Source organism: Apodemus sylvaticus, chromosome 15, assembly GCF_947179515.1.
Source record: "Apodemus sylvaticus chromosome 15, mApoSyl1.1, whole genome shotgun sequence".
Classification (NCBI taxonomy): Eukaryota; Metazoa; Chordata; class Mammalia; order Rodentia; family Muridae; genus Apodemus; species Apodemus sylvaticus.
Genome location: NC_067486.1, coordinates 1946010 through 2234367, shown reverse-complemented (window position 1 = coordinate 2234367; position 288358 = coordinate 1946010). Strand labels below are relative to the sequence as shown.

The 288358-nt window shown below is 44.7% G+C and overlaps 5 protein-coding genes and 1 pseudogene across 11 annotated transcripts; 2 read left to right on the top strand and 4 right to left on the bottom strand.

The window, feature by feature from the left end:
* The first annotated feature begins 34284 nt into the window (after positions 1-34284).
* LOC127666051 (tubulin beta-4B chain-like) lies at positions 34285-35587 on the top strand (annotated as a pseudogene).
* Positions 35588-99216: 63629 nt separating this feature from the next.
* Positions 99217-107838, bottom strand: Psmg1 (proteasome assembly chaperone 1). The gene is made up of 7 exons (XM_052158756.1): positions 107643-107838; positions 106356-106462; positions 104881-105032; positions 104234-104296; positions 102563-102761; positions 100994-101130; positions 99217-99407 (listed from the first exon to the last, which is right to left on the bottom strand). The coding sequence occupies exons 1-7, from the start codon at positions 107777-107779 to the stop codon at positions 99333-99335; spliced, it is 870 nt and encodes a 289-aa protein (XP_052014716.1). The 5' UTR covers positions 107780-107838; the 3' UTR covers positions 99217-99332.
* A 1848-nt stretch (positions 107839-109686) lies between these two features.
* Positions 109687-197902, bottom strand: Brwd1 (bromodomain and WD repeat domain containing 1). 5 transcript variants are annotated; one of them, XM_052158897.1, is made up of 42 exons: positions 197770-197902; positions 197638-197696; positions 197525-197554; positions 197361-197420; positions 183976-184126; positions 181993-182091; positions 181532-181692; positions 180267-180488; positions 176254-176354; positions 174686-174756; positions 173796-173896; positions 169811-169851; positions 168688-168786; positions 167185-167335; positions 165870-166004; positions 162357-162485; positions 161969-162194; positions 161402-161590; positions 159714-159897; positions 157708-157801; positions 156042-156173; positions 150865-150959; positions 149169-149358; positions 147937-148062; positions 147753-147860; positions 143188-143312; positions 142274-142356; positions 140026-140137; positions 138924-138985; positions 135732-135887; positions 135412-135532; positions 133438-133563; positions 131840-131918; positions 131395-131436; positions 129505-129648; positions 128218-128370; positions 125847-126013; positions 124259-124485; positions 121576-121743; positions 120498-121343; positions 119098-120015; positions 109687-111040 (listed from the first exon to the last, which is right to left on the bottom strand). In XM_052158897.1, exons 1-42 carry the CDS (start codon positions 197816-197818, stop codon positions 110673-110675), a joined length of 6900 nt encoding a protein of 2299 aa, XP_052014857.1. In that variant the 5' UTR covers positions 197819-197902; the 3' UTR covers positions 109687-110672. The 5 variants fall into 5 exon arrangements, with proteins under 5 accessions (XP_052014857.1, XP_052014852.1, XP_052014854.1 ...); XM_052158892.1 differs by lacking the exon at positions 109687-111040 and having other exon boundaries at positions 115931-120015; XM_052158894.1 differs by lacking the exon at positions 109687-111040 and having other exon boundaries at positions 115931-120015; positions 121576-121698.
* A 29842-nt stretch (positions 197903-227744) lies between these two features.
* On the bottom strand, positions 227745-233846 carry Hmgn1 (high mobility group nucleosome binding domain 1). The gene is made up of 6 exons (XM_052158743.1): positions 233674-233846; positions 233517-233546; positions 233399-233428; positions 233230-233280; positions 230769-230891; positions 227745-228588 (listed from the first exon to the last, which is right to left on the bottom strand). The coding sequence occupies exons 1-6, from the start codon at positions 233686-233688 to the stop codon at positions 228547-228549; spliced, it is 291 nt and encodes a 96-aa protein (XP_052014703.1). The 5' UTR covers positions 233689-233846; the 3' UTR covers positions 227745-228546.
* Positions 233847-247681: 13835 nt separating this feature from the next.
* Get1 (guided entry of tail-anchored proteins factor 1) lies at positions 247682-262813 on the top strand. The gene is made up of 5 exons (XM_052158627.1): positions 247682-247883; positions 256334-256499; positions 257395-257462; positions 258854-258968; positions 260934-262813. The coding sequence occupies exons 1-5, from the start codon at positions 247782-247784 to the stop codon at positions 261005-261007; spliced, it is 525 nt and encodes a 174-aa protein (XP_052014587.1). The 5' UTR covers positions 247682-247781; the 3' UTR covers positions 261008-262813.
* A 1036-nt stretch (positions 262814-263849) lies between these two features.
* On the bottom strand, positions 263850-286618 carry Lca5l (lebercilin LCA5 like). Of its 3 annotated transcripts, XM_052158625.1 has the most exons (10): positions 286288-286618; positions 284309-284823; positions 282261-282398; positions 268887-268971; positions 267724-267827; positions 267114-267231; positions 266269-266379; positions 266142-266144; positions 264526-264756; positions 263850-264474 (listed from the first exon to the last, which is right to left on the bottom strand). In XM_052158625.1, the coding sequence occupies exons 1-10, from the start codon at positions 286607-286609 to the stop codon at positions 263924-263926; spliced, it is 2178 nt and encodes a 725-aa protein (XP_052014585.1). In that variant the 5' UTR covers positions 286610-286618; the 3' UTR covers positions 263850-263923. The 3 variants fall into 3 exon arrangements, with proteins under 3 accessions (XP_052014585.1, XP_052014584.1, XP_052014583.1); XM_052158624.1 differs by lacking the exon at positions 266142-266144; XM_052158623.1 differs by lacking the exons at positions 266142-266144; positions 266269-266379 and having other exon boundaries at positions 263850-264756; positions 286288-286609.
* Positions 286619-288358: the final 1740 nt, after the last annotated feature.

Sequence of the window (288358 nt, the reverse complement as noted above, 5' to 3'; positions counted from 1 at the left end):
TGAAACTCGCCTAAACCCAGTATACAGCCCAGTGTTGACAACATGAAGTGTCAGCAAAGATGAGTGTGACACACTCTCCACACAGCTCCCTCCCTCCGCACAGAAGCCCTGCACTGCCTCCTCCTTGCCTCTCTGCTCTTGGCCCCTCCAAGGAAGTTCCTTTAGAATCAGTGCTTAGCATCCAAGTGAGGGCTAGGTGTTTGTGTTAAGCAGACACTCCATCTCTTTATAAACTTTTTCTCATGGATAAAATTATGTTTCTCTTGGCTGGGGGCACAGAGGCAAAGGCTGGACTCTGTCTGTAAGCCTCTGTCTGTTCCTTAGAGGCTCCCTGGGAATTTGAGACCAATAGGCAGCAATACCCGCCGGTGCCTCTCCCTGCAGAGTGGGAACTGGGCCTCCACAAAAGGACTCTAGGCAAAGCCTTAGGCTGAAAAGAGTTAAACACAGGACAGCAGCATAGCAGACTCAGAAACCGCCATCCCTCCCTCATGTTTCCAGCTCCCTGTGAGCACCTTGAAGCCCCCGGCTGGGCATGGCTCCCATGTCACTTCCCTGAGCCCACCTGCTACTCACATCACACTGAGGGGCCTTGGAAAGCAGCCTGGCTGCACCTTCTGTTAGGGACAGCTCAGCAATGGGCATAGAACCAGTAGACAGAGAGGAATCAGAACTGCTTCCTGCCTCCAGTCCCCAAAGCCAAAGCCTCCTGCTGGAAAACAAGTTCTATGCAAATCCAACCTGTTGTCCAAAGTCCCCTCTGAACCCGAGGAGCCCTGAGAGAATGAAGCAGAGGGGATTCTGTTCTGCCTGGAAAGCTGTATTGAGGAAGGATCAGGCCTCTCCCTGCAGGGAGTGACTCTTGACTTTGATTCCTGCCTTTGATTTGTAGGTACAAAGATTCTTAGGGATCTGCTAAACCTGCAGTGTTCTGAGGGAGAGAAGGTAAAATATAAATAAGATGAACCCTTTTTATTTGGGATGGAGATGCTGGGATTGACCCAGAGCTACGTGTACTAAGCTGGAGATCCGCCACAGAGTCACATGCCCATGCCCCACTGAAGTGACAATATACCATTATGTATGACATCACTGCCACCATCTGTCTCCAGAACTCTTGCATCTTTCTGAGTTGAGACTCCATCTCCTTCTGCACTAAGCTTCTAATCCAGCAGCCGCTGCCTTTTCTGTCTCTGTGAACAAGACGACCCAGGAATCTCATAGTAAGTCAAGATCAGAACAGGTTGTAGGGACTCAAGATCCTCCCCTTCTTTAAGGTTGAGCAATGTTCCTTTGCACAGGGTACTTGGGTCATTTCCATCTTGTGGCTGTCCTGAGGAATACTGTGAGAATAGAAGGCAGTTACCTGCCAGTATCCATAACACTACTTAGGGAGTCTTCTGGCCTTACCTACTCTGGGTAGTCCCAAGCATTCTGTGGGTTCACTCGTGATGACTGTATCATCCGTAGGTCTCAGTAACTATAGGGAAAGTTCCAGAACTCTCTGAAGAATGTTCTGGAGTCCAAGCCACTAGAAAAGAGAGGGAGTTCACTCCTACAAGTAAGCACACAGCATGATATGGAAAGACTGTGCTAGGTCTTCATCACCCTGACAAGTTCCTGACATAACAAGCTAAGGATAGAAAGGTTCATTTGTGTTCACAGTTCTGGTCCGTCATGATGGAAGGGCCAGGCCAAGTGAAGCTCTCACTTGGGCAAGCCAGGAAGCAGAGGAAGAGAACCCCTGTGAGGGCTTGGTTTTTTCTTTCCTACTTTAATGCTGTCCCAATCCCTAGCCTAGGGGATAATATTGCCTACATTCAGGGTGGGACTTCCCCATAAGTACAATGTTTCCCCCTGGAAACTTCCATCTGACACACCCGGTAGCACTCTGTGTCAACTACCTGGGAGTGTCTAAGGCTGACCGAGTTGACAATCAAGATTAACCCTTACAGAGTCAGGGGACACAGTGATCACCAACATCTGATAATCTCAAAAGGGCATGGAAGTTTTTCCTAGAAAGGAAAGTTTCCTAGAAAGTGAAACAAGCTCTGAACAGTGCAAATACAGATTAGAACTTGTGTGGGGAGGGGGGAGATGTGTATGTGCACGTGTGTGTGTGTGTGTGTGTGTGTGTGTGTGTGTATGTGCATATAGAAATGTATGTATGTATGGGGAAAGGTCTGTGTGTGTGTGTATGTATGTGTGTGTGTGTGTGTGTGTGTGTGTATAGGGATGTGTATATGTATGGGGAAAGGTGTGTGTGTGTGTGTGTGTGTGTGTGTGTGTGTGTGTGTGTGTGTATGTATAGGGATGTGTATATGTATGGGGAAAGGTGTGTGTGTGTGTGTGTATGTGTGTGTGTGTGTGCTGTGTGTGTGCTGTGTGTGTGCTCATGTGTGTCCCTGGAGAAAGGACCTATGGTGTACTGTAGATCAGTTCCCAGTACTATTGTCCTATAACTTCCTGGTCCTGATGCCATAAGTCCTCCAAGCCTGGGTCTCCAGGTGGAAGAGCGTCCCTCCCAGGACCCCACTTTCCAGGCTTGAACTTGATGTTCTGTAAGTGGGTCACCCTCGCTCATGGGGCAGAGCTGGGATGGCAGAGCTACACGTTCCCAGAACAGATGAGATTTGAGAATCTGAAAGCCGAGGAGCAAAGTCAAGTGCTTCGCTGTCCATCCATGGGTGCCACTTGACAACAAAGCAACAGCTACAACAGGCAGCAGAGCACAAAACTTCTCAAGAACTGTGCCTCATTGAGAGCTCAAGTAAACACCTCCAAAGCCCGTCCTGGGTTTCTCTGGAAAAGTGAGGTCTGAGCAGTCCTCAGTCCTCAGTAACTCCCGCATAAGTGGAGTCATCAGATAAAGACAGGAGAACCAGACACCACTGGGAAAGATGGCTGGTCTGTTCTCTGCCCTGGTAAGCAGAGAAGCTTCTGGGAAAGAGAGTTACTGAGAGCTGATGGGGTTGATGACTGAGAGCTACTGAGAGCTGATGACTGTGAGTTAATGATGGAGCTGATGGAGCTGATGGAGCTGATGGAGCTGATGACTGAGCTCAGGGAATCCAGTTCCCAGAGAAACTACATCCTGGTGTTGAAGAAGGATGGTGGTAGCAGCTGCAGTGGTGGCAACCGCAGGGTGGATGCATTTACTAGCAAGGACAAGCAGGCAAAAAAAGCAACAAACCATTACACCCAGCACTCTTCCCCAACATCTCCTGCTTTCTTTCTTCCAAAAACTCTGAACTCTGCCACCATGGTGGCTCAGAAGGCCTCGCTCCCAAGCCAAGCCAGCCATTCTCCCTGCCAACTGCCTCTCAAGCTTCTAGAAACTCTCTCCCTGCCCACAGCCTGCGGGCTGAATTTCCCAGAAGATTCTACCTGCAGTATCTGAAAAGAATGCTTGCCAGGCCATGTTCCTACAGGCTGGTGTTGCAGTTAGTCTGCAGAATTGCCAGGTGGCAGAACTACCCCATCTGGCACCTCGCCTGAAAGTCGTCAGGTGAACGACACAACGGCTCAGAAGCAGCTCATCACCCTCTTCTGACCCGTAAAGTCACTTCCCCAAGCACAGCTCTGTCATCCCCAGAAGATGACTTATTCATTAGCAAGTGTGAATAATGCCTAAATTTACCACAGAGTGCTCTCCTAAAACCCACTGGGGTGTGGATGACTAGCCACACGCAGTCTTGTCTGCAGAGGCAGGATTAGGCAAGCACCTACAGTGTCATGGGCCGCCGTGATCCATTCCCAGGAGTCATAGCCAAGACCCTCTGTCCAAGGATGACCCAGAAAACTGGCTGGGGAGGGGCATCAGTCCAACTCCCCACACACAACGTATAGATTAATAGAAATCTCAGTGTCTCCTAACAGAGGTTGGAAGCATCTCTCCCTGATTTTGCACAGCAACAAGTGGGGTGACTGGCTAGCCATAAGTCTTCAAGGACTTCCCACAAAGCAGCCTCCTCCCTGGCTTCTGGAGAAGGTTCCAGAACTTCCTAAGGGCTCTGGCCAGAGTGTCAGCTAAGAAATCATTCCTAAAGTTTCTGCAAGCCTGAATGGGGTGTGACTGTGGGTCTGTTTTTCCAGCCTTGGGAGCTACAAGAAAACCGGAGGAAAGGAAATGCTGTGCGTGGGAGGTTTCTCTTGGGGGATTTTGAGACCCTGGGGAACCTGTCACAGGAGCTGGGAATTGTGACTATTGTGTAGTGCAGCTACTGAAGACTGTGGGCAGGACACAGTGGTTCACTCCTTGTCTTAATTGCTTTTCTATTGCTGTGGCAAGTCGATGGGACCAAGGCAATTTAGAAATGAGACTGTCTAGGGATTATGTTTCAGAGGGTCGGAGTCCGTACACACCATGAGGGAAGCATGGCAGTAGCGGGCAGCCATGGCACTAAGTAATTGCTGAGAGTTCACGTGGTTGACTCACAACCATGAGGCAGGCAGAGAGAGCCGAGGATGGCATTTTGAATGTTCAAACCATACCCCAAGTGACACATCTCTTCCATCAAGGCCATACCTTCTAATCCTTCCCAAATGGCTCTACAACCGGGAGACCACATTCAAACATGTGCTAAGGGGAGTCATCCAAAATCAAACTTCCACACTCAAGACCGAACCAAACTGCTTTCTCTCATTTTCAGATACCTAAGCTCCTCCTCCCCCAGTGAGGGGTCCAGGCCCTGATATTACAGGAATTTGGTAACCAGAGGCCTGTTATCTTCCCACATAACAACTGTGAATCCTCAGACGCAGGAGCCAGAATCAAAGGGCTATTCTTATGTCACCCCACAAGTGGCTCTACACTCCAGGCTAAAAGGTAGTCAGGGCCAGCCAGAGAAGGAGCCCCATGGAGAGCTTCAGTGACATTCCAGTGTAACTGAAGGAGGTGTCAGTCAGCACTCTGAGGCCCCACCTGTGGCACAGAGCCACACTGACCTGAGAGCAGATCGCTGAAGGGGGTGTGACTGCCCAAGCTCATCCATGTCCACAGGAGATCACGTCCACATGCACATCCATGTCCACAGGAGATCACGTTCACGTCCACATCCAAGCCATTTCTCTGGGAAATAAGGCAGCTCCCAAGGTCCAGCCTACCCAGGAGAACCTTCCGGGATGTCACATATGTGCACCACAAGGCCATGTATCAGTTTGGTGCCATCTATTCCCAAGTTTCCCACAAGAGAATCTGACAAAAATCACATGCTGTCAAGAATAAAATCACTCCACTACCCCAGGGGAAACCAGACAACTCGTTTTTCCAAGAAACTCCTACCCCAGGAGTTAAAAAGGACATGGAGGGGTTTCTCATCAAAGCTACCCAAGACAATGACACTTTCTGGCATGACTAGAATTTCTGTACCAGAAGTGATGGATCCACTACTCAGGAACATGTTAATTACCTTGGCAGTTTTCTCCACAGGCTTCCAGTAATTTTTTTTATTATTATTGTTTTGTTTTTTTTAAAATAAAGAAAGGAAAATATTCAGGGTTGTCATAGAGAGTTGGCATCACAGAAACTCTCTGGAGAAAGATTACTTCAAAGGCTCATATCCACAAGACACGCATGCACACACACACGCCACACGAATATGCCCGAGGGCTTAGCAGGAGGCATGGGAACAGGTTTGAAAGACACAATTATTGTGGGGTGATCTGTAAATTCCCTGCTTTCTCTGACACCTATGCAGGCCTTCATCATCTGCTGGCACTGTAACAAATACACACAGCTTTACAAATATGACTGACAGGTGATTGAGAGACCCCGATGGGCAAGTCAAGGACAGTGCCAGAGAGCCATACGTGTACACAGAGCGCCCAGACATGTCTTTATGGAGACCTCTGGTCACCTTGGAAGCCCGTGCTGATGACCAGTATCCAAACCTCATTGGTTCTCAGAATTCCAGTGAGAGTGGTGGCTGCCTGGTCCCCAAAGCCACTGGACAAGGCTCAGCAAGTTCCACGATGTGTGACGTGAACCCATATGTACACAAACAGATACACAAACAAAACCTCCAGCGGGGTCTCTTTCAACCAGGAGCCACATAAAAGACAACATGTACACATGTGCAAAGGATAAAACAGCTCAGGATGTCACACTACACGTGTATGCAAAGGATGAAACAGCTCAGGATGTCACACTACACATGTGTGCAAAGGATAAAACAGCTCAGGATGTCACACTACACATGTGTGCAAAAGATGAAACAGCACAGGATGTCACACTACACATGTGTGCAAAGGATAAAACAGCTCAGGATGTCACACTACACATGTGTGCAAAGGATAAAACAGCTCAGGATGTCACACTACACATGTGTGCAAAGGATAAAACAGCTCAGGATGCCACACTACACATGTGTGCAAAAGATGAAACAGCACAGGATGTCATTCTGTGCATGTGCATGTGCATGCGTGCACATACATACATGCACGCACGCACGCACGCACGCGTGCCCACACACAGCCTGATATATGAATATGCCTTAAACAGCTCAATGGATGGGCCTCTTCCTAACCTCCACATGTCTGATCCAGCCCCCTCCAATATCCCCAAGTTATTACTTTCTAAAATCTATATTTCATCTGTGCTGCCCTAGACTCAGGCGTGCAGTCCTCTTAGGCCATGATCCCCAGCACCTATATGATAGCTTTGCTCTCTGCTCTCTCTCTCTCTTTCTTTCTCTCTCTCTCTCTCTCTCTCTCTCTCTCTCTCTCTCTCTCTCTCTCTCTTTTTCTCTCCCCCACCTGCCCTCCCTCCCTCCCTCCTCAGTTTCTTATGCGTGGACGTGTGATTCTCATACAAGTTTGGGGACCAGATTAATATAATACAAGTGGCATTAAACCAAATCCACCACATGCCCACCCCAATGGGTGTCTCAAACCTTGGGTAGTGCTGCATGGTATATGTGTTGTGCTTATTTTCTATACATATCTATGACAAATTTTAATTTATAAATTAGGCAGCAGATCTTAACAGTACCAAGGCTGAGAAATGGCTCAGGGGTTAAGAGCACTGGCTGCTCTTTCAGAGAACCCAGGTGTGATTCCCAGCACCTACATGGCATCTCATGACCATCTATAGCTCCAGTTCCAGAGGATCTGGCTTCCTCTTCTATCTTCTGTGAGTACCAACACACGCGTGGTACACAGATAGACACATGACAAAAATATTCACATAAATAAGTGTAAAACATTATGGACTAGAATAATGGCTCAGGTGTTAAGGATGCTAACTTCTCTTGCAGAAGACTTAGACTCAGTACCCAGCACCCACATGGTGACTTGCAGAGTACTTAGACACGGTACCCTGCACCTACATGCTTGCAGAGGACTTGGAATCAGTACCCAGCACCCACATAGTGACTTGCAGAGGACTTAGACACAGCACCCAGCCCCTACATGGTGGCTTGCAGAGGACTTGGACTCAGTACCTAGCACCCACATGGTGGCTTGCAGAGGGCCTAGACTCAGTACCCAGCATCCACATGGTGACTTGCAGAGGACTTAGACACAGTACCCAGCACCTACATGGTGGCTTGCAGAGGGCCAAGACTCAGTACCCAGCACCCACATGGTGGCTTGCAGAGGACCTAGACTCAATACCCAGCACCCACATGGTGGCTCATATCCTGTGACTCCAGTTCCAGAGGCTCCAAAGTCCTCTGCATACATGTGGTGTACATACGTATATGCTGTCAAAACACTCTTATACATAAAATAGAAATAAACTTTTAAAAAGAAGTTAACAATACTGAACAATAAAATAAAGCAAGCACTGTGCTGTTCTGTGTTATATAAACGCTTCTCCCTCCAACACCTGCTGTACTGCGGGTTTCATCGACTTCAACATATGGGGTTTTTTCCTTCTAAATCAAGATTCTCCTTTGCACTTAAAGGGAGTAAAGTGCCCACAGCTTCAGCCTGGCATTCGGCATTGCCAGTTGCTGCCTCGTGCCTTGAGTTCATTACTACATGGAATAAGACATTCCCTGAACAAAAGCCCCGTGACACACAACACACTAGGTGTATCCACCAAGATGGCTGCTAAGAGATGGCTGGATTGGTGGTGCACACCATGTGGATACCATGTGACAATCAGGGGATGACTCAGAACCCTGGCAAACTGAACAGGGTGACACAAGATTTCATCACCCTCCTCAGAACACCACATGCCCTAAAATGTATGGCTTGCTCAACTCTGGAATTTCCCATGCCACATTTTTATACCACTGTTGAGTTTGGGTGGCTGAAATTACAGAAAATGAAACCAGGAATAAGGCAGGAGTAGTGTGTAGAGAGGAATAGGGAAGAAAAGGAGAGGAGAGGAGGGAGAGAAGAAGGGAGGGGAGGAGAGGAAGAGGAGGAAGGGGAGAGGAGAGGAAGACAGAACATGCTGAGCTAAGGCACTACAGAGCCTTGTCTCTCACACCCCACCATCTCCCTAGTCTCCCTTAAGCCATACAGGCTCCTGTTAGACGCTAAGAAACAATCGCATTTGAGTTTTGTGATCGCTGTTATTTTTAGCACATTACTGACGTCCTGAAGTTGTGTGCGTGGTCACATAAGTTGTGTGCTGGTTGAAAATATCAACAGATGTTGGTGCAGGGAAGCAAGCTGAGGTACTCCCAAGAAAAAGCCCAGCAAGCTAGTGCTCCTAGCAGACCCTGAAAACCTTGTTTGGGGTCCTATGATCCAGGGAGCCTAGGGTACATTCCTCCAGCCGTGACAGAACAGATTCTTCCCTATTCGTCCCTGAGGAGCCAGGGCAGGCAGCTCCGGCGGCAAGGCGGGCAAGCACAAGGCCCACAAGGCCGTTCAGCTGAAACTCTGTGGCCCAAGACAATTTGTAAAGTGTTTCATGTGCACGGATGTTTTGCCTGCATATATGTCCATGTATTATATGCATGCCACACCCTCGGAGGCTAGAAGACTGCGTATCTTCTAGGGCAGGATTTACAGATGGTTGTGAGCCACCACACAGGTGCTGGAACACAAACCTGGGTCCTATGGCGGAGCAGCCAATGCTCTTAATGGCTGAGCCATGTCTCCAGTCCCCTAAGTCTCTTTTCAGAGTGGAGAAAGGACAACCAATGAATGGTTTTTAACCCCTTTTCTGACCTGAAGTATTCAAGGGACATTCTAAAACTGCATTAATAAAATGTATTGCAGCCCAAACTGCAGAACAAAATTCAGTGGTGGAGGTGGAGTGAGGAAGACAGGGTAAAGGGAAAGAAGAAGGGAGAATAAGGGAGGGAGGAAGGGGAGGAGGGAGGGAGGGAGGGAGGAAGGGAGGGAGGGAGGGAGGGAAGGAGGGAGGGAGGGAGGGAGGGAGGGGGGGGAGGGAGGGAGGGAGGGAGGGAGGGAGGGAGTGAGGGGGGGAGGGAGGGAGGGAGGGAGGGAGGGAGGGAGGGAAGGAGTGCTTACTGGCATGTATTACATGACCTCCCCTCTCCCTACACCCGGAAGGTTGCCAAGGCTCTCACCATCTATATGTGTCTTACACAGTGACTGAGTTTTGCAGGTTTGGGTTTTGTTTTGTTGTTGTTTTGTTTGAGTTTTTTGAGTTTTTGAGTTTAGAGTATTTCTCAGTGACTGTCCTGCCTTATTCGTCACACTGCCAGGAAGGGGCCAAAGGCTGCAGCCCTAAGGTTTAGAGAGCCCGAGGAACCTGCTGAAGAAGGTGGGGCTCATTAGCCCCAGATCTGAGACTAATGTGTCAGCTGATTGGCCATCCAGGACTCCGCCATTTCTCCTACGCAGAAGGGGTAACTATTACAGTGACTACACAGTATACTCAATCAATGGGAGAAGCAAACTAAGTCATAGCTCACCAGAACAATCTTGAATTTTCTAGAACATTTCATATCCCTCTGCACTGACTTTTGTTTACACACTTTTGATGTAGAACCAAGGGATAAGTCACACTGTGTCTGTCTGCCTTACGTATGCTCTCTGAGAGCCCGAGGTACCACATGTGAGTCTGAGTCCATCAACTCTGCACTGCTAGAGTTTTCTCTGCCTCAAGTTACCAGACATGAGACAGAAGCTGCTAGAGCCTTTGATCTGAGATCTCTCTCTGACTTCAAAGACCAAAGAATCACCCCAACCAGCCCCTCCCCACCAGATGTGCTGACTCAAAATCACCTGTCAGGATGAGTCCCTGGTCTACTTTATATAAAGGAACAGATGCAGGATGAAGGGAAATGTGGTTAGCACAGAGATGTGTAACCAACCAGGCAGCAGTCGTCACCCACACGGGGCCACACAGTGTCCTCCAGCACCAGTTCCCACCTCACAGAACCTGGCTGCTTAGAGGGCTGAGTCCAGATCTGAACAGGAAGTTCTCAGAATTGGCACAAGTCTAAGCTCATATCATTCAGAAAACGTGGCAACTTCCAAAAGCCTCTTGGGGGACATAATCACAGAAGAAACCGTGAGTCTACCTCAATACATTATTGCTTGTGAAGAAGGTGCGATTGGAGTATCATTCAGAATAATAACTGAGCCAGGCAGTGGTGGCAAATGCCTTTAATCCCAGTTCTTGGGAAGTAGAAGCAGGTGGATCGCTGTCAGTTCAAGGCCAGCCTGGTCTACAGAGCTAGTGCCAAACAGCCAAGGCTACACAGAGAAACCCTGTCTTAAGAAAACAAAAAGAGGAGGAGGAGAAGGGAGAGGATGAGGAGCTGATAGATTAAGCCCAAGGAGTCAAGAACATTAATAAATATTTTGAAGAAATATATTAGGGTTTTTATTTATTTTATGTATATGAGTGTTTTGCCTGTATAACATATGTGTACCATATGTATTCAGTGCCTGTGAAGGGCAGAAGGAGGAGCCAGATGCCCTATTACTGGAGTTCTATATGGAGCCACCATGTGGGTGCTACAAACTGAACTCGAGTCCTCTGCAAAAGTAACAGATGTTTTTTGTTTGTTTTTGTTTTCAACTTTCTATATTCTTTGTTTACATTCTAAATGATTTCCCCTTTCCCTGTTCCCCCCTCCCCATAAGTCCCATAAGCCCTCTTCCCTTCACCCATTCCCCATCAACCCCCTCCCACTTCTCTGTCATGGTACTCCCCTACATTGTTGCATCAAGCCCTTCCAGGACCAGGGCCCTCTCCTTCCTTCTTCATGGGAATCATTTGATATGTGAAGGGCATAGGGGAAAAGTTCCTGAACAGAACACCAATAGCGTATGCTCTAAGATCAAGAATTGACAAACGGGACCTCATAAAATTACAAAGTTTCTGTAAGGCAAAGGACAGTGTCAAAAGGACAAAAAAGCAACCAACAAATTGGGAAAAGATCTTCACCAACTGTACATCTGACAGAGGGCTAATATCCAATATATACAAAGAACTCAAGAAGTTAGACTCTAGAGAACCAAATAACCCTATTAAAAATGGGGGTACAGAGCTAAACAAAGAATTTTCACCTGAAGAATTTCAAATGGCTGAGAAGCACCTTAAGAAATGTTGTAAATGGTCTTAAACCCTCAGCCATCTCTCCAACCCCTGGTTTAAAAGCATCATCTGTGCTTTGTCTTCACAATAATTACACAGTAGCAATAAGGGCAACCGAAGGATCAAGTGGAAAAACTGATTGCAATGAATAAGCAGAGAAGAGGAGCTGGCAAGGATGGCTCAGTGGGTAAGAACACTGACTGCTCTTCCAAAGGTCCTTAGTTCAAATCTCAGCACCACAAGGTGGCTCACAACCATCCATAAGATCTGACACCCTCTTCTGGTTCTGTCTGAAGACAGCTACAGTGTACTTAGACGTAACAAAAAATAAATCTTTAAGCCTAGCGAGCTGGGCCAAGCCAGAGCGAGCAAAGGTCCTGAATTCAAATTCCCAGCAACCATATGATGACTCACAACCATCAGTACAGCTATTTTAAATAAATAAGTAAGTAAGTAAATAAATAAATAAATAAATCTAAGCAAACAAGAACGCCCTGGTGTGAAACTTTGAAGCTCCTGATAGATTGAGGAATCAAACCCAGATGATCACAAGAAAACAGACCATTCCTGTGGAGACAACACCAAGGGCACATCTTGATGTTCCCTAACATTTGAACCTGAATCTGTCCAAACCTCAGCTCTAACTGTGTGGCAAGCATACAAAAATAAACAAACAAACAAACAAAAACAAAACAAAAACAAATGACATCCAGACATGCTAGAGACATGCATGGGGTGCCAGCAAAACTTCCACATCTTCTACCCCCGTTTAGAAAACCACAGAGCCAACGCATTGGCTCCTCCACAGAACAAAACAGGTTGTTTGTATCTCAACATAGACAAACTGTTGAAAAATAAAATTGATATGATGGTAACCTGGGAAATACAAGTGCTAGCAAACTGCTCCGTGATATCTGAAGTATTCTTTTCATATGGGAAAATGGTTTGCGATTGCTTTTTATCTTTATCTTTCAGTTAGTACATACTAAAGCATCTGGAGATAAAATTTGATTCCGGAAAACTGCTTTGAAATTTCTAGAAGGGAGAAAGGCTTGGAGGGGAAGTGGCAGGCAGGCGGGTGGTTGGTATGCTGTCTACCATCTTCAGCTTGTGCGTGTTTTCATGTTTCCATAGGAAAATATTTTTTAATAGGGATTACAGGCGTGCGCCACCACCGCCGGGCTTTCTTTTTCTTTTTTTAAATCATACTTTCAAATACTTTCAGTGGCATGGAAAGTGCTTACAATGAAAATAATAAATATGAGGGTTGATAGGGAAATATCAGTGACGTAAGAGACAAATCAGGAAGTGCCATGTCAAATGTTCACAGTGTCAGTGTGACTCCAAGTGAATTCATTCCTTCCTCCACTGGGATTCCCCAACTTTCTGCAACTTTCGTATCTAACTTGAACAATTCAGGGCCACTTTATTCTTACTTTTAAGAGTAGGCCAATGAGGAGGCCAATCAGTAAAGCACTTGCCATGCAAGCATAAAAACCTGTTCAGATTCACAGCATCCACATCGCCAGGCCTAATGGTACACATTTGTAACCCATTGCCAGTCATCAAGCTACAGGCTCAATGTGTGTGTACACATGTGTGTACATGTGTGTGTACACATATGTATGTGTTTGCAAGTGTGTGTTTGTGTGTGTATGGGTGTGTGTGTCTTTATGTGTGTATGTGCCTTTGTGTATGTGTGTATGTATGTGTATTTGTGTATGTTTGTATGTGTGTATGTATGTATTATGTGTGTGCATGTATATGCATGTGTGTTTGTATATGTGTGTATATGTATGTGTATATGTTTGTATGTGTTTATATGTGTGCATGTGTGTATGTGTATCTTTGTGTATGTATGTGTGTGTCTTTGTATATGTATGTGTGTGTCTTTGTGTGTGTGTGTGTGTGTCTGTGTATGTATGAGATCGGTCTCAAAAGTACACATGGCACCTGATGTTGATCCATGACCTCCAAGTGTGTGTCTGCACCTACACAAATCCATGTGTACGTATACACATACACACCAGCATGCACACCAGCATGCACACATGTATGCGAGCACACATGCATACACATATGCACACACACACGTACGCACACACACAGTGTGCAAGTGAACAAACTGCTAGCTCATTTGAGCCTCGAGCATGCGGGATAACACTCCCCCATGCGCCCTTCACACTTAAAACTTGCCTCCAGCCCGAGACAAGAGTGGCTCCCATTATCCTTGTGAGGCTCCATACCATGCAAGGAGAGATTTGTTTATTTCCCCCACCAGAGTCTGGCTTTGTTTTACTTATTTTAATGAAAATGTCCAATAACTGCATACATGTGGCTCCCCAGTGCCTGAGAAGGAACAGAGGCTGGCCAGTGATTGTTAGCAGATACTTGTTCTAGAAGCCTTTTTGGCCTGAGATGGCACTTTCATTTCCCTCTTTGGCCTTGGCAAAAGATATTATCTGAAAGTTTCCATGTACTCAAGATGTGGGCGGGTTTATGCTCCATTCCACCCTAGAAAGTTCCAGAAGCATTGGAAATGTGAGGGAGCCATCATTCTGGCCTGCTCCCACTAAAGCATGCATACTCCTTTCTCCATCTCTAAGAATGCCTCTTGGTTTTGCTTTGTTTGGTTTTTCCTCTTTTGCCTGAGGAGAGTTGACCTTTTGGTAAAATCTTAACTGGGGAATTTCTTGGATTTCCTGCATGTAGATTGTCACCCCAGCATCTCCATATCACACTGTACATACAGGATCCTAGACTTTCCTCCTTCCACTGCTCCCCAGTGGATCTCAAATGTCTTCACTGATCACCACGCACTGCCCTCCTGGGCTGAGAGATCCAGTGTATTAAATGGTAAATAGAGACCCCAAGAGGACTTGCCAAGAAATTGGCTGACCTGCCTTTACCCCAACTCCAGCCAGGACTGGCCATCCTTAACAAGGGGGTGAGCAGGTTCAGTCTGCACAGCCTGCTCCTGAGTCTGAGGAGACCTCACTCAACACCCTCCTGTGCCCAACATCCTTCTGCTCTTCCCTTCCTCTTCAGCCCGCCTGTCCCCCACCTCCTTTCCATCCCTCCTCTCTCCTCTTACATCTTGCTTTTTATTCCTGTATCTATTGTTCGTGGGATAGGTTTTTTGCTTTTCTATAATTACACACATGTATATAATATACTCAATCATATTCATATACCATTTCTCTTCCCTTTCCAGGGGTGTGGGAGCACATACACACTTGTGTGTGTGTGTGAGTACATGTGTGTATGTATTTGCATGTGTGTTTGTATATGTATATGTGTATGTGTGTATATGTCTCCATGTAGGTGTGTGTTTGTATGTGTGTGTATGGAGGTGTCTTTGTGTCTGTGTATGTCTTTGCGTATGTGTGTATGTATGTGTATTTGTGTATTTGTGTATTTGTGTATATGTGTATATGTTTGTATGTATGTATGTGTGAATGTGTATGCATGTGTGTATGTATGTGTTTATATATGTGTGTGCATGTGTGTATGTGTTTATATGTGTGCATGTGTGTATGTGTATCTTTGTGTAGGTATGTTTGTGTCTTTGTATATGTATGTGTGTGTCTCTCTCTGTGTGCATGTCTGTGTGTGTGTCTGTATATGTCTGTGTCTGTGTGTGTATAAGTTTGTTGTGGTTGCTTACATTAGCAGGGTAGAGGATCATTTAGCAGATCTCCAGTTCTCAATCACAGGCACATCTTCCAGAACCAGAGCTACCCCAGGAGCAGCAAGAGAATACATTGTTTACAACATGTCAACTAAGGTCAAGTGACTTTTATAAAATTGCATTTCCATGTGCAGGGAAAATGACAAACTGTGAAATAAGCAGAAAGGTGGGCCAGCACTTCCCAGGAGACAGATACCCTGTGTTTTCTTATCTGTGAGTCCTTAATACAAGAGTCACGTGTGTACAGATGTGAAACAGGCATGAAAGTGCAGCCACAACCCCCTGGAGAACAAAGCAGACCAGTGGGAGGCCTGGGGAGAAGCGGAGGAGAGTCGGGTGTGGGTGAACAGGCACGGCATACACTGCATACCTGCGAGACTATACCTTCACTGTTAGCCTGTACAGCAAAACAGAAAGTCGGGAAAGAAAAGAAGAGACGCGTTCAAGCCTAAAACCTCATAATGTGGCCTGATCTCGAGACAGAGATCTCAAGACAGAGGTAACCAAAAAAACAAGACCCTATTACCGGGTACACCTGGCTTAGCCCATATGATGGGTGTGACTTCCCAGACAAGGGAATGAGTACTGAGAGGCTCAAAGGAAAAACCCCTCGAGGCATGGGGCTTGAGAACCTGAAGTTAGGAGACCATGTCATTATTATTCCCCAAATCTGTCATTATTTTGGCAGTGACCCCTTACAGTTATGGTGTTGGAAGAGCTTGCTAGATATCAAATTGCCAGAGGTAACAAACACCACAGGCATCTAGTTCACTCTGAGTCTAGTATGTAGGTACAATACACTGTAGGCATAATGTAGGCTATTCTACACTGTGTAAATATTATCCTTGTATTCTTTAAATGCTGATTTCTCTTCCCCCATATCTGGCTGCAATCTGAACAGGGCATCATAATGTTTATTCTGAGAATCTTGGATTTTGGGCTGGTGAGATGGCTCAGCTAGTAAGAGCACTGACTTTGGGTAGGTCTCCCAAAGGGCCTGAGTTCAAATCCCAGCAACCACATGGTAGCTCATGACCATCCATAATGAGATCTGACGCCCTCTTCTGCTGTGTCTGAAGACAGCAACAGTGTACTGACATACAATAATAAATAAATCTTTGGGCTGGAGTGAGCAGGGACTGAACAGGCAAGGTTAACCTGAGCGAGCGAGCGGGGAGCGAGCAGAGGTCCTAAATTCAATCCCCAGAAACCACATGAAGGCTCACAACCATCTGTTCAGCTACAATGTACTCATATACATAAAATACATAAATAAATCGTTTATAAAAAGAATCCCAGATTTTGATGTTGTGTAAACATTGCTCCCTATTTATTCTCTGATTTGTCAATAAAAGTTGATCAGCCAATGGCTGAGCAGAGGAAAGAATAGGGCTGGACTTCTGACCCCAGCCAGGGGACGCACAGGAAGAGAGAGAGGGGATTCACCACTAGGAAAGGGTCGAGGAGACACCATGGGAACACACCTATCGCAGAGAGAACCAGATCAATACTAAAAGGCAAGAATCTCGGGGATTTTGTCTGGGAGGTAGCCAGATGAGTTTAGAGGATTAGAATGGATTAATAACTGCTCAGCTATTGTTGCAGGAAGCTTGACTAAATGAATCTTATTGTCTCTGTCTCATTTATTTGGAGCTAGCTGGGATAATAAAGAAAAACTATCACTTTTAAAATTGCAGTAACACTCATACGCACAATAGATATTTTTAACATGTCCCAAATATTAATGGGACACACATGTACTAAACATTTAGTTGCTGTGGTTATAAAATTATACTTTAATTGGGCATCTTCTGTGCTACTTGGCAACCTTAGAAAGGTGCATGCTTGGTACCATGAGACAGCCAGGGAGAACTTCCATGAGGCTTGGCTAAGACCCGGCTTTATCAGCTAACACCTAATCACCTCCCACACATACAGGAGGAGGAGAAACTTCATGGTCCTGTCAGAAAGCTTGAATTCACATTTTCTAAGTAGATAAATAAGTCATTCACTGAAACTGGGGAGATGACTCTGTAACATGGTTGCCCATAAGGACCCTAGTCAGTCCCTCCGTGCCCATGCTAACAGGCAGGTGTGCAATCACAGGGATGGTAGGCAGGTAGAAGCAGGCAGAGCCCAAGGGCTTGCTAGCCATTGCCTGTCATCCTAGCTACCTGGTGAGCCCCAGGTCACGATGAGAGACCCTGTCTCAAAGAACAATGTGGACAGCCCAGGGACTCTTACACAGAAGGGCCCAACTTTGATTCAGAACTCTGGCATGGTCATAGTGGAATCCTTAGCCTTTGCTGAGCAGGGACCTTGCATTTTCCTTTTTCAGAGAGTATAAATGAAAGATACAGCCTGCCCCAGGACAGGTAACACACACACACACACACACACACACACACACACACATGCACACACACGTGAACAAGCTGCGCTAGAAGACACTGTCACCACTGCCGCCACTGATGGACTGCTTGATGCCACTCAGCTCTTTCCTGGGCTCACTCCAAGCCGCCTTCAACCTTGGCACCTCCTCCCAGCACAGGCTGGCATTTGCAGCTTACTTCTGCTTTGATTGAATTAGTGTTGGCTGGCTCAGAAGATCGATTTTGTTCTGTGTGTGCTGCCCAAGATGTTGTCTACATCTTCCAACTTGGCCCGGGGAATAACTAGGGAAAAATCTGCTGTCTCTGGCACTGTGATCCATGGTTGGGGGGTGGGGGTGGATGATTGGTGCCCAGAGCAACTGGGAGGCAGGTGGGAACTTTCCTGGAGGTCCCTTGAGCCAGCAGATTAGGACCTCATCGATTCCCACAGTAGCATCTCCCACACTGAGTTTCTTGGTGTGGGCCCAGTCTCTCTGCCAGCAGCTCATTTATTCTCCAGTCTGCAATTCTTTATCCTTCCCTGTGCTCTCCTCCTCTTTCTTCTATCCCTCTTCCTCCCTACTCCTCTGTCTCTGTCCATCTCTGGTCATCTGTCCATCCATCTGTCTGTCTGACTCACTCTCTCTGTGTATGCCTGTATATGTATGTATGTATGCATGTGTGTATATATGTGCATACACATATGCGCATATATGTATATGTGTGCATAAGTGTGTATATGTGCATGTGTGTATATATGTGCATATGTATGTATGTGTGTATGTGTGTATATGTGAGTATGTGTGTCTATGTGAGTATGTAAATATGTATGTCTTCCTCTATCTCTGTGTATATATGTGTGTGTATGTGTGCATGTGTGTACGTATCCATATGTAAGTATGTGTGCGTGTCTTAGTCAGGGTTTGTATTCCTGCACAAAAATCATGACTAAAAAGCAAGTTGGGGAGGAAAAGGTTTATTCAGCTTAAACTTCCACACTGATGTTGATCACCAAAGGAAGTCAGGACAGGAACTCAAGCAGGTTAGGAAGCAGGAGCTGATGCACAGGCCATGGAGGGATATTTCTTACTGGCTTGCTCCCCTGGCTTGCTCAGCCTGCTTTCTTATAGAACCCAAGACCACCAGCCCAGAGATGGCACCACCCACAAGGGGGTAGTGCCCCCCTTGATCACTAATTGAGAAAATGTCCCACAGCTGGATCTCATGGAGGCACTTCCCCAACTGAAACTCCTTTCTCTGTGATAACTCCAACCTGTGTCAAGTGGACACACAAAACCAGTCAGTACATGTGCATATGTATATATACGTATATATATATATATATATATATATATATATATATATATATATATATATATATGTGTGTGTGTGTGTGTGTGTGTGTGTGTGTGTGTATGTGTGTGTGTGTGTATTGAGTGTATGTATGTCTCTCTCTAGCTCTGTGCATGTTTTGTGTGTGTGTGTGTGTGTTCATGTGTGTATGTGTGCATGTATACATCTGGCTTGGGGAATAACTAGGAAATAATCTTCTGTCTCTGGCACTGTGGTCCGTGGTTTGGGGGAAATGATTGGTGCATGTGTGTTTGTGTGTGTGTGTGTGTGTGGTCATGGAGCTCTTGCCATTTCAGGTGGGCTGGCTGGCTGGCCATTAAGCCTTCAGGATCTACATGTCTCTGTCCCCAAATGCTGAAGTTATAGACACACATTTTGGGGACAAGACTGTCAACAATCACTTGGGCATGCTCTTTTTATCAATGTGGGAACATGAGAAGCCAAGACAAAGCATGAAGGCCAGACATGTCACATCTGTCTGTCCCATCAGGTCACACACTGGTAGCCCCAGCTCTACCATGGGAACCATAATAAGACCTTCCAGGAAGGGATAGAACACCTACATACTCTGGACCCTCTGAAGACATGCAGATTCACCTTCCTAGGTGTGGATGTGGTAGGTTGAACTATGCCCCCTTCTCAGAAAAAAAAAAAAATAACATTTGGGGATCTTAATGCGGGCCTAGATACCAGCCTGTAACTGTATCTAAAGACAGAGTGCTTACAGAGGCCATAAGTATTTGATGAGGTCACTGGGTGTCCTAAGAGATAGATACACAGAGAAGAGCCTCTGCACACCAAGGGAGGGACTTTGAGCAGATGCTCCCTCCTGGCTCGGGGGTCCTGCCCCCGTCTCAGACATCCCCCTCTCCAGGATCAAGGTAATGAATGCCTGTTTGTAAGCTGCCTGGCATTTACCAATTTGTTCCCCCAGCCTCAGGACCTTAATATACAATCACAGTCATCTGGAAAGAGGTCCCAAGCAACGATCTGTGACCCACGTGGCAGTCACAGATGGCAATGGAGCATTCCTGTGAGTTGTGTTTCCTATGGTAGCAGTTAACCCTCAGGCTCCAAGGGAATTCTGTGGGTCAGAGGTCTGATTGGCTGTCTCTCTAGCCAAGCCTGTACCAACGAGGCTCCTGAATCCTAAAGGAAGAGAGTCTGACTAGTCAGGCAGCCAGATCTGCCTGTCTCCTCAGGATTTTGATTTTCCCCCCTTGATCATCAAGGGAAACTTAGGGGAAAGCTAGAAGCCCAATTATCAACATTCAGTGGCCCAGCTTGTTGACCCAAAATGAAGGCAAGTTATAGCAGCTGTCCATAAGATGCTAAATTGGCTAAGTTCATTATTTCTGATGTTTTACAGAACAGCCCAAGAACTTTTCACAGAAATAATTCAACAGCATTGACAAGAAGCTTGGGTTTGAATAATCAAACCAAAAGACAAACAGATCTCATTACAGTTTAGTGACAGCCTTGTGTGTAGCCACGCAGAGTTACCAGGTTCATTCAGCACCTGGAATATAAACTACCCTAAAATCCCAAACTATTCAGGCACTGGTATGACAACATAAGTGGAAATTCCATACCATAAAATTTTGCTTCATACTCAAAGCATGGAAAATACTGTACAAATCTCCCCTCAGGCTGTATGTGTTAGGTTTATATAAACACAGCTTCATGGGTAGACTTGCATCCCTTCCTCCATCAAGATATTCATCTGTTTTATACGACTATTGCAAAACCAAATTCTAAAGTTCAGAACACTCTGGTCCTAAGCACTCTGGATACGAGGGATTCAACCTGTGCACACATGCATTTGTGTGCACAGGAGCACACATGTGGAGTAGAATAAGGTATCATGGGCATAGCGTGCATTACACATATTACTTAGATAAATCTTTGAAGACAGAAGATAGGTAGATAGACAGACAGACAGATAGATGATTGATAGAGAGCTATTGTGTTACTGGGAAAATATATAAATACCCAGCTCACAAAGAGGAAGGGTCTATTTTGACTCACGTCCTCAGAGGCTTCCGTTGGTCAGCTCTGATGCTTGGGGCCTGGGGCAGCACCACACCATGAGGCAGCAGTGTATGGTGGAGGAAGCTTTGTGGCAAAGCACTGTCCTACAAACCAAACAACCGCCATCTTCCTCCAAGCAGCTGTGTCGGCTTGCAAATGGCCATCACAGCTTCGCTTGTGACTGCTGGGATTCAGCATTGGAGGAGGGGTGGGGAGGGCAATTGGACCCTCACCTGAGAGTCTGACAACTCCTCCCAAGCAGCTGGAAGCAATTTTGTCCAAATTTCACGTGGCCTGGAGAGAGGCAGCCTGAGTGGGACGAGAATACCAGGCTATGGCAAATGTGTGAGGGTGTCCATCTGTGTGGCTGTAGGAAAGGAAGCCATGCTGGGTGCAGACTTTCCAGTATGGCTGACTTTAAGGTCACCCACATTTCTGCAAGCAATCTTACATGCTGGAGGTAAGACCAATTATACCTTGGTTTGTCACTGGGACTTCAAAACGGGGAATGGTGTTGTCTAGTCACCCCCACCCACCCTAAGGCGAAAATTCTCTAAATGAGTCTGTCCACACCACACTACCTGGGACACAGAGAGAGGAATCTGAGGTTTCAAATTCCATCCAGGGACATGGCCCGAGTCACCTAACTTCTCCCAACTCGGTCCAGTCTGCTAAAGATTCCACCACCTCCGGGTAACACCCCAGGCTGGGGCATGAGAGCCAACACAGTGGCCTCTAACTCATGCTTGAGACCCAAACTATGACATAGATAGGTGATATGTATCTGAGAGTTAATAGTCATCTGTTCCCCAAGTCTCAGCAACGCCTCTCCCATCGCTCACTGAAATGAAAACAACTATGAGAAACGTGCTGGGGACCTGTAACCCAGCACTCTGGAGGCTGAGGCAGGAGCATGAGTTTCAGGCCAGCCTGAGTTGCATAGGAAAACCCTGTCCCAGCGCACGCACATACTTTACTATTCTAATACACAGGTTAGATAACTACTTGGATGTAATAGATTTCCTTTGTGACCCAGAGTCTTTCATTTGACACATTTGTAAGCATTCTAGAGCTCTGATACCCAAAGGAAGGGAACTCACCCCCACCCTGCCCTCACTATCCCCACCAGAGGCTCTGCTCCCAGCCACACAAGGAGGCAACTGCTCACCCACTCAAGCAAGTGAGGGCAGACACCTGGAGGGTAGAGGGAGCTGGGCGCTCCCATTCTCCACATCCGCACTTTGTAACAACTACACTGAACATCGACTCCATGCCTTCCTTCAAGCACAAGTGGCTGTCATTAACTCGGCTTCTTCCCACACTGCAGGGAACAAACGACACGCAAGCCCTAGCTGCAGAGTAGACCAGCTTGTGCCATCCTTAGTGAAATGCAGAAATGTAGGAAAATTGATGCCTTGGGCAGAGTCGCTCCCATCCGCAGAGAACAGGGCAACTCCCCAAACTGTTTAATCTGGGCTTGTGGCCCAGCAGCCCTACCTTGGTTTACCTGAGCAAACTGTGCCTACGCCCTAAGCAGTCCCTGCCTTCCACACGTCCCACCTCTGCCCAGGTATTCCTGCTTGGGGCTAAGGCAGGTGGGAGGGCGGGCCATCGCTGTAGTGCCACATCACGAAGATCAGCAAGGGGCCAAGGCCTGACCTGCCCACCGCTGGTTTGAGAGCCCTGCCTCACCCGGGTCCCTACTAAAATAATGCCAGGGAAGACGGATTTAGTTGTCTTCTCCAAGATGGAGGACAACTAGGCTGATGGCCCGATGGCCCGTAGAATCCAGAACCTCCAACCCAGAGATGGCCCCGCCCACAACGGGCGTGGCCCTCCACAGTCAATCACAAAGCAAGAAAATGCTCTACAGGGTTGCCTACAACCTGATCTTTCGGTGATATTTTCTCAACTGAGGTTCCCTCCTCTCAGATGACTATGGCTTATGTCAAGTTGATATGAAACCATCCAGCACAATAATGGTGTAGAGATCACTGTGAGTTCCAGGACCTGAGAAAAGCCATTGCCTTTACAGCACGGCTCCATTCCCTCCCTTCCTCCCTCCCTTAAAGCCTCTTGCTCCCCTTTCGCCTAATCTACCCATACTCCCACAGGATACACAAATATAACAACTGGAAGCTAGGATCTGCACGTGAGAGCCACAGCGTGGCGTTTGCTTTTCCGGGCCTGGCTTACCAAACTTAATGTAACAACGTCCAGTTCCATACATTTTCCTGCGAATTTCATCATTTTATTTTTCTTTAGTTGAATAAAACCGCGTTGTGTATGCCTGCCGAGTTTTTAGTATCCATTTTTCAGTGGGGGAGGAGGTTTCCTCAAAACTGTTTCTGAAAGGGCTGTACGTAAGACAACCTATTTGCTCTGTATAGCTAATTAAAATCATATCAAATTGGGGTGAAACCGACTACCAGTTTTTATAAATGAAGTTTTCTTGAACACAGCTAAAATAAAACAAACTTTCCTCGTGACTGTTGAGTGTTGCCACGGGTGACGCCGCCATCCAATGACCTGGGCAAATCATTGGATGCCCACACACTAGGCAGTTGGCCTGTACCGGGTGGCTGTATGACTGCCTGCATGTGAGAACCACCAGGCTAAAGAGCAAGCAGAAGCTTCCTCCGTGAAAAGGACTTCCGTTCCTATCTACCATCTGGGTGGCATCTCTGCATGCAGCCTTAGAATCACCAGAGATGCTACATAAAGACACAGGCTCAGGACTCTGCCAATCAGAACCCAGCTCCCCAGTGAGGGACCTGGGAAGTCAGGGCTCAACAAGCACCCCCAAAGATAGCCCCATGCTTTCAAATATTGAAGTGCACCAAACACCCAGGGCACAAGATCCCCGTGATCCTTCTGCATCCATTCAGATCCATCTTGGCTGACTTCTCCAAGTGTGACAACACACCTGGCTTGAGACTTGAGGGCAGTTCCCCGGTGCTCCCTGCTCCCTGCCCAGAAGAGTCCACCTGGCCCAGAGCAGGCTGTCTTCTCTCCACAGCCATCCAGATCAGAGCACCACTTCTCTGGCACGTGGGGTCGGGCAGAGCAAGCTGAGGGCTGTTGTAGACCCTGCAGCACCCCCTGAGCCTTGTGCACTTAGCCTGAACCCCATGAGCACCCAGAACTTGCAGGGATTCTTTACCACCTCTGTCCCTCAACTCTGTTCACCCCATTTCAACCCCAACCATGGCTGGGGTTCACTCATCACTCTAGCAATATGGAAGCTAGTCCTCTCTGATCACTCAGCACAGGCGCTTTAGGGTTCGGACAGAACGTTCTGCGTGGCTAAGGATGTAAGGTGGATTAGTGCATTCGATGCATTTACAACTTAGGGCACTTTTACCTTACGTGGGTCCTGGTTTTGATGCCCATTGTCAGCTGAGGACAAACTCCCCAGGGCTCACATATACCCACAGGTCATGGAGGCTCAAAACAAAACCGGGGACCCCTGGAAGGTGCCCTTCAGGTTGTGTTTGTCTACTCCTGTGTGCCATGGGACTCTCAACAGCCTCCCACAGCCTTGCCACTTTCCTTCCAGGTCCCTTGGCCCCTCCTCCCAGTTAAGGTCACACTGATCCGCCACAGTACTTCTCTGGACCTGTGACTAGCTCTTTCTCCAGGACCAGATGGTGTGCTCAACCCCTGAACTTTGTCTCATTTCCCCATTGGTAGTTTGAATTAAAAAAGCCCCCTACTGGGCGTGGCACTACTAGGAGGTGTGGCCTTTTTGGATTGGTGTGGCTTTGTGGGAGGAAGTGTGTCACTAGGGGGTGGGCTTCAAGGTCTCAGATGTTTTTTTTTATTGAAAGGGGGAGTAAAAACACTTTATGATAAAATTAAAGATTTACATGGAAAATATTTCAAATAGAAGAGATACATAGAAAAACAGGTTAAAATTGACAATTTTCATGGAAAATTAAAGAGTAAAGTGGTAGACATGTAAAACATTGCTAAACTGAAATATGAAATAGAAACATTTTATGATAGAACTGAAGATTTACATGGAAAATATTTCTGATAAAATTGTAGAAAAATTTTACATGTTAAAAATTTTAAATATGTTAGAATTGAAGATTATCATGGAAAATTTTATATAGATATAATAATGATAGGCATAAAAGTATTCCTAAGTTGATGGAAAGTAGAATTATAAACATTTTCTGATAAACTTGAAGTTTTAAATGGAAAATGTTTCTGATAAAATCGAAGAAATATATAGAAAAACATGTTAAAATTAAAGATTATCGTGGAAATTATACAGATTTGATAGACATCAAATAGGCATAAAGATAATTCTACGTGATAGGCATAAAGATAATTCTACGTTGATTGAAGGTGGAATTATAAACAATTTCAGATAAAATTGAAGATTTACATGGAAAATATTTCTGGTAAAATTCAAGAAATACATAGAAAAACACGTTAAAATTGACTATTTTGTGGAAATTTTACATATAAAATGGTAGATATAAAAACCCTAAATTAATTGAAGGTGGAATTAGAAACATTTGTGATAAAATCAAAGATTTACATTGAAAACATTTCTGATAAAATAGAGGAAATATATAGAAAGACATTAAAATTGAAGATTATCATGAAAAATAGTGCAGATAAAATGGTAGACATAAAAAACATTACTAGGGCTGGAGAGATGGCTCAGCATTTAAGAGCACTGACTGTGCTTCTGGAGGTCCTGAGTTCAATTCCCAGCAACCACATGGTGGCTCACAACCATCTGTAATGGGATCCGATACCCTCTCCTGGTATGTCTGAAGACATGCTACAGTGTACTCATATACATTAAATAAAACAAAATATTTTTTAAAAATTACTAAGCTAAAAGGGGAATTACAAACATTTTCTAATAAAATTGAAGATTTACATGAGAAATATTTCTGTTAGTCTAGGTCTTTTTATTGGGGAGCTGAGTCCATTGTTGTTAAAGAGATATTAAGGAATAGTGATTGTTGCTTCCTGTTATTTTTGATGTTATTTTTATGTTTGTGTGGGTATCTTCTTTTGGGTTTGTTGGAAGATTCCTTTCTTGCTGTTTCTAGGGTGTAGTTTCCCTCCCTGTGTTGGCATTTTCCATCTATTATCCTTTGTAGGGCTGGATTTGTGGACAGATATTGTGCAAATTTGGTTTTATCATAGAATATCTTGGTTTCTCCATCTATGATAATTGAGAGTTTTGCTGGGTATAGTAGTCTGGGCTGGCACTTGTGTTTTCTTAGGGTCTGTATGAGGTCTGCCCAAGATCTTCTAGCTTTCATCGTCTCTGGTGAGAAGTCTGGTGTAATTCTGATAGGTCTGCCTTTATAAGTTACTTGCCCTTTTTCCATTACTGCTTTTAATATTCTTTGTTTAATGAATTTGGTGTTTTGACTATTATGTGCAGGGAGGAGTTTCTGTTCTGGTCTAGTCTGTTTGGAGTTCTGAAGTCTTCTTGTATGTTCATGGGTATCTCTTTCTGCCACAGACAGTCCCAGCCAGGAACTATCAGATCCAAGGGGGAACTCTGGATGTCAGGAGAGGAACAGGTTCCGGGCGTTTACTTTTCCGGGCCTGGCTTACCAAACTTAATGTAACAACGTCCAGTTCCATACATTTTCCTGCGAATTTCATCATTTTATTTTTCTCTAGTTGAATAAAACCACGTTGTGTATGCCTGCCGAGTTTTTAGTATCCATTTTTCAGTGGGGGAGGAGGTTTCCTCAAAACTGTTTCTGAAAGGGCTGTACGTAAGACAACCTATTTGCTCTGTATAGCTAATTAAAATCATATCAAATTGGGGTGAAACCTCATTTGATGTGTGGATTATGTTTGGGGTATTCCAGTTTTCTAGGTTAATATCCACTTATTAGTGAGTGCATACCATGATTCACCTTTTGAGTCTGGGTTACCTCACTTAGTATGATGTTCTCTAGCTCCATCCATTTGCCTAAGAATTTCATGAATTCATTGTTTCTAATGGCTGAATAGTACTCCATTGTGTAGATACACCACATTTTTTGCATCCACTCTTCTGTTGAGGGATACCTGGGTTCTTTCCAACATCTGGCAATTATAAATAGGGCTGCTATGAACATAGTAGAGCATGTATCCTTATTACATGGTGGGGAATCCTCTGGGTATATGCCCAGGAGTGGTATAGCAGGATCTTCTGGAAGTGAGGTGCCCAGTTTTCGGAGGAACCGCCAGACTGCTTTCCAGAGTGGTTGTACCAATTTGCAACCCCACCAGCAGTGGAGGAGTGTTCCTCTTTCTCCACACCCTCTCCAACACCTGCTGTCTTCTGAATTTTTAATCTTAGCCATTCTGACTGGTATAAGATGAAATCTTAGGGTTGTTTTGATTTGCATTTCCCTAATGACTAATGAAGTTGAGCATTTTTTAAGATGCTTCTCCGCCATCCGAATTTCTTCAGGTGAGAATTCCTTGTTTAACTCTGTACCCCATTTTTTAATAGGGTTGTTCGGTTTTCTGGAGTCTAACTTTTTGAGTTCTTTATATATATTGGATATTAGCCCTCTATCTGATGTAGGATTTGTGAAGATCTTTTCCCAATTTGTTGGTTGCCGATTTGTCCTCTTGATGGTGTCCTTTGCCTTACAGAAACTTTGTAATTTTATGAGGTCCCATTTGTCAATTCTTGATCTTAAAGCATACGCTATTGGTGTTCTGTTCAGAAACTTTCTCCCTGTACCGATGTCCTCAAGGGTCTTCCCCAGTTTCTTTTCTATTAGCTTCAGAGTGTCTGGCTTTATGTGGAGGTCCTTGATCCATTTGGATTTGAGCTTAGTACAAGGAGACAAGGATGGATCAATTCGCATTCTTCTGCATGCTGACCTCCAGTTGAACCAGCACCATTTGTTGAAAAGGCTATCTTTTTTCCAATGGATGTTTCCAGCCTCTTTGGAGGATCAAGTGGCCATAGGTGTGTGGGTTCATTTCTGGATCTTCAATCCTGTTCCATTGATCCTCCTGCCTGTCACTGTACCAATACCATGCAGTTTTTAACACTATTGCTCTGTAGTATTGCTTGAGGTCAGGGATACTGATTCTCCCAGACTTTCTTTAGTTGCTGAGAATTGTTTTAGCTATCCTGGGTTTTTTGTTGTTCCAGATGAATTTGATAATTGCTCTTTCTAACTCTGTGAATTGAGTTGGGATTTTGATGGGTATTGCATTGAATCTGTATATTGCTTTTGGAAAAATGGCCATTTTGGCTATATTGATTCTACCGATCCATGAGCATAGGAGGTTTTCCCATTTTTGAGGTCTTCTTCCATTTCCTTCTTCAGAGTCTTGAAGTTCTTGTCATACAGATCTTTCACATGTTTGGTAAGAGTCACCCCAAGATACTTTATACTGTTTGTGGCTATTGTGAAGGGGGTCATTTCCCTAATTTCTTTCTCAGCCTGCTTATCCTTTGAGTATAGGAAGGCCACTGATTTGCTTGAGTTGATTTTATAACCTGCCACTTTGCTGAAGTTGTTTATCAGCTGTAGGAGCTCTCTAGTGGAGTTTTTTGGGTCACGTAGGTATCATGTCATCTGCAAATAATGATAGTTTGACTTCTTCCTTTCCAATTTGTATCCCTTTGACCTCCTTATGTTGTCGAATTGCCCGAGCTAGTACCTCAAGTACAATATTGAAAAGATAAGGAGAAAGGGGGCAGCCCTGTCTAGTCCCTGATTTTAGTGGGATTGCTTCAAGTTTCTCTCCATTTAGTTTGATGCTGGCTACTGGTTTGCTGTATATTGCTTTTACTATGTTTAGGTATGGGCCTTGAATTCCTGTTCTTTCCAAGACTTTAAGCATGAAAGGATGCTGAATTTTGTCAAATGCTTTTTCAGCATCCAATGAAATGACCATGTGGTTTTTTCTTTGAGTTTGTTTATGTAGTGGATTGCATTGATGGATTTCCGTATATTGAACCAACCCTGCATTCCCGGGATAAAGCCTACTTGATCATGGTGGATGATCATTTTGATGTGTTCTTGGATTCGGTTGGCAAGAATTTATTGAGTATTTTTGCATCGATGTTCATAAGGGAAATTGGTCTGAAGTTCTCTTTCTTTGTTGGATCTTTGTGTGGTTTTGGTATCAGTGTAATTGTGGCTTCATAGAAGGAATTGGGTAGTGTTCCTTCTGTTTCTATTTTGTGGAATAGTTTGAAGAGTATTGGTGTTAACTCTTCTTCGAAGGTCTGATAGAATTCTGCACTGAAACCATCTGGTCCTGTGCTTTTTTTGGTTGGAAGACTTTCTATGACTCCTTCTATTTCTTTAGGCATTATGGGACTGTTTAGATGATCTATTTGGTCCTGATTTAATTTTGGTATTTGGTATCTATCAAGGAAATTGTCCATTTCCTCCAGATTCTCCAGTTGTGTTGAGTATAGGCTCTTGAAGTAGGATCTGATGATTTTTTGGATTTCCTCAGTTTCCGTTGTTATATCTCCCTTTTCATTTCTAAGTTTGTTAATTTGGATACTTTCTCTGTGCCCTTTGGTCAGTCTGGCTAAGGGTTTATCTATCTTGTTGATTTTCTCAAAGAACCAGCTCCTGGTTTTGTTGATTCTTTGTATGGTTCTCGTTGTTTCTACTTGATTGATTTCAGCCCTGAGTTTGATGATTTTCTGCCTCCTACTCCTCCTGGGTGAAATAGCTTCTTTTTGTTCCAGGGCTTTCAGGTGTGTCATTAAGCTGGTAATGTATCCTCTCTCCATTTTCTTTTTGGAGGGACTCAGGGCTATGAGTTTTCCTCTTAGCACTGCTTTCATTGTGTCCCATAGATTTGGGTATGTTGTGTCTTCATTTTCATTGTGTTCTAAAAAGTCTTTAATTTCTTTCTTTATTTCTTCCTTCACCAAGGTATCATTGAGTAGAATATTGTTCAGTTTCCACGTGTATGTGGGTTTTCTGTTGTTTTTGTTGCTATTGAAGACCACTTTTACTCCATAGTGATCTGATAGGAGGCATGGGATTAGTTCTATCTTCTTATATTTGTTGAGGTCTGTCTTGTGACCAATTATATGGTCGATTTTGGAGAAGGTACCATGAGGTGCTGAGAAAAAGGTATATTCTTTTGCTTTAGGATAGAATGTTCTATATATATATATCTGTTAAATCTAACTGGTCCAAAGCTTCAATTAGTTTCATTGTGTCCCTGTTTAGTTTCTGTTTTCCTGATTGATCCATTGAGGAAAATGCTGTGTTGAAGTCACCCACAATTATTGTGTTAGGTGCAATGTGTGCTTTGAGCTTTAATAAAGTTTCTTTTACGAAAGAGGGTGCCCTTGCATTTGGAGCATAGATGTTCAGGAATGAGAGTTCTTCTTGTTGTATTTTTCCTTTGACCAGCAAGAAGTGTCCCTCAGAGTCTCTTTTGATGACTTTGGGTTGAAAGTCAATTTTATCTGATATTAAAATGGCTACTCCAGTTTGCTTCCTGAGACCATTTGCTTGTAAAATTGTCTTCCAGCCTTTTACTCTAAGGTAGTGTTTGTCTTTGACCCTGAGGTGTGTTTCCTGTAAGCAGCAAAATGTAGGGTCCTGTTTACGTATCCAGTCAGTTAGTCTATGTCTTTTTATTGGGGCATTAAGTCCATTGATGTTAAGAGATATTAAGGAGTAGTGGTTGTTACTTCCTGTCATTTTTGACGTTATTTTTTAAATTTGATTGGTTAACTTCTTTTGGGTTTGATGAAAGGTTACAATCTTGCTTTTTCCAGGGTGATGTTTCCCTCCTTGTATTGGTGTTTTCCTCCTATTATCCTTTGTAGGGCTGGGTTTGTGGATAGATATTGGGTAAACTTGGTTTTGTCATGGAATATCTTAGTTTCTCCATCTACGGTGATTGAGAGTTTTGCTGGATATAGTAGTTTTGGCTGGTATTTGTGTTCTCTTAGAGTCTGCATGAGATCTGCCCAGGACCTTCTAGCCTTCATAGTCTCAGGTGAAAAGTCTGCTGTGATTCTGATAGGTCTTCCTTTACATGTTACTTGGCCTTTTTCTCTTACTGCCTTTAATATTCTTTCTTTGTTTAGTACATTTGGTGTTTTGATTATTATATGACGGGAAGTATTTCTGTTCTGGTCCAGTCTGTTTGGAGTTCTGTAAGCTTCTTGTGTATTCATGGGCATCTCTCTCTTTAGGTTAGGGAAGTTTTCTTCCATAATTTTATTGAAGATATTTGCTGGCCCTTTAAGTTGTAAATCTTCACTCTCATCTATGCCTATAATCCTTGGGTTTGGTCTTCTCATTGTGTCCTGGATTTCCTGGATATTTTGGGTTACAAGCTTTTTGCATTTTGCATTTTCTTTAACTGTTGAGTCCATGGTTTCTATGGAATCTTCAGCATCTGAGATTCTTTCTTCTATCTCTTGTATTCTGTTGTTGATATTTGCATCTCTGTCCCCTGATTTCTTCCCAAGGCTTTCTATCTCCAAAATTGTCTCCCTTTGAGTTTTCTTAGTTGTTTCTACTTCTGATTTTAGATCCTGGATCGTTTTGCTTAGCTCCTTCACTTGCTTGTTTGTGCTTTCCTATAATTCTTTAAGAGATTTTTGTGTTTCCTCTTTCATGACCTCAGCCTGTTGACCAAAGTTCTCCTGTATTTCTTTTAAGTGTTTTTTGTGTTTCCTCATTATTGGCTTTTGTATTCTCCTGGATTTCTTTCAATGATTTTTGTGTTTCCCTTGCAAGGGCTTCTAACTTTTGATCCATTTTCTCCTGAATTTCTTTAAGTATGTCCTTCATGTGTTCCTGTGCCCGCATCATGACCAGTGATTTTAAATCCAAATCTTGTTTTACTGGTGTGATGGGGTGTCCAGGACATGCTGGTAAAGGAGAATTGGGTTCAGATGTTGCCATATTGCCTTGATTTCTCTTAGTGATGTTCCTGCATTTGCCTTTTGCCATCTAGTTCTCACTGGTGTTAGTTGGCCTTGTCAATGCTGGACTCACCAGTGCAAGCTGCCCCTTCCCAGGTGGCCTCTGGTGCACAGCTTATCTCCTGCACTGCCTGGAGACAGGGTGCTGTTGCCCAGGCTGTTCAGATCCCGAAGCAGACACCTGAAGGCTCCTGCTGGGGCCCGCTGGATTCACTGGAGCACACCGACTTCTCCCTGCTGGCCGCCCGGAAGCCCCTCTTGCCTCTGGCAGGCCTGGAGATGTGGTGTTGCCGCCCAGGCTGATCTGGATCCGGAAGCAGAGAGATCTGAGTGCTCTTGCCAGAGGCCTCAGGACTGGAACCCAAGCTCCGCACCACAGAGCAAGCTGCGCTGCGAGCTCCCAGACTGCCTCTGGGTGCACACCAGGTCTCCCGCACTTCCTGGAGACCAAGCGCTGTGGCCCAGGCCGTTCAGATCCCAAAGCAGGCACCCGAAGGCTCCCGCTGGGGCCTGCTGGATTCACCGGAGCACACCGACTTCTTCCCGCAGGCCACCCGGAAGCCCCTCTTGCCTCCTGCAGGACCTGGAGATGTGGTGTTGCAGCCCAGGCTGATCTGGATCCGGAAGCGGAGAGATCTGAGTGCTCCCGCCAGAGGCCTCAGGACTGGAACCCAAGCTCCGTGCCACAGAGCAAACCGCGCTGTGAGCTCCCAGACTGCCTCTGGTATAAACTTTTTTTTTTTTTAAAGATTTATTTATTTATTATATGTAAGTACACTGTAGCTGTCTTCAGACACACCAGAAGAGGGCATCAGATCTCATTATGGATGGTTGTGAGCCACCATGTGGTTGCTGGGATTTGAACTCAGGACCTTCAGAAGAGCAGTCAGTGCTCTTAACCTCTGAGCCATCTCTCCAATTTTAAAGGACATTTTGTCAAACTCCCAGAATCTAAATGAGTCTTCATGAATAATAAGTATGAACTGCATCCTGAATCACACCTGGATAAGTTAAGAATGTTGTTTTGGCCAAAGACTCCCTAGGTGGGATCTGCAAGACAAAAGCAGTTCCTCACAAGCTTCCATTGAGGCAGCTCTGAGCTTTGCACCAACTCAAATGTAAATTCTTTCTAATTTGCCCAACACCCACCTGTTTGGCAAGGACATTGTATAAGGTTCATCAAATGTAAATATCTTCTAATCTGAGCCTATTGTCTAAGACAAGACCCAAATCCACCATCCTGCAAGGACATTGTATGAAGGTTGAATAATAAAAGGAACCTGTAATTTTAAGGTTCCTGGAAAAATTATACTTCCTGCTATTAATGCTTTTCATACCATCGTGTCAGAGCCATACTTCATTTATACACTGTTGGGAGGTAAATGTAATTCCGTAAACAACTGGAGCAAAGTGGTGTAGAATTTTCTGGCTAGTGACTTACTTTAAGATGGATTCTTTTACATCTTAATTTGCTTGGTTTTTCTTAGTCCTGGCTACTAAGAAGGAGGAGAGTTTAGAAAATTGCCAAGTGAGATTTTTGGCTTCTGAATAGGGGTGTTCTGGAGAGCCCCAGGAAGCATTTCTCGCCTCAGTCTGTAAAACTTTGTCTTACAGAGTTTACTGGGGCCACTGCGGCATCTTTCTCTAGGTTAGAGAAGTTTTCTTCTATAATTTTTTGAAGATATTTACTAGCCCTTTAAGTTGGAAATCTTCGCCCTCGTCTATACCTATAATTCTTAGGTTTGGTCTTTTCATTGTGTCCTGGAGTTCCTGGATGTTTTGGGTTACCAGCTTTATGCATTTTGCATTTTCTTTGACTATTGAGTCAATGTTTTCTATGGTTTCTTCAGCACCTGAGGTTCTTTCTTGTATTCTTGTATTCTGTTGTTGATGCTTGCATCTATGACTCCTAGATTCTTTCCAAGGTTTTCAATCTCCAGAGATGTCTCACTTTGTGATTTCTTTATTGTTTCTACTTCTATTTTTAGATCCTGGATGGTTTTGTTCAGTTCCTTCACCTGGTTGTGTTTTCCTGTAATTCTTTAAGGGATTTTTGTGTTTCTTCTCTAAGGGTTTCTGCCTGTTGTTCCATGATCTCCTGTATTTCTTTAAGGGATTTTTGTGTTTCCTCTTTAAGGGCTTTTTACCTGTTGAAGGTCTTAGATGCTTAACCCTGGCCAGTGTGTCACTGTCACTTCCTGCTGCCTTCAAATCAAGATGTAGAACTCTGTTAATTTTGAAAATTACAGATGCAAGCTATCTACCTTAATTTCAGGAGGAAGAAGGTGAAGTGCATATGTGGTGCTCTGAGACATGCTCAAGCAAGCTTCAAAGCTGCTACATGCCCTATCTGCTCACCCTTAAGTTAAAGCTAAGATCCCTGGATACTAAAGTCAAAGGAGGCAGTGACAAAGAATTCACTCCGCAGTCATGGAGGGAGATCATGTACCTGCAGGCTGGGAAGTATGGTAACCAGATTGGTGCCATGTTCTGGGAGGTAATCAGCACCAAGCATGGCATTGATCCCACTGGCACTTACCACAGAGATATCGACCTCCAGCTGGAACGCATCAACGTGTACTACAATGAAACCACCGGTGGCAAGTGTGTGCCCCATGCCGTGCTCGTGGACTTGGAGCCCAGCACCATGGACTCAGTGCGTTCAGGGCCCTTCAGTTAGATCTTCAGACCTGATAACTTAGTCTTTGGTCAGAGTGGGGCTGGGAACAACTGGGCCAAGGGGCACTACACAGAAGGTGAAGAGCTGGTTGACTCAGTGTTGGACGTTGTGAGAAAGGAAGCTGAGAGCTGTGACTGCCTGCAGGGCTTCCAGCTGACCCACTCCCTGGGTGGGGGGACTGGGTCTGGGATGGGTACCCTCCTTATCAACAAGATCCAGGAGGAGTACCCAGACAGAATCATGAACACCTTCAGTGTGGTGCCTTCCCCAAGGTGTCAGACATAGTGGTTGAGCCCTACAATGAAACCCTTTTAGTCAACCAGCTGATTGAAAATGTAAAGACCTATTGCATTGATAATGAAACACTCTATAATATCTGCTTCAGAACCCTAAAGCTGACCACACCCACTTACAGTGACCTGAACCATCTAGTGTCCACCACCATGAGTGGGGTAACCACCTGCCTGTGATTCCCTGGCCAGCTAAATGCTGACCTGTGGAAAATGGCTATAAATTTGGTTCCCTTCCCTCCCCTGCACTTCTTCATGCCTGGCTTTGCCCCCTTGACCAGCTGGGTAAGCCAGCAGTACTGTGCCCTGACAGTTCCTGAGCTCACTGCACAGATGTTTGATGCTAAGAACATGATGGCTGCCTGTAATCCCCACCATGGGCACTACTTGACTGTGGCTGCTGTGTTCAGGGGTCACATGTCTATGAAGGAGGTGCATGATCAGATGCGTAACATCCAAAACAAGAACAGCAGCTACTTTGTTGACTGGATCCCCAACAATGTGAAGACAGCTGTCTGTGACATTCCACCTCGGGGCCTAAAAATGTCTGCCGCCTTCATCAGCAACAGCACTGCTATCCAGGAGCTGTTTAAATGCATCTCAGAGCAGTTCACAGCAAGGCCTTCCTACACTGGTACATGGGTGAGGGCATGGATGAGATGGAGTTCACCGAGGCTGAGAGCAACATGGTATCTGAGTACCAGCAGTACCAGGATGCTATAGCTGAGGAAGAGGGAGAGTTTGAGGAGGAGGCTGAGGAGGAGGCAGCTTAGAGCTGTCTTAGTCACTAAAACATGGGAGCAGTGTGAACTCTTTATTCATTCACAGCCTGTCTGCTAGCCATGTGCATTTGTTGTCCTATGTCCTAATATCACTTGTACAGATACCACCATTAAAGCAATTTGTAGTGTGTAAAAAGAAAAGAAAAAAGAAAAGAACCTTCTATGCTAATCTGTCCAGTTCTCAGAAACTGTGAGAGGAAACTCTTACTACTTCCTTCTGACCACATACTTGAATTGTGTTCTACTTTTGTATTGTAGGAGGCTTTTGTTTGGTTTTTTCACTTGTTTCTAGGACTTATTTCTTCTTCACTTCTGACGTATTTGTGTATGACTGTCTGCAGCTCTTCATAAGCTAATACTGCCGTCACTGTCATACATTGCAGGGTTCCCTTTTTAATTCTAGTTCTAACACCTATACACACATTCCTTTCTTTTAAATAAGCTGAACAAAGTTTTGTCAGGACCCTAGTGTCTTCACAGACATATTCCTGTTATATTGAACCATAGCATTTTTCTTTGAATCTCTGTTCATCAATTTCTATATAACCTTAATAATGACTATCTCTGTATGATTTCAGAATGACTCATTTTTATGCTTGTAAGCCCTCATATACAGAATTATATGAAAATTACTTTCACAACCAGTGGCTCACTGCCAAACTTGTCAATGTGTCTTTATCTCTCCTACAATACAAAAGTAGAACACACATCGAGTATGTGGTCAGAAGGAAGTCGGAAGAATTTCCTCTCACAGTTTCTGAGAACTGGACAAATTAGCATAGAAGGTTTTTTTTTTTTTTACACACTATGAATTGCTTTAATGGTGGTATATGCAAATGTCTTTCCTGACGGAGCTGCCACTCACCCTGAAACTCCAAAATAAATGAAGTGTCCTCCATGCTGCATAGAAGCTAAAAAAAAAAAAGTAGAACTCTCAGCTCCTCCTCCAACACCATGTCTGTCTTCACGCCACCATGATAGTAATGGACCGAACCTCTGAAACTGTAAGCCAGCCCCAATTAAATGTTGTCCTTTATAAGAGTTGCTGTTGTCATGGTGTCTCCTCACAGCAATAAAACCCTAACTAAGAACAACCAGGTAAAGGCGGAGCCAGCATTCAGTGTGTGTGTGTGTGTGTGTGTGTGTGTGTTGTTCATGTACACATGTGCATGTGAAGCAACAGGTCAAATTCTGATGTTAACCCTGACCACCATTCCTTTTGCTTCCTTAGAGACAAGGTCTCTTAAGACCCAGGGCTGACCTATCAGGCTAAGCAGTCTAGCCAGTGAAACCCAGGGATCCTCCTTTCTCTGCCTCCCCAATGCTAGGATTACAAGCAAACCTCACACCTGGATACTTAACACAGACTCTAAGGAACCCCACTGCTGTACTGTCACTTGGATTTCTCTGCAGAAGCATTTTCAGAGAGGAGGCACTCAGTGTGAAATGAATCGTGGTGAAATGGGCCAATTACAGAAGTCCAGACATCATATGCCACAAGAGTGGCAGTGAGAGGAGCCAATCACAGAGGTGCAGGCATCAAACGCCAAGTGGCTGAGGAGTAGCTTTGGTTGGTCCCGTCACTCACTGACCCAGCAGTTAGAGTGATCTGTGGGTCCTTTGCAAAGACAGGTCCTTTGCAGCAGAGCCCCTAGGAAGCCCAGTTCCAAGTCATCCTGTTCCCCCTGGGGAAGTTCTCCAAATCCATTCCCGTATAGGGAGAGAAAGTTCAGGCTTCAAGCTCCACATATGCGAGTTCAAGTCCTGCTTCACCACTTATTAACATTGAGGTAACCATTAACCTACAGGAACCTTAGACATTCTTAATCTGACTCGAACACCCGGCTCTTCCCTTCCCTACCTCCTTCCACCCCATCCAGGACACTGCCTGTGGGTTGAAGAGAGTCCCAGGTGTGGCCAGAAGGAGCTCTTGCAACCTTGAAAGGCAGGTCTGGAGAGAAATGAGGGTGAGAGGAGGAATAATAAAAGAGCCTCAGAGCCTAGCAGGGCGGACTTGTGTGGTTTACTTTGTGCACCTGGCCCTTTAAAGACTTTTATATTGCTAGTCAACTGGTCCTTTAAGAATTCTTAACTGTTAGAACTATTTGACCCTATGACCATCCATGTTGGTTGCCTCTTGGATTTCTGGGAACAGGATAGGATATAGAAAGCCAGCTAAGGCTGAGAAGGGATCAGCCTAGTAGAGTGAGAAGAGACAGCAGTTGATGAAGAAAATATTATTAGGAGAGAGTCGAGTTAGAAGAAGCTGAGCTGGACAAATAGCCTAGGAAAGTTGGTATAGTTTAGAGCTGCTGGCAGTGGACGTTTGAAGAGAAGGGACTATTTAAGCAGACTGTTGGGGAACTGAGGGAGGACGGTTGCGAGAAACATCGAAGGAGCTGGACTGGAAACTAGGAGGTGGGCTGGCAGGGAGTTAGGAGAACTGGTTACTGTTTGTGGAGGAGAAAAACCTTTTATATGAGTTTGCCTGTAATCTCAGCTCCTATGGAGGCAGAGGCAGCAGACTAAACAATGTCAAAGCCAACCTGGGCTCCATAGTATACCTGCCTCAAAAGAAGATGTAAAGGAAGGAAAAAGGGAGAAATGAGGCCAGATAGATGGATGGATAGATGGGTGGATGGATGGATAGATGATAGATAGATAGATAGATAGATAGATAGATAGATAGATAGATAGATAGAATTATTTTTTTCTGAGTTACAAGCAGAAAATACCATTGCCCACTTACTTGAACGGAGCTTCCTTCTGGCCCCAATTTATCCCCTTGCCCTAAAAGCAAACCAGATCCCAAACCATGGCCTCAGGAACTCAGCTCCCAGGGCATCTACCTGAAGCTTACTGTCCTAATTCTGATCCACCACAAGTGAGGGGGAGATGAAGCCATGGTCACAAAGATGTATCTGCCACCAGGAATCTCTGCCAAGCAGATCCTCTGCAAGGGGTCCAGCCTGCAACTGAATGGAAACCAGAGAGGGTCTCTCTGACCCAGGGCCTGCAAGCCATTAAGACCAAAGGGAGGACTGAATGAGCCCTTTGTGGATCAAAAGCCCTCCATTGGAAACCCAGCCAAATAACCCCACAAAACTGGCTTCACAGCTTCTCTGGAGAAAACCGGCACTACCCCAAGGACTGAAGACTTTTGTTCCAGACCTGTGAGCCCCAGAGACTCAGGTTACCAAGGGGTGACAAACGTGGCAGATGTGGGGAAGCCAGAAATAACACATCAGCTTTGAAGCCAGAGCTCAGGGGAACCAAAACAGTGCTCTCCTAAGTTTTATTTACTGAAAGAGATGCACACCCCACCCCATCTAGTAGGACTGGACCAGACTAGAAAGCTGGTCGTGGACCATGGACGCCTCCCTCTGATGGAACTGAGCCTTCTTGGGTTTCCTTATGTAGTCACATAAAGGCAACTGACAGAATCCTCCTGTGTCACAAGCAGGTCATAAATTAGAATCACCAACAGCTTTTCAAGCTCACCACACTGGACCAAACTCCACAGATTCTCATCTGGGTGCAGATTATTTTTTTCTGTGTGTAACCCTGTCTTTCTTAAACATACTTGTAGACCAGGCTGGCCTCTACCCCACAAAGATCCACCTGCATCTGAGTGGTTGCACTAAGAGTGTGTGCCACTATCTGGGTGAGATTTTAAAGGCCTCTTTGAATGGAATGAATATCCCTCAACCAAAATGTATCTGCCCTGGACCTTGGAATGTCACCTTGTTTGGAACACTAACTGAAGTCACCACCACGCCGCTGGGCCCAGTGACCCATGTCTTGTTGAGAGATGGGAAGAAGATGCAGAGCAGAGGCAGTGGGAACTGGGTTGAGATGAAATAATGCTGACACGGAACATGGCTGTCCAGGGCAGCCAGAGCCAGTTCTTCCCACACTGCTGGAGAATACATTCATGGGTTCTGTACCACCTGGCCCATAGTTATTTGGGAGGTGAGCCTAAATCAATCCAAACTTCAGGTGACTATAGAGATGCCCAAAATTCCAGCTACATGGAGCCTCCCAAGATGAGATCCATACAGAAGCAGAGTGGCTGGGGCAGTGAAGGTTCTAGAACTCTGCATACCTCTGCAATCAGCTTCCTGGCTGTGCTCCAGGATCTACATCCTAATATACTAGCCTGGGTCTTGCAGACTCTGACATGGTGGTCTGGGTGGGATGTCCTGCTAGGGAATGTTTTTTTAAAGATCTCCATGTGCTTTTAATGTGCAGTCAGGAATGGAACAGGGTCCAGAATTAAAGGCACTGGAAAATAACCCCTGGCTGGCACACGGTGAAATGGCCAGGGTCACTGCTACTCCCCAAGCCTGTGTCAGCTTTCCTGCAGTCTGTTGGGTGAAGGGGTGGATGTGTGAATGGCTTCTTTGTGTGGTTACCCAGGTATGTCTTGAGTATGTTTTATGTTCAATCAAATGGTGCTTGGATCTATGCATCCTGATGTGATGGTTGATGCTGTCTAGTTGAGGATCTGGAGTCACCTAGAAAGCACTCTGGACGTATCTGTGATGAGCTTCTAGGTTAAGTTCACTGAGGTGGGAAGACCCACCCTCGGTGTAGCCAGCATCACTCAGTGGGCTCAGGTCTCAGGTAAAATCCAAAAGAGAAGGACGCTGAGGAGCAGCACTCCTCTGTCTCCTCCTCTGCCCCTCTTCCCCTCTCCTCCCTCCCCCCTGAGTTCAGATCCCGACACCTGTACAACAATGCTAGCTGCCACACACACCATGTATCTAATCCCAGAACCTCTGGGGCCTGCTGGCCAACCAGTCTAATCAATAAACTCCAGGATCAGAGAGAGACTAGGTCTCAGCAAATAAGGTGACATATGACTGAGGGAAAATACACAGGACACATATGCACATGTGTGTGTACACACAAGAACATGGGTACACATATACAGCACACATATACATGGGCTTACACACCTGTAGAATAAAGGATTATAGGCTGGAAAACAAGCTCAGCAGTTAAAAGCACTTGTCCTAGTCCCACACAACTATCTGCAACTCCAGTAAAAGTGTGTGCATGTGCGTGTGCGTGGGGGGTGTGTGGGTGAATATGGGGTGTGTGTGTATATGTATGTGCATGGGGTGTGTGTGTGTGTGTATACATATATATATATATGTCTGTGTATATGTGTGTGTATGTGGGAGGGGTTGGGGAAGGGAGTTTGTGTGTATGCGAAGGGGTGTGTATGTGTGTTTATATATGTGGGGGATATATGTGTATGTGTGTGTATGTGTGTCTATAAGTCTGTGTATGTGTCTGTGTGTGTCTGTGTGTGTGTGAGAGAGAGAGAGAGAGAAAGAGAGAGAGAGAAACTGAGTGGGACATGTACAGTCACTGGATTTGCACACTCCACATTTTATTAGAAATTAGCAGAAATTTTAGCATTTTTAGCAAAGGTAGCTAATTCTCTGAGCAGAATAGCCACAGAAGTAAAAAGCACCAAGTGCGCATTTCACAGACAGACACCCAGGCTCAGGCAGTCTGCTCCACTGTGCTTCAGGAGTGTAAACCAGGGCAAACAGGTTTGGCCGGGTGTCACATCCAGGGGAGGTCAACATTAATCCCATTACAATTTCATTATTATGAAAAGGCAGATTGTATTGAAATAATGATAGCGTTTAAAAATGACCATGAGAAAATGCCCTAATAAATGATGAGACCATACACACGGGTTTCCTTCACACGTGGAAGTCCTACCCCAAACCCTCAGAGGTGCAATTGAGTGATGGGGAGTCTTGATGTTCCTCCTTTAGTTAATCCATGTCTTCTATGGTGAGCATGAATCATGTTACAACAGAGTTATTTTCTTTAAGTAAAACTAGAAGAAATATCCCATCATTGAAAGGACTTTTCTTCAGTTGTATAGCCACTGATAAGGTGCCCACACTCCTTATCTAGTTCTCGTCTAGGCTCCTGTAGGCAACCCTAACAAAACTCACTGGGCCATCAGAACAAACAAGAAAACGTCAGAAAAGCAGTAAGCGGGGAAGAGGAGAAGGTCAGGAGGAGGAAGAGGAGGTAACAGGTTAATATAAGTAGAATGCATACATGTATCGATGTGGCACCATGAAGCCCGTAATCACACATAACTGATTGAACATAATCTCATGGACTCCCTAGAAAATGCAAATTAGAACCCAACACACGTCAACAGTTCAGCCCCGGTGAAGGATCTGTGTTTGAAGTGTGGCCTTTGACCGCTGGTCTTGGTGGCTACAAAGTCTGCTGCCTCTGAGCCAGTGATACCCAGGCTCTAGGGTGGACCATGAGCCTGTCAGGGATCATCATGAAGCTAAGTGAGACCATCTCTGACCCACAGAACCCAGACGGCCTCCACCGTCCTCCTTCAGTCTATTAAAAGCCCCGAGTCCCCTGCCACATCCTGTTTCTCATTCAGAAAGCGGGTTGACCTCAGGCACATGCCTCATTTCCCTAGGTGGTTGTCTGCTTTTTTCTTGAATGGAATTGTTTGGTTGTTTGTTTCAGTTCCTCTTTGGGGATACGAAGGAAGCCGCGTCCCCTTTTCCTGGTATTAGAAGTGCGTCAGTTTGAGTATGAGCAAACTTAAAAAGTGAGGACTCAGGGGCAGCTTAGATGCTTCATGGGAGGCAATGCTCATTGTTATTTTGTTTTGTTCTATATTCTTACCAGCTATCCCAGTGTGTCTCTAAGCAGACGTGTGTCTGGAGGTACATATCAAGAACAGCAGAGATGGAAGGCAGAGGTATTTTTCTTGTCTAAAGGACTTCATGAGTCGCATCCCTGGGACAAAGATGTTGGAGGGATACAAATTCACCATCCACAGCAGGGTGCGGTCCAAGGCCTCCGAGAGCCACTGTGTGTGTCACCAGACTGCTCAGGCCGTAGCTCCTGAACCACGGCTCTTTCGTGATTTAAAATAGATTAGAGCCAGGGAGATGGTTCAGTGGTTAAACCAGCAGGCTTGAGAATCAGAGTTCATATCCCTGAAGCACACATAAATGCCAGGTGGGTCTGATGGCCCACCTATAAAACCTGCACTCTGAGGGCTGACAGGAGATCCCCAAAGCAAGGCCGCCAGCTAGAAGAGACACATTCGTGAGTTCTGAAGTTGTGTGTGAGACCCTGTCTCTAATAAATAAGGGGAAGAACAATGGAGAGGGACCCTTGACATCAGCCTCAGGCCTCCACATGCACACGTGCACACATTCACACATATACATATGCATACCATACATGCAGACACATGAAAAGAATAAAAGGAAGAAACTATCTACACACATATGTACACACACATACACACACATTTGTGTGTGCACACATGCATGCACACACACATACATACACAAACACACATATGCACACACATGCACACAATGTCATCAGATGCCAAGAGTGTACTCATTTCTTCTCTTCCAGTCTAGCTTCAGCCAGATGCAGTCAGGTCTGTGTTTTAATGACTTTTCTTGTCCCTTGCTTTTTTCCTTTTATTCAGTCTGAGACTCCATTCTCCAGAAGGCTGCTCCTCACTTTCACAGCAAGCCTTCCCTCTTCAATTAAAACTCCATGAAAACACCTTCATGGACATGCCAAGAGTGTATCTCCATGGTAATCTGTGGTGAGAATGCTTTCTGTGCAAGCATGAGCTAAAGTCTCTGTTCTTTCTCCTGTTCCTGATCTCAGCATTTTTTGCACCCTTTCCTCCCTGTGTGGCTGCCCTGCCCTGAGCTTGCACCAACTAACCTCTGGCAATAAACACTTCCCTTTCCTAGGGTCTAACATGAGAAGGAAATGAAGGACACACCCAGGAAGAGAAGTGGAAGTGAGATCTCAGAGAAAATAGACTGCCTAGATGTAAGGTGTAAGGTGTGTGTATGTATGCATGTGTGTATGTGCATCTATGTGTGTATATGTGCATCTATGTATGTGAATATGTGTATGTGTGTGAATGTGTGTATGTATGTATAGGTGTATGTGTGTATGTATATGTGTGTATGTATGTGTGTATGTGTGTGTGCATGTATGCATGTGTGCATATGTGTGCATGTGTGTGTATGTGTGCATGTGTGCATATGTGTGCATGTGTGCATGTGTGCCTGCGTGTGTGTCCGCATGTGTGCACACACGTGTATGCATGTATGCATGCATGTATGTGTGTGTGTACATGTGTGTGTGTATAGTGTGTAGCACACAGGCTTGTGTACATTTCTGCATGTATATGTGGAGACCCAGTTTGGCCTCAAACTCCTGAACACCCTATTCTTTGAGTAGCTGGAACTACAAACATGTAGCACTATGCCTAGTTTTGGATTTTGTTTTTTAGTAAAGGTGACTTGTGATACTTGGACATGCTCCTGCCGCACCTTGCTGAGGACAGCATGCCAGCATCCACTGGAGCTGAGGCTTCATTGCTCAGAGGCAAAGAAAGAAATGTCAGGGAGAGCTTTACCTTGCTTTGAGGACCACCCCATGCTGATGCTATGACTTGGGCCATCTGTACTTTAGGACCCCAAGTGACCAAGTCTTTCTCTCCCCAAGGCCCAGCTCTCAAGTGGGCCCAACTCCTTTACCAGAGGACAAAGCTACACAGGCATGCTTCCTGAATAAAGACCAGGGCAGTGGTGTGAACCTGTCATACAGTGAAGACAGGAAGAAGCAGGGGCATTCCCAGGCTGGCCAGCCAGGCTGGCCAAATTGGTGAGCACCAGGTTCAGTTGAGACCGAGGTGGAAGCAACCAAGGAAGACACTTAACATTGACATCTGGTCTCCACACACATGCAGGAATGTACACGAGACTGTGTGCTAGCTACATGTGTACACACACACACACACACACACACACACATATATATATATAAACATGCACACACACACACATATATATAAACATGCACACACACACATACACACACCTTACATCTAGGCAGTCTGTTTTCTCTCAGGTCTCACCTCCACGCTCTGCATGGAAGTGTCCCTCATTTCCTTCACCTGTCAGACCCTTGGAAAGAATGTGAAAAATTCCTGTATATTGAGACAAAAATCTATTTTACCCGAGGCTGGCCTCAAACTCACTATGTCATCAAGTCTGACCTTGAACTTCTGATTCTCCTGCCTCTACCACCAAAGTAGTATGATCTCAGGCACGCCTCACCATGCCCAGTTTATGCAGTGCTGTTAACCCAGGACCTCATACAGAGCTAGACAAGCTGTCAACCAAGCTACGCCTCTGACCTCCTGCTCTCGTTTAAAGGTAATTATTCTTAACTTAAGAGTGCAAACTTAAAGCAATGCCAAGTTTGGGAAGACTCGCCACTGTTCCTGAGTTTCTTATATATTTTGAATTTAACCCTTTGTCTCCAAGGTAGCTTGCATACATTTTCTCCTCTTCTCTTCCCTCTGCAGACTGTTTTCCCCAGTGCCATTTGCAATAACAGAGGAGACAGTTCATCAAGCAAGAATTCATACAGCGAAAGACCAACTAACGCCGCCTGCCAGCACCCAGGCATGGATGTGGAAAGGCTGGCCTTACAGAGCAAAAGGGCAGGTCCTTGGGGTGGGGTAACTAGTCAGAGGACACAACCACAGGGAGGTTGACATTGGTTGTCAATGTCAAAAGGATCCATTGTGCAGCAAAGCAAACTCCCGTCACTGACGAAAGCAGCCAGGTTCAAAACTATGCAGCATGGACGTTAAGTCGTTTAATCAGAAAAAGCAGAAACTGTGCAGCACTGTGTTCGTTAATGAGCTAGCAGCGCCTGCCACTACACACACACTCCAAAATATCATTCTGTAGAAAGCTGAAAACCACAAAGGTCAGCTGACAATTGAGAAAAGAAGGAAACGTTTGTCAAGGGTTGCCACGATGATTCCACAGATAAAAGCATTTAGTGTGCGGCCTGCGGACCAGAGATTGGTCCTGAAGCCCACCGGAAGGCAGATGAGAGAACCAACTCTACAAACCTCCACACGCATGCCACAGCACACGCAACACAGTACAGGTGTAATGCCTGTCCTACATTCAACACACAACAGTAATAATTTTTCATTTAAAAAAAATCAAAACAGGCAGAGGGTTCAGTTGTTAAAGTGCTTGACACTGCAAATGTGAGAACTGACCAAATTCAAATCCCAAAACCAACATAAATGCTGCGTGGGTGTATTACTCAGGGTTCTCTAGAGGAGTGGAACTGATAGAATTTATATACATATATGCATATATACATATGTACATATGCATATACACACGTGTATGTATATGGAACATACATGTGTGGATATATGTATACACATATATATGGTGCTGAGAAGATCCACCTTTAATCTGGGCCACAACTTCTGCTGATATATATATACACACATACCTACCTACATACATATATATGGATTTGTTTAAGTGGCTTACAGGCTATGGTCCAACTAGTCCAACAATGACTGTCTACCAATAGAAACTCCAAGAATTCAGTAATTGTTCAGTTCATGAGGCTGAATGCCTCAGCTGGTCCTCTGTACAAACCTGAATCTGGAAAAAGTAGGCTCTAGTGCCAGTGAAGGAATGGACATGCCAGCCAGAGTGAGGGTAAGCAGGCAAAGAGAGCTTCCTTCGTCCATGTCCAGCGGAAGGCTTGGCCCACATTAAAGGTGGGTCTTCCCACTACAAATGTTTTAATTAAGAAAAGTTTCTTGCCGGGCAGTGGTGGCGCACGCCTGTAATCCTAGCACTCTGGAAGGCAGAGGCAGGTGGATTTCTGAGTTCGAGGCCAGCCTGGTCTACAGAGTGAGTCCAGTACAGCCAGGGCTATACAGAGAAACCCTGTCTCAAAAAAAAAAAAAAGTTCCTTACAGGTGTGCCCAGGTGCTTGGGTTTTAGTTAATTGCAAATGTAGCCAAGTTGGCAACCAAGAAGAGCCATCAGAGTAGGTTTGCAGCCTTCCTGTCACTTCTGCCTCTGAAGACAGAGATGGAGATCGCAGAGCAAGGTGATTATGGAAAATAGCTACATCATCAAACTCTGGGTTTGATTGAAAGACCTGACTCACTGAATAACATGGAGAGCAAAGTAGGATGATTCCCAACATCAACCTCAAGCCTACACATGCATGCACATACATGCCAGACATGCACATACACACATGCATACCACACACATACAGAGTTGTATATATCACACAGATGCAGACATTCATATACCACACATGTGCAGACATGTACATATACCAATGCATACCACATACATGCAGAAATTCATATATCACACATATGCAGACATGTGCATATGCCCATGCATACCACATACATGCAGACAGTCACATACCACACATGTGCAGACATACACATATACCCATGCATACCACACACATGCATATATGCATATACCACACATTTGCAGGCATTCATATACCATACATATGCAGACATGCACATACATCCATACATACCACACATATGAACATGAACCACCCCACACACATGCAGACATGCACATTTACCCATGCATGCCATGTTTGTACATTTGTTTACTTGCTTGCTTCTTTCTGAGACAGAGTCTCACAGACACTAGGCTGACTTCAAACCATTATGACTTAGAACTCCTGATCCTTTGGTCCTCCAAGCACTAGAGTTACTGGTATGCACTACCACACCCAATATCAAGCCCTTGTTTATCCATATGATATAATGTGGCATGATACGACAGTGTGGAATGGTGATATATAGTATGATATGGGATGAGATAGCAATATATAGTGTGGTATAATATAGCATGATATGGTATAGTATATGGTATAGTATAGTATGCTATGGTATGGTATAAGATGATATAGTATGGTATAGTATGATTATAGGTAATATATTTTTATATTGTATGCTATTTTATCTGGATATTACCATTTCTGCCTCTGATTTCAGGAATCTTCAAATGGTTATACACAGTGGAGCCCCTTACCCTCAGTGAGTGGCCAGCACTACACCCGTGGGCCCCAGACAGGCCCTGCATCTTCAGGAAAAGCATCAATGACTCCCTTCTGTGCCAGGAACCACAACCCCCACACAGAGTGCTGTGCTGTGCATTGCTCTCCCTACAATAGGGTCAGAGGTCATCACAGGAGGAAATGAGGCCTCAGCCCTGGCCTCCCCTCTCTGTCTTCAGGAAGCCCACACCTCACAAATCAGAGTTTAGAGCCGTGAACTCTGAGTGCTCATGGACTAACACCAGCAAACACTTGGAGTCACTTACCCCAGGGTCAGTCACCCCTGGAGCCAATAGTGTAGCATGGGGAGAAGGGGTCCCTCCCTGGGGTCTGGGTGGACACTTTACAAGCGCATTTACTCCCTGTTGCCATCTTTACGGCTTCCCCCAAGAGGCTGTTGCCATGGTAACAGATGTCTTCACCTTGTCGCTGTTCTATAAGTAAAATGACTTTCAAGATTTTTTTAAACCTCCTTTAAAATTCATCTCAATGATCTTAGGGAAAGGGGTCTCTACTGCATTAACCAAGTCTTTTAAGTATATTAATGGGCTGTTAGTAAAGTTTTCTAAATTAGACTCAAAATTCACAAAGCAGGTGATCCTATCCAGAACCCACGCTGTCATTCTGGAAAGACCCTAACCTTCCCTGAGGCTCTCAGAATTGTCAGCCACACTTCTCAGTAGTCTGTGGTGACCTAGGGCTTACTCTGCTGGAGAGGCCACCAGCACCACTCCATTATGGACCCAGCAGAGTGAAGTTCCCTGTCTCCCAGAGGATAGGATACCCAAGACTCCATCACTGCTGGTCTAGCTGGACCAACATTCTGCCACTTCCTCTCTTCCTCCACCACCCTTACAACAGTTAGTGAGGGTCACCGCATGCTGGGCACTGTGGTCTATGTTCTATATACAGGAGTGGCCAAGATAAAAGCCCCGCACTCCTGGATTCCCGGGTGTAATGACAGAGACAGACGGGGCCATATTCAAGTGGAATATCACATCACAGAAAGAGACGGAGCCCAGGAAGAAGCACAAAGGCTCCTCAAGTGGTGAGAGAAAACAGGGACTGAATATCTGGGAAAGAACTTTCTAGAAAGTGGGAACTGCAGTCCTATTTGGTGCTCAAGGACATTGATGAAGGAAACTCAAGGGAAGCAAAACTCTACATCAGCTCGGGAGGCCCTGTGCTCTTTCCACTCCCCGGGAGACCCTCCACTCAGCTCTCCCCTGACTTCTTGGGGTTTTCTTATTCCAGCTGACTCAGTTTATCTGTATCTCATCTGTATGAAACCCTGAAGCCTTAATCTCACAATGTATTCTTTATTTTGAACTTTTTCCTGATTCTCTTCTATAGTTTCTTGACAAAAAAAAATCCAAATATTCTATGGACCCCGTTAAACATAGTTATTTAGAATCCATATACTTCCCATCAATATTTTCTCTTCACCTCTTAATTCCTCTCTGTGTGAATCTGTCTTTTCCCCAACCAGATGTTGCCTTATCTCACATGCCAAGTCATTTAAAATAAGAGATAAGGGTGCAGAAAGCCACCTGCTGCACAAGTGTAAGGACCTGAATTCAAATCCCCAGCACCCACATTTAAAAAGGTCTGGCTGCGTGCACCTGTCACCCCAGAACTGCTGGGAGTCAAAGACAGGAAGATCACTAGACTCACAGCCTGGCAAGCTGGCTCCAGGTTCAGTGAGAGAACCTGTCTCAAGGAGTAATAAGGTAGAGAGTAATAACGTCAGACACTGGTTACCCTCCTCGGGACCTACACATGTGTGCATATACCACACAGATACAATAACACACGTACACACATATACAATTGTGCTCTCTCTCTCTCTCTCTCTCACTCACTCACACACACACACACACACACACACACACACACACAGGAGCTGGCTCAGACATGTGCTGGCTAGTGGAGTATTTACCTAGCATGTGCACAGCCCTGGGTTCTATCCCTGTAGCACCAATAAACTGAGTTAATAGTCAATGTGAGAGAGTAAAATAAAAAAGCAAATTTGCCTGATGTCGTTGTCGCCCTGGAGGCTTGCTGCTGAATAAGCTTACCCCTTTCAGCTCTTCCTGAACTCTGGCCTGCTGGCTCAACTCAGCCATTCTGGCTCAAACTCCTCTCCAAGCTGACTGATTCTATCTGACTTCTCTCAGCTACTCACTCAATTGCTCTGCTTGGCCTCAAACCAACTCTGGCAACCTGTTCTAATCTTCTGGTTCCTTCTCCTTCTCTGGCTTCAGCTGCCTCTGCTGACCCGCACTGAACTGCATGAACTCACTGAGGAAATCAACTCTACTGCACTGCACTCACTGCACTGATTCCCCACTGACCACACTGTTCTGAAATAGCCTCTGTCCCGTGCTGGTCCCCTGAGAGCTGGACATGTCCTATCTGACTCATTCTGTCAGATCTTTCTCTGATTCATCACTTTGTCTGCCCCTCAATTAGCCATCACTTTCAAACATGACTGCTTCCTTCTAGAAACTAACCTTACCTATGTTGTTTGGGATTAAAGGTGTGTGGCATGTCTGCATTCCAGTCAGATCACACAGACCTAGGTCTTTGGATATGATTCCTTGCCAGAGAAATTACGTTGCTGGATTATATTTTTTCTACAATGATGTATAAAGAACTTCACAGAAATCCAAGTGTGGATCCACCCAGCAGCCAGCATGGAGGAAGCAGCCTGCACAGGTGAGACTGGCCCTGCAGATTGGGGAATCCTGTCCTGAGACCTCTGGCAGGAGCCTTCCAGTTTCCACCTCTGGATCAGGAACATCCCTTGCCACAGTCATTTCCAAGTGGCTCAGGAAGCCAGCTATACACCCAGTTGTGTGGAGGAGACAGCCAGCACAGCCTGCATCCAGAGTTGATCTGGACCACAGAGCTACATACCCAAATACAACTACAAGAGTGTGGGTCTCAGCCGCCATCTTTGCTCCTGTGACTGTAATAGATTGGTAGGCAGGGATCACCAGAGTAGAGGATCGCTTGGGTCACACCCAACCAGAACTCCACCTGCACCTAGGAACTTGGCAGCACCACAGCAATTTGTGCCAGGGGAAAGCAGGTCACCCAGAGTTGCTGAAATAGGCCTGCAGACACACAGGAGGGGCAAGCACCAGCCAGTAACAATAGGACCAACTAACACCAGAGATAACCAGGTGGCCAAAGGCAAATGGTAGGAACATTGCTAACAGAAATCAAGGTGATATGGCACCATCTGAACCCAATTCTCCCACAACATCAAGTCCTGGATATCCCCAACACACCAGGAAAGCAAGATTTGGATTTAAAATTCACAGGTCATGATGCTGATGGAGGACTTCATGGAGGGCTTCAAGGAGCACATAAATAACTCCCTTAAAGAAATATAGGAGAACACAAGTAAACAGGGAGAAGCCCTTGAAGAACTAAGGGAAAACACAACAAAACAGGTGAAGGAATTAAACAAAGCCATCCAGGATCTAAAGAAGGAGATAGAAACAATAATGAAATCACAAAGGGAAACAACTCGAGACATAGAAAACCTAGAAAAGAAGTCAGGAGTCATGGATCCAAGCATCAACAACAGAATACAAGAGATGGAAGAGAGAATCTGAGATTCAGAAGATACCATAGAAAGCACTGATACAACAGTCAAGAAAATGAAAAATGCAAAAAGCTCCTGACCCAAAACATCCAGGGAATCCAGGACAAAATGAGAAGACCAAACCTAAGGATTATAGGTATAGAAGAGAGTGAAGATTTCCAACTTAAAGGGCTAGTAAATGTCTTCAACAAAATTATAGAAGAAAACTTCCCTAACCTAAAGAAAGAGATGCCCATGAACATACAAGAAGTCTACAGAACTCCAAATAGATTTAACCAGAAAAGAAATTCCTTCCATCACATATTAAAACACCAAATGTACTCAACAAAGAAAGAATATTAAAAGCAGTAAGGGAAAAAGGTCAAGTAACATATAAAGGTAGACCTATCAGAATTACACCAGACTTCTCAGCAGAGACTATGAAAGCCAGAAGAGACTGGGCTGATGTCATGCAGACTCTAAGGGAACACAAATGCCAACCCAGACTGCTATATCCAGCAAATCTCTCAATTACCATAGATGGAGAAACCAAGGTATTTCATGACAAAAACAAATTTACACAGTATCTTTCCACAAATCCAGCCCTTCAAAGGATAATGAATGGAAAACACCAACAAAAGGAGGGAAACTACACACTAGAAAAAGCAAGAAATTAATCTCCTTTCAACAAATCCAAAAGAAGATAACCACACAAGCATAAAAATTACATCAAAAATAGCAGGAAGCAACAATCACTATTCCTTAATATCTCTTAACATCAATGGACTCAATTCCCCAATAAAAAGACATAGACTAACAGACTGGATTTGTAAACAAGACCCAACATTTTGCTGCATACAGGAAATGCATCTCAGTGTCAAAGACAGACACTACCTCAGAGTAGAAGGCTGGAAAACAGTTTTCCAAGCAAATGGTCCCAGGAAACAAGCTGGAGTAGCCATTCTAATATCCAATAAAATAGACTTTCAACTAAAAGTCCTCAAAAAAGACACAGAAAGACACTTTATACTCAAAGGAAAAATCTACCAAGAATAACTCTCAATTTTGAACATCTATGCCCCAAATACAAGGGCGCCCTCATTCATAAAGGAAACTTTACTAAAGCTTAAAGCACACATCGCACCCCACACAATAATTGTGGGTAACTTCAACACCCCACTCTCCTCAATGGTCAGATCAGGGAAATACAAACTAAACAGAGACACAGTGAAACTAACAGAAGTTTTGGACCAAATGGATTTAATAGATATCTACAGAACATTTCATCCTAAATCAAAAGAATCAAAAGAATACCTTCTTCTCAGCACCTCATGGTACCTTTTCCAAAATTGACCATATAATTGGCCGCAAAACAGACCTCAATAGATATAAGAAGATCAAACTAATTCCATGCCTCCTATGATCCTTCAGATCACTATGAAGTAGCAACAAAAATAACAGAAAGCCCACATACACATGGAAGCTGAACAATGCTCTACTCAATGATACCTTGGTCAAGGAAGAAATAAGGAAAGAAATCAAACCTTTTAAAATGTAATGAAAATGAAGGCACAACATATCCAAATTTATGGGACACAATGAAAGCAGTGCTAAGAGGAAAACTCATAGCTCTGAGTGCCTCCAAAAAGAAGCTGGAGAGAGCTTACACTAGCAGCTTAACAGCACACCTGAAAGCTTTAGAACAGAAAGAAGCTAATACACCCACAAGAGAAGAAGGCAGGAAATCATCAAACTCAGGGCTGAAATCAACCAAGTAGAATCAAAGAGAACCATACAAAGAATCAACAAAACCAGGAGCTGGTTCTTTGAGAAAATCAACAAGATAAATAAACCTTTAGCCAGACTAACCAGAGGTCACAGAGACAGTATCCAAGTTAACAAAATCAGAAATGAAAAGGAAGAGATGACAACAGAAACTGAGGAAATTCAAAAAATTATCATAACCTACTACAAAAGCCTATACACAACACAACTGGAAAATCTGGACGAAATGGACAATTTCCTAGACAGATACCAACTACCAAAATTTAATGAGGATTAGATAGATAATCTAAATGGTCCCATAACCCCTAAAGAAGTAGAAGTGGTCATTGACAGTCTCCCAACCAAAAAAAAAAAACACAGGACCAGATGGTTTTAGTGCAGAATTCTATCAGACCTTCAAAGGAGACCTAATACCAATACTCTTCAAACTATTCCACAAAATAGAAACAGAAGGAACATTACTCAACTCGTTCTATAAAGCCACAATTTCGCTGATACCAAAACCACACAAAGTTCCAACAAAAAAAGAGAACCTTAGACCAATTTCCTTTATGAATATCGATGCAAAAATACTCAATAAAATTCTTGCCAACTGAATCCAAGAACACATCAAAATGATCATTCTCCATGATCAAGTAAGCTTCATCCCAGGGATGCATGGATGGTTCAATATACAGAAATCTGTCAATGTAATCCACTACATAAACTCAAAGAAAAAAACCACATGGTCATTTCATTAGATGCTGAAAAAGCATTTGACAAAATTCAGCATCCTTTCATGTTAAAGGTCTTGGAAAGAACAGGAATTCAAGGCCCATACCTAAACATAATAAAAGAAATATACAGCAAACCAGAAGCCAACATCAAACTAAATGGAAAGAAACTTGAAGCAATACCACTAAAATCAGGAACTAGACACGGCTGCCCTCTCTCTCCATATTTATTCAATATAGTACTTGTTCTAGCTAGAGCAATTAGACAACATAAGGAGGTCAAAGGGATACAAATTGGAAAGGAAGAGGTCAAATTATCACTATTTGCAGATGATATGACAGTATATTTAAGTGACCCAAAAAACTCCACCAGAGAACTCCTATAGCTGATAAACTACTTCAGCAAAGTGGCTGGATATAAAATTAACTCAAGCAAATCAGTAGCCTTCCTGTATTCAAAGGATAAATAGGCTGAGAAATTAGGGAAATGACAACCTTCACAATAGCCACAAACAATATAAAGTATCTTGGTGTGACTCTAACCAAACAAGTGAAAGAGCTGTATGACAAGAACTTCAAGTCTTTGAAGAAAGAAATCCAGGAAGAACTCAGAAAATGGAAAAATCTTCCATGCTCTTGGATTGGCAGGATTAATATAGTAAAAATGGCCATCTTGCCAAAAGCAATATACAGATTCAATACAATCCCCATCAAAATCTCAACTCAATTCTTCATAGAGTTAGAAAGAGCAATTTTCAAATTTATCTGGAATAACAAAAACCCAGGATAGCTAAAACTATCCTCAAGAGTAAAAGAACTTCTGGGGGAATCAGTATCCCAGACCTCAAGCAATACTTCAGAGAAATAGTGTTAAAACTGCATAGTATTGGTACAGTGACAGGCAAGTAGATCAATGGAATATAATTGAAGACCCAGAAATGAACCCACACACCTATGGTCACTTGATCTTTGACAAAGGAGCTATAACCATCCAGTGGAGAAAAAGATAGCCTTTTCAACAAATGGTGCTGGTTCAACTGGAGGTCAGGCAGAAGAATGCAAATTGATCCATTTATTTTTATTTTTATTTTTTGAGACAGGGTTTCTCTGTGCAGCCCTGGCTGTCCTAGAACTCACTCTGGAGACCAGGCTGGCCTCGAACTCAGAAATCCACCTGCCTCTGCCTCCCAAATCCTGGGATCAAAGGTGTGTGCCACCATTGCCTGGCAAATTGATCCATTCTTATCTCCTTGTACTAAGCTCAAGTCCAAATGGATCAATGACCTCCACATAAAACCAGACACACTGAAACTAATAGAAAAGAAACTGGGGAAGACTCTTGAGGACATGGAGAAAATTTCCTGAACAAAACACCAATAGCTTATGCTCTAATATCAAGAATTGACAAATGGGACCTCATAAAATTACTGAGTTTCTGTAAAACAAAGGACATTGTCAAAAGAACAAAACGGCAACCAACAAATTGGGAAAAATCTCTACCAACCCTACATCCGACAGAGGGCTAATATCCAAGATATATATAAAGAACTCAAGAAGGTAGACTCCAAAGAGCCAAATAACCCCATTAAAAAAGGGGTACAGAGCTAAACAGAGAATTTTCACCTGAGGAATATCGAATGGTGGAGAAGCACCTACGGAAATGTTCAACATCCTTAGTCATCAGGGAAATGCAAATCAAAACATCCCTGAGATTTCACCTCACACCAGACAGAATGGCTAAGATCAAAAATTCAGGAGAAAACAGGTGCTGGCGAGGATGTGGAGAAAGAGGAACACTCCTCCACTGCTGGTGGGGTTGCAAGCTGGTACAACCACTCTAGAAATCAGTCTGGCGGTTCCTCAGAAAACTGGGCATGATACTACTGGAGGACCCTGCTATACCACTCCTGGGCACATACCCAGAGGATTCCCCAGCATGTAATAAGGATACATGTTCCACTATGTTCATAGCAGCCCTATTTATAATAGCCAGAAGCTGGAAAGAACCCAGATGTCCCTCAACAAAGTAATGGATACAGTAAATGTGGTATATATACACAATGGAGTACTATTCAGTCATTAAAAACAATGAATTCATGAAATTCTTAGACAAATGGATAGAACTGGAGAATATCATCCTAATTGAGGTAACCCAGTCACAAAAGAACACTCATGGTATGCATTCATTAATAAGTGGATATTAGCCTAGAAGTTTAGAATACCCAAGACACAATTCACATATCAAAGGATGTCCAAGAAGGAAGGAAGGAGAGACCCCTGGTCCTGGAAAGGCTCAGTGCAGCAGTGTAGGGGAATACCAGAACAGGGAAGGGGTGGATTGTGAAACAGGGGGAGGGAAGAGGGCTTATGGGACTTTTGGGGACGGGGGAATCCAAGAAAGTAGAAGTCATTTGAAATGTAAATGAAGACTATATCGAATAAAAAAAAAAAAAAAAAGAAATCCATGTGTGTGTTACCTTTGTCCAGACAGAAATGGCATTCACCCATGACAACTGTGGACTAAATGCCCTAAATGTACCTACTCTGGTTCTGGGACAATCAAAGCCCAGCTTTCTTTACTGTGAAGGTCACTTCTGGTCAGTCCTCTGCCGTAGACTGTTGCTCTGTAAGTTGTTTCCAAACCTAGTATTAGTGAGTTGGAGAGGAGCAAAGCCTTATTCTCCAGTGGTCCCTGAACGCTGAGTGCATCTCATCCCTGCTGCCTAGCAACAGCTCCCCCACTCCCTCTTCTAAGGGAAGGGCTCACAAAAGCAGGCTTGCCTTGCTGCACCTCAGTCCTTTCCCAGGTCCCACCCTGCAGATCCTCACTGATTTACTGTCCAAGTAAATTGAGCAAGTGGCCGCAGTTCTCCACATTCTGGAATTCCCGGCTAGGGAGAGTTAGGGCTGCACAGGAACAAACGTGGTGAGACAGTGACATTCAGAACGTGTTTGGGAGTTACAGCTCAAATACTTGAGAATCCCAGTATTCTGGAGGCTGAGGCAGGAGGATCACAAAACCCCAATTATATAGTGAGAGTTCTCAAGACAAACAAGGTACCACTAAGAGGCAAGTCTAGGGAGGGAAGGACAGCGAGACCCAGGCGAGAAGGGCCTTGGAAGATTATAGTCAGCCAATGTATCTGCTCTTGGAAGGAGCACAGTACAGCAACCTTCCCAGGGGTCCCTGCTGCCCCAGCTGGGGCTCCTTATGTAGGCAGCAGGGACTATGCTCAGAGAGCAGGGTTTGTATAAGAGGGAGTCAGAGTGCTTCTCCAGCTGACTGTGAACTTAGAAGAAGCCATGCACAGGAGTCCCAAGTCCTGACATCCTATCTTTGAACGCCCCCTCTACTTCCTAGCTACATATAACACCAAAAGGTCCTCCAGACACAGAACTCCCACAAGGGTCTTCGAAAGGACTGTTTGACACATTCTGCAGCTGGTGGGAGGGAGAGGAGATGGGAGGAAGGACCTGGAGGGGAGAAAAAGAGGAGGAGGGAGAGGAGGAAGAGGAAGAGGAGGGGAAGATGATCTGCAGACAGCAGGCTCCAGGTTCTTTCCTTATTGGTAGTCTACCTACAGTTGCTTCTGACCTACAGTGGCAAGGTTGCATGGCCCTCACCTTCCCAAACACTTAATGTAGCGCTAGAGAAGACGCAGCTCCCTGTTGTCTCTAGACAGCACAGGTTAGAACACACGTCGTCTATCCCCCGACCCCTAACCCCCAACCCCGAGGGCTCCCTTTCCAGTTCACTCTTTTCTCCTCATCTCTGAGAGCAGCAACCAGGCCCCAGAAGAACACGGCAGAATTCTGAGCACAAGAGCAGGTCCCACATAGCCTGCAGCCGTGCCAGAGGTGGTGCATTGCAGAGAAGACCAAAATTCAGACATGTGGACAAAGGCAGCTTCCAGAGAGCCTTCTGGGGCCACAGGGCCCCTTCCTGGCTTAGTCTCATCTCAATATGACACAAGTTAGAGTCACCTTAAGGGCAGGAACCTCACCTGAGAAAATAACTCCATGAGATCCAGCCGTAGAGTATATTTTTAAATTAGTGATTGATGGGAGTGTTGTGGAGGGTCCAGCCAGTGTGGGCAGGGCCACCGCTGGGCTGGTGGTCCTGAGTTCTAGAAGAAGGCGGGCTGAGCAAGCCATGAGGAGCAAGCCAGCAAGCAGCACCCCTCCAGGTACCTGAGAGTGCAAGCAGAAAATTCTTCCCTCACCAACTTGTTTTTGATTATGGTGCCTCATCACAGAAATAGAAACCCTGGCTAAGATGGCTGCCCTGTGTAAGTCAGGGCCAGCAGGGAGAGAGAGCATCCCAGTGTCGGAGGAGTGTTACCCGCATTGTGCACAGTGTCTCCATCACTTCTCTTCTCAGACAAAAACTGAACCACACGACAGAGTCCCAAGTCCTGGCTGCAGGGCTCTCAACACGAGCAGGTGGGGCTGAAGCAGGAGCCAGCCTGTGCTTCTCTGGGTGCGTGAGAAAGACTGAAGAAAACAGATAAACACGCCCTGTTGGCAGTTCATGAGTATAGACATTTACCTGAATGCTGTTCCTGTCTTAGTGTGGGAGTCAGGTCTGGCGGGCATGAAGGTGGAGAAATACAAACCGCATTCCTGTTTCAAAATGACAAATCAAGGTTAACAAACTGTTAAATTGTATCTGACCTACCACCATTAATATATGTGTTTTAACAACCTGACAGTGTAGCTCAGTTGTTAGAGTGTGTGCCCAGCGTATACAAGCATAGCATAAACCAGGCAAGGTGGCACATGCCTATAATCCCAGAACTTGGAAGGTAAAGGCGGAAGAATCAGAAATTTAAGGCCATCCTTAGCTACAGAGGGAGTTTGTGGCTAGCCTGGTGTCTTAGTCAGGGTTTCTAGTCCTGCACAAACATCATGACCAAGAAGCAAGTTGGGGAGGAAAGTGTTTATTGAGTTTACACTTCCACACTGCTGTTCATCTCTGAAGAAAGTCAGGACTGGAACTCAAGCAGGTGAGGAAGCAGGAGCTGATGCAGAGGCCATGGAGGGATGTTTCTTTCTGGCTTACTTCCCCTGCCTTGCTCAGCCTACTCTCTTATAGAACCCAGAACTACCAGCCCAGGGATGGTACCACCCACAAGGGGCTCTCCCCCTTGTCACTAATTGAGAAAATGCCCCACAGCTGGATCTCATGGAGGCACTTCTCCAATTGACGCTCCTTTCTCTGTGATAACTCCAGCCTGTGTCAAGTTGACACACAAAACCAGTCAGTACACCTGGGCTACAAGATACTACATCATGACAATATATGACATGTGACATCAAAAACTAATAATTTAGAGTTTTGGTCTCTTGGAACAATGTTGGACTAAGAGACATAGGAAGAGGTGGCCCTGCCCACTAGCTGGCAGGCCACTCTGCTCTCTGTCTCCTTTCCAAGCTATCTTTGTCCCACTCCCTGAGAAGCCCCATCATAGACAAACCCCAGCCACACTGCTGGACTCAGGGCCAAGGCTGGCTCTCGAGCTTATGACCTCCACAGGCTGCTCTTGGGAAGCAGGGCCCAGGAAGCAACTAGGGGAAGGGGCATGTAAAAGTGGGGTTCCAGGGTCCTGAGTAACAAGAGCGGGTCTGGAAGGCAGGCGACACTAAGAGGGGCCAGCTTCAGTGCAGAGTGTTGCTGGAGCTTCCACTGGGGCTTCCACAGCTGTGGTTGCTCTCGCCAGATGTGTTCCCGCATGCCTCACTCTCACCAGATGTGTTCCCGCACGCCTCACTCTCACCAGATGTGTTCCCGCATGCCTCACGCTCACCAGGTGTGTTCCCGCACGCCTCACGCTCACCAGGTGTGTTCCCGCACGCCTCACGCTCACCAGATGTGTTTCTGCACGCCTCACACTCACCAGATGTGTTCCCGCATGCCTCACGCTCACCAGGTGTGTTCCCGCACGCCTCACGCTCACCAGGTGTGTTCCCGCACGCCTCACGCTCACCAGGTGTGTTCCCGCACGCCTCACACTCACCAGATGTGTTCCCGCATGCCTCACGCTCACCAGGTGTGTTCCCGCACGCTTCACTCTCACCAGATGTGTTCCCGCATGCTTCACTCTCGCCAGGTGTGTTCCCGCACGCCTCACGCTCACCAGGTGTGTTCCCGCACGCCTCACGCTCACCAGGTGTGTTCCCGCACGCCTCACTCAGCCAGCATCTTCCCCCCACTGTCGGGTCAGTTTCACACTTGGATCTCTGCAACATGTCACTGAAAGCCATCTCTCATGGGGTAGAGGATTCTCCAAATTCCATACTACAGGGGCGACAGCAGAGGGAGCACTGAGGACCTCCCTGGAGGAGAGGGATCCTTCACTGGGACAGCCAGCATGATAGGGACAGCCGCCTTCTGTCTGACAAAGAGTCCCAGACAGGAGACAAGAGAAAGCAAGTGCCAACCTCACTCCACATTTCAGCGTTTGGGATATGAAGTCGTTAGAAATATTCCGAAGAGGAGCTAGTGAGACAGCTCTAGGTAAAGTCACTGTAGGTGAGCCTGAAGCTCAGGTCAGTCTGGGACCTGCATGCTGCAAGAAAAGTCCGTTCCTCTGAATTGCAGATGTGCACTTTGGCATGTGCATGCATGCATGCACACAGCACACACAGACCACACATACTATACACCATACACACACACCACACACCATACACAACACATACAACACATATACAACACACCACAATATCCACCACACATATTCACATACCATACCACACCACACACACTATACACCGTATAGGAACAACACACATATACACACAACAAAACACACACAACACATACAACACACATAAAACACACATACACACACAGCACATAACATACATACAACACATACCACAATACCCACCCATACCACACACACAACACACACATACACATACCACACATACCACATACAACACACTTATATACCACACACCACATACAACCACCACACCACACACACACTCATATACACATACTGCACAGACCTACCACACATGTACATACACATACAAACAAACCACCACCACACAAACACAATAATAGATTTTTGTTTTGTTTGGTTTTTGGGTTTTTTTGGGTTTTTTTTTGCTGAGCATAGTCAGAGGCTGAAGACACGGCTCAGTGGTTAATATCACTTGCTGGTCTTACAGAGGACCAGAGTTCAGTCCCCAGCACCCATGTCAGGTGGCTCACAAGCATCTGTAACTCAACTCCGGAGGATTTCTGCCCTCTTCTGGACTCTGTCAGCACCTGTGCCATGTGCACATATGCGCGCGTGTGCGTATACACACACACACACACACACACACGAACACACACACCATACACACGTCATGTATATCCTGGGATATATACCAGCCTCTAAGAGCATATGCACCAATGATCTGCTCTTCCAGCAGAGGGGCAGACTCTGAGACCCAAATGGAGTGCCAGTGTTCAGCCAAGAAAAGGAGAGCGGAGGGGGAGGGGCTGTATGGTACAATCCAGATTCAGCCAAGGCAGAGGAAGTCCCCAGACTGGCCTGTGTACCACAAGAAGGAACCCACCCAGTGCCCTGGATTGACCGAGCACACAGGAGGCTGCAGTGGGGCTGGACAGCTGCAGGGTTCCTTCCTGGTAAAGAGCCACGGGAGAGAAGGAAGGCCTGCCTCTCACAGGCCGGAGCAGCCGTCCTTCAGCCAGAGGACATACAAAGCAGCGGCCATCTCAAAGAGACAGCAGCAGAAATCAGGAAGAAGCCCCAGTCTTTGAAGTCCGCAGGGCTGCTTCCTTCTGGGACCTCCACAGAAGGGTGAGGGACGTGCTGTTCTCTGTTGTTATTTAAGCCTTTTTGGTTGGGCTTACTCATGGCTTACAGTCTAAAACACCCCAGTGAATACCGACTCTTACCTGCTCAACGAGACTTCCTGTCTGCCTGCCCCTGCGCTCCCCACCCCTGCGTTCCCTGACCTAGCTTCTGATGGAGCCTCTCCCCATGGTTAGAGGATGGCCACCTTCTCTGTGTTCTCATGTGGTTGTCCCCTGTGTGGATCCAGATCCTGACTCTTCCTAAAGGGAACTGTCGTGGTTGATTAGAGACTCTGGGAGACAGCCTCATCTTAGCCACTCTCTTCATGTTCCTGAGTAGTGTGTGTGTGTGTGTGTGTGTGTGTGTGTTATATGTGTGTATGTGTATGATATATGTGTAGATGGTGTGTGGTATGGTATATGTGTGATCTGTGCATGTAGTATGGACATGACCTGTGTGTGTAGTATGTGTGTGTGTGGTGTGTGTGTAATCTATATGTGAGTTGTATGTGCTATGTATATGCTACATGTATGTGTGGTGGTGTGGTATTGGGTGTGTGTAGGGTGATATGTGTGTGTATGGTGTTTGTGGTATGTGGTGTGTATGTGGTGCATGATATATGTGTAGATGGTGTGTGGTTTATGTGTGTGTGAGATCTGTATGTGTAGTATGGATATGACCAGTGTGTGTGGTGTGTGTGTGGTATGGTGTGTATGTGATCTGTATGTGAGGTGTGTATGGTGTGTATATGCTGTATGTATGTGTGGTGTGGTGTGGGATAGGGTGTCTGTGGTGTGATATATGTATGGGGGGTTGTGTGTGCATGAGCACGTGTGTGAGTGAGTGATCTGTGTGGTGTGCAGTGTGGTGTATGTGTGAGTGTGTGTGATCTGTGTGTGTGTATTGGACAGGGTGCAAATAGGCATGTACCACAGCAAAGTATGTGGTATGGAGAGCCAGGGAACAACCCCAGATATTGGTCCTTCTCTTCCACCTTCTTAGAGACTGGTCTCTTGTATGCCGTATACACTAGCCTAGCCGTACACCCCAGGCTAGCCGTACACTCCAGGCTAGGCGTACACACAGGGCTAGCAGTACACCCCGGGCTAGCCGTACACACAGGGCTAGCTGGCCTCCAAGCTCCCAGCTTCTGTCTCCACTTCCCATCTCACTGTAGGAGCACTGGGATTGCAGATGCAGGCTTCCTCGGGCTTTACATGGGTTCTGGGAATCTGAAGTCATGTCCTTACACTTGTATGGCAAGTCCTTTACCCACTGAGCCATCTTCCCAGCCCCCAACCCACGCAGCCTTATGATATGTATAATTTACAAAGTAAGGCTTTTTAAATTTTTATTATATATATATATATAATCTCTGTCTATAGCTGTACAAATGGTTGTGAGCCATCATGTGGTTACTGGGAATTGAACTTCAGGACCTCTGCTCATCCTGGCCCAAAGATTTATTTATTGTTATATGTAAGTATACTGTAGCTGTCTTCAGGCACACCAGAAGAGGCCATCAGATCCCATTACAGATGGTTGTGAGCCACCATGTGGCTGCTGGGATTTGAACTCAGGACCTTCGGAAGAACAGTCAGTGCTCTTAACTGCTGAGCCATCTCTCCAGCCCTAAAGTAAGGCTTTATGAGGGAATGACTCGTGTAAGCCACACAGCTAATGCAACACAAAGCTACCTTGATACCGCAAAGACCAGCACTGGAATCCCATAGTGCATCGCCCACCAGCCATCACTGTTGGGTACCTACAATAATGACACCAGGCCCCACAAGTGATTTCTCTGAGTAAAGGGCCTAGGCCTGTGTGTTGTCACAGGCTCCGCAGCAACTGTCATGTATTCCAGAATCTCCTTTCTACACTGGGGGTGCAGGGCCCCCTGAACCAACAACTATCCAGAACACGTCTACTTAAAGGATGTGTCAGAAAGGGCAGGGAGGCAACTCTGTGGCTAAGGTGCTGGCTGCAGTTCATGTCTCCAGCACCCACATAAGAGCCAGGCACAGTTGGGTGTGACCGAGCCCCTCCCCCACCCCCAGCACTGGGAGTGCGCGGCAGAGTCTGGGAGATCTATGGAGTGCAGTGGTTAGCCAGGCTATCAAAAGGCATGCTCTAGGTCCAGTGAGAGACCCTATCTCAAAAACCCACGTGGACCGAGAACCCACGTAGAGTGTGATGGAAGAAACACCTGAGGAGCCCTGGCCTCCATGTGCTCAACTCGAACACACATGTGCACAAACAAAGAGATGGGCGGGGGGGGGGGGGCGAGAGAGAACACACAAGCATGGACCACTGGCGGCTGCCTGTTCTCGGTGTGTTTACTATAAACACTACAAACAGAGATCGCTGAAGTAAACACGGATATGCTCTGGAGATTTATTTTTAACTTTGCCGGGAAGGCTGCCATGAGCTCGGTGACTCAGTGCAGTGTTCAAACTGAACGCTTCCTCACATCCCCCAAATTATACCCTCTGTGTGGAATCAGAAATCACGGGCTCAGAAAACATCCTTTATAGTACACCGGTACAAAGAGCAGAAACGCATAACGCCTCACACCTAGAAGCCAGGCAAGAAAGGCGGCCAAGATCCGTACAGCTAGCGCCACCTTGTGGACGAGAGGTGTGAGTGACACTGGAGGCCCAGAACACATGCCAGCGGTGGAAGACAGATTAAATAGAAACACAGCCGGCTGAGGTCACCACTGTCTCAAGGCTCCCACGAAGAAACAACAGTGCTGACTCAGTTTTTCCTGGGCCTCTCTTGAATTTTCTATCCAAGAAATACACGCTGTGTTTGCAAGTTGCACCAGAGCTTGGTTGGTGAAGTGGGGGATGGTGCACCCATGAACAGGGGCTCGGGCGGCCAAGTGGAGATGCTAAACCCTGCACATGCCTTGTGTGGGCTGAGATCTGTTTTCAGTGGATTACTACAGCACCCAACACCATCCAAGAAATGTCAGACAAGTTGACCACAGCAATTAAGTTGTCTGCCATCTGCGAGGGGCTTGGCTTACAGCTTGCTGAAGTTAAATATATTTTGAAAAGAAAAAAGCCAAGTTTCTCAATGTTTTGCCTATCTGTCAATCTCAGCCACGTTAGCCTTGGAGTGTCTGAAGGGAGGATTGTTCTCCCTCAAGGAATCATTTAGCATTGGCATGCTGAAATTTCAGAAACCAAGGAGCACTCCAAAACTGAATTACTCCTTGAGAAAACCCGATTCTAATCTTGGAGTTGGCAGAGCCAAAACTCAGCTAGAAAGTGAGCCAGGCTGCAAGACGAAGGTCTTCTATCATCACCCCAGATGGCAAGTTATTTTCCAGAGGAGCCAGCCCTGTGTGCAAACCCAAGCTCACATTCCTGCCTCCGTTTCTTCAAGTCATAGCAGTACCTAAAGGTGACAGTCAAACTCACAGTGAACACTCACAGAAACCTTTACCCTCTGAGCTGCGTCTCCTGGCTGCACTGTAGGAGGGGAAGGAGGATGGATCATCTGTAATCCCACTATGTGCCTGCCTAGAACTGGTCAGATCCAGTGGCCCAGTTTTGACTAGAACAACTTTTCATTCTTCTTGGAGACAAAGCATCCCAGGATCAAGAAAAGCATTGTTGAATGTTGAATGTTTCCCTTCTGCACAAGACTGGGAAGACAATGTATCTTCCTCAGGTGATAGACAGTAGAAGATAATGGAAGCTAAGTGCGGTGCTCACAGCTGCAATCCCAGCCCTTCCAGAGATAGGAGCAGGGGGTTAGAGCTCAGAGACTCTGCCCCACAGAAGAGGAACAGAAGGAAAATGACGAGGCTGGAGAAGGGTGAGGGTAATAATGGTGGAATGCTGATAAACTGATTCCCTAGGAAGAAAATCAAATTCCTGATATGAAGCCGTTTCAGTTTCCATGATGTAAGTACGCCTATGCTGGCCAATGTTGAGTCATTGATAGTTTAACAGTCAGGTGGCAACACTCCTAAATCCTCAACAAAGATTTCCCAGAAGCTGCGGGAGCCAGCCTTCACTCAGAGGTGTCTTGGCAGAATGGAGAATGGCCACCATTGCCCATGTGCATTGGTAATTTGTGTATATACCCAATAGGTCAGCCAGCGTTGATCAAATGCCAACAGAGAAGCTGGAGAAGAGGCTCTCACATTAAGACCCTCCGGGACAATGCTGCCTTTATTGCTTGTTTGATCTGTTCAGAACACTCTCTCCCCTTCTGGATACTTTGTTTAAAAAAGTCAGACAGTGGGAGGAAGATAGTGCCAGGTGTTGACACGTGATGCTGGGATGCAGTGTGGACCGAAGCAGACACTGACGGGCAGGAAAGCCCTGTAAATGTGAGGACAGCCACTTGGAATAGGGAGTCATTTCCTTTGATTCAAAAAGACTAGGTCTGAAGAAGAGAGAGAGAGAATCTGGACCTGGATCACAGAGAGAGAGAGACAGACACAGAGAGAGAGAGAGAGACAGAGAGAGAGAGAATGTGGACTGAACTGAACCTGGGTCCCATGTTCACCCAGCAAGCACTCTAATGAGCTGTCTCCCTGCCTCCTCCTTACCTGTCAGGCCTAATCTTTAATTTTGCAGCTCATGAAAGTGACTTCTATTCTTTTTTTTTTTTTTTAAAGATTCATTCATGTATTATATAGTGTTCCACCTGCACATATGCCTGCATGCCAGGAGAGGGCGCCAGACCTCATTACAGATTGTGATTGTTGGAAATTGAACTCAGGACCTCTGGAAGAGCAGTCAGTGCTCTCAATCTCTGAGTCATCTCACCAGCCTGTGATTTCTATTCTAAGTAACAGTCCACACAGATTTATAGTTTTCTTGCCCATCTTGTATGTCTACTAATTAGTCCACATACATGCACATATAACACACATACATACATATTATACATATACATATAACACACATACATACACTTATACATACCAACACACACATATATAAACACACACACATACATATAAATATACACTCACACATACATACACAAAGTAACACACACATACACACAGCACAGCACAAAGAAACCAACTTTCTGTTCTACTTAAGGAAAAACATTGCCTGCACTATCAGAGGAGATGGACCTAAAATATTATCAACTGCCCCTTCCTTACAGCCTTCTTGTCCAGACTCTATTCCATATGCATTCTCTGATTTCACGAAGTATCCTGGCATAGGCATGGATGTCCCTTTATAGATGGGGTAGTTGAGGCTGAGCGATGTCTGTAACTTTCCTGAAATCACCACAGGAGAAGCAGGGCAAACACCAGCTCCTGATAGGAGTGTGGTGTCTGCTTTTCTGGCCTCCAAAGTAAGGAATGGGGCTGGGGAGATGGCTCAGTGGTTAAGAGCACTGACTGTTCTTCCAAAGATCCTGAGTTCAAATCCCAGCACCCACATAGATCTGTCGCTCTCTTCTGGTGTCTGAAGACAGCTACAGTGTACTTACATATAATAAATAAATCTTGAAAGAAAGGAAGAAAAGAAAAGAAAAGAGAAGAAAAGAAAAGAAAAGAAAAGAAAAGAAAAGAAAAGAAAAGCAAGGAACTGGCCAGAACTGGCCGGAACTGGCCGGAACTGGCCGGCTCAGGCACACTGTCATTTCATGGGTTCCTTCTCCCCTCTCACAGCCACCCCGAGCATGTGCCGCAGGAGTTTACATTTCTATCCAGAATACAGGAGCCAAACAGGCCACCTCACGGCTCCCAGAGAGAACACTGTCGCTAGGTACCACACAGTGTGCACCCAAAGGCTGAGCGTTTAATGAGCACCTTCTTTTCTAGGAGCTCTGAACCCTCTGTCCATAAAATGTGAGCCCTCTATCCTCTGGAGGGATTGATCAGCCTCCAAATCGCACAGCAGAGCTAAACAACCACAATTCACTCCCAAGGCAAGAGACCTCTGCCTGGGACTGCCCGTCCCTCTGACTTCCACATCTGCAGGCATCCCTCGTGCCTGGCCGCTCACATGGGACATGCTGTCCTTCAGCATGAATATTATCCTGAACTCTACTCCACTAGGTGGGACATGCTCTCCCACTCAAGCCTGAAGAGCCATTAGGAATGCAAGGTCTTGGGGAGCTAAGCGGATGTCGGAGCAACACTGGACTTTATGCTGCAACTGAGATGTGTGTGTGTCCCCAAAGATGCCATAGATGACATCTGTGAACTTCACCCAGAATCTTAGTCTACTTTCTACTGCTAGAGCAAGACACCTGAGATTGGAAATGTTATAAACCCAGAAATTGTATTATTTACTGAAAACACCTGCTTCTGTTATGGTTCAACCTTAACACACACATTTAATCCCTCTGGCTGGAATACAGACACACCCTTAGTATACACTTTTAACCCCAAGTGATGAAGAAAGAGTTAGTTTGTAGAAGGAAACAGCCATATTTGAAAGCGATGTCTAATTGAGTGGCAGACAGAGTGACAAATCTAAAAAGATCTGACAGAATCGGATACGTCCAACTCCCAAGAGAAGAGAGAGGAAAGGGAAGCTACTTAAGGGGCTGTGCAGAGACAGGAGGGAGTTTTACTGGGAGATTTTTACAGAGAGAGGTTGCAGAGACAGAACAAGCTTCTCACAGGAACTTGTAGTTCCAATCTGGGGTTTATACTCACCTTTGACCATTTAGTTCCCGGATAAAGCACACACACCTTTTATCACTTACATTAAGCCTTAATCAGCATAAGACCTGGGCAGACATCTCCCCTCTATGCTATTAGAGTCCACTTTCCTATGGATCATCCCAAGTTAGTACTATGCTCTTCTATCTGGCCTGTTCTTCACTCCCACTGTCAGCCCTCGGGGCCATGTTTTCCTGACTCACCTACCCCATGGTGGCTTCTTCCTCCCTTTCCCCCTCATGGTCCTCCTCCCAACCCTCAAGCCCAGGACCCTAACTCCCGCCTATGTCTCTTCTGCCCAGCGACTAGCTGTTTGCATCTTCATTCACCAATCAGAAATTACTTGGGGGCGAGGTCATATAGCATCACTTGGGTCTACAGTGTGGACTCCTCTCTGGGGCAACCAGGTCTCAGGGCCCTCACTTAGCATGACAATACACCGCAAAAGACCACGCCTCAACAAAAGACAGAATGAACCAGAGGATAAGAAGAAGCCACAAGATTGGAACAATTTGTTAGAGTTAGTGCGAGACCAAGCAGAGCAATTGGGGAGAGGCAGAGAGAGAGGAGGCAGAGTGGATCAGTCAGCTTGGAGAGGGGTTTGAGCCAGAACAGCTGAGTTGATCAGCCAGCCAGAGTTCGGGAAGAACTAGGAAGGGAGAGCTTACTCAGCAGTAAGCCTTGGAGGCTGAAAACATCCTAGGCCTAGATCAGACTGTACAGAGGGCAGAAGCTTCCAGGACTAGGACTAGGTTAGCAGACAGGGGCAGTAAGCATTGAGGTGACAATTACATCCGACAAATAAAGGAGACATTTACATCTGGCACCAGGAACATTTACAAATAATATGAGGGTATAGGGGAAGAATTGGAAGGGGGGCAATGAGTAAAAAGAAGGGAGGGGACAGGTGGAGAGGGAATGGACGTGATCAAAACATACACATACATATTTATGAAATTATGAATTAAAAAAGAATGAGAGGAGCTGGCAAGATGGCTCAGCGGTTAAGAACACCGACTGCTCTTCCAGAGGTCCTGAGTTCAAATCCCAGCAACCACATGGTGGCTCACAACTATCTGTAATGGGATCAAGATGTCCTTTTCTAGTGTGTCTGAAGACGTCGACAGTGTGCTCACATACATTAAATAAATAAATAAGTAATAAATAAATAAATAAATCTTCAAAAAATTATTTAAAAATAAAAAGGAGGGAGCTTCAACATAGTTTTTCAAGAGAACGCAATTTAGCCCACATCACCTACAAAAGGAAAAAAAAGAAAAAAAGAAAAAGAAACCGTAGATTCCTGAACTTCTCGATGGCATCAGGACTTCTTTATAGAGAACTATAAAGAAATGTACATTTTGAAAGAAAAGCACTTTAAGCTAAGAGCATAAATCAGATTTTTCCACAGCATGAAGCAATGACACCTTCTTGCACATTTATCATTTCAAAGGATTTTCTTCACAGAGCTCATCTGGGAAAATTCTTGGGAGGTTTAATCTGGCCAGAAGAAAAAGAAACGAATTCAAGAAAGAGACTAAATAAGTTAGACTCTGTACATATCTCATCCAAAAATACATTCTTTAAAATTAACAAGCCGAAAATACCTGATTTTCAGTCCGGGGATACATCTCAGTTGGGGGAGGGCTCCTCCAGGATGTCTCAAGCTCCAGGGTCGATTCCCAGCACAAACTGCGTCCGGTAGCGCACACCCGTGGTCCTAGCACATGGAAGGTAGAGGCAGGAAAGCCAGAAGTTTAGCTGCATACGTGTCTCTCTCAAAAAAGAAAAAAGTTAGTTTTTTCCTGTCTTGGGTCCAGTCCCCACAGTAGACCCTGAGGTAGATAGAGGCTTGGAAGACAGGGATTCGTGGCCATCTGCCGAAGGGGGTTCTGCTGTCAGAAACCAGCCCAAGTGAAGATTTGGCAAACAGGTACTGAGGTAGGAAGCAAAGGGGGGGGGGGGGGAATGACAACACCAAGATCTTGTGTTGTCTGAAAACTAAAACAAAAAGAAAAAGAATCTGTTTTGAACCATAAAATGATGCAAGGACATGGAAATAGGGGACTTAGTGAGTTTAGGTGTCAGGCAAAGTCAAGCGAGAGGGGCTAACTCCAGTCTTGCATACACCCAAGGGGCCAGGAAGAGCCCAATGCAAAGGTCAAAACCTGTTCAAAGCATCATGAGGGGTGTGGTGGTTTGAAAGAAAGTGGCCCCCATAGGTCCATAGGGAGTGGCTACTAGGAGTCTTGGCCTACTGGAGAAGGTGCGATCTTGTTGGAGGAAGTGTGTCAGTGGGGGTGGACTTTGAGGTCTCAGATGCTCAAGCCAGACCCAGTATCTCACTGTTGCCCTGCTCATCAGCTTCCTATAGAGCACCATGTCTGACTGCAAATCCACCATGCCTCCCGCCATGATAATGGACCAAACCTCTGAACTGTAAGCCAACCCCGATTAAATGTTTTCCTGTACAAGAGTTGGCGTGGTCATGGTGTCCCTTCACAGCAACAGAAACCCTAAGACAAGGGATTTAATAATTTTTTTGGTAAGTCCATTGTATGGTTATGTTATGGGTTCTTTAGATATTATAAATGTTGGACATGTCTAGATAACTTCCCAAGAAGCTGGACCCTGATGTAGCCCCTCAGCCTATGTCGGGTCTAGCAGGGTTGTGTCCAGGGAAGAAATGAAGACCATACACCTGGTAGGAGACAGTCCTTCCCTGAGGGTCCACATGGCATGGGCTCCAGGGTAGGCGCTTTCTGCTCTGACCCAGGCCACCTCTATTCACCAGCTCTCCCGCCCTGAGGGACAGGTCACCAGAGGCCTATGCACACTGGGCTGAACTCTCCTTACGGTGGTTGGTTTTTTTAATCCCAACCCTTAAATGTATTCGTGGTCTTTGACTCAAAGTTTCCACTTATAGAAAGAAAGTGCTCTAAGCTTTACTGAGGGCTCTCTCCCCAGCATCACTTCGCCCACATGTGCAGGGCCTTTATAGGCACACGCCCCTGGGGGAGCTGGCCCACATGTGCAGGGCCTTTATGGGCACACGCCCCTGGGGGAGCTGGCCCACGTGTGCAGGGCCTTTATAGGCACACACCCCTGGGGGAGCTGGCCCACATGTGCAGGGCCTTTATAGGCACACGCCCCTGGGGGAGCTGGCCCACGTGTGCAGGGCCTTTATAGGCACACACCCCTGGGGGAGCTGGCCCACATGTGCAGGGCCTTTATAGGCACACGCCCCTGGGGGAGCTGGCCCACATGTGCAGGTCTGTAATTAGACTTGTGACTGTATAAGGATGCTCTTTCTGAGGAAACAGCCCGAATCTATAAATGGCCCTGGAATGAATGCCAAAGGGAAGAGTCATGTGTGCCCAAGGCCAGGGCCACTGACCTTCTAGAATGTCCATGCTTTATGCAGCAAGATGGCTTCTCTAACGTGAGAGAACCTCAGACTTGGCATGAGATCACACAGCCCAGGACTGCCACAAGGGTCCAGAGAAAGCAAACTGTAACAGTACCTGGGTTTGAAGCCTCAAAGCCTGCCCCTATGATACAATTCCTTGAGTAAGACTGCTTGTTCCTCCTAGACCTACCCTAACAACACTGTCAGATGAGGACTAAGTATTCAAAACATCTGAGTCTATGGAGGAATTCTTATTCAAGCCACCAAGGCACTGAATTTGGCAATTGTGAATAATGCTTACTGGGTCTTATTTGTGTGTAGGAACATTAATACACACAGGCTAGAGAGATGTCGCAGTGGTTAAGAGTACTGACTGCTCTTCCAGAGGTCCTGAGTTCAATTTCAGCAACGACACGGTGTCTCACAACCATCCGTAATGGAATCCGATGCCCTCTTCTGGTGTGTCTGAAGACAGCGACAGTGTATTCACATGTATACAATAAAATAAAAGACATAACAATTCAAGCTGACTTCTATTTTATATATGTGTGTGTCATATATACACACTCGTATATATATAATTATATATAATCTCATATACAATCTTACAAAATCTTAAAATCTCATATATGAATGAGATTTTAAGATTTTAAAAGATTTGCCATGGTCATGGTGTTTCATCATAGCAATAGTAACCCTATAAAGACAGGGGCTTACTTATGTTTCAAAGGATTCATTCACAGCAAACATGGCTGAGAACATGGCGGAGACAGGCAGGCATGGTGGCGTGGGTTTTGAAACCTCAAAGCCCACCCCCAGCAACACACTTCCTCCAACAAGGCTATACCTCTCTTTTTTTCTTTTATTGTATATGTTCTTTATTTACATTTGAAATGTTATCCCCTTTCCAGGTCTCCCCTCCAGAAACCCCCTCCCCCTCCCCCTGCCTCTGTGAGGGTGCTCCCCCATCCACCCGCCCACTCCTGCCTTCCCACCCTGACATTCCCCTACACTGGACATCGAAGCCCCACAAGACCAAGGGCCACTCCTTCTACTGATGTCCAACAAGGCCATCCTCTGCCACATGTGCAGCTAGAGCCGTGGATCCCTCCATGTGTACTCTGGTTGGTGGGTCAGTCCCCGGGAGCTTCAGGGGTCTGACCAGTTGACACTGTTACTTCACCCAAGGGGCTGCAAACCCCCTCAGCTCTTTCAGTCCCTTCTCCAACTCCTCCATTGGGGACTCTGCATTCAGTGCAATGGTTGACTGCAAGCATCACCTCTGTATTTCAGACTATACCTCTGAATCCTTTCTACACAGTTTTACCAACTAGGGACCCAAAATTCAAATATCTGAGCCTATGGAGCCATTCTCGTTCACACCACCACACATATACTGAAAAATGTGGGATCATATAGCATGGTTGCCCAGGCTAAGCCAGCGTACATTGTTATACACCCAATAGTTAGGGTACACCATGTATGTGTTTCACAAGTCACACTGGGTTTTATTCCTAAACAGAGTGGTTTGTAAGAGTGAATGTTTCAGCCAAGCTCTAAGCTTCATGCCTATAATCCCAGGCCTTTGGGGGCTGAGGCAGGAAGAAGAAAGTCTGAGGCCAGCCTGGAAGATGTTGCAGAGCACTTCCCCAGCATAACCAATGCTCTAAGTTCCATTCTCAGCACTGGAAAGTGGGTTTCCCACACTAGTGCCAATCAGACAGGCGAAGGCATAGCCCAGAGAAGATGGATCCTGCTTCCAGTGAGAATGGCATGGATTGGGGCTGGAAAGATGGCTCAGAGAACTGGCTGCTCTTGCGGAACACACAGGTTTGACTCCCAGCAGCCACATGGTGACTCACATACATCATCTGTAACTCCCATCTGTTCTAGGGAATCTGACTCCCTCTTCTGGCTGCAGGCGCTAAGTACACAGTGGTACACAGACAAACACAGGCAAACACCCATACACATAAAAACAAGTTCTTTAAAAACAAAGGGAGTAGGAGAGAATGCCTGTTCCTTCTTTAGGTACTGTCATGTCTGTCTGCTCACAGGGGCCCTTTCTTAGTGTGATGGTTTATATATGCTTGGCTCAGGGAGTGGCACTATTAGAAGGTGTGGCCTTGTTGGAGTGGGTGTGTCACTGAGGGTATGGGCTTTAAGACCCTCATCCTAGCTCCCTGGAAGTTAGTATTCTGCTAGCAGCCTTCAGATGAAGACGTAGAACTCTCAGCTCCTCCTGCACCATGTCTGCCTGGATGCTGCCATGCTCCCACCTTGATGATAATGGACTGAACCTCTGAACCTGTAAGCTAGTTCCAATTAAATGATGTCCTTATAAGACTTTGCTCAGGGTGCCTGTTCACAGCAGTAAAACCCTAACTAAGACACTTAGCCTTTGCCTTTTCTCTATTCCATTATTTTTCTTCTTCTTGAACTGTGTGGTTTTCTTCTTAAAGAAGTTAGACCAGGCTGGGCAGTGGTGGCACATGCCTTAAGTCCCAGCACTTGGAAGACAGAGGCAGATGGATTTCTGAGTTTGAGGCCAGCCTGGTCTACAGAGTTAGTTCCAGGACAGTCAGGGCTTCACAGAGAAACCCTGTCTCGGAAAAAAAACATACAAAAAAAAACCCCAAAAAAACAAAAAGAAGAAAAGTTAGACCAGATGCTCTAACAAAAAGACCTAACAGTGACTCAACATCTTAAGTGAAATGAACGGCTGCTGTCTCACCAAGCACAGACACGGAGCAAATGCGCGTGCCCCACCAGTCTCTCACAGTCAACTTTTAACATTTAGGGTAGAGCCATCCCTTGGCGTATCTCCAAAATTCATATGTTGGAAATTAGGTTCCCCATGCAACCATACTGGTTAATGAGACCTCCAGGAGGGAAGTCAGAGTAGGTCAATCAACTCATGCGTAAATGGTTCCGTGGAAACTGGGGAGTAACGTTATAATACAAGTGACAATCTGTGACATGCTCACTTTCCCTTTCTGATACCGCCACTCCACATAATGACACAGCATGAGGCCTTCAAGGTGCCCACTTCATGGTCATGGATTTCCCAGCACTTAGAACTGTGAAGCAAGGGCTGGAGAGATGGCTCAGAAGTTAAGAGCACTAACTGCTCTTCCAAAGGTCCTGAGTTCAAATCCCAGCAACCACATGGTGGCTCACAACCATCCATAATGAGATCTGACTCTCTCTTCTGAAGTATCTGAAGATAGCTACAGTGTACTTAGATATAATAAACAAATAAATCTTTAAAAGAAGAAGAAGAAGAAGAAGAGGAAGAAGAGGAAGAAGAAGAAGAAGAAGAAGAAGAAGAAGAAGAAGAAGAAGAAGAAGAAGAAGAAGAAGAAGAAGAAGAAGAAGAAGAAGAACTGCGAAGCAAGCAACCCTTTACCCTCAGTGAGTTACCCAATTGGAGCGCTTAGTTATAGCAAGACAGTGAATGTAGACAGCTGTCCAGGCTCCCCGCACTTTGCTCCTTTACCGTGTCCTAAAGGATAGAGCACTCTTTCTCTGCAGTGTGGATGCTGCCTAATACCTCCATGTCCTATCTGTGACTGGGAGAAGGCACACCTATTCTTTAACACCATTGGCTTGGGATGATCCACACCACACTATCTATTTGGGATCTACTTGTGTGACCTCAGCAGACGCCGAGAAGGCTGAGACAAGCAACAGAGTGACAGGCATGAGCAGCAACCTCTCTTACCTCACAGTCTCTGTGGGCTGCCATGTGGCAAGGTTTAGCCTCATCCTTCAGACAGTTGCAATCAAGGCATTGTTCCAGTGTTCCAGTTAGCTCCAGGCCCAATGCTAATTCCAGGTTCCCATTTCCTCCACCTGTGCAGCAGTTCCCTGCACTGAGGTCTTCAACCCCTGAAATTCACCCATGAGGCCTCAATTTCCCCAACTCTGGTTAGTACTGAACTCCTTCCACGAACCACGAGCGTCCTTCACTGCATCTAGGATGAAGAATTCTCACCAGGGGTTTCAGTTTACATTGCCTGGACCCTCCAGCAAAGTCACTGTACACATACCAGCTATAACCTTATAAGACACAGCCCCTAAATAATAACTCATGTGTGCATTGACCCTGTGATCTGTGGAGGTTGTTCTGTTACCAGACGTGAAAATCATGGCACCCACTTCGTGTAAGTCTCCACCCAGGCTGTCTTATTGATAGTTCTCTTGCTGTGAAGAGACACCATGAGCAAGGCACCTCTTATGAAAGAAAGATTTGATTGGGGCACGCTTACAGTTCCAGAGGCTTACAGGCCTGGAGAAGTAGGTGAGCGCTACTTCCTGATCCACAGGCAGAGAGAGCTGAGACTGACATGGGCTTTTGAAAAATCCCAGCACTCGGGAGGCAGAGGCAGGTGGATTTCTGAGTTCAAGGCCAGCCTGGTCTACAGAGTGAGTTCTAGGACAGCCAGGGCTACACAGAGAAACCCTGTTTTGAAGAAAGAAAAGAAAAGAAACCTCAAAGTCAACCCACAATGACACACTTTCTCCCACAAGGCCACACCTCCTAATCCTTCTAATCTCACCAGAGTTCCACTCCCTGATAACTAAGCATTCAACTACATGAGCCTATGGGGGGGGGGGGGGCGGGGGCTTTCTTATTCAAACCATCCCAGAAGCCCTTGGAGGACTAGTACTCTGTTGATGGACAGTAGAGTTTTGAAAAGAACCTGAGAAGATCTCCACTGTGGCCTTGAAGTGTAACCAGGTTATAACAGACTCCGGACAATTGCACAGGCAGAATAGAGTTTAGTCCTGAAGGTCCCAGAACACTCGGAATGGTCAGTGTAGCTCAGGTTCGACTGGAAGTCACTACGTTAACTTGTTCTTTGCTCTGCACTCCTGCAGCCCGGGATTCCCTAGGAGCGAGGGCTGCTCAGAACACATCCACCTGCAGAAACCTCTCCCCTCTCTACCCTCGCTGCTGACTTTGAAAATCCCACAGCTATAGGAAAATGACAAGCACTCATGAGGGAGTCTGCCTGTGATTCTGAATTCCTCCCTTCCCAGAAGAAATGTACCTAAGCAATCGGAGGCAACAGGTACTCTGTCTCCATGTCAGACACCTTCGCTCCTCCTGGCTTCAAGCACATATGTGGGCTAGCCATCACCACGTGACGAGGACCTCTCTCCATCTCTGAACACCAGAGCACACCAGAACTTTGGCCCACTCTCCTCTGAGCTTCCAGCCTCTTTCTGTGTCATTTATAACACCTCCAGTATATCTCTTAGCCAAAATGACCATGTGCCTCAGTGTCCCCTTGAGCCCCAAGTCTGAGTTCATTATTCATAATTTCTCTAACTGGCACAAGAAGCCAGATTTTCGTTCTTCCTGGATAAGGGTCATCATCTGGCTTTTAACTTGAATACGATTCATGTGATCGTTTTACTTGGTGGCTTTATTTAGAAGCCATTATAGGGATATTAATTAGCCTAATTTCAACATTACTGTGTCTCATGAAATAACGGAAGTCCCAGAATAGAGAAGAAAAGAGGTGCAGCATCCCCCAAAACGCACATGCGTTAAGTTCATCACCTTGCGCGAACACTTTTGTGATGCCCCAAATCAACTACAATATTAGCATGCAAACATAGCTAATTTAAAAAAAACTGGGCAGAGCTAGAGAAATGGCTGGCTCAACAGTCTCTCACGAGAGCCCGCTGATCTTGTTGAGAATCCAGGTTTGACTTCGTCCCCTTCCAGAGGCTCACAACTGCCGGTAAGTCCAGATCCAAGAGATCCAGCGCCCTCTTCTGGCTGCCACAGGCACATGCATTCCCATGCATGCACATTCCAATACACATTCACAATTAAACATTTTTAAAATAAGCCTCAAAAATAAAAAGCTAGAGCAGGACATGATAGCACGCATCCTTAATCGCAGCCCCCAGGTGGCAGAGGTAGGTGGATCTCTGTGAGTTACAGGCCAAGTAGTACTACATAGTGAGATTCTGTCTCAAAACAAGCAAATAATAACATTAAAACTAAAATAGTAACTTAGGAGAGCTGAGGAAGGAGGACAAATTGGACAACCTGGACAATTTAGGAAGACTGTTTCATTAAAAGCCTGAGGTAACAGGAGGGGAACTTAAAGAGCAGACCCTGATTCTATGCCGACTACCACACCAACAAAACAGACACTGATTAAAGACACCATGTAAGTTATAATGCTGAACAGAAAAGTTTAAAACATCGGGATATCCATTAACATGAAACCCAGAGGCTTGGAGCATGTGCTCTTAGCAAAACAGTGCCCAGAGACTTGGTCACCGAAAGATTATCCTTCAGTTTGTCAGAGCCACGGTTACTCTGAGATATAACACAACACCCAGTCAAGTGGGGTAGAGGGTCTCTCTGCACATCCATCTTTCCTAGATGCCACAGGGTGCAAGTAAGTCTACCACCCCAAACACTGAAGGGGAGGAGAGATCATGAGGCTGTAGAGCTTACAGGGGCCACAGGAGGTCCACCTCTGCAGCAGGATTTCAGCCTGGTGGTAGAGGTACATGCAGTTAACCTCCAGCACTCAGAAGGCAGAAGCAGACAGATCTCTGTAAGTTCAAGACCAGCCTGGTCTACACAGCAAAGTTTCAGGACAGCCAGGGCTACTCAGAAAAACCATCTCAAAACAAAACAAAACATAAATTGTTTCAATGGAAGCTAGCTGCCAGCTGCCACCTCAGTGTGCTATAGATATTTTTCTTAGCAGTCGGAAGTTGCTAAGCTGAAGATTGGCTTTGTATTTTAATCTAATGAGCTATTGCATGGTTGGTTTTTAAATTTTGCTTAATAGTATCCTGGACATATAGAAGCTTTTAATTGTGTCAGGCTTGTCAATATTTCCCTTTAGCCTCCTATTTTGTTATGGTCATAATTTACAGCACCTCACAAGAGAGCTTTCCCATCCTAGAGTAGCTAATGCCTCATTCTTGCTGCCTCCTGAGATGATTTCATTATTACAGCCTGTGTCCCATTTCCTAGAATGCTTTCTTCGCCACCAGGGTAATTTGTTTATATAAACTGTGCTGCTGCTGACTGGCATAACAGCTATTTGTTCACAATTTTGCTAATCAGTGACTTTTTAAGGGGAAGAAGTGAGACATCAGCAAGTTATTTCACCCTCATAGCGCGGCCGTAAGATAAACAATAAAATTTCACAGGAAGCTGCTTTTCAGGCGCCACATCAGCACCATTCCTGGGTACCTGATCCACTGCATTCCTGTTCTAACCGCCTTCCTGACTCAGACCACCACCTTTGTGATCTCAGGTGTTAACTTCAGGGTCGCTCTGATGCTGTCCATCTGGTTTCTCTTTAATAAACTGTGCCAACAACCACCTCACCACAGGAACAGAAAATAAGCAAATCACTGGCAAGTCCCAACAACACCAACCACCCTCTTCCTTCAGCTCACTGTCGAGGCAATCTACACAGAGCTGTATAAAACTGGAGGCTGCCAGAGATGTTACCCTGGACGCGGAGACCAGCGCTGCAAGCCTCTGTGTTTTACTTCCGTATTTGTGATGATGGCATCTTACGCTAGCATTCATCACATGACCAGCACTGAACCTGTCAAACATGGCCACCTACGGTCCTGGTAACCTATGACTCCTCGTATGGGCAACTTCTCTGGAATCTGCCACACCGGTGCTTTGCTCGATCCCAGCACTGACACCTATTCACACGTGCAGAGGACATGAACCTCTGAGGTTTTTGTTTTTGTTTTTGTTTGTTTGTTCAGTTTGGTTTTTCGAGACAGGGTTTCTCTGTATAGCCCTGGCTGTCCTGGAACTCACTCCATAGACCAAGCTGGCCTCAAACTCAGAAATCTGCCTGCCTCTGCCTCCCAAGTGCTGGGAGTAAAGGCGTGCGCCACCACCGCCCAGCTATGAACCTCTGAGTTAATGTGATGTGTACAAAACGGAATCCAGCTTATTCCTCCATGCCTCTACTCACGCCTAGCATGACCTTGTCTTGTCTCCTAAGATAACGCGTCGTTAAGCCTCTGCAGCCGCTTTTTAGAACAGGTTCATCCCCACCAGCGTAATTTATATAAAGTGTTGCTGCTGGCTGGCTTGAAAGCTATGCATTCACAATTTTGCCGATTGGTGACTTTTTTAAGGGGAAGAAGTGCTTTGCCCAAGTTGTGAGCACGCTCCCAAGGACTTGCAGGCTCGTCCTGGAAGGAGACAAAGAGAACTGAGAAGTCTCCATCTAAGCCAACCCCTCCGAGAGACAGCCTCCCTCCCTCCCTTTCCCTGATGCCTGTCTCTGCAGACGGGGTCTGCTCTCGGCTGCCATCACTAAGTGCTGTGCTTTTGAAAATCAAAGCCCCAGACTAACTGGTTACTCTGTGTGTGTGTGTGTCTGTCTCTGTCTCCATCTCTGTCTCTGTTTCTCTCTCTGCCTCCCCTCTCCCACCTTCCCTGAGACACCAAAAGTTGATAATTATGACCAAACATCAACTTCTGAATGCTTCCCCATCGTGCATGCATGAAAGGACGGTAGGTTTGCACCAGGGGGATTCAGACTAGGGAACATGGTGATGTGAATGACTCAAGTAGCTTTAGGGTACACTAAAAGTTTATTCTTTAATTATAATATAGACTCATAATAACAAAGCTAAAACCAAAATAAGACATGGTTAGACTAGAAAGCCTCCATTTCTTTGACCTAACATCTAGGTTCTGTTTCCTTGTATCGCATCATCCCACCTGTCCTAGGACACTGGTTCCCTGGCAGCGGTGGTGTAGGAATAAGGGAACTATACCTTCTATACTCTGTAGAAGGGAACTGTTATGGTTTGTATATGCTCGGCCTAGGGAGTGGCACTATTAGAAGGTATGACCCTGTTGGAATAGGTGTGTCCCTGTTGGAGTAGGTGTGTTATGTGAGTGTGGGCTTTAAGACCCCTGTCCTAGCTGCCTGGGAGTCAGTATTCTGCTAGCCGCCCCCAGATGAAGATGTCGAACTCTCAGCTCCTCCTGCACCATGCCTGCCTGGATGTTGCCATGTTCCCGCCTTGATGATAATGGACTGAACCTCTGAACCTGTAAGCCAGCCCCAATTAAATGTTGTCCTTATAAGAGTTGCTATGGCAGAGAGAGTGGGGCCGGAGTGGGCTGTGGGGTGGTAGGGAGTTGCTGTGGTCGTGGTGTCTGTTTGCAGCAGTAAAACACTAAGACAGGAACTATACCTTCTGTACCCTGTAGGAGGGAACTGTACAACTCACACTCTGTAGGAGGGAATTGTGCCTTCCACACTCTGTACAGCACCTCCCTTTCCACACCCTGTGCTGTGCCTAGCTGTGAGAGACGCTAAAAAGGGGAAGCCTTAAGCAACGCAGAACTGGGGTTTCGGTTATTGTAGAAGATGGAACAATGGACACTAAAGGACAACTGGCAGTCTATTTGATGACATTCTCATGAAATAGAATAAGCATTTTATTTAAAATTCTACTTAGTCCCTGCTGCCAGGTGCCAGCCGTCCCTTCAGTTATCCGAATGCCCAGCAATGTCTCCAGTTCCAAACCACTCAGTGACAAGCACTCTTACCTCCCAAAACTGACCCCCAAATCTCTCATCTATCCAATGTGGCTGAACCACTTCTGCTTCAACACCAACAGGGCAGGCAGACCGGTCATGATGCATAATGAAACCAGCTCATATCAAAGTTATTTGTATTGAGCTGTATGGCTAGCAGCATCTTCCAAACACAGAGCTCACCTGCAGATCCCCTCCTGTATCTTCCTTCCGCCTACCAAGTCCTTCTCATGCTGGAGATCTAGGAAGACACCTGTGTCCTCACAACCACTGTCACCACCTCGGAGCCTTGGACAGAAATGACTTTTGTGGAATTAGGAACCAGGTGGGTCTAAAGCAGACAGCAGGAACAGAGGCCAAGAGTTCCTGTGTGTCCCTGTGAACCTGAGGCTATTCGGGAATCATTTTTCTCCAGGCCCAGCCTTCTACCAAATCCAAACAAGGTCAGTTTTTGTCATGTGGGTCCCAGAAGGCAGAACAGGGGCTGTCTGCACCCCTGTGGGGCCTCAGAGGACCTCTCAGGAATTTTCCCCACATTTTTTCAAAAGAATACCACAAAAACACAAAGATCTCTGATCCCCTCCCCCCGCAGCATGTGGTAGGCACCTTGGTTTGCAGCTGGCTTTTCATCAAGACTATATACGGTATCTGCTGGAATCAAGCTCCCTGTTCCCCAAGGGAACTTCATGGCCTCCTTCCAAAGAAGGGACACTGGAGAGAGAGAAACAACTCCAGCCATGGCAGCCATGCTGTGAAGAAAGTCTGCCTGGGGGGCCGGGAGTAATGTCCCTAGCTGACAGCCCTGGGGAGCTTTTGTATTCTTGGGAGGTCTTGGTGCCTGGGATACAGAGTGAGCCAAGCCAGAACATTGATTGTCATGGGGCGAGAGTGGAGACTGGGCTCAAAACACCCCAGGGCTCAGGGTCACGGCCATTTCTGGACAGGAAAAGCAGGAGCCTGGCAGTGAGGCAGGCCAGGGGGGCTTAGGCATAAACACAGACGTGAGGCCTCCTTGCTGGGCCACATTTGGTGGAGGGAGGGAAGAAGGGGGGCAGGTCCAGTGGCTGGGAAGAAAGACCTTAAAGAGAGACCACACAGCAATCCACCCCAGGCGCACAGCCTAAGAGCCTTCTGTGATCCCTCTAACAGGAGAAACTGAGGCAACTCTGCATGTCCCCACAGAACAATGCCGCTCAGAGAGCAAAGCCTTCTGCTTGCCACAGCTGCTAACAGCATTTGCTTCTTCCAGGAAGACTGCTCTCCTATCTGCAGTAACAGCTATCTGGGGACTCATAAAAACTGAGAAAAAGCAGGGGTGGGGGCGGGTGGAGGGGTGGGGACAGCTTTCTAGTTTTCCAAGTCAACATTCTTTTTTTAACACGTGCTTGTTTGTTTCCTTTTCTTTCTTTGTGAGAGTGTGTGTGCCATGTGTGCATGCGAAGGTCAAAGACTCACTGTCCAGAATTTGTTCTTCCCTACCGCGTGGGTTCTTGGGATCAAACGGGATCAAACATCAGCTTTTGCAGCAAGCACCCTTAACCCCTAAGCCAGCTTACCAGCCCTCAGACTAAAGGTCTAGTGCATACGGATGCCTAGGCTGTGTTTTTAATTGCTTGTGGGTGGTGGTGGAATATTTAGGGAAGATAGGTTATAGACTCAGGTTAGCCAAGCCCTGAAAAAAACCTTTGTTGTGCAATACTGCCCCCTGGTGACCGATCTTCACTCATAATTTCAGTAGGTCAGGGAGGGCTGCCTAGTGGCCATCAGTAATATACGGCTGCCTAGCCAGTAATATACGGCTTGTTCAACCGCTTTGCATGTTCTAACACTCGTGTGTGCCCAGAGGGAACATTCAAATGAAATAATCATTTCTAAGTGGCAAGAGTTTGATTTAAGAACACTGTCATCAAATATTCACCAGAGCTCACAGTGGCACCTAAGAAAACGTGGACTGCTGACGTGCCGACAGTCTCTTCACAACGCTCCTCACAGCCCTCACACCGGTCCCAGCAGCCCACGCGTGGCAATGCTCAGGGGACTTCAAGTGTAAATTTCTTCCAGCCTGGAAAAACCACGTGATGGATTTGTTCTGCAGTAACAAGAGACAGCTTCTCAAAGCATTTTGGGGGATTCTAAAAACAGTCGATATGCAGAAGTTGATACATGACTTGGTTTAGGACATGTCATTCTTGGCCTGAGTCCTCACAATCACCAAATACCACCCAACCCAATGGCAATGAATCTCCTGTATAGGCCACATATGGGGCTGGGGGCCTCCAGCCTCTGGCTATACACCTGGTTGTTACACAGGTAGCAACTGTCACACCTGTGACTTTCTCAGCCTCTCTTCCTCAGACTCAGCCTGACAGTGTGTGCCGGTGTAGCTTACAGGATGCTAGCTGCTGTGTGAGCCCTTGGGTCCAAGCTGAGACTTGAGTACTCTCACAATTTGATTCTCAAACTTGGCCACATGTTGGCTTTACCAGAGGGTTGAAGAAATACTGGATCACATCTCCAGAAGTCAACTGAAGTTATATGGCATTTGGGTTGGGCACTGAGCATTTGAAAGTTCCCCAGATGGTTCTAATACCCAGCAGAGCTTCTGGACCACCATCTCTGAGAAAGCAAAAGAGATTAGAGACCTTTCTCTCTGAGTCTCAATAAGCTGGAGCAGCGTCAATGTTTGGATCCCACAGGGCAGGCGGCTCTGTGGAAGCCAGGCTCCTTGTGCTGAGACTGCATTTACCAAAACAAGATACTAACAGAAGACAGTGTGACCTGTGTCCAATATGGAGGGACAATTGCGTTCTCCAAGGTCTCTGAGAACTTATATCGATGGAGGTTGCCTTTCAGCCTGGATTCAAAGCTGTCTGGGATGCCCTTGGGCAGCTAACGAGCTGCCTTCCAGATCCTTCAAGCCTCACAGCCACCAGCCAGGAATTTATCTTGAGAAAGCCAAGGAAAGAGTCATGAATGTTGCCTGAAAACTGCACTGGAAACCACTCTGGACTTTTGACTTCTGAATATTAGCAAATTGTGGTCCTTGTTCTTTTAGGTGACAGGCTAAGGAGATATTCAGAAAACACAGAAGAGCATCTGGTTTTCCTAGTGTGCCTTCCCCGGTGCACCATGACTTGAGTGAAGGAAGACAAATGAACCACGTCTTTTACTTAGAAGGTGAAGATCCAGGATGGAGAGATGGCTCAGTGGTTAAGAGCATGCACGAGGCTAGACTTGGCACACACCTTTAATCCCAAAACTTGAGGAGCAGAGGCAAATCTCTGAGAGTTTCAGGCCAGCCTGACTTATATAGCAAGTTCCAGGCCAGCTGAGACACAAACTAAGACACTGTCTCAGAAAAATAAAATAAAATAATAAAATGAGTACACACGGCTCTTCCTGAGAACCTGAGTCCAGTTCACAGCACCCGTCTGGAATGACTAACAACCAAGGAGGAGCATCCTCCCCTGGCCTCCACCTGTACTCATGTACACACAGACACAACACACATACTCATAAACAAAAGAAATAAATCCTCATTTTTTAAAAAGAGGACTAAAAAGATTCAATCTTTGAAGTCATACTGCATGCTGTTCACAAGATGCTTGGGCTTGTACATCACTATAAATCAGGGGGTTCCTACCATGCTTTTCTGGGGTGAGATAAGTCACTATAACTGCTTACATAATTTAGGGAAACAACGTGCTGAGCAGAGAGCTCCTATCTACAGAGACCACTGCCAGCCTTTCCCTGGTGCTCTCTGGAGCTCCCCCACACAGGTCCTCCTTAAACTAGCTGCTCTGGGGGTGAAGGGCTGGGGAGAAGATAGCCCCACAATTGAGAACACCTGCTGCTCCTCCAATGAGAGCTGCTTCCCAGAACTCATTATCACTCTGGCTCCGGGGGATCCAACACCCTCTTCTGGCTGCTGTAGACGCCCGCACACACAGGCATACATAAATTAAAATATAAATCTTTAAAGAGTTTTCTTTCATGCTAGCTTTTTTGTGGCTCCCCCTGAAGTCAGTCTGCCATGTACACCTGGTAGCCCCACTGGTGAGTAAGGTGAGCGTATCCAGCGGGACGGGGTACCCACCGTCTCAAGTCCCAAGCTTGCTCACAGTGAGCCTGAGGATTTCCTCCCCACACCAGGCTGTGCTGGATACTCTTATGTCACCTTGACTCAAGGTGGAGAGAAGGAAGCTGCAATTGAGAAAATGCCTCAGGCTGCAGCCAAACATATAGGACATTTTTAAAATTGATGATTGATGGGGAGGACCCAGCCCATTGTGGGTGGTGCCATCCCTGGGCTGGTGGTTGTGGATTCTATAAGAAAGCAGGATGAGCAAGCCATGGAGAGAAAGCCAGTAAGCAGCACCCCTCCATGGCCTCTGCATCAGCTCCTGACTCCAGGACCCTGCCTCCTTTGAGTTCCTGACTGCCATCAATGATGTACTACAATGTGAAAGTGTAAACCAAATAAACCCTTTCCTCCCCAACTTGCCTTTGATGATGGTGTCTTATCACAGCAGTGGTAACCCTAAGACAAATATTCATTTTCTCTGCTTCCTGACTGAAAATGCAACATGACTGCTTCACACTTCCTCTGCTGCCATGAATTCTCCAAACATTTTGGACTGGACCAGGCTATTAGCCTGGACCAAGCCATTTGCCAAAATAATCATTTCCTTCCCTAAATAGCTTTCGTCAGGCATTTTGTCAAAGTGATGAGTGAGGATGTCTGGATCATGGGCCTGCGTGACAGGCATCCATTCCACTGCCACGGGCTGGAGGTCACGTGGACAGCAAGCTGAGGCAACACAGAGCTGTAGTCTTGGAGATAGGAGTGCTTTCCTAAGCTGCACATCACCCTCCAGTTACCTGCTGACAAAACTGTCTTTGGGAATCGTTTTCTGTTACTAAAACATTCTGCCAGGAACCCCTTCACGGTCTCTCAAGCAGCAGTCAGAGCTGGTTTCCTATAGTACGAAGCTGACTCCACAGCCTGAATCCTTCTGTGGTTTTCTCTGCTGCACAGAGTCGGACCTGAGGCCTTCAGTCTAGAGGCTGGCACCATGAGAAAGTCAAGTGATTTCCCTCAGCAGAAAACAAACATGAACAAACGTCACTTCTTAAAGACAGTCTTCCCAAGCCAATGGAAAAATGATGGAAGATAAGGAAACAGCTTTTGAAGAATGAGCTATCATGCCTATGGTGGGTGCTGTGTTGTTTGTAAGTGTCCTGGTAGGAGGCACCATGGGACACTCAAGAAAAAAATATAATTCATTTTCAACCTGGTTCTTTTTTCAAAAAGATTGATTTGTGTGTGTATCACATATATATGTATATGTGTGTATACGTATATATACACACACAAATGTATGTGTGTATACATATATATGCACACACAAATGTATGTATACAAATATATACACATATATGTATGTATATATACATATATATACACACACAAGTCAATCACATATATATATATGATCTTCAGTGTGGCACCTCTTGAGCTTTATCCTGTATTTTCAAATGGTAAAGAAACAAAAGTTTTTCTAAATGTTGTAAGCTGTTACAGTAACTTATCTAACCCAAGAAAGGCATGGTAGGAACTAGGAAATACATGATTGATGGAAGTCAGGACAGGAACTCAAACAAGGCAGGGTCCTGGAGGCAGGAGCTGATGCAGAGGCCATGGAGGGGTGCTGCTTACTGCCTTGCTCTCCATGGCTTGCTCATCCTGCTTTCTTATAGAATCCACAACCACCAGCCTAGGGATGGCACCACCCACAATGGGCTGGGCCCTCCCCATCAATCATTAATTTTAAAAATGCCTTTATGTTTGGCTGCAGCCTGAGGCATTTTCTCAATTGAAGCTTCCTTCTCTCCACCTTGAGTCAAGGTGACATAAGAGTATCCAGCACAGCCTGGTGCTCTTGTGTTCAGCCTCAGACCTCCCTCAAGGGATAGTTCCAGTCACATGCAGGGTAGGTCTTCCCTCTTTGGTTAAAGCATTCTGAAAATAACCTCACAGACACACCCTGAGATATGTTCCCACCCAATCTGACTGGATCAAACTGATGATGAAAATTAATCATGACAGAGAAGAGCCCATAGATTTTTCCATTCCTCAACCACTGAACAAAAGCATCAGGATTCCCACTGGTTGGCCTGGTATTCCAATATCCACATCACAAGAAGTCTAAAATGTACAGATTAGCTTGAACTGGTCAAGCTTGGTCCTACCCAGCCCTCTACCCTAGAATGGGTCCTGTTAGAAATGGGACAGGCTGAACAGTGGTGAGGAGTGACCCTCAAGGCCAGCTCTAAGGTACCTGAGTTTGTTCTTCATTATCTTGGTCTGATTTGGTTGCCTGAAAAGAATACTAGACATTGGAGAACTTAAAACAAGCAACTAATACTAGAGATATGACTCAACGTAGACTACTTAGATTTGATCCTTAGCACTACAAAAGGAAGAAAAATTAGAACTAGTGTCTCAGTACAGAAGGTACGCATCAAGGCCCAGGTATGGGCAAGGTTAGCTTCTAATGAGGCCTGTCTCCTCAGCATGCAGGTGGAACTGTCCCCATGTCCAAGAGTCTTTTCCTCTGTGTGTGGGGAGGTCTGAAGTGTCTCGCTCTTCTTGGAAGAACCTCAGTCCCACTGCACGGAGGACCTCACTGTCCTGGCCTCATGGGACCGTAATTATACCTTGTCTTCAAATCCAGTCACACCGAGGTTAGGAGATTCAAAATAAGAGTGTAAACCTATCCAACAGAGCTGATGAGGGGCGTGGACCACAACCACTTGCAGGGACTCTGTGGAGGCCTTGTTGCCACAGGGAGGTCATCAGAAGACTGAATTCTAGCCTTCAGGTTTTGCAATGAATTCCTGGCCAGTTTGGTACGGATAGCAGAGGCTACAAAGCCCAGTAATCCTAGTAAATTCCCTACGCAAGATGGGAGGGTTGAAAAAGCAAATGCCTCATTGGTCGGTTGTAAGAGATCAGCTGTGACCCAAGTGCAGTGGCTGCATCCCAAGAATTGTCCTTTTGAGGCCCAAAGTGCCCATGCATGCGGATATGATCACTAAAAATTAAAAACAAACAAACAAACAAACAAACAAAAAAAAACAAAAAACATGTCTACGGCGGTAGGAGGGGCCTTGTTGGAAAGAGGGGATGAGGAGGGGTGAGAGAGGGAAATGGGACTCCAAAGGACCAGAATATATACTATACATGAAACTGACAAAGGATAAAATTGATTTGATTTTCAAAAATAAAAATATGTAAAACTATTGTAATGTTTATCTGTGGAGGAGGAAGTTAGAAATAGAATTGGACTTCCTGCTTGTAAAATGCAGACATAGTACCTGAAGAAATACGTCCCCTACCACAGAAACCCAGGTGGGTCTTCCACAGCCAAGGCTTGCTCCTCTGAATCTTCACCTTTCCTCCAGAACCAAGTGATCAGTAGTAACCATGTAGCACAGTCAATGCTAGACTGTCTTAAAATCTCTTCTGCCAATGAGATTAATCCAAAACCCTTCCACTTAGCCTTGGGCAGACTTTTTGGACAAAGACAGAAAGTAGCCACATTCTTTGCCAAAACACCATGGGAATGGTCTCAAGCTCCGTTGCTAACATCGTTCACCTCTGAGACCACTTAAGCTGGACCTCCATAATCCTGGGCTTTCAGCACAGCTTTCTTCCAGGGTCCTACCAGTGTGGACCACTAAGCCTCACTTACCAGCATTCAACTGTTTTCCTGATCCAATGTTCCCAAGTCCACATTCCTCCAGCAAGCAGCATGGCGGTAGGAGGGGCCTTGTTGGAAAGAGGGGATGAGGAGAGGTGAGAGAGGGAAATACCCATCACAGCAATACCCAACTCCTGGTACCAACTTTTATCCTAGTAACGGCTCTTTTCCTGTGAATAAACACCATGACCAAGGAAACTTACAGCAGAGTTTATTGAGTTTTAGAAGGTTAGTCCATGAGCATCATGGCTGGGAGTTTGGCAGCATACAAGAGGCAAGGTGCTGGAGCAATAGCTGATCGTTTACATTGTATCTGTCAGCTTGAGGTAGAAAGGGACAGACTGGGCCTTTTGCAGGCTTTTGAACCCTCTAAGCCCACCCCCAATGATGCCTGCATATGAACATACCCGCAAAACGTATGTGTATATCACAAGCAAAAAAACCTTTTTTAAAAAAATTTAAAATAATTATGACTAAATGCACATCCAAAATGAAAGCCAAAACATACACACTGAAGAAGGAATTAGAGTAGTTCTTTACAATTCCCATTTGGGATTAGGTGTGTCATGAGTACACTGTGTCAGAAACTGTAAATATGCTTGTGTTTTTCCACAATGTCAGAATTTATTGAATAAATGAGACTTTTAAAGTTGAATTGTGTTTCATCTGAGATCTTTGGGACAAGTGTGGGGGTGTTACGTGTAGGTTATCAAGTGAGTCAAAGTGGCCTTTGAGGAATGCTGGAGGAGGATTTGTGAGTCAAAGTTGGCAAGTTAGCTTTAGCTAGCAGCCTTAGAAGGAGAAGGAGGAACCACAGCTGAAGAACTGCCTCCATCAGTTTGGCCTATGGCCATGTCTGTGAAGCATTCTCTTAACTGCTGGTTGATGTAGAAGGCCCAGGCCCAGCCCACTGTGGGCGGTGCCATCCCTAGGCCAGTGTGCTGGGGCAAGCCAGGGGCTGTGAGGCAACAAGCAGCATTCCTCCACATCCTCTGCTTCAAACTCATGCATTGAGTTCCTACCTTGGTGTTCTCCTGTGATGGACTAGAAGTGCAAGCCAAGTAAATCATTTCCTTTCCCCATTTGCTTTTAGTCATGGTGTTTATCACAGTGACAGAAACCAAACTAACACAGAAACGCACAAGATTCAGCAGTTTCAATTATTTCAGTGATACCAAAATTGCCAGACACCCACCTACCCCAGTAGGTTTGCTGAGGTGGATGCAGGTTCTTTTATTCCTCATAGTATCAGTCAAAATAGTATGCGAAACTCAAATATATCTATATGCATATATGTGGTTTACAGAATGAGCATCGGTTAGAGAGGCTGTAGCAGGGTTTAAGATATTTTAGAAGTGGGCTGAGAATCTGTATTGGTAAGATGACCCAAACTGGTGCTGGGAGAGAGCTGCTGCAGGTGCTGCAAAGTCCAGTTGTAAGATAAAAAGCCAAACGTGGGTCTCAGAAGAGAAAACGACAGGTCCGGGTCCAGACAGGTAAACAGTAGATATCCGGGCAGTCAGATCTGAGGTAAAGCTCCAAGGATAGTCTGGAGTTTCCTGTCTGTCTATCCCTGACAAATGCTGGGTGTCAGGTTGGTAAGGTTATGTCATCCTAGTGTTATATGTCCATCTTTGTATGGGGTCCAGTCAAGGGGGTTACACTCTTTTTTTCTCTATGGCATGTCTAATAAGTTCTTGGGCCTGATTTTTTATATGATTTTGATATACCCCACATGCCCCTACAGTCTTGACTCACCTTTTCTACTCCCAGGAATAACTCATGTATCAGCCCAAGATGTATGAGTGGTGCCTGCAGATGGTGCAGTTTGCATCCAAGGGCTGCAGGCATCATCCTCCCTCAAAATGGAGTCCCCCGGGGTCAAGGCACAGCCTAAAGCACCACTTCATACAGTCTGGGCTCAGAGTAGGGGCCTGATCTCAGTAGGTCCTGATACTGAGACCTACTGAGGGTAGGGTAGGATCAACATTAAAGATGTTGAAAGTAAAGGCTGGAGATGGCCCTTTCCTGCACCTGGGAGAAGTGGCCTTCGAGGAATGCTGGAGGAGGGTACAACAACTCAAAGAGAACCATTAGGTCAAGCAGGCTGAGGTTTCTAGAGTGGGAGAAAGACTGTGTTGGTGGATAAACTACAGCGTCCTATGGAGAGAAATAGAATGAAGATTTAGCCAAAGCTCATATCCTTGGAGCATTTTATCTCCATGGAAAGTCTTCCATTTTGAGCTGTTTTGGTATCAAGTCTCACTGTTATCAGTATATATAAATGAACAATCTCACATTCACTGTGAAGAGCTTGGACAGACATGTGGCTTACACCCAGCCTTCTCACCACTGGAGAACATGTTTCAAAATTCCTGAGTGTTCTCCAGACCTGGGCAGCATCTGGCAGCCACATGACCACATAAGAAGCAGGTTGTTGGTCGATAATGTCAAAGCCCCACATTGGACGACATGGAGACATTCCATCTTGAATACTTGCCAGGCCAGTCCACTGTGAGAACACAGCTGTGGCCAGCCTATAAGAGGACACAGAGGTGTACCATGCATCACCTGGACCATGATCCTACCATGAACTAGCTCAGGCACAGTACCTGATGTTGGTGTGTGGTAGACAGACTAGGCCAGACACCTGCTCAATCTAAGGACTTCACCCAGGCTCATGTCTCCTGAACATAGAGGTATCCTGGAACCTAAAGTAGAAATCCAACTTCTGCTGGGTCAGCCCACCAAAGAACAGTACTTCCTGACTATGTAGGTCTACAGGCTATAAGTTAGCACAGCAGAAAACAGATTTTTGGAAACTTCTAAATTCAGGCAACCCATGTCTGGAGGGTCAAATACATAGGAACACTATAGAATACCCAGGATCTGTGACAGAACACAGAAGTTTGAAGACTGCAGGCTCAACACCATTTGACTAGCCAACTTCAAACTGAGTTCTGGGTTCTATGCCATGCTCTGGCAACGGTGGCATGAGATGCTGTGTGACACACACCGCAGAAAACTACCGAGGCAGGAGACCTGGTTCCTCTCAGTGATCCTGCAACAACCACCACCTCAAGGAGGTTTCTCCTTTCTCAGGTTTCAACTTTGAAGACCTCAGAACCCTGACATTCATGGGCCATCAGGACCACAGTGACTTTGTATGCACACAGATGTCCCTACCATCTGCAGCCATGTCCTCTAGGGTCAGGAAAGCCTTAGCAAAGGTTCATCCACCAGCCAGACCCACAGGCAAAGGCAAAGCAGCAGGGACCACAAAGAGTGAAACTGATTCCATTCCATACTGGTAGTGTGGCACTTGGATGGAATTTCCTTGGGCTAAATTTAATGCCCTGATTTGGAAAATGGAGATTTCCAGGCCTGGTTGTCCTCTACCAACACATGCCCATAAACATGGACACACATATCAAGAGCCTGCCCAAGTACCAATTCTCTCTGGATAGCAGCCATGGGGAAGCATTGGTGGGGCGCAGAACTTTGGTTTTTCTGAAGTAAAGGTTGTTTTCTATTAAATAATATTTACCTTTCTTGACTCTAAGTTATCGTGAGGCCAAAAGCTGTAGGCCTCTGGCAATTAACATCCAATTGTTAAACATCAGGGGATTAAGAAGTTCTTTGTTCTTTTCCCTGCAAGGTCCTTGACAACCCAGCCTGCCTGAGACTGGGAGTCTACTAACTCCTTGTCAGCTAAAGAAAGTTATGCTTACAGAAAGAAAAATATCACTTTGAAAAGAAACTCTAATCTTTATTCCTAGAGGGAAAAGGGAGAACTACTTTCTATTATTGTTAAGAAAAAAACTGTCTCTCTCAAGTCGTTAAGAAAAGACCTGTTTCTCTCTAGTCATTAGGAAAAAACCTGTCTCTCTTTAGTCATTAAGAAAAACCTGTCTGTGTATTGTCATTTGTCTCAGTTCTTACACTTTCTCAGGATATAGGATCATGTGGCATTCCAAACATCTTTTTTTCAAGTTCAAACATAAATTCAAATCATAAATTAAATAAGAAGTAACAACAGAGATGTTTACATGTGTCCCCATTAAGACTATCTAAGGAAACATGTCACTAGCTTCACAGGTTCAGAGTCTGAATCAATAATTCTTATGTCTAAGTTAGCAAAGCTTTGTCAAGAGGCAAATCATCTGCCTAGAGTCTCATTAGTATTGAAGTTTTGTGTAGATAAAACCAAACAATGTTTTATTTTTTTGCCCTTGCACTTACAGTAAATTGCCCATACCCAGTTTTATGACCTTTACTTATCAAACAATGGTTTCACAATCAGCCCAGAAAGAATGCTTTCCCTGACCCGTAAATCTGTTTCATTCCTGCTTTCTATCTTAGTGCAATTAGCTCATGACACATGAATGTTTACAGAGCCCTAAGTACAGCCTTCATACTTAGAGGGCACAAAATTACCTGTATAGTTTAAAAAATTTAGGTCTATAGAATCATAATTAGAAATTAAGAAATCGCCGGGCAGTGGGCCTTTAATCCCAGCACTTGGGAGGCAGAGGCAGGCAGATTTCTGAGTTCAAGGCCAGCCTGGTCTACAGAGTGAGTTCCAGGACAGCCAGGGCTATACAGAGAAACCCTGTCTTAAAAAAACCAAAAAAGAAAGAAAGAAAAAGAAAGAAAGAAAGAAAGAAAGAAAGAAAGAAAGAAAGAAAGAAAAAGAAAGAAAGAAAGAAAGAAAGAAAGAAAGAAAGAAAGAAAGAAAGAAAGAAAGAAAGAAAGGAAGGAAGGAAGGAAGGAAGGAAGGAAGGAAGGAAGGAAGGAAGGAAGGAAGGAAGAAAGGAAGAAAGGAAGAAAGGAAGAAAGGAAGAAAGGAAGAAAGGAAGAAAGGAAGAAAGGAAGAAAGAAAGAAAGAAAGAAAGAAAGAAAGAAAAGAAAGAAAGAAAGAAAGAAAGAAAGAAAAAGAAAGGAAAGAAAGAAAGGAAAGAAAGAAAGGAAAGAAAGAAAGGAAAGAAAGAAAGGAAAGAAGGGAAAGAAAGGAAAGGAAAGAAAGGAAAGAAAGGAAAGGAAGAAAGGAAGAAAGGAAGAAAGGAAGAAAGGAAGAAAGGAAGAAAGAAAGAAAGAAAGAAAGAAAGAAAGAAAGAAAGAAAGAAAGAAAGAAAGAAAGAAAGAAAAGAAAGAAAGAAAGGAAAGAAGGGAAAGAAAGGAAAGAAAGGAAAGAAAGGAAAGAAAGGAAAGAAAGAAAGGAAAGAAAGGAAAAAAAGGAAAGAAAGAAAGGAGAGAAAGAAAGAAAAAGAAAGAAAGAGAAAGAGAGAAAGAAAGAGAGAAAGAAAGAGAGAGAGAGAGAGAGAGAGAGAGAGAGAGAGAAAGGAAGGAAGGAAGGAAGGAAGGAAGGAAGGAAGGAAGGAAGGAAGGAAGGAAGGAAGGAAGGAAAAGAAATTAAGAAATCAGCTATTTGTCTACATAGCATGACTACCAGAGAGTCCATCTTTGTTGATCTGCAGAAAATTTGCCCAATATGGTAGTCTAATGCCCAGTGATCATTATGCTATTTAATAGTAACAGGAAAAGCATAATAACAAGAATCAGTTCTGAGATGATCTAAAAGTCTTGCATTTTAGAAATCACCCATTGCAGCCATGTAAAATGATGTGTCACCTCCAGGGAAATCACTTGTTAGTATTTGCCTCTTCTAGATGGCTCCATACACACACACACACACACACACACACACACACACACACACACACACACCTAAATGTGATAAAATATTTTTTAAAGATGGGTTGGGTGTGGTCACATACACCTTTAATCCCAGCATCAGAAGGCAGAGACAAGCAGCAGAAGCAGCAGGCCTCTGTATGGCCTGTTCAAGGCCAGTGTGGTCTACATAGTGAGTTCTAGGCCAGCCAGGGCTACACAGTGACATCCTGGCTCTTTAAAAAATAAAAAACTGAAGGACAGGAGATGGGAGACCACTATTTTGAGGGTTATTTTGAGCCAACAACATATTGAAACGCAACAATGAACAAGACCTTGACTCAGACAAGGTGAAAGGACCCACACATTAAGTCTTATCTGATCACACTGACCTTACCACAGGCCCAAGCAACAGCATCACAAACTAAAAGCAACTTTTGTCTTTAAGGCTGATGCTGCAGCCGCACTCATATAGCTAAGTCCACACAGCACAGGGCTCAAGTTCTAGCTGAGACCAGATCCCCATGTCTTACAACATTGCTTGTGGCCCTGCAAACACATTCTGAACAGATGCTAACTCTACTTCAGTAAACAGAATGCAAGATGCACAGTCCCAAACCTAACATACAATGAATACCAAAAACGCCTTTCTTTATTTCACTTTCAACCAATATCAAGAAGAGTAAATGAACTGGGTCTAAAAATAAATGGGACATGTAAACATCTACATAAGGATTCCGTAACGGAAAAGAGGTGGGGACAGGAGAGAAACAGCTTGCTCGCATGCACCATCTTAAAGCTTCACCTTGCTGCTCATCCTGTGTCTGATGAAGCACTGTGGCTTCTCTGGAGTTGTTACTCATTAGCCTAGTACCAACAACAGGTGCTGCAGAGCTAGGGATGATGCTCCCTGCCTTGCAAGGAGTCCTGGTGTCTTAGGATTTTACTGCTATGAACAGGCACCATGACCAAGGCAACTCTTATAAGGACAGCATTTAATTGGGGCTGGCTCACAGGTTTAGAGGTTCAGTCCATTATCATCAAGGCGGGAAACCATGGCAACATCCATCTAGGCTGGCATGGTACAGGCAGAGCTGAGAGTTCTACATCTTCATCTGAAGGCTGCTAGTGTAAGACTGGCTTCCAGGGAGCTAGGATGAGGGTCTTAAAGCCCACACCCACAGTGACACACCCACTCCAACAAGGCCACACCTTCTAATAGTGCCACTCCTTGGGACAAGCATATACAAATCATCACATTCCACTCCCTTGCCCCTATAGGCTGTTCAAACATGTATGGGGGCCATACCTAAACATAGCATAATGCAAAATACATTTAGTCCAACTTCCAAAGTCCCCATAGTCTACAGCAGTCTCAACAATGTTAAAAGTCCAAAGTTGAACATCTCTTCTGAGATTCATCCAGTCACCTAACTGTAATCCCCAAGGCAAACCAGCAAACCAGCTGGGCAAACTCCACATCTCCATAGCTGATGCCAAAGCAGTCTTCATATTTCCAACTCCTTTTCATCTTTGTTGACTGAACAAAGTTCTTTCTCTTGGGCTGGTTCCACTCCTTATTAGCAGCATTCCTTAGGAAATATCCTATGGTTCTGGCACCTCAAACATCTTGGGTCTCCAAGACTAGTTCAATGTTATAGCTTCTTGATTCAGTGTCTGGGATCCACACACTATCTAGGCTCCTCTAAAGGGCTGGTGTCACTTCTCCAGCTCTGCCTTTGTAGCACTCTAAGCTCAGGTTGATCCACTTCAGTGCTGCTGCTGTCTTTGGTGGTCATACATGGTACTGGCATCTACAATACACTAGAGTCTTCCAATGCAACTAGGCTTCACAAATAGCCTCTCATAGGCTCTCTTCATGGTGCCAAGCCTCAACTCCTTTGCATGACCCCTTCAATCCTGGGCCATCAATTGTAACTGAGGCTGCACCTTCACCAATGGCCTTCCATGGCCTCTCACAATGCCGAGGCTCAGCTGCTCTTGATGACCCTTCATGCCTTCAAAACCAGTACCACCTGAGTGACTCTTACACATTACCAAGTACAGCTATAGCACGGGATACAACCTTGGCTATCTCCAGAACACAGCTTCTTCATGCTCTCAAAGAACACTTCCCAGATTTCACCTCAGTGATATTATTCTCTTCTTAATCACCTCTAATATTTTAGCTCCAGCTAACCAGCATCAATTGTCCCAGTAGTCCCTTCTATTCTGGTCTCTAAAGCCAGAGCCACATGGTCGAAGCTGCTGAGTTCTGCTGCTTGCAAGAGCTGGAACATGGGCCCCTTGTTCTATTACTTTATCACTAGCTTCCTCTTTTCCAACTCCCTTCACTTCTAAGCTTGGCAGTCCTGGATCTTGCTCTGTAGATTGATCTTAAACTGAGATCTGCATGCTTGTCTCCAAAATTAGCTGGGTAGGATCTTGCCCCAAGGGCACCACTTCCTTAATTCAATTTAGTGTTCTTGAACACAGGATTCAGCTCAATTTCACTTCCAGGTACTCCTTTAATGCTCAAACTATACATTTTATATTTTTCCTTTCTAAGCTTGCTATGCCTATTCAAAACACTCTTCATGAGGCAAACCAGAGAACAAAGTCTATGATGGGCATTTCTAAGTCTTCCTTTGTCAATGCAATTAATAAAAATCTCTTTACCTTAGCCTCAGGTAGACTTCAGACAAGAGCAAAAAGCAGTCACACTCTTCACCACAAAAACAGTCTTACTGAAATTCCTCTCCTCTGAATCGCTTAGGCCAGGTCTGCACAATTCGAATCACTCACAGCAACAAAGTCTTCCATATTCCTACTAGGATGGCTCATTAAATCCCACTTAAAACATCCCATGACTTTCCAAATCCAAAGTCTCCAAATCCACATTTTTCCTAACAAAAGCATGGTCAGGCCTACCACAGCAATACCCCAGTCCTTGGTACCAGCTTCTGTTTTAGGGTTTTAGTGCTGTGCACAGACACCATAACCAAAGCAACTCTTATAAGAACATTTAATTGGGGCTGGCTTACAGATTCAGAGGTTCAGTCCATTATCAAGGCGGAGGCATGGCAGCATCCAGGTAGGCATGGTGCAGGCAGAGCTAAGAGTTCTACATCTTCATCTGAAGGCTGCTAGCAGAATCCAGGCTTCCAGGGAGCTAGGATGAGGGTCTTAAAGTCCACACCCACAGTGACACATCTACTCCAACTTCTAATAGTGCCACTCCCTGGGCCAAGCATATACAAACCATCAAACTTGGCAAAGTCAGCCTGAGGAGCAATCTGTCAGCAGCATTGACTGAAGAAGAGATACACCTATCAGCTGCACTGCCTAAAGAGGGGACACATTTCTCTGGGCAAATAAAACCTTAACACTTTTTCTTTTTCTTTTTTTTTTCCTTTTTTTAAATTTATTTTCTATATTCTTTGTTTACATTCTAAAAGCTTTCCCCTTTCCCAGTTCCCCCCTCCCCATATGTCCCATAAGTCCTCTTCTCTCCATCCATTCTCCTATCTTTCCCCCTCCCTTTTCTCTGTCCTGGTACTCCCCTACAATGCTGGATCAAGCCTTTCCAGGATTAGGGCCCTCTTCTTCCTTCTTCATGGGAATCATTTGATATGCTAACTGTATCTTCAGTGTTCAGAGCTTCAGGGCTAATTAATATCCACTTCAGGGCAATGATTGCATTCCATGTGTATTCTTTTGTGATTGTGTTACCTCGCTTAGGATGATATTTTCCAGTTCCCTCCATTTGCCTAAAAAATTCATGAATTCATTGTTTTTTAATTGCTGAATAGTACTCCATTGTGTATATATACCACATTTTCTGTATCCGTTCCTCAACTGAGGGATATCTGGGTTCTTTCCAGCTTCTGGCTATTATAAATAAGGCTGCTACGAACATAGTGGAACATGTGTCCTTGTTGCATGCTAGAGAATCCTCTGGGTATATGCCCAGGAGAGGTATAGCAGGGTCCTCCGGAAGTGTCATGTCCAGCTTTCTTAGGAACCGCCAGACTGATTTCCAGAGTGGTTGTACCATCTTACAATCCCACCAGCAGTGAAGGAGTGAGTGTTCCTCTTTCTCTACATCCTCGCCAACACCTGCTGTCTCCTGAGTTTTTAACCTTAGCCATTCTGACTGAACACCAATTTTTTATCCACAGAATAACCAAAACTATAGAATCTCAGATGTCCAGAACCTTTCCTATTTAGGAACCAACTTTAACATATGCTGAATTTCTTTGGCCCTAATATACTTTCCAATGTTGATATAAACCTGTTGATGTCTAGAGCTTTTCAAAAATTTGTATTGCCTTAGGAAGGGAGGGAGGGAGGGAGGGAGGGAGGGAGGGAGGGAAGGAGGGAGGGAGGGAAGAGCTGGAGAAAAGCACTGCTGTTCTTGCATTGGCTCACAACCATCAGTAAATTCAGTCCCAGGGCATCCTTCTGGTCCCTGTGGACACTTCACACACAAATACATAAAATAAGAATAATGGTTTTATAAAAAAATTTTAAAAAGAAAATGACCAAACAATAGTTCCATGTAACAGATAATGAAAATGACTGACTTATTAATATTTCAGTTATAGACGTCATCATTAAGAAAATAACATTACAATTAATTTAAAAAAATTTTATTATCATCAAAACATCCCAGGGCAGAATAAAGTACAAAACAGAAGTGACTGCTGCCTGGAACAGGCAAGTCTTGGCCACAGCTCACCACCTTTGGGGTCATGTGTAAATGTTGCTCTGAATCTCATTTGTGGTCATCAATTTCTTCAGTATTTCTGTGCTTTCAGGAATGTCCTAGAAAGAAAAAAAACAGCTCTCACCAAATATACTCCAGCCCCCACAACACACACATTCGTGTGAGCTGCCTTTTTTGTCTTGTTCTATGGAAAGGGAACAGTACAGTGGTTCAGACCCACTGGCCTGGCCAGCTTGACATAGCTCAGTCAGCTGAGAAGGAAGTTTCAATCACAGGCTTGCCCAAATCAGACTAGCCTGTGGGTATGCCTGAGGGGGTTGTCCTGATTGATAATTGATGTAGGAGGGCCCAGCCACTCCTACATCCTTGTGCAGCACCACTCCCTGGGCTTCATAAGGAAGGTAGCCTGTGAGTGAGGAAACCACTGGCAAACCTCCGTGGTCCTGTTTCTGTTCCTGACCTGATTTATTTTCCCTCAATGATGTACAGTGACCCAGAACTGTAAGCCAAGTAAATCCTTTCTTCCCAAAGATGCTCTTGGTTAGAATTATTTTATCATAGAAACAGAAACCAAATTAGAACACATTCAACAAATTTCCCTGCCAAAACCCTCCCAAAAAGTGTCTAACACTTCAAAGCTGCAGCCCTTCAATACCTCCTCTCTCACACATCCCCCACAACCCTCACATCATGGCTCATATCCTTCTCACATTCTGCATACTCTCTCTGCTCAGTTCTCCCCACTAACATCAGCATCTTCTGATGTCAGCTCCACTGAGCCCTCCCAGGCACCTTTTTTGGGCTAACCTCTTGTTCTTTCCAAGCCAGCCACTCCATATGCTTCCAGTGCGTGCTCGCCATCCTGCGCCAGCACCTCCTCACACCCACACACACACTGTGCCCTCCGCACACTTATTATTTGTTAAAAAAAAAAAAAAAAAAGAACAGTGCCCAATAGGGCATGGTGGCACACACCTCTAATGCCAACACTGGGAGAGGCTAGCCTGGGCAGTAGGGAACTGGTAACTCCAACAAGGGACAAGACTCCCAGGTAGTCATCTCACCAGGTGCCATTTCAGGGCAAAAACTAGCAATGCTGAAAAGTGATTTAACCTAAAAGTTTATCTCAGGTTGATTATGACAAGTAATTTTTAATCTCAAAACAAGTCCTGATATTTACTGAGAACACCATCCACAGCTCAAACAGACAGCCCTTGCCTGCCTTGAGGGGCTCGGCCCTCAGCTAAATGGGAGAATGCACTTGGCTAACCACACAAGCCCACTGGAAGAGAAGCTAAATATGAAATAACTCAGGGATGAAGAGATGGCTCCACAGTTAACAGCTCTTACTGCTCTGGCAGAGGACCTGGGTTCATTTTCCAGCACCAAGACAGTGACTAACAACCCCTGTAACTTCTGCTCCAGAAGCACTTGCATGCCTGATACACACACATTAATGCAACCAGGGCACATGGGTTGTCACTGCAGTACATTAATGCACACAGGACCAAAGTCTCCAGCTCATTACAGAGGACCACCAGAGCACAAGTGGGGACACTGCAGGTTTCAAGCAGCTTACTGAGACGCTCCAGCTGTGCTACTTAGGGTTTAAGTTGTCCTGTGGCATCTCCCAATATTCAGTTCACTGTAACTCAGTTACTAATGGAGAGAGCTGCACCCTTACCTTCACCAAGCATTTCAAGCTCCTGGAAGAAAGGATAGGTTTAAAAGCTTCAACCGTGACAAGGTCCAACTTCATCACATCAGTGTAGCACAGATACAAAATCGCAGGGATTTTCCACACTTGACAGTAGCTCAGAACTACAAACACACAGAATGAAAAAACGGCTCATTTTATCTGTTTGGCTGGTTGGTTTGGTTTGGTTTTCAAGACAGAGTTTCTCTCTAGTCCTGGCTGTCCTGGAACTCACTCTATAGACCAGGCCAGCCTTGAACTCACAAAGATCTGCCTGCTTTTGTCTCCCAAGTGCTGGAATTAAAGGTATGTGTCAGTACTCACTGCAAAGTGAGTACTGCCCAGTTCTATGACAAGATTTTTAAGTTAAATACTTTTAAGTAATAAAAGCTGTTTTGACAAAGTCCACTTTCTGCCTCTTTTAATCAAGGTACTTAGCATCATGTTGACCCAATTATGGGTATCTTCTTTCAAACCCAACTCCCTCCCTAATAATGTTTGTAAGTATTATCTTTATTTCTCATTTTCTGAACATCCTATCATAACTGTAAGAAATTGAGTATTTGAATATTGCCCTCTGTAAGGAGGCACAAAGAGTAATATATAACACATACTGTGAACTAGTTTTCTCATACTAGGAACTATAACATAAAAGGCAAAACATTATGCTTAAAAATGCATTCAACAGAAATACAGCCTGAAAACAAATGGCACTCTGCTCTAACATAATGTGTGTGAGTAGTGCTGTGGTGGTCAGCAGTGTCAGCAGGACAGGGTCTACAAACCCGGGACACAGGCCTCAGGCATGCCTGAGGGGTCATCCGGGTCATCCAGATTAGGTTAACTGAGGTGGGCAGACCCTCTTTAACCTTGGGAGCCACAATTCCAAAGGCTGAGGGAGGGACTAAATAAAAGAGAGGGAGCCAAGCCTAAGCATTCACCTTACTCTACTTCCTGACGCAGATGCAATGTGCCCGTAAGCCAGAACAACCCTTTCTCCCATAAACCACTTCTGCTGGGTATCTGTCACTAGAGAAGCAACTTGTACATAAAAAGCATGATAAAAATGTTAAGAAAAAAAAAATTAAGAACCACCACTAAGGGACTGGAGAGATGGCTCCATAGTTAAGAGCACTGACTGCTCTTTCAGAGGTCCTGAGTTCAATTCCCAGCAACCACATGGTGGCTCACAACCATGTCTGAAGACAGCAACAGTGTACTCACATATATAAAATAAATAAGTCTTAAAAAAAAAAAAGATTAACAACCAAGCTTCAACATCCAAAACTTTCTACTTTGATAATTTAAATTGCCAGCTTGCACACACCAACATCTACATCTAACACTGGGTTCCGGAACTGAGAGGAGGCCCAGCAGCAGAGAACCTAGGCTGCTGTCAAGGCTGTGATCCAGGGCATCCTAAAATTAAGATGACTATCCCGAGCATGCAAGGACAGCCCCAAAGAATCAACAGCAATGAACTGCTATCCAAGACCAGTGACAAATACTTCAATTAAGCCTGCGACAGCGTATGAAAGCTATGACCTTCAGTCTCACCTGCTGCAGACAGGTCATGTACAATGTTTGGCTGTTCCAGCAGTGGGCAGCAGACGGTGTCTTTGAATTTCTGAGTTTTTAGGGCTCTCAGGAAAGGAGAAGAAAGGCTGCTGGTAGACTCGGAGGTCTTGTACTCTGTGATGTGTCGGCATGTGAGAACTGTTACCTGCATGTTCTTTCTGGGTCGGAAGCCGAAAACCTAGGAGAACATGGATTTTATGTTAAACTGGGTTTTTCCTCACCATAAACACTGCCCTGGTAACTCACTCCCCAGCAGACAGCAGCACTCCTGCAGCAGGTGGGCAGTGACTGGATGAAAGCAGCACAGGCTTTGCTGCTGTGACCATGCTGAGGTCTAGCTAAGCAATCGTCACCTCATTTTCTTCTCTCTGACCTGAGGGTGGCAGGGCCCAAGGTCCCTGTGATGTCCACCAGTGTAGCAGTTGTGACCGCCACCCTGAGCAACGGTGAGCTTCATTTTAGTGTCTATGTTCAAGTGGACATACATGTTTTTATAAACATCCCCCTCACTGACAGGTGGAATAAATGGTAAATGTTGAAGGCTCTGGGCACGCCAAACACCATCTGATTGCTGCACACAGTCCATACATAAATATACAATTTTGCTTCTACTGAAAATAAGTCTATGCCAGCCATGTAGAAACGTATGCAGCATGCGAAGTATGGGTACAGTGAGCAGTCCTAACCAAAACTCCAAAGCCTTCTCCTGCCCGATGACAAGTCACATAGAAAACTTCAATCCATGAAACTGTACAACTGCTGGGCGGTGGTGGCACATGCCTATAATCCCAGCACTTGGGAGGCAGAGGCAGGCAGATTTCTGAGTTCGAGGCCAGCCTGGTCTACAAAGTGAGTTCCAGGACAGCCAGGGCTACACAGAGAAACCCTGTCTCAAAACACACACACACACACAAAAAAAAAAAACCCCACAAAACCACTTCACAAGTTTAAAATGTTGTAAAATTTGTTTAACCTATATATGAAACACGAACTTGTGTTTAAACTTGAGTCAACTCATCCCTGAGACATGTCGTTCTGTATACTCAAACATTCCAAAACCTTAAAAAATATGAAATATAAAACATTTCTAGTCTCAAACATTCTGGAGAAGGCATGTAATGGAAAACTGCCCAAATTACAGTTTTTCTCTTAAGTCCTTGAATTCAGTTTTCCACAATGAGGGCTTGTAACCACACCTAATGCCAAGAACTACAGGAGTGGTACTTGGGAGTAGGCAGTGAGCAGTGGCCATTCCCTCTAGGCCCCTGACGCTCTCCCCTCTCGCTCTGTGCTAGCTGACAGCAGAATCTGACCCAATGCGAGTTACCTTGCTAGGCTGCTCATTTTAAACTTGTCCTTTTATTCTTTGGTTTTCTGAGATGGTTTCTCTGTATCCTGGAACTTGCTCTGTAGACCAGGCTGGCCTTGAATTCCCAGAGATACCTCTGACTCCCGAGTGCTGGGATTAAAGGCATGCACCACCATCACTTGGCTAAAAACTTTGCTTTCCCCCCCACCCCACACCGGTTTTTTTTTTTTTGGTTAAAAAAAAAGCATTCCATAACTCCTATAATATTTTCTTAAAGAAACAAATTCTTATCAAATATTTGACTGCAAAGATTTAAGTGAATCGGGTTTTCTTCCTCTTACCTTCTCCAACCACTGGAATTGCTGATCTTCAGCAATGTAGCAGCTACACTGACAAAGAAAAACCTGAAAGAGGAATTTACAGAGTTCTCACATAAAGGGCACACACACCTGGCCCTGTCATCATATAAATACCAGTGACAGACATCGACCTATGGAGACAAAAGCCCCCCAGAGGCCCATGTGCTCAGTCAAAGGGCCACGAGCCTTTAGGTCATTAGTTGTGTCCTTGAGAGGGTGTGGCATCCAGCTCTTCCTTTTGGTCCTTTACTCCTGGCCTTGGGTTGGCTGTGCTGCCTCTGCACAGTCCTGCCATGAAGCACCAGCTCTCTCTCAGGCTGTCGAAAGAAGGGTCTGCCCCAGTCAAGCACTGGAACTTCAAAACTTGCAAGCCAAAAATCAGCCTTTCCTCTCTGTAAGCTGATTACTTTTTAGGCATTTGTTACAGCAAGAGAAGCTATAACACAGCTTTGCTCATATGCGGATTCTAACATGTAAGAATGAGGGCTAACATTCACTGAGATATTAGAAATGAATGTCAGGACAGAGAATATCCTTGGTGGCCGCAGAGAGGTCTGGCATAGGAACTTCTTACTTTCGAGGGTTCGTGCCTAAATGACTATGTTTTAAGAATATTAAGTCTCACATACCGAGGGATCTGATTTCAGTTGATAAAACACACAAAAAACATCTGTAGGGGACAGATGGACAGTGTCTGTAGTTCTGCACCATTCATTCCAGAGCTTAGCACAACCGACTTCTTCCCAGACTCCTGAGTTCATAACAAACGCTGACAGAAATGCTGTGGAGAGAAATGTTCTTATGAACTGGCGTCTGCTGTGTGAGCTACGCTTCCTACTCAAACGGAAGCTCAGCTACCCCAGAACTCACCATCCACCTTGGTGCTGGAGAGACAGGTCAGAGTTCACACTGACTGCTGCTCTAGCCATGCCTCAGCCTGGTTCCCAGAACCCACCCTTAGTAGCTCACAATCATCTGTAACTCCAGCGCTAGGGGATCTGGAACCCTCCTCTAGCTTGTACTCTAGAGCAAACCCACACATAAAATATGTACATAGTTAAATTTTGTTGTTGATGTTTTGTTTTTTAAGACAAGGTTTCTCTGTGTAGCCTTGGCTGTCTTGGAACTCAATCTGTAGAATAGGCTGGCCTTGAACTCATGAAGTCCACCTGTCCTTCCTCCCAAGTGCTGGAATTAAAGAAATGAACCACCACACCTGGCATAAATTTATTTTTAAAACATTAAAGACCATCTAATTGGACCACTTTGGAACAAACAAAATTTGAAGCTGAGGAGTGAAAGCCTACACTCTCCACACAGAACTACAAACAGGGTCCGGACAGACTTGTCCACAGACTTTGTACCAGTCTCACAATGTACCATTCTACAACCATTGTTGTTCTACAACCATTGTTGTAAAACAATTAGGCAAGCAGACCTTTATACAATGGGTGAGCCTACTGCTAACTTACACAATTTCTAAGTACTAGAGCTCACTTACAGGGCAAGCAAGAGCTCTTAACTAGAGTTTTCAAATGATCTCCTCAGAGCCTGCAAACCCACTGAAATTATAAAGATCTCCATGGGCACTGACATACAGTGCTGTTCCAAGTAAACTCACATCATTCTTCCTTGAACCTAAAAGGTCAATTCGAAGACCTTAGAACTCAAGTGTTCCAGGTGTTTGCAATGACCGCTAGACCTGTGGACACCTCCACAGACTGGAAAACAGAGCCTTGAACTATAATTCTGAAGCGATGTGGATTTCCTTTAAATCTCATTACAACGATGGAAAGAACAGAGAAATCTACCTTACTTGAAATTCCTGCAGCTTCACCGAGCTGAGCTTGGCCTTGGAACTTCTCCATGCCCCTTTCTGCCACCTCCCACCTGCTGAGAGCTCGGATTGCACCATGTCCAGTTCATATGGTACTGGGATTCAAACCCAATATCTTGTGCTTCATAGGCAAGCACTCTACCACCGGAGCCACATGCCCAGGACCTGTTGTGATCGTTTTAAAATACATACAAGCTATAGGGAGAAACAAGTGACCTCCTGGTCCATTCTTCCCAAGGGATGTCTACTCCTAACCCTGGCACTTACCTGCTGCGTTACTTCCCACTGCAAGTATAAACCTGGAGCAAGGGTGCTTCTCTAGGAGTACAGCCTCCAGAGATGTTTCTGTCTGTCTTCGGAGAAGCCGCACCTCCCTAACAGCAAGAGACAAAAGTAAACAAATGTCACTGTAACTACCATCACACTGTAAGAGATGGTGAAAGATGAGAGACAGTCGAATTAAGAGATAAGTGATAGAGAGATGCTATATAGAGCTGGATGTATAAATAGATGGAAGACAGATGAGATTAATGGTAGGCAGGCATGATATATATATATATATCATATGCATATATATGAAGACAGAGATGAGTGGATAGTTGGATGGATACACAGTGTTAGATAAAAGAATCAGTGTCTCAGGTGCCCTTGCAAATGGATAAAATACTTTCTTTTTATGAAATACAGTATGAGTGAAACTACTAAGAAACTTCATACTAACCTGACACACACAATGCCAGCACCCACGAGCCAGGCACAGTGTAAAAAGAAACTAAAAGCATCTCAAACACTCCGAGGGCCAGCAAAACGCTGAATGTGAACAAGATGTCCAAACAAACGGTCAAGCATTTAGTTGTGGCAAAAGTAAGCGAAGAATGACCATCAGACAAATCAGGCCTCTCAGGATGAGTAAAGGTGAGAGGGTGTTGTAAATGAAACGAACTGGCAAAAGTGTCTGTACTTGACACAAATCACCTGAAAGTATATTTTAAAAATCAGGGTGAATTTGACCGTGGACTGGTTATTAGCATACCTGGAGCAGGGAAGGTGCTAAGTTGCCAACACAAGCATAAGTTCCGATCCGAGAACCCGCCTAAAAGCTCAGAGTGGAGACACTGGGAAAACAGGAGAATCCCTAAGGTTTGGGGGCCAGCCGGCAAAGCAGAAAAGGGAGGTCTGGGTTCAGTGAGAAACTTCTCAAAAAGCTGAAAGCGTCACCGGACACCCAACTCTGGCCCAATAACATTACAAACAAAATAAATGAATACGCATAAAACAGCATGCTTAGGAAGACGTGGGGCAGAGTCCTAACTGGAAATTCGCAGGGGCGGTGCTAACAGAAAATGGATGTGGTAGAACCTTGGCCAAGGGGCCGGCGTGACCTCATTTCTGTGTGTTTGAGAGCAGCTTTGAAAGAAATGTGGCCGACACGCAGCGTAACCTAAAGCGGAGGGTGGAGGGCAAGCGTTGCTGGGTCGTCGGCGTCCCAGCGTGAACGCGGGGCACTCGGCAGGCCGACACCGCCTGACGCTCGCAGCCTTCCCGGAGCCTGACCTCTTCCGCGCCAGCTGCCGCCGGACCTCCCGGTCCTCCGGCGTGTCCCGCCTGCTCTGCTCCTCCTCCTCTTCTTCTTCCTCAGTCCCAGCTCGGCACGGCGCCTTCACCACCTCGCCAAAGAACGTAGCCGCCATGGCACCTCAGGCCTGCGCGGCTAGACGGCGACTGCGCACCGACCTCCGGCCACGCCCCTTCAAACCACGCCCCATCCCGCCTCTGAGCAAGGCCACGCCCTCGGCCGGGGGGGGGGGGGGGTGCGGCTGGCTGGGCGGGGAAAGGCCTGTTTCCGGTCCGCCTAGAGACCTGTCCGGCCGGCGCGCTTCCGTCACCCTGCTGACCCGGGCGTGCAGCGCCCTCTCCACATTCCGAGGCCCTCCTACAAGGACCCACCCATGGAGGAAACCCAGAGCTGCGGGTGAAGCAGACAACTCCAGTGCTGATGAATGTAAGCGCATCCAGACACTATAAATGAGGCTGCAAGGCTAGGCTTTTAAAAACCTGGCCATGTGTAACTCGTATACAATGTTTTCTACTTTAATGACAGGAAGAAAGCTCCACCGAATACTGCTCCCACTAGAGAAAAGCAAAAAGGGCAACGGGAGGGAAGGGGAGGGAGGGGGAGAAAGAGAGGGAGGGAGAGACACACACACACAGAGAGAGAGAGAGAGAGAGAGAGAGAAAACGAGAGAGAGAGAGAGAGAGAGAGAGAGAGAGAGAGAGAGAGAGAGAGAGAGAAAGAAAGAAAACCTGGTACCTCAGTGGGAAATAAAAACAATCTAGATTTACTTGTGAGGAAAGGCCCTACATTGTCCAGCCTTTGGATAAAATGTAACTAAAGTAAGTAAATATTTGGGGATCAGAGAGGGACCTTTAAAAATCAAAACTCTCGGGAAGTTGTTTAAAATCTCTCATGATGTAGAAAAACGGTGCTCAAAGTCTACTGGTAGAAAAAGCATATCAATTTTAATATACATACTTTTAAAAAACCTCACTGATTAATAAAAAGCAAAGTAGACACTTTATGTGTGCCATCCCTATGGTGTCTTAAGACTCAGACTGCCTGACAATGGTGGCGCATGCCTGATAATCTCAGCATCCTGGGAGGCACGCGGATTTCTGAGTTCCAGGTCAGCCAGGGCTACACAGAGAAGCCCTGTCTCGGAAAAAAAAAAACAAAGACAAACAAAACAAAACAAAAACAAAAAACAAACAAAAGAGATTCAGACTCCAGGATTAGTAGACATAAGTGAGCTGAAGAACAAATGTACCCGGCTTTCTCTTTGTATGTTTGTAAAGCCAATACTTTGCCGATAAAGATACTTGATTTGATTTCTCAATCACACATGAAAAAAGCACTAACAGAAATCTGAAGCATGATTGTAAACTGTATGAAGTGGTGGCTCTGGCCAAGCTTTACATTCACACATATTTCCAGGACAGATTTTAAAAGAATGTTACTCCATTCAGTCACAATAAAGAGACCAAACACTTTAAAGGGTAAATAAAAATATGTTCCAATTAAAGGCCAGAAAGGGATTCCATTATGAAAGGCTGGACAGGATCAGATGGTGACCAAGTAGTCCGACCACACAGCAAATTATAAATTCAAACCTTCAATTCATACTGCCATAATTCACATGTCTCCATAAGACTGATATATTTTCATTTCATGGTATTTCTTGAGGATATAATTGCTGAATAAGAAATTCTATGACATTTGGGATTGGACATTTAAATTTTTCATTAAAGCTCAAAAGAAAAAAAGAAAATCAAACCCATGCATCAAAGAAGAGGAAGGGAATTCTTCCTGTGCTTGTAGCAAGATGAAGATTTCAAAGTGAATTACAAAAAGACACACACTATGTTAGAATATTCTGAGTTGTGTTTTTGTTTTAAGCAGGCATGCAACCACAATCAAGTTTCTCAAGTAATCTGGACACTTTGGCCATACATGTGACTGGAAAATATGCATTACTGTTAATGAACAAATACGCACCCCTAAGTTCCATTTTTTTTTTGATTTACACATGCAAATTATGCCTAATAGTCACAGCTATTTTTAATTGGAAAAACAAACTGTTGAAGACAAGTTTCTCCAGTAACATGATAAAGACTTGACAGTACATTCACAAGTCACATCTGGTGACCTTAATGTCAACAAATAGCCATGAACAATAAACAAAAGTCCACACTCTCTTTAGGCAAAGCATTTGTAGCACAATGACCAGAGGCCAGATTCCTGACACTTGGCTTGCCGGTGAGATTGAAATGAACCTGCAATGTTCACATTCTAACTTTTAAGAAGCAGTAGAGAAATGTAAGAAATAGGATCTAACTGCATCACCTCAAGAGATGAGTGCACGTTGTTCTAATTTCTGACTACAAGTCTGGCCTTTACATCTTTTGCTGCTACACAGAAGAAATAAAAAGTATAATAATCACATTGAGAGCTTTCTTAGAAAGATACATTCCCTGAATTACTCATACCAGGTGGCTATCATTCAGTATGAATTCCAATGTTATAAATAAGACATTAATGACAGTCTTTCCCACACTCCTTTTCAGAAGTCAGTAACATCCCAGGATTCACTCCACCAGTTCTTTTCGTGTTTAGACCTCAGGGATGTGCACTTACATGAATTAGATCCAGTTACAATTCAGCAGTCGTATGGGTTTACTGCTCTCTCCTCTGGAAATGGCCTAGTTTGCAGACTGAGAGTAAACCTTTGAAATTAGCATCGTTTCCCCACGTACCCCATATGCTTCTATTTCTCTAGGGGACCAAGCAGCAACAAGCCAATGCTTTACATTCAGTGGGCCCTTCTGCCTTCTCACCTGACCACACAGCCCACGTCTACCTCCTTGGAACAGCCCGTGCTGTGCCGTGTAGAGCTAACTGGGAGCCGACATCCTACTTTGACTTTCACAAAATTGTTCAAAATGTCCTGGGATGACTTAGGGTTGGGAGTGTACTTCAAGACAGGCACTGGAGGTACTGCCACTTCCGGTATCCTTTCTACCTCAGGGTCATGGCTGGGCTTTCTCTTTCCGGGATCTGAACCGCCTAAGATCTAGCTCCTTTTCGTTCTCTGAATGTATGGGTGCATCATCCTCTTTATAAACACTCAGTAACTTTTTCTTAGCCGCAGCAGAGGCTTGTCGATAGGGCAGTTTTCTGCTGTTCGTCCTAATGCCGACATTCTCTGGTCCTGAGACCATGTCCTTTAGGTTACACATCGTCTTTATTCTATTTGCGGCAACGGTAGCACATCTGCGGGGGACTCTGGCGCGCACCGTTTTTGCTTTCGGGGTGTCACTATGCATCTGCACTGCGTCCTCATTAAGCAAACATGGTCTCACTTTTGTATGGGGCTCTCTGTCTTTACCAACAGATTCTGCAAAATGAGTGAAAATTCATGTAAATACAGAAGTCTTGTCACCAGACTGTACTGTATACATTCCTCAACAGCAGCCCTGAGCCAGTTTTAATTATGTGAACAATTACAAAGCTAACGGTTTGGCAGGCCTATGGCTTCCATCTGCTTCCCTATATGGACCAACCACTGTCGTTTCTTGGCTTGCAAGAATGAGGTGAAAACCTTCAGCCTCATAGAGCTACTCACCTAAAAGTACGTTCAAATGTTTAGATTTAGAAGAGTGACGGCCTGGTGGTGCTGGTGGTGTTGGCGCACACCTTTAATCCCAGCATTTGGGAGGCAGAGGCAAGAGGATCTCCGAGTCATGGCCAGCCTGGTCTACAGAGTGAGTTCCAGGACAGCCAGGGCTATACAGAGAAACCCTGTCTTGAAAAACCAAAAAAAAAAAAAAAAAGTTGGGCATAAATGTGATAGCCATATCAATACACAGTCTGTAGAACACTAAAGTAACACATAGGCATCTGGAAGATTGGCAATGTTTGTCTTTCTCACTGAGTCCCATAAAAAGGAAGCCTTTTGGTCAGCTACTATCAAGCAAGCTTGGCCTGGCTACTTGTCTACGTCACCCGACTATAAAGAATGTAGTTTTGCACCAGGTATGGTGGCACACAACCTTTAATCCTAGCATTCCCACTTGGAAGGAGGCAGGCAGACCTCTCAGTTCTAGGCCAGCCTAGTCTAGAGTTACTTATAGGATAGACAGAGATGCACAGAGAAACGCTCAGAAAACAAAAGGTAGCAATGGCTGCTCTTTCAGAGCCCTCAGCCTGTTCCCAGCCACCTGAAAGCTCAATCTGACATCTAACAAACTCTTTGAAACAGGAGACTATTCCCTCAAGAGGGTTAGGGTTATGTAACTTCCAGTGTTTATACGAGGCTGGTCTGACACAACTCCAGGAGCATGCTATTTCATTGGGCTCCATAGGAACAATGTGCCTTGGTATTTTTACTTTAAGAGGACTTTCTTAAAAGTTGAAAAAGTATAAGCTGGGGTCTCCATCAATACCAAATGGAAAATGAACATTAAATCCATTTTGGGCAAATGCTAGGATATAAGTATGCTATAGAAGTACACTTTTAACATATAACAAAATGAAAGGAAGCAGGTACCCTCTTAAAGAATTCTACTAGTATCAGTCAAATAACTACATCCATGCACTGCATACTAAGAAAACTAAGACAGTGGGTTCATACCCAATAATGTGTATTAGATAAAACCCCATCACAAGCCAGGCGGTGGTGGCACACGTCTTTAATCCCAGCACTTGGGAGGCAGAGGCAGGTGGATTTCTGAGTTTGAGGCCAGCCTGGTCTACAAAATGAGTTCCAGAACAGCCAGGGCTACACAGAGAAACACTGTCTTCAAAAAACCAAAAAACTAAAAAAATAAAAACTGAAAAAAAAATCACAATTTAAAAAATCCCAAGAAAATGATGAATTAGCAGTAGTTATTTCAGATGTGATGGAAGGACCTATGCCGGCAGTTTATCAACCTAGTAAACTCTTAAAAGACATTTTAATGCTTATTTCCAATCAAGAAAGGGGAAAAGCTAAACTGCAGAAAAGTTCTTAAAAGTACTCTGTAAAATGGATTTGAACTTCAATTAACTTATGCCCTAAGTAGGGAAAAGTCCACAATTCCATTTACAGGAACTCCAGGTGATGAAAGTCTCAAATCCAAAGACAAACAAATGGGAACTCCACAGAAACAACCACAAGGGGAGCTGGAGGCTACATGGGGACTCAGCACTAACCACACTGCTGAGAGCACTGCTGAGAAACAGGGCTGGCAAGATGGCTGGCTTCATGGGTAGAGGGTAGAGGCTTGCTGCAGAAGCCTGGAGCAACCCAGGCAACCCGTGCAAATGTGAAATGGTGAACCTGCTTCACAAAGCCAACCTCTGGCCTCCACATCATGGCACGTGCACACACACATTGTAGACACACAACAAAAACTGCCTCTCCCATTTGTGCATTAGCAACAGATTAATGTAAGGTTAGTCACACACAGGGCCAGCTTAGAGGACCTTGAGACATTGTTGCCTCCTGAACTGCTTCCCTAAGCACTTCTGAGTTCACATTTATAGCAGTAATCTGTATTTAGAATGGCTTGTAGTAAGGACAAATACTGGTATGGGCGGGATTGTTTTACTTAAAACGTTACTCCCGCTTTCCAAGGATTATTCATAGTCAAGTGTACTCAGAGGTCTCCAAGACTTAAGTGTAAGCATGGAAGCACTTGAAAATGTTAATCTTCGACGTATTTACAACAAACCTGACAAATAACATGATGTCCAACCCAAAATGGAAGTTACCCTATTCCTGTGTCTGTTACTTGCATTACCAGTGGCTGTGGCTGGCGGACAGTGAATCAAGTGGTTACCCTACAGTTGTAAATGTCTGCTTCTCCAGCAAATCTTCAACCAAGCTGCTACAACTAGAGAGTACTCTCATCTGCACCTTCACTAACAAGGAAACTGAGCCAGCAAACTCCCAACTCTTGCAACGGTGTTCTTTTCACCCTTCCAAAGCAGGAACTTCCAGAAGCATCCTATGAGCTACCATTTCTCTCTATAATGGTTTATAGCCTCCTGTGATTAGGTTCCTACTTCCTGTTCTGTAGGAAAGCTGCAACAGTGTAGGGGTATCTTCTGCACCAGGACAAAAGGATGGTCTGTAATAAGTGTAACTCGTTCACCAGTTCAGTGCATGTCCAGTGTCTAACACAACTTGGCTTTTCATTGCAACTACATCTAAGGCAAGCTTACTGTACAGCTGTGCCTCATTCTTTGAAAATAGTCGTCGCCAATATGGTAGCAGTTATTTTCCCAGCAATGTCTCAGCATTTCGAACTGTGAGCAAGAACAAGATCAGAAATAAAGGGCTCTCACTCTCCTGAGAAGAAGGCTCACACTAGCAATTCTGCTGGCCACAGCTGTCAGTAGGAGAGCCACTTATATGAGATCTGGGTGAAATGCAAGGGAAGCATCATGAGTATTTAAAGACACAATAGCTCGTTGGAATCGTGGCAGTCACTTTGGCCTCCCATGAGCAAGGAAGACCCTGAGGTGCATCCCATGTACTGTAGTTTAAATATGTGGGAGAAAACTTAAAATCTGCACACTGGGATCATAACAGGCCCCTATACTGAGTACTGCATAGCACAAATGAACAACAGCACAAAATGCAAGGATCAATTTACACTTAGAAACGAAAGAGACAGCTTAGTGGTTAAGAGCACTAAGTGCTCTTGCAGAGGTCCTGAGTTCAATTCCCAGCAACCACACGGTGGCTTACAACCATCTGTAATGATATCCAATGCCACCTTCTGGTGTGTCTAAAGACACCAAAAGTGTACTCACATGCATAAATCTTTTAAAAAAATAAAAAGGTCCTTTCAGCTTTGAAACACTGATGAAAATGGACAAATGTCTAAACTCCGTGTGACTGGAGCATGGAGGTGTGCCTCCGCAGTCCATGAAGTCCGTAAGTGACCCTGATGGCTGCCACAGTCCACACAGTCTGTAACTGACCCTGTTAAAATTAGGAAGGTTGACACTTGGCCAATTCAAAGGCTTTAATAAACTGCTTGTGGTAGTTCAGCCTTTAATCCAGAACTGAGGAGGCAAAGGCAAATGGATTTCTGTGAGTTCCAGGCCAGCCAAGACTACATATACTCTTGAAGACAACTGTTCTCAAAAAACGCTCAGCAATTGAGAGCACTGGTTACTCTTATAGAGGACCTAAATTCAGTTCCCAGCACCCTCACGGCCATCTGTAATAACCCCAGTCCCAGGGGATCTGATACCTATCTCTTCTGGCCTCTGTGGGCAGTACACACACACGTGGTACATACATGCAAGGAAACACATAAACATAAAATAAAATGAAATTTTAAAATACTAATAAAGGTCAAAAGCCTTAATTAAAAAACAAACTAGTCTTTAACAAATACTCAGGAAATATAGCAAGTCCACCTATTAATATACTTCAGCAGAGCCTATGGAGTTTTGCCACACTCATTCATATAATGAGAGAGGCAGTGAGTCTGTAGGAGCCAGACTTTGAGGCTTTGACCGGCAAAGTCATGAAGTGAAGCCTTGATCAAGACGACTCCAGGTACGGAAGTAATTTTCCAATCAATGTGATATTAGACACAAGCTTTGCAGATTATACAAGAGATTGTTTAAAAAAAAATCTCTTTAATGTTGAGAATTCCCAGGTGTCCTTAGGAACACTTGTAAGAATTTAAAAATGTTAAGATGTAAGAACACACAACACAGCCCGCCCCAACATTATACTCTTGACTCTGAGTCTTCCCTCAGTGACAATATGAGCTGCATGTGGGACTCACAACTAACCTAGTTAACCAGCATACACTCTACTCTCAGTCCTCCCTCAGTGACAATATGAGCTGCATGTGGGACTCACAACTAACCTAGTTAAGAGGCCACACTGCCTCGTTTTCCCCTTGCTCTAGCAGAGTTGGTTTGGTCAGTAGGTTACAGAACACTGGGCGGACACAGATTCAGACTGCTATGGTGCTGATTAGGGTTTCTGCTTTATTACTCCCTGCTCTCCACAGCCAAAACGGAGGGTCTAAACTTCAGTAGTCACTAACAGGAGGAAGGCCCTACAAGCCCCTTTACACTCCAGCGCATGAGGGGAATTAACTGTGCTCTCTACACTGTGAGAAAACCCAATGGACTTGGTAATAACTGTAAGATATCTGAAACATGTTGGCTTAATGATCAAAGAATTGAGCTGGTCACTTCAACCGTAAAAGGACAAAGCCGAGCCCATCTCAGCCTGTTTGTTCGTTCCTGGCAGAATCAGGACACTGGAGGGGAAAGAAAAACAAAGCATGCCGTGCATCTTTAATGTTCTGCATTCTACGCCATTACAAACCTCAGATGTCTTTTTTCAGTTGACACAATCACATTCAACTTGTAGTGACACAAGAGTAAAATCCAGGTCAATTTTCATATCATACAGTACAGTGATTTAAGAAAAAGACCACCACAGAAACTGGGACTGTGGTGTGAACCCATCCTTACCCCAAAAGCCACAAATGAGGGCAAAGGCGTAGTGACACGTGACTGTGGGCAGTGTAGCTCTCCGGCGGTACTGTATGGACCTGTCTGTAATGGAACCCTCTGGTGGTGTTGAATGGACCTATTTATAAACCTGACACATTGTTGTTCTAGGTCTTGAAGTGCTTTTCAAAACATTGTTTTACTCAAAACCAACTTCTCTAGGAAACCTGTAACACAATTTCCAAGATCACACTAACTTCAGACATTATTTGATCAGAGGTTTTCCACTCTGTTGAAAAAACAAAACAATGACCACCCTAGGAATTACCTGGAAATAGGATACATTTTCTTTTTATTCATAAATTACTACACATTGAGTACACCTTTTAAAATAAGATATAGGGGGGAAATCCTTTTAAATCTTTTTTTTTTCTTAATATGCTTGGTAATAATCTTTCAAAGGAAGTAAAAAAAAAAATCAAACCTGAATACTTCAAACTTCTTTTAAAAATTATGAATGAATAAAATCACAGGACTTTGGACATACAAAACTAGAGTGGGAAATGGCTCCTTTTACATATACACCACTAACTACTTCAAGTGCAGCAGAAGCTAGAGCACTTATTTCTGGACCAGTTCACATTCACCTTATAACTTTCTCAAAAAGACAGACTGATCCTAAACATTAAAGTACATCTGTGCATTAAATCCCTGCGCATTTCAAACACCTAGTGCTCAAATGTAAACATTATAACTATTGTTAATCATCCTTAATGGTACATAGGAGTGTGTCACATATTCAAAGTTAATGTTAGAAATAGCACCAAAACCAAAAGGAACAAAAAAAGGAAAGCAAAACCCCACACATACTTCCTCACAAGCCCACATCTTGAGGGCTTCACAAGCTGAGAGAGAGCCGCTGTCAGCCACACACAAGGTCACCAGGTCCACTTCTGCTCTCTGTCGAACCCTAAGCTGATGAAACCAAGTCATGCTTCTACACAACTGGACCAAAGGTTCAGAAAGGAGTGTTTGACTAGACACTCGATAACCAGTTAACACTTAGTCCCAAAATGAGAACAGCTTTATGTATAAAACCCAAACTTTGTAAAAGAGTGCACATCATATATACTTGTGGATTTTGGGTGCCTTTTTGCAGATAATGATAAACATGGAGTTACAATCCTGAGGGACATAATGAGAATCAAATGCATTTTCAGTCAAAGTCAAAGACAGCTAACCCAGTCAGTGTCTCTTACACCTGTCTAGTAAGAGCTCTATGGAAAGAAGCTTGGCACAGAGTTCTCTGTCCAAGAGAAACAGGGATACCTTCCAACCACGGCTGGACACGTCCCAAACCATCTTATCTCTTGCATGAGAACAGAAAAAACACTGCCAACCATGTCAACTAAAATCCATGAGACATGAAAACAGAGTGGACACTGGAGAGCAGCGCATGCTTTTATCTGCCACCTCAAGAAAACGGGAGAAAAGAGTGGCTTAGTGTGAAACCAAGCACAACTAAGTCAAAGAGCACTCAAAAGTGCACATACCACAACACCCCTTTCACTCATGGAAGCCTTTCAAGGAGAAACTCACTGGGAAGAGCTACACCAGTAGACCAAAAATAATCAATCCATTAAAGAAAAGACCCTGGCTAAAATAGAAGTGTTCTGTGGTATTTGGGATGATGTGACTCTTCTCTTCAAATGGATTTCAGAATCACTGTGTTTCTTCCACTAGAGGTCACTATAACAAAGATTCACTCAGTGGTCCCAAGCAAAGGATGCTTAGGGTGCACTGGGCAGCAAACCTGTGTCCTTACACAAATAGGAAATCTACACAGAACTGAAATACTGTTAGCCCTATGCACTCTTATCAAAAAAACACTTTCCCTAAATCTAAGGCACACAAACTTCTCTACTTCAGAGTAAGATTATGGAAGAGCAAGAATTTGGTGAATCCTAATGGAAAGTAGATTTTGGACAAAAACAATTTGTCAGTAAACAATCTAAAAGAAAATACTATGACTATGTTGTCAAATTAGATCTTTAAAATATGCACTCCAAACGTAAAATAATTTACAAGCACTTTATAAATTCAAGTTTATAAACATGAAAGTCATCAGGTTTGCCTTAAAAGAAAAAAAAGAGAAGAATTTGGGGAAAAAAAGTAGAAGCCATGTCAATAAAAATGACCAGATATATAAGGTATAATGTGTTCTACTCAAGTATCCAGGGAAAGGATTTAAAAAAAAGAAAAAAGTGGTAGGTGCCTTCCCTACTAATCATGGTTACCCTTGCCATGATTATAATATCAGTATGCACATAATATTTATCAAGATTCTGTAAACATAGGTCACATGGATTTTTCTCCTACTACATGGCAGGGGTTTAGAAACTACCACCTCTGGATAAATTCAGAAAATCACTGTGTGACACTGCTACCACAAAAGTAATGCTCACTGGTTTGGATAAGCCAGCTGTCTAGTGTTGAACGTGTCTCCCAACTCTTGCTGTGTGTAGTCAATACTGTCAAAGTAGATCTGCCCCCCAAAATGAAGCATATTTTGGCACCTGTGCTGAATGCTGCTTCAAAAACCAGCAAGTGCAAATAAAAGTAACAGTCATGATTTAGTCACATTCACAACTTTTCATAGAAAAATATAAATATATTCCCTGAATTGTAAACCAGCTTTCACAGTACATTCCAGTCAGCCACTGAGCACGGGATCTCAAGGCCGTAAGGTGCGGTCAGTGAGCTCTAGTGCGGTCTCTATGCTTCTGTCATCTTCCCCATCGTGGTATCTCACCGTTCTCCTACCCTGATTTCTTGTTTTTATTTTTGAGCGCCGAACAACTCGTTTAGCTTTTGCATAGTCCAAGTCCTCCCAGTCATTGTCATCCACACTTAACCTCGGACATTTACTCTGTCTTTGACGTCTTGCAGTTTTGGGTGGGTTACAAGTAGTAGGTTTACCTGTGCTAAGCACTCTTGCTTTCCCTTTCCTTCTCTTCTTCCTTTGGGCCTTCGTGTTGTCAGTACAATCAACATCAGAGTCAGTTACAGATCCAGAGTCTGATGACTTGGGACTGGTGTCAGGTCTGCATCCTGAACTCCCAATTTCTCCAGGCATGTCCTCGCCGTCTACCTCAGGATGCACTCTCCTCCTCTTCACTCCAACCTCTGCTGCTGCCTGTAAACTGGAAGTAACTTGTGCTGTCCTACTGAGCGGGGCTTTCCCATATGTCCTAAGCCTTCTGCCGTTCCACCTTCTTAACCCATAGTTCAGTTCTTCTTCAAAGTTACTCTCTACAGTAGCTTTCTGGGTCAAAACCGACTCAGAAGACAAGCTAATCTCACTATCCGGGGTGTGGCTTTCAGGATTTTCCTGAGAAGGCCCAGCAGAGGAGCTTTGGATTTTAGGAGGTGGCCTTATGCAGACACCGCCCATTTGCCTGTTCTGTATGCTTTTTGTTTGCTCAAAACTGGAACTCCCTTCAGAACCCAAGTCTGCACTTGCATTTTCTGCACTACTTTGGTGTTCAGGGTCAGGGAGTTTGCTCCTACAGGCAGGCTGTTCCTCTGGCACTTCACAATGTGTGTGTTTCTCCTCACGACTCAGCATCACCTTTGCTGCGGTACAAGCAAATCGAGCAGGCTTTTTCCTTCTCCTTTTGCTTCGAGTGCACACACTTTCTAAGCTGACATCTTCTGCATCACTTGTGAGCTTCATTTTGTCAGCGGTCATACTACTAGCACTTCGAGTAATCCTCGAGGGGCTGGTTTTGTCTTTGGGTGACTTCTGGATTCCCTGAAGATTACTTTCAGAGTCACTGGAACAGAACCTTTTCCGGGAAACTTTCTTTCTTTGTCCATTCTCTTGTGATACAGAATCTAAAAATTAAGAGTGTTCTTTTAATATCTGATAATATGAGTTTCTAAAATAATAATCAAATGTTTAACACTCAAGACAATTTAAATGCAGACTTCTTACCGACATAGTAAGGTTTTATTAGATGGCAGAAAATAAGCTGGTCCTTAGCAGTGATTTTCCCAACTAATGACTCTCCCAATCCTCACCCCGACAATGTAAATAGGCTGGCTCAAGAAAATTGTTCCAGTTACTACCATGGTGTGCCCAAGTGCTCATCTCTAATAAAATGCCCATTACCAATATTCAAAGTAGAATCTTTTGTGAAATAGTCAAGGCCAAGACTGACAACTGTTCAGTGACTAACAGTGGTAAGGCACTAAGCATGAGAACAGAAAAGACAAACAAAAGACTAGTACTCAACCAGAAAGAATAGCTGGTTAAATGAAGTCTACAGGAGAGAAGGAAGGGATAAATTAGTGGCCAGGGGAGGGTCTGAAATTACCATTCGCATTGCTGTGTGATTTCTCTCTCACTGTACTGCCGTCAGAATCCACATCAGTCTCAGACCCATGATGTGAGAGACACTGGGGGGCAAGAATGGCTTCCTTCAAGGCTTCAGAAACTGGGCTTCTTTCCACTTCAGGACCTTTCCTCTCTCCACACTTTTCCTCACAGTCTTCTGAATCGCTCAAGATCTTGGCTTTCTTAAACAAATGTGTATTCTTGCATACTGCACTGCTTTCTGGTTCAGAGTCGGCTTCCTCAGAGATGCTATCTGCCCCAAGTTTCTGCTTAGATGTTGAAGGGTCAGCAGTGCTGCTGGGCCCATGAGCCGACCCATGACATCTGGAGTCTTCCTCAGAAGACTCTATTGGACGAGATTTGGTTTTGCATGTTGTTGCAGTGTGGGATGTACATCCATTAGCATTCCAGGTTTTCCTGGCTACTCTCAAGTCACTGTCTGACTCCGAATCACTGATGCTGTTCTGGACAGCATGGGGACTGGACATCAACAGTGCCTGGTTCTGGTCTTTCAGTTCTTCAGTCTCTGACTTAAGGCTCTGATCATCAGAGTTGTGCAGCAACTTTTTCCTGGCCACAGCCGATGCATTTCGATGTGGCAGCTTCCGCCCAGAGCAGGGGCTCTCTGAGCTCGAGTCTTCTGCATCACTCATCAGCTTTATCTTGCTGGCAGCAACAGCAGCACACTTCCGGAGAACTTTCCGGCTGCTTCCAGCCTTATTTTTCAGATTTTCATCTGTTTTTACTGAATTGTTATCAGAATCACTTAAGTAGACTCTCTTCCGAGTGGCTTTTCTGCCACATCCATTTTCTAAAGAAACAGAACCTGGAAATAAAGTAATACAATTAACAAAGTCTTTCTTAGTCCAGTCATGCTATGCTATACATGCAGGCCACGCTGGCCCTCATTCCTATTGTCTGTCCTGCCTCAGCTTCCTAAAGTAACACTTCTGCAAGGATTACCACCTTTGCGCCTAAGAGACACTGTCACAGCTAGACGAATTCAATCATGCATTCAGCAATGATCAGTTAGTTAATGGCCACTCGCTCTCACTGACCAGCTTTTCTCCGAGCAGCTCTTGTTCTGGTCACCCTGAGGTTGCTGCTTCTCAACACGCCACTGCGCAAGGAACACTCTGGAGCTCCAGAACTCGCATTGCTTTCCTCTGAACTATTTGAAGCTGAAGAAGATGAAGAGGTAGCTAAGAAATCTTCCATTTCACTTCCTAAAAATAAATAAATGAATAAATAAAAAGATTTATGGACTCCTCTATCTGTGCCCACATAAGCAAATGTTGTCTTATAACCCAAATATCTGACAGTCTAATTTACACTTGGTGTTCGAGAGATGGAGCAGTTAGAGAGCAGTAGTTGCTCTTGCAGAAGACCCAGGTTCAGTCCCCACTACCCTCAGGGCAGCTGCCCATAACTGCCTATAACTCCAGTTCCAGGGGATCTGATAGCCTCCCCTGGCCTCTGTGGGTACCAGGCATCTATATATGAATACAGAGAAAAAACAAAAAAACACAAAAACTTATTTTCTCTAAACAGATTTATTTACTATGTAATACAATGTTCTGTCTACATGTGTGCCTGAAGGCCAGAGGAGGGCACCAGATTTCATTATAGATGGGGATTGAACTCAAGACCCCTGGAAGAACAGTCAGGGCTCTTAACCTCTGAGTCATCTTTCCAACCCCACAAAAACTTTAAAAAATTAAAACCAGATTTTTAAAATGCTTTAAATGTTTACAAATAATGCTGTGAAGAAAAGGTGACTTTAAATAAAAACCTTTGTATTAAAAAGCATGCAATCAGTATTGCAAATTAAGTCATAGTTGTATATTCAAAAAATGACCACCATATTCTGAGCTAGATTCAGAAAATACTCATTTATGAGTAAACCTCCATTTCAAACATAATTAGCCCCACTAATTATTGTGCTTTCTGTGACATCAAAAGAGGTTTCCATGCTAGAAGGTACAATCATTTTGGGTCCTTCAATCTCAGAAGGCAGTTTCAGATCTACAAGAGCTTCCTGACAATACAGCCGTGGCACACAAATCACATGGGGGTTGGCAAACAGTGAGAGAAAGGAACACTTCACTCAACGAGTAATTGTTTCCATTGCCATTCTGGGGGAATGAGCATCAGACAGTGGACAGAGCCAGTCTCCTATCAACTTGACATGCATTGGGAAAGAGGCCTTCAATTGAGAAAAGTCTCCCTTCCACCAGACTGCCCTGTGGACAAGACTGTGGGGAATTTTCTTAGTTGATGACTGATGTGGAGCTCCTGAGAAAGGCTGACAGAGTCAGGAGGAGCCAGCTGGCAAGCAGCGCTCCTCCATCAGTTCCTAAACTAACCCCCATCAGTGATGGAGGATGACCTGAGTACTCCACACCAAACACACCTTTTCCTGTTCTAGGTTGTGGTATCTTATTGCAGCAATAACCCCTAACTAAAGGACAAACCTGAGACAGAGGCAGGAGGATAAGGGAGCTCAAGAGAGGCCACTGGTGAAGGTGTAGCGCTGCTATAGTGTAAGTGACAGTGCCATGGGAGACCACAGCAGTAGCTCTGAGTAGACCTAGTCTGAGCCTGGAGGATAGGCTCTGCGCACTGCAGAGGCTTCCTTGGTGTTCAGAGAATCATGAGTGCGCCCCAGATATAAAGCATTAAACCTTTTACACTGGGAATCTTGGTTTTGCTTTGGGCTGAACATGAAGGTATATAACAGAAACCAACAGTTAAGAGACTTCAGATATTTTAGAGAAACTTTGAACTTTGAAAGAGACTTGATATTTTAAGAGACTTTAGAAGTATTTAAATGCTTAAAGACTACTAAGACTTCTTTAAAGTTGGGTTGTTTTACACTGTGAAATGAATTTCATATGCCATCTTAGGGACAAATGAGAAGAAAACAACTGAACACAGATGTATCTGTGTAACAAGCAAACAAGAAGTAAAGTGTGCTAGTTAGACACAAACTAGAGTTAATAGAGCAGAGAGCTTTTACTGAGAAAATGCTCCTAACCAGACTTGCCTATATTATCACAGCAAAATAAATTCTAAGACAGAGAAGGTCTCCCAGTCTCCTATTCCTACATACTTGGGGATTCTATAACTGTTATCTATGACATCCATAATGTAAAGTGCACCAGCTTGACCTTTTCCACAGGCCTCTTTCTTCCCAATCTATGGATCTGTTTCTCAAAAGCATTAACCGCTAAATGAAATATTTAATATTGCACACATAAGTTATGATATTACATAACTTACTCTCAACACAAAACACAGCACAATGAAGATGGAACCCGTACCCTCACTGCACAAAGCTACACAGGATTGCATCTGCTTATAGTTATCAGAACAGCAACAGCCCAAAGAGGTGACAATGTACTTCCGGGTATCAGCTCTGAAATGACTATCTGTACTGTGACAAGTTTTTGTCATTTAAAATATATTTTGTTGCTGGACAGAGTGGTGCACATGCCTTTAATCCCTGTACTTGGGACACAGGTGAATCTCTGTGAGTTCACCACTAGCCTGATCTACAGAGCAAGTTCTAGGACAGCCAAAGACAGAAACCCTGTCTCAAAAACAAACCTAAAATAAAAATATACTTTATGAAATACAAATCTTAGCAAAACCATACAATCTTCCAACTACATTAATTCCATCTGTTTCTAACAGTCTACAAACAAAGGTGCTCAAAGATGAGTGCATTCAATTCCTCACCAAACAGCACAGAACCACTCTTGGGTGCTTCAAGTCTGTGTCTTCTCACTCTTTCTAATGATCCTGCAGAATCTGAAGAGTCCCCAGAAGTAAAACCTGAAGAGACACCAGCACTTGTCTTGCGGGTTGCAGACAAAGGTACCTTACTTGAGGTAGACTGAGAAGGAGGACACATCAACTGTGGAATTACTTTTGTCTGAGATTTGAACTGCTTCTGTTTGACATTTCTGGAGAGAGGTATAAACAGGAGAAACAATTATTAGTAAAGCAAAGAAGTAAATGGCAGAAAAATACCAAGATAAAAGTACAATATATTGTTTCTTAATGAGAGAAAAAACATTACATAAACCAAATACTAAAATATGCACTACTAATAGTATTCTGGCATGGATTGTTATTGTAAGTATTTCCTTACTCTAAACTTGGCAGTTATAGTCATTTTGAAGGAATGAACAAATGATCCAATTAAACAGAGGATCTGATCCCAAGAGGAGGAAAGAAAAAAAAGGGGAAAAAAATGTTTCAAGAAACAGGACAGTAAAGCCTTTCAAAATTAAACAAACTACACTTAATACTCACAGAAGTGGATGAACTCCTTAGTAATATAAACTCAAGAACTCCTACCCTACTCCTCTGGTGTGAGGGAGGGAAGGGTTGGGGGAAAGTGAAGGAAGAAAGGACCAATCTTGAAGGCAGCAAAAGGATAATAACATACACCTAAGTGCAATTCAGCAAGGTCAGTAGATAGCATGGTAGGTACAAGAATTCACTATGCATCAACTTTATTCCTCAGGGCTGCATAAAAGATGCAATAGTTAAGAGTACTGCCTGCTCTCCCAGAAGACCCAGGTTCAACTCTCAGCACCCACACAGCAGACCCTCTGTAACCATAGGCCCAGGGGAATCTGATGCCATCCTAGCTTCCAAGGGCACCAGACACACATGTTATACACATATAGACATCTGATACATATATATACATTCAGGCAAAACTACCATATATATAAAGTAACAGTAAGTAAAATCTGGGAAACATTTTAAAAATTACCTCCAGCCAGATGGAGTGGTGCATGCCTTTAATCCCAGCACTTAGGAGGCAGAGGCAGGAGGATTACTGAGTTCAAGGCCAGCCTGGTCTACAGGGTGAGTTCCAGGATAGCCAGGACTACCCAGAGAAACCCTGTCTTGAAAAACAACAAAAAAACAAACAAAACAAAAAAAATCTTTCAATAATGAAGGTAAATTTAAACCACCACCAAGGACACAAAGACAGATAAGTCTGTTGTTGGTGTATCTGCCTGGACAGGCATTTTAAAAGAATTCTTCAGACTGGAGCAAGGAAAACCCATGAAACCCATGACAGGACACTCAGACACTTTTATAACTGGACATTGAACTATATAGAGGAAATATAATAAAACACACCATTACAGGATTTCCATAAAAAAATATAAATATATATACACGAGTTTCTTGATTCTGAAGTTAAAGACATGTATATAAAAGTTCAGAATAGCAGTACTCTAAAAACACATTAGAAAACACCTTAAGAACCAATCACATGCGATGCCATGCTATGTCTTCTCACCTCGTGCTCCTGTCAACTGGAACAGCACCATTACAGTTTTGTCGTTTCTTGAATCTTTGGCTTCTACGAAGTTTCTCCTTGAATTTCTGACCAATTTTAAAATCAAAGGAGATTTTCTTCATTTTTTCTTCAAACAAAGCAGACAATCTTAAGGTCATACTATAAATCTACAAGGTAAAAAAAGAAAAACCAGAATTATAAATTCAATCTGTTCCAGGTTTTCACTAATAATCAGAGGTCACCTGGCACACGTTATCCCTGACTAGAGGAAAAGCTTCTTTGCTTCCAACCAACTACGCATCAATGGCATTGGCAGGATATGGAGATGGAGACACACACACACACACACACACACACTTCAGAAAATAGTAGTGAACACTACAACTCTACACTCCACAATCAACAACTCTTCTGTTGATATTCTGAGTTAACATTGGTCCCAACCAGTTCCAAAGTACACATTTCTCCTTAAGCTAATTTGCAAGTGAGTTCTAATACTGCTATTTAGGAAGCAAAGTAGCAGTGTGTGTCTGGATCAAGGGAATGAAAGCATTTTTACATTGATCTGCTTACAATTTTGTATACCATCTCAATCTAAAATAACCAAAGTATGCCTTCGATCATACACAAGAAATTATATCCTCAACCTCATGTTTTTAAAGTAGCCCAGTCACTCACTCTGTGAGCAAAGATGACCTTCAATTCAATTCCTCATCCTCCTGCCATCACTTTCTAAGTGGTGGGCCTGTAAGCATGTGCCTCCACGCAGTTCCATCTCATGCAATGTGGGGCATGAGCCCATGTTGTCATGCATGTCAGGCCGGCCAGCACTCTACCAATTGAGCTACATTCCAGTTCAATTCCAGTTATCAGATCATTAAAATAACACCAAGCTATGTGATTTACAGAAGAACACAGTTCACATCCACATTAAGTCCAGAAATGAGTGCACAGGTTTAATATTCAGAAATTCAGTATCAGGCTGAACAATGTCTCAGCCAGTTAACGTACATCTTTTGAACGCATGAGAACCTTGAGTTCAAACCCCATAATCAACATTTAAAAGTCAGGGGAGGAGGACATATCGGGGGCAGACATGGTGGAACAAGCTCATAACACCAGGGAGACACAAACCCCTGAGGCTAGCTGGCTGGCAAGCCTAGGCAATTGGCTTCTCTCCTCCCACTATACGGCTTCTGGGAACCAAACTCAGGCTGCCAGACTGGACAGCTAACCAGTACACAAACAACAGCAGAGTATTGGTCATATGTGGGTATAAGGAGGAACTTCCATCTCAGAAACTAAGAACATGAAGGATGGAGACCTAACAGCCTCCAATGCATCTGCCCTGCAGACTCACGAGTGCTCGAGTCCTAGCCTGTCTTTGAAAAGCACAACAGCTATTTCTAGTACTTCATAAACTTGTCAGTCATCAACTTAATGGGGTTTTATGAGCCACTTTATGTCTAAAATGTGATGGTCTTCAGCACTGTCACTTTCTGTCTCCTCACTAATTGAAATTTAGTAATGTATTTGAACTAAAGTAAAAAGATGCTAAAAGCGACAATGTAAAAAGGGCATGTTTGAACACACAATACATAATGAACGCTAAAAAAAATTCCTCTTGAAATTCAAAATGAGATTGGATGCTGGCTTTCAATATTACTATTCAACATTATACAAAAGTACCCTGAGTCTCACTTACCCATGATGCAGTAATATTAGTGAATACTTCCAGAAATAGTAACACTTAAAATTCTGAATAGCATGATCTAATCTCATTCTTCTCCCATAATCCATTTGGGACATGGATCATCTTATGTCCACAGCATCCATATATACATCACACACATACACACACACACACACACATCACACAGCTCATAGCAATAAAGACTATATTCATGCCACCCATTATATTACTATAACTGCTCTAATGGTGGTAGATCTATAAGTAATCTCTTACCATGTCTAATCTAAAAATTTAACTTCACTAATTTCAGCAGTTATCTGTGGCCACACTTAACATCATGTACATACAAGTGCATTTAAGATATGCACATACGGACTGGAGAGATGGCTCAGTGGTTAAGAGCACTGGCTGCTTGCTCTTCCAGAGGTCCTCTTCTGGTGTCAGAAGACAGCTATAGTGTATTCATATAAATGAAATAAATAAATCTTAAAAGAAAAAAGAAAAGAAATGCACATACAAGTGCTTATGTATACTGGCAGAAGCTTTGTTCATCCCAGACATCTTGTGTTTATCCAGTTTACTCAGTTATTGGTCATGTTCTATCAGCTACTGGCAACTAGAAAAATACACAGGTCATGCATACTTTGTTAAAATAAGGCACAGAAAAAGATTACCTACCTTTGATCTTTTGTTGGGTGTATATGCCTTTGCATTGCTAAATATCAATCGGATGTCTTTGCAAAACTCCACAGGGCTATCATAATTCCCGGCTTCTAGAGTTTCCCTTACTGTTCCAAAATCCATTGGAGTGTCTATAATATCTCGGTAATCCTGTTTTTAAAATGACAATTCACATATGAGCTTCATGCTATCACAAAGTACACATAAAGGGCTAGAGAGGTGGCTCAGCAGTTAGTGTAGTCCCAGCCAGGACACAGCATGTGTAACCTCCAGTCACAGGGGACTCGACAACTGTTCTGGCTTCCTTGGGCAGTACAAACATGGTTACACAGATACACAAGCAAATAAAATATCCATACACACAAATGTTTCTAAAGTAAACATAATAAGATATCTACAATATTCCAAAAGACACAACAGGGAAAGAATCAGAAGATTTAAGGATTAATATCTAGAAAATCTATAAAGGCAGCAAAGAATAATAGAATAGGAAGTATCAAATATCAAAATTTTACTTTTATCTTAATTTATGTGTTAAGATATTCGTACAATGCTCAAAGAGGGTTTCAGACCATTTTGGAGTAACAGGTTACTTATGAACTGTCTGACATGGTACAGGGAACCAAACTCCAGTCCTGTGCAAACATTCTTAACTGCTAAGCCATCTCTGCAGCCCTACAAGTAACATCAAATGTCAATTCTTAATGTTTCTGAAACAAGAATATTTTAATTTCCTGCTTTACAGCCCCTAGTAATCCCCAGCTTGATGTAGCAGGTGGTGTTTTCAGTTCTTGGTCATGGCATCACCCAACTGTCTTGTTTGTTATCTAAGTTAGCCTTGTTTAATGTTGCAAATGAGTGAGTATGCCTGCATGTCTGTGCCTGTGGAGAGCACAAAAGGGCACTGGATCCCCTGGGAATGGAGTTATAGAAGGTCCAGGGCTCCTAAAATGTGGGTGCCAGAAACTTCTGTAAGAATAGCCAATACTTTTAACTCATGAGTCATCTCTCCCGCTCCAGTAAATTCATTTTATTAACAGCTGTGGCCACAGCAATGCTCATGCATATATCTCCCATTTCACACTACACTGTGTAACTATGTCTAAATTCTTAAACGAATTACTATGTCTATACTATAACTAGCCTATCGGGGTACAGAGAAAATACACTAACATAAGTAAAGGCTAGTTTGGTCCTCCTACTCTTTAGGGTTTAACCTAAATAAGCAATCCCACTGTGTTCTCCACAATAAAAAGCACCAATATTCAGTGTAAAGACACTTACTGGGTACTCAACCAAGTCCACGGGCTGTCTGAAGGGCTCCGAGTCCTCACACTGGAAGATGAGGATAAGCAGGGCCTTGCATTGTCTCCTCCAGTCACTCTCAGTACAGCTGCTGGCTCTCCTCCTCCTCTTCCAGTTGTGGACCTGAAAACATATCTGTAGGTTACTTCAGCCTAAGCAGGAAATGGGGAGAGGACATACACTTTATGGTGTATGATATTGGCTTTAAAAACAAAACAAAACAAAACAAAAAAAGGGCCCTTCTGTCCTCCTGTTTCCTGTATTGTACGTAAGTTGTAGCAGTTTTCACCTTGATATCCAATTTCTATAAATCCAGTCATGTCTTACAAAGTCCAACATACACTTTTGTAAAATTGAAATTATATCAAGATTAGCTGTAAGAAGCCAGATACCATAAGCAGCAGCAAGCACTAGCCAACAAGCAATTCTGCCATCAGAGTCTCACATCTGTACATCTTATAGGAATTGGAAATGGAGTAGAAACTGCCTAGGACTTTCATGGGACTTTCCTTACATGGGAAAGGTCTACTTTAGACAGCAATTAAAGATAAGGGCAATGCATCAAATATTGGCATTAGCTATAAGGACCAATGTAACCACAAAGAATACAGCAAAGTGTGCAGAGACTGCAAAAGCTCTGACCTGGTTTGACTCAAAGTAAACAGAAAACAGAAAAGTGTGTCCTGGAGGGCTTTACAATGTGGGAAAGGCAAGCTCTCGCTCTCTCTTGGAGATCCTATCATGGAATGAGCATCACATGAGGGGGAGTCCTATCACACTGCTATTCAACACACACACACACATCTGACTAGTGGAGTCACCTATGTCACTGGCAACAGCAGACACAGCAAAGGAATAGACACGTGGCAGTTCTGTTGGAAATGAAGCAACATGAAAATGGAAAATCAGACAACACAGATGCATGTCTAACTCCTCAATGTTAATTAGGACAATCACTGTGTAGCAGATTAGGTGTTTGGTTTGTTTGGCTGCTTGATTTGTTTTCTGAAATTCTTACTATGTAGTAGTCCTGGGTGGCCTGGCACTAGGTATGCAAATCAGGTTGGCCTCACAGAGATCTGTCTGTCTCAGCTTCCTGAGTACTGAGATTAAAATGTATGTGCCACTAGACCCAGATGCTTGTTTTTTTAACTCTAAATTTAAGGAGCATCTAGGTGAACTTTGGAATGATGTGTGATATTGTATTTTACCCATTCTTTTATGAATAGCCTCCTCATTCATTTATCCCATTATTGCTGAAGCTTCTGGTGACAAGCCACATTACAGTTCTCAGTTCCATGTTCTGTCCCTTCTCTCATAAAGCCTTATCTTTTCAACAAATCTCTATTTTAAATACATATTTCTGTTACCAAATCCTATTTAACATTCCCCTGAAAAAAATCTCACTATTTTTCCTTACTATTCCAAGAGACCCCTCTCTGAGCCTGGACGTCATGCTATCTGAAGATCACTCTCACCCAGCATTCCCTTCACTAACAGGCAGCCATGAGCCTTGTTCTGCAAAGCCATATTTACCCACTGTAGTGACAGCTGCTGCTCTACCTTACAGTTACACTAACTGCTCTGCTGCACAGGTCAGGTCAATGCCCTGAAGGTATGCCCTACCTGTTTTGGGGGATGGGAGGTATCAATTATTGTACTCCCACCTAGCCTTGAGAGTTCCATTCCAACAGCAACTATCAACTAAACATTTTGAAATAGCCAGAAATTAGTGATTTTTCTTATAAACCAAATTAAATACCCAGAATCATTATGTAACTTTTCAAGGCCAGAAACTGTAATCCAGATGAAAATTTGGTTTTGAACAGAGAAGACAGAAGTCAAAGTTAGCCATGCAGCGCAACTCACCCTCCTCCTTCCAGAAGATGCTTTAGGAAGATCACTATCATCCTAGGATAAATCAGAGAACCTTACTATGGAGGTCTCACCAGAGATCATCATCAGAGCAAATGTGTGTCAGAGACAGCACTTAACCATGAAAAATTTTATCAATTCCTACCATCATAGCTAACTGCAGGATACCATGATGTTGGATGCCCTACATTTTTCTACTCCCTATTTATTTGTTTGTTTGCTTGTTTATCTATTTTGGTTTTTTTAGACAGGGTTTCTCTGTGTAGCCCTGGCTGTCCTGGAACTCACTCTGTAAACCAGGCTGGCCTCGAACTCAGAAATCCGCCTGCCTCTGCCTCTGCTGAGATTAAAGGTGTGCGCCACCACCACCCAGCCTCTACTCCCATTTTTAAATCAGTGTTTTGAGATCTACATGCCAATATAAAGTTAAACTTCATACCAAATCATCAGCACTGTGGTCGTCATCATCACTGTCAGAAGTGTTACATAATTCCGATATATTTGTACAATCCTGATTCCTAAAAGTTACATTTTTCACAATTAATCATATGAAAAAAAGTTACTCCTGTCATGCATTACTTCACATTAAAATACAAATACTCCCCAGCCTAGGCACACCCAACTTCACAAAAAAAAAAAAAAAAAGGACAAGATTTTACCCAGTCTTCTGTGAAAATAGGAATATTTTAGTATTCTAGTTTAGAAAAATGACAAATTTGAAATATGTGTAAGTCAAGCTGATAATACAGAAACAATAACACTCCAGGCAGCCTCTCTAGGCTGAACACACACAACTTTTCCTAGGCATTGCCATAGTTAACACAGATATAGCAAATGCCGGGAAAAGAGGAGACTTAAGATAGAAAAAAAAAAAAGAAACAGAGCAAACCCTCACCATGTCAACAAGGTGAGGTGAGGCGAGGAGACACCCAAAACAGAAATGACAGAACAGGCAGAGTCGTACACATTAACTCAGGCTCACTGGAGAAATGGCTCCTCAGTTAAGAGCACTCACTGCTCTTGCAGAGGAACTGGGCTCAATCCCCAGCACCCATACAGTGGGCTCACAGCCATTTCTAACTCCCAATCCAAGGGATCCAATCATATCCCTCTGCTGGCCTCATTAGGTACCAAGTATACACGAAGCATAACATATGCAAACACCACACTATATACATAAAATCAATTTAAATGTTGTGCTTTACATTTTTAAAAATATAAAAGTTAGGGATGAAGAGATGGATTAGCTGACCAGCTCAGCTACCACCCAGGCAGAGAACCAGGGCTTGGAGCTGGCCCACACAAAATGTACATCCTGTGGACTGCTAGGGCATGTGAAAAGGATGATTCTGCTAACCATAAAATGGGGGAAATCCAGTCAAGAGCCAGGATTGATGGTGTGGCGGAAGCCAGTGGCCTGGGAGCAGACCAATGGCTCGCTGGGCCGCCCCCGCCCCCCCTCCCACCCCCGCCCTCGGGCGGCCAGCGGACCTGTACTATGGGACTCACCGTGACACACTACAGTTTCCACAGCAAGATGTTCTCTATGTTTTTTTATGTTCTTTTGGCTCAGAGGTTGCAGGGGCAGAGGGTGGATACAAGGGGACAGAGAGAGTTGTGGACTGGAGGGCATGAAATGAAACTCAAAGATTCATCTGATGGCTCACTAGTTTGGTTAAGAGCACTGACTGTTCTTCCCAAGGATCTGGGTTCGAGTCCCAGGAACCACATGGTGGGTAACGATTATCTTTAACTCTAGTCTCAGAAATCCAACACACTCTTCTGTCTCCATAGGCACTTGGCAAGCAAGTAAGTACACATACAAGCAGGCAAAAAATACCATACATGTAAATAAAGAATTAAAACACAAACTTGAACAGGCCACACTCCTTGAATGAAGCTATAATGACAAGTACACAAAGAAACACTGCTTCCAGGAGAACATCAGATGGGAAGCGTCAGGCAGTGAGACAGGAAGCACTGCAGCTGTTCAAGCACAAGGTCAGACAAGTTTGCACCATGCATGAGGTCACTTACTTGATAAACTTTAGAAGCTGGTCAGTTATTTTTTTAGCTGATCTTGCAATTACGCTTTCAGGTTCATTAAACGTTCTTGCATTATGCTCTATATATCGGACTTCCCAAATTAATGCAGATAACCGCCTTAAACAGAAAAGTAACTTATTACTTAAAAAACTGAGAATAACCAAAATCTAGCAATGTGAGCCTATTCAGCCTGTGACAGCATACCTTCTTCAAGACATTATTAGTGCAAGGCTATAATAAATAATCTAGTGTTATCATTAGAATATTACATTGGACAGTGACTTGCAAAAACAGATTTAAGTCAACTGTCTCAATCATTCACATACATGTGTTCTCTCCCTCTTTCTCTTCCTTCCTTCCCCTTCCCCTCCCCTCCTCCCTCTCCCCCCCAAAACAGCCTTTCTTTCTTTCTTTTTTTCTACCATGCCTATCAGCGCATTTTGAAGCTGCTAAAACTCATCAAGTTGAGCTAGGAAAATGGCTCAGTACATACAATTGCTTCTTGCTGTGCAACCATGAGGCCCTGATTAGACTCTAATACACCTATATAAAAAAATAAGGTAAGCACGGCTACGATTTCCTTTAACTCCAGCACTGAGGGAAAAGACAGACAGATCCCAAGAGCTCACTACGCAGTCAGCTGACCCAGGTCCTTAAGAGACCAGGTATTAAGGGAGTAGCGGGAGAGTGCAATATATGGAACAGTCTCCCCATGCTCAACCACAGGCGACAACCCACCCACTCCTCACTAAAGAACAAGTATGCAATGTTAACTAGGAGTCAGTTTCATTACAAATAGGTTTCTCATTCAAACACACACAACTAGATATATACACTACAACTGTGGAATAGTTATAATGTACAACAGTAATTTCATCAAGTAATGGAATTATAGAAACTGAAATACCTTCAATGACTATAAAACTCATTACAAATAAGTGATTTTTAAAATTACTGATGATGTAGAAGCCAACAACAAAAAGCTGATATATCTGGGAATTAATCTTTACTAAAAAGAACAGGTACAATTATTAATTCATGAAATCTACTTTTAAATGTAGTAGCTAAAATTTTAAATCAGAGAAAAGGGGCAAGATTCTAACCAACCCAATTTTGGCTACACCTCAAGATAAGCATTAAAAATTTTGGATCGAAGCTGGGCAGTGGTGGCCCACGCCTGTAATCCCAGCACTCTGGGAGGCAGAGGCAGGCGGATTTCTGAGTTCAAGGCCAGCCTGGTCTACAGAGTGAGTTCCAGGACAGCCAGGGCTATACAGAGATACCCTGTCTCGAAATAAACAAAAATCCAAAAAAAACCAAAAAAAAAAAAAAAAAAAAAAAAAGATCGTATTTCTTTTCTTTCAAAAAAAGGAATTTATAAGACAAAGTAGTATATATACCTAAATCTCTATGTACAGTATCACAAAAATGGATTATACTGTTTCATAAGTTTGTTTTTTTTTTCATCCCTGATTAATAATAAAGTTGTAATTAAACTAGAAAAGTTCAATGTTTAAGAGCACTTGTTGCTCCTGCAGGAATTCAGATGCAGAACCCACATGGAGGATAACCACACCACCTCTAAGTCCCTTCCAGGAGGTGAAGCTCCCTCTTGGAAGCTGCATACACACAGATACATAAGTAAAGAAGAAGCTTAAGACGGAAAGTTCTAATAACTCACACATAAAATGAGGAATTTCACACAAAAATTAACAGTATCTAGTTAATATAATTTTTTAGTACACACACACACACACACACACACAGAAGAAGAACAAAGCTTGGTGTGTCACTGTATGTCTGACTACCCAAACCTATGCAAAGACATGTAACAAGCAGCACCAAACAGGAAGTTACGTTCACCAGCAGCCAAAGCTCAGTCATTACCAGCAACCTGCACATCTGTCTGTATGAGTGACTGTGGCTCAGAGCTCTTTGTGGCATTCTGAAAGGTTCCCTACAAACCTGTAAAATCGATTAACAAGCCGCATTCGAATTGTATAGAGATCAGTTGGATAAGCAACCACTGTGCAGTACTTTGGATATGTACACAGATCCACCGGGCCTGCGAAAGCTGCTGCTATATCTGTAAGAGAAAAGAAAACGCTAACGTTTTCAACAGTAAGTTCCTCACCTTTAGGTGATATTTAGCTATAAAAACTATTCCAATGAGAGAGCTCCATTTAATAACAAACAAAGAGGAATTAAGTAAAAAACATAACCTAAATTAATTCTTTTATGGAAAACCTAAAACTCAGGCTGCCTTTCAGCCTGAGGAGACCCACCAAGGTTTAGGAGCTGGTCTATACCACTGATGATCCGCTCACACTCCTCATCTCTCGACCTCTGGCCCCATTCGCCATCTTGTGGTTTGTAGAGCAATTTCTCTAGCTCATCTGAAGTGACAGAGATACTTGCTCCCAATTCTTCTGGAGGATCAACTATGAGTTCCATTTTAAAGACAATGAAAGAAGAAAAGAATGAGTGGGTGGGGTCAACTTCTAAAACATAATGAATACTACACACTCAGTCTATAGGAAAAGCTTGAAAACTTGGCTGCCTCTACTGTCAAAAGCAGACTCAAGCTGGGTGGTGATGGATCACAATTTCTAGCACTTGGGACACAGAGACAGGTGGATCTCTTTGAGTTCTACAACATCCTGGTCTATCTACACAGAGAAAGTCTCAAAGAACTGGAGAAAAGAAAAAGGCGACCTCAAATCTTCAACTTTCTAAGTTCTTGGAAGCTGCATACACACAGATACATAAAAAGCCTAAGAAGGAAAATTCTAATAACTCACACATAAAATGAGGAATTTCACACATAAAATAACAGTATCTAGTTAATATAACTTTTTATCAACTTGCTTGAATTGAGATGTAAGCACAGATTATATCATCCTGTGAAGTCTGAAAAGAACAACCACCAACAAGGCAACCTTAAACCTGAGATAAGTAAATGGCTTAAATATACTTTCTCTCAAGACAAAAATGAATAAAATAAATCCACCAGCATAACGGGCTAATTCCTTTTACTGATGGAAGCACATAAATAAAAGAGATTAAAATAGTAGGCATGGAGACAGAACTTCTTAGGGAGAAATTAAAAAATAACTCAAAGTATTTAGTAACCCCAGGACCGCCAGGGCTACCTTCTGCATAGGCAATGATGGTTTTGGAATACTAATTTTTTTTTGGTTTTTTTGGATTTGGTTTTTTCGAGACAGGGTTTCTCTGTATAGCCCTGGCTGTCCTGGAACTCACTCTGTAGACCAGGCTGGCCTCGAACTCAACTCAGAAATCCGCCTGCCTCTACCTCCCAGAGTGCTGGGATTACAGGCGTGGGCCACCACCGTCCAGCTTGGAGTACTAATTAATGGGAGTGGATCATTGTCTTTTTTTTTTTTTTTAAATGTTTACCTAAGACATTGTGGTTTTTTTTTTTTGATCATTGTCTTATGAAAAAATTCCAGCAAATTCTAATCTAAAGGCAGAATGCAACAATGCTTATAGCACTTCCAGAAATATTTAAAATTCCAGGAGTGTTTTATAGAACATCAGCTGTTGATTTCTTTGTGAAAGATGTGAACTTAGCAGCTGTGATCAAGTAGAATGAAATATTTCTCACTCTTGTTCCAATCAATGCTGGAATGGAAAAACCTTAAGGTGTAAACAGTAAATGACCCTACAGGATTTCTGGTTTCCATGTTGCCAATCATAAGAGAGGAGGGGGAGGGGGAGGGGGGAGGGGGAGGGGGGAGGGGGGAGGGGAGAGGGAGAAGAGAAGAGAAAAGAAAAAAAAAAGAGAAAAAGAAAAAAAAAGAAAAAGGAAAAGAAAAAATATCCACTAGCACACAGCAGCAAGACTTTATAATCTACTTCAGTCATGTTAAAAGCAGAGGATCTAAGAGAGGCAATGTCACTCAGTAGTCACTGTCAATTCCTGATTGTCTAACTCCTAGGACCTACCTCAGTGGCATCTTTTGTCTAGGTACAGGAAACCTGACACCCTCTTCTGGCCTGAAGATACTAGCACCAGGATAGAATATTCACACCACATAACCACACGATAAATAAATGTGTTAAAATTATCACACACACACACAGAGTTTATTTAAGAGAACAGCTCAAAGTAAAACTGAAATACATGCCAAGAAATAACTGAAAACTTCCCTGTAATAGGAAGAGTCAGGGCCACAGAAGGCAGAGAAGACCAGGAGAGCAAAGGCTAAAGGAAGTTATACAGGACAAATGGAAGCAGGCCCTACATTACTACTGTGCCAGTGATGACTGTCTGACTTAACAGTCCTGACCAAGCAATTCTTTATAACAATTCTTTATAACAATTGTGAGTCTGAAATTATTTAAAAACAAAGATTTTAGAAGTATATTAAGACGGTAGTAACAAAAGTATATGTTGAGAAAACTACGACATACTGTGGACATTCAGGGACACTCTTGAGTAGGACAATGGAGAAAAGCATCATTAGTATCATGCTGTCTCTGTATGCTGACAACTGTCAAAGTTAGCTGGCAGCCTTAGCATAAGGATTAGAGTTTACAGCACTGTCACTGGCTCTGAATATACCTCACTAAAAAGCAGGTACAAATGGCACTTAAGAAGGCTGGCCACAGACTAAGAATCTGATTACTTTAGACATGTTATATAAAAGTCTCCACCATTATATGTTTCCTTTGCAGAAGTGATACTAAAGCCATCACCATCAGGGTGAGAGGGACAGAGCTGACATTGGACACTGTGTGTTGGAAGGGACACGGTTTACTGATCTTCTTGACATCTTTACAAACAGTAAAATGTCTTTTCAAACCGGTAAACACTAGTTACTAAACTCAACAGAATATCACAAACCAGGTGTGGTGAGGCATGCCTTTAATCTGAGCACTCAGGAAGCAGAGGCAGCCAGATCTCGGGGGAAAAAAAACCAAATCAAAAAAAAAAAAAAAAAAAAAAAAAAAAAAAGGTGAGGTTCTGAAATGACAGGCATCCTTGTTAAATTATGTAAGTATTAATAATTAGTGAAAAATGTCAACAGAAGCTATTCTGTACTAGTCAAAAGGCAGAGCAAATTCAATATAGCCTTCACAAGGGGCAATGGACATCAGCAAGTCTGCCCAGAGCAAGGTAATGGGCTCCAGCTAACACCAGGTCCTTGCTGAAGTAGGGGAAAGATGGGCAGTGCTGGAGAAGGGACAGCACTTCAAGATACAGTCCAAGAGCACAGATGGGTGGGCAGAGAGTGACTGTGAGTTTGGGGGGGGGGGGGGGGGACACGTGTTCCAAGTGAAGTGATCATGTGACAGCTAATGCTAAAACGCCCACTCTACAGATGCTAAGACCAAAAGGAACAAAGACAATTAGGCATCAAGCTTTTTTTCTAGGCAAGTTCTGAGACTGTGACTGACAGCTTCAGTCACAAAGATGCCCTACTATATGCACAGTTATGACAAGTGCTTACCATTGTCAGGAATTGGTTCCATGTCCCATGGGCTAAGCTTTTCTATCTCGGTGTTGTCCCACCTGTTTAACAAGAACAAAGGAAGCACTGATTAGTCTTTCATCACCCCCAAAAAATACAGAACAGCAATGTACCAGATTCAGAGGAAATATGGACGTCAGCGGTCTCACTGCAGTAAGTACATTTACAACAACATCAAAAGGGTTGAGAAAGATAAAACAAAAACAAAGTGCTGCTAGCCTGGTGGTACACAGCATGAATGCCAGCACTGAGGCGGTAGAGTGCCAGGACTCTAGGACTACGTAAAAAACCACTATCTCCAAAACACAAAAGCTTAGACCCAAACCCAAACCCACAAAAAAAGTACAAAACCTTAACAAGAGGTAAAGAGATGACCCAATAGTTAGGGGCACTGGTTGCACTTCAAGAGGACAAAGACTTAATTCCCAGCTCCCACACTGCAGCTCACAACTCTATGTAACTCCAACTGGCCTCCAAGGGTACCAAGCAAAAAGGTGCATACATATGGTGCATGCAGGCAAAGTACTCATACAGATAAAAAAAAAAATTTTAAATATAGAAAAAGTTTATTAGCGAGAACGGAAAGGTGGAAGAAAGAGAGGGGTAGAGAGAACAAGAGTGAAAGAAGAAAAAATAGAACGATAAAGAGAGAAAAGAGATGGAGAGAGAGAGAAGAGAGGGGGAGGAAAGATGGACAGAGAGAAGAGAGGAAAGGAGGAAAATGGAGGGAAAGGGAGAGACAAAGAATGAGAGAGAATGGGAGATAAAAATAAATTACAATATTTTGTAAGGTTTATGAAAACATCAGAACCTCTATGAGACCTTTCCTCAGAGTGAGGTAAAAATATACAAGACAATGTGGGAGCATGACTGTCAGGTCTTGATCTATAGCCAGACAGCAAAACAGTGAAGGTTTTCTGAATGTTACTAATAACACAGTATCAATACTGAGCTGTGACTGACTCATGAATATTAGACATTCTGGAGCTGAGACTGAACCAATGGCTTAAAACTGACGTGGCCTAAAGCATGTTAGCTGGGCAGTGATCTGAGACAGTAAACACGCTTTCTGTATACAAACCTAACAATGTAGCACTGGAAGTGACTGTCAGGGTACTGGGGCTGATATGGCTCTTGGCTCAACACAGTTCCAAACCACCAAGCATCATCAATTATAGATCGAAATCTGTCACCTATAAAGAGAAAGGATCAAGTCTGAGGCATGCATTTACAAACATTATATACACCTTTAACCTATGAAATACCATAATACACAAAGAACGGAGATCAAGTACAAAGTTAAAGAAAAGTGAAACCCTCCTCAGGGTTGAGGGTGTATCAGAGGGTGTTGAGGCCGTGTGCTCACCCAGCAGGAAGAGAGGGGAGAGACTGGTGTCACCTCACTGCTGTGTGAGGAGCATTACGGCCCCCTTATACAAACACAACATGAAGTGTACTCTAAATCCTTCAAAAACACAGGAGCAAATGGGGTCTGGGGCCAGTGAGATGTGTTAACTGAAGGCAGAACTTGGCTCCATCCTGAAGCCCTGAGCTCAATCTCCAGGGATTCAGGCATGGCCTTCCCAAAGTCCTCTGACCTCACTGGAGTCCACTTACAAGCACAAAATAAGTAAATTTTAAAAGAAAAAGTTAAAAATCAAGTCTGAAAGTTACTACCAACCATTAAAACAGTATTATTATTTAAAAGAAATACATAGCTACTAATCGATCCTACTGTTTTACAGTAACTCAACAGTAAGAAAGCTAATCTTTCTAACAGGCTTTTGTAGAGGTCCTCTACAAATCAAACAAAGGGTAGAATGGCTCTGGGGTGTAGCTCTGTATCCTAGCATGACTCCCCCACCCCCACCTCCCCACCCAAAATACAGTTACTAGCCTGCAGGAGTAGCTCAAGACTATAAGGATTTAAATGTATCCTACAACTACAGTGAATCCTAACTGGACTGCAGTCAGTAAAATTCCACCCATTTACACATATGCCTTGCACACATAAACTAACACAGTGTTTTATATATAAACAGCAAAGAAAGTCACCCACATCTAGCTATCTGATCACTCTTGTGAGTTCCCAGTACAGCCACAGTGAGACCCTGCCTCAAAAGCTAACATTTTAAAAACAATTAAACAATAGAAATAGGATAATAGCAAGCTATAGAGCTAAGAGCAGAGCAATCAACTTCCTCTAGACACAGTGACAACTGGGGGAGGGGGTACTAGGTTACAAAGGAAAGCAAAGCATACAGTATACGTGTGGGGAGGATATAACATGGGGTCAGGGCAACTTCCAGATGTCACTCGCTCTACATATCACGTGGATGAGAGGGACTAGATTCCAGCTATCAGGCTAAGACAACCATCTAAGCCGTCCTGCTCATCCAAATGTTTGTAGTTCTTTTTTTTTCCTAAGATTTTTTTTTAAACAGGGTAGAGGTGGGGAGTGGGGTGAAGCTCTAAACAAAGATCACGCACGTAGGTGCCCAAGAGGGTGTCAAATCCCCTGGAGATGAAGTTATGGGCAGTTTTGTGCTGTCTGACATGAGGGTTTGGAATTCAACTCTGTTCTATGGAAGAGGAACAAGTGTTCCTAACAGATGAGCTGTCTTTAATTAAAGGACCAGTTCCTCAAGTCCTATCACTTAACTCTAGTTTATCAAAAGTAAAATACTGTGGTGCTCCATGACATTTTTTCAAGGCACAATTTCTCTGTGTAACTCTGACTATTCAGGAACTTGCTCTGTAGACCAAGCTGACACCTCAAACTCAGAGATCCACCTGCCTCTGCCTCCCAAACGCTGAGATTAAGGGTGTGCTCCACCACCATCCAGCTTACACCACAATATTTTCTGCATTAAATTTGAAATTATCTTTTAACCATAAGATCATTTTAAATGGCTTTAAATATTTGAAATGCCAGGTGGTTCTCAACCTTCCAAATGTTAGAATCCTTTAATCCTCCTTCATGGTGTGGAGGCCCCAACCATAAGGTTGTTTGTTAGTACTTCAAATTTTGTTACTGTTATTAATTGTACTGTAAATATCTGATATGCAACCCCAGTGAAAGAACCATTCATCCCTGGAGGGGTCACAACCTAAGCAGAAGCAATATTATTAGCTAAAAAACCTACCTAGAATAGGTACCAATTAGCACAAGCACTAAGCCAATATATTTAGAGGTCATTTATGCTTCTAGAAATTGTTTATATAAGCCATAAATTAAAGTACTCTATGCAAACAACAGCTCAATGGCTTTTAAGACAATATACAACTCAGTAAGGACATACAATGCCACGCAGTAAGAACACACTTACAAGGCTGCCAGTTTCTCTGTCTTGCTTCATCATAAAACTGGCGCAACACAAGAAAATCAATAACATCTGGCATATCATGGTATCTAAAAGAAAATTTAAAATTATCACAGTGGAAAGCAGCAATATTCAAAAGGCACAGGTACTATCTGTCATCTCAAACTTCTGTGTACATGTGCACAGAAGGGGTGGAGTTCAGGGGACAATCTTGGGTATCATTCCCCACATGCTATCCACCTCATTCTTTTGAGGCAGGCTATGCCATTGGTCTGGAGCTGGCTTAGCAGGCCAGCCTGGCAAGCCAGTGAGTACCAAGGTATCCACCTATCTTTCTGCCCAGCATGGTTGAACTTTTCTCAGCTTAGCCATCTTCCCAAGCACATCTAACCAAATTCATAGCTGATAAAGGGTACCAGAGATGAGTCCTTTAGTAAAAGTGCTTTTAGGACAGTATAAGAACCTGAGTTCAGACTGCCAAGGTCCACACAGAAGCCAGATGTAAATGCTAGGCAGGCAGAGACAGCCAGAGAGGTCCCTGGTAGGCCAGCCTAACCAAATAGTGAGCTCCATGGTCAGTGAGAGACCCTATCTTCATTTTCAGCACATCTTCAAAACAGCACACACGCAATGCGCACTCAACTGGGATCAGCACACCTAATACTCAACAGTCCTATGTGATGAGGAGCCACCATGTGACAAACCAGTCTCCTGCATAGGCTCTCATCCTCAAGCTATGTGAGCAACTTAGAAAAACCACCCCAGCAGTGGACTACTGACTCCCTACCTACCTGCTGCCTGGACAGCCTGTGCACGGATCCACATGCATAAGGCAGCGAAAGGGGAAAGAGATGCGCCTATGGACCAGCAACTAACTCGCAAAATGATACCTACTACCTATACGTAGTAGACATACATACCTAATAGAGAAAGATTTATCTGTCAGTCGGCCAGTGGCTGGATCTATAAATGCTAGTTTGAGGCAACAGAGTGTAGGTGGTCCAACCTCATACCTAAGTCCAATGATTTTGACCAATTCTTGATCCTGTAATAAGACATTTATTTAAAAATGTTTTTAAAGGCAATTTGTTAATACTGTACTATTACTAAACTAAGCCAATTCCTACCTTGGATTCCACGTGCTACATGTGATTTGCCATTGGCTGTCACCATTCCTCCCAATCTCCAGGATGCTATCTTATACAGAAGCATGCTCGCTAAGCAGTGTGCTCACTAGAAAATGTTACTGAAGCGTGAGGAATCTCAGAGTGGCGCAGGGCCAGCACGAAATAAGCAGTTACCAATTTGACATTTCCTCGTCTTTGTTTTGTGTGTGTGTGTGTGTGTGTGTGTGTGTGTGTGTGTCCATGTGCCAAAGCACCCATGTAAAGGCCAAAGCAGGGGGTGTAGGACTCTTTCACTGCCACGGAAGAAATGGGAACGGAATTCAGACCCTCAAGTTCTCTCACCTGCCCTTCCTTACATTTTATCCCTTCTTTGAATAAACATCTTTAGGTAATTTTCTGTTACACAATAGGATTTTGCTTAAAACCTTGTTTTTCTTTTTCAATTTTTAACTTAGGTGTTTTGCCTGCATGTATCTGTGTATCACATGTATGCATGGTGACAGCAGGACAGAAAGGCATCAGATTTCAAAACAGCCTAACTCCAGAACTGCTAGTGCATACTTGTCATGCAAGTACTCTGGATGGTGCAGGAAGGGGAGGTTCAAGGCCAGCCTGAGCTACAAAGACAGTATTAGGTAGACAAGGAAAGGACACAGAGAAAGCAATGCTGGAAAATATATAAACACATCTCAATTTATAACATTTAGCTTGCAGCTAACGTAGGCACTAAGTGAACCTTCTAGGAAGCCACATTTTCCCCCTAAAACACGCACATCACAGGATTCTTGTACTCAGGAACATGAGTCAGCAATTTAAACATATGTACTTAGAGGCCATTATCAACAGCAACGGTCAAAAAAACACACACAAGAAACATGCTCAGCAGGCATGAGTGGCACTGAGAGACTTCCACCTTCTCAGCAATACACTCAAGGGTAACTCAACACTGCTAACAGCCCTGCATCTCGCTGGGGCAAAAGAAGCCGTCCCACCATGTGAACTTCATGCTTCTAAATGGCATAATGACAAATATGCAAAAACTAAATCCACATAAGGATATATTCGTAGTACATACTGAAGCCAAATCACAGAACAAGGCCATGAAAGTTAATACTTAATATACTTTTTTCAGGAATGAAGACGTCTCAGCAGTTAAGAGCACTGACTTCACTTCCACTTCTACACATTCAATTCCCAGGAAACATGACAGCTCACACTGTCTGTAACTCCAAGATAGAACACCCTCACACATACACACAGGCAAAAACACTAATGTATTTAAAATTTTTTTTTCATTTTCTACCTCACTATATATAGAAGTATCAAAATATAGACACTGCTGACATGCTGGTGATTTTCTGTCCTATGCAACAAAACAGACTATAGACTGCATTTCCCTCCCATCACTCAGGAAGTACTATGCTTCAACAACAGCAACACAAAAATGCTCAATTTGGCCACTATGATAAGGCATGTGGATCCCACAGGAACTGCCTTCTTCATGCATTTATGAGCTTTCTACTCGTACTGCCTGGTTTTGTGTGTCAACTTACTGGAATGTCCCTCCCTGGCCTCAGAATCAGCCCCTGCTTCCTGATCTGCTTGAGTTCCAGTCCTGACTTCCTTTGGAGATGAACAGCAATGTGAAGATATAAGCTGAATAAACTCTTTCCTCCCCAACTTGATTCTTGGTCATGATGGTTTTTTTGTCCAGGAATAAAAACCCTGACTTAGACAAATTGGTACCAGAAGTGGGGTATTCCTGTGACAACCTGACCATGTTTTGGTGAGGAATGTGGAAGGATTTTGGAACGTTAGGCTAGAAGATCCATTCGGTGTTAAGAGCTCTGTGGGATGTTGTGTAGGAGCTTGGATGAGAATGTTAAAAACAGTACACAAGATGGAGGCCTGGCTAGTGAAGGGCCATTGCTATTTTGATTGTTAAGATTCTGTGGTTTTGGTTAGCTGGAGCTGAAGAATCAGCTGTTATTAACAAGATACCAGAACTACTAAAGTGAAAACTTTGCCTTACTGGGACTATTGATGCTGGTTAGCTGGAGCTAAGAAATTAGCTGTGATTAAGACGAGACCAATGGGCTGGTGAGATGGCTCAGTGGTTAGGAGCATTGACTGCTCTTCCAGGAGTCCGGAGTTCAAATCCCAGCAACCACATGGTGGCACACAACCATCTATAATGGGATCCATTGCCCTCTTCTCGTATGTCGAAAGAGAGCAGCAGTGTACTCATACACAAAATAAATCTTTTTTTAAAAAAAGAAGAGACCAAGCTGGGCGGTGGTGGCGCACGCCTGTAATCCCAGCACTCTGGGAGGCAGAGGCAGGTGGATTTCTGAGTTCGAGGCCAGCCTGGTCTACAGAGTGAGTTCCAGGACAGCCAGGGCTATATAGAGAAACCTGTCTCGAAAAAACCAAATCCAAAACACACACACACACACAAAAAACAAAACTAAAAAGAAAAAAAGAAGAGACCAGCATCACTGAGGTAAAATCTTCTGGGAAGTGTTTTCTGGGAGCATAAATTATGTTCCAGAGATAGCCAAGGTTGTACTTTGTGCTGTTACTGGACTTCGTAATGTTTAAGAGTCACTGAGGTGGTACTAGTTTTCAAGGCATGAAGGGGTTGTGAAGAGTAGCTGAGACTCGGCACTATGAGAGGCCATGGAAGGCCATTGGTGAGGGTACAGGGTCAGTTGCAATTGATGGCCCAGAACTGAAGGGGTCACCCAAAGGAGTTAAGGCTTGGCACCATGTAGAGAACCTATGAGAGGCTATTGATGAAGCCTAGCTGCAGTTGAAGACAGCAATGTTTTAGAGATGCCAGTACCATAAGATGTCCACCAAGAACAACAGGAACAGTAGAGTACAGGCAGCTGGAGTCTAGAAGACAAGGTGTGTGCTACAAAGGGCAGAGTTGGAAAAGTGACTCTGTACTGGCTGGTTTTGTGTGTCAACTTGACACAGGCTGGAGTTATCACAGAGAAAGGAGCTTCAGTTGGGGAAGTGCCTCCATGAGATCCAGCTGTGGGGCATTTTCTTAATTAGTGATCAAGGGGGAAGGGCCCCTTGTGGGTAGTACCATCGCTGGGCTGGTATTCTTTGGTTCTATAAGAGAGCAGGTTGAGTAAGCCAGGGGAAGCAAGCCAGTAAGAAACATCCCTCCATGGCCTCTGCATCAGCTCCTGCTTCCTGACCTGCTTGAGTTCCAGTCATGACTTCCTTTAGGGATAAACAGCAACATGGAAGTGTAAGCTCAATAAACCCTTTGCTCCCCAACTTGCTTCTTGGTCATGATGTTTGTGCAGGAATAGAAACCCTGACTAAGACAGACCCCAAGTCCTTGGAGGAGCCCAGAAGAGCATGAATGAATCCCAGACATTGGATGGTTGGAGTTTGAGTTTTGCTTTTGATTGTGACTGTGCCCTGATATTTTTCCCTCTTGAAGTAAGAAAATATTTTAGTGGAACCCAGTTAAAAGACTTTGAATTTTAAAAGATACTGGATATTTTAAAGGGATTGAACTTTTAATATGTAAAGACTGTGGGACTTTTAAAGTTATTTAGATATTGGGGATGAATAAGAAAGGGTTGAGGCTTAATAGTGATGTGTTTGTGTGTCAAATTGACAAGGGGTCAATTGTACTGGCTGGTTTTGTGTGTCAAGTTGACACAAGCAGGAATTATCACAGAGAAAGGAGCTTCAGTTGGGAAGTGCCTCTATGAGATCCAGCTGTGGGGCATTTTTCTCAATTAGGGTTCAAGGAGGAGGGCCTAGCCCCTTGTGGGTGGTGCTGTCCCTGGGCTGGTGGTCTTGCGTTCTATATAAGAGAGCATGCTGAGCAAGTGAGGGGAAACAAGCCAGTAAGTAACATCACTCCATGGCCTCTCCATCAGCTCCTTCTTCCTAACCTGCTTGAGTCCCTGTCCTGACTTCCTTTGGTGACAAAAAGCAATGTGGAAGTGTAAGCTGAATAAATTCTTTCCTCCCCAACGTGCTTCTTAGTCATGAATAGAAACCCTGACTAAGACACTACTACTTGTCTAAGATACCAGAAATAAAACTGTCTAGAAAGGCCTGAAAACCCATTTACCTTCAACTCTCTTGCCAATTACCACCCAACCCCCAGGAAACTTGCATGAATGACAAACTCTTTGCTATTTGCTAAAATGTGTATCACACAAGATTAATTTACAGACAGTTTGGAAAGTAGAAACCCACGCTGTCACCACCACCATCCCCGTTTATAACATGTGGTTGGCTCTCCTTTCTGGATCTTGCTACCATCTGTTGCCTGCGCTAAAGCTCTACTGCACCTGCTCTGGAAGTTAGCATTGACCTACCCTAATATCCATTTTCCTCCATGGCTCCTTGTTAGGGTTCAGTTCATAAATGTTATTTCGTCTGACAGCTTCAATGTAAGCTTCATGACCCTGACGGAAGTACATCACCTACAAGAAGAAGGGTTTGTTTACTAGAAAACCACTGAGCTTTCACGAGCATACCCCTAAAGGTTTCTGTCCTCACCTCATCACCCATCTGAGGAACAAAGGGAGACTTCCGTAGTGTGGTGTCAGTTATCCACACAGGAGGGTGAAACTCATACAGGTGTTCCATATTTGCAAGTTCTGCTGGAGTCATCCTTCGCAAACTCTGCCAGGAGGAAGACAATACAGGTTGGCATAAAAGAGGCAACATACATACTGTTTAATTAAAAAACAAATACTTCAACTATTCAGAGTAGTTTTATTTGGATTAATACACGCAGAATTATTGCTTTTAAAAAAAAATTATGTGTCTGGATCCAATCCTCCTGTTACGTACAGCTTCTACAATCACTGTGGAGCTACCTAGACCCAGCCCAGCACTCCCTTGCCCCCGCACCCTAGGTCCCACTGGAAGAGCTTCCTTCCAAGCATCTTCTAGGCAGGAGCCAGTGTGCCAAGACTGCACTCTAAGTCTGAACACAACCTAGTACTAATTAGGAAATCTCCTTTTGTATCTATGTTTTTTATTTTGATTACTGCATGTGTGCATGTACACATCTCCAAGTTCCAAGGATCAAACTCAAGCTGTCAGACTATATGGCTAACACTCTAACCTGTTTTAGTATTCTGAGACAGATTTTGTTTATTCCAAAATAGCCTCTAACACAGCATGTGGCCAAGCATGAAAAACTACTCATTTGCCTCCCTTCACCCCTGACTGATGAGATTACAGATAAGAAACAACATACCTGCCCTAAGTAGTGCTAGAGATGGAACCTAGGCAAACAAGAAACCAACTAAACTACATCCCCAGCCCTACAGATCATCTCCTTTTGATTTAAGGTTTTCAAGTTGGTGCATTTTCTATTCTTTTTTTTTTTCTTCTTTTTTTAAAAAGACAGGGTTTCTCCATATAGCCCTGGCTGGCCGGGAATTCACTCTGTAGACCAGGCTGGCCTTGAACTCAGAAATCCGACTGCTTCTGCCTCCCAAGTGCTGAGATAAAAGGCGTGCACCACCACTGCCCGGCAAGTTGGTGCATTTTCAGCACATGTTCTCCATACTTGTTGTTTACTCCTCATGAGCTCAGGAAGATTTAATGAGTCACTCTGCAAGTACGATGAACTGAGTCAGCAATAAGCAGCTTGAGTGGTATACCCCTTGCTTTCTTCCTCTTAGACCAGTGGCTCTGGGGGAAGTAGGATAGCATGCTACACACCTGCTGTAGGAATACTGAACGAAAGATTCCACTTAAAATACTGTTTTTCTTACCTCCCTTTTAGGCTTGCTTTCTTTCTTTCTTTTCCGCCTTCGTTTAGGAGGAGATATGTTCTCCATGGACATTTCATCCTCTGAAGTGCTGCAGAATCGAGTTACTCGACGACGAGATGACATCCTTAAAGGAGGCTGCAAATTAATCCCTGTGTCAGCTGTCCAATCAGAGTACTGAGATGAAGAGTCGCTGCAAGAGGAGAATGCTTTAAGTTTCATGGACTAGAATTTTAGCACTAACAGCAAGTTCATAATAGAACCCCAGAGGAATGAGGGGTAAACATCAAGAAAGGAAGAGGAGAGCCTCAGTTTAACTTGAATACCCTGCTTACACTACCAGCTAAGACTCAGATCACAACAAAGATGGAGAAAGACATCTTCACCAGGGCTGAAAACACTGCTCAAGTTAAGAGCACCAGCTGCTCTTCTAGGGTTGGGTTCAATTCCCACCTTAATGGTGGGTCACAACAGTCAGGAACTTCAGTTCCAAGGGATCTATCTGCCTTCTTCTGGCTTTGGGCAACAGACATGCACATAGGACACAGACGGCATTCAGACAAAACACTCATACACATAAAATGAATAAAGAAACAAAGAACTCTTCAACACTGGAAAGAAGGTAATGTGGAGTGTTTGTTTAACCCAAGCTAGTCCTGTGGCACTGGAGGTCTAGCCCACAGCCCTGTGTGCAGCAAGCAAGTGCTCTGCTGTCAGAGCCACAGCTCCAGCCCGTTCTTCTGTCAAGTACCCTTAAAATGACAGCTGATCAAAGTCAGGCCTAGAGCAAAGCAGGAACTTCCCTCTCAGAAAGCAGAGCATAGTTACTGAGAAGTACTACAGAGAACACTAAGAAGAGCTCCATCACCGTCATGCCACTGGCAGATACTGATTCATAAATCTACCTGCATCACAGACTGCCAATGCTGACACCAACTGAGCCCAAGGGAAGTGACTCATCCACAACAGAAAGTTTAAAGTGAGTGCAGGAAAGCAGCGACAGATACAAGTCACAGTAAGGAAAGACTATACGGGAAGTTCTTGCCCACAATGAAGTTTCACCGCACAGCAAGGAATCAGGTCCCAGCTGTGGCCACTATTGGTGGTCCGAACATTCATTTCTCAAGATCTTCACAGCATTTATGTCATGGGCATTGCACAACTCAAAGAAAATTCTTAAGAGAATAAGGCATATTCTTATGCTTTGGGACAATAGTCAGGTACCCGTCACAATGGAGTAAAGGAGACAAAGCTGAGGCAGAGAGCACTACAGAGAGAGACGGCAAAGGCAAGATATCCTGTGCACTATGGACATGAAGTTTCTGGGGATGGCCAAGTAGTTTTTGTAGAGGGAAGCATTATGAAAAAGATGCAGGCTCACATTCTCATCATACTAAAAGCTGGATCCTAACTAAAGATGTTTAAAATTAATGAATACGTATTAATAAATACGTATTTTCAAAGCCATTCTTCAGTACAGAGTGAGTTGGAAGCCAGCCCAACACAAAATAGAAATTAATAAATACGTAAAAAGGCTGCCCACACACTATGAATTCTCATTTTAAATGGCCTAAGAATAAGTAATATTAGCATGCTTTACTAAGACATGGTAACGTATTGTAGGGCATGGTGTCCTGTCCAGTCCAGAGCTAGTGGAACAAATGCCTTTGTCTGAAGCAGGGACAGACACTTATGGTACCTTGGGCTGTCGCTGTCACTCCCACTTCTTCTGTCACTTCTCCACTCGTCATCTTCTGAAGAACAAGAACCCTCACTCTGATCACAAGATGTCTCCTAGATGGTCAAGGGGAAAGAAAAATCTTGTTCTTACAGGCTTAATGACACACAAAACTACTACATCATCCCAACAAGACTAGTATACCTAAGGAACTGAAGTATAATTAGTAGAAACACAATTAAGTAAGACCTAGAAACCAAGGCACCTTTAATAAACAAACCACAAAGGGCTTTTGAGAGAAGGTAGCATGTGTTGGGCTGGCTTCCAACTCACTCTGTACTGAAGAATGGCTTTGACCTCCTGACCTTCCTGGGATCACAGATATGCAACACCAAGTCTAGCCTCTCAATCCTTTTATCTATCAAGTATTTCCACAGAGCACTTGTGAGGCTGACCGACACCATGCTAAGGCAGACTCTTGGGCTTTGGATGTTGGTACTTAGCTACACAGCATCTGCATCTAACTGCTGTTTTGCTTTTGACTGCGAGATGAGAGGGCCAGTATCTTTTGATAGTGTGATTTCCTATCTATATGTCTTTGCTAGTGAAGTAACTGGTAGATACCTTCCCATTTTGAGAAAGGAATGATTTTCTATTATTCCATTCATTTCAGCAGCTCTTTCTATACACTGAATGCAAGTTTCTCAAGTAGCTTTCCCACTTGGTGGTTCTGTCTATCTCATAACATTAAGTTATCTTTTCTGGAGCAATTCTGAAATTTCAATTTTGTCAGTTTCCAATTTAACTACTACACATAAAATAACATCACGATCTGAGGACCCTACACATTCTATCTTCAGTTTCTACAAATAATAACTCTCCTTTACATCTACACCTAGGTTGTGACTCATTCTAGGCTGTTAGTTCCTCTTTCCCAGAGACAGGGCCTTAGCCTTGGGGGATCAGTAATCCAGGCATGCACCACCAAGCTAGACGGAGTGAACCCACATAAAAGGTAGCTGCAGAATGATGTTGTGCAGTGTGTGGACACAGCTGTTACATCAGTAAGTAGCTCAAGCACCGAGTTGTCCTGTGGTCAGCAGAGCACTGATCTATTCAGGACAGACCATGTTGTTGTTCGGACCTTTCTGTCTGTTTTTACACCAACACCACTTTCTTGAAAACCATACCTTAACAAGCCTCAATGACAACCACTTCCCATCCTTTATGTTTTTCTGCAATCTTGTGTTAGCTGTTCTGGGCTTTTCTTCTCTCCATATAATTTACTTTAAACGTTTGCCAATATCTTCAAAAGTAACTTAGTACTATTTGAACTAGAGTCATACTGAACATACATGATGGAGAATACAAACAACTTGTCAAGGATGTGAGCCAATAGGAATGCTCCTTTGTTGCTAATTAGAATGCAAAATGGTGCAGGCATTCTGAAAGGCTGTCAGTCTGTCTCAATGCCAAACAGGCTCCTCACCCAATCCTTGGTTTTCAGAAAGCTCCTGAGGTAACAGTTTATGTTCACAACAACTTGCACACAGATGCTTCTCATCTCCACGTAAACTTGTCAAAACTCAAACACTACAGTATTGTGTTCAAACAGTGGACGACTGAAGGGGGAACTGAACGGAGTGTGGTAAAATAAACGAGCTGTCAAGCCAGAAGTCATGGAGAATTTGTCAATGTGTACTACAGAAGGCAAGAGGTCAATACAAGAGGATCTGTGAGTCTTTTAAATGATATCTTGGAAAGGCAAGTTAGGGAGGAAAATAAAGTGCAGTGGTAACCAGACATGGCATACATGCTCCCGAGACCCAGGGACTCAAAACCCTGAGGCAGAGATAAAGACATGGTCCAAGCCAGCCTAGGCAATTTTGGTTTTATTGCTGTTTGTTTGTTTGTTTGTTTGGAACAGGGTTTCTCTGTGTAGCCCTGGCTGTCCTGGAACTCACTCTATAGACCAGGTTGGCCTCGAAATCAGAAATCTGCCTGCCTCTGCCTCCCAAGTGCTGGGATTAAAGGAGAGTGCCACCACTGCCCGGCTGTTGATGTTTTAATTAAAGGGCTGAGAAGAACAGTGGGAAGGGCACTTGCCTAGCAATGGGAATCCCTGGGTACCATCCTCAGAACCATATAAGCTAAGAGAGAACCCAGCAGCAGAAAGACCTAGAAAGGTCATCTAAGCTACACAGTGAGCATGGGGCAAGCCCAGAGTACAGGAGATGTTGTCTTTAATATAAAAATAAAGAAATAAAAAATAAAATTGATCAGGGCTGGCAGAATGGCTCAGTAGGTAAAAGCATTCACCCTCACCAATGCAGCTGATAACCTGAGTTTGAACTTGAAGATACATACAATGAAAAAGCAAAGCCACCTTTCCCAAGATGGCCTTCTGGCCTCTGTGTCCAAGCTAGCACACATAAATTCATACACAAACACATGAAAATAAATACATAAATATGTTTTAAAAAAAACAAAAACAAAAAATCAAGGCACTCAATTTAATCCTGGCACTCAATTTAATCCCGGCACTCAAAGCAGAGACAAGCAGATCTGTGAGTTAAGGCCAGTCTGGACTACAGAATAAGTTCCAGGGGGATAGCCAGAACTACATAAAGAAACTCTATCTCAAAAATCAACAACAAAACGTAAGGCAAAATGGGGCTCACTGGATAAATATATTTCCTGGCTCCCAACACTCAGATGGCAACTCACAACCATCTGTAAACTTCTGTTCCAAGCAATCCAAATCCCTCTTATGGCCTCCACAGGCACTTTTAAAAGCACACCCGCGATGTACTGCAGGCAAACCACCCATAGCCATAAATAAATAAATAAATAAATAAATACACACACACAAATACACAAATACATACATATATACATACATAAATACATTTATAAAAAAACAAAACTTTAAAAAAAAAAAGAGCAGTACTGAGATAGCCAAGTGGTTAAGGCATTGGACTTAAGATCTAAAGGGCGGATGTTCAAACCCCACTCCCAGTATTGGCAGCTGTAGTGATTGTGTGGTTACTCAAGTACACTGGGAACTAGCTAGAGAGATGGCTCAGCAGTTAAGAACACTGGACTACTCTTCCAAAGAATTCAAATCCCAGCAACCACATGATGGCTCATAGCCATCCTTAATGACATCTGACTCACTGTTCTGGAGTGGCCGAAGACATACTGCTGGGAATCCAACCCTGGCCCTCTGGAAGAGCAGCCAATGCTCATAAGCACTGAGCCATCTCTCTAGGCCCTGTGTACTTGTTGGTCTTACAAAGGACCCAGGTTCAGTTCCCAGTCTCACACTGTGGCCCACACCATCTGTAACCATAGCTATAGGAGATCCAGTATTCTTCTGGTCTTCACAAGCACATGTATATAACAAGGCAGGCACTTGGCACAAATAGCACACAAATATACATGCAAATACATATACATATAAAATGAATCTTAAAAATAAAGTCTTCACCAAACACTAGCTTCTGGGGGATGGCAAAGTGCTTGCCTAGCATGCGTGAAGCCTTGAGTGAACCATAGCACCATGTAAACTGAGCACAATGACATACACCTGTAATCCCAGCGTGGGAGGGAAGAGGAGAGAGGGTCAAGAGGGTATGGCTCCTCTTGGCTAGACAACAGTTCAGGACCAGCCAGCCTCAAGACCCTGTTGAGGGGAGGGGAAGGGATGGGAAGAAAAGAAGGGAGAGAGGGAGGGAGGGTTGTTTCTCTGCACCCTTGCTGTCTTGGAGCTGTCTCTGTAGACCAGGCTTGTCTCCAACGGAAGAGAGCCACCTGTCTGCCTGGTGGTGAAGGACATGCCTAGGATTCATGAATAACAGCAGGAGAACAAATTTACAAACAGACACCAAAGACTTACAAGTACTATATAAGCAAATCAAGTATATGTAACTTTGTTAGATGAAAATAAAACAACAGACCAACCTCCAGCTGCAACAGAGTGTAAATAAGAGCAGACTATATATAGGGTGCAGGTGCAGAGGAACACCATAGGGGTCAGGGACAAGTGCCAGCAATGAACATGAATAGCTGAGAAGCAGAATCAACTAAAATATCCACCAGCTCAATGGATACTCATAGATATATGGTATATATCTATGCACTAGGATATTCCCAATATATGTCTCCTATATTTGAGTACTGCTGTTACGTGTTAAAAAGCAGAGACAGGCAAGAATGTAGGGTAGATTGGGAGAAACACATACATGGTACTTGCACTGATGATAAAAATATTTAGATATTGCATTACATGTACACATGGCATGTGACTATTTTGGTAAAACTATTAAAGACTTGTACTAAACACCTCAGTCAGGCATGGTGGCAGATGCTAGTCCTCTTAGCAGGACAGAGAAAGGACGATGAGGCCAGCCTGGCCACTCAGGAAGCGCCTGTCTCAAACAACAGAAACAGAGAAAGCAAAGCAGCTCAGAGCTGCACCTGGCACCTCAGACAGCACAGAACGGCTAGGGCGAATTCAGGGACACCAGGCACCCTTGCAGGCACAGTAAAAACCACGTTTATTTCTCCAACAGCTGACCAAGGGTCAAAACCAAATTAATAACATGTCATCTTTATGTCAAAGTAAACAATTAATAATTCAGGGCCAGTGAGAATGCTCAGGGGATAAAGGTGCTTGCTGTCAGGCATACTGACTCAGCTGGATCCCAGAGCCTACCAGCTGTCAGCAGAGCACATTCACCGAAGCTATTGGCTGATTCCACCAACATACCATAGCATGCTTAAACCTTCACTCCCACAAAATAAATAAATGTTAGATAAATAAATATATTATTACTGTTACTACCATTATCATTAAAGAATTAAGGCAAACACAGTGGAATCTATCTGCACAGGCTGCAAGCATGTGGGCGACAGGAACCCCTCCCCAAGTCCAAAGGCCTCCCCCCTCCCCTTAGGACACAGGAAGATCCTTCCTCAAGGTCAAGAGGTCAGAAGGGCCAAGGGGTGATCTCTCACAATCTGCCTAGCATGCCTAGACCTCTTTAATCCCTAACATTACACAGAGTGTGCACGCCTCTGTGGGGGGCGGGGGGGGGGGGGGGGGAGGGTAGGTGGGTGTGGTGCATGCACATGCGCATGTGTACTGGAGAATCAGGCAAATCCACATCAAGTGACCCCACAGTCTTTCTACTCACTTGTCTAACAGAGCCCGAAGTTTCATTTCCAGAAGATAATTCACACTGGTCAGCATTTCTTTTACTATAATTTGCATATTTACGCCTACACGTCCGTTGTCTAGACTGGGACACCAAAACCATCGAATTTGACTAAAACATAAAGAAGAATGAGCATCATTATAAAAAAATGGACAATGTATGGAGTGAACTTTAAATGGCTTTAAAGGAGACAAATATTAAAAATAATTTTGCCACGTATTGTCAACTCAAGTCGGTATTTTTTACTGTTAGTTCCTTGGAAAGCTTAAAAGGCCACAGCCGCTCTTGATACCCATGCTCACACTGCCTTACACACTGCCACGTTGCCATGAGTGATATGAGACTACACTCAACAGGGTGTCAAGGGCTGAGGTATACTCAGTTAGTAAATGCTCAAAACCAAGTGCAACCCTTAGAGTAAGGCTCGATTCCCAGCATCCTACAGGCCTGTGTGCTGGATACACCTGTGCAATTCTACCACTCTAAAGACAGAAGCTTGCTGTATCTTTGTCTATACAGTAATTAAAAAAAAAAAAAAAGATAAAACTCAGAAGCTTAAAATATCCCTGGGTGAATACAGCTCTTCCAAAGAACTGGAGTTCAATTCCCAGTACACATGTCTAAGTAATCCAACACCTTCTAGTCTCCACAGGCAAACACACACATAATAAAATAAATCTTAAAAAAAAAAAAGTTTCCAGGTAGTATTCACACATGCCTTCAATCTCAGCACCCAGGAGGCAGAGGCAGGTAGATGGTCTCTAAGTTCAGGGCCAGCACGATCCACAGAGCACATCCCAGGACAGCCAGGGCCATACAAAGAAAGCCTATCTTGAAAAAATAAAATAAAATCAAAAGACAAAAGTTTGCCGGAAATTTAAGGTCTTCATTGGCTACACAGGGGGCTAGAGAGATGGCTCAGCAGTTAAGAGCCATCTCCCAGAGGACCTCAGTTTAATTCCCAGCAACCACGTGGTGGCTCACAACCATCTTAAATGCGATCAGATGTGTGTGTGGAAGAGAAACTCAGTGTACTTACACAAAATAAATAAATCTTAAAAATAAAAAAAAAAGGCAGAGCTCGGCTACATGGGATGCTATTATCTCTTCTATGCTCACCAAATTGAGAGTAATTTCCAGCACCTGAGCTTTTAGAGGGCACAAACCATCCTAACCCCTGAGGGGAAGGGAGGACTGACACTGTTGAAACTTCAAGAATGAAGAGATCTACACAGCAGCAACACAAGCTGTGACAGTGGCTACCTCAGAAAGCCAGTCAGCAGCTGGGAAAGGGCAGGAAGACATCTTAATGTACAGACATTAGACCTTAACAGACAATGATCCTTCCTTTACTGCCACAAGAACCTTACACTAAGAACAACAGTTCAGCATGCTAGTGGTAGCAGCAGATGTGCATGCCTTTAATCCCAGGGCACCCAGGAGGCACAGGCAATCTCAAAGAAACCCTGTCTTAAGAAAACAAAAGAACTCAACAGTTATATGTTGGTTTTTAAATGCCCAACAAAGACTCTAAGCAATAAATAGTATACCTGAGAAAGCTATTGGTGTTTTTATAATTCACCAAAACCCTGAATTTTAATTTTATGATAATTATCTCATTCACAAGAAGGGAAAATCAAGTTACCTTTTGTGGGAGCTGGAAAGTCTTCTTTTTCCTCCCTATTACATACAGATTTCTCTCCTCCTCGCCTCTCTCTATGCGAATGTCTTCCAACCTCCTACAAAATCAAATATGTGATGACAAAGGCTCTTGGACTGAGGTACACAGCGCACCACTGCAGCTTTAAAGGAACACACAAAGCCACTGAGATGAGAACAAACTTCAGTTGCTGTAGCCCTGCCACCCGGAGGCTGAGGCAAGTGCAGCACCTCATCATGGTCAAGGGTCATCACTGAGGTCAGACAAGGAATCCACCCCAAAACACACTGCCTACAAGTTTAGATTTTATATATTTATTTTTTTCATTTATTAAAAACCTCAGTTTGTGTGAAGACCTATTCGTATTAAATACAAAATATTCATTAATCTGCTTTAAGTATAGTCCTATTAGATCCAACACAACTAGATAGCCCACTTCATTGCTTCCAAGTGTCTCCCAAGGTTTTCCAAGATTATACTTCCTTTCGGTAGATAAACTTAAGAGCAACATTTTCCTTATACAAAGAATTCAACCCCATGTTTTAGACCTCTCATTTAAACAAAAATAGTAGTGCTATTCATTTATCTGCCTCCACATCAAGTCATTAACACTGTCAAGGAGATGATTAGAACAGGATTAATGTCAAACCTAGGAGCATGTTACCCTAAGGTTAAAAATGCCCTTTGTTGCCGGGCGGTGATGGTGCACGCCTTTAATCCCAGCACTTGGGAGGCAGAAGCAAGCGGATTTCAGAGTTCGAGGCCAGCCTGGTCTACAGAGTGAGTTCCAGGACAGCCAGGACTACACAGAGAAACCCTGTCTCGAAAAACCAAAACCAAAACCAAAACCAAACAAAACAAAAAAATGCCCTTTGTCTTCAATGTGGAAAAGACTCAGAGTCCCTTGGTTCTAATTTGAAAACTCCTAGAAACACCTGACTCGATATAAAATCTTAATGTAGAAAAGACCAGCATCTTAGCCATGCTAGGCAAGAACGCACAAAGAACAAAAATCTTTTTCTTAGATTGCTAAGAAAAAGGGAAAAAAGAGCAGGCCGGGGTACTGGCGGCACATGCCTTTTAATCCCATCTGCAGAGGCAGGCAGATCTAGGCTAAAGAAAAAAGAATTGAGATTTGTCCAGTTTTTTTACTACTGAATGATCAAGAATATTAAGAGTAGGGGCTGGAGAGATGGCTCAGCGGTTAAGAGCACTGTCTACTCTTTCAGAGCTCCTGAGTTCAATTTCCAGCAACCATATGGTAGCTCACAACCACCTGTAATGGGATCCCATGACCTCTTCTGGTGTGTCTGAAGACAGCTACAGTGTACTCATATACATAAAACAAATAATTCTTTAAAAAAGAAAAAGAATATTAAGAGTAAACCTCTCTTTTAAAAGTACCCATGAAAAGTAAACACCACAGCATTGCCACATAGCCAATATAACACACCACAGTATTACCACTTAACCAGTGCAGCACCACAGCATTACCATGTAGTCAATAACTAGTCTCAAAACATTGGTAGTAACAAAAACATACTAAATGCTGTATGTTCCTAACAACATAATTTACAACAGCCTTGCTAGAAAACAAAATGGTGCATCTGAGACATCTGGCAATTTCAGCACTGATAACATCTTTGGTTATATGGAAGAACTGCTTATTTTTAAAGATGTGATAAAGAAAAAAATTCTTAATTTTAGAGAACACATGCTAGATTACCTAAATAAGTTAACCATCTGTCTGGGCATTTCCAAATGACATGGAAGGGAAAGGGGAGTCTCTTCACATGAGACAGATCCAGCATTGATAAAGTTCACTGCAGTAACTAGGCATGAATTCTGAAATCTCCCCACAACTAAAACATATTCATCTACTACTGAATATATCCGCATGGTTTATTCCTACAACAAATGAGATCAAAGATGTGTGTAGATAACCACATTAAGACATTCTCCTAACAGTTAAGAACAGATCCTTCACAGACCTGAACATGCCAGGAGGTGCCTCTGGAACAACTACTCTGCGCTTCCACGCCTGGAGGTCACGCTCTGTAGCAATCTGACTCCGGGGGGCATTCTGATGCATCTGACGAACACCTTCAACCTGCCCACTCCGACGAAGACCAATGTTTGGAGGAGACTGAATGTCTAAACTCAGTCTTCTAAAACCTAGAAAAATTATCAGGAAGTATTTTAAAAATATTTCAAATTATTATGCTCATTTAATATACAGTAAAAGTGCATTCCTCCTACAAGGGCACACACACACCAAACCAAAGAGGACATACTAAAAATAGCTTGTAAGAAGAAAATTTTAACACAACTAAAACCACAATATAGAATACTTATCATTAATTGATAAACTGTCACTTGAACTTTTTCTAGACATTCTGAAATTATAAAATATAGAAATGTATTTTCCACTGGATTTATTCAAAACAGTTGGTTTTCAGGAAAACCTTTATTAACAAAGTCACATCCCCACCCAAAATGGGACAGCTATAAAACAAGAGCAATGTTGCGGTCTACACTACTGAACAGGCAACTAGCAAACCATCTGAACTCTGGCTTCATGGGATCCTAGTCTCTGTGCGCCTTGCACACGCACATGCTACACAAACACAGCACAAATATGCACACACACTCACACAGACACAAAAATTAGTATAATTCTAACATTAAATTTTTTTTTAATTACCACAAAGGGCCGGAGATGGCTCAGAAGTTAAGAGCATTTCCTGTTCGTACAAAGGACCTGAGTTTAGTTCCCAGCACCTCTATCAAGTGGTTCAAACTCCATTAAGGCTACCTAGCTCTAGGTACCTTCTTCTGGTCCCTCAAGTACTTGAAGATAAATGGCAGACACTCAAACAGGCAAGCACACACACACTAGAACAACCTGAGCTGGAGAGATGGCTCAGCAGTAGTTAGTTAAGAGTACTGGCTGCTCTCGTAAAGGCCCCAGCTCAGATCCTAGCTCACAACTATCTGTGACTCTAGCCCTCACTTAGCCTAAATTGGTACTCACATATATGTGCCTACATACATGTGCACATAGGTTCCTCCAGAACTATGTCTGCCTGCATGCTGCTGTTTCCTGCCATGTTGATAATGGACTAAAGTCCCAAAACTGTAAGCAAGGCTCAATTACATGTTTTTTTAATTGAGACTAGCTTACCAAAAGTTGCAGTGGTCATGGTGTCTCCTTACAGAAATGATAAGCCACCCCCATCAGGGTATTACTGTGTAGCAGTAACTGAGTGCTTCTGGGTCTGTGAGCACACAAGATAAAGGGGCATGTCCTAGATCACCCTCAAACACTGACCTAGTAAGAAAGGAAAAGTCTCCACTCAACTAAGCTGCACAAAAGACATGAATGCCAAAGCAAGAGAAAGCTAAAGTAGTTTTCCTTTAGAAATAATGCTGTCTGTCTGCTCTCATTTTATACACTCTGAAAACCTCCCCCACAGCTAAGACAGTTGACAGCCTTTCAGAGTGCTTAACAAACCTCAGACCCACTTATCACTCCATTTGCTGAGTAACAAAGCAATCTTCAGAACCCTATTTAGCTGTTCTTGGGTTGTGAGGTTGTGAGATGCATGTACCTAGCAATGAAGCCACCTCTTTATTTTATTACTCTCACATTAAAGTACAGGACTTTATTTGTACTCACTCCCTCTTCGGGGTGTCCCTTCCTCATTGGGAAGTCCATTTGCAGTCACATCCTGATCCACTCCCAGTCTCTGGTCTTGTTGCTGCTGCAGCTGCCGAATCATGCCATCCAGGACGCTGGGCTCTGGGCTTGCATCTCCACTCTCATTGGTGTGCAGGCTGATAATCTGCTCAATCACCTCGCCATCACCTACAAAGTCACACTCATCTGTCATCAGGACACACAGAAAGAAGCAGAGACACTAGACCACAAGCGGGGGAGTGCCTGCCCAGCATGAACAAGGCCTGGGCTCCAGGTACACTGAGCAAAGGACAACAGAAACAAATCACTATGGTAAAGTAATTTTCAAGAACTAACCTAGGAAGAACCTTACACAACAGGTGAGTGACTCAGCAAACAGAGTCCTCTAACTCGGCTGTGCAGTGTGGCCCTTCACTGCGCACACTGCCACAGAGCTCAGATTTCAAAGCCAGCCTCTTCTATACAGGGAGTTACAGAAAACCCAGAAATACATAGCAGAATCCAAACAATAGACAGACACACACAGAAAAGGGAATTTGCACTTACTAGTAGCCACATAGCCTAGCTGTGGGACCAAATGCTCATCTGCTGAGTTTTCTCGGCCTGGCACTAATCTCTGGAACTTGGTTGGATGAGGGTTTCCATCCACATCTACCAAGAATGGTGGAGGCATAAGATGAGGGGCCTGTTGTGTCTGCTCGTCCAAGACATAGTTGTTGGAATCTCTTATCAGTGGTCGGTAGTCAGTATGGAAAAACATCTGATCAGGAATCTATAAAAGTATAGATCATAGAATGACAGGTTGAGATCTGTATTTGTTAAAGACAATAATATTAAAGGTACTTAAAATTAGAAACACCAAGAAATTAACTATTTCAAAGCTTCATCTCTCAACTACTTATTTTATATGCTATAAGAAAGCATTAAAAATGACCTTTTCATATGGCTTGCTGCATCCAAAACCAAATATCAGAAGATGCCCATGAGAATCTGTACAGGCAAAATGTTGTCCGTCCTGTGAAAACTTACAGTCAAACACAGCTCCATGTCCTTGTCCTTCGATCTAGGAAAGCCAGGGGGAAAGAATTAGGCGAATTAATAGTTGCTCGTTTCAGCTCTACATGTTTGACTGTCTGCCTAAGTGCATACCACATGTTCACAGGGGCCAACACAGGCCAAAGAGCATGAAACAACCTAGAGCTAAGCTAGAGGGGTAGGCGGCTGGCAGCACAGCCTCAATACTAGTAAACAGCAAACCCAGCAAATCCAGTTCTTGTGCAAGTCTCTCCAGTTCTCCAGTCACTATGCAAACATTATCAATGGTTTTAGATTCACTTGATTTACATGTGTATATGTGTTCCATGATCATGTGTTATTGTCAGAGGTTAGAAGAAGACACCAAACCACTAAGAATTAACCGATGATTGTGAACCTCCATGCAGGTGCTGGGACCCACGCCTAAGTCCTTGGCTAAAGTGTCAGTTCTTAAACCACTGAGCCATCGCTTACTGAGCAAGTAAATCATACTACAGAGACTTCTTTAAAATGGGCTAAGTAACTGTCTACAATTATTCTTTTTAAACTTTTTACTCAGAGTTAGGGTTTGCATCCAGGGCTCTACACATGCTATGAAAACATTTTGTCAAATTTACTCACAGGCCTCTAAATTAAAAAAAAAAAATTAAACCAATTAAACTAGAAAAATCCTCAAAGATCTAATCACTAACTCTCAAAATGATCAAATGAACACATTAAAAAAAATTAAGACTTCCTTTATTTCACAGGTAAATGGTATTTACTCTTAATAGGTAAGAGGCCAATATCCTCTTATATCTTGGCAAATAACTAGAGAATTAGGTAAATAATTAGAAAAGCAAAGTTGAGTATTTAAAAATGGAAATTAAACTGAGTTCTAATGATCAAAACTGACACTGACAACCCTCAAGACTGCACTCACTCACAACTACGCGCTTACCTCACTACAAACTCCGTTTTTATGACAGCTGTTCTATTGTGTGTCAAGAATGGGAATTCTTTCAAACTTTCCTGTCTCACCTGTGAACTACATGAATTTAGATAAACACTGCATTACTTTAGTTTTCTTGTTTGGTAGCTTCAAATATAAACCCCTGTGTGTGTTTTGAGACAGGGTCTCACAACCCAGTCCAGGCGTGACTTTAAACTCACTATTAAGTCAGGCTAACCTCACAATCCTGTCTCAGCTCTCCCAAATGCTCTCCCATTGTAATTCTTATTACAAGTGTGAGATACCATGCCTGGCTCAAATGTTAAAGTCCTTACTTTTTATATGTGTATGGGAGGGGGGTAGTTGTGCACATGAGTACAACACCTCAGAGGTAGCTAGGTAGAGGGCAGTCAACTTAGATTCTCTTTAAGAAAAGTATCAACTAACTACTAAGCCACCTCTCCAGCTCAACCCACCCTTACTTACTAGGTGTCTCTAGGTATCCTGGAACTTACTGTGTGGACCAGGCTGGCCTTGAACTCACAGAGATCTGCCTGCCTCTGCATCCCAAGTGCTGGCATTAAAAAAAGGGTACACCTGGCCAGTTTTATACATTATTGAAGAGATGGGTATACCTGTGACTTAAGACCACACAGAAATTATCCATGGTTTAGGTGTTTTTCCCTAATAACAGGAATACAGAGACAGTTTTCAGAGATACCTAAACACTGTGGTTTAATTGAACTATCTGAAATTTTTAACTGCATTTAATGCTAATGAATAAAGTATTCCACCTATGCAGAGTGCTAGGCATGATGGTACAGGGCTTTAATCCCAGCAATGAAGCGGCAAAGGCAGAGGCAGGTGAGCTGAAGGCCTTCCTGGTCTATTATTTCCTGGACAGGCAAGACTACATAGGGAAAGCTGGGCAGTGGTAGCGCCTGCCTTTAATCCCAGCACTTGGGAGGCAGAGGCAGGCGGATTTCTGAGTTCAAAGCCAGCATGGTCTACAGAGTGAGTTCCAGAACAGTCAGGGCTACACAGAGAAACCCTGTCTTGAAAAACCAAAACCAAAAAAAGAAAAAAAAAAAAAAAGACCCTGTTATCAAACAACAACCCACATACCCAACACATACAATAGACAGCCTAGCCTACTTTCTGAGCTCTAGACAGCACAATGCAGAGTTGCAGAGTCTCATACTGAGAAGATGAGCAGTGCTCTGAGGACAATCCTGAGATTGCCTTCTAGCCTATACATGCATGCACATGTGCACACTTATACACAAAATCTCTTACTTCATTATCAATGATGTACAAGGAAATTCGAAGTAATATAGTGAGTCACAGTTTAAAAGCCTAAGACTCCAAGAAGAGAAAATTAAGTTATTTTCAACCCTGATAGTCTGAATTCACACTTAAAAGTATAGAAAGCTCTCAAGAGAATGAAAAATTTTAAAAAAGTCACCAAACTCTATGGACATGGACAACAAATGAAGAATGAGCCAGACATGACACGTTTGTAATCCTATGTAAGACCAGGGGAGAAGCAGGAAGATGAGGAGTATTTATAGGTACAAAATAGATACGTTAGCTTAATAACTCAATTATTAAAATATTTTATATTGGATAAACCCATAAGTGCCATTTGAACAAGATATTTCAAATGATCTTATCTACACCAAGCAACACTAATACATTTCAGGTGCCTAAGACAATGTGTGAGAAAACTGTCATTTGCTTTTTTGCATTTAAAAAAAATCTGTGTAGAGATTCTAAACACCACTTGTCAATAAAAAATCTGATGGCCAATGAGCAGAAAACAGGAGGTAGACAATGGTCAGAAGAGAGGGGATTCTGGTAAATACTGAGAGGCGTGGAAGATTTGCTCAGGAGCATGGAGGAGAGGGGCATAAATGAACAGGTAGCTAAACTCAGGACAGAATACAGAGGAGATTTGTTCCCAACTTGGAGCATGACGTCTTAATGGGTTAAGTAAGTTACAAGCTAGTCAGGGAATGAATAACGTATGGTCATGGGTTATAGTGACTAGCTGTCACTCTGAAGGCACTGGAGCACCTAATCTAAAACAGCCCTGGATTGCAACCCTGCCTTTCACTCATATCATGGATGTGGGATGTGTCATAAACCCTACAATAGGACCCTAATGTGAGTTATTAAAATCTCACAACTGACCCATTTTATACAGGGATCTGGACTGACAGGGCTGGAGATAGCTGGGCAGTTAGGAGCACAGGCTCCTCTTCTAGGTGCCCAGTGTTTACCCAGCAGCACCCACATGGTGGTACACAACCAACTCCAGTCCCAGTGAACAACCATTCTGAGCATCTACTGAATTAAAGAATGTCACGTACATGTGCTATCAGGCACTCAGTAAACTTCAATTACCCTTGATTTGTACAGAAGTTGCCGTATCAACTAACTTCTGATAACTCATATAATCCATAAAAGCACTTCACTTACCATATTAAAGTAATGCTTCATCTTGATGCCCTTTGTAATATCCCAAATAAATATGCTGCCATCGTGTCCTGCAGATAACATAATTCTGGAATCAAAGGGATGTGTCTCCAAAACAAACACTTCATCAGCATGTCCCTTTATTCAACAAAGTCATAATATTAAGGACAGTCTGCAAGTTATATATTAGAAATTTCTTTAAAGTCATAGGGTTTTAACACTACAACAATGATTTAAACATGTATATAAAATTTCCCATTTGACTCAAAACAGTTTATTCATTATATTCATAACATAGTTTCAATGAAAAGAGTAAGAGCTCTGATATCAGAAGTTCAAGGGGAGTGAGAGGACTGTCTCAGTGCTTGGGTGCATATGCTACTCCTCTAGAGTGTAAGTCCTAGGACCACTACCAACTCCATAACTCTAGCTCAGGGCAGAAGCTCTGCACACTTACACAAATAAAAATAATAATACAATTTTTTTTATAAAAAAAAAGGTTCAGGGCCACCAACCAACCCTGTGAGTTTGAGGACAGGCAGGTTATTTGATATAGAGTTCCAAGACAACCAAGCTACAGAGAGATCCTGTCTCAAAAACCAGAACAAAAAGTTTAAGGTCCTCCTGAGATACACACCAAATTGAAAGCCAAACCAGGGACTGAAAAAAATGTTTTAAAATTCTGAGCCAGAAATGGTACCACATGGACACAGCAGGCAGAGACAAGTGGATCTTTTGAGTTCAAGGCCAGTCTAGTCTACAAGTTCTAGAACAGCCAGGGCTACATAGACCCAGACCCCAGTAAAATGAAATAATTAAATAATTAAAATAAATTTCTAGGACTAGGGGCTAGAAAGATGGCTTAGCACTGGCTGCTCTTGCAGAGGCCCTGGAGTTCAATTCCCAGCAACCACAGGGTGGCTCACAACCATCTGTAATGGAATCTGATGACCTCTTCTGGTGTGTCTGAAGAAAGCAACAGTGTATTCACACATATTAAGTAAGTAGATAAATAAATCCTTAAAAATAAAAATAGATTCTAGGGCTAAAGAGATGGCTCTGGGGTTAAGACACTTGTTCTCAACCCAGGTTTGATTCCCAGAACCCACGCGGCAGTTCACAACTAACTCTAGTTTCAGAGTGACCTGGAGCCCTCTTCTGACCTTTGTGGGCATCAGGCACATACAGGACACACACACACACACACACACACACACACACACATACATACATACATACATACATACATGCAGACAGAACACTAATTTTAAAAAAATTAGTAAAATAAATTTAAATTCCTGAATTATCATGTACCTACCAGTAAGTTATGAAGGAGCTGTCCAGTGTAGGAACTCCACACCTTGAGGACATGATCGTTCACAGCTGTGACAACAGTGCTATCATCCTGATTCCAAGCAATCATTGTAACTTTGGGTTTCATAAACCTCTCTTCTTCTGAAGATGTGTCTCTAACAAAGGAAAGACACTGTGTAAACTCACTGAGGAAACATCACACAGTACAGTTCCCTCATCAATATGTACACAACAGAGAGACTCTGAGGCCAGATGAAGCTCAGCTGACAAAGTGCTTCTCACACTCAAACACTGGATGTGAATAGCTGGATAGAGTTCCTGTCAGCATTTTCCCACAGTGAACTGTTAAATTATAAGCCAAATAAACCCTTTTCCCTCTATTTGTGTCAAGGTATTTTATCCAGCAATAGAAAGGAAGCTACCCAGAAATATACACTCTACCCAGCACCAGAATGGTCTTGTTATCCCAGTGCCCAGAAAGTGGAGACAAGAGGCTGAGTAGTTCAGCGGCAGCTTCGGGCCAGACACTATGGGTTTCTATTACAGAGGTCTATTACCTGAGGTCTGTTCCAAGCACTCACAGTAGGCCGTTCACTCCACTCCAGCTCAGGAGATCTCTGGCCTCCACAGATATGCATATGCAGAAGCACATTCTCCCCTCTTCCCTCCAACCCCACACATAAATGAAAAATAAATTCTTTTTAAAATCCTATCTTTAAGCCAGGCGGTGGTGGTGCACGCCTGAAATCCCAGCACTCTGGGAGGTAAAGGCAGGCGATTTCTGAGTTCGAGGCTAGCCTAATCTACAGAGTGAGTTCCAGGACAGCCAGGCTACACAGAGAAACCCTGTCTCAAAAAAAAATAAATAAATAAAACAAAAAATAAAAAAATCCTATCTTTAGAAACAGAAATTTGAAGCACTGAAAATACTTAATTTGGATGGGCTTTTTGTTCTCCCTCTACATGGAGATTTTAAATGCAATCCTGAAAACAATGTAACAGTAAAAGTACAAAGTGATGGTTAATTCTGTATCTACCTGAGATACTTATAACAAGGAGACCATAAGGACTCTGTCTCATCACAACAGGTCAGTCACCAGATGGGTTCATGGAAGGGTGGCAGGCGGCCTAGCGGGAGGCAGCAGGTCACTGGGCTGACATCCTGTCCTAGGCTAGTTCCTGGTCCTCTGTTTTCTGCTTACTCTGCTCTGCCACATCCTCCTTCCATGATGGACTGAGGCCCTCAAACTATGAGCAAATATAAGTCCTTTCTCCTTTATTTTCTGGCAAATTTGGTCAAAGTAATTAAATATACAGGTGCACTTTCCTTCATTAATTCAGGTATAATACTGAAGTATTTAAAAACACAAGTCAATACATTTAGACAATAGTTACTCATCAAATATATATAGGAGGCATATTAAACTCTTCCATCAAAATTAACAATGTATGTGTGAGTAACACACCAATAACTCACCGATGTGTAACAAAAAGTTCAATGACTTACCCCGAGATCCTGGCGGACATGTCCAGTAAAATGCTTCTCCATTCCAACTGCTCAAACCTCCAGATCCGTGCTGTGCCATCTCGGCTACCACTTAAGAACCTTGAAGCATTCAGAAAAATATACTCACATGCAAGCTACCAAGGGCTATTATTAACATCAAGTGAAATACAAACTTTAGAGCATCCTGATGGGCATGAGCACAGATGCTGACAAGGCTAGATGGGGGAGAACCCTGATTTTTATTGTTTGCCTGGCCCTACAAAGCACAACATACTATAAACTCAAGTTGTTTCATAAACACACTGAACCTTAGGAAAACAATGTAGTACAAGAGGAGAAAATTTACCTAATTAGGGGGCAGGAAGAGAGGGGAGAAAATTTAAAGTTGGAAGATTAGCAGTAGCACAAACTCCATCTTAAGCTTGTCCATTTTAAATTCTAACTCAATAGAAGCTGAAATATAAACTATGAAAATCAAGGTTTAAAACTGCACTGTGGGAAAGAAACCAGCCATATCCTACAGGCCAGAAGGTAATTATAACATAGATTACCAAATGCTTGCTTCTGTGGGCTTTAAGATTTTTCTTAACCTACTCAGCAGAAAAAAAATGGTTTTCTTGAACTTTCTTTTTTCAGGAAATCAGCCTCAAGAGGTAGTCCTGATTACAGAAGCAGCAGGCACATGGCTCTAACATCTCAGTCTCTGGTTAAAAGGTAGTCCTGATTGCAGAAATAGGAGGTACACAGCTCTGACATCTAACACAATTCTCAATCACTTTTGCTGATAAGCACTGAAATGCACAAGGTCAAAGCAGTGTAGTTCACAGTAAGGCATGACCGTTTCAAAATTGCTGAGATTTCAATGTCAGAAAACACTGGGATGGCTATAAGGGCTCAAGGGCAGAACCCCCCTTACCATGCACAAGACAAGTTCAAGCTCCAGGACCAATCACCACTAAGCATGAAAGGTGGTCCAGTCATTTCAAGTGCCAAGATTTATATAATTATACAAATAAAAATACAACTGTAGAAAGCAACATGAAATAGAAAACTACTTAATAGTAGCAGTACATAGAGGTTTTTTTTTCCCTGAAAACATATACAAATGCAAGCAAACACTTACCGGTCACCATTGTTACAAAACTGGATACTATCAACTTTGTCCTAAAGGGGAAAAAGCAAATATGAAAACTATTATCTATGCTATGTGCTAATTCACTGAACAAGTTTGTGTGCTAAGAAGCACATTGGGGACCAATATGGTAGCAGCATGCCTTTAATCCCAGCACTTGGGAAGCGGAGTTAAGTGGATCTCTATGAGTTTAAGGGCAGCTTGGTCTACAGAGTAAAATCCAAGACAGACAGGGCTACATAGTATCTGCATGATCTTGGTGGAGACAGAATGACATGGTTCCTGCCCCAGGGGTCAGGGCCAGGGATGTGGGCCTTCAGGAGCATGAGGCTTGTTTGTATAATGTTATACAAACAACATATTTCATGCTCTTCCAAGGACGGTCCTCCTGGTTAACGTTAATGATTCCATGATAAAATAATCAGAGACAGCATGAGTCCAAGACGTAAAATGGTAAACACTGAGTCAGCCCTTAAGGCTATGGAAAAGAACTCTAAAAACACTAGTTTGAAAATATATAACTTCTCACTATGCAAAAAAAAAAAAAAAAGATGCAATATGAATTATAAGGGGCTTCACGATTGTAAAGGAACAAAGGGAGCTGCACTAATGAGCTGGCCAGCTTATCAGAAAGATGCAAAGGCAGGCATAGTCCTATACTCAAGTCAGCCTGGGACACAGTAAGGTTAGTCCCAGGTGTGGTAGAAATGGTAATTTTAAGACAGAGTCCCACCCAGCTAAGTTTTAGCTTCTGCTTTTAAGAGAGGCAGGCAAATCTCTGAATTCTTTTGCAATATTAAAAGAAAATGTGCTTGCTGTTTCTTAAGAATTAAAGGCTGGAAGCACAGGAAGCTAATTCTTGATTCTTCGGATAATCAAAAGGAAACCTAAAATAAAGACTAGATTAATATGTAAAATAAAAAACTGAGCCTAGCAGTGGTGTCGCACGCCTGTAATCCCAGCACTCTGGGAGGCAGAGGCAGGCGGATTTCTGAGTTTGAGACCAGTCTGGTCTACATACTGAGTTCCAGGACAGCCAGGACTATACAGAGAAACCCTGTCTTGAAAAAAAAAAAAAAACCAAAATAATAATAAAATAACAACAACAACAATAATAATAGACTGGGCTATGATCTGCAGGAGATGAGATTTCCAGAAAATTTTTTAGAATATCAAGAGAGAACTGCTTAGAGAACTGTCTCGAGCAGAATAAAAAGAGTACTGTCTGGAGATTCCCCAGAGAAAACACAACAGAAAGAAAGCAGTTAGAAAGAAGCAGAAAGAAAACAGATAGAAAGCTATCTCCAGCAAAACACGGGCCACCAGTTTGGACCTCGCTACTGCCAAAACCCCTCTCCAAACCAAAGCTAGTCCTGGGCAAGTCTGTCTCTAAATGCATTAATTTAACAGCAAGAAACTGACTTGGCTGACCGTTCTATCTACGTGTATCACCATCTATGGAAAGTCTTTAAGAGCATGAAGACCTTTCAAGAGAACCACACTTACAGAAAAAGACTCACATACAAAACTTATATAAGTTATATAGCTTATGTTTAAAACTACACCATGACTAAGAGGGCCAACAAAGTTAACATGTACAAAGGGATCAAAACAGACTCTGATAAAGCAAAAGAATGCAGCACGTTATATACAAAACATTTCTACTTTATCATGACCTGAACCTATCTATTTATTAAATAAACTTTCTAATATGGGCTGTTTTTCATAAAACCTTAGGACTGGTATTGAATTCCTAAGGCATGCAGTGTCTCACAACCATGTGGGTTAATTGCAGTTCCAGGGAACCTAACGCTCTTCAGTCTTCAAATAGCACTAGGCACACAAGTAATTCATAAATACACATACTTGCATGTATAAATTTAATTTTTAAATTTAAGGTAAAAATTTTTCTTACTGTGTGTAGCATGTATATATGTACATATTCATTCCTGTGTAAATGTATGTGATGGTCACAAGGAGATACTGGGTGTCTTCCCTACCCATCTCTTCCTTACATTTTTGAGTCAAGGTCTTTCTAAATGTATTAAAGCTAACTACACAAGGGTACCCCAGGATGGCCTGTGTGTTTCCATCCCCCAGCAGGGGTTTGCACTGGGATCCAAACTCAGATCACCATGCTCGGACAATAAGCACTTTACCCATATACCCTAGGATAACTTCCCATTAAAGAGCATATAGTCCTTGATAAATGTTTTAAAATATTGACAGCTAGCTTACTAGACATTCACAAAACAGTATTCTAACTGCATCAACTTGGTTAGAATAATAGATTTGTTTTACTATAAACCACTGAGATTGTCTTATTCAAGAACGGGGTTAAGCTGGGGCAGTGGTGGTGGCACATGCCTCTGAGTCCCAGCACTCGGGAGGCAGAGGCAGGTTTCAAAGCCAACCTCTTTTACAAAGTGAAGACAGTCAGGGTTACACAGAGAAACCTGGGGACTAGAGGCACTTAAAAGCTAAAGAAACAACAACAATATCATCTGAGCTGTCAGTGATCTCCCTCCATTTAATGTAATTGCTAGGTATAAACTGAGTACAGAATTAATAAAAATCATCTTGTACCTAACACTTTCATTCTTTCTTGTTTTGAGGCTGAGGCACAGGAAGCACAGGGCACCTCCAGCTGCTCCATCTGTAGTTGAGTATGACCTACGTCCTTGTCCTCAGCTATAAGCCACCATGCCCAGCTTCAAACTGATACAGACTCTCCACATTTTATTCAATGTCTTAGCTGTGCAACATGATTCTGTAAAAGCTGATGAGATTACCACTGGGATGGGGGTGTGGGGCGTTGAGGGCAAGTTGTGAAGCATTATTCAGCATGTGTGTAACCCGGGTTCAATCCCCAGCACTGGGCAGAAAAAAATATAAATGATGACATCTCAGAAAGGCAAGTGACTTTGTACTTGAATATAACTACTCCATAGAGAACTGCAGGGGAAGTGTCTTCTAAACTCAGCTGGCAGCTGCTCACAAGCACATAGCAGGTATACTATGCAGAAGACCTGTTCTAGTCCAAACCCCAGCATGGAGGGGGAGTCCACCACAAAGTCCCACCCCTAGCAGAAGATCTATTAGCTGACAGAAAAAAAGGTCAATTTTCTCTACAAGGCATACCCTGGGAGGTTGGCCATGCTCCAGTAAGAAGGCCATATATGTAAGAATCTCTGGGCAGCATAATCTGGCCTTGACTGGGGATGAAAGATGATGCCAAAAAGCTGGGTGAGTAGAGAGAGTTGCAGGGGGTGTGGTGTAATAATGAATATAATCTAAACGTACAAAATTCTCACAAAAGATAAAAACAGAGTGAAAGAGAGACAGACAGAATAGATAGATGAGAGATTACACAGTCGGAGATGAATTCAAACTGTCATCATTTGTCTCTACAGGTAAGTAGGGTAGAGCTAGGCTGGAAGAACAGCTCCTCAGTTAAGAACACACACTGTTCTTTGAGACAGCTAACCAACAAGGAGCAGGCTCACAAATGCCTGCAACTGCAACTCCAGGGGATAGAACACCCTCCTCCCTCTGGCATCCTTTGACATGTGCACTCCAGTGGACCACTCTACCCACCACACACACACACACACACACACACTCGCGCGCGCGCGCACGCACCACCCAACACAGACCCACACCACCACACATGACACTCACCCCACCACCCCACACACACAATTTTTTAAGAGAAGGGACGTAAGTAGGGCAGAGCAGCATACAGCTATGATCTTAGCACTCAATAGGCTGAAGCAGGCGAATAGTGAATTTAACAGTTCCAGGAACTATTTAACAAAGGAAGACCAGATCCTGTTTCAGAGAACCCAAGGGAAAAATGTTATTCAAAATAAAAGTAATCTGTTCAGCAACAACCACCCAGTTAAATTAATAACATTTAGCTAAGAAAGTAAAAGAATTATTAACCATTTATAGAATTTTAAAAATAAATGCTTACAGTGTGGCTTTCAAGCTCAGCGATTTTTTCAGGTGCTTCAAATCCCAAAAAATACATCCTGATTACATGATCAGTACTACCTGTAGCTAAAAACATACCACCTGAAATAAAAATGTTAAAAGTTTAAATATGTAGCTTGCAACAAATACACCAACAAAACATACTTCTATATATGTAGTAGAATAAAGTTCACTTAATGGAAATTAGGGTTATCTCCACAAATCCATCCTCCGGCTCATTAGATAAGCATAAAAAGCTGATTTCTTGGCTTTGGTGAAAAAGTTCCCCTAGTAGGAATACTCCCTATCTCTCTCAGCACCACACTGAGCATCCGTGCCCTAAAAACCAGGGACAAAGTAGACCCTGTCTTCTGAGCAGATGCTTCAGTGAAGAGCTCAACTGTGACAGTGTCACTTCCTGAGGACAGCACATCAGAGCTAGTCTACCAGGTTTCCAGAGCAGGAGCTTTTACCAAACAAGTCCACTGGACAAGAAAAGAATAAGGGTTATAATTTTTGCCAAGATTCTGTGTTAAATATAAACAAATTTGAAGTTAGGCAGAATATAAACAATATCCTACACGTGGCCACAAGACATTAGAATGGCTTATCAGACACCTGATCCTCCTTGCATATCAATGACTCTGAATACTGATAGATAGGAAAGAGGAAGAGGGAGTGGGACGGCCCCACATCACCTCCTTTGTCAAGCCTACCTCTTAAGGTCTCAAGTTTGTATTTGTTCCCTTAAACCCAGCACTTAAACATCTACATGAAAATCTACATAAAGTACAGAAAAAATTAAAATGGCTGAAGAAGTCATCAGCCTCCTTTCCGATGAGTAAATGCTAAATTAAACTAAGGAAAAGCAAGCATTGAGTATGATCTTACCAACACTAAACGAAGAACACAGCATCTGAACACCAGGCCTTGGCTTTTCCGTGAACTTCAGGGGGCGTGGACTTTAAAAGAAGATGATATGCCTTTAGAATACATGATAACACACTTAATTAGAGCACTGGAGGTTTTTCTACAACTATGGAGTATGCATGATGTGTGTCCATATGGGTGTACACATGTCATGATGCACTCACGGAGGTGAGGACCATTTCCAGGAATGTTGTCTTCTCCACCACAGTGGGATGGAGCTATGTAGTCACCAGGTTTCCAGAGCAGGAGCTTTTACCAAAAGCCCTATCACTGGCCCCAAACTACTGCTTCAGGCAGTTCACAGCATTATTAACAGTTCCTTGTGCTAGAGATCTAACTCAACAACTAGTAGGCTGCTTGCTTGCCTTAAACAAACCTGAGTTTAGTCACAAACACCACATAAATGGTACAGAGCCAAGTGGGCCATGTCAACATGCCTCTGCGGGAACACCTTGTCAATGAAAGGATTTTAGAATCTAGCTCCTTCTCATAAACGACAAAATACATCTCAATATAAATCATTCATTTTCATCAAAAAATACTGAAGTTGGAGGCTGGGGTACATTATAAATTCAGATAAAACATTTGCTATGTGTGCATAATCTCAAGATTTGTTCACCAACATGGTAACGAAAACAAATACATATAAAATTTCCCAATTTAGTTCAAGACATACTTATTAACTTCTGTCCCAATGTCACAAACTTTGAATCTCAGAAGGGCAAGTGCATCCCTGTGAGTTAAGAGGCCAGCCTGATCTGCATGGCAAGTTTCAGGTCAGCCAGAGCTATGTAGTGAAACAATCTTTAAAAAAAATTTAGCCGGGCAGCAATAGCGCACCCCTGTAACCCCAGCACTCTGGGAGGCAGAGGCAGGCGGATTTCTGAGTTCGGGGCCAGCCTTGTCTACAGAGTGAGCTCCAGGACAGCCGGGGCTATACAAAGAAACCCTGTCTCCAAAAAACCAAAAAAAAAAAAAAAAAAAAAAAAAAAAAATCTGCTGGGCAGTGATGGCACACGCCTGTAATCCCAGCACTTGAGAGGCAGAGGCAAGCAGATTTCTGAGTTCGAGGCCAGCCTGGTCTACAGAGTGAGTTACAGGACAGCCAGGGCTATACAGAGAAACCCTGTCTTGAAAAACAAACAAAAAATCTTCTGAATTATTTTACAAGTTTTATACAAACTGAATATAGTATCAGCTCTTAAATTTAAACAAGCATTTTAGTTCCTCAAGTTCATTACTATATTGCATACTGAGTATTCACAAGTAGCTTGTAGCCACTACTCTCCAGCAGCAAAGGTTCTTAAATACCATGCTAGGGTCTGAACTTCTGATTCCACACTTAATCCTCCATTTCTCTGGGTTTTAAATCTACAACTATCACTTGAATTTGCTTACACAAAGGTGAGCTAGAGTCCTTTAAGCTTCTTTGTCACTGTGAAAGTGATGAAAGTACACGCAGTAACAAGTTATTTAATTGGTCCCAGCATCACATTACAGAGGAGAAACCACTGCAAACATTCACTCACCTGAATTTCAAGGACTCTAAATCCCATTGCCAAAAGCAAACAGTACCATCAGCACCAGTAGAAACCATGTACCGCTGAGGTCCTTTGGCCATTGGGCTAAACTGAAAGTCAAAAACATGTATGAATCGTCTTCTAGAGTGTCTCCTTAGTTTACAACTTAGCAGTTGCCTCAAGCTCACATCAACTGACATGCTAAGAAAGTATAGCACCCGTTAACTCACATGTGATTCTGATGAACTTTCAATGTAAGTAAACAAGAACCAGAAACTATATCTTGATCTGACACAGTCAAGATCCAATTTTAGGATACTAGAAGCATGCTAGACCAGAGCCCCAACATCTCATACTATTCAGCAGAAAAGCCAGACTTAGTCCATGAGAAGCACACGGGCATAATGACAAATGGAAAAACCTAAATTAGACCCAAGTACAAACAAGACAAAGGTGACATCTTAGATCTGAAAGAAGCAATGAGTGGTATAGGAGGTGGCAACACAAGAGTGCATTCAGAATAACATCAGTGACTTACAGACGTCACTGAATAAACAGAGTTCTACTGAAATATCAGAATAAGAAAGACATCTATATTTGGCAGGTACACAGTGTGCTAACCAACTAGCTAGCTGGGCAATGGTGGCACACATCTTTAATCCCCAGCACTGCAGAGGCAGGTGGATCTCTGTGAGTTCAAGACCAGCCTGGTGTAGGAGTTCCAAGGTTACATAGAGAAATTCCCATCTCAAAAAACCAAGAGAGAGAACTTAAAATTGGGCAGAGGAGAGAGAACAGTCGGAAGGTTTCCTAGGCTCTGGGCCCAATAAAAATCAAGACTCTGCAGTGTCTACAAAAATGCTCTTACATCACAGGGGTTCTGCACCAAACCTCTAGATACACAGTCTGCTCTGCTACCGCACTTCCCTCTACTACAGCTTTGCTAATCCTGCCTGGACTGCCACATTGCTTCAAGCAGCTCAATGGCAGAGCTGTGGCTGCTGCAGTTATCCCTGGTTAGCTCTTAAGTCACTATGCAGCCCACAACGGTTTCTTACAGTGATCCTCCTGTCACAGCCTCCTGAACACTGGGGCTTACACCTACCCAATCTGCACTTTAAAATGTGTTAACTGTGTGCACAGTGCACACAGTCCAATCTGTACCTTCTATTATTATTATTATTATTATTATTTATTATTATTATTAAGTACACTGTAGCTATCTTCAGACACACCAGAAGAGGGCATCAATCTCATTACAGATAGTGGTGAGCCACCATGTGGTTGCTGGGATTTGAACTCAGGACCTCTGGAAGAACAGTCAGCGCTCTTAGCTGAGCTATCTCTCCAGCCCCAAATCGGCACCTTCTAATGTGTTAAATGTATGTGTATGAGCACACAGTCCATATCCTTCTAACATGTTTGCTTTATTCTATGCTCTTCTGAAAGAATTTCAGAGTGTCTACCTGAGCAAAACCTATCTCTTATGCTGTCTTTTCTCTCTTCTGACCTGTCAACTCACTAATTCTTTCTCCAGTTTCTTGTTGTATTCATACTCTGATAAATTCATCTACTGCATTTCTTCTGAGGGTTGGGGTCCTGTTTTTTAGGAAGCAGTACCTTGCTCTATAGCCCAAACTGGCTTTTAACTCATGATTATCCTATTGGCATTAAAAGCCTATGGACTACAGAGCTTCAGCCACTGAGCTCTTAAATTAGCTATAGCTTCAACTGCAGAGTTTGCCTCTGCTTCCGTTCAATGGTGGAATTGCTTCTGCTTATCCCAACAGGCTGTGTAAGCACAAGCCAGGCCAACCAAACCCAGAACATGTACTTCCTGCATGGCTCCTGTCCAATGAAGTTTGGATTTTTTTTTTAAGATTTATTTATTTATTTTATGTATATGAGTATACTTTAGCTGTCTTCAGACACACCAGAAGAGGGCATCAGATCCCGTTACAGATGGTTGTAAGCCACCATGTGAGTGCTGGGAATTGAATTCACACCTCTGGAAGAGCAGTTGCTCTTAACCACTGAGCCATCTCTCCAGCCCAACGTTTGGATCTTATTATTAATATTTATTTGCACTTTTCTCTAATATTCCTTTTTTTTTTTTTTTACCTTATGTTTGCTTGTCTTTAAATGAAGCAACTTATGCTTTTAGCCTGCACCAGATTTGATTTTGATCCAGGAGAACTGAGATTGTTTGAAGCTGGGCTCTGGTTTCTGTAAGGCAGATTATTTCTAGATCATCCTCACTTCTAGGATGAAACTTTTCTGATTGTGACAGGGTTATTCTTATTTTACCAAAACCCTGCACAACAGATTTTTATCCTTATCCACTCTTAACCCATGATCCAGGTCATATATTCAACTAAACATCCCAACTAAGTCCCTGAAAAGTCTCAAACACTATTTAATACAAGCTCTCTTCTGTACTCTATCTTGACCAATGCATACCCCCATACCCCATCATTCAAGCCTCAGCTAATCTCTGTGCAGTGTTTCTAGCAATTTTAAGGTAAGTCCTATTGAACCAATGATTGCAAGGTGGTAATCAATTCTAACATAGAATATCAGATATCCTGTGCCTTCTGACAGGAGAGTTCCATCTCAATCAGATACTCTCCATGCAACAGCAGTGTTCTACCCAAGAGTTCAAGGCCTGCCACAAACATATTAACACATAATCCTCACACTGCACTCAGTGTTTAGCAACCCAAAGCTGCACACGAAAATGGAACAAACTCTGTACTTTATACCAAATCCAATCAAAGGCAGCAACAAGCCATCAAAAGCCTCACAAATCAGCTAATGATATAAAACAACCTAAGAAATGTGATTAAAAACAGAACAATCAAAGGCTGGGTGTGAGCGTCCACCCCTTTAATCCCAGCACTCGAGAGGCAGAGGCAGGTGCATCTCTGAATTCCAAGACACCCAGATCCTGAAGGTCACTTCATGAATACCAGAGTGCCACTGCTCTGGCAGAGAACACTGATTTACAAGAAACATAAAGCAAAGTGGGAAGCAACCCAGGATGCCACCTGCAACATCACCAAACCACAGCAGACTCGCCCAGGTCCCTCCAACATGGAGAACTGGCAGTGGAGAGCCGGGACTTGAGTGCCTTTCAATTCTACAACAACTGACTATAAGATATGAAAGCTCTGTTTTATTTCCAATTCAAACTAAATAATATTAAGTCTATTTGCATGACAACTGCCAATTTTAATCTTACCAAATAGGTTGTTTTAAAAGAATGCTTTAGAATTACAAACTGAAACAGTTACAAAAGAACCCGACACTGGCAGGATTTGTTTCAGATACAACCTGAAATGGTCAGGAAGGCTGGCCAGCTAACAAGCCACAGGGATCCACCCACTGCGCTTTCTACACTTCCATGTTGAAAACTATTTCCCACTTATAGGAAGATTTTTTAAAATAAATTTAATCAACTCAATTCCATAAGTTTTAAATAGAAACATAACATTGCCAGTTTGTAACAGGCTCTCATACAATTCAACCACTGAGCAGGCAGTCACTCAGAAAGCCCCACCTCCTTATACAATTCAACCACTGAGCAGGCAGTCACTCAGAAAGTACCACCTCCCAGTGTGTTGTTATTCTGTAGTAATGTGTAGAAAAATCATCAGAGCTAGAGATAGCTCAGGGGTCTAGAGCACCCACTGACTCACTACTCTTATAGAAGATGTGGGTTCCATTCTCAGCACGCATGGGGTTGCTTCTAGCCTCCATGGACACTGCACACACAATGGTGCACAGACACACAGATACAAGCAACACACCCATAAGATAAAAATAAATTTAAATAACATATATCCACAGTCAGAGGGTAGACCAGGAGGGGGATAAAATCTGGAGTGTTCAAAGAAAAAAGATTAAATAAATAAATAAACAAAAAAAATATATATCCAAGTTTTAAAATACCATATAATCATATTATATACTACTTCTCAATTCCAAAAGTTAGCATTTAGTGTCACTAGGCTACAGGTTACCTGCAAAGACGTAATTGACCCTGTGTGTCCTTGCAGCACAGCAACTGGGGCGCAAGTCCTCAGGCACCACACCCTAATGATCTTATCACAGCTTCCTGCAGCAATCAAGGTGTTCTCGTAGTTCACTGCCATGTCTGAAATCTCTGCAGAATGGCCTCTTAATGTAGACAACAAGCGTCCATTATGTGTTGACCAAATCTTTACCAAACAATCATCTGAACCCTAAGAAAAAGCAATACCCCAATACAAATGTTAACACAGCATCTATTAAATTCAAATAGGGATCCCACTATTAACCCCTTCCCTTCCAAATACTGAAATACTACTACATACATGAGCTAGAGAGTATTTTTCAAGCATAAGGTCTACATAAAACTGTGTCTATGGATCAGATTCTTCCATATTCTACTTTCACCATTCTCTTCCAAGAATGCAGTGGACCCCACTCTAAGCTCCTGTTCCTGATGCCAGCTGCAGGAACAAGTTAGCTCACCAAGCTACAAAGTCAATTTAACACATCTAGACTCCTGGGAGCAGACTACACAAAGTAGTGGGGAAAGCACCCTCAAATTAGCCAACAAGAGTCTCAAACTTGCAATCCCCAAACCAGATAGAACTCATCATTTAACACAACAACAGCTAAGTATGTTTTTGGTCCATTAAAAAAAAAATTATTTTCTCCTAAAAATACTGGAAATGTCACAGTTTTCAAATAAGCACTTGAATACAGAAAGGTTGTTTTATAATGAATCTGTTTTCCTAAAACAGTGATTAATCAACCTAATCCTAAGTCATCCCTAATGATCTAAGAAGTCTGTTGTGGAGTGGGGAGGAATTTTCTTATTGATACACTTAAGATTTAATCTTGATGCAACTTAACTCAAGTCTCAAATAGGCAAGAAGAGAAATGTTTAGTTATGTAATTTCTATTACTTGAAAACAGTATATATCCGAAGAGATCTGGAAAGTCAGCTCTACAGTTATTTTGAAGCTGGGTAGATCTTTTTGAGGGCTGGGCAGCCCTCAAACTCGCTGTCACCTCCCCATAAGCTATCCAAGATTCTTTAATGTAGAACCACCATTCTCAAAATAGCCCAGACCTGACTATGTTCCTCAGTCACTTGCAATACAAATTGAAAACACTAAACGTTAGGCCCTGCAGCAGATCTAACAGACCATGTTCTTTCAGATGCACCAGAGATCCCTGAGGAAGGAGGCTATAGCACTCCAGGTGGAACCAAATTGAGGTTAAGAAGTTAACTCACTGTAAAGATTCTATGTCCTGTCCTATCAAATGCTACACAGTACACAGCAGACAGATGTCCGAGAATCCTCCTGTGCATCTTTATGTGCTGGTACATAGTTCCTGGGAACGCTGTGCTAAAAGTAGAACACCCTGTGAGCTGCTTTCCTCGATGTATCTCCACTAGGAAATAGAAACAACAACATGGTTAAGGGGCCAACATGTAGAAACTAAAAAGATCCCCAAACAGTTTCTGGAGGGTAAACACATCTACTTGAGAAGCCCGAAGGACTCTCTGTGCTGATTCTACTGTAGTGACATAACCATTGCAGCCTTTTTCAGTTACTTTATGTCGACAAGGAATTGACATTTGGTTTGTATTACTACTGCAGTAACATTCTACCAGCCCTTCCACAGCATGTATAAGTCTTCAGGATAATTCAACAAACAGTTCTGGGTACCTCATAGGCCAACCTCACTCACCAAGACTCGGTGGGGGGCCATAATTCACGGGCATTTCAGGAGGTCTTCCTCTGTGAAGAGCAGCAAAGGCAGAGCCCTTCCACACTGTGTGCCTGCAGTCTTTAAAATGAATTTTAGATACACATAAAATCTTGAAAGTTAACCCAAAGAAAGATTTTATAGAATACTTACGTATATTTAATAAACTCTTTATTCATGTTTTACCAACTAATAATATACTAATATACAACAGAAAAGCCTGGGAGGTTTATTATACTATTTCTGAGGGGAAACTTGAAACAGCTCAGATACAGCAGTAACACAGCACAGCACTTTACAATCCACCAAGTGCTTTCCACATACATCAGCTCATGGAGCCCTCACAACAACCCTGTGAGGTAGGTGTTTCTGCTAATTACAAATGAGGTAACTGAGGCTCACAGGTTCCAGGACCTTTAAAGAGATCCATGTAAATGATTACTTCTCGGGACTGTAATATCGAGTTAGCTTTATTTTTCAATGCAAAATACCATACAACATTAAAAATGAGCAGTCTTATCACAACTGACCCCAGTGTTCAAAAGTGAAGAATTTTAAGAAGATATTTTGATGTATCTAAAAATCTTTGACTTGACTCATTCGTTTTGAAATCTGTTGGCCTGCCTTGAGCTCATTAGGAAGAATTGACCAGTTCAAGTTAAATAGTTTCCCACTTTAAGGTGAAGGCAACTCTTCAGAGAAGAGCATACACAGGGTTCGTGTGAGCCTTCTAAAACTGCATCCCCACCAGATCTAAAGGAACCCCACTAAGGGAAATACCTGCCCCTACTCAGGGTCACAGAAGAACAGAGGCCAACACACAGACCTTGTGCTCCACTCCTGCTTCACAACTTTGAAACAAAGGAGAGGCATCGCACTAAACCTCCACTGAGCACCGCTCAGGTGCCCCTAACTGACAGGCATGCCGTGTTTCAAATGAATAGAAGGAAGGCGTCCTCTGGCACTAGCACAAAACACGAGCAGAAACACTGAGGTCTCTTCTGACAGTTCTCACACAGGCAGGCCTCATCACAGAACAACTCTGAGCTTTAGCTTGACACAGGAGAAAGGAAATGCGCTACCCAAGCAACTGCAGTGAAACAACTGACTAACTACAGAATGATTACAAGGGGAACAGGAACAGTTTCCTGATTAGAGCCAATATGGCAAAGCTATCAGGCACTAAGAAACAACTAAGGCTGGCAGGCTGGTCTGGCAGGAAACCAAGCAGGGTGCTCTTTCTCAGTCAGGCTTTGTACTACTGGAGCATCTAAGAGGTAGCATCACGTCAACAACAGCTCGTAACAAAAACAATCATGATGGATTTGAAGTATGCTAACATCAGAACCAACACACGTGCCCATTAGCAGTTTAGACACATGTATACATACATACAGCATATCTCACATAGGTACTTAGTCTAAGTCAGTTATATGAAACTAACAGAAAAAGTATAGCAGTTCCAAACATTTCACTAGCACATAACTTAGCAAAAAATTTTAAAAAATGGTAAAAAAAAATAAAAGAAATCATGCAAGTTTACATTTTTGGTGCATGTTTTTCAAGCTGCTACTGTATGTTTAAAAAATCATTCCTCCTTATTATAACAAAGAACTTTCAGAATCTAAATATCAAAAGAAATAATCTAGTATTTAAAGAGTTTATTATACATATACAATTACATCCATTGAAGTTATGAGTGAGCTACAAAATGGAAAAAACTAAGAACTCACATTGATAAAACCTCAAGCACATCTTAAATTCAAGCTTTTTAGCTTAACATCTATGTCTTTGTAAGTTTTTGAAATGGAGGACCCACTGAACACATGATAAAATGCGAAGATCTATCCTAACGGCAGAGAATGTATAGTCCATAGCATTGCATTACCTTCCACAGTGCTTACACAGCTTCACAATTATAACCTAAGCTACGAATACAAAGCACACTTCTTCAAATTAAGGTACCTTTTGCTGTTCGTAGCAAAGACTGCCTTCCTGCACCAAGCAAAGAAGTGACTCTTGAGATACTGGGCGGAACCTCTTTATCCAGCATCGGACCGATGCGCTGGCAGATCTGTAGCAGGTGGTCAGGAGCCACATGCTTATTGGACAATACCTAGTTGGAGAGGGAAGTTTTAATAACATTGCATACAACAGTACTCAAACATTCTTTTTATTTATGGTAGCCAGTTAAAATGCGAAAATCACACTGAAAACTATAAAACATAGTAAGAAAAATTAAAAAACAACTTAAACAGTAAACTGTCTAAAGCCTAACCAAAATTTCAAAATGTTTCTTTACAGAAATTGACAGTATTTGGTCTCTGTCTGTCTGTCTCTGTCTCTGTGTCTCTCTCTCTGTTGTTGTTGTTATGGATTTTCAAGACAGGGTTTCTCCTGGCTCTTCCAGCCTCTGCCTCCCAAGTGCTGGGATTAAATATGCGCATCTAGAGCATGATTTTATTCTAAAACTTAAATGCAAATGACATAGAAAAGGGAGACCAACTTTGAAAAGGGGCAAACATTTCAAAGACATGTTGCAGAGGTACAGTACCATAGCCAGATGGTGTTAGAAGACAGGCAAATCAATAGGAGAAATTGTACATACATAGAAAGGCTGACATATTTCTAAAGCACTCATTTCTGACAAAGGTGTAAACTGGAGACAGTGAAGAAAATGTCTCCCAATAAATGGCACTGGAACAAAACTTTTAATGTATACTTTTCGCTGTGGTTACATATGTGGGTATGCACATGGGCCAGATGAGCAGCAGCACTGACTACTACAAATGAAACCATTAGACCTATCATAACACAATGTACATGGCAGATATAATCACTGTATACATTTCTGAACTCATCACTGAGTAAGTTACTGCTATTCTGGACTTCAAACAACTTTCACACTGGTAAGAGAATCAAAACATGAGAGACCAAGTGAAATACTAAGTACCCATCTGATTAAGAACTTGTACCTGGAGCAGATGAAAAGGGCTCAGCCCAGAGTTTGTAGCAGTAATGAACACACTATCCAAATACTACCCCAGCACTCACCTGTAAGAATCCAATTGTGCAGACATCACCAAAAGAAGGTGATCCAGGTGTCAAATGGATGGGAAGACACCAGAAGAGCAAAGCACTGATCCAAGTGCAAGCCATTAGGAACCACTGCTGTTATCAGTATACTGGTCTGGCTAGCATTAAAGACTAGCCAGAAGCAAAAACTAGTCAGACACTTCTAATGCTAGCACTTGGGAGGAAGAGGCAGAAGTTCAGTCCCATACTCAGCTACATAGTAAGTTCAAGACTACTACCTTGACCTCTCAAACTCAATCTCAAAGAGCAGAGGCAAAACAAAACTGAGAAAAAGAACATGGAGAAACTTCAGATGGGTACATAAGATACTAGAGCTTCTGAAAACAGTATGGCCACTCCACTCCTAGGCATCTATCTAGTAGTATGTGAAACACACACTCACGTAAGTAGGCCCATTAATACTCTCCATGTTTCAAGCTATCTGTGTATAACTGTTTTGCCTGCACCTGTGCATTACGTGCATATCTTCAGACCAAGAGGGAGATTTCCCTAGAACTGGAGTTAAGGATGATTGTGAGTTACCAAGTGGGTGCTGGGAACCAAACCACCAAGTCTCCACAAAAGCATCCAGTGCTGTTAACCACTGAGTCACCTCTTTAGGCCATTCATGAATACAAAAGCTTCTTTTCAATGAAGGAAAAACCAATTTCTAGTAACAAATGAGTATATACACAATACCAATATAATGCTTAGCAATAAAAACAAATTCTTAAGCCAAGCACAGCAGCTTACACCTGTAATCAGCTTTAGAATGCAGACTCACACTCAAGATCAACTTGATCTACATATCAAGTTCCAGGACAGCAAGAGTTACAACAGACTTTTAAAAGACCTAAAAATATGATTCCACAACTCTGCGCAAGTGAGCAGCACTAGTTAAACAGTGGTGCTCGGCCTTCCTAATACCATAGCCCTTTACTAATTCTTCATGCTACTGTGAGCCCAAACCATAGTTATTTCATTACTACTTCATAACTATCATTTGCTCCTGTTATGAATCATAATGTAAATACCTGATATGAAACCCCCAAAGGGGTCAAGACCTGCAGGTAGAAAACACAGGAATTAAGTCTCAGTAGATCACTAAGGAGGAGAAAAGAGGTGATCAAGGTGGTCAGGGAGATGTGGGAGAGGGACCTAGGGAAGTTGGGATATTATATACATTCATTAACATATATCAAAGAATAAAGAAGCTCAACTAATATACTGATATGGTACAACAGAGACCGTCTACATGTGTGAAGGTACCAGCAGAACTCTTCACTGTTTCACTGTGCTAACAACATTCTGCTTTTATCAAAGTCAACACTAAAATAGAATCATTAGGCAGAATGTTAACTATACTTCAATAAAGATAAGCCACAAGAACGAAACACAAAGAGAACTGTAACTTTAACTTACGGAGACAACCACCATTAAATGACATGAATGCATCTCAAATAAAACGGAATGATATATATATACATGTATACACACACATGCACATACATATATAGCAGGCCTTTAACTCAGAGATCCAACTGCCTCTGGGCTTAAAGGCATGTGTGTCACCACACCCCGCTCTTTTTTTTTTTTTTTTTTTAAGACAATTTCACTCTGGGCCCTGGCTGGCCAGGAACCTGTTAGGCATATCAGACTGGCCTGTAATTTGTATGCTTTCCTAGGTCTCCCTCCAGGAGGCAGGAATTATAGGTGTGGATTGTTGTAATGGATTTGTGACTCTGGGTAGGAGGTTGCAGGCTGGTTTGCCTGTTTGGGGAGGTGTTGTTTACAGTTCTGAGAATTTAACCCAAGGGGTGCTGGAGAGGTGGCTCAGCAGTTAAGAGCACTGACTGCTCTTCCGAAGAAGGTCCTGAGTTCAAATCCCAGCAACCACATGGTGGCTCACAACCATCTGTAATGAGATCTGACGCCCTCTTCTGGTGTGTCTGAAGACAGCTACAGTGTACTTACATATAATAAATAATAAATAAATTTTTTTAAAAAGCTGGCCAGGCTGGGTGGTGATGGCACACGCCTTTAATCCCAGCACGTAGGAGGCAGAGGCAGAGGCAGGTGGATTTCTGAGTTCGAGGCCACCCTGGTCTACAGAGTGAGTTCCAGGACAGCTAGGACTACACAGAGAAACCCTGTCTCAAAAAACCAAAAAAAAGAAGCTGGCCAGATTAAGAAGCTGAAAAAATGAAAACACAGCTACTTCCCTCACAGGCACTGAATACCAAAAGACACTAAAACACTCCCTAAAAGCTAAAAACATACAGTATGTAGTGTATAACATACTGTTATACACTAGATTGTATAACAGTAATGGTGACTTTTCAATGTGGAAATATCATGTTGTACTGGAATACATTCCTAATAAATGTGTTGTTATATAGAATTTTAGTGAGTAGTTCTGTTATCTACTTTGCTAACGATTGCTACTCTATATTTGCTCTATAACATGGAAATGGGGTTAGACAAAAGCCACAGTCACACAACCATCTTGGGTTCAGAATAGGCCATAAGCAGAAGGCCACCCATAGCATCAAACGCACCTTGGACCAGAAATGCTAATGCGGACTGCAGGTGCAGTGGGCAGCAGAGGTACACAGGTTCTGCAGGGCTGGAGAACTGGGTCAGCATCAGAGCACTGGCTGCTCTTGCGGAGGACTGGGATCTGGTTCCCAACGCTCCTGACACTCTCAACTGCCTACTCTAGTTCCAAGGGATCGGACACACGCTTCTGACCTCAGGTTTGTTCATGTACATACATTCAAACAAACCACTCATACACACAAAATAAAAATTAATTTCAAAAAACTGCTATGTTGTTTTGCAAAGGAAGCAAGAACCTTGAGTCTTGAAGATGAGAACCAGAGGCCGGCCATTAAGAGGACAATAACCAACTGAGAACACTGGACAGCTATCACATTTAAACTATAACAGCAGCTGGCAGAACTCTATAGGGACCTTCAAATGCCACAGAACATTTGAAACAAGTTGAAAAAGTGAAAATGTTCCAAAAATCAAACCACAGTCACTCTGAAGACAAATGAACCATTTCTGCAATGGCTCAAGATAAAAAGTGGACTGACAACAAGAACGCCAAACCAAACTTATACCAGTCTGGTCTGACCCACAACCACCTTCTAAATGGTGAATCTCACATCTGAGAAGCCCAGAAAATACATGAGATGCAACAAAAATTCTCCAGGCTAACAAACCCCACATCTATAGCAGCATTTGTAAGCTGAACACACTAAGCCACAAATTTGACCTTGTCAGCCATAATCACCCAACTTCCTGCCAACTAACTACCACTTTCTCAAGTATGTTAACAACTCAGCAGTAAGAGCCCTGGCTGCTCTTCCAGAGGTTCCAGGAGCACACACAACAGCTCCCAACCATCTGTAACTAAAGTCACAGAGTATCTCACACCTCCTTCTCAACTTTGTGGGCACCAGGTATACATGTAATGCAGACATGAAGAAAAAAAACCGGAACACATAAAATACAACGGTTTACCTAGCTGGGTACGGTGGCACACACCTTTTAACCCCAGCACTCAGAGGCTAAGGCAGGAATATCTGAGAGTTCTAGCCTGGTCTACATAGCAAAATCTTATCTCAAAGTAAGTAAATCTAAATATAAACTTAAGTTAATGTTTTGAACATTAATCCTACTTTAATATAGGTTTGTCTGCTAAAATCTTATGATCTATAATTTGTGCTCAATTCATTCTTAGTTCTTTTTTGCACCAACCTGATAAATCAAAGGCTCTACAGGTTACAGCTTTTTTTTCCCCCACAGTACTTGACAATAAAAATAACCCACACTCTGCTTAATAATATCTGACCCATTATTTCATCAGCTTGGTTTATCTGAGTACCATGTCTCAAAAATAAAAATGAAGATAAAAATAAAACACTGAAAAGACAATCTTCTTTAAAAAAAAAAAAGTGTTCCAACTTAATGTAATCAAGAAAAACCACGCAGGAGCTCAGGAGGCAAAGGCAAATTATGTGTGAGTTCAAGGGCAGCCCAGTCAGAGCTACACAGCGAGATGCTGGTGTCTTGCCTGATAACCGGCATCAATGCCCTGGCCCCACACAAAGGGATGTGTGCCACAGAATGCACACTCATGTGAGGGTAGATACAAGCAGTAAATGAATAAAGTTAAGTTTTAAACAGAAGGCAAGAGAGTGGCTCACCAGTTAAGATCATTTGAGGGGGCTTGCAGAGGACCCAGGTTTGGTTCCAAGCACCCACATGCTGCTCACAATCATCTGTGACTCTAGTGCCCTCTTCTGGCCTCTATGGGCACATGCAGTGCACAGGTGTTATACACGTTATACACGGATATACATAAATCTAAATATTTTTGCAATTTTTTTTTAAAGAATGTAAACCAGGCCAGCAAGATACCTCAACAGGTTAAGAGTACTCATCCCCAACCCTCATACCCTAAGTTCCATCCCTGGATCCCATGTGGTCAGAGGAGAATACTAATACTAACTTGCATGTGCACGATGATGCTGAGTGCATGTACATACTCAAATAAAAGTGTATATTCACAAAAAATAAAAATAAAATAAAATAGTGTTTGCTGGGAAGTGGTAGCACACCTTTAATCACAGCACTCAGGAAGCAGAGGCCAGCCTGGTCTAGAAGCGAGTTGCAGGTCAGCTAGGACCACCCAGTGAAATAAAATAGTTATTTACAAACATGAAAGCAGGTCAGATGTGGTGGCACATGCATATAGTAGTCCTAGCACTAGGGAGGCAGAAGAAGGCAGATCTCTGAGTTCAAGGCCAGACAGGTCTACATGAGTTCCAGGACAGGTAAAGCTACAAGTGAGACCCTGTCTCCAAATAAATAAATATGTGCACACATACACTAATATATGTTGAATCTTTTAGAACTACACCAGAAAGGTCACAAATGCTGAAATCCTAAAGTCTTTGGAAGGAAGTCTTGCTCTTACCCTCAAAGCATGCAAAGTCAGAACAAAACAATACCTAGGGGTCAGTCAACTACAAACTACAAAGGCCCAGCTGCCACTTACAGCCTGTGAGGAAACAGTCTATTTTTACTAAGGTGAACATATCATCCATCAGACCATCTGTCTTTCCATTTTATACAACAAACTCAGTGCAAACTGAAATACCCAAACATAGTCATACTATGTTCAACACAGTACAGGCTGACAGACCACTGAGAACCTGTCTGGAGAGTTGGAGTGGTTCTCCAGCGTCTCTGACCCTAACTAGCTACTTACTATTGCCCACCTGTACTTCACCTATGTCTTCTTCACAGTGTTAAGTAAAATCCTTTCTGCAGTGTCGAGCAGACTCCATCTTTCTGTGTTTCTTGTTGCTTTCTGAATTTAGTTTGTTTTTTTTTTGTTGTTGCTGTTGTTTGGTTTCGCTTTTCAAGACATGGTTTCTGTGTAGCCCTGGCTGTCCTCGACCAGGTTGGTCTCCAACTCAGAGATTTGCCTGCCTCTGTTTCCCAAGTGCTGGGATTAAAGGTATGCACTACTTCCTGCCAGCCCCCACCGTTCATAGGGCTAACACCTGGAGGCACTGTAACACCTACCTGTTTCCACCCATGTATCAGAGAATTGCCTTTATGATTTTATTCTATTGCCATAAAAATTTCATGCAACTGTGGCCACCTTTGGAAACATGGTGCTTAGGATAACCTAAATCTTAGTTCCCAGGCTGCAAAATGAAAAAAAAAGAAAGAAAAGAAAAGAAAAGAAAAGAAAAGAACAGAACAGAACAGATAAAGAATCCTATTCATGTGGCCATGGTTAAGCAGAACAGTAAGCTGAGCTGCAGCTCAGTGAGAGAGCACTTGTGTAGCATGCACAAGGCCCAGGGGGTGACTGAAAAAAACTCATACCCAAATGCTACAAAGCCTCCTCATTTGGGGCTGAGGACACAACTTCAATGTTAAGGGCATTTCTTGCTGCTCTTGCAGAGGACTTGGGTTCAGTTTGTGGAAACCACATGGTGGCTCACAACCATCTGTTACTCCAGTTCCAGAAAATTTCATGACCTTTTCTGACATCCACAGGTTAACAGGAACATATGTGACACACAGACACACACACATTGCAGGCAAAGCACTCAGACACATGAATTTTAAGTGTCATCTAAATAAGGGTTATTTTCTAATTTTAAAATACTAGGTCATCAACAGTAAGACAAATTCTAATCTATCTTTGCTTAAGAACTAAAGAAATTAGAAAGAAAACACACAAATTGACAACAGGACAAAAAATGATAAAGAATCAAAGTGACCTTTATCCTGAAGACACAGACCTCAGTGACCAGGTGAGCCTGTGGGAACAAGGAGCACAGCCAAGGCCAAGTGATTCAGGACTGCCACACCCATCTCAGCACCAGGGGCAGACGCAGCTAGCTTCTTATCTACATTTTAGTGATCTAAATCAGGTACCCTTCCTAGATACAGATAATTTCATTCATAAAGATGTTCTCTTAAGACCCTACAAATGTAAATTAATTAAAATGTCATTTCTAGCTGCAACCTACAAATACTGATGACTTTAATCTCAATGTTCAGGAGACAAAAGCAGACAGATTCCTGTGTTCCAGGCCAGCCAGAGCTACAAAGGAAGCTGTACTGATGTATGGGCACATCTTTTTGTAAAAGATTTGTTCATATTTTATGTGCATCGGTGTTTTGCCTGCATATGTCCATGTGTGTCCATGTGAAGGTATCAGATCCCCTGGAACTGAAATTACATACACTTGTGAGCTGCCATGTGGATGTTGAGAATTTAACCTAGACCCTCTGGAAGAGCAGCTAGTACTTCCATATGCTAAGTCATCTCTCCAGCCCCTACATGCACATCTTAAAGCCTCTTTTTAGATTAAATTATTATTCGACTTGTTATACAGAACAAAGCTGGTAGGGACCTGGCAAAACAGCACGTACCTAAAATGCCAGCATGCAAGAAGGATGAATCAGAGTTTCAAGGCTAGCCTGATGTACATCTAAAGCTCCAGATGAGCCAGGACTACAGAACACAAGCCTGTGTTGTAGTAAGGGAAGAAGGTGAGACAGGAAAACACAAGGAAAGGATGGTGAATAAAGGAAAGAAAGGCAACACTGAGATTAGCTAGTAAGAGGACTGGAAAGATGGCTCATTGGTTAAGAACATATGATACTCTTGCAAAAGACCAGAATTCGATTCTCAGCACCCATACTGTACAGAGTACTGCCAGTAACTCCAGCTCCAAAGGATCCAATATCTCTGGCCTCAAAGGGGACCCGAACTCGTGGGCACATCTACACATGTACACATAGTTAAAACAGAACAGTATTTAAAATTTTTATGTGGATTGAGTGTTCTACCTGAATATAATCTATATACCACAGTGTCAGGTGCCCTAGAAGGCCAAAAGACAGCATGGGATCCTCAAGACTGGAGATAGACAGTTGTAAATTGCTTTGTGAGTGCTGGGAACAGAACCCAATTCTCTTAACCACTGAACCATCACCCAAATATATTTTTTTTTCTTAAAAAGTATTTACTAGACAGATAAAAAAAGTTCTAATTTAAGGTCTAAGAAAAACTGCAAGGTGCCCATCATGGCAACACACTTAATCTCAGCACTGGCAAGCCAGCCAGAACTGCCTTGTGGGATCAGTCATGTGAGAAAGTTCTATGTAGACATTTAAAATTGTAATGACAACCAATCTCCTAATAACAGTACACTGTATGGGTGAACTGCTTCCTCTTACTAGCTAAGGAAGATACTACCTTATATAAAATGCTGTCCAAGGCTCCTGAGATTGTCCAACAAGGAAGGAGCTAGAAACACACATGGAAGAAGACTGACTCCAACAAGTTGTCCTCTGACCCGCATTTGCACTTTGGCATATACACACCCATACACACACACCAAAAAGGTATGTCAACACTTAATCTAATCTACAGCAGAGGGAGACAGACAGACCCCCTCCTAAGACACCTGCTTTGACTGGATCCAAGACAGCCTCTCTACATAGCTCAGATTGGCCAACCAATCACCTTTGCCTACAGACAAGATGGTCTCTGCTCCTTTTCTCAATGAGCCCCTCACCTTTACAAACCTAGCCATTCTGAAGTCTCAAGTTTAGCTCAAGAGTTCTATTCCCTCTCCCTTACTACTTACAAATCATGAAGATCCCAATTAAATTCTATGACTTCACAGGCCTGTTAATAAAGAGCTAAACACAGACAGAAATCTAGTCTCTCAGTTCCTTATAGGAAAGAGCACTCTTGCTCCTAAGTACAAGTTGGATAAGCAGCACAGGCACAAATGTTAACTACAGGGCAGCACTGTAAAGCTTTATTAGAACCAACTGGAACGCTTTCTAATTTCTAGTGCCCACATGCACCATAATGGATTCCAGTTTGGCTGACTTGGTGCCCACGATGGACATCCAGAATGTATAAATCCCATCAAATGATTCTTGTCAAAGGATTAGAACCACCAAGGAAAAGAAGCATGAGAAATACTGTGATAAAAGCAGATGACTAACCTCTCATTCTCTTCAGTAGAATAACTGTACAGAAAAGAACTATTTAAAGGTTTTAAAATTGGGGGGCGGGGTGTGCTGCAGTAAGTTATTTTTTTTTTTAAAAAGGTTTTAAGATTATACTCAAACCAAGCATTGTGCTGCACACTTGTAAACCTAACACTTTTTGATTTGGGGGCAACAAGATCAAGAGCTTGACAGAGGTCATCCCTCAGCTACGTATTTCAAAGCCATATAGCCTGGGCTACATGAGACCTCACCTTAAGCCACCCAACCTGCAAAAAATGTTATGAAGACATGTGGAGAACCAGAAGAAAACATCCACACAGAATCTGTGATACAGGCACTCAGGAAGTTTCACTTTGGCTATGCTAAAAGTTGAAACTGGCTGTACCCGCAAAAAGAAATGGTCTTTTTATCAAGGCATGGTGGCATACTCCTGTAACCCCATCACATCAGGGCAGAAGTAGGGAGTTCAAGACTAGCCTGAGCTAGGTGACATCAGTAAGTGACAACAATAAGAACCTAAGATATATATAAATGTGTAGAATCTGCTTCAAAACAGTCCAGATGGGACTGCCAAGAGGGCCCAGTGTGTAAAGATGACTCCTGTGAAGCCTGTAACACCCGAGTTCAATCCCTGAGACCCCGTGGTGGAGCGAATTGCTCTCCCCACTCAAATACCCCCACACACACCCCAAATGAATGTAACTTACACAATATAAATTACAGGAGGGGGAGAGATGGCTCAACAAGTAAAAGCACCAGGACCCACCCTGGAAGAAGAACCAGCTCTAAGTGTCCTCTGACCATCACATACCTGCCACAGTACTCCAGAGACTACCACACACACACCTCCAGCAATTACAAAAAATATTCTACGGAATATGCCTAAAAAGGAACTCAATAGGGTCAGAGGACACTGGCCCACAGGAGCCTCAATGGGTGAGAACCGACACAGCTTACTGACTCATCACTGGGTAACAAGTAACTGGTGCCTGGGTCAGTGTTCAATTCACCTATGGGAAAATTTCACTGATGGGAATTAGAATACAATGCTTCAAATGGAAGCATAAACACAACAAATGGTAAATTGTAATCTATGAATATTTGGGGAATAATTCCCATTTTGTGTATGCTTCAAATAGCACTCATCTAAATACTAAAGAAAGTGATAATATGTGAAGTCTAGAAGCTACACAAACATCCTCAACAAAACAATAGCAATACTCCAGGGCCAGTAGATGGCTCAGTGAGTTCCACCTCCAAACCCCACTCCTGCGCCCTTGTCCTCAACAACCAGGGGAAAGAAAGGGGGCAAGGAAATGATACCCTAGCAGTGACCAGGCAGGTGACAGCAGCACGAGCTGTTCAGTCAAGACAGAAGACAGTTCTCTCAGACCTTTACAGCACAAAAGCCCTATCTGTGTGTGTCTTATCTTATACCCAGTAGGAGAGTAGTGTCCCCAACAGCTTTGGTTTTCTTCCCTTCAAAGGCTGTTTTTTGTATTAACAGAAGTAAAACTGTGAGACAAACTACTTACACCTTCTTTAGACCAGGAGATAGAAAGAAAGGAAGGAGTTGTGGCTACAAAGTATATACCTCTCTGACCTGGCTGGCTCCAACTCAGTAGCTGAGCTTTCCTGGGGCTGTAAATCAGAATCAGGGTCCTTGTCCAGTAGAAAAGGTACGTGGTTAAACCCTGCCTGTGGGTACAGCACTAGAAGACACATTGGATCCACATTCCAGCATGCACCCATCCTACAAGCCTTTTAAAATTTCAAACGTAAGAAAAAAAACTTGGCTGGGCATGGTGGAACACACCTTTAATCCCAGCACTTGGGAGGCAGAGGCAGGTGGATCTATGTGAGTCTGAGGTCAGCCTGGTCTACAAAGCAAGTTCTAGAACAGTCAGGGCTACAAAGAGAAACACTGAAAAAAGAGGGGGGTGATGTCAGGAGGAGGGAAAAAAAACCCTACAAAGAGAAAACCGTGTCAAAAAAAAAAAAAACAATAGAGAAAAAAGAAAAGGGCACTACATGGCTGTACATGCCTGTCATGGTTTGAGGATGGATGGCAGAGGCCCACTTGTGGAAGTAGGTTTTCTCCTTCCTCCACCTGGGGGTCCCCGGGAATAAACTCACATCCTTAGGGGTAACAGGAAGTAGTTTCATTAATAAGTCATCTTACCCACCTGAGCATTTGCTTCTTAAAAATAACTCTCAAAAGACAAATTAAACAACACCCAGCACCCTGTTTTATTCAGCAACTGCACCTGTCATGGCCAACACCTGGCTGAGGAAAGGACAGTGGTAGAGGCTCTAGACCAGTGGTCCTCCGCCTTCCTAACGCTATGGCCCTGTGGCCTTTTATACATACAGTTCATGCTGTGGTGACCCCCAACCATGAAATTATTCTCGTTGCTACTTAACTGTAACTGTACCACTGTTGTGAATCGCAACATAACATCAGCTATGCAGCCCCACAAAGGGTCGGCCCACAAGTGAGAACCACTGCTCTAGTTCTTGCCATGTGCTACTGAGCACTCTAGTTAACTCAGCCTTGCAAAGCCAAGGTGTCTAGACTTGACTGCTCACATGCACTACAGACACCCTGACTGACTTTTTGTTCACTCTAGAACCCGTGAAGTCAGTGAACCGGAGCTCTCCTGTAATGCCCGCCCAGCACGGAGGTAGAAAGAAGCAGGGCTGCGAGGCAAAGCCAAACAGGCCTGTGTTGTCAAAAAATCAACAGCACACTGATCTCAACCTTCTGTAATAAACATGCTCAGTGTGAGTTAACAGGTCTTTTATCTTAAAAGTGTCAAAGATATTCTCCTGGAACATTTGTGTTCCATTAATGATAAACAAATCCCCAAAGCCTCTGCTACCTGGATAAAACTGAATTATACACAAGAACCTCTAAGCAAGTGTAGGGAGAATAAGGCAAAGGAAAATAAACATAACCCACACGTTACCACTCCTCAAGACTATTAAGACAGACAGACAGACAGACAGACACACACACACACACACACACACACCTTTAGTCCGAGCTCTCTCGGAAGCAGGATCTGAGTCAAGGCCAGGCTGGTCTACCTGAGTTCAAGGCAATAATAACGACACCCTGTCTCAAAAAATAAATACACAGACTGATGGATGACAACTTAAAGCCTCAACAGCTACATACAGCAATATCAAGTCTGAGCCAACTTTCTAAGGTAGTCAACATACAGTCCACGGGTTGGAGAAGCAGAGGTACCGCACTGACAAATTCACCAAGCAGAACTTTGTGCGATCCTACAGAGGAAGGGGGGCAGAGGGGCCACTTCTCCACTACGGACTCTATATTCCTAGGAAACAAGTGGTCTGAAGGTCTGGGCGGGGCAGAAAAGGAGAGACCAATAAGAGCTCGAGTTACAAATCGAATGGAGAGCGGAGAGAGCGCCCCTCTGAGTGGCTGGCGGCCACACCTGGAGCCCCAGCCCGGCCGCGAGCCAGAACGCCCCCGCCTGCGCCCGGCGCCGCCCCCAAGACCGTTTTCTGCCAAATCCTCCCCCACCCCGCCACCGCGAGCCCTCCGGGGGTCGGGCCCGTCGCCCCGGGCCGTCCCGGCCACCGTGGACCCCCCACCCCGGGCACGGCCCGCGGCACCCGCACGGGAGCAGAGACCCGGCTGGCGGCGCGGGCGCGCCGAGGACGCGGGAGCTGCTCACCAATTCCTCGTAGCTCCTGTTGTGCTCGTTGCCCTCCCAGTCCAACCTCTTCGGCAACAGCTGGAAAGAGACACGAAAGGCGTCCGGGTGACCACCGCGGCCGGGAGGCCGGGCGGGACTGGGACGCGGGGACGGGGACCGGGACGCGGGGGCGGCGGACCGACCTGGTACTGCTCCAGCTCCTGCACCAGCACCTGCGGCAGAGAAGACTCGCGGTCAGACCCCGTCAGCTGCCCCGCTCGCTCCCGGTTCGCTCGCCCGCCCGTCCGGCACTCACCTGCGCCGCTCGGCGACACGGGCCAGCTGAGAGGTAGCGGGCGATGAGGAAGTACAGCTCTGCGGGGAGAAGACAGAGACGGTCAGCGGCGCCCGCGCGTCTCCGGGCGGAGGACGCGCGGCCGTGTCTTACCCGACTCGATGAGAGGCACCGGACGTCGGGCCGGCGAAGGCTCCGCCATGGCGGGGCGCCGGACGGGAGCGAGCGAGCGAGCGAACGAGGGGAACGTGTAGGCCGCGCCGAGGCCTGACCGGGCCGGCGTACCCCCAGCTCCTCAGGCGCGCGCCGCCGCCGCCATGCCGTGCGCGCCGCGCACCGACGCGTCCGCGGCAGGAAGTAGCGCGGGACGGAGGGGCGGGGAGCAAAGTAGTCCCCCCCCCCCCCCCCGCGGGGAGCCGGCGGCGTGGCACGACGCGGATGTGGCGCCTTTGCCGGGAGGCGGGCCTCGCCTCAGCGTCCTGCGCGTCGGGGGCGTGAAGCGCAAGAGGCGGCGAGCCAGCCGGGGCTGCGTCCGCGGAGCGGGGCGGGGGAGCTGGGGCGCGCGTGGCCGGATCCCTGCGCGCGGTGAGGCGGCCGCCCGCCTTTGTGCGGCGGCGGCGCGGCGAGCCAGTGCGGGAGGCGGAAGGGGGCGGGGCGGAGCCTGGGAGGACGGTCACCTGGGCTCGGGCTAGGGAGGAGCCATAAGGAGGACGGCGGCTCCCCGAACGGAGACTGCGTCACCACCTGCCCAGCAGCCCGCCCCGCGCCTAGTGGAGGATTAAAGATGCCCGGTGCGAGTGACGGAATTTGCGGGTCCGCGGTGATTTGGGGGGGGACTCAGAGGGGCCGTGGGAAGCGGGCTGCGGCCACAAGTGTCAATCGTTATGTTGGAGAGGTGGAAGAAGAGTTCCAGGAAAAAAATCCCCCTAATTACCGCACTAGCCTCCTGACCCAAGCGGATCTGCTTCACCGTGTCCTGTGTGCGCTGACAGGCTCTGACGTAGGGTGCCACACAGAACTAAACATGGCCATTGTTAGATTTATTAGGCAACATAGAGGCAGAAAAAGAGGCCTGACCTCAAACGACTGACTGTTTATTCCAAAACACCAAAGGACAGTCAGTCTTCCTACCGAAAAGCGAGCGCTGGTCGCGGACTAGGGTGCGGCAAGGGTGGTGTTTGCATCTATAAAGAGTCTGGGGTGGCTCCGCATTCTTCCCCCCCCCCCATGGCTGACCGAGCAAGGTCATTTGTAGGAGTCCTGTCTTGTGACCAAGGCGTTCTATCAGCCTGTCATCCTCGTGGCTGCGTGCGAGCATAACCTCTGCAGAGAGTGGAGGCGGAACAAAGTGTCCCAGTCGCGCTGGGCAGTGAACCTTAGACTGGCTCCAACTATCAGGTGTATAATCTTAGGCAAATCACTTAACCTCTGTGTCTCAATTGGCCTTATCTGTAAGTTGTAGTCGACCTTGCTACTCCTATGGCGTAAGGATTTTGTGAGTGAATATGCATTTCAAGCCTCTGGGTTGACTTCGCTAATTACTTGGAAAGTACATAATGAATATGTAGATGACCCACACCAGTTCAGAGTAATGCTAACTCAGCAAACACCAAGAGGTAAGATAAAGTGGAGCAGTAAATTCCCCCGTTCCCCATCCAAACAGTTAGGTGTCTTTTAAGGGAAACACGAACTATAATAAGATTTAGGGCATTGGTGTAAAAACCGACTTGCCTGAGGGAAAGATATGGAACTTTCACTCCTCTGGGGACTTCTTGCACCTGAAGGAGAAAGCCAAAGAATTGTAGCTTCCAGCTGAGGATGTCAGTCGGTGGCTTGCCTGAATTTGATCTGGAGCAGCACAGAAACAGAGCACCTACTAATCCCAGCAGAAGCAGAGGCCAGAGGTTCAAGGACATGAAACATGGCTTGAAGAGAGCCCAAGATACATGAGAGCTTTTAAAACAGGTTTAGTCCAAGTATTTGGGGTGACTGGTGGACAGAACCAGAAAGCCTCCAACTGAAGTTGGGAAAACTGTAAGTAAAGTTTCGGTCAAGGAGAGATTGCAAGTTGAGACCAAGATACAGAAAAATAGTACTCAGTAAATCTGAGAGTAAATCAAAGAATGCTGGAACTGAAGCCATAAGGATGAAGAGATGGGCTTGGTGCAGCAGTGAGGAAACCTGCTGTCAGTAGGCATACAAGCATAGTTAGTGTTAAAGATAAGGCCTGGAGAGATGGCTCAGTGGTTAAGATCACTGGCTGTTCTTCCAGAGGTTCTGAGTTCAATTCCCAGAAACCACATGGTGGCTCACAAAATCTATCACTCCAGTTCCAAGGGACCCGATACCCTCTTCAGACTTCGAGATGATAGCACATACATACAAACTGGCAAAACAGACATTCACATAAACTGAAAAGTTAAATTGTTAAGATCCATAATTACAACACCTTATTTGACAATCTGACCCAAATATTCCCTTGTGACATACCAAGTCCTCTGGAAGATGAAGTGTTACTGACCACTAAGCCTTCCAGTTCCTTTAAATGTTTAGATAGACCAAGGAGTTATATATTCCATTGCCTAACACTATCATAAAGTAAAATGTAGTTCCCAAACAGTTACAAGAATCTTTATCCCAAATGCTGGTCATTGTCTGGAATTAAAGTTCTAATCCTAGGCAGGTAACAGGATAGCCCTTACATGAGATCAGAGATGAGGACATGAGCTGTAACTCAGTGGTACAGCACTTACGCACGAGGCCCTGGGATTGGCCACAACACCAGCTGAGAGGGGAAGGAAGGAAAAAACAGCCCCAGCAGGAATGCCAGTTTTCTGCTTACACAGCGGCATAAAGACAGTTTTCAGGAGTTGGCCCTCCCCTTACTCCTGGTCCTAGAAATTGAACTCAGACCATCAGGCAGCAAGTGGCAGCAAGCAACTCCATCTCCTGAAACTCACCACACACCCCCAAGTCACACACAACACACAAAATGTTCTAACAAGGTGGACCATCATCTCATTCAACTTGGTCCAGAGATCCTGATGATGCATAACATACCCACCAGGGAGAAGAAAAAGGAATGAATGTGCTACCATTCAGTAGTGCGGCGGTAGCTGCCTGCCAGACAGAACTCTCCAAACAAGACTAGAATTGCGTATGTCCCTAACACAAGTCAACACATGCCATTCTGGAATTACCCCAAGGAGATTGTACAAAGAACTGAATTATTTTAAAAAAAAAATTTAGCAAGATTAGAAAAGTCTCAAGAACAATCCATGCAGAGACTACAGTCGCTGTCTCCACTCTGATATGTCTTGGAGCCCATTCCTTTCCTGGGCGAACACAGAAAGCCCATAGAGCTGCATCACCACGTACAGTTATGCCCCAGCCTCACAGAGAGGGCACACAAAGAAGCCTAAAGAACTGTGGAACCACCCCCTGCCGGGCGAGCAATCAGCGGCAAGCAGGAAGAGCCAGCACCACCCAGGTGAGCCAGCACCACCCTCGCTGGAGTCCAGTGCTTCACTTTACCACGCAGGGAAACAGGTCTGGAGAATAGGTTACATGACTGCTCAGTCAGCACACGATTGAAAAATCTCTAAGGCCAAGTGGTAAATGTGTGTTGTCAGTTAGCCCATATTTTAAGAATGAGGGCCAGGCAGTGGTGGCACACGCCTTTAATCCCAGCACTTGGGAAGCAGAGGCAGGCATTTTTTCTGAATTCGAGGCCAGCCTGGTCTACAGAGTGAGTTCCAGGACAGCCAGGGCTACACAGAGAAACCCTGTCTCAAAAAAATCAAAAACAAAAAGAATGAGGAGGCTGAGGCCTAAGGAATTAATGAATTTCTCTAAAGAGTCAGTGAGAAGGTTAAGTGGGTAACAGTGACTGCTACCAAGCCTGGCAACCCAAGTTCAGTTCTCAGGACCCACATGAAGGTAGAAAGAGTAAACCAGCTCCTGAAAGATGTCCTCTGACCGACCTCTCTATTCTCTCTCTCTCTCTCTCTCTCTCTCTCTCTGTTTGTGTGTGTGTGTTTTAAATATCCCTAGGACAATAGAGATCAGTAGTTAATACTTGCTGTACAATCATGAGTGCCCTCTGAATCCCAGGACCTATAGGACAAGCTAGACATCATAGCTCCAAAGAATCCAGGGGACACTTGGGGCTTGCAGGCTTCCAGCCTAGCCAAAAAAGGGGGGAGCCCAGATAGAGATCCCACCTTAAATAAGTAATCAGAGAGTGCAAAAAAGGGAGAAATCAATCACCTTGCACAGAGCCCTGTACACAATTTCCCCAGACCTGCCAACATGAACTGGGAAAGCCCACAAGGCCTCAACTTTACACAAAACTACCAGCAATTCAGGATTGCTGAGAGTGGGAGAAATAGTCTCCTCAAGGGAAGAGCACATCAGACAAATCTCCAATACCAAATGCTTAGCCATAAACATATGCATCAAGTAGCAGTATACACACTGAGCACATTATATTTACAAATATATTTGTATGGACTAGAGAGATGGCTAAGCAGTTAGGAGCACTGACTGCTCTTCCAAAGGTCTTGAGTTCAAATCCCAGCAACCATATGGTGGCTCACAGCCATCCATGATGAGATCTGACACCGTCTTCTGGTGCATCTGAAGACAGCTACAGTGTACTTGCAATAAACAAATCTTTTTTTAAAAAATGTATATGCATGTAATGACAATGAAAAAAAAGAAGCCATGAATTTGAAAAAGAGCAAGGAGGAGTATATAGGGGGGTTGGAGGGAAGGAAGAAATAATGCAACTATATAATCTCAAAAATAAAAATATCGGTGGGAAGCCAGGAGCTACATCCCTCAGTTGGAGTGCCTAACATGTAGAACCCCTGGGTTGGATCACCTGCATTTCACAAAACCAGGTATGGTAGTGCATGCCTATAACCCCAGCACCCAGGAGTTAGATACGAAAGATCAGAAGTTCAAGGGTGGGCTTCCCCACATAGTGTGGGATAAGTAAAGCTTCATCTCAATTTCAGAAACAAAACAGGAAAAGCCACCACAGTGGAGGCAAATCAGTCTGACCGCAGCAACCACACAAGAGAAAATGTTCAGGAAATAAAGGTTCAGATTGCCCAGCATATGTGAATTCAACCCTTAAATCCCACTCCCAGAGACAAACAGTAGGTTAGGGGCTGGATATCCAGCTACACCTTGTAATCAAAAGTTCCAAACCAGGGAACTTAGTTCAATTGATAGCATGCCCGGTTGGATGGTTGCATATGTAACGCCTGAAATTGAGTTCCCAGAACTGGCATAAATCAGGTGTGGTCACACACACCCAGAGGAAGGAGGATCAGAAGTTCAAAGTCATCCTCAGCAGGTAAAAGTGTTTAGCATGCAGGCCCCACGACCAGAGTTCAAGCCCCGAATCCAGACTCCTCAGTAGAAGGGAATCAACTCTTAAATGTTGCCTTCTGACCTCTGTATATTCACAGTGGCATAGGCACACCCACATGTGTGTATACTCGGTGGTAATTTAAATTTTTTACGTATATATAAGTGCACACCAGAAGAGGGCATCAGATCCCATTACAGATGGTTGTGAACCAGCATGTAGTTGCTAGGAATTGAACCCAGGATCTCTGGAAGAGCATCCAATGCTCTTAACCACTGAGCCATCTCTCTAACCCCGGTAATTTAATTTTTAAGCAAGAGTTCCAGGCTAGCCTGTGCTCCCTCACAGGACTGTCTCAAACCAGAAAGGAGAAGTCAATTTTTGAAATACTGAAAAAACAAGATGGGGAAGTCTGTAGAAATTCAGTGTCTGATAATAGGTTAATGGAAAACAATTTTGATGCCGTGTGTCACTCTTTAGCTCTGGCTGGCTTCAGCTCTCTGTAGACCAGACTTGACCTTGAACTCACAAAAAAAAAAAAAATCCCACTTCTTCCTTGCTGAGATTAAAGGCATGCACCACCATGACTGGCTCTGTTAACTGAATTTAGATTCATATGGCAGGTACTGGTGATGAGCCCACGAGGTCAATGGATTCTGAGGGCCACAAAGTGGGAAGTCCTTCATACAGTCCTTCAATCAGCCCCTGGAAGGGAAATCAAGTACCCAGAACCCTGGGTCATTAGTCATTCTACAACACTACCTTGAAGGCCTTCCACAAGGCAGGCACTCCATGGTCCAGGCGGGCTCCAGGTTTTCCTAGTGTATAAATAAATCCCCTAGAAAACAGGAGTTAATGTCTTAACAGATACTCAGATTTTGAAACAATAGTGGTATCTTGAGACAGAGTCTCACTTATATAGCCCTGGATCTCTCAATGTGGTTCAGGCTGGCCTTAAACTCACAAAGCTTGGTCTTCTTAGAGCAAAGGAATGCACTCCACAACCTTCCTGGTCCTATTAAGCCCTCAGCTGCTCACAGGCCTTGCAGCTACCCCAGAGGCCCCTCATTCACCCACCTGCGATGGTATCCTCTTTCCCTTCAAGGCCAACCCAGCCAGCTGTCCCTTCAAGCTACTCATCCCTGCTTCCCTCAGCAAATTGTTTCCACATTTAATCTCCCCCTCCAACTCCTGCTTCTCCCTAGCCACTGACTTCTGTGCCCATGCGTTCCCACTTGCAGGCGTTGGCCCATGTCTGTCCCCAAGCCTTTGAAATATTCCTCGCAGCGTCAGAAGACAGTGTGATGGGACAAGACCTTGGGACAGAGGAGCTGGTCCTAGAATGGGTCTGTGTTTGAATGTCAGAGCAAAATAACTTCTCTGTGAGCTTGGTGGTGCTGGAGATCAAGCGCAGAGCCTCAAAGACCCACTCTTCGCCTGTCAAGCTGCCACCTCATCCACTGAGGAGCAGCTTCCGGCTAGCTGTTCAGTGTTGTTTGTATTCACCCTGCATGTGGTTCTTCAGTCGGTTCCTTCCTTCCAGCACGAGGGTCCCAGGGATCAAACTCAAGACAGGTTTGGCAGCGAATGGTCTTGACCAGGTGAGCAACCTCACCATCCCTGTCTAATAATCTTCAAATGAGGGTAGCAACTAAAAATGAATGATTTGTACATCCTGGGCACTGCTGAGCCATCCATACATGGGTATAATTTAGTGTCCATGACACAGCTAGCTAGGCTGTGCACACAGAGAGAATCTTGTATGGACATTACACAATGCCCAGCTCATTCAGGAGGCTAAAGCAGGATGGAGAGCTTGAGGCCCTGTCAGATTATACAGCAAGACCTTGCCTCAAAGCAAGCAAGCATGGAGGGCGAATGAGAGGGACAAGCAGTTTTTGTTTTTGGTTTTTTTGGATTTTTTTTTTTTCGAGACAGGGTTTCTCTGTATAGCCCTGGCTGTCCTGGAACTCACTCTGTAGACCAGGCTGGCCTCGAACTTAGAAATCCGCCTGCCTCTGCCTCCCAGAGTGCTGGGATTACAGGCGTGCCCCACCACCGCCCGGCAAGAAGGACAAGCAGTAAAAGTGCTTACTACCAATCCTGAGGACCTGTGTGGAGTCCGTGGACCCACATGGGGGAAGGTGAGAACTGACCCCCAAAGTTGTCTTCTGACCTCCTCGATACACATACCACCACGGCAAGCACACACACACTACAAATGTTTTCAAAAAATTTAACAACCTAGTTTCAACACAGTATTCAAAAATAATTCTCAGCATCAGAATTTAGCACTAGAGTGCTTGTGGCCCTGGGTCCCTCTTCAGTTCCCTAGAAAATAGGTCATAATAGAAACATAATCCCAGCAGTTGATAGGCAAGAGGATCAGAAGTTTAGAATCATCTTTGGCTACACAAGGAGTCAGAGGCCAGCCTGAGCTTCATGAAACCCTGTCCCAAGAATATAGAAGAAAACAAAACAAACAAAAAACCTCCAAACTTGTTCTCTCCATTCCCTTCACTTTAGTCCCTCAGTCCTCAGAGTCTCCCCAATTCTAAACCCCTTCCAGGAACTGCGCATTTCCTGAAGAATAGTTTTCTGTCTGTATAGGTCTTTCTTATTTCCCTCAACTTCAAAAACCAAATTCACTGGCTTTATCTTAAGCTCTGTCAGTTCTCCCATACGATACACATTGGAAAAGCTGCCAGTATGTTGTGGCTCAGACAGTCTTTGTCCTTGGGTGATCCTGGGAAGAACACCCTTCACTCAGAGCCTAATCAGTACCTGGAAGTGAAATCAAGTACCAGGAAAAGGCTGTGTATAGAGAGCTCCTCTGGAGATGGGAGGGCAGGCTGGGGAAGAACCGAGGTTTCCTGCACCTACATAGCTGCGGCTGATCACTGCTCCTTTCCCAGACGATTGCACTTCACATGGTATGGTGGCAATCTCCTCCAGCCCTTTAGGGACTTGGGCCTCTTCACCTGGGTCAGCTAGCTGACTTTGAGGGAACCTGAGTACAGCCTGCTAGAGTGCTGAGGGAAGGCTGCCCACATCCTCGGCAGTAGCCTTCATCGTCTCTCCTGTTATGCTCAGCTAGGCCTTCTTGTTCCTTTGGAACTGTCACTCAGACAGTAGGTTTCTGTCAGTGATCTCTGCAACCATCCACTGAACTGTCACTCAGACAGTAGGTTTCTGTCAGTGATGTCTGCAGCCATCCACTGCAGCCACCAGAATGTCACTCAGACAGTAGGTTTCTGTCAGTGATGTCTGCAACCATCCACTGCAGCCACCAGAACACACTCTGCCCATTTCCTTACACGCACCCAATGTTCTACCAATACCCAGCTTCAAAGGAGACACCCAGACCCCAAACTCTCATCTCATGGATGACCCTGAGTCATCCATGCTCCCCACCCCTACCTCCAATTAAACTCTGAAACCCTAAGCTCACACACATACACACACACACCACCACCACCACCACCACCACCACCACCACCACCACCACCACCAAACATCACATATGCAGGTCATTGTAGAACCAGTCAAAACTTCCTGCCAGAGGATTCCTGGGTTGTGAGCCCTTCACACCGGGATGAGTACTCTCTACATGCAATTCTGCTCCTACCTCCAACTGCTTCCTCTATCTGGTGAGACCTAAGCTCAGTGCACCCCTCTCAGAATCCTATAGCTGCCACAATTGACCCAGAGGGGAGGCCCAGTCTACAAGGCTCTCTCTCCAGCCTAGCCTCTCCTGCTTCTCTGTCCTATCCCTGTTTCTGCCCTTCTCATCCTCTAATTTGGAGGCAGCAGAGGCATGAGGTTGCCTTTGGGCCTTCTGCAGGAATGCTCTTTCTCCAGAAAAGCTATTTGTAAAATGTCACTTACAGTGAGATCCTCCCTAACACCACCCTAAGAAGGGGGCTCAACCTCACCCTACACGTTCCCTCCTCCTCCTCCTCCTCTTCTTCTTCTTCTTCTTATTCTTATTCTTCCTTTTTCTTCTCCTCCTCCTCTTCCTCTTCCTCCTCCTCCTCCTCTTCCTCCTCCTCCTTATCTGATTTTATTGGGGGGCCAACTGCTGAGCTTACATGTGTGAATCAGCAACTATGCCTGGATCCTGCATGCTTTTCCTCCACAGCTCGGAGCTCTCACTGATGTCTTCTCCTTCACCTCTCTCTGACCATTCCCCTCCTTCCACTGTCTGTAGGCACACAGACATTCTCTGAAGAGCCCTTGTTATTCACCAGGACCATTCTAGAGCTATCCCGAAGTCAAACACACAGTGAGCACACAATAAATGTAAGTAAACTGATGACATGACCACTTTATGGTATGGGAAGGAGTTTTGTTCTGTTTTTTTTGTTTTGTTTTTGGCTGGCTGGCTGGTTGGTTGGTTGGTTTAGTTTTTCCAGACTTGGTTTCCGGACCATGTAGACCTGGTTGTCCTGGCACTTGCTCTATAGTTCTGGCCAGCCTTGAACTCACAGAGATTTGCCTGTCTGCCTCCTGAGGGCTGGGAATTAAAGGTATGTGCTACCAGCATCCAGCAGGAAAATTTCATTATAGATATGAGAGAGAGGAGCCAGGGCTATCTCTGAAAGAGATGAGACTCGCAGGGGCTCGAGAACAGAGTGGTAGGGGAGCAGTGAGAACAGAGGGAGCCGGAGCTGAGGAGTAAGAGAAGCCGGGCTAGAAGGTGAATGGCTAGGGAGGAGTGTCTTAGGGTTTTACTGCTGTGAACAGACACCATGACCAAGGCAACTCTTATAAGGACAACATTTAATTGGGGCTGGCTTACAGGTTCAGAGGTTCAGTCCATTATCATCAAGGTGGGAACATGGCAACATGCAGACAGACATGGTGCAGGAGGAGCTGAGAGTTCTACATCGTCATCTGAAGACTACTAGGAGAAGACTGACTTCCAGGCAGCTAGGATGAGGGTCCTAAAGCCCACACCCACAGTGACACGCCTGCCCCAACAAGCCCACACCTACTGGAACTGGACCACACCTTGTAATAGTGCCACTCAGGCCAGGGGCTGAGCATATACAAACCAAAACAGGGAGGGAAGGGCCGGGAGACTGGGGGGCAAGGTCTTTGAAATCCCTAACATTTACTTACCTGTGAGTAGGGATTGAGAACCTGGAGGTTAGCATGAACCTTGAAGAGCTGATAGGTGTCATAAGTGTACGTCAACTGGAGAGCTGCATATCCCTTCGGTCAGAGATACGGGAAATGTCTCCTTTTAGCAGAGGGGAACGGGCTCCTGAGTTTCCAAGGCCTGCTGGCTTTTATGTGACTTCTGAAATCCTCCTATAGTCCAGATGGAGCTCATTTCTGGGTATTTGAACAGCCTTTCAGGGTTTCCTCTGGCCTGACGAACTGCATGCCAGATAGTGAAAGCCTGAGTCATACTCCCCGCCTCCACTCAAGCCTTCAGGCCAGTTAGTAGCTAGATCCAAAGACACAGCCAGTTAGAACCTGTTGGCCACTGACATACCTGAGAACCTTCCCCTGCCTGCCTGGGGTCATGAAGCTGACCCCTGTCCTGCAGGGAGTCACAGCTGCTATCTGGAAAGCCTTGTTAGGAGCAGCAGTGGAGACCCTGGAGGGATAGGATTTCAGAGCTGTAGGGAATGTGTCGCCAATAGTTGGCCAGCAGCTTCGTCTGCAGGCTTCCACCCTCCTGAGCCCCCACAGAAGAGAACGCACACTGCTGGCCTCCTTCCCACCCCTTCTCGCAAGGAGGCACAGCCCTGTCTATTCTTATGTTGCCTAAAAGCAGACCTACCCTGGCCTCAGCTGGTCCCTGGCGAGCTTCAGTCTCAGGCATCCCAGCAGAGCCAAAGCATTTTTTTTTCATTCCATTTGTTTGAGTTCCCATGCATGAGATCCAGAGGACAAACCTCATTGTCCTTCCATATGTGAGCTCTGGAAGTAACTCAGCACATCAGCCCTGGCAGCAAGCATCTTCACCCAGGGAACATCTCACCACCTCAAAAAGGAAGGGCCAAAGGAGATGTGTGGAGGGAGAGGATAGGAGTATCCCAGGGTTGCCCCCAGGGGACTTCCTGTGTGAGGATGGAGTTCTGCAATGGGGCATGCCCCCGGGCAAGACCTGGTCACATCTGGTGAGAGTGAATTAATTCTTCAGGGCTTTTGATTGCTACAGGACCACACACACACACACACACACACACACACACAGCATAACCAGCAGAAAGCTTCCTGCCCCCTCTCAACACAATTCTGGGGGCATCAAGACACAAAGCTGATGTAATAGCCCCACAGAGGGCTTTACAATATGACTACTGAAGTCTAGTAGTGACAGACACCTTTACTCCCAGCAGTGGAAGACAGAGGCTAGTTCAAGGCCAGCCTGGTCTATATGGAGAGTTCCAGAGCCACATAGACTCCATCTCCAAAAAAAAAAAAAAAAAAAAAAAAAAAAAAAAAAAGTATTGGTAATGATACAAAGTTTTTTTTTTGTTTTTGTTTTTGTTTTGACTCAAGAATACAGAATCAAAATAAGACAGAATCTTGGGCTGTGGCGATAGTTTAGTCAGCAAAGTCGTGGTCATGCAAGACTTTGACCTTGAGTTTGATCATCAGAAACCAGGGGGGGAAATAAACGGTGTGGTGGGATGACCCAATGCTGGGGAGGATCCCTGGGCCTGCTGGCCAGCCTAGTCACTTGCTACAGGACAGTCTCGGGGTCAGGTGGGGGTGAGTAAAAGAAAGGTGAATGGCTGCCTGAGAATTGACACGGAAATTGACCTTTTGCCTCCAAATGCACACATGCATTCATGCAAGGATTCCATCTTGTCTGTTCTCATCAGCTACTGCCTTCCTAAAGGCTTCCGGTGAGAAACATACACCTGGGAGACATGAGTGCAGGATGCGCTTGATTAGTCCTAAACCTGTTACCGGGTGATCAAAGCTGCAGAGCAACCCAGGAATGGCAAAGCTGAGCCCCAATGGCCTACAGCGGGACAGCAGATGCGCATGCGCACAAGGCTTGGCTCAGACAGAATGGGTGGATTTCTCACAGACATTTAAGAGAGCAGAGACCAGCTCACTGATAAACCAGTGTAGTCATGCTAAACACGGGCAATACCAGAATAAGTTTCATGAAATCACAGTTCATTGTCACGAGAGATTATGTTCCAGGCTGCCAACAAGGTGGTTCTGCAGGCGAAAGTGCTTGCTGTAGAAACCTAGGATCCCGGACCCAGGATGGAAAGAGAGAAGCATCTTCACACGGTTGTCCCCTGACTTCCACGCACAGTTGTGGAACGTTCTCTTTACCCAACTGGGATACTGACTTCCCCAAAGCCCAATAGATGAAGCCTCCCTGTCCCAGTCTTTCCCGGACTGAATACTCTAGTCGCTCACTAGGACAGAGTAGCATACATCGGTGGTAGGAAGTGGGTGGATACTAAGGTGGGAATCCTGTGGCCCTCCCCATCCCACCCTCAGGGAAATAAACACTTTTCAAGCCCAGCTAACGAGAGCTTCTGCAAACAGGCGCAGCTGAATACCCCGTGAAGACAGTTGCTGGTCTTGGAGGACAGTCATGACATGGGGGCGTGCGTTACTACAGCCGTTTTTACATTTCATCCAAGAGACATTGGGCTTAAAGCAGACCCTTCCAGTGTGTGTTTGTTTATGTTATTTGGTTGTGTTGGTAGACGCACTTCTCACCTTCCTTCTTTTGGTCATTGGGATCAGACTTGGCATCAAGCACCTTCACCCACTGAGGCATCCTACTGACCCCCTTTTTTTTTTAAAGTTTTATTGATATTGTGGCTTATATTGATAATTAGTTCAGCCACAGTAAGTATATTGCTAGGCATGAAACAGACTTGAGCTTATGAGACTACACAGGCTGTAAAGCCTTTACAGCCATTTATCTTTCTTTTAATGCCTGGACCAGGAGGGAAGGAGGGAGGGAGAGAGGGAGGGAGGACCACCTAGAGGCCACAGACACCCAGGGATACAGGAGACATTCTTCTACCTCAGGTTTTGAGGATGTCAATATCTGACCCTGCCAAAGTTTCCAAAGCCTGAGGAAAGCCTTTGGGAAAGGCATCGATTTCAGAGCAGTTTCCAGGCAGCTGGGCGCCTGAATCAGAGGTGACTCGGAGACAAACAACCATGAGCTTGTGTATGACCAGGGCCTGGATGCCCTGCCCTGGGCTGTGGAGTGTGAAGGGTCAGAATCTCACTCTGCTTTTGTCTTTCCCGTCTGGTGTGAGTTATGAGTAATCACCTCTGTAACTAACCCACAAACACAAGAGAGTTGTAGGAAGCCTCACCAGCTAGCAAAAATGATGCCTGACTCTTCCCTGACTAGCTACAGCTCCTCCTTTCATGTCACCTCAAAAATATAAATAATATCTGCTCATAAATATTCACGAAAGTTTCATCAATATTCATGAGAGTAGCCAGAACTATGTTTTGGCTACTGAGACTAGGATTTACCAAATGCTGCCTGAACAGGCATGCACCACCATGCCCTCCTAAGTTAGCTGATCTCTTAACTAAATTAGAGGCTCAAAGAATGTGCTTTTTTGTCTTAAACTCATAAAAATTATCTCTTTGAAATGTTGATAAGTGTTACATGTAAGCCAGGCGTCGTAGCATGCATCTGGTAGCAATGCTAGCATTTGAGAGATCGAGGCAGGAAGACGCGGAGTTCAACACAGCCTGGACTAAATGTGAAGACTCCTGTCTCAAAACAAAATTATAGATGTAAATTCAAAAGGAGTGATAAAATTATAATCTTTTATCTAATTCTGAAGAACAAAAACCTTAATGCTACAGAGTCACATGTTCATATTTTTATAGGTTTTTTTTAATATTCGATTTCATTTTTTCTGGATAAGTGTTTCATAAGAATATACATATACCATGTATGTGCCTGGAGACTGAGGGGGCCAGGCCAGAAGAGCTATGGTGTCATGGTTTGTATATGCTCAGCGCAGGGAGTAGCACTATTAGGAGGTGTGGCCCTGTTCGAGTAAGTGTGACCTTTTTGGAGGTGTGTTACTGTGGGTGTGGGCTTTAAGACCCTCATCCAAGCTGCCTCCTGGAATCCAGTCTTCTCCTAGCAGCCTTCAGATGAAGATGTAGAACTCTCAGCTCCGAGCCGGGCAATGGTGGCACATACCTGTAATCCTAGAACTCTGGGAAGCAGAGGCAGGCAGATTTCTGAGTTCAAGGCCAGCCTGGTCTACAGAGTGAGTTCCAGGCCAGCCAGGGCTACACAGAGAAACTCTGTCTTGAAAAAAAAAGTTGAAAGAACCTGCCACAAGGTAAAGTCACCATAAACATAAAGTCACTAGTGAGATGCCTCAGAGGGTAGAAGTGTTTAACACTGAGCCTGACAACCTGAGACCTTGAAAAGTTTCTGGTTTCTTTGGCGATTCAGTTGTATCATATGTTTTTCTGGAAACTGTCTCTTTTTTAAAAGATTTATTTATTTATTTTATATGTAAGTACACTGTATCTGTCTTCAGACACTTTTCCTTCTCTTTCGTCCATACAGCAATATGGGAAATTCACTTCCAAAAGTACTTCAACAGCAGATCTGAGAGAGCAGAAAAATCAGTGAAACTGAAGCAGCAAAAACTTCCATGACCAAGAACACAGGAAGGGCAACCATCCATCCTCTGCTGCCCATGAGGTAACATCCACACACAACAAGCAAGAACAATCCCAGTCAAGTGAGGAGACAGAAAGGCATTAACAGAATATTTAAAGGAAATGCAGCAACATTTTTCTAAGGCTGATATAAACTTTTAAATATCCAATATGTCTTACTTGGGTAATGTTTAATTCATTCTCAGATTTCTGGTGGGGTTGAAGACTAGTTATAGTCTCATAAACAAATTTAACTTGTTTAACATTAATAGATATGATATAGAGTTAAAAACATGGTTTCGCTGGGCATGGTGGCACAAGCCTGTAGTCCCAGCACTTGGGAGGCAGAGGCAGGTGGATTTCTGAGTTCGAAGCCAGCCTGGTCTACAGAGTGAGTTTCAGGACAGCCAGGGCTACACAGAGAGAAACCCTGTCTCGAAAACAGCAACAACAACAACAAAAACCCAAAAAAACAAAAAAACAAAAACAAAAAAAAAACATGGTTTTCACATGGTGGAATCAAAACAGGCTAAAATAAAAACATAATTCAAGTATAGAATCATAAACCCTTTAAGTTAGGGATGATGGTAAAGTACTTTCTAATTGACAAATATGATGGACTGGATGGTAATTGTACATCATATTCTATGATTTACATAATTCTTGTGGTTGGACTCAATTTATGTCAGAGAGAAGAGGGTTTTTTTGGGGGGGGGTTGGTTTGTTTTAATTTGGACAGAAAAAGGTGAGGTGTTGGAATTGCTTTGATTCAATCGGGAATCTGCATGTCCAAATGCGAAAGGTCCATGTCCCCAATTGATTTTTTTTTTAAGATTTATTTTATTTGTATGAGTACACTGTTGCTGTCTTCAGACACACCAGAAGGGGGCATCAGATTCCATTACAGATGGTTGTTGAGCCAGCATGTGGTTGCTGGGAATTGAACATAGGACCTCTGGAAGAGCAGTCAGTGATCTTAACCCCTGCCCCAATTGATTTTTGATTGAGCAATAAAGATGCCAGCAGCCAATAGCTGGCAAAGGGAGACAGAGCAGGATTCTTAGAGTTGCTTAGGCTAGGCCACAGCAGGATTAGAAGGAAAATCACCATGACACAGGAGCAACAGGAGATAAAGCTAACCAGCCACATGAGATTTCAGCTAAGTGGCCACTGGCCACTTCCCCGTTGGGCCTGGGCAGCAGGGGAAGGTTTAGGAGTGCTTAGCCTCCGAGTCACCAAGGCATTTTGAAAATAATCTAATGTGTGTGTGTCTTTCATTCACGGATCCAAAGAGAGCTCCTGGGCGGGCGCACACAAGCCATCTACCAAGAGCACAAGCTAGGCTAACCTGACTGTGTGGTATGGCCCACTTCGCAGGCACATGGCCATTACCTGCCATCTTGGTCTCCCCCTGACCTTCATCCATGTCCAGATGGAGACTCCCACTTGCCCACGAGACCCTATATTTCTGTCCAGACACAGAAGTCCCGCCTTTTGCTCCTCTGCCCAGCTATAGGCTAGTCAGCTCTTTATTGAACTAATCAGGTACAGAAATCAGCACATAATACACAGTACTTGTGTGTACATGCCGGGGAGTGAAATCAGTAGGAGGGTTAATTAAGCTAGATGATTTGGTTCACGTCTTTTGTTCCAGCACTCTGAGGCAGAGGCAGGTGACTCTGTGAGTTCAAGGCCAAGCCCAACAACATGGCAAGTTTCAGGCCAGCTAAGGTGACACAGCTGAGATCTTGTCGGAAAAAATAAAAAATAATCTTTAAAGACCCATCCTCAGCTGCAGCACTGGGAATAAGTGGAGCTGAGGTCATAGGAGGCGAGTGTTCTATCACTTATCAGCCCAGCCCTACAAGCCTCTTCTTTCCATCCATTCCAGTGCCCTGAAGGGGCCTATCGCGCCTCCACATACAGACACATATTAAAGAAAGGTTTGCATCCCGTGTTCTTGGCTTCATCTCAATCCTTCATTCCAGAAGGGTGACAGTTCTGCCCTGCCTCCTAAGCAAAGGCAAATCCATCGTCTGAACAGTTGTTCTGTGAGATTCCACTATGATTAGCAGAAGGGGGAACATTTTCTTCTGGCCAGTAGGTAAGGAAGACCCTGCCAGAAGAAACCTTGCTCTGTGGACATCTGATTCGCGGAACAAACATTTCTCCGTGGTCAAACTGTCATCTAAATTTAAACGTGTCAGCCCAAGCAGCCACATGTCTTTACAATATTCATTTCAGGATTCTGAATGGATGCAATCGGAGAGTCACAGGGCTCTGTGAACCAAGTGTACTGTACTTTCACCGGGGCTTTGCCTTTTCTGCCCCAGGTTTTGAGTATTTTCCAGATGGTAGATTAGCTGGGAGGATGGTACAAAGGAATCCACATACTTCTTGTTGGAGAGCAGGTGTTAACTTTTAGATACATTTGTGCATAATGATATATTTTATATATATATATGTATTTTTATCACATACACGTGCCTAATGAGATCAATATTTTATTAAATTACTTGAAATAGAGTTGTTTTAATTATTTTTACATTTGTGTGGTTTGTGTGTGTGTGTGTGTGTGCACATGCCATGGTGTACAAGTGGAGGTCAGAGGATATCTCTTGTAAGTTGGTTCTCTCCACCCAAAATGAGGGTACCGGAGTTTGAGCTGGGTTGTCAGGCTTGATAGCAAGCATCTTCTTTTTTAAAAAGATTTATTATTTATGTATATGAATACACTGTTGCTGTCTTCAGACACACCAGAAGAGGGCTTCTGATCCCATTACAGATGGTTGTGGGCTGATTGTGGTTGTTGGGAATTGAACTCAAGACCTCTGGAAGAGCAGTCAGTGCTCTTAACTGCTGAGCCATCTCTCCAGCCTGGTAGCAAGCATCTTTACGCCTGTGTCATCTCCCCGGCCCTATGTTTCTTATTTAATACCATTTGTTTGTTTCCCTTTTGTTTTCTTTCTTTTGTTAGGTAACTGATTTTGAAATGGAGTCTTATTACGCTGTGGACACTGGCAGCAGATTCCTGAGTCTAAAGTGATTCTCCTGCCTCAGCCTCCCAAGTAGCTAGGGGGTATAGGCATGTTCATCTCTGATTAGACAGCCCCAGCCTCTCACATGCTAGACTCAGTCTTGTGCTACTATACACAGTGTCATCCTGTGCTGGAGGATCAAGTGCAGCACTTCGTGAGTGCCACACAGATGCTCAGCCCACAAAGCTGTGTCCCCAACCCCAAGTCCCTGTGCTCCTCAATTAAGCCCCACAGGGCCACGTCCCCAGCCAAGTTCCTGTGCTCCTCAATTAAACCCCACAGAGCCACGTCCCTAGCCAAGTCCCCGTACTCCTCAATCAAGCAAAGGATGCTTGAACCTAAAGTTGGAAACAAAAGGATAATTATTCCGCTAGGAATTTAGGACTGCATAGCTAAACTACCTCTGAATGTGGTAGTTTAAAATAATTCACATGAGCTGGGCGGTGGTGGCACACACCTATAATCCCAGCACTCTGGGAGGCAGAGGCAGACAAATCTCTGAGTTTGAAGCCAGCCTGGTCTACAGGGGAAGTTCCAGGACAGCCAGAGCTGTACAGAGAATGCCTGTCTCAAAAAAAAATGATGATGATGATGATGATAATTAAAACAGTGTACATGTATGTGTTCTTCAGTATGTGTGGATCAGAAGTTCAGGCTTTGCTGGGCAGTGGTGGTGCACACCTTTAATCCCAGCACTTGGGAGGCAGAAACAGGCAGATTTCTGAGTTTGAGGCCATCCTGGGCTACAGAGTGAGTTCCAGGACAGCCAGGGCTACACAGAAAAACCCTGTCTCAAAAACAAAAACAAAAACATAAAAAAGAAGTTCAGGAGTAAGGTGGGTTCTCTGTCTCAAAGTTTCAGGCAGGGCTCCTTGATTGAAAACCAGCACCAGGTGGCACATGCCTATCCCAGCAGCTGGGAGGCAGAGGCAGGCGTAGCCAGGGCTTCTTAGCCAGAACTACATAGTGAAACTTAAAAAAAAAAAAGAGTAAGAACCAGGCGTAATGACGCACCTATTAATCAGCACTCAGGTTGTGGCAAAAGGATCTTGAGTTTGAGCCCAGCTTGAGTTACACAGGAGTGCTGTTAATTTTTTCAAAGCCTACTTTCAATGATGGTTCTTAAAAGTTTTAACCTTCCTTCTAGCCTACCACTCATGAGAGTTAGTGGAAAAGAAAGGATACCGGTAGTGGGCCTGTTCAGAAATGTTTTTTTGTTGTTGTTGTTGTTGTTGGTTTTTTTTTTTTTTTTTTGAGCAACTCCTTTCTGTGTTGTCTGGAAGTCAGCAGTTCAGTTCACAGAAGTCAGCAGTGGTGGCAGCAGCTCGATCTAGTCACAAACACTTTACAGAAATACCAGCAGTCCTGTTTGATAGAGACAAGACAGCACACAGGAATCAGCAGCAGTGGCACATCCCAGCAGAGTCAGCCAGCCTCATCCTCAGTGGGAGTCAGCAGCAAGGACCAGGAGGGACACCAGGAGAAGTTCTAGGCTGTGCCTCTCTCAGCAAAGTGAAGATCCGTGAAGATGAAGACCAACAAGCCTTTAGCTTTGCAAGCAAGCCAAGCTCCGCCTCTTCCATTGTCCTTCAAGTCCTATGTATACCCCTCCAAACAAGATGTGTTCTCCACAGGTCTTGCCTCAGGAAAGGAGTCTTGTCTCAGATGACATCACTCTGCTAATCAGTCTGAGTCCTCAGAAGAAGGAAGAAACTGCAGCACATCTCCAGGAGATTTTTGTTGCATTTCTCTTTATGGTGTCCTGACAAATGGAGCTCAATTATGCAATGTAAGGTGGACTAATACATGTGTATTGTTGGGGAAGAATCCTTCGTTACATGTCCTTTCACGTGCTTACTTTAGCAAAACATCCTCTCTCCTGTGTCTGCTTCAGTGAAATGTACTTCTCATGAGTCTGCCTTAGTCTTTTTTTTTTTTCTTTCTCGAAACAGGGTTTCTCTGTGTAGCCCTGGCTGTCCTGGAACTCACTCTGTAGACCAGGCTGGCCTCAAACTCAGAAATCTGCCTGCCTCTGCCTCCCAAGAGCTGGGATTATGCCCAGCTGAGTCTGCCTTAGTCTTAAACCTATGTCTGCTTCAAGAAAACACTCCTTTGTGGGCTTGCCCCAACAAAACACCATCCCACACAATTGACTTTGCAAAGAACCTTTAAGTTTCCACACTTCAGTGTGCCCTGTTTCAAATAATAGTTAAACAAAACCTCAGACTGGGCATAGTAGCACACAGGCTTGGGAGCTGGAGGCGGAAGGGTCAAGCGCTCAAGGCCAGCTTGGACTACATACGGAATCCATCCTGAGCTACAGGGGACCCTGTTTTCTCAAATGAAAACAAAAACAAATAACAAAAACCTGAAACCTGTAAGCTTAGATCTTTTCAAAACCTACTTTATTTACAGTTCTGAAACACTTCAACCTCTCTTCTGGCCCACCAACCAGAGGTAGGGGAGAAAGGAGGTTAATAGGAAAAGGGAGTTGTGGACCTGTTTAGAACAGTTTCTCAAAGTAGTTTTGCTCTTTGTTGTAAAGATACCTGCAGTCCCGTTCAATAGCAAATGCCAAACAGGAACCAGTAGCAACAGCACGATCCAGCATAAACAGGAATACTATGAGAAGTTCTTTGGTACATTTCTCTTTCCAAAGTCAAGACCAACCAAGACCAGAGGCAGGAGGATCAGGAGTTCAGGGCTAGCCTCAGCTACATAGGGAGTTTGAGGCTAACCTGGGTTATGGGAAGCCCAATTTCAAGAAAGAACGGAAAAAAAAAAAAAAAAAGACCAGGGATGGTGACATGGCTCAGTAAAGGTGCACTGGTAAAGGTGCTTGTCACCAAGCCTGATGACCTGAGTCCACCCCTGGAGCCCACATGAAGGAAGGAGCCGAACTGATTCCCAAAAACTGTTTGTTGTCTGACTTCCACATGCTCACTGGGGTGTTTCACTGACACATACACACTAAACAAATACATAAAAAGCAAAAAACCCTAAAGTCCAAAACAATTAAACACGAATTTAATGAAGTACATACCAAGGACAATTTAAGTGTGGAGGTCTCTGTGGTGTTTTGAATATGCCTGGCCCAGGGAGTGGCACTATTAGGAGGTGTGGCCTTGTTGGAGTGGGTGTGTCATTGTGGGCGGAAAGCTTTAAGACCCTCCTCCTAGCTCCCTGGAAATCAATCTTCTGTTTATCTTGGGAACAAGATGTAAACCTCTCAACAACTCCTGCACCATGCCTGTCTGGACTCTGCTATGTTCCTGCCTTGATAATAATGGGCTGAACTTCTGAACCTATAAGCTAACCCCAATTAAATGCTGTCCTTATAAGAGTTGCCTTGGTCATGGTGTTTGTGCACAGCAGTCAAACCTGAATGAAGTCAGTCTTCAAGTTATGAAAAGACAAAACTAATCACTGGGGCTAGGGGTGACTCAGTGGTACTGTCTCTGGCTTATCAGGGGAGGCAGAGGCAGAAGCAGGTGGATTTTTGAGTTTGAGGCCAGCCTGGTCTACAGAGTGAGTTCTAGGACAGCCAGGGCTACACAGAGAAACCCTGTCTCAAAAACAAAAAACAAAAAACAAAAAAAAAACAAAACCCAAAACCATGAGCCAAAGTTGTCGGGGAAGTAAGTGCACTGATGCTTTGAGATAAGAGAACAAGGCAAGGCTGGCAATGGAGATGTAAAAACAGCAGGACAAGCAAGAACCAACAAAAGCACACATCATAGTGCCAGCTATGGTGGCCACCTTTAATCCCCGAACTGAAGAGACAGGCAGACAGATCTCCGTGAGTTCGAGGCCAGCCTGGTCTACATAATGAGTGACACTATTAGAGGGTGTGGCCCTGTTGGAATGGTTGTGTCACTGTGGGTGTGGGCTATAATACCCTCATCCTAGCTGCCTAGAAGCCAGTATTCTGCTAGTAGCCTTCAGATGAAGATGTAGAATTCTTAGCTCCTCCTGCATGTGCCTGCCTGGATGCTGCCCTGTTCCCGCCTTGATGATAATAGACTGAACCTCTGAACCTATAAGCCTGTCCTGATTAAATGTTGTCCTCATACACGGTAGGCAAACACCACATAGCCCCAGCTCATATTTTGATCTTTATTTGGAGACAATTTTCAGATAAATTGTCCAGGATGGTCTAGATCTCTCTTTCTAGGCTGAAGCAGAACTGAGCTTGTGAACTGACTGCCTCAGCCTCCCAGGTATCTGGGGTGACAGGCTTGTACCACCAGGCCCACCCCTCATGATTCCCTTCCTGGTCTGCTGTGGCCTCCTGCCGGCTTCTCACCACTATCCTTCAGTGATACGCTATCCAGTGTCCTAACCTTTCAGCCTCTGAGCACATGGCAAAACTGCAGACACAATTAAACACAGTGCTTTGAACTAGGGAGATGTTCTTGCATGGTCTATATGGACCTGAGTCTTTAAAGAGAGGCAAGGAGGCGAGACAGGTCTGGCAGTGAAGACTTGGGAGGAGTCCAAAAGTCAACGAATGCAAACAACTCCAGAGAACTATAAACCCACAGGAGTGCAGATCGGCTAATTCTTCATTGTGACCCAGTGAGTCCTGCTGTCTAAGAGTCTGTGGTTTTGTTTTGTGGTTTTGGTTTTTTTGAGACAGGGTTTCTCTTTGTTGCCCTGGCTGTCCTAGAGCTCAATCTGTAGACCATGCTGGTCTCAAACTCAGAGATTCCCCCTGTCTTTGCTTCCCTTTAATTCTCTGCTGGGATCAAAGGCAGATGCTACCACCACCCAGCCAAGTCTGTGGTTCTGAGTGTTTATTTGGTAGCACATAGTAAGCATAAGGAAGACAACAAATAGTGTCAGACAGGCAGCAAAACTTCACCCAGCATCTATACCACCAGCACTACACGTGAGTGCTGTAGCAGCCACAGAGCAGGAAGGTGATACCAGGCTGTACAAGCTACAGCCCTTAGATCCCGGGGAGGAGCTCTCTCAACGCAGGCTCTTTATGCCACCAGTTATCAGTAACAGCCTCTGCTGGAAAGGTTCCTTAGCTGTTCTAAGGACACAATACTATTTTAAGATCTCTCAGGCTGTTTTACTGTTTCCCCCTCACTCCTGGACAACGGGCCACAGAGGATACTTAGAGACAAATTTGAGTGTGAAATTTGAGTCAGGTATGTATGCCCAGTTTCTCAGTAAGCTTAATTGGCAAGCACATGATGATTTATGCTTTTTTGTTTGTTTGGTTGTTTGGTTTGGTTTTTTTCGAGACAGAGTTTCTCTGTGTGCCCTGGATGTCCTGGAACTCACTCTGTAGACCAGGCTGGCCTCGAACTCAGAAATCTGCCTGCCTCTGCCTCTGCCTCTGCCTCCCAAGTGCTGGGATTAAAGGTGTGCCTCACCACCGCCCAGCCACATGATGATTTATAATATACAGTATAGTAAGAGAACTATTTTGGACAATGGACCTCCTGAACTGGAAGATAACTCCTCTGTGTGTGTGTGTGTGTATGTGTGATTGTGTGTGTGTGATATAACCTCTTTAACAACTTCACTGCATCTGCAGCACCTGCCTTATCTGCAACTTTAAATGTGCTCATAATCCTTTCCTCACCAAGTGGAAGTTTCTTGGGTCTTCCTGCTGTCTGTCTGCCCTGGGAAGGAGTGGGAAGCAGTGGCCCTGAAGCAGCCTGAAAATCATGCTCTCGTGACATTTCCTCCATAGTGCACGCTAGTCTATCGCTTTGGAATTCAGCCCACTCAAGCTCTATGGAAACAGGCAGAAGGCAGTAAAATCTTCTCCAGAATGCAACACGAGGGGCTGGAGTTGGATTTCCAAGCCCGTCCGAACCTTGGGAAGCTAGGCTCCACTTCTCTCTCAGCACTCTGGACTTCTGAACTCCTACCAGAATGCCTCAGTAAGCCCTAATCACAGCATCCGCAGCTTCTCTGACTTGAAGCTTCAAACTTTTCTGTGACCCGGTTCCAAAGGTCTATGAACCATGTGAGTAGGGTTTATCACAGTGACAGCTCCACTTCTGCTACCATTTTTTGTATGTTACTTAACTTGTTGGTGTCACAAAATACCTAAAAACAACCTACAAGAGGAAGGGCAGTGGTTTATTTTGGTTCATGTTTTGTTATTTTATTTATGTATTCTGCTGCATGTACACCTGCTCGCCAGAAGAGGGCATCAGATCCCTTTATAGATGGTTGTGAACCACCTTGTGGTTGCTGGGAATTAAACTCAGGACCTCTGGAAGAACAGCCAGTGTTCTTAACTGCTGAGACATCTCACCAGCCCTTGGTTCATGGTTTTATGGGACAGTCCATGATGAGTAGAAGGCACAAGCTGCAGGTTTCTGACATTCTGTTCTGACCTCTGCAGATACCAGGCATGCAAGTACATAAATGCAGGCAAAATATTCATACATGTACAACAAAATAAATACATCTAAACCAAAACAAATAAAACATGTCTCTAGAAACACTGATGGCTGGGTGTTGGTGATGCACGACTAACTTTAATACCAGAAGGCAGAGGCAGAAGGATCTCTGTGAGTTTGGAGCCAGCCTGGTCAACCTAGTGAGTTCCAGCACAGCCAAGACTAGACAAAGACCCTATCTCAAAATAAAGCAAAGCAAAACCAGCAGACAGTCTGTTTCCCAGGCGATTCTGAATCCTGTGGAGTAGGCAGTTGGGATTAATCAGAACTGAGATTAATTAATCTGATCTGGGCAGAGAGGAACACCGTTGTGATGGTTTGTTTCAGCAGCCACAGTCAGCCTTTAATGTAAATCAGAGCACATGGGCTCTCATCTCCACAGAGCATGCTCCAGTCAGGCTTACTGGTGTACACATCTAGAAGCCCAGATTTGAGGAGGTTGACTCAGGAGAATCAAGAGTTCAAAGCCAGCCTTGGCTACATAAGGAGTTAAAAAGCATGTCAAGATATAGCTCAGTGGGTAGGATGCTTGCTTAGCAAAGCAGATGCCCTGGTATTCCCTGGCACTATAAAAACCAAGCATGGTGGGCTGGAGAGATGGCTCAGTGGTTAAGAGCACTGACTGCTCTTCCGGAGGTCCTAAGTTCAAATCCCAGCAACCATATGGTGGCTCACAACCATCTGTAATGGGATCTGATGCCCTCTTCTGGTGTGTCTGAAGACATCTACAGTGTACTTACATAATAAATAAATCTTTTTTAAAAAAAAATCAAGCATGGTAACACACATCAGCTGCCAGTGATCACAGCACTCCAGACGTGGAAGCAGTAATAGTTCAAGGTTAGCCTCAGCTACTTACGAGTTGGAGACAAGCCTGGAGGGTGGCACTCTGACTCTAAGAAGAAGGTAAAAAAAAAAAAAAAAAAAAAAAAGGCCTAGACTGAGACACACTGAGGCTAAGTCGCAAAAAGTTGTAGACACATGACCTCTTACCTGCAAAAATGCGCGTGTGCTATTGGGATCGAGCTGTTTCCAAGGCCAGTTCCTGCTGTGGCCGGAGTGCACTGCTGTCTCATGTCACTTGCCACACTGAGCAGGTGGGAGGGCTAACACAGGGCCTCATATATTCCAGTATGAGGCCAGCCTTGAGGTTTTCTGCTTTGTTTTGAGACAGTCTCCATATAACCCTAGTTGCCACATAGTCCAGGCTGACCTTTAATTCCTGGAGATCTTGTCTTGTCTCCTACATTCTGGAGTTATGACTTTGAATTAAAAAAAAATATTATATGTATGTTTTGTTTGGTTGGTTTGTTTTGGTCTGTATGTATGTCTGCATGCCAGAAAAGAGCATTAGATCCCACGAAACTACAGTTATAGGTTGTTGTGAGCTAGAATGTGGATGGTGGGGGTTGAATCCAGGACCTCTAGAAGGGCAGCTAGTGCTCTTAATCACTGAGCCATATCTCCAGCTCTGACCTTGAATTTTTTGTTTTGTTTTGTTTTTCGAGACAGGGTTTCTCTGTGTAGTGTAGTCCTGGCAGTCCTAGAACTCACTCTGTAGACCAGGCTGGCCTCAAAAATCCACCTGCCTCTGCCTCCCAAGTGCTGGGATTAAAGGCGTGCGCAGCAGCAGCAGCAGCAGCCACCATCGCCTCCACCACCACCACCACCACCACCACCACCCCCGGCTTCAATGTCACCCTAATTCTTAAATGCAGCTTGTTTAGACCAAGTCTGTATCATTAATAATTGTCCTCTGTGATAAGGGAGACTTCACGTCCCCCTTTTACTTAAAGGACCTTTTGGAGTGTGTCAGGATGCTGGCTCAGAGCTGCTCATCCTCAAGGGTGGGAATTTGGACCCCAGCACCCACATAAAACAAGTCAGGTGTTCTGCACACAACTGTAACCCCAGCTCTGACATGGGTAGAGAGGATCACTGGGGCTCGCTGGCTTCCATCTCAGCCAAGAAAACACAGTCTTATCACAGAGAAATAGCTATAAACAACAGAGGACATGTGACATCCTCTTCTTGCTTCTCAAGGTGCATGCAGGCACACGTACCAACACACAGATAAATCGTCAATAGATTGTGTGGAGGCATGTGCGAATCAGTACACCACCAGAGGCACTAGATCCCCTGGAGCTGGAGTTATAGGCAGGTGTGAGTCATCTGGTTCCTTGAATCAAACTTAGGGTTTCCAGAGGATTTGAGTTGGATTCCCAACACTCACATGGAGACTCACAACCTTGACTCTAGTTCTAGGGACTTGGTGCCCTCTTCTACCTCCAAGGACACCAGGTAGGCTTGTGGTACAGACATACATGCGGGCAAAACCACTCCTACACATAAAACGAAATCTTTATTAGTGTTATACTTTGAATCTGAAGTACTCCCATAGGTCTATGTATTTGAACAGCAGGTCCTCAGCTGGTAAGGGCATTAGGGAGGTTTGGGGCATTAGCTAGAGATGGAGCTATTGGGGAAGATTTTTGAGGGTTATAGACCAGCCTTATTTTTAACACACTCTCTTGCTTCTGATCATGCAGACATCGAGCTGCACTCCCAGATCCTGCCATTCCAACTACCATGCCCTCCTCTTCATGATCGACTGGTCCTCTGGAGTAAGTCTGCCTGCACCTGTAAGCCCCTATGTCTGTAAGCCCTTGCACCTCTAAGTCCCTGTGCCTGTAAGTCCCTAGCCTGTAAATCTCTGCACCTGTAAATCCCTGCGCCTGTAAGTCCCTGTGCCTATAAATCCTTGCACCTGTAACTCCCTAGCCTGTAGATCTCTGCCCTGTAGGTCCCTGCTGCCAGGCTTTTCTTCACAGGGTGAGAGGTGATACCTGTTTTTTATTTCAGAAAATATTACAACCAACTCTCCAATGTTCCTGGGACTTCTGGAATTTACATTTTTCTTCTTAGTTTTCATTTTTTTATGTGTCATTGTACATACCTGCATGCGTGTAGTATTCCATGTATGTGCAACGAGCTTGAGATCCTTGGAATTGAGGTTACAGATGGTTTCCTCAGTGGGTGCTGGGAACTGAACCCAGGCCATTTGCAGAAGCACTAATATTCTAAACATTTTTAGGTAGGAAGATGCCTGAGTCGTGACTCTTTTTAAAGCTGTTGGTTTTTACTCACACCTTGTATATTAAAGACTCTAGCCATGGTGTATTTTCTTTGTAAGGTGTTTGTTTTAGACGATGACTAAGATACTAAGACCTAACTCTGTGATGGCAGGACTCCTCTACCAAAGTGGGGCTTACTTAACTCTGTAGCTACTGAGGCCACTTTGTCACAGATCTATTCAGTTCAGTGTACTGAACTTATTTTGTAGTTCACATTGCTGTCAAATAAGGAAACAGAAAGGAGAAAGTGAAAAGCCACGCACCGCAGTTAAGACTGTAAGTGCATCTTTTAGAGAAACCTCAACTGGATTCAGTGGTGGCACCAAGCTCGTACATTCAGAAATTGTCTAAGTATTTCTCCTGCATGTGTGTATATGGGCACTATGTGCATGTCTGGAACCTAAAGAATCCAACAGAAGTTTCCAATCCCCTGGAGCTGGAGTTACACATGGTTGTGGCCAGTACATGGATGCTGGGAGCTGAACCCAGGTCTTCTGCAAGAGGAGCTAACTGGGAACAACTGCCTGGGCTTTTGAAAGTTTGTCCCCAGTGACTTGCCTCCTCCAAGGCCACCTCCTAATCCATCATCTCAAACAATTCCTTCAACTGGGGAAGCATTCAAACATATGAGCTCATGGGAGCCAATCTCTTTCCAACTACCACAAGGACCTAGCTGAAGCCGTCAGCATCATGAACAAGAGCTGTCACTCTAATGCTCCACTCATGTTGTTAAAGCAGTTGTTCTTTCAAAGACTCTTAACAAGACATACAGTTTCAAGGGAAAAGCCCCCCAGAGACAGAGTCCCCAGCTTGTCACTTATCAGCAGACACAAGCTACAACACTGCCCCTTAAGCCTTGCTACCCCTTAAGCACAACCCACCATTTCTGTGAAGTCCTGAGTCCTACACGTCCCTTCCCAGTGGGCCACACTCAGCTGCAGTTGTGTGTAGGGGATGGAGAAGGGACACACCCCACCCATCAGTGCTTCTGCCTGCTGTTTCTCACACCTATACCTCTAGACCCTCAGCATCACCAATACTCACTCTTTCTCAATGGAGACTTTTCTATGGAATCACACTTGGAAGGTGGTATGTGGTGTTAAGCAGATTCTTCTACACTAGTCCTTGTTTAGTTTGCTGTTTCTTTTTCTTCTATAGGATGTCATATAGCCCAGGCTGGCCTTGAACTTGTTCAAGTGCTGGGACTGCAAGTTTATGCCACCATACCTGGTTTAAAGTAATTAAAAAACATCAATAATGATAGAGGTTTGCTAAATTGACTGTATTTAACCCTAACAAAATACTCACTTCAAAGGTAAATGTTTTTTACAATATAAAAATTTGTTCCTGACTTTTGCCTCCACGGATTATTTAACCACATGCACATACACATGTGCACAACTGTTTCTCAGGCTAGTCTCCCTGGGTGCTGGGATAAATGCACACATTACTACACTTGACAGGTTTGGTGGTTCTCATTGCTGCCAGAACTGACAGGTACACACAGGACTTCCTTATGCTGTACTGCTTCGGGGCATGGGCACCCTGGCCTCCAATAAAGAGCAATTTAAAAATTTGCTTGTGTGTGTGTGTGTGTACCCTGTGCATTCCTCCTGCTGGTGCAGCTCAGAGGGAATAAACCATTCCATTCCCTAAAACTAACAGGATGCTAAGAGCAGCAAGCACTTTTGTTTGAGCCCTAAAAGACTTTTTAAAGAGCTTCAAAGGGCCAGGAAAGGCAGGGGCAGGCAGATCTTTGTGAGGCCAGCCTGATTTACAGTTAAGTTCCAGGATAGCCAAAGCTAAACAACTTGTCTCAGAAACCAAAGGGGAAAAAAAAACCCAGAACAAAACAAAAAAGGAAAGCACACAAACAAGCGTCAAGGGCATAGTGGTATAAATCTTTAATCCTAGCACTTGAGAGGTACAGGCTGGTAGATTTGAGGCCAGCATGGGTTACACAGTGAGTTCCAGGACAGCTAAGGTGGTCAGGTGAAGAAACAAGTTCAGAACCCCAAATTCCCTCCTCAGCTAGTCTAGCCAAAGAGCACATCTACAAACTGAAGGTATCCTTCTGTCTCAACCCCCCACGGTAGCCAGGACTACAAGTCTGTGCTATTGGAATCAGTTAAGGGGAACGTTCCCCCATTCATTTGGTGGTGCTGAGGGATAGACTCCAAATGCTGGGCAAACACCATGTTCTCCCTCAGACATATATGTAGTATTTTCAGACATATATGTAGTATTACCAATGACCCAATGGTAGATGGGAATTGAACTCAAGACCTCTGGAAGAGCAGTCAGTGTGCTCTTAACCTCTGAGCTGTTCTGCTGTCCATGTGCTTTTAATTCCAGCATCCAAGAGACAGTCAGGAGGATCCCTGAGTTAAGACCTGACTGGTCTACAGGGCAACAGCCAGGGCTACACAGAAAGAAAAAAAAGCAAACCTCAAAAACCCAGGTAAGTTTATCAGAAAATTAATTAGGCATTTCCAAATACTCTTTCACAACAGATTTTATTGGTTGAGGAGCACAGCACACAGACATTCCAATTTTTATTACACGTACCCAAAGAGCGCCATAGATTGTGTTCACGTACCGAAACTCTGAAGAGTCACATTGTGTTCACGTACACAAATGAAGAGCTACTACACATTGTTTTTGCTTGAACTTATTCCAGGGATGTTCCAGCCTCACACTTGGCAAGTTTCCCTAAGACCTCTCAACCAAATGTTCATAATCCTTAATTCCACCAATTCACAATTTTATGCCACACAGAACATATTCAAAATTTCCATCTTTCACAGCACATTATCACAACTGTTAGGAAAATGGACTGCCATGACCACAGACATCACAGTTCTGACAGGGCAAGGACCAAGGACTGGCTTTCTTACAAAATGGTTCTACTAGAACACGGGACCAGAGAGAACTGAAAATATTCCAGACACGAATGCACGACTGAGACTCCAAATTGCCATTTAGTATGCTTTGTATTGTAGGATATAAAACTAGCCCCCTCTACGGAATGTTATGGTGACCCCCGAGACAGTCACAGCCTCTCCTGATTCAGTATCCTGCAATTTTCTGGTTGTACCAAAAAATAAACAACCAGCAAATGATTTAACCTCTTAAAAAAACCATTTACACTTAAAAAATGGGATGAGGTGGGATTCCCTCACCTTTTAAAAATGTTTCTAGAGCTACTAAAAAACTCGCATTTACAAAATAGTTGATAAAAATATTCCTCTGGATTGTACAAGAAGGGAGGCAGGGAGACTGACAGACATGATGGACGCTTAGTCGGACTTGGCTTCTTTCTCTTCTTCAGAGGCTGGACTCTGCAAACCACAGAAAAAGCAAACATCAAGTACACACGTCACAGAATGATGGTGCTTATATAGCCCCACCTTTCCCCTTCTTCCTTCCAAGACAGTTTCTTCACAAAGCTCTGGCTGTCTTGCAAGACCAGGATGGCCTCAAATTCACAAAGATGTACCTTCCTCTGCCCAGAGAGCGCAGGGATTAAAGTGTGTGCTACCACGCCTAGCCATCCTATTTCTTAACATGGTTGCTTTATTCAGATTCTGGACTTGCTGTGGCCGTTCAGGCTATCTCATTTCAAGTCTAGTACAGTCCAGCCTTACTGCCACTCATGTCAAAATGTCCATGCTTCCTTTTGGTGATCTGCCTGTTTACACTGGCTGTCCAGCTTTATCCAAGTGACACGCAGTGGTGCTGTCTACGCCTGTAACGTACCTGACAGAACACTGCACATTTTGAGTTCATGATCTGTGAATATCAAATCCCTTTATACACACTCCAGGTGCTGCTACAGAGAACACACAGTACTGTGTTGATCAGTTGAAGTAAGTTTTCTTAATTTGCCAAGCGCAGTGGCTTAGGATTTTAAGAGAACTATAATTTGGTGAGAAGGCATGCCTTCAGCTGCTGATTCTGAGATTTGCCACCTGCTGGTACTATAGACATACGCCACAGTGCCCAGCTCAATCGGGTGCTATGATTGAGATTAGATCAGTGATCCAAGTCCCAATCACTTAATACTGGACATGCAGTTAGAAATAGAAAAAATGTTTAAAAATGTGTAGTTGTTGGTTATACATTTAGTCTTCATCTAGTATGCAAAAAATCCTGAGTTTGATCTCTGGTACTAGAAAAAAGAAAAAAAATAACAAAATAAAACTTTCTGAGAAGCAAAAATCTGATAACACAAGTTGTCTGAGAGCTCAAGGCTAGCCTAGGCTACAGAGCTAGTTCCAGGCCAACAGTAAGATCACACCAAAAACAACTGCAATATTCAGGCTGGAGGACTGGCTCAGTGGGTAAGTCAGCTGCCATATGAACAGGATAACTACAGCTCCTCAGCACCCACACGGATAGATGCCAAGTGAGTGTGGGAGCCCATCTGTAATGCCAATTTGCAGGAAAGCTTGGTTCAGCAAGAGATACTACCACAATCCTACATAAAATGAAATTTGGCTTCCCAAGCTTAGCATATATATAATAAAGAGTTAAAAAAATAAGAATGCTAGGCTTAACAAAAGCTAGCTGTTGCCAAGCATGGTGGCTCATATCTGGAGCCCCACAGTTGGGAGGCTGAGGCAGGGGGATCAGTTCAAGAGACCCTGTTTCAACCTTGTGTATTGTACTTCAGAGTTTTGTTTTGTTTTAAATTTTTATGTGCATTGGTGTTTTGCTTGCATGTCTGAGGGTATCAATTCCCTGGAACTAGGAGTTACACACAGTTGTGAGTGAGCTGCCATGTGGGTGTTGGGAATTGAACCATGGTCCTTTGGAAGATCAGCCAGTGCTCTTAATCTGATTCAGCTCTCCAGCACCAACACTTTAAGTCATTTCCTCACAGCTCATAAAGACAGAAATGGCAGCCAGGCACATGCCTTTAATCCTAGTACTTGGGAGGCAGAGGCAGTTAGGAGTTTGAGGTCAGCCTGGGCTACAGAGCAAGTTCCAATCAGCCAGGGCTACATAGAGAAACCTTGTCTTTAAAACCAAAAACAAAACACAGAAACCAATGTTATTTTTCTGAACAAAGTTATCATTCAGCCCCAAACAATCAACTATTTTTCAGAAGAAATATAACTGTCATTTTGCCATAATTTAAATGTGTCTAATAATGTATGCACCCAGAATATACCAACTAGGATTCTAGCACAAGAGACGCCTCGGAAGCCACGGCACGCTGACCACTGCAACATGAGGCAGAGAGCCAGCTCACCTGTTCCAACACAGCCTAACACAGCCACGTGGGAAATCACAATGAGCTCTGCATCCTATTGTAGGTGAAACTGACATATGCAAATCTTATTTACTCCCACTAATTTGCTCAAGGTCAAATAAAACCTAATTCATTAACGTGTTATTTTTTCATGGGGGAGAACTGTACAGAAAAGTTCCCATAAAAATTTAATCTGCTAAAGAAAGGATCCAATTTAACATCTGTTGCTCAGAATCAGAGTAGACACATGCGCACTCTTCTGACCTGGTTTTCCGTCTCTCCGTTTTCTGCAGGCAGATCTGTAGTTTGCTGGTCAGCCACTTCAGCCTGTTTGCCCTTTGCACCCCTCTTTCCTTTTATCTGCACTTTTTTGTCTGATGCTTTATCCTAAAATAAGAGATCTTTTATAAACTTTGCATTCAATTTAATTTGATGCAGAGTACATCCACAATGCATCTTGACCCCTCACACAGCCTCAATACTAAACAACTTGAGATCCACCCCAACAAGGACACCATGTATGCTGATGAGTCCTAAATCTTGTCATTAGCTGGGATTAAATCTTAAGCCTGTGCTGCACTTACTTGTCTACAGCACCATTACCACACATGAGATTAACGCAAAGGCTTGTAACCTTACCAGTTCCCCAAATTCTTTTAAGCATGAATAATCTAATTGTCACATCGAGGCCATGGTCCTGACAAGACTTATACCCACACATGGAAGACCATTCACCTTCATAAGCATTCCTCTAAGTCATGCTATCTGCCAGTTCCTTCCTTGCTTGTAAACATACGAGTAACTACAAAGAACAATTTTTGAGTTATTTTCATTTGTGTGTTTGAAGAATCTGAAAAAGCATAGTTATTATTATTGTGATGATATAACTTAAAGTTAAAAATTAAATTGTAAGCAGTAAGAAAACAGTATTTCTGGATCCTACCTGTCTTACAGGAAGGCACTCAGCAAAACAAATCAACAAAATGAACAATTCTGTGTTAAGCTTGTATAACATACAAATTAACAGGTCATATTCAAATTACTTTCAGGTTGGACCACCAAGAATGAGACCTGAGTTCTCCACATGTACAATGAACTAAGTTCTGATCTTTACAGGCTGTGGCACAGACATACTCCAATAAACAAATGTAATAAAAGCCAAACTCCCTATCGGTACTGGTGATTTCCACGACTTAAGGGTCCCAGGATAAACAAGCACGCGTAACCAAGCGTGCTTAGCATCTTATAGTAGAGTGGCTATTTATCCACTATTGCCAAGTGTCGACTTGGGTTTGATCCCTGTACCAGCAGAAAGTGTAAAATGCCCCAGCTTTGTGTGATGGTGCACTTTTAATCCCAGCACTAACTCCAAAGAGGCAAGCAGGACTCTGAGTTCAAGGCTAGTTAGGGCCCCCTCACATGAAAGCCTACCTTCCCAAATACGTATACATAAGGTACCTATAAGCTAAATGAAATAAGCCAACCCTTCCTACGTATGATTGAACCTTTGAAATATTTACTTCTACTGAGTGACACAAGCATAAACTACTAGTTGGGTAGTTAAAGAAACTAGACATACAAGTTCAGTAGAAATATAAAAATGAAGGCCTTCTCCCAAGTTTTTCTTTGGGAAAGCCAAACATCAGGTCTGCTCCTTAAGTGTGGTGGCCAGGTGTTGGGATGCATGCATGTCCCCCTATGCTCATTAGGTTAAGAGGGGCTGGAAGGCAGGCAGGCCGAAGGAAAGACAAAACACTCACCCCTCAAAAGAAGAAAATGATCACACTGCTGCGGCAAAACTTAAGCCTAAACTCTTATCTAAAACTTTATAAGCAGCTCAAAATATAAACAAAAATGTAAGAGGGAAATATGTAGGAATGCCCAAGTTTATACATATAGAAGAGGTGGAGACAGAAATGCAGACACTCTTCAGACCCTCAGGCAGTATTCATGTCAGGATCAATGTCCTTCTCTGGCCTGAGAAAGTCCACGTTACCGCCATTCCTGAAGCTGTACTTGAAAAGATCACAAACTAGGACTTGAGAGATATCTGGTTCACTTAAGAGTACTCAGCAGCTCTCCCGGAGGACCCAAGTTCAATTCCCAGCACGTACTCGGCAGCTCCAAACTCTGGCCTCCAAAACGCACCTACATACATGTAGGCAAAATACCCACAATTTAAAGTATAACATCAACTATCAGGAAAACAGTTCAATTTTTACTTTGCTCCAAAAAATTGTCCAAGGAGATTAAAAAAAAAAAGACTTTTACTTTTAAATGAAGTGCATACATATATGTCTGTGCATGCTCAGGCTGTGCCTGCAGAAGCCAGAAGAGGTTATCAGATCCTCTTATCCCTTGGAGCTGTCACTCAAAGAGTCTCAGGTCCCTCTGTAAGAGCATTGTGCATTCTTAACCAGTGAGTCATCTTCGGCTCATAAAAGCTTCTGAGTTTTTGTGTTTTGCATGTACGTATGTGCACCGTGTGCCTGCTGCTGGAGGTTAGAAAGGGGCATGAATCATCTTGGAACTGGAGTCGAGGATGTTTCTGAGCTGCCCTGTGGGTGCTGGGAACTGAACTCAGGTGGTCTGCAAAGCCATATTGCTGCGGATGAACGAACGTGCCACACTTTACCCATGCCGCCCCCACCCACCTTCCAGAACCCTCCTAAATAAACACCTAGAACCTCAACTAAGCCTGCCTGGACACCATTTCGAAACCTACCTTTCCCGCGGCCTTTTTCGGTTTCGCGTCCACCTTGGCAGGGGCGGGCTTCTGGCAAAAGATAAATTAATAAAGGAGGGGGTGTGAGGCGCTGAGCGGTCGAGCTGGGCCCGGGCCCGCCCGCTCGCTCCCGCCCCAGCCCCAGCCCCAGCCCCAGCGCGGTACTTACGGCGGACAGCCTCGCGGAGCGGCGCTTGGGCTGCGGAGAGAAAGACGGGGTGAGCAAGGCGCTGAGCGACACCCCCGACCCGCCCGGCCCGCCCGGCCCGTCCGAGGCCTGCACTCACCTCCGCCTTCGCCGCTCCATCCGCGCTAACCTGCAGGAGAAAGCACAGCGGAGAACAATGCGGCCGCGTGACGTCACGCCCAGCCGCCCGCACCCCCGAAGGTTCCAGAACCCCTCAGACCCTAACCCTGCGGGCGCCGTGGCCCCGCCGCGCTCACCTTTCTCTTGGGCATCGTGGCGGCGCGGGGTGGGAGATGCGTGCGTCGCCGGATCTGTCACGGAGCTGCACTGCCTAACCGCCACCACACGAACTGCTGCGACCCGTCGCGGGGGCGGTGGGAGAACCGGATGGAACCGGATTGGAGCCCGCCCCCCTCTCCCCCGCGCCTCCCCGCGGGGCCGGGCCGCCCCCAGCCCCCATTGGCTGCTTAGGCCCACCGCTCCCGACAGCGCCCTAGCCCTTGCCCCCGAATAGGCGCAGCGAGCTGTCACTCCGCCGCATCGCCCCGCCCCCCTGGCCCCCCACCCCGCGGGCGCGACCCCGGCCGAGGGGCGGGCCCGAGCCGCCCGACCCCGCTAGGTAGTTTGTTTGAAGCCGACAGCAAAATTGCGGTCTGCGCCCTGATTAGTGGGGAGGTGTCACGTGGCCCCCGTATCGCTTTCCCACAATGCTCCGTACTCTAGGCGCCTGCCCGTGGAGTCCACTTGCAGACGCCCCGAGTCCCGGAATGCCTAGGCGTGATTTGCCTTCAGCCTGGGGAGCCACAGACGCGGTCAATAGTGCGCAGGCGCGCGCGGGCCAGTCGCGCAGACTCAGCCTGTTCTACGCGCCTTTACCAGCCTATATTTAGGTAACTTTGTTTTAGGGATTGCAGCTGTCAGGCTCTCGGGCCCGAGCTCCTACCCTCCCCTCTGCATCGTTCCCGTCCTGTGTTCAAGTGTGTGCAAGAATCGCATCTGCCCTTTCTAGACCTCAATGTTACATGTGTGACGGGTAGAGCTTCCTCCATCTTACTGGCTGCGTCGTCAGTTTTAGCTTCGACCTCCATATTGCACCTTTTGTTTATGGAAAGCAGTTAACATTGAGTCCATCCCAAGAAGGCAGATAGCGGGCTGGATAGTAGAGTCCCACCTTCGGCCATATTACTGCTGCTCTATTGTAAGAATGATCATATACGTCTGTGCCTACTATAAAACTTGTATTTAGGACAGGGGATTCGAATCTTTTATCTCTTGCACCGTTTACGATTTTTAGACAAACGTTTTAATCCCCCCCCCCCCCCACCCAGTAAACCTTTGTTTTCCCAAAGGCCCACTGCTGTATTCCAGGGATTAGATGGCTTGAAGCAGTGACTCTTTGTCGTTGAAGCCGCGACCCCGTCCCCTTCATCGCTTGTCGCCCACGTCTTGAGTTAAGACTGTGAGGTCCTATCCGAACTAGTGGGGGAAAGACACAACACCTGAGTTAAAATAAAAATCAAATGTGCTTCCTGTCCTTGTGTGGTTTATCTTCTGATTGTACCCTCTTAAAAATAAAGTTTGCTCTTACAGGAAGCCCACCAGAGAATGCCACTCAGACACAGTTTATAGCCAATTGAAAGACTTTATTTCCCAGGATAGCCAGGGCCACATAGAGAAACCCTACCTCAAATGACAAAAGTCTATTCCAGCGGCAGGGGCTTAAGTATAGCCTGGAGCATTTAGACCAAGGCTTGTAAGGCAAAAATTACATCCTGTTGTCTCACTGCAGCTGCAGGGGAGGTTTACACAAGCAAGCATTTAAAGAGGAGCTAAAGTAAGTTAGCTGGGTCCTGAAATAGAGTTGGGCAGTTTTCCACAGGATTCTCCATCAAGATCAAATTCTAGTTAAACCCAACGTGGCCTGAGCAAGAATACAAGATGGAGGAGCCTCTGCCTTGCCCTGCCCTGTCACACTCACATGTAAGATGGAGGAAGCTCTGCCCTGTCACACGTGTAAGATGGAGGAGCCTCTACCTTGTCCTACCCTGTCACACTCACATGTAAGATGGAGGAAGCTCTGCCCTGTCACACTCACATGTAAGATGGAGGAAGCTCTGCCCTGTTTTGCTAAGGACCAGGAACTTAACTGAATTTATTCTCTGTCTGATGTTGGCAAAACAGTTAAGGATGCACAGTTTCAGATCAGCTCCATAAGAACCAATGGTCTGGTTAATGCTGACAGTGCAGTGGTTGGCCACGGCAACCAGGTAAACAGAGACTGACGCCGTCTGATCCATGTCTCCTTTCTTCCCTTTCTTGGAGCTTTCTCTGACCATAGCAAGGTTTGTCCCTAATTACCGATAATTGGGTGGCTTGGAAACAGTGACTTTCTCCCAAGGCCATGCAAAGTCTTCTCTCTCATAAAAAGAGGGCCTGCCTCCCTCAGTTCTGCGGGACTCTTTTTCGAGGGAGGAGTCAGCTTGACTTTGCAGCTTGGGAATGGCATTCCACAGATGCTCTAGGTGTAAGTCTGTCTGGGAACTGGGTGCCCTAAAGCTTTGATTCCCAACAGTCAATATAGCCGGGGTGCTATGGCTATAGCACAGGGTTTTCCTGCCCCCTTTAGGGTCAGAACCAGAAACTGGGCCATTTGGCCTTCATTTACATTGAGTCAAGGCCAATGTTGAGTGTCGTTCCCCCCCCCCCCATAGGCATATACCTGGAGGGTAGCATAGACAGCACATATGGAGTGAGGGTGAAAGTTTCCATTGAACTGGAGGAGGCACATTTAGTCAAACAGCACAAGCAATACAGGCAATTTGAAGACAGGGTGCAGATACCTTGTTCTTGGTAGGCCATGCATAAGATTGTGATCCCTGAAGGCCATTTCCCAGCAAGTCTTCTCCACAGCCTGCCCCTTCCGAAGACCAATATTGTTCCACCCTTGGAATGGATATAAGACAGCACAAGTCAACTCAAAGGATAATTTCATGTCTGTGAATTTTCTGCATTTCCATGTCCGGCTTTCAAGCCAGTGGAGAGTGGGAGTGTATGTCCCAGGTTAGTAAACTCTGGTCTTTTTCATCTTTATCTTTAAGGAGTCCAAGGCCCAAATCCATCTGTGGGGATTGTCCTAGGTGGCCCTTATTTTCCTCAATGGATGACACCAGTCACTTTCCCAGATTCACAGGAAAGACAAGTCAGCTGCCTGGCAGCATCCTCCATCCTTATCATCCTGTTTGGCTAGTTCTTATTTCTCCAGTCAGTCTCATCCCAGGGTGTATTCCCTGCAGTCCAGTAAGCTGGGCTCCCAGGACTGGGAGAAAGCCTCACAGGTTCTAGGGCTGCTTCTGGGGTGGCCTAGTTAGAGCCATTCTTTTGCTTTTTGGATGGCTGTCTCCACCTCCCTTTCAGATCTGTTTATCCAACCAACAGAACTGACAGAAATGCGCAGGGACACACATGGAGACAAAATCATGGACACACAGCAAAGACAAACAGCAGTGGCTACTACACAGTCATATACCTGAATAGACTAGGGGAGTCTGGTGATTTCTCACACAGACCCCACACACAGAAGATGAATACTGGGATTTGGTTTATAGCCAATTGAAAGTCTTTATTCCAGATGGCTAGGAGGACTAGATTCAGGTATTCAGGACTTAAGTGTAGCCCAGAGCATTTAGACCAAGGGGCTTTTAAAGGCAAAAGTCACATCCTGTTAGCTCCTTCTCAAGCTGCAGGGGAGGTTTCACAAGCAAGCAGTTGAACAGGAGCTAAGGTAAGTTAGCTGGGAGCATCATGGCCTTAGGCCCTGGACCAGAGCTGGATAATTTTCAACAGGATTCTCCAGTTAACCAGGATTCTGGTTAAAGCCAAATGACCTGGCAAAAGGACAAGATGGAGGAAGCTCTGCCCTGCCACACTCACATGTAAGATGGAGGAACCTCTGCCCATCCTACCCTGTCCTGCCCTGTCATACTCACATGTAAGATGGAGGAACCTCTGCCCATCCTGCCCTGTCCTGCCCTGTCACACTCACATGTAAGATGGAGGAACCTCTGCCCATCCTGCCCTGACACACTCACATATAAGATGGAGGAACCTCTGCCCATCCTGCCCTGTCACACTCATACAAGTTGGAGGAACCTCTGCCTTGTCCTACCCTGTCACACTTCTTGTCCAGAAATGTCGGTTGGAGTGATAATTCTATTTCTTTGTGACCTCTAACAAATTGCATGAGGTTACTATAGTAAAATGTTCTAATGAGATAGGATTGGCTGGAATTGTAGGGGAGGAAAAGTCACAGAAATGCTCAGAGTGAAATGTTGAGAGCAGGTCCACTAGCCATCATTTGGTAGCAAATGAGGCTCATATGTTGTTAATGAGCAACTGACAGGGAGAAAAAAAATCTATCTAGATACCTCATTAGCATGGAGAACTCCAGGTTTTTATACTCCTTGACCGATCAGACCAATGCCATTGTCTTCAGCGGGCTGTCATGGTTACTTGCTCCAGAGCAGGTAGAGGTAGGCAGGGAGAAGCCCCACTCCTACCATTCTGAATTCTGAGATTCACGGGGTCTGAGCTCACTCAACCTTACCAGTTCTTCTGTCCAGACCCCATAGTAATCTACAGGGAGAACAACTGGAACAGGATGGAAGTTTAGGTTTTCTCTTGTCCTGTAGCTCTTTAAAAATTAGCCCTAAAATTGACTCACCACCAGGAGAGGGAGGCACCTGAGTTTGAGGCACAAGTATGTACAGAATACCTTTCTGCATCAGTCACTGTGGAGATCCTGGGGCAGAGAGAGAGGGACAGTGGGCCTGGATCTCAAGCTCTTGGGCTTGCTGTGAAGCAGGAAAGAAAGTATCCACGCTGTGTTGAAGGCACGATGCCCAGCTGCCATTGCTGTTGAGAGCTGACTGGATCACAGGGCAGTGACCTCTATAGTTAAAGTCACTGATGGGATTGCAGCTGGGCGGGCTTAGGAGGTGAGGCCTTGTTGGGGGACAATGTCACTGGGAGCAGGCTTGAGGGTGCATCTGTGTCTGCTCCTGATGTCTGCTTGGGTAGGCCCCCTTTGGTACATTCCTACAGCCATGATGTTCTGCCTCATCTGTGCCTGAAACACTAGAGCCAGGTGACTTTGGACTGAAGCCATGAGACAAAATATTTTCCCCTTGTTTTTCTCAGACATATTTTTTTGGGGGTCACAATTGAGTACCATGAATTTAACACACTGTGTTAAATTCAAGAAAAATGTCAGACCCACAAGAGTACTGTGTTTGTGTGTGTGTGTGATGGTTAAGGATACAAAGTCTCAATTATACAAGATAAATCCTATACATCTCTATACAACAAAATAGATACTGCTAACGTAAAGGGTTTATAGTCTTCTTTAGAAGATTGAAAAGTATATAGTGCATATATAGTGTATGGATGCATGCCTGTGTATACAGGTGTACAAGTAAGTCAGAGGTACTTGTAGGACCAGCAATGGTGGCCCATGCCTTTAATCCCAGCACTTTGGAGGCAGAGGTAGGCTGATTTCTGAGTTCAAGGCCAGCCTGGTTTATAGAGTGAGTTCCAGGACAGCCAGAGCTATACAGAGAAATTCTGTCTTGAAAAACCAAAACCAAGCCAAACCAATTCAAACCAACCAACCAACCAACCAACAAAAAAAAAAAAACAAAAAAACCCAGAGGTACTGTGAACAAACAAACAAAAAATGTTTTTCTTCCCAACCACTATGTTTCCAGAAATAATGACTCTGAGACTAATTAGTTATTAATAAATGCCTAGGCCATGAGCTTCAACTTGTTCTCTGACTTACTATAAACTTATCCTTTTTATCCTAACCTGGGTTCAGCTACATGCCTGGTTTCCTCTCCTTGTCTTCTTATGTCCTCTGTAGTGTTCTTGGGGTTGAATCTCCCCTTTGTTCTATCCTGAGTTCAGTTACTTGCTGGTTTATGACTATCTCCTTAGCATTCCTGGTGAATCTTCCATACCTCTGACACTATTTCCCAGAATTCTCTCTCCCTGCTCCCACCTCATATTCTCTGCCTCAGATCATTGGCTGCAAGCTTTTTTATTGACAGGTGATGCTTATAAGAGATTCTCTCTCCAATATTGGATTGGTTCCCCTCAAGCTGGAATTACAGGTGGTTGTAAGCTACCCCAAGTGGATGCTGGGAACAAGATTCCGGACCTCCATAAGAGCAGCAAGTATTCTTTAACTGCAAAGCCATATTCCCAGTCCCCACAGAATAGACCTGAATGTGTGAAGTGCACTTACCACAAAATCACCCAAGAGGGGATGACGCAGAGTGGGAGGTGATGGGACTGTTGGCCTTGGTGGTGGTTATCATCCCCAACTCTGAGGTGGAATGTACCAGGTGAACTGTGTCTTTGGGAGAGCTGGTGTGCAAGAAGATCGGGTACCCAGTCTGTAGTAGCAAGGTACTGATTAAAGGGTTGATGAAAGGGTTAGCTCAGGAACTTTGGAAAGGTCAAGGAGCACTTGCCCCTCCCAGAAGGAAGAGGCTAAATTACATTCCTCAGACCACAGGGAGGTCCCTGAGGCTAGGGAAGGCCCAGGGTTATTCTGAGACCATTGGCCACCTACCTCATCCCCTAACAACCACTTAATTTAAAGGTAACGTTGTTCTGCCAATCACATTGTGCCTAATGGCGGCTGCCCTGAGGAATGCATAAAGGCTCATTGTGCATGGTCACCGGCCCAGCGTGCAGGGCGCGACTCCAGCATGCTGGATAAAATAAAATTCCTCTTGCTTTTTGCATCAATTCCTGTCTCCGCATTGTTTATTCAGGGGGTCTCTCTGGTAGGTTAAGGCTCCCTCAGTCTTACATTTGGTGCGTTGGCCGGGAATCTGACCTCCTGTGGGGACACGCTGGAGTAATGAATCAGAGGTCTCAAGCATGTAACACCGTGGCTTTTTTTTTTTTTTTTTTTTGGTCTGTCTCACTGTCAAAGTTTGAGTCTGTAAGTCTGTCTGAACTTTCGATTTGTTTGCAAGCGTCTGGGAGGCTCAGAGAGCCTACGGTGTCTGGTGCAGTCAAGTTCGGCTGGCAGACGTGCCATAAGTCAAGACCTTGGGGCACTGGAGGATGCTTCAGGCCCCTGAAGAGAGCTGGGAAGGCTCTGCTCCTTCTGGAAATGGTAAGACAGTAACGGCGGGAGGCAGGCAGGTCTTGCTATAATCTGGTTTATCTGGCTCCCACCATATGGGCAGGAATTTATAATACAGGAAGCCAAAATGAACACCCCCTCAGACACGGGGGGCGACATCAATTGACCAGACTGTCATGAACAGTAGGCTTTCCCTGAGTAGACCTGACTGGGATTTCTCTCAGCCTGGCTGGAGCTGCCTGAGCAACTCTGTTACCTGGTTCTGCCGCATAGACAGGAGCACCTGGTGTCTGTAACTGGGCCCATCAAGGGGTGAACTGTGTGTTGATTGTCTTTCTCTGTGTTCTCGAACCTGGATGCTGGTCTGTGGCAGGGTCAAGCTGTCTGTGTGCTGATTGTTTTTCTCTGTGTTTGTTGGTATTTCATTCTGTGTTCTTGGACTTAGACTGATGACATTGTTTGTACATTAGACCAACTGAAAAGCACATTAGTTACTCTCTGCTTCTCTGAATGACCTGCCCATAGGGACCTTTGACTTGCAGGTGATCAAAGCAGGAGAAGAGAAAGTCTTTATAGTTACCTAGAAGAATCTAGTAGAGGACCTACCTCCACCGCCCCATAGATAAAAACCTGTCTTTTCCCAAGACCCACGTCACAGGTTCTGGCCTTTAGGAAGAAGGAAACACGAGTGGAGAGAGCTGGATCCGAGGAGAAGTTGATCCTCCAAGGCCCTTCAACAGCAGACCTGTTGCTCCAAGACCCTCCCCATCTATATCTTCCTACCCTTGCTCCCATGGCCCCACCAGCACTGGTACCAATTCCAGAATTTCCAAGAGACTGATTAATCTCTTTGAGACTGTTTTATTTATAATACAGAAAGCCAAAATGAATACCCCCTCAGACACGGGGGCGACATCAATTGACCAGACTGTCATGAACAGTAGGCTTTCCCTGAGTAGACCTGACTGGGATTTTAATATGGCAAAAGGTGAGGGGCAACTGAAGGTCTACCTTCAGACTCCATTGGCAGGTCTCAAGGCGGCTGCGTGGCAACCCACAAATTTGACCAAGGTATGTGAGGTTAAACAGGAACCACAGCCTTCCTAGAGCTGATCATAGAGGTAATATACACCCTATGACCCCAGGGGAAAGGAATATAAAATTACTGGGACAATGGCTTTTATAGACCAGGCTAGTAGAGATATCAAGAAAAAGCTTCAGAGGCTAGAAAGACAGGATAAATCGTTGGGGGATTTAGTGCAGGTTACCATTACAGGGGACAGAGGAGGAGAAGGAGCAGAGGAAGAGAAAGAATAAACCATTCCTACATGTGTGTCAGACTCCTAGGATCATATCATTGTTTCCCTTCATGAATGCTTGGGACAGCAAGTGTGTGTGTGCCACCACGCCCTGCATGCCCTCTTTTCTGTTTGATGGCTTCATCTTCAGGCTGGAAGGGAAACTCTTTATCATACCCAGATTACAACATGTGAACATAGAATTGCTCTTCCCAGAATCTCAGTAGCCTTTTGTCCTGACTCACTGCTCCAAATCCAGCCTGAACATTCAAGGAGAACAGGACACAAACTAAATAGGCTCAGCCCTGGACCACAAGTTGAGGAAGTGCACATCTGAACCAAAGGAGGCCTCTGTCAGAAAGGGGAAGAGTGGGACTGATGGCTGGTGTCAGCCGTGTGTGTGTGTGTGTGTGTGTGTGTGTGTGTGTGTGTGTGTTCAGCAGCATGGAAGGAGAACGAGTGAAAGACACAAGGATTTCAGGGGAGGCAGGTGGGTTTGTGTTCATATACTGAGTTGAAAGCAGAGCATTCAGGGTCCAGTGGAGACAGTAATGTGCCCAGAACAAGTAATGATGAGATAGCTTAGAGTTTTATTGCTGAGAGCAGACACTATGAACAAGGACAACATTTAATTGAGGCTGGCTTGTAGGTTCAGAGGTTCAGTCCATTATCATCAAGGTGGGAGTAGAGTAGCATCAAAGCAGGTATGGTACAGGAAAAGGAGCTGAGGGTTCTACCTCTTGCTCTGAAGGCAAACATGAGAAAACTAGCTTCTGGGCAGCGAGGAGGAGGGTCTTAAAGCCACAGTGACACACTTTTTCCAACAAGGCCACCTCCACTCCAACAAGTCACACCCACTTCGACAAGGTCACACCCACCTAAGCAAGGCCACACCCATTTCAATAAGGCCACACCCACCCCAACAAGTACCTCCTAATAGTGCCATTCCTTGGTCCAAGTCAAGCCTCCACTGGCTGAAGAGGAGACATGAAAACAGTTCTACTCCCGGCTGTGCTGTGGCATTCTTGCCCTTGTGAAACCATCTGTGCCTGTGGTGGAGGCTGCGGATAAACAATGGTAGGTGTGAGTCAAGTCAAGCCTGTGTGTTAAAGAAAGAGAGGTGCAGCTCAGCTTGAGTGCTGACTTTGCAGGAGTTCCAGAAGCTAGGGATGCAAAGGAGAGTGAAACCCCTGGGACCAGAGATGGCTCCTGAGTAAAAGTGCTTGTAGTGCAGGCTATCAAGATGAGTTCAGCTCCACGATCCATGCCAAAAGCTGGGTGTGGTGGCACCCGTGTCATCCCAGCACTCCTAGGTAGGATAGGTGGCAGCCACAGAATCGGTCTATGCTTACAAGCCCGTTAGCCTGGTGTATAAAGCGAAAGAAACAGCTAGAGACACCCTACCTCAATATGAAGGGAGGAGAGAACTGACTCCCAAAAACTACCCTCTCTGACCTCAGCTAAGGTGTGTGTGTGCGCGTGCGCGCGCAACTGATCAGATAAATACAGTTGCTACCAAGCCTGATAGCATGATAGCATTTCTTCTAGGATCCGCCCAATAGTTACCTAGCAACAACCTCCTTTCCTCCCCTGGCCTCTCTCTGGTCTCATTCCCCTTTCCTGGCCCTCCCCTCCCCTTTTCTCCTTTTAAAAGCCCCTTCCCACTCCAATCTCTCTTTCTGTCTCTCTCTCTGTCCTTCTCTGTCCCCCCCTTTTTTAAAAAAAAGATTTATTATATATAAGTACACTATAGCTGTCTTCAGACACCCCAGAAGAGGGCATCAGATCTCATTATGGGTGGCTGTGAGCCACCATGTGGTTGTGGGATTTGAATTCAGGACCTTTGGAAGAACAGTCAGTGCTCTTAACCTCTGAGCCACTTCTCCATCCCTGACATAAACTTATTATGTACACCAGGCTTGCCTTAATTTACAGAGATCCACCCGATTCTGTGTCCTAAGTGCTGGAATTAAAGGCATGTATGTGCCCCCACAGTGGTCTCTCTCTCTCTCAATATATCTCTATAGTGAATCTTTTCTTCTAAAGAGTCCATCGCATTTATGGGAAGAACACTGAGCCTGCCAGATTTCAATCAACCCTAACCCTAACCCTAACCCTAACCTAACCCTAACCCCCTAACCCTAACCCCCTAACCCCCTAACCCTAACCCTAACCCTAAACCCTAACCCTAACCCTAACCCTAACCCTAACCCAAATTGTCCTGTCCTGCCTCCAAATATGGGGCAGAAGAATTCCTTTTATTCCTTTTTTCTCCCCAACATGGCTTGGAGGATCATATCCTCAAAGGAGCAGTATTTAATAATCAAGAGAAATGAAAAATACCCATTCTGATGTTAGAGGAGCTTGCTTTTATACAAGAAATTATTTATAATTTATACAAGAAATTATACAAGAAAAGTATAATAAAATTATACTTTTATACAAAGAAAAGGCAAACATATTTGTGAATCTTTTCTTGGAACTGTTTTAAGTGATGGAGACTTTGTTCTGGTATAATGAAAGCTAAAGTACCAGAAACAAAGGAACACAAATGACCCTTCCTCACAGTAAAGAGACATAGACTGCGGTTTCTATCTGTACTGTCTGGTTTTGTATGTTAACTTGACATAGGCTGGAGTTATCACAGAGAAAGGAGCTTCAGTTGAGGAAGTGCCTCCATGAGATCCAGCTGTGGGGCATATTCTCAATTACTGATCAAGGGGGGAGGGCCCATTGTGGGTGGTGCCATTCCTTGGCTGGTAGTCTTGGGTTCTATAAGAAAGCAAGCTGAGCAAGCCAGGGGAAGCAAGCCAGTAAGAAACATACCTCCTGCCAGGAGGTGGTGGCACACGCCTGTATTCCCAGCACTTGGGAGGCAGAGGCAGGCGGATTTCTGAGTTTGAGGCCAGCCTGGTCTACAGAGTGAGTTCCAGGACAGCCAAGGCTACACAGAGAGAGACCCTGTCTTGAAAAACCAAGAGAGAGAGAGAGAGAGAGAGAGAGAGAGAGAGAGAGAGAGAGAGAGAGAGAGAATCCTTCCTTCCATGGCCTCTGTATCAGCTCCTGCTTCCTAACCTGACTTCCTTTAGTGATGAACAGCAGTGTGGAAGTGTAAGCTGAATAAACCCTTTCCTCTTGCTTTTCGGTCGTGATGTTTGTGTAGGAATAGAAACCCTGAATAAGACACCAGGGATGACCTGGAGTGCTGGTGTTATATAGGCATATGCCTTCTGTAACCTGCCTGGTTACAGGTTTCTAGCCTCGGAGATTATCTTTGATTGCCTACATGGACCCTGTGTAATCATAAGGCTTCCAACAGGGAAAGAGGGAGTTGAAAGGTGGGAAGGATGGTTGAGTCAGAGTCCAAGCAGAACGCTGTGGTGCCAAACATGAAGACAGAAGAGAGCCATGAGGTGAGGGTGCTGGTAGCCTTTGCCCGAGCAATTCCAGAAGGAAAACAGTCTATTTTAGCCCAGTGAGATGCACTTCACATTTTGAAACTCTAGGACTATAAGGTAACAAATTTACCACATCTCAAGCCATCAAACATGTGGTCAGTTATGACAGTGTTATGTGGAACCCACCAGAGATGACCATCAGACCATTTATAATCAACTAAAATTCTTTATTCCAGCCCGCTGGGGACCACACTCAGGTATCCGGGACCTAAGTCTAGTACCAAGTGTCTGGAGCACAGGATTTTAGAAAGCAGAAACCAAGTCCTGGAATCTCTTGCTGTACAGGAGCGGAAGGTTTTCACAAGCAGGATAGTTTAAGAGAAGATAATGTGGACCATCTTGATCTTGTGTCCCTAGAGTAGGGCAGGGTAATTTTCCATGGCATTCTCCATCAAGGAGATGAAATTTTAGTTAAACACAAAATGGCCTCAGCAAGAACACAAGATGGAAGAACCTCTGAACTGTTACACTGTCACAATAGCAGAATCGAAACACAAACAAGAGCTGGTTACAAGCTCTGCTTGCCAGAATTTGTACCCGACTTAATTGATAATTTTATACTTTCTTTATACGTGTTAAAACTCAGTCTTCAACTGAGAACTGTTTTTGAGAGTGGTCAACAGGTACTAGGAGTTGAGCCTGACTCCGTCAAACTGAGCTGCTCCTGAAAGCCAGGAAGAGCTTCTCCTAGCTACCTGTCTTGTTAAGGTTTTGCAGACATGACCAAGGTAACTCTTTTTTTTTTTTTTTTTTTTTTTTTTTTTTTTTTTTTGAGACAGGGTTTCTCTGTATAGCCCTGGCTGTCCTGGAACTCACTCTGTAAACCAGGCTGGCCTTGAACTCAGAAACCCACTTGCCTCTGCCTCCCAAGTGCTGGTTACAAGGCTGTGATTAAAGGCGTGCACCACTACCACCCAGGTGACCAAGACAACTCTTACAAGAACAACATTTAACTGGGGCTGGCTTACAGGTTCAGAGGTTCAGTCCATTATCAAGATGTGAACATGGCAGTGTCCAGGCAGGCATGGTGCAGGAGGAGCTGAGAGTTCTACATCTTCATCTGAAGGCAGCTAGGAGAAGACTGACTTCCAGGCATCTAGGATAAGGGTCTTAAAGCCCACACCCACAGTGACATATATATTCCAAAACAGCCACACCTACTCCAACAGGGCCACACCTTCTAATAGTGCCATTCACTGGGCCAAGCATATACAAACCATCAAATCACCCCAGCTGCATACATGTTATAGGATATTTAGGATATTCACCAGTAATTTTGTTAGGTCTTGCCTCACTAAGAACAGAGTGGTCCTCTTGTGCAGTGTGGACCTGGTTGATACTTTCCTTTTCATTCTAAAAAAGTAGAGACTTGGGATTGAAGAGCAAGCAGGTGCAGCGGAGTCAAGGTGGGTTTGTGGGGAGGGAGAGACTCAGACTGCCATAATTTCTCATGAGGCTGCTCTTCCATTATCCATCTCAATCAGTGTGCAGCGCCTGGCAGTCTGCCTACAGCCTGGGGTAGGCCAGCTGGAAGAGAAGCTTATAGAGTGGTAGTCTCCTGGTCAGCATGCCCTTTCATGGAGATAATTCATCCCACCGCCGCTGGTAGAGCCACAGGCAGTACTTCTGTAAGTAACTCGTTCTCGGACTAACATGGCAGAAAAGACAGCCAGCTATCTTTCACTTTATTCACCATATATGTGAACCGGGGTTCTTTTGTTATGACTACTCATTATTGCCGTAACTTAGATAATTTTACTAAAAGCTCACTGTAAACTCTTTTTTTGAGCGTGCTGAGGATGGCTGGTACCTAAGACTTCCCACAAGCTTGACAAGTCTCTACCAGTCACAAAGTGATGTCTTTTTATGAATAAACTTACCTTTTAGGATTACAGTTTTCTACATTGTTCGTGTTTATTAGTGCCTTGTTGTAAAATGCAGATGAACCATTTTACATGCGACAACGGGTTAGAAAACATTTTAAGTTACCTGCTATAATAAAGTAACTTTCTATTCATGAAGAGGCTTATCCTAAAATAAATTTATTTAAGAATAAAGGTGCGTTAGTTAACTCAGTAGTTTTCGGCTACTACAATCAATCACAGTTTGCTAAAAGCTGTTTAGCCTCCGCGAGGTCGGAAGGGGGGCGGGGGAGGGGAGGGAAATGAATGTCACCCGGCTACGGAAGCCGGGAAAGCGAAAGGCGAAGATGGGCGCTAGGTAACACTCCGTGCCGCCCCCTAGAGGAGGTGTAGCGTGCGTGCACGGCAGCCACTGGGTCCTTACGTGCTGCCGTAGCCGCGGAGCAGCGCTGCAGTGCGCAGGCGCAATTGGCGACGCTGTCTCCCAGGCGCCGCCGTGGCGTAGCAGGGTTGCAGTGCGCAGGCGTAGGCGAGCGCGGAGGCGCGGTCACCATGGCGCTACAGTAGCGGTGCAGGTGCCTGGGATCCAGGATGAGCGCGTCCGAGACGGACCGCTGGGCTTGGTTGCTGGTGTTGAGCTTCGTGTTCGGATGCAACGTGCTGCGGATCCTCCTGCCTTCCCTGTCCTCGTTTGTAAGTAGCTGCCAGGGGCGGGGAGCGGCCGAGCGTGGGGCCTTGTGCGGTCCATGCTGCAAGCTCTCTTCCTCCAATTGGCTCCGAGCTTCTCACAGATCGCGAGGTTGCAACCAGATCCACTACTGCGCTCTGGAGGGTGGGAGGTCCCAAGCCACGCTTCCCGGCAGAGGAGCAGCCCGGACCAGGCATCCTCACAGGGGCCAGGCATCCTCAGAGGTGCCTGGCTCTGGAGTGGCTCACCCCCTTCTGCTCTGTCCGTGAGAACAAGGACCACTACAGAGCAATCAGGCCATACTGTTCTTGCTCACTCAGGTTTTTGTTTATGTGTGTGGGTGTTTTTCCTGCGTGTATATCTGTGCACCGTGTGCTTTCATTGCCAGCAGAGTCCAGAAGAGTGCTGGATCCTCTGGAATTGTAGTTAGAGACATTAGTTACCTGCCGTGTAGGTGCTGGGAACAGGCCCCCTATAACAGTATCCAGTGTTCTTACCCACTGAACCATCTCCAGCCCCAACATATTTCTACATGACTTTATATTTTTCAGTCAAGCCTGTATAAAGAAGTCGTCACACAATTCCCCAAAGGACTGGATGCAGGAAGGTCAATAAGGGTTTTTCTGTCTACTGGGAGAGGGGTTGGGGGGATTACTAACTGGACATGGATGTTACCACACTCAATGCCCTTCCTCGCCTGCCTGCAAATTTCTCTTCATCTGTCTTGCTATCTGTAGCCTTTCAACCTTTTTAAAAAACTTTTTTTTATGTGAGAGTTTTGCCTGCATGTATGTAAGTGCATCACACGTATGCCGTGCTTTTGAGTCCAGAAGGGGCACTGGAGTCACAGACTCCTTGTGAGCTACCATCTGAGTGCTGGGACCATAAAGTGCTCTTGACCACTGAGATATCTCCCCACCCCCTTAATCTGTAGCCATTAAAGTTTATTAGTGTGTGTGTGTGTGTGTGTGTGTGTATGTGTGTTCTTGAGTGTATGCATGTGCACCATGTGAACGTAGTTGTCTGCAGAGGCCAGAAGAGGCAGTCACGATCTCTGGAACTGATTTATAGATGATAACTTCTAGGAACTGAACCTGGGTCCTCTGAAAGAACTGCAAGTGTGCTTAACCCTGAGACATCTCTCTAACCTGTGCCCATAGCCTTAGAAAACATGCTCTGTAATAAACCAGTGAGCAAGAGTGTTTCTCTGAGTTTTGTGAGCTGGTCTAGCAAATTGGTGAAGCCTGAAGAGGAATTGAGGGAACTCGAACATGTGCTGGCCTGTGTGATTTGTGGCTGATGTTTGAAGTGGTTACTGTGGTACTGAGCCCTCTCCACCTGTGGGAATTGACACTGTTTGCAGAATGGGGAACACCTAGGAGGTGAGCCCACACATTTGAGATCATAGCAGCCATCTGTGTGGTGGGCGGTTGGTGAGAGAGACTGACATGATGCCTTCTTCATCTGTTTTCTAGAGAGATATCTAGTCCTTCATCCCCATAATCCTTCTGTTAGTTTCCGTGGTTAAAGTTCCTCATGTGTCTGGATAAAACCCCCTGTGGTTATGTGTGTTCTCTTTCTGCTTTCTGTTTTGTTTGTTTGTTTGTTTGTTTGTTTTTTCCGAGACAGGGTTTCTCTGTGTAGCCCTGGCTGTCCGGGAACTCACTCTGTAGACCAAGATGGCCTCGAACTCAGAAATCCGCCTGCCTCTGCCTCCCAAGTGCTGGGACTAAAGGTGTGCGCCACCATCGCCTGGCCTGCTTTCTTGTGTAGTTTTATTTTCCCATTATGTGTGTGTGTGTGTGTGTGTGTGTGTGTGTGTGTGTTGTGTCTTTAAGACTGAGACAGTTGGTATCAGGGGTAGTCCTTGGCCACTGTTCTGCCTTATTCATTGAGGAAGGGTCGCAGTAAAACCCAGAGTACACTGACTGGGCTAGCTTGCTGTGGGGACCCTGGCTCCATATCTACACCCACCTTTCAGGTGGTTCCTCATGCTTATGTAGCAGGAGCTTTAGCCACTGAGCCAGATCCCTGCCTTGGGGGTTCCACCTCCTTCTGTCCTGTGTCTCGTTCCCTTTCACCTCACAGTGGAGCTAAGGAAACAGAACTCAGATGTTCAGGGAGGCTGTGTTGGGCTATCCTCCTCACTGAATTGGCATTGAGTCTCTAGTAGCTAGCAGGTCGGGAGGACATATAGATCCTGTGATCAACTCAGGGTCCTCCAGGACATGGTCACCAGACTTGGGTGTGTTCTGTATTAGTCTCTTGTCACAGAGGATGGGCACTGCAGTTTCATATGCCCAAGTCTTTGCTCTGTGCACGGCCATCATTGTTTGCTCTCAGCCTAGGCCTGCACCGAGTCCTGTGCTGTTCCTGAAGGTTGTAGAGTCTCTGCCTTGAATCCATTGAGCTAAAATCCTTTGGCAGTGACACCTGGCAGTTGCTGGGTTCAGAAAGACAATGTGTGATTATTACCCTAGAGGAGAGGAACCTGTCATCAATGTTTAGAACAGGGAGGACAAATAAAAGATCCAGTTTGCCTGGTTGCTGGGTTTCCAGTGAGGGAGCTTTTGGGAACATGCTGGTGTAAGGAGGCCAGAATACCTCCCCACAATGTTAGAGCACCCCTCCCCGACAAGCCTCTGATCTGCAGGGCCAACTGTGACAGATCAATGACAAGGTTGGGTTGAGGCTGCAGAGTGTAGCCTTCTGTACCAGGTTCCTGAGCACTGAGCATTGGTGCGGTCAGGAGGAGTGCACCCCCTCAGTGCAGCAGGAGGGCGGGTGAGGTGCTGGGAGGCTGTCTGGGCCGACTGCTGGGCACCCAGGTAGACTAAGGAAGTCCATGAGCAGTGGCGTCAGTGGGGCCAAAAGTGATAACTTTTGGCTATTTAACTCTCTTGCTATTCTGGGGCCCAAAGCTGATAGTGTCTGGCAATTAACTCCTGCTGATAGCAGCAGGGGATTAAGAAAAGAAATATAATTATCTGGGTTCTTAACTCTGACTGGGCTTCTAGATGGCCAGGCCAGAGGCTCTGAATTCATTAACTTTTCTTGAGCCAGAGAGGAAAGAAAAGAAAGTAAGTCAGGCACACACCACCTGAAGCAGAAAAGGACACACCACTGTTTGATTATTGTTCTTAATTTTTATACCTTCTCAGGAGAATTGGTTACATGGTTTTCTAGACACCTTTATATTCTGTAAGTTCATAGTAAGTTTAAAGTAGTATTTCCTGTCACGGATTGGTAAGGCTTGAGGGGTTAAAGCAGAATTGTTTATATGTCTTCCCATTAAGACGAGTACTAAGTAAACATTCATTATTATCTGTTACTAGTCCCACAAGTTCATTATTATTTTAAAGCAATAGTTATTATAAGTTAGCATGATTTTGTCGTGAGACAAATATTCTGCCTTGTGTCTTATTATTTTGAAGTCTCATATAGATAGACTAGTCCATCATTTATTTTCTGTCCTTACACCTACAAATAAATCGCCCATTTCCAGTTTTTTTTTTCCTTTTGGTTTCTTGAGACAGGGATTCTCTGTGTAGCCCTGGCTGCCCTGGAACTCACTCTGTAGACCAGGTTGGCCTCGAACTTAGAAATCCGCTTGCCTCTGCCTCCCAAGTGCTGAGATTAAAGGTGTGCACCACCACAGCCTGGCTCCAATTTTTTTTTTTTTAATTTATCTATTTATTTTATGTATGTGAGTACACTGTCAACTGTCTTCAGGCACACCAGAAAAGAACATCGGATCCCATTACAGATGGTTATGAACCATTATATGGTTGCTGGGAATTGAACTCAGGACCTCTGGAAGAGTAGTCAGGGCTCTCAACCGCTGAGCCAGCTCTCCAGCCCCCCTATTTCCAGTTTTATGACCTTCAGTTACCAGATAGTGGCTTTGTTCCTAACCTTGAAAGAATGTTTTCCTTGATTGTGCATTTGTTCCAAGCCCGCTTTCTTTTCCTAGTTCAATTAGCCCGTGGTACATGAAGGTTTACAGAGATCTATTTGCAGCATTTATTTTATAGGGGGCTTCTTGAGATTGTATCAATTTAGGAGTGCTATAAAATCATGATTATGAGTTATGAAGTCATCAGTTCCTTACACAGCATTGAATCTACATGAAAGTACATGGCCATGTTGATCTGCAGAAAATCTGCCCAATGGAGTAGGCTGAAGCCCAGGGATCACCACGCTGTTTAATAGAGGCAGCAAAAACATGTCAGCAGTGGGAAACAATTCTGGGATGACGTCTCTGAGAATCCTACCTTTCAGAGTGCACCTATAGCTGCTATGCAGATATGGTGGACCATCTCCAGAAAACTCACCTGCTTGCCACAGCCTTTCCTAGACGGCTTCTGTCAGCTGGAGTGGGTCTGGTGCCTGTGGTTAGCCTGGATGGAATTTTCCTGAGAGTCTTTCCCTTTAGGCTGGTCATGGCACGCCTAGTCTAGACCGTGAATTTGTAAAGTAAGGGATCCAGTGTTGTCTGCAGAGAAGGGGACATTGGACACACCATGTGCCCATACATGGGAGGTACACTGCTTGGGTGTCCCTGAACTGATGTGTAAAGGTGGGTGAGACTCTTCTGAGATTTGCAGAGCTCTCAGGACTGGCATGGCAGACACAGGGTGAGGGTCTCAGACTTGCAGTGTGCAGGTGCCTGTGCCAGCCCCTGACAGACCCTGCTCTGCCGGCAGTCGCATGGGTACACATGCTTCTGGGCCCGGCTCGTCTGGTCAACTTGTCTCAGCATGTTCAAGCAGTGTTACCCCTTTGCTTTTTGCTCTAAGCCTTAGGTACTTGCTTTTCACAGAGCAGCAGACTCTGAGCAAAGCCCTTCTTTGGGATTTTGTTATTTATTATTTATTTTTGAGACAGGGTTTCTTGACTATCTTGAAACTTACTCTCTAGACCAGGCTGTCTCTTATTTATGAGATTAAATGAGATTAAAGGCATGCACCACCATGCCTAGTTGGGACAGGATTTTGTACGGCTTCCAAGTGTTAGGATGACATAGCAACCTAACAGGATGCACTCTTGGGGCCTTGGTGGAGAGGTGTGTTCGGGTGATGGACAGAGTGCTTGGCTGACAGGGCCCGAAGGGTGTACAAATGGGGAACAGGCATTTCAGGAGGAGGTTGGCCCCGCCCAGGGAGTTGCGCTAGATGAGAACCTTTTCAGGTTTCTGGACTTTGTGTGTTTAGGTTTTGGTCTCTTCATGCTAGTGACCTGGGTTGGTCAGTTTTGAACTTGCTTGAGAAATCTCAGAAGGGAGGAGCTGGGCTGTGCATGTCATACTGCCATCTTTCAGACCTGGGTGGGCAGTGACAACACGACTACAAGTTCAGTCTTGGACAAGCTTATCTGTCAGCCGAGGGTGCCCTGGCCAGATAGGACTGAAGCCCCACAGGCCAGAGCACAGTGTGCTTGCCCGCAGGCAGCTCACCTCTGCCCACAGGGTGGCAAGAAGGAAGCTGAGCTCCTGTCCTTTGCTCCGTCTGAGTCATCTGGGTAAAAATTTCACAAACCTTGTGCCTCCTGTCCCCAGAGCCTTTGTGAGTTTGAATCATCTGCTTTTCTTTCTTTCTTTTTTTCTTTTCTTTCTTTCTTTTTTTTTTTTTTTTGAGACAGGGTTTCTCTGTGTAGCCCTGACTGTCCTGGAACTCACTCTGTAGACCAGGCTGGCCTCGAACTCAGAAATCCGCCTGCCTCTGCCTCCTAAGTGCTGAGATTACAGGCATGCGCCACCACCGCCCGACTTCATCTGCTTTTCTTCTGAGACTTACCCACTGTGCCGTTCTGTTGGGCTGCAGGTGGCTGGCTTTGAACCTCTCCTCCTGCAGCTTCCCAAATGCTGGGGTGACAGGAGCATCTCCAGGTTGCTTTCTCCTGTTTCTGTGGGGCTGGGGGTGTGGCAGGGAGCTGTGGAGCCGCAGGGAGCAGTGGGGTCGGGTGTGCCCAGACCCCTGAGATGAGTAGGTGTAAGATTGCACCCACCCTCTGTCCTTCAGAGGAGGTCGTGGAGCTCTCGATGGTCTTCATCTCCTTATAAGGGTGTGTCCAGCAATATCTGAAATTCCGCCCTATGCATGAGGCATCCGCAGCACCCTGGCCCTAGCCAGTGTTGTGCACTCTTCCTGAAGACCCCTGCACAACTCCTTAAAGGTTTAATAATAGCCTTTGTTCTCCCAGTTAAACAAGCTGTCTCGTTGAAGACTGTCTCCCGAGAGTCTGTTCCCTCTTCGTGAGGTTTCCATCCCTGACTGTTTCTACCTTGTCCACCACTGCTCCTCCCAACCCCCACCTCAGGATCTGGGTTGTAACCACAGGTCATGCTGCACGGGGCGGGGAAGCAGAGCCCTAATGACATGTTTAAGTTTAAGCATCCTTTATAGAATTCCTGATTTTTTAAATGTAAAGCTTTTGCATTTATGTATGTATTTAATGTGCATTGTTGTTTTGCCTGTGTATGTATGTGTGTCAGAGTCCCTGGAACCAGAGTTACAGATGGTTGTGAGCTGCCATGTGGGTGCTGGGAATTGAACCTAGGACTTTTGAAAGAGCAGCCAGCCAGTGCTCTTAACTGCTGAGCCATCTCCAGCGCCCCAGATTTTGTTTTTAAAGATTTATTTATTTTATGTATATGAGTACATTGTAGCTGTCTTCAGACACACCAGAAGAGGGCATCTGATCCTATTACAGATGGTTGTGAGCCACCATGTGGTTACTGGGAATTGAACTTTGGTCCTTTGGAAGAGTCGTCAATGCTCTTAACTGCTGAGCCATCTCTCCAGCTACAACCCCCCCCCCCACCAAGATTTTTTTTTAAACTTTATTGATTCTTTGTTTCATATCATGTGTGCCCCAATCCCATTCATCTCCCTGTTTCCTCATATCTGCCCTCTCTCCCTGCAATGCCCCACAAAAGAAAAAAAATCTTGTCATGGAAATTGTAGTATGTCCTACAGTATACCCTTTGTCCACACATCTTTGTCCAACAAACATTGTAAGTGTTCATTGCAGTGAGTCCGGTTTGAGGCCTCTGGCTTTTTCTATATTAATATTGGATCCTCACTGGGACTCCTCTTGGATATCCTGTTGTTGCCCTGCGTCATGGAGATGCTGCAGCTTTGGATCTGCAGGACCAGCCCCTTCTTGTGCTCCCAAAGTTCATAGTTTGGGTAGATGTTGTGGTGGGTGGGCAAGCTCAGAGTCCTGGATCTGGGCCTTGGGGGTAGCTGAGTTAGTTGGCCTGCCAGCTCTAATGTGCCCACACCACCAGGGGACCTGGCCAGCCCTCCTGAGTGCTGCAGCTGGCAAGGGGCAGGGCCAACTCTGGGCAACGAGGGGTGGGGTAGGGGTAGGGGTGTTGGTTCTCTGATTTTTGAATGATAGCTCTGTGACTTTTTAAAAAATTATTTTTGCCTTTAGAATTATTTATTTTTTATGGGAATGATGTTTGGCCTGCATGTGTATGTGTGTATCACCTGCACGCCTGGTGCCCATGGATTCAGAAGAAGGTGTTGGATCCCCTAGAACTAGAGTTATAGATGGTCACAAACCACCATGTGGGTGCTGGGAACTGTACCCCAATCCTCTAAAGACAAACACTTTTAACCACTGAGCGTTTCTGCCCCTGTGATCATTACAGACTTTGGACCATTCCTATTTTTTTCCTCCAGGGTGGGCCAGGCTGAGGTAACTCTCCCTTTGAGTGGAGAACAGTGGGCAAGAGAGGCAGGTTTGCAAACCCTGTTTGCTGTCCACTGTGTAGTTGTCAAGGTGACTCACAGTGCTGGCTCTAGCCTAGGGGCTTTAACTGTGGGTTTGTGAAGGGGCCTCAGATTGTGTGCCTGGTCTGTTTGTCCACCATCACTGTTGCGGTTTGGCTCTGGCTGTTACTGAAGTTGCCTTACCTCGTGGCAAGCAGAGGGGTCTTCTGAGCTGGGGAGATACCATTGCTGTGGGCCAGCTAAACTTTGCATGCTTCTTCTTTTCATCTTTAAAACCAACAGAGCTATTCTTTTAAAGATTGAGCAAACACGCACATTCAGGAGTTAGGATACAGTATATAGAAAAGCAGTTTCCCCCCTGAACCCTTGAAGGTAGTTGACAGCCCTCGGCTGTTCTGTACTTGTTGAGTGAGCAAAGGTCTTGACTGTAACACTGGTGACAAATGTGTCACTGACGTCCAGTCTGAAGGCCTGCTTTGGTTTCCCTGCATGAGAAGAGGGCTCTTTCCAGCAGCTCTCTGGCGACTGCTGCCCCTGGCCTGGACTGTACCTTTCTGCACCCCATCTTCCCGAACCACCTAGTCCTGGGACCCTGACAGGCCGGAATAGGTGGTGGGCGCCACCTGGTGGCCGCTATTGCATGTATCTGGAACACAGTAAATTATCTGGGTTTCAGTGAGGAAGGACACTGATGCCCACCACCTCCCTGCTAGATTTCCAGGGTGCTACAGAAAGATGCAGAACAGGAGTCACAGATGAGAGCAGAGATCCAGGACATGAAGCAGGAGCTGTCCACCGTCAACATGATGGATGAGTTTGCCAGATACGCCAGGCTGGAAAGGAAGATCAACAAAATGACAGACAAGCTCAAAACACACGGTACTTGTCTTGTAGCCACTGATAGCGGGGTGGAGGGTGGGGGGCGGGGTGGGAGAGAAGGGTGGGAGGGCTGTCTTTGTGCATGGATTTAAGGTACATGCGTTACTTCATATTTGCTGGTAAACCCTTTGCTTTCTAGATCTAGAAATCCTTGTAGATTTTTCTGCAGAGCCAATTCGTCCTCTGTAGATTTTCAGTTTCAAGGCTGGCACTTTGGTGAGGAAGTCCAGACAAGAGAATACACAGTGGGTCCTCAGGGCACTTGGCACTCTCAGGGGCATTCATACAGTGTAGACGGCAAGGGTCAGCTCCTGTGCGAGGGAGAGGCAGTGTACACTCGCGTCCCAGTGTCTGTGGCACAGTCAGGCAGCTCACTGTGTTCCATGCTAGCCAGATCTTCATAGTAAGGCTCTGTCTGTCTGTCTGTCTGTCTTTCCTTTCAGGGCTACAAAGTGAGACCTCCAGAGAGCAGTGTGTCCTGAGAGCCCTGCTGGGCTGTGTAAGGTGGAGCAGGCTATGTAGAACACAGGCCTGGGGGCTGGGCTCCTGCAGGAGCCTCAGAGATGGCGTAGGTTAGAAAATGGGAATGACGGTTAGTCCTGTCCGTGAGCGGCAAGTGTGTTAGGAGAAGAGTCTCTCAGAGGCTTGCATGACTTGAGGATGCAGTTTGAGTGGGTTTCTACTCAAACAGCAGAGTGATCAACTTTATATTTTGTAAGAGGTTTATCACACACATTGTTGTCCTGTTTGATGTTTCCAAGTATAAATGCAATTATAATCAATAATTCCATTAATTATTAATGCTTGGGAAACGACATTTCCGTGTGTTCAGGTGTGCTCTCCGCTTTGCAAGATTAATTCATGTTTCACCTTGCTTGTTTTTTTTCTCTTTCAGTGAAGGCACGGACAGCTCAGTTGGCCAAGATCAAGTGGTTTATCAGTGTTGCTTTCTATGTATTGCAAGTGAGTGTGATCTTTCCCCTTTGTCTGCTTGTGTATGTGCACATGTGTGTAGGCATTTTCCTGTGTGTGCTCGTGCACATGTGCACACAGAGGCCAGAGGTGGCTGTGGTGTCTTGATTGCTCTACTATTCATCTTCTATCCCAGGGCAGGATCTTTCGAGTAAAGGTAAAACTTACCCCCGCCCCCCAGCTCTGAGACACAGTCTTTGTGGGTGCTACCTCCTGAGCCACTTTTCCAGTCCCTAGCTGTGAATTACTAAGACAGAAAATATAAAAGCTCCTAGCTGGAGACCTGGCTTCATAGCCTCACCCTGGAAGCTGGTGCTCTGTGCTCCCTGACAGTGAAGGCGGTGCTCACATCCTCCAGGCGGGAAGCCAGCAGCTCAGCTTTTCTTTTTTCTTTTCTTCTTTTCTTTTCTTTTCTCTTCTCTTCTCTTCTCTTCTCTTCTCTTCTCTTCTCTTCTCTTCTCTTTTCTTTTGTCTTTTCTTTCCTTTTCCTTTTCCGTTTCCTTTCTTTTCTTTTTTTCTCAAGACAAGGTTTCTTTGTGTAGCCCTGACTGTCCTGAAGTAGCTCTGTAGACTAGGTTGGCATTAACCTCACAGAGATCAGCCTGCTTCTACCTCTCCAGTGCTAGGTTTAAAAGTGTGCACTGACGTGACACTTGTCTTTCTTTCCCTTTTTGAATTTACTCATTTCTGTGTACAGGTGCTTTGCTTGCATAACTCTTTGCACACCATGTGTGTCCTTAGGGGTCAGAAGAGGATATTAGATTCCCTGAGACTGGAGTTAGAGACAGATGTGAGTCACCGGTGGGTGCTGGGGATTGAACCTGGATGTTCTGGAAGCTCAGGCAGTACTCAGCAGATCTAGCCATCTCTCTCTCTCTCCACTTTCCCCCATTTTTCTCATTCTTCCGTGGGGAGTTTGTGTTCTTTGCCTTCTGGACACTACCTAGGGTACTCCACAGAGACTCATCCACAGAGAGAGAGACTCAGGCGTCCTGCCCTCTTCAGTCTGAGCATTTCAGTAGAGCATTCAGGAGCACAGAAGGTGCTTCTGGGAAAGGACAAGAAGTGAAACATTAGTTTTCACCAGTTTGGAGCTGATTGGGATGTCAGAGAGATTGTGGCGTCCTGGCTGCTTTTGTACTGGCATGTAGTTCATCTACTCAGAGACTGTGGGGGCAGACTCAGCTCAGTTAAGTGAATTCACTTAAGTCAGTGAATGTGTGGCATCTATGTTAAAACAGGAAAATGCCAGTTCCCACAAGAAGGCCCACCCCACTGTCACCAGTGTGTAATGTTTTGTCTGGAACTGTGTGTGTGTGTGTGTGTTCACCACAAGCACTAATTGAGCTATGAGGCCTCCACTCACCCCAAGCTTCTTCCAGGCAGCGCTGATGATCTCACTCATTTGGAAGTACTACTCCGTCCCTGTGGCTGTGGTGCCCAGCAAGTGGATCACCCCGCTCGACCGCCTGGTAGCATTTCCTACTCGAGTAGCAGGTACTTGTTTTCTGGAAATACGGTGGTGGTGGGAGATTACATGACCTGACTTCGTCCTCACTGTCCCCTCAGCAGGCTGCGCCTCCTGTCCCAGCCTTCTGTGGTCTGGAGAAGCTACTTGCCAGGGGCAGAGTTCCACCCCGGCACCCAGAGGCTGTGTCCCCTCCCAGTGGCCTCCTCTCTGAGTGCTCTGCTGCTCTTGGCTGCTGCCTTTGAGTGTTGAAAGGTCCTTTGGATGCTAAAGGTTGTCGATGTCACTGAAGACTGTGCAGACATGTAGGAACACTTTTTTGGGTTGGGTGTTCTCTCACTGTGTGGCCCTGACTTGTCTTGGAACTAGATTTGTAGACCAGGCTAGCCTCAAACTCTGCCTTCTTCTGTCTTCTCAGAACTGGGATTAAAGAAAGGCATGCTCCTCCCTGCCCTGGCAACACAGGAACTAGTTTTTAAAAGCCATGCCAGTTGGCTTCCCTTCAGTCTAGCACTGAGGAGGCAAGCAGGAGGTTCTCTGAGTTTTAGGCCTTCCCTCTTGGTCTACACAGGGACCTTCAAGCCAGCCAGTGCTACTTAGATAAAAAAAAAAAAAAGATACTACTCTCCCTACAAAATTTATTCTGTTACAGATAAACCTTCAATGCTGTGTTCTGTTTCTTCCAGCCTTGTCTGTTTTGAAGTAGTTGTGGTCACCTGACATTTTATCCCTTTTCCCTCGATGTTGTAAGCCCACTCAGTAAAATACCACAGTGAGCAGTTTAAACACACAGACTGGGTATCATTAGGACCCATTTTGTCATTCATAAATGGCACCTTCTCAAGGGTCCTTGGGTGGGAGGAGGAAGGTCAGATTGCATCGTGTAGGCCTCTTCCTAAGGCTGCCCTGTGGTCTCAGCCTCTCTCAGAGGCTTGGACTATCACTGTCCCCAGGGTAGGACGTTAGAGTATGAATTAGGGTCCATACTTGCAGGTCACAACACTCCGTTTCAGACCCTGCTGTCATTTGAATTTTCCTGTGAGGACACTTTCTTGGGTCCTGATCTAAGCTAGTAGAAATAATACTGCTGGATATGGTGGCTCATGCCTGTAAGCCCTGGAAGGAGGATTGCTATAGCTTCAAGGCCATCATGGACTACAGAGTAAGAGCCTGTAAAAAACCTGCATGTTTTCACCAGTCATGGGTTCTGATGTGTGGAGAATATTGTTCATACTGTAGTGAAATATGCCATTGAAAGGGAGCAGTTGCAAGGACCTACAGTTAGCTGTGCTGTGTTCTCTCCCTCCCCTCCCTTGTCCTGTCCTGTCCTGGGGTCTCCTCCCCATCCTTCCCCTCCCCTCCCCATCCTTCCCCTCCCCTCCTCTCCCCTCCCCTCCTCTCCCCTCACCTCTCCACCCCACCCCTCCCCTCCCCTCCCACTGTTGGGCTCAGGCCTAAGGAGCAGCAGGCCACCTTTGGCAGTACTCTGCTGAGCTGTTGGCCTTACTGCCTGTGTAGGGAGAATGGGGATATCTTCACTTTAGGCCTCAAAATACATGAATTTGTTTATAGTGCTTTTTTGAGAAATGAAAAAGAAATAGTGGTTCAGGGCATTCGTGGGTGGGTTTTTTTTTTTTTTTTTTTTTGGTTTTTGATTTGGTTTTTTGGAGACAGGGTTTCTCTGTGTAGCCCTGGCTGTCTTGGAACTCACTCTGTAGACCAGGCTGGCCTCAAACTCAGAAATCTGCCTGCCTCTGCCTCCCAGAGTGCTGGGATTACAGGCGTGCACCACCACCGCCCGGCTGGTTCAGGCATTCTTCCAGCCTGTCAATAGACCCAGTGACTTCTCTGACAGGAGATGTGCAGTGCAGCCCTGTCTGCCCTGCCTCAGCAGCGCCTTCTCTTGCCCATTGGAACTGGCATCTCCTCCCTGTATGTAGATGGTAACAAAGGCTTGGGTGCTGCGCCTCTGACATGAGTTTCTTTCTTTCCAGGTGGAATTGGAATCACCTGTTGGATTTTAGTCTGTAACAAAGTTGTGGCCATCATTCTCCACCCTCTCAGCTGAGGGGAAGGCCAGCTGCAAGTCTTCACAAAGGATTCTGATAGGGTAAAGAGCGGATTGCACACAAGTCCACAGAGTCTTGTTTTTTATGTTTCGGAATATGTTTGCTTTTGTGTGTCACCTGGGATTCTCGTTGAAGTCAGGATTTTCTGCCTCCACCACTGAGCCAGAAAGACCAGTTATGGCACTCCCGTGCCGTGTGACGCAGCTCTGGATCCATGACTGGTACCACCAAGCGGCATCTGCTGGTGCTTGTTCTGGGCATGGCTTAGGTCTGTCGCCAGCTGCAAAGTCAGACTTGGAACAACTCCGACAGTGCCATTTTTTAGTTTTAGAAAATCCCACATTTTTCATACCACTACTAAACTTCCTCTATTTCAGTTATTGAAAGTGACACATGCTAGTGGACATCGCTGTGCTTGTCCCCTTGAAACGTTACACATAAGTGTGTGAAAAGTATCGCTGTATGTCTAAGCTTGTTAATTTTTCATAGTGGTTTCTACATGTGTTCATGAGACTACGTATATTTTTATTTAAAGCATTTCAAATGAGTCTGCCTTTAAAGCATTGGGTGTTTATGCTGTGCAGAGTGGAATAGGTTAAGCGAGGTGTGGTCTGATCCAGTTCATCTGAGACTCCTTAGGCTCATGAAGTTATTAGGCAGAATTCAGCCAAGTCTAGTTGTTTTTGTTTTTGTTTTGTTTCTCTCAAGGTCTCTCAGTGTAGCTGCGGCTGTCCTGAAATTATGTAGACCAGGCTTGTCTCAAACCCACAGAGATCCACCTGCCAGATAGAATTAAAGGTGTGTGTGCTACGCCAAGACTGTTTTTGAAGCACTTTTCCTAGTTAAGTATTTGCCAGTGCTAGTGTGACTGTCCCACCAGCCTTACTGCAGGAGCAGTCCATCACCGCCTGGGGTGCAAGCTGTGGTGTTTGCCTCTGGGGAACCATAGCACGGAAAAGCTACCTGCCTGCCCTGCATGTCTCTGCACAGCTCTGGCTGTCCTGGAATTTACAGGAATCCTCTTGTCTCTGCCTCACAGCTGCCGAGATGAAAGGTATAGCACTGGGTTTTGAAGGATCATATTTATATTCCCGTGCTTCCTAATAATCTCCTATGTAGCTCTTTGTTATTCTGACTGTACTGTGAACACACCAAGTGTGCAACCCTTGGGTTGGTTGTAGACCGAGCACCACCAGAGCAGGCTTGAAAGTCTATTGATTTAAGCTCAGCAGATGCTGCAGATAGACCCACGTGGCACCGAGGTGGCTTGGCTGTATTTTTACTGGGCACAAACGGAGCAAATAGCCAACATTGCCTGGAGACCTGCCCACTAGCTGCAGCGTGCGCACCATGAAGGAAGCACATGGTCTACACAGGTTCTGGACCTGAGGAGGCTGGCTCAGAATCTGGGCTCCCTCCAGGGATTCAGCCCTGGGGTGGGGGAGGGTGTGCGCTTTCCTCCTTTTTGTAGTGAGCCACAGTCTGTGATGGTGCTTTTTGCCCACATCATCTAGGTAGCCAGGGTCAGCATCCCCAGGCCACTTGGAAGGGCAATCAAAAGAAAGTCCCCAGACCACATGCCTCTCACAGGACTCGTGATTTCAGCTGACCTGAAGGAACAAGTGACTGTCAGTGTTCCCATGTGTGTAATGTGGATGTCAGCGCTTCCACACGCATAATGTATGTAAGACTGTTAATGTTCCTGTGTGTGTAGTGTATGTAACACTGAGTAGGGGACATCCGTGTGTTTTTTTCCCCCAAATTGTATTTAAAAATGGGTAATAAAACACTGAGTTAAAAAGGGATTGGGTGCCTGGAAAGCACGTTTCGGTCCCCTCCTGCCTTGGCTCTACTGTCACCTGCTTCTTAGGGCTCTCCAAGATGGTGCATGTTTGTGAATGTTGGTCTGCATGCAATTAAAGCCTTCACATAGGGTCCTACTGTGCAGCCCTGGCTAGCCTAGAACTCACCATAAAGACCAGGCCTGGTCTGCATCCTGAGTGCTCGGATGTGGGTAGAGGCTCTACATATAGCTTATATCCGGGATATTTTATCAGCACCATTATCATCATCATATTACCATCACCGTCTTCATCACCATCGCTATCCCTCAACTGGCATTATACCATTAGGCCACACAGCCCTTGATCTCAGTTGTTAAAGTGTTTATACTAGCCCATAAACAGTTGGAGACAGTGCGATGAATTCTAGATAACAATTAAGTTGCTCTGATAGCTAAATGAAGGCAAGTTACACAGTGTAGACTGGGAATAGACTCTTTATAGTCCCAACAAAATACTGATAGAATTAGACCTGAGCAGCCAGCTTGAACATGCAGTTGTTTTATAACAAGATTAAGAGAAACGGTCGTTGTGTAACAAAAAGAAATAATCTCAACAATAACAAAAAATACAGACTTCTGTACAGGCACGGGGAGCTCACAAAGGCAGGCAGGCAGGCCACTTCGATGCTTTCAGCTCAGCGGAGCAAGAGGCCAAGCTTGAATCCTTGTACTGTCTTTGTGTCTGCTGGCCATCTTGCTGATCAGTACTTCTCCATTCAGTTGTGACGACCAGCAGTCTTGCTGACAGAATTTATGCGCCTTAGGCTGGCCAAGAATCACCAACTGAGTCCGAGATCTCCGGGCTATGTAATAAACCCAATCTTCCTAAAAAGAGTGGGCATGCATGTTCTGCCTCCATTAATAAAGATGTAGATTTGTATTTAAAATGTTACCATATGACCAAGGTACAGAGGATTTTTTTTTATTAGATAGCAATCACGCAAATTACCCAAATTACACTCAGTCCTCCCAAGTACTAAAACAGACACTATGTAAAAGCCCTCACATGGTAAATAAGATTAAAGGCACATAACTAGTATATAAACCAGAATGTATCAGGTGACTGCTGCATTTAAACAACAGTCTTCCTGTTGGCTTCGGTGGGTGAGGCCTGGATGGACCGCACCACAGTGGCTCTAGAGTCCCCGAAGGCGTTGCCAGCCGAGGCCTGGGGCGCGGGCTGCTGCGGGGACTTGACTGCCTCGCCGTCGCTGGGGCCCGCCCTGCCCGCGAAGCCAGAGCCGAACAGCTCCTCCATGAGGCTGCTCTTCCTGTCGCGGAACGCCGTCGCCCTGGCCCTGGTCCTGGATCCCTTTCCGAACGAGGGCTCGTAGCCGGCAGGCTCTAGCCGCAGCTCTTGCTCGCTGCGGTGCTTGCCAGTGCCGTGGCGGCAGCAGCAGTGCGGGCTGCCCGGAACCTGCCTGCAGGAGGTAGGCAGCCCGTGGTGCAGGTTCTCGGTGGCCTCGGTGAAGGAGTAGTGCTTCCGAGACCGCGGGGTCTTCCTCCGGCCGCGTCCGGGCTCGGCGTCGCCGGCCTCGTCCGCCCGGTGCACTTCATCCGCCTCGTTCGCCTCGGGCAGCTCGTGCACTCCCGGCAGCTCGTGCGCTCTGACCACCTCGCCGACTTCGCCTGCATCGCCTGCATTGCCCGCATTACCGGCATTGCCCACATTACCCGCATTGCCCGCATCGCCTGCATTGCCCGCATCGCCCGCATCTCCTGCATTGCCGGCCGCTCTGGCCAGGGCCTTATCCTCCGCGTCCACCGGGGCCTCACTTCCCTTTGCAGTTGGCTCTGCTTCTGCTGAGATGAGTCTTTTTTCTTGGTCTTCCTTTTTCTCTTTTGGCCTCCTAGGAGTTTCCAGAGAGGTTTGTGGTTTCGGGTGTTCAACCTCCTTTGATAAATCTGTGTTAAAAAGATGGAGCATTGAGCGCCATCAAACAAGAAGTAGATTTTAGGAGGCTCCTCCACCCTCACCCCACCCCCACACCCGCGCTGTGCAAGCTGAGGGCCTGAGTACCCGCTAGAAAGCAAACCCCTGAAGGGGCGCATGGCTGTGTGGACACAGCACAGGCAGATCCTGAGCATTGCTGCTGCACTAAAGGGGAGTTTCCCTTAGTGAGAGCCCTGTCTCTGGGCAGTGAGGCCCACGGTAGGGTAGAAAGATATCCAGTGTTCTATCCTGGTCTCCACCAATGTGCTCACTGCACTTACACACACACCAAAAAAAAAAAAAAAAAGAATGGATTCAAACCCCTGCTCTATAAGACCAACCAACCAGCCCCAACCAGATAAACCTCAATGGGTTCCCATTTCAGCATGGCATGTTCACACACCTCCCTAGACGTCCGGACAAGCCAATCAAACGACAGAAGTAGCAAAACGCAGCGCAACTAATACACAGAAAGGGACGTTGCTAACCTTTCCTAGACTGTACCAAATAAGTGGGAATTAGGAAAAGAAAAAAATATTCATGCAAAATACTAAGGAAATCTCTTGGGGCAACTAAAGCAAGCACCAATCCAAACAACAATCATTTCAATAGTCAGAAGCTGAGGAGATGGCCTACTGATGGGTGCATATAAATCGGCAATTTTTATTTATTTATTTTTTGCTTTTCTAGCAGTTTGGTAGTTTCTAGAAGAATCTAAGTAATACATTCTTAGGCCCAAGACTTTAATCTCTAGGAACAAACCTACACAACCAGAGTTGCAGGGCTGTGTATGCAGCAGGCACGCTTTAGTTCAAATACTGCAAATATGCCAGAGAAGCAGCTGGTGAGAGACCACATACTGCTGTGGGTTCTGGACCACTATGGACAAGTGGCCTTACGGGAATTCTACAACAGGAGCTCAGCTCAAGGTATTTGCATTTTTTCCTGCTGCTGCTGCTGCTGCTGCTGCTGTGTGTGTGTGTGTGTGTGCATACGTGCGTGTATGCACAAGTGCACAAGTACATGTGTACATGTGTGTACATGTGTGTTTGTGTGTGTGCACATGTGCGTGTGAATGCCTCACCACAGTATATGCTCAAATAGAATTTGTTAAATGAACAAATAAATTTTCCAAATGGCCTCAAGAATAAGTAGGGCGGTTAAATGAACACTGGCCACAGGAAGTGCACATTTGGTGATGTTTCCTGCAGACTGCACCACACAGTGAGGGGCCTTATGGGGGACACTGCCAAAGCTTCTATTTCAACAGGGTTGACTTCACAGCAAGAGTGTGCCCTCCTAGGGCCTCTCAGCTCCTGTCAGGCCCGAGGAAATGATGGGATTTTGGCTGGCTCACCTGCTCAGCCTTGCCGTGCTCCCAGCTCACCTGTCAGCAGTGATGAACTATAAAAACATGTGGCCAATCTTCAAGATTCTGAAGGAAAGCAATAAACCTAGGGTTTTTTGAAAAAATTATTAATCACCTGTCTGGGTGCAACAGTGACATTCCAGATGGAAGGCACAGATCTGCTCAGTGGCCACCTGTCCCCAGGAAGCTCGAGGAGATGGCATGCTCTTTAAGACCGTGAGATTTGCTGCATTAAAATAAGGACATGGTTTAGTAAACAGAAGACTCGGTGGAGATGCAGGCAGTGAAGGGAACCTGAAGGGAATGATGCGAGATCGCAGTTGCAGCTGCACACCAATGGCAGACAGACTAGGACCCACCCACAGGCCCACACATCCCTCCTCCAGGCTTCTCTGACCAGGACAGCTAGAGATTTGACCTGCCTGCCTGTGGCCTGGGGCATGGCTTTGCTCGGGCAGTTGCAGCCTGGGCTGCAGAGACTCCTCCTTATACCCACAGAAGCATCTGGCTTTGACCTGCTCTCAAGAGCTGAAAGTTAGCTTGGTGATTTTAGGCTTGCATGCTCTGAGCAGTCCATTTGAATATTCTCTGACCTCCACCTGTCTTGGATCTACCCCCAGGAGCCCTGGCTATAGAGCTAATGACTGTGTCTTCCAAGATGATTCATGACCTTTCCAGGTGACTGGGCCCTGGACTTGTGACCCTTCTCTTGCCTCATAGTCTCCAAATCCTGGCTGGGATTGCGGGTGAGGCAAGGAGACGTTTTTTTGGTTTTTTGGATTTAGTTTTTTCGAGACAGGGTTTCTTGGTATAGCCCTGGCTGTCCAGGAATTCACTCGGTAGACCAGGCTGGCCTTGAACTCAGAAATCCGCCTGCCTCTGCCTCCCAGAGTGCTGGGATTACAGGCATGCGCCACCACCGCCCAGCTTCAAGGAGACGTTTTAAAGCTGTTCAGTTACCTTCATATTTTCTCTTAGACTCTTCTTGCTTTGGTAGTTTACACATGTAGTATGAAATATCATGGTTTATTCCTGTTGCTTTTTCTTTATGAACAATGTTTCCTTTTCCCTTTTTACCCTATAATTTACAAAACAGTAAAAAGCACATTTTTGAGGTGTAGATAATTTTAAATTAAATTTTAAATAAGCACCAATGCTTTTAGTATACAACGAGGGACTGCTTTTAGTCACTCTTCCCTGCCCGCCCCCCCCTGAGTTTCTCAAGCAACAGCCCTGGTTGTTCTGGAACTCACTCTGTAGAATATGCTGGTCTTGAACTCACAGACCTCCACCTGTCTCTACCTCCCAAGGGCTGGGATTAAAGGTGTGCACCACCACACCCATCAACACGCTCTTCCTCCCCCCCCCCCCCCAGACAGGGTTTCTCTGTATAGCCCTGGCTGTCCTGGAACTCACTCTGTAGACCAGGCTGGCCTCGAACTCAGAAATCCACCTGCTTCTGCCTCCCAGAGTGCTGGGATTACAGGCGAGCGCCACCACCGCCCGGCCCACACACTCTACTTTTGCTAAGATATTTTTTAGACAATGCAAGATTTCAGAGTTTTCATACCTTAGTTATCCAAAATGGGACATCTGACTTTTGGGTTTCCTGGTGTCTCATATTTACAAATGGCAAACTTTTCCTGTCTGCTTGTACTGATTTTGTTGAGGAAACTGTAAAGTAGGTAGATTATATGTGACAAACATTGTATTCAGAAGTTTTACTGCTCTCAAGAACGCACACTAAATGACAGTCTGTACAGGAACATTCTAGACAGGCAACACTTGGTCTGAGTTCTCTCTCCTACCTTTCCTTTCCCTGTCTTATCTCGGTCTCAAGGCCGTGAGCATCGCAGCGTTAGGGAATTAGGCAGGTGCTAGGGTCGGGCAGTATAGCTGTTTTATGGACATTGTGAGAGACCAAGCCACTGCCACACCATGCTCAAGCTCAAGAGGCCTGGTGAGGAGGAGAGCGTGTCGGGAACATGAGCTGTGACCGCCCAGACGGCAGGTACACTGTCTAGTCTGGTGGGCTTTGCTCAGGATTATAATCCAGAGTCAGTGGAGGCCAAGAAACTGGGGGTCTGTGCCTTTGAAGGCAGACCCAGCTGCTCCTAATGACCTACCTGAGCAGACCCTGTGGCTGGGGGGAGGGACGCAGTGAGTATGAGCACATGCTGTCTCGTAGGGCAAAATGCAGGACAGGAGCACCAGCCCAGAGCCACCGTGCTCAACAATAGTCACCAGGACAGAGCAGTGCTGTGTCGGGTCTACAGAGAACTATGCTGTTGTACAGGGAGGTCAGAGACTGCTCGGGCAGCTGCTTAGGTCAGAGGGGACTTCTTGGGTGTGGGGTGTGTGGGGTAGGCGAGGCTCTTTTGACCAGAGTGATTGTTACTTGGCTGTAAGAACTGGCTTAAATCCACCAAGCCTGAAGGCTGACGTAGGCACGTGTTATAAAATGACCTCAGACAGATTTCATGTTCACAAGCTTCACACTGGCTTACAGATCTCCTGAGATGGGGCAGAAGGGACTGAGCCCAGCGGGGGCCAGAGCATTGCTGGTTCTTTGTGACAGTATCAGAGCATCATTATTTTATTCTACAGTCACAAAATGCATGCCTGTGCCTAGTCAAGTGCCTGCTAAAGGTCCCACCATTTTGCCTGTATAAATTAGGAAAATATCTGCAGATGCTTAAAAATAGGTTTTGAGCAGAAGGGAATAAACCATACCTTTGGGGTAATCTTCCTTATCATGTAAATTTTTAAGTATTCGATTAGTATAGATGTTTTTTATTTCCAGCTCACGATCCTTCTCCTAAAAAGAACACTGTGTCAGTTTCCCAGGAATAATTGCTGTATAAACCTAGACTTAAAAGATCAATTTAAGAGGAAGTAACTGGTCACGTGCCACAGTGGAAAGGTGAAATAAAACCAACACCCAGTCCTCAGCTGCTCTGGCCATACCTAGTGACCATAGTACTGGATAGCAGAGATCATGCCCTTCACCAGGCAGTACACACTCAGACAACGTTCATGTTCACAAACTCACACTGGCTTACAGATTACCTGTAACAAGGCCACTGCTCTGCTTTAAACCCCAACAATAATAGTTTTAAATCCTGGCGAAACAAAAGTGTTGAAGGTCTTTACTTGTTGGGGAGTAAGAAAAGGGCTAAGAACCTGACATGATCCTGACGTTATACTGGAGGCGGGCCTGGTGACCCGCTGGGCTCCACCACTGTCTCCAAGGTCACCTCCGTGTCAGTGAAGGAAACATTATACATATACATATACATATACATATGCACCATGTGTGAGCCTGGTGTCCGTTGCTGCTAACCTTTCAGGGGTCATCCCAGTCCTTCATTTATCTTTTTAAAACAAGATTTATTTGTTTTATGTAAGTACACTGTTGCTGTCTTCAGATACAGCAGAAGAGGGCATCGGATCCCATTACGGATGGTTGTGAGCCACCATGTGGGTGCTGGGAATTGAACTCAGGACCTTGGAAGGTCAGTCAGTGCTCTTAACTGCTGAGCCATCTCTCCAGTCTTGCCCCTTCCCCCATCCTTTATTTTTTTATGCTCCATTTAATCATAACATTTTATTTTGAGATGTATGGACATGGATTTGAAATATCTTTTCTAGAATATGTTTCCAGAAACAAAGTATTATAGTCCATATTGCCCTTTCCTGCTTTGTCGTATTTTAACATTTAGCTCAGAGACCAGAAATGCCAACAGTTTATGGCTGTGACAACAGGAGTCCATGGAGGCCAGGAGAAGGTACCAGATCTTGAGTCAGTTAAGATGGTTGTGAGCTGTCACATGGGTGCTGGGAGCCAAACCTGACTCCTCTGCAAGAGCAGCAAATGCTCACAACGGCTGAGTAGTCCTCTAGCCCTAGACTAATTATCGCTCACACTGCTTTCGATAAAGATTTCAGTGTTTACAAGGGCACATGTTTTGGTTTCTGGAAAGTTTAGTCCTGTCTTTTGGTTTGATATGAGATTTAGCTCAGCAGCAGATGGAGTGGTTGCTGATGAGTTGATGCAGGACTGAGTAGGGTCAGGAGGAAGCAACATGAGGGAGAATCTCCTTGGAGCATAGAATAGAATAGAGCTTGGGCTGGGCCAAAGGGGGCTAAGGTAATAGTTTGTAACACAATCCAGGACACTCATGTGGTTAATCAGGAGAAAAGAAAGATGGACCGCTGTTAAAGTAACTTCTATTCACCTGATATAACTGTCCTCTCTGAGACCTATTGTCTCTGTCTGCTAACCTAGGCCTAGTCCTAAATGCTTTTAGCCTGTTTGTTTGTTTGTTTGTTGGGGGAGGGGTTGGATTTGTTTTTTTTTTTTTTGACACAGGGTTTCTCTGTATAGCCCTGGCTGTCCTGGAATTCACTCTGTAGACCAGGCTGACCTGGAACTCAGAAATCTGCCTGCCTCTGCTTCCCAGAGTGCTGGGATTATGGGTGTGCACCATCACCACCAGGCTCTTTTAGCCTTTATTACTCTTTTCTAGACCTAGAACGTTTTCAGCCTCTGAGACTTCCTGCTGAATAAGCTCTCCCTTTCTAATTCTCTCTGAACTCTGGCTGGCTGATCAACTCACCTGTTCTGGCTCAAACTTCTTTCCAAGTTGACTGATTCTATTTGACTTCTCTCTTGGCTTCTGACTGAATTGCTCTGCTTGGCCTCATACTAACTCTGACAATCTGTTCTAATCTGACTCTTTCTCATTCTCTAGCTCATTCTGTCTTTGCCTGTGTCTAGCTAGTTCTCTCTGTAACCTGTCTCTGTAGTACTATTCCAGAAAAACTGAGCCCCTCTCTGCATGGTTCCCTCAAGTAGATTCTATTCTGTACAACCTTTCTCTGATTCATCACTTTGTCTGCCACTCAGATATCACTTTCAAACCCAGGAGCTTCTTTCTACAAACTAACTTTACCTTCATTGAGATTAAAGGTGTGTGCTAAGGGCTAAGCCACTCCATAACACAATCTCGGGGTTCACAGTGTGATCAAATTTGTAAACAAAATTAATGTAATTTCTTTTTATTGTTTGGTTTTTTGTTTGTTTGTTTTCGAAACAGGGTTTCTCTGTGTAGCCCTGGCTATCCTGGAACTCCCTCTGTAGACCAGGCTGGCCTCGAACACAGAAATCTGCCTGCCTCTGCCTCCCAAGTGCTGGGATTAAAGGTGTGAACCATCACTGTCCAGCCTACTAATGTCATTTCTTAAGTCATTGATGTTTGAAAGTAACTTTTAAAAATAATTTTTAGAAATTATTTTGTAATTTATGAGTGCTCTATCTGCATGTGCATCTTCATGCCAGAAGAGGGCATCAGACTTCATTATAGATGGTTGTGAGCCACCATGTGGTTGCTGGGAATTGAACTCTTCACCTCTGGAAGAGCAACCCGTGCTCTTAACCCCTGAGCCATCTCTCTAGTGCCTGAAAGTAATTTTATGCAACATAATAATGAGAATGGTCTAGAATATAACACCCTTAAATTTCCTGTTCTGTTGCCCTTGGTTCATTATCAGGGATGACTGCAGTGGAGAAGGTCAAACTTATTTGCCCAGACGACTTGCACTGGTGAGTGTAAAAAGTACACCCAGTTTTTCCTCCCAGCCCATGCTCCCAGAATGTCGATTCTGAGACTAATTATTTATTAATAAATGCCTAGGATATAAGCTTTGACTTGTTCTCTGACTTGCTCTTAACTTAATTTCCCTTTTATCCTGACCCAGGTTCAGCTACGTGGCTGGTTTCTCCTCCTTGTCTTCTTATGCCTGCCTCCTCAGGGATTCTGGGAAATGTCTGCTTTATTCTATCCTGAGTTTAGCTAGCTGCTGGTTTACGTCCATCTCCTCAGTGGTTCCTGGCAAATCCCTTGTGCCTCTGACTGTTTCCCAGAATTCTCCCTATTCCTGCTGGATGTCCCACCTCCTACCACCTGCCTCAGTTCATTGGCCATAGCTTTTTTATTGACAGGTGATGCTTATTAAGAGATTATATCTACAGTTGGGAGGTGATCCCAAACACAGGAGGGATCACCAGTGATTGCTGTTGGTAGTGACTGAGTGTCACACGTGTTTGATTTCAGACCCCAGGACAAGGGACTGAGTTGTATATTTTACATATCAAAGCAGACCTGTCCTCCACTGTCTCCCAGGATAGCTTCAGTCCCTACCCAGCATATCCTGTCCCTAACCATGAACTTTCCAGCCTAGGGCCTGGGCTGCCCTTCCCCCACAGGCCCCTCGTTATATAATCCAGTGTGCACGTGCATGCTCTCTCCCCCTCCTCCTCCTCTCTCTGTGTGCACCCTTTCTTTCTCCTCTTTCCCTACCCCCTCTCTCCATGGCAACTCCCCTGGCTTCAATCCTTGGGGCCAGTGAACTCACCTGAGAGCAGCTTCCCAATAAACCTGCCTTTAATATGATCTAATCTGGCTTGAATTGGCTCATTTTTCCAGTGCAGAAATAACCTACCAACAAGCCCACTCCATTAGAACAGAACAGAACAGAACAGAACAGAAAAGTTTGTATCTTGTCAGTGTCAGAATTTATTAGTTACTGATAACTTCACAAACTATACTATCCTTGCTCTGTAGTTTATCATGTTATCTAAATTACTCTGGAAAGCATGGCTGCTGACAATTATGTGTTCTTTTTGCAGTCTTAATTGCTAGTATTAACTCTCAGGTCACATATTACACTTCAAACACGTGTGTGTGTGTGTGTGTGTGTGTGTGTATGTGTGCGTGTGTGTGCTCGAGTGAGCACACATATACACATGCAAAGCCAGGCACAGTGGCACAACCTGTAACCATAGCACTGGGAAGCAGAGATAGGAGGATCCTGGAGCTTGCTGGACAAACCAGTCTAGACAAATTGGCAGGCTCCAGGTTCAGTGAGAAGCCCTGTCTCAAAATAAGGTAGAGATGCATAGAGGAAGGCATCTAGTATTGATCTCTGGTCTTTGCACGCACGCGCACACAGGCACACACACACACACACACACACACACACACACACACACACGAGTGCAGAAATCTTAAGAAGGCAGAGCTGATGCAGAGGTTGACAATCACTACAGGTGGTTGTGCATTAGTGAATCTAGGAGGAGATCAGTTGGAGGCTTGCAGAGTCAAGCTGTAGAACTCTATGGTGGAGGCGAGCCACCATCAAGACACAGGGCCAGTGGGCAAGGTCCAGGGCTGTGTCTGGAGGGCTGGGTAGACAGGTGGATGTAATTTGAGAGGGATGTCAAGTGATGGGAACCTGTAGGTAGTCTTCAACTGAAGCCCCAAGGAAAGTGACAGACAGGGCTTCTGCCATTCTTTAATGGGAAGCCAGTGGATGGAGCGCAGATGTCTTTCGGTGGGTTCCATTGACTATTGTTCCCTGTGTTTCATGTTCTCAGGCATGGTGTGACCTGATTTTATTATGCCCACATGTCCATGTGCTCCTCACCTATAATTTATTTGTGGGAGTAAGTATCATCTCTCTGTGTGTGATGGGATGTGCTTAACTTTTGCTTAGTAAAGTGGAGCCACCCAGAATGAGGTACAGCCTGAAGCCACTGGGCTGCACAACGTGAGGTGGCCCAATTGTCCCTTCCCCCACACCAGTGAGCTGGCTGGCAACCCCCACTCTCCCGATGGTGTTATTTCCGGCCTTTGTTCCTTGGAACAATAAGGCGCTTTCACCTTGACTACCAAGACAGCCTCAAGGCAGTCTCACCTGGAAGCCAGCAGAGACCCCGCCAGACTGGAAGCAGGTGACCCGCTGAGAATTGGAGCCAAGGAGTTCTCGGCCGGCCCTTTGATGTGACCACCTTCTGGGGGGCAGGGTTGTTCCCTAAAAACTATATATCTTGGCATAATAATATTAAAGTCAGTCTTGACCAGCACTGTCGCCTTGACTCAGTTTCTCTTTCGCCCCCTCCCCATCACCCCCAGAATTCTCTTTCAGGTATTCTGGTTCGCATGTGGCCGCGGGCGGCTACATATTGGCGCCCGAACAGGGACTTGGGAAAGAAGGGCAAGGCACTAGAAAGTTTAAAAGCCCCCAGCCAAACCCTAACTCTAGAAGTCTGGGGCATTTTCAGTAATGGCCACTATCTTGCCTGCAAAATTCAGTGGCTTAATGATAATCCTGTGTGGGTTGATCAGTGGTCCTTATCTAAAGAAAAAATGGAAGCCGCCTCTTTGCTAGTGCAGGAACAATTGAAGGTGGGACATTTAAGAGAGTCTCTATCTCCATGGAATACCCCAATATTTGTTATTAAGAAAAAATCCGGTAAATGGAGATTGCTACAAGATTTAAGAAAGGTTAATGAAACTATGTTGCCCATGGGAACTTTACAAGCTGGTCTTCCATCTCCCGTGGCTATTCCTAAAGGATTTCATAAAATAGTCATAGATTTAAAAGATTATTTCTTTACTATTCCATTGCATCCTGAGGATTGCAAAAGATTTGCTTTCAGTGTTCCTTCTATTAACTTCATGGAACCTATGAAAAGATATCAATGGACAGTTCTTTCTCAGGGCATGGCTAACAGCCTGGCTTTATGTCAGAAGTTTGTGGCACAGGCCATTCAGCCTGTAAGACAAAAGTGGCCAGATATTTACTTTATCCATTTCACAGATGATTTTCTAATTGCAGGAAAAAATCCTCAGACCTCGCTTTTATGTTTTAAAGATTTACAGCAAGCTTTAGCCGCTAAAGGATTGCAAATAGCACCAGAGAAGGTACAGACCCAGGATCTGTATAATTATCTGGGTTTCAAACTTACAGATCAAGCTATTTTTTCCCAGAAGATAATTATCCGCAGGGACAATTTAAAAACTTTAAATGATTTTCAGAAGTTATTGGGTGACATTAACTGGCTTCGGCCATATTTAAAGCTTACTACAGGAGAATTACGACCTTTATTTGATATTCTAAAGGGGAATGCTGATCCTACATCCCCTAGATTATTAACTTCAGAAGGACTTTTGGCTTTACAGCTAGTGGAGAAAGCTATTGAAAATCAATTTGTTACCTATATAGATTATTCTTTACCTTTGCATCTGCTAATTTTTAATACGACTCATTCGCCTACAGGTTTATTATGGCAAAAGGCTCCTCTGATGTGGATTCATTTGAGGGTGTCTTCAAGGCATAATATCTTACCATATTATGAGGCGGTAGCCCAAGTAATTGTGCTTGGAAGAAAGCAGGCGCTAACTTATTTTGGCAAAGAACCAGATGTTATTATTCAGCCTTATAACGTAGATCAAGATGCTTGGTTAAAACAGCATAGCACAGATTGATTGCTTGCTCAAATAGGCTTTGAAGGGACTATAGATAACCATTATCCTCAAGACAAACTGATAAAGTTTTTAAATATGCATGAGGTTGTATTTCCTAAAATGACATCTTTGCAGCCGTTGCATAATGCTCTCTTAATTTTCACAGACGGCTCTTCCAAAGGAAGAGCCGGATATCTTATTAATAATCAACAGGTGGTCATAGAGACCCCTGGGCTTTCTGCTCAGTTATCAGAACTGACAGCGGTGTTGTGTGTCTTTCAATCTATAGATAGTACTTTTAATCTCTTTACTGACAGTGCTTATGTTGCATTTTCTATACCACAATTAGAAACCTGTGGCACATTTAATTTTAATACGCCAGCTGGATCCTTGTTTTCACAATTGCAAAGTATCATTCTTGCTAGAAAAAAATCCCTTTTATATTGGCCATATACGAGCTCACTCAGGTCTTCCTGGACCTTTGGTTCAGGGTAATGAGTGCATTGACAAGGCTCTCATAGGAGAGGCCTTAGTTTTAGAACCTGTAGAAATGGCTAGACGTGATCATGATAAATTTCATCTTTCTAGCCATACATTAAGACTCCATCATAAGATCACAAAGGAGCAAGCAAGAATGCCCAAATTGTCTTACTTTAGCACCAGTCCCCCACTTAGGGGTTAATCCACGTGGCCTTATGCCCAATCAAATTTGGCAAATGGATGTAACTCACTATGCAGAATTTGGAAAATTAAAGTTTATACATGTTTGCATTGATATGTGCTCGGGACTCCTTTTTGCCTCCCTGCATTCGGGAGAAGCCTCTAAAAATGTAATCGATCATTGTTTACAAGCCTTTAATACCATGGGATTACCCAAGGTCATTAAGACAGACAATGGACCAGCCTATTCTGGTAAGAACTTTATCTCATTTTGCAAGGAATTTAATATTAAACTAAACAGGAATTCCTTATAACCCAATGGGTCAAGGAATCGTAGAGCGTGCTCACTGCACCCTTAAAAACTGGCTTCTTAAAACAAAGAAGGGGAATCTATACCCCCCCCCCCCCAGGTCTCCCAAAGCACATCTTGCCTTTGTCTTATTTGTTTTAAATTTTCTCCAAACTGATGCTAAAGGTCAGTCTGCAGCAGACTTGACATTGGCACCCAGTTACTTCCAATTCCTATGCCATGGTTAAGTGGCGGGACCCTTTAACTAATACATGGAATGGTCCAGACCCCGTTTTAATCTGGGGGAGGGGGTCCATCTGTATTTTTTCTCAAGGAGAAGATGAAGCGCGTTGGCTGCCAGAGAGATCGGTAAGACAGGTAAACATACCCTAAAGCTGCTGGTAAGTATAATTAATTCAAAGGCTTTCCCTAAGCCGCTTCCCACTTACTTGGGAAGAAAGGTTCCTTTGTGTTCTTGCAGTTAAGTTGCAAGCCAGGCCTCTTGCCTGAAGTCACAAATTTTCAATCAAATTAAACGTCTTGGGCCTTCCGATACTGACCAAACAGGTTTTTTCTCTTAATCTCCTTTTGTATTTCAAGCAGATAACACTCAGAAGATAAGCCCCTCCAGCAATGGCCGCCAGGACGAGGATGAGTGGTTATAATAGCCAGCTAGCCAGCTCATATCCACAGAGCATTTACTTTACCAGTGGATCCTCAAAAAGGAGGCTGCATAGTATTCGGAACTATCCATGTTTGTTAATATAACAAACATGGGCATCAGTTTGAGGTGCGAGGTGAGGCACTGCAAGGGAAAAGGAAAAAATCCTGTCTCCGAATTTCCCTGAAAAGCACGTCCAGCTGCATGGGGGTTGACATTAAGAGACTGTCCTTAAATTATTAAGGCAGTCTATTTCCCCTCCTCTGAAAAAGATGTCGTTAATGTTTAAGGGGGTTGGACCTCTGTTTTCCCTCACTGGTGAAGGCCCAGCGTCCATTGGATGAATATACTTATATCCACTGAGTTGTTGAAAATTAATAATTAAGGAGGAATTGTCCCTTCCCCCACACCAGTGAGCTGGCTGGCAACCCCCACTCTCCCGATGGTGTTATCTCCGGCCTTTGTTCCTTGGATCAATAAGGCGCTTTCACCTTGACTACCAAGATGGCCTCAAGGCAGTCTCACCTGGAAGACAGCAGAGACCCCGCCAGACTGGAAGCAGGCGACCTGCTGAGAATTGGAGCCAAGGAGTTCTCGGCCGGCCCTTTGATGTGACCACCTTCTGGGGGGCAGGGTTGTTCCCTAAAAACTATATATCTTGGCATAATAATATTAAAGTCAGTCTTGACCGGTACTGTCGCCTTGACTCAGTTTCTCTTTCGCCCCCTCCCCATCACCCCCAGAATTCTCTTTCAGGTATTCTGGTTCGCATGTGGCCGCGGGCGGCTACACTCACCTATAATTTATTTGTGGGAGTAAGTATCATCTCTCTGTGTGTGATGGGATGTGCTTAACTTTTGCTTAGTAAAGTGGAGCCACCCAGAATGAGGCACAGCCTGAAGCCACTGGGCTGCACAACGTGGAGTGGCCCAGAGCAGAGCACGTTCTGAACTCCACACTCAGCGACAACCCACTCAGACCCACTAGGATGGTTGGCTTCCCTCAAGCACCCTCCGCCTATTACTTTGAAGTAGAGTCTTTCCCTGAACCCGAGGCTCCTGTTTATTGAGCTGGAAACCAGCAAGCCCCAGCAATTCTCTTGTCCCTGCCTCCCTCAGAGCTGAGATCATATATGTGCATGGGACTCCTAGCCTGTTACATGGATCTGAGCCTGTCTTCAAGATTGCACCTTAAATGTTCTGACTGCACAGTCATCTCTCCAGGTGAAGCATTTTGTCTCTAAGAATGACAAATTATTATTTTTCTTTATATAAAAATTCTATTCTTTGGGGCTGGAGAAATGGCTCGGCAGTTACAAACACAGACTGCTCTTCCAGAGGTTCTGAGTTCAATTCCCAGCCACCACATGGTGGCTTACAACCATCTGTAATGGGATTAGATGCCCTCTTCTGATGTGTCTGAAGACAGCTATAGTGTACTCATATAAATAAAATAAATCTTAAAAAAATACTATTCTTTGACAATTTCATATATACACACACATACATATTTATATATACTATACATACACATATAATATATACATATGTACATATATAACACATATACATATATAACATACATATATAATGTACACACATACACACCTATACATATATTACATACTACATACATATATAACATATACACATTACACATATAATAAACACACATATAAAACATATGCATATACATATAATGTACCCACATATATATAATATACATACACACACATACACATATATAATGTATTTTGACCATCATATTCATCCCATTCTACTCTCATATATCTCCCCTCTTTATTTATTTATTTATTTTATTACTTATTACTTATTCATTTATTATTTATTTATTTATTTTTATTACTAATTTTTGAGTCAGGGTCTTGCTATAGATCCTAGGTGGCCCTTACCTTGAATTCTCCTGCCTCAGCTTCTTCAGTGCTGGGATTACAAGAGCATTTATCAGGCTGGAGAGATGGCTCAGTGGTTAAGAGCACTGACTGCCCTTGCCAAGGTCCTGAGTTCAAATCCCAGCAACCACATGGTGGCTCACAACCATCTGTAATGGTATCTGACCCCTTGTGAGGTGTCTGAAGACAGCTACAGTGTACTTACATATAACAAATAAATAAATCTTAAAAAAAAAAAACCCAAGAGCATTTATCATGCCTATCTTTTTTGATCATTTTTGGCCAGTAAGAACTGGTTCTGTATGTTCCTGCAAGGTGACAGTTTCTCTGGTATGACTTCTTTAGGATGTTTTGTTTCTCTTTGAGCCAGTGGGCACTAGAGGTGTCCACTGTTCTCAGTCACATTGGAAATATTTAGCTTTTAAAATAAAATACATCATGAAGTCATACTTCCACTTCAGATAGAAATCAAGACTGTGAACTTCTATTTCACCTTGTCTTAGCTGTGTACTTTTTTACCATCCCTCTAGAACCCTGTTCTAAAGGGTACCAGCATTATTCACAGTGTTTCAATGTGCCACATCTCTCTCTCTCTCTCTCTCTCTCTCTCTCTCTCTCTCTCTCTCTCACACACACACACACACACACACACATCACTTCTGAAACCATTCACATTTGTGTGCGAAGTTATTCCATCTTTAGCAGGTGACTAGTTAGAGTTAACTGAAATAACTGTGCTAAGTCACCTGGAGTGGCTTTTCCCCATGACCTTACAGCATTAGTGGAATACGTAGTTGGTTCTTTTTAAAATTTCAGTGACTTTTCAGGATTTTTTTTTTTTATCCTCAACCCTGCTGTATAATGATGCACAATAGTTCTGTAGCTCCAGGTGTGGTTCTGCAACCAGTCCTTCAGGTCTGTCTTCTGCACATTGTTAGTGTGTGTGTGTGTGTGTGTGTGTGTTGACACAATATCACTAAATAGTCCTTCCTATCTAGCTCAGCTGTGGCCTTGAACCCATGACCCTCCTGCTTCTTCTGCCTTCCATGTGCAGAGACTGTGTTAGCCTCTGTAACTGACGTTTTCTTCTGTAAATATTAACCAACATAGAGTTTGTTCTGCACCCTCATCTAAGGTGGTCACAGTGCATACAGCTGCTCTGCCTCCTTTTCACTCACTACTTCTCTGGCTTCTTTCAGGGGACTGAGTTCGGTTCCCAACACCTATGTCAGGCAGCTTACAACTAGACACCTGTAGCCTCCATGGGCACTGCGTTCATGGGCACATATACACATGTGTATGCACACACGCAATTGAAATTAATAAAAACAAATCTTTAATACCTTTGTTATAACACTGGCACGGAGCGATGTAGAGATGAGCGCAATTCACTATTTTATGACATTTCTACACACTGACCACTCAACGCCTGCGCTGCCCTCTCTCCCTCTCCCTCCCTCCTTCCTTCCCTTCCTCCCTCTTCTCTTCCTGCACCCTGCCCCGTCCCAAGCCCCTTGCAGTCCCCCCTCCTTGTCTCTCCCCTTACAGACAGGAGTAAACACGCAGCACTTGCCATCCTGGTCTAGGTCACTGTGCCTCACATGCTACCTTCCAGTTCTATCAGTGCTACGCACATGACAAGGTTCCATTCATTTTCACAGCTGAGTGGCCCTCCATGTGAATGTGTACACATGGCACAGTTGAGTGACCCTCCGTGTGAATGTGTTCACATGGCACAGTTGAGTGACCCTCTGTGTGAATGTGTACACATGGCACAGTTGAGTGACCCTCTGTGTGAATGTGTTCACATGGCACAGTTGAGTGACCCTCTGTGTGAGTGTGTTCACATGGCACAGTTGAGTGACCCTCTGTGTGAGTGTGTACACATGGCACAGTTGAGTGACCCTCTGTGTGTATGTGTACTCATGGCACAGTTGAGTGACCCTCCGTGTGAATGTGTACTCATGACACAGTTGAGTGACCCTCTGTGTGAATGTGTTCACATGGCACAGTTGAGTGACCCTCTGTGTGTATGTGTTCACATGGCACAGTTGGACGGCCCTCCATGTGAATGTGTTCACATGGCACAGTTGAGTGACCCTCCGTGTGAATGTGTTCACATGGCACAGTTGAGTGACCCTCCGTGTGAATGTGTACTCATGACACAGTTGAGTTACCCTCTGTGTGAATGTGTTCACATGGCACAGTTGAGTGACCCTCTGTGTGAATGTGTACTCATGACACAGTTGGACGGCCCTCCATGTGATTGTGTTCACATGGCACAGTTGAGTGACCCTCTGTGTGAATGTGTTCACATGGCACAGTTGGATGGCCCTCCATGTGAATGTGTACTCATGACACAGTTGGATGGCCCTCATGTGTACATGCATATTTTTTGTATGTTGACTTTCTGTTCCTCAGGTGTGTATGAGAAGTGCTGTTGCGGGTCATGTGGTTGTGTGTTTGAGCCTTGGGAGGAGCCTCATGTGGCTTTGTGGGGGGGTGGAGGGGTGAGTGGTGGTGGTGGGAGGGGGGAAAGGGGGAGAGGGGGGGACTCAGCTCTTCCACTCCCACTGGTGACCGTTCCTTTCCACATGTTTAGCAGCATTTTCCTGTGGAAACAGCTACTCTAATGGGCGAGTAGAACCTCATGGTGGTTTGGATACAACACACACTCTCTCTCTCTCTCTCTCTCTCTCTCTCTCTCTCCCTCTCCCTTCCCCCTCCCAGTTTTATGAGAATGAGATAGGGTCTCTGTAGCCCAGGTTGGCTTCTAACACAGAAATCTGTCTGCCTCTGCCTCTTGAGTACTGGCATAAAAGGTGTGTGCCAACACCACATGGCATATTTTTGTGTTCGTGTGTGTGTGTGTGTGTGTGTGTGTGTGTGCATGCATGCCATTGTATGCATGTGGCGGTCAGAGGACCACTTGGGGGAGTTGGTTTTCTCCTTTGACCATGTGGGTCCCAGGGTTCTAACTTGGGGTGTGAGGCTTGGCAGCAAGCCTCTTTATTATGCTTGCCCTATTACTTTTCAGACAGTCCCACATAGCCTAGGCTTGCCCTATTACTTTTGAGACAGCCCCACATAGCCTAGGCTGGCCCTATTACTTTTGAGACAGCCCCACATAGCCTAGGCTGGCCTCAAAATTGCTCTAAGGCCAAAGGTGACTTTCAACTACTGATCCCCCTGTCTCCAACACACATAGCTGTGCAAATCAAACTATCTGTTTTGCCTCTGTTAGGTTTGGGACAGATTGTCTTGGGGGAGATACCTTCAGCTTCTGCTGCAGCTGTCTCACTTCTGCCTGCAGAGTCTTCGTCGCTGTTTGAGCTGCTAATGTCTTCCGATTTTCTTTGGCCAACTGCCGACTAAAGGACCGATTGTTCAGCCGCAGCTGTTTTTCTAAGTTCTGAAAACAGTATATATTTCAACTACTCTGTAGCCAGTGTGGCGTCATTAAACTTGACTGGGATGAAACAACTACGTTTATTATAAGAGGAGACATTGGCCAAAAAGTCCCAGATTTCCAGCCCAGTGCCCCAATGTTCTTTACAAACCCTGGACACTGATAACAGATATTCAAATGCATCCTGAAAAATCAACAAGTACAACCAGGGCATACCTAACAGTGGGAACCAAATGCGTTGCTCTGCTGTCTTTGCAGATGGTAAATCTTCTGGCTCCTTTCCCTAGAGGAAGGGCCCAGCCTCGGTACAGACCATGAGGGCAGGTGTCCCTAGAGAGCAGACAGGAAGGCTGTAATGGGCTTCATGCCGCTGTCCACAGTGGTGGACCATAAGATGGGAGAACAGGCATGCTGGGTGGGCCTGCACCAGTACCCAGGTCCTGACTTAGATAGGTGTAGCAGCGTGACACAGGCTACCGGTCTTGTTGGTACCGACCACCTACTCTAGGGAAGACAATTCTCTTGGACAGTAGAGGATTTTTCCTGCAGAATTGTGTTAGTTTACAGGCTGCTCCCAGGGACCTAGCAGGGGCTTACATTCCCAGGGACCTAGCAGGGGATTATGTCATCATGTGCCATCAGATGTCTCAGGTGTGGCTGGATGTAAAGGGCCTGTTGTCTAGCTCTCTCTGTTCCCAAGTGTTCTCTGCCTCTCTCTCCTTCTTTCTGTCCTTCTCTCTCCCTCTTCTCTGTCCTCGTGGCTTTGCCCCTGTCTGTCTGCCTGTCTACATGTCCACTACCCTTGTCTACATGTCTGCCTCTACCCCTTCTCCAGGTCCCCACTACCCTCCCTTCCCCCAAATAAACTGCCTTGTACCAGATCTGTTCCATAGCGTAATTTCTCAGGGGACTCCTTGGTGTGCCCCCCAGGTACCTCCTCGCTGCACTGCATTTCATAACAAATAGTATTATGAAAATGCAGGCAAAACCATCGAATACTTATCAGAAAATATTTGTCACCATCAAGTATCAGAGAATTAAACGGTTCATTTGTATTTATATTCATGAAGATCATGTAAAACAGGCAGGGCCTGTGTGATTTAGTGCATGCTTCCCCATTGTCCCTTCTAGTGAAATCCTCCGGCTTTGAACAATCAGGGTCTGTTGAAGAAAATCTATCCATCCCTCTTCAGATACTTTAATTCTATTCTTTCCTTTCCTTTCCCTTCCCCACTCCCTCCCTCCCTTCCCCCTTCCCCCTCTTCTCTCCTTTTCCCCTTCGCCTTTCCCTCTCTTCCCATTTTCCTTCCTTTTCCCCTTCCCCTTCTTCCTTCCTTTCCCCCCTCCTCTCCCTCCTTCCTCCTCTCCCCTCCCTCTTTCCTCTCCTGTCCCCTCCCTCCCTTCCCCTCTTCCCTCTGTTTTCCTCCATTTCCTTTCTCTTTTCTTTCTTCTTCCCAGGGAAACATTATTTTTAAATAACTAAAACTGTGGAAACAAGTCTGATCTGTCAGACCGAGGAGAGATAATACAAGCAAAGGGCTGGACAGACAGACAGACACACTACTCTGGCAAGAAGAGGCAGCCTTTCAATAAGAGCTGAATGTAGGTGTTCATTTCAAAGGGAGATTGTCACAACACACTGTAGACCTCTGGCTCACAGGACACACAGGACATGCCCATGTGGCCATCGGACCAGCTGCTTCCAGCCTGGCTGGGGAGCACTCTTGCTGGAGAGTGAGCACTCTCACCCACTCCAGGGCAGACTCCCAGCTCTGACACTTGTGCTCCTCCTTCCAGCTCCCCTCCCCTCCCCTCTCTACTTAACACAGTTACTCCCTGTGGTGAGCCTGAGCCGGGGCACAGCCCATGGCTGGTTGCTCCCTTACCAATACTGGAACTTCTGAGACACAAACCTGTATTTTTTTATCATTTGCTTCCATTTTGGCTGTAAGATCGGTCAACCTGTGAGTCAGTTCTTCTCTCTCTGCAAGGTTTTTGTCTTCTGAGAGTCTCTGCAGGGCTTGTAAGGTGTCTTTGGTCCTCAGTAACTCGCTGTCGGTTTCTCGGAGTTTCCTGGACACAGCTCGCTCCTTCTCCTGGGACTTCCGGAGGAGCTGCCGAAGGTTCTTCACCTCGTTCTGGTGCTTAACTGTGATTTGAGGTAGATTGTTCTGAGAGTTCACATATTTCCCGATGGCTTTCAGGTGCCTGAGCTGAAGCTGCTTCAGAAACTGGTTTTCTATGACAGTGGCTTCCAGCTTCCGGTGGATGTCTGCCAGCTCGTTCTTCAGCTCCTTGATCTTGTGGAGCCTGGCTGACAGGATCCGATGTGTCATGGTGTCTCTTCTCTTGGCAATTGTTTGGATTTGAGAACTGAAAAATGAAGCATTCCAGATGTGCTTTTTCTCAGCTGGGATGTCCTTCTGGCCTGAGGGAACAATGTAGGTTGTCACCAGCAGTGCACAGAGAGGCATGTAAATATGCACATGTGTAGCAGCCCCTGACACACACACACACACACACACACACACACACACAAATGCCATGAAACTGAGAGGCCGAAGATGGCTCACTGGACATGTCTGCTGCTGCTTGGGCAAGCCACACACAGCTGTCTTACAGACACGGCTCTTCAGTCCAGTCACATCTACTTTATGTCTGGAGACTTAAGTTATCCAACACAGAATGGATTAAAAACGGCTTCTTTTTGTCTGTGTTTAGATATCTGCTGTAAAAGTTACTCGAAAAATCATGCCAGGTGTGGAGGCACATTCCTGTATCCTAACACTGGGGAAGTAGAAGCAGAGGAATAGCCTGGACTAAATGAGACCCTGTTTCAAACACAACACAACACTAGTGAGGTTTGAATATGCTTAGCCCATAGGAAGTGGCACTATTAGGAGGTGTGGCTTTGTTGGAGAAAGTGTGTAATTGTGTAGGTGGGCTCTGAGGTCTCTTAGGCTTAAGTTCCACCCAGTGTGGAATCAGCCTCCTCCTGGCTGCCTTCTGATCAAGGTGTAGAACTCTCAGCTCTTCCAGCACCGTGTCTGCCTGCATGCTGCCATGATTCCTGCCATGATGATAATGAACTGAACCTCTGAAAGTGTAAACCAGCCCTAATTAAATGTTTTTGTTTTATAAGACTTGTCTTGGTCATGGTGCCTCTTCACAGCAATGAAACTCTAACACATCACATTGTATTAAAAACCACTGTTCCGGATAGTTTTATGTCAACTTGACAGAAGTTAAAGTCAGTTTTGAGAGGAGTGAACCTCAAATAAGAAAATGCCTTCAGTTGGGCTCTGAAGACATAAGGCTTTAATCCTAGCACTCCGGAGGCAGAGACAGGTGTATTTCCACGAGTCCAAGGCCAGCCTGGTCTACAAAGGGAGTTTTAGGCTAGCCAGTGTTGTTACACAGTGCAGTCTCAAAAAAATAAGAAAACAAAACCAAAGGCGACAAGGAAAAGTCTAACAGCCTTTTGAGTAGTTTTGGTTTTGAAAGATTGTCACCATCCTCAGCAGACTTAGGAGACAGTCTTCTTGGGGTGCAGACAAGGCATTTCATCGCAGTTCAAACTTTGATTCTTTAGCTGAGACCAATGGCAGAAAGCTGGTGAAACCAAGTACTGAGTACCTGTGTACTGAGTACCTGAGATGGGCACCTGTTAATTAAAACTCCCCATTAGCAGGCTTGGTGGTGTGGTAGGCAGGTCAACTCTGTGGGGATGAGGTCACAGTTTCTTGTTAGTTTATGATTTCCTTAATTCTTCTGTTTCCAATTCCTTCCAAAATCTCACCCATACATATTCAGGAATACACACCTGTAACTGTTGCGGCCACTACAGGATACCAGCAGTGCTGCAGCCTGGCCTAGAAGTCTAGTTTCTTACCTTTAGGCTGGGGGAATTTACAAGTATTATACTTTCTTTTCTCCTTTTCCTTCGCCAGAGGCTGCTCTGACTGATGTCTGCCGATAGCCACCTCAGAGCACTCAGAGAGAAAGTCTTCTGAGTAGTCATAGTGAGAAGTCAGGCTTGTGCAGGAGCACTGGGACCTGCTGTAATCCACGCTCCCATTGGAAGCCCGGCTGTTCTGTGACAGGCCGCCAGTGCCAGGGCTACGTTTGCCTTCTGCAGACCTCTTGTTGCTTCCTAATGCCAGACTGGGGAAATGCTCATCTGTGTGTGCTTCTGTTGTATCAGCCAAAGACATAGTCCACAACCTAATAAAACAAAAGGAGGCTTTGGCTTATGGTTATTGGCATTAAAATGAATCTGTGTTTTATTGTATTTTCTTTACTATAATGGGTAATTAAGAATGTGAAATGTACTTTTTGTTTGTTTGTTTGAGACAAAGCTTCATTGTTCAGTCCTGGCTGGCCTGGAGCTTGCTGTGTAGACCAGCTCAAAGTTATAGAGATCTACCTACTTCTGCCTCCCAAGGGCTGGGATTAAAGGCTATGCTAACATGCCCAGCTCAAAACAACACATTATTAAAAAGCATTTTCTGGAACACTGTCAGTTTGGTTTTATATTATTATTTCTACATGAAATATAGGACCTTTGGGGTCAAATTTTGATAACATTCACAGGAAATATAAAAAAGTATATCTGATAAAAACACGGGCAACCTTTTTGATATATTCTTGTATATATGAATGATCGCCCTATGTATCTGTGTACCACGTGTGCAGTGCTTGTGGAGGCCAGAAGAGAGCGTCAGATCATCTGGTACTGGAGTTACAGACTATGATCTACCATGTGGATGCTGGGAACTCAACCCAGGCCCTCTGCAAGAGCAGCAAGTGCTTTCACCTGCTGAGCTATTTCCCCTTTTAAAAGTGCAGCCCAAGGGCGGTGGTGGCACACACCTTTAATCCCAGTACTTGGGAGGCAGAGGTAGGCAGATTTCTGAGTTTGGGGCCAGCCTGGTCTACAGAGTGAGTTCCAGGACAGCCAGGACTGCCCAGAGAAACCCTGTCTCAAAAAAACAAAAAACAAAAAACAAAAAACAAAAAACACCCAAAAAAATTAAAAAAAAAATTAAAAGTGCAGCCCAAAGTTTCTGTAAGGCAAAGGACACCATCGAGAGGACAAATTGGCAACCAACAAATTGGGAAAAGATCTTCACCAACCCTACATCAGATAGAGGGCTAATATCCAATATATACAAAGAACTCAAGAAGTTAGACCCCAGAAAACCAAATAACCCTATTAAAAAATGGGCTACAGAGTTAAACAAAGAATTTTCACCTGAAGAACTTCGGATGGTGGAGAAGCATCTTAAAAAATGCTCAACTTCATTAGTCATTAGGGAAATGCAAATCAAAACAACCCTGAGATTTCACCTTACACCAGTCAGAATGACTAAGATTAAAAATTCAGGAGACAGCAGGTGTTGGCGAGGATGTGGAGAAAGAGGAACACTCTTCCACTGCTGATGGGGTTGCAAATTGGTACAACCACTTTGGAAATCAGTGTGGCGATTCCTCTGAAAACTGGGCATGTCACTTCCGGAGGACCGTGCTATACCACTCCTGGGCATATACCCAGAGGATTCCCCAGCATGTAATAAGGATATACGCTTCACTATGTTCATAGCAGTCCTATTTATAATAGCCAGAAGCTGGAAAGAACCCAGGTATCCCTCAACAGAAGAATGGATGCAAAAAATGTGGTATATAAACACAATGGAGTACTATTCAGCTATTAGAAACAATGAATTCATGAAATTCTTAGGCAAATGGATGGAGCTGGAGAACATCATACTAAGTGAGGTAACCCAGTCTCAAAAGATCAATCATGGTATGCACTCACTAATAAGTGGATATTAACCTAGAAAACTAGAATACCCAAAATATAATCCACACATCAAATGAGGTACAAGAAGAACAGAGGAGTGGCCCCTTGTTCTGGAAAGACTCAGTGTAGCAGTATAGGGCAAAACCAGAACAGGGAAGTG

Bases quoted from the DNA above. Each gene is read 5' to 3' on its own strand.
- Get1 (XM_052158627.1), top strand. From the start codon at position 247,782: ATGAGCGCGTCCGAGACGGACCGCTGGGCTTGGTTGCTGGTGTTGAGC. The intron at 247,884-256,333 runs GTAAGTAGCTGC...CCTCCCTGCTAG, and splicing joins TGCCTTCCCTGTCCTCGTTT to ATTTCCAGGGTGCTACAGAA. The intron at 256,500-257,394 runs GTACTTGTCTTG...TTTCTCTTTCAG, and splicing joins AGACAAGCTCAAAACACACG to TGAAGGCACGGACAGCTCAG.
- Brwd1 (XM_052158897.1), bottom strand. From the start codon at position 197,818: ATGGCGGAGCCTTCGCCGGCCCGACGTCCGGTGCCTCTCATCGAGTCG. The intron at 138,986-140,025 runs GTTTGTATACAG...CTTGTTAAACAG, and splicing joins TTCCAGTGCTACATTGTTAG to GTGGGACAACACCGAGATAG. The intron at 121,344-121,575 runs GTCAGTGAGAGC...CTTTATTTCCAG, and splicing joins AGCTGCTCGGAGAAAAGCTG to GTTCTGTTTCTTTAGAAAAT.
- Hmgn1 (XM_052158743.1), bottom strand. The intron at 233,429-233,516 runs GTGAGTGCAGGC...TTCTCTCCGCAG, and splicing joins ATGGAGCGGCGAAGGCGGAG to CCCAAGCGCCGCTCCGCGAG. The intron at 230,892-233,229 runs GTAGGTTTCGAA...CTCTTATTTTAG, and splicing joins CGAAAAAGGCCGCGGGAAAG to GATAAAGCATCAGACAAAAA.
- Lca5l (XM_052158625.1), bottom strand. From the start codon at position 286,609: ATGTCTTTGGCTGATACAACAGAAGCACACACAGATGAGCATTTCCCC. The intron at 282,399-284,308 runs GTTTGTGTCTCA...TACTGTTTTCAG, and splicing joins CAAATGATAAAAAAATACAG to AACTTAGAAAAACAGCTGCG. The intron at 267,828-268,886 runs GTATGGTTTATT...CCTACTTTACAG, and splicing joins TAAGGAAGATTACCCCAAAG to TTTCCTCAACAAAATCAGTA.
- Psmg1 (XM_052158756.1), bottom strand. From the start codon at position 107,779: ATGGCGGCTACGTTCTTTGGCGAGGTGGTGAAGGCGCCGTGCCGAGCT. The intron at 104,297-104,880 runs GTATGTGAGACT...TTCCTCTTTCAG, and splicing joins AACTGAAATCAGATCCCTCG to GTTTTTCTTTGTCAGTGTAG. The intron at 102,762-104,233 runs GTAAGAGGAAGA...ATGTTCTCCTAG, and splicing joins AATTCCAGTGGTTGGAGAAG to GTTTTCGGCTTCCGACCCAG.